Source organism: Cyprinus carpio, chromosome B13 (assembly GCF_018340385.1).
Source record: "Cyprinus carpio isolate SPL01 chromosome B13, ASM1834038v1, whole genome shotgun sequence".
Taxonomy (NCBI): Eukaryota; Metazoa; Chordata; class Actinopteri; order Cypriniformes; family Cyprinidae; genus Cyprinus; species Cyprinus carpio.
In genome coordinates, this window is record NC_056609.1 from 24057847 (window position 1) to 24281967 (window position 224121).

General features: G+C 35.1%; 2 protein-coding genes across 4 annotated transcripts; one reads left to right on the forward strand and one right to left on the reverse strand.

Moving 5' to 3' along the window:
• Window positions 1-10045: 10045 nt before the first annotated feature.
• On the reverse strand, window positions 10046-90800 carry lmbrd1 (LMBR1 domain containing 1). The gene is made up of 16 exons (XM_042737390.1): window positions 90668-90800; window positions 88962-89138; window positions 83902-83965; window positions 66763-66860; window positions 64198-64265; window positions 59222-59310; window positions 53338-53411; window positions 46752-46877; window positions 46201-46353; window positions 39145-39209; window positions 38681-38783; window positions 36647-36751; window positions 35531-35666; window positions 32881-32976; window positions 11004-11095; window positions 10046-10860 (listed from the first exon to the last, which is right to left on the reverse strand). Exons 1-16 carry the CDS (start codon window positions 90773-90775, stop codon window positions 10750-10752), a joined length of 1665 nt encoding a protein of 554 aa, XP_042593324.1. The 5' UTR covers window positions 90776-90800; the 3' UTR covers window positions 10046-10749.
• A 7327-nt stretch (window positions 90801-98127) lies between these two features.
• On the forward strand, window positions 98128-223260 carry LOC109082129 (collagen alpha-1(XIX) chain-like). 3 transcript variants are annotated; one of them, XM_042737391.1, is made up of 30 exons: window positions 183161-183205; window positions 183719-183772; window positions 185185-185237; window positions 186365-186454; window positions 188628-188669; window positions 189288-189365; window positions 189866-189901; window positions 190116-190160; window positions 190297-190350; window positions 190588-190629; window positions 193117-193221; window positions 193752-193805; window positions 194128-194181; window positions 194568-194621; window positions 194798-194851; window positions 196057-196101; window positions 196835-196885; window positions 196985-197029; window positions 199953-199979; window positions 201970-202023; window positions 202879-202923; window positions 205238-205282; window positions 205388-205450; window positions 209803-209838; window positions 213046-213090; window positions 213474-213626; window positions 216686-216752; window positions 217336-217479; window positions 220641-220718; window positions 222147-223260. In XM_042737391.1, exons 3-30 carry the CDS (start codon window positions 185223-185225, stop codon window positions 222248-222250), a joined length of 1725 nt encoding a protein of 574 aa, XP_042593325.1. In that variant the 5' UTR covers window positions 183161-183205; window positions 183719-183772; window positions 185185-185222; the 3' UTR covers window positions 222251-223260. The 3 variants fall into 3 exon arrangements, with proteins under 3 accessions (XP_042593327.1, XP_042593326.1, XP_042593325.1); XM_042737392.1 differs by lacking the exons at window positions 189288-189365; window positions 189866-189901; window positions 190116-190160; ... (20 more) ...; window positions 220641-220718; window positions 222147-223260 and adding exons at window positions 98129-98304; window positions 99893-100017; window positions 102376-102447; ... (17 more) ...; window positions 182278-182322; window positions 182675-182710 and having other exon boundaries at window positions 188628-188666; XM_042737393.1 differs by lacking the exons at window positions 189288-189365; window positions 189866-189901; window positions 190116-190160; ... (20 more) ...; window positions 220641-220718; window positions 222147-223260 and adding exons at window positions 98128-98304; window positions 99893-100017; window positions 102376-102447; ... (16 more) ...; window positions 182278-182322; window positions 182675-182710 and having other exon boundaries at window positions 188628-188666.
• Window positions 223261-224121: the final 861 nt, after the last annotated feature.

The following is a 224121-nucleotide window of genomic DNA, read 5'->3' on the forward strand; positions in this document are numbered from 1 at the left end:
ACAGTCTGGCGCTTCTGACTCACAGCCTGTAAGTACATTTTTTATATGTAAATAATTTGCCAGTAATGATTCAAGCGCGAGTTTTGAGCAGTAGAGTAGGCTTGTTGTTTGTTGTTTCTCAGATCACAAATATAGGCATGGTTTTATGTTAACGCAGCGCGATACGCAGTGCGTAAAAAGACAGTATATATATCATTATAATTAGGAATTATATCCCCACTGGATGCAACAAATGCCTCGTTTGTAATGGGTTGTATTGGTTTTGTCTCATCTAGTGATGTCCATATCGCGAACCAATCTTTCTATTTAACCGGATCTTCTTAATGAACCGGTCAAACCAGTTCACCAAATCAAACTGAATCGTTTGAAATGGTTCGCGTCTCCAGTACGCACTAATCCACAAATTACTTAAGTTATTCGGTTTATAAACATGCCTTACATTCCCTCTGATGCTAAATAAACCAATATCCCGAATTATTCAGTTACTTCTAACAGTACATTGACTGAACTGCTAAAAGAGAACCGATGATGGGATGTGCACGAGCAGAGCAGCTGCACTGAGACTCGTGCTGCTGGCCTGGGAGACTGCATAGTATGTAAAGGGGCGTAACATTTCCGTCACACGCTTGAGGCATTCGGCCAATCACAATGCACTTTATAGCTGGCCAATCAGAGCACAGCTCGCTTTTTCAGAACAATGAGCTTTGTAAAAATCGACGCGTTTCAGAAAGGCAGGGCATAGAGGAGAAACAATAATGTACATTATTTGAAAAATAATGTTTTTTGAACCTTAAACTGCATAAACACATTGCATTACACCAAATACAGCAAATAATTATATTTTAGCAGCACCATATGACCCCTTTAACACAGAACGCACGCAGATCTAAAAATACTGTACACGTGCATTTTCTTTCTCATCTGTTTACCTCACTTAAGACAAAACAGCTCTTTATGAAGATATGATGATATAGTTTTCTGAAATAAGTCAGTTCTGGCCTGGGAACAACCTTTTCTACAGTGGAAATGCACGGAGCGGTTCGAGAACGGATACAAACCGGGAAACCGCACAGTCCGCGACCGCTGAGCTCTGTGCTCGCGCTTGCGCTTCGTGTGCGCTGCACGCAAACAAGGCGCAAGTTCTTTCCGTTCCTGCAATTAAATTTTTTTAAATCACATTAAAATGCAAAAACCAGAAATCGTTAAGCAAAATCGAAATGCACGCAATTTGGAACAAGTTCTAAAATGGAACCGGTTTTTGATACTCAACCCTACTTGATACAAACAAATGTTTAACCGTAAAGTCTGAGTCTTCCTATGAGACTTCCAGCATCCATAAAAGAGAAAGAGCAGGGCAGGGCAGAGATGTTAGAGGGAAGTCCCTTTGTAACTATCAGTTTGTGCTGAAACAGATCATGTTAACAGCTCGACTAGACAGATCCAAATGTTTTTCAATGGGAGCGTTTGTAGCGACTCCCATTGGAAAAAGGGCAGAGAGGTTAACATGCCGAGAGCAGAGCACAAGAACAAACAAGCACTAACACACACAGGCATATTACTGCAGCGCTGACTGCCTACTTCCACAGACTCCTTGTGGACCGGCCTCCAACATGTCTAAACAAGCTGTGCTTATGATACACACTATTTCCTCAGTGCAGTGACATCTACTGTACACAAACTGTGTAAAACAACACATCTAGAATCAGTCATTTAAAGGGATACTCCACCCCAAAATGAAAATTGTCATTAATCACTTACCCCCATGTCGTTCCAAACCCGTAAAAGCTTTGTTCATCTTTGGAACACACTTTAAGATATTTTGGATGAAAACCGGGAGGGTTGTGACTTGTGACTGCCAAATAAAATACACTTTCAAGGTTCATAAAAATATGAAAAGCATCATCAGAATACTCCATCTGCCATCAGTGGTTCAACAGTAATGTTATGAAGCGACGAGAATGCTTTTTGTACGCGAATAAAACAAAAATAACTACTTTATTCAACAATTTGTCTCCTCTGTGTCACTCCACATCAGCGTAGCACCATTTTGGAGAATCAGAGCTGTACGCAGGCAGCATACGCTCTTCGGTATCAGCCGCGCCACAAGGATACGTTTTCTATGTATATGTAAGCTTTGATTCGAAAGAAAACAGCGCATCCTGTGTCGTATATATATATATATATATATATATATATATATATATATATATATTATTAACTATTTTAAGCATTATACTATAATTGGCTTTACTGTCAGTTAATAGAATCCTTAAACATTATATTCCTTGTAATAGAATCCTTATATTCTGTTATTTTTAATTAATAATTATAATTTGTTAATTTAAGTAGTATTATTTACTAATGATTAAAGTTATAGTACATTACATATACAGTCCTAATATAATTACCAGAATGCTTACTATTTACAAGAATACTAAAAATAAACTAAAAAGCCATACAAATAATATTTCAAAACCAAGAATCCATCAGGCTTGAAAACTAATGTTTAAAGAACTAAAAAAAACAAAATGTACATGGCAAACTGAACAACTGTCAACCTATAAAATATTAAGATAAAAATGAAAAGCAAGAAGAAAATGGTAAAAGTCTGTCTTTCAGTGTTATGTACATTTCAATCTATCTGGTGGCTTCGGAGTGATTTTATTGCATCAGCGATGTGCAGCAGAATGACTCTCCTCAGAGCCGCTGACAGTGATGTCTTCTGATGTCAGTCAAAGGAACCATCACCTAATGCTCTTTCAGTGGCAAAGTAAAGCCTCCTAACTGCCCCATCTGTTATTGACACAAAATAAAGGGTGTACTATTTTTGCAGACTGTTAAAAATGTATATAACTCAATAGGAAGATATAAAACACAGCATTCTCTTAAGTTATCTTGGTTTTATTTATATGCAAAGTGCAAGATCACAAAAAAAGTGTGATGTCTCCAGATGAACAAAATGAATGAATTTCATTTTTAATGATGTAATTCAATCTCATTAAAATCAATAATGCTTTATGCAGTCACTTTCTATGAGCGCAAGGCAAACAGGCACTCCAGTGAACTTTACCTTCAATCTAACAGCACACTCGCCGTGAGTCACTTTCAACAGTAAATCAGTCAGAGGCTGCAGAACTGCTTTTAAAGTATTGTTTGAAAAATCCCCTTGACCCAGAAGACTGCCTTATATCTTGGGTCTAAAACACCCTGGTGCATGAGAAACAGCTTTTTTTCTGCCTTTGGGAAGAAGAGTAAAGGTGAATGAAAAGAATGGATAAGAAAAGATGCCTGTCTTATCGCTTCCTGCATTTTTAAAGTTCACTGTGTGTTTCAAAGCGAATGTGGCTTTAACATCATTCTTTTATAACGGAAAAAGATCATATCAAGATTTAAAAAAAAAGAGAGATATTTCTCATGATCTTAAAACCTCCTCCTCTATCTCCCTCTAATATTATATTATAAATAAAGTTGACAACTTATTAATTAAATTAGTGCTGGCAACGGATACGTTTTGCTAATCAATAAAACCTGTAGAGAGTTGTTTAAAAGGCAATTAAGCAATGTCAGTTATCTTAAAATTATAATTAACAAACTGGCCATAAACTACTCATAAAAGTAAAAAAAAAAAAAAAAAAAAAAAAAAAAAAAAAAAAAAAAACACTAAAAAAAACCTTCCAATTTATTATGATCCATCTTATTTTGTATTATTATTATAATTTATAATTAACATCTTGCATATATATATGCTCTCGGCTGCCAATATGTAATTAAGTTTTGAATGCTCACTAGTGTTATAATACTGTCAAACAGTAATATTCTGAAATGTTATCCAATTTAAAAGAACTGTTTCCTATTTGAGTGCGTTAAAATTGTTCTAAAAGTTAATAAATTAACATTTAATATTTTGTAATATATATTTGTATATTGTAATATATGATGTATGTATATATTACATACATACATATATTATATATACATATAGTACAGACCAAAAGTTTGGAAACATTACTATTTTTAATGTTTTTGAAAGAAGTTTCTTCTGCTCATCAAGCCTGCATTTATTTGATCAAAAATACAGGAAAAAAATGTAATATTGTGATATATTATTACAATTTAAAATAATTGTTTTTAAATTTATTATACTTTAAAATTATCATTTACTTTCTGTGATGCAAAGCTGAATTTTTAGGATCATTATCACATGATCCTTTAGAAATCATTCTAATATGATGATTCATTATCAAAGTTGGAAAACAGTTCTGCTGCTTAATATTTTTTTTCAGAAAATGTGATGCTTTTTTAGGATACTTTGATGAATATGAAAAAAAAAAAAAAAAAAAAAAAGAAGCTATGTTTTTAAAATCTAAAATATTTTGTAATAACAATATACACTACTGGTCAGTAATTTGGGGTCAATAATTTTTTTTTTCCTTTCTTTTTTTTTAAATAAAATCAATACTTTTATTCAGCAAGGATGTGTTAAATTGATAAAAAGTGATAGTAAAGAAAATATATTATTAGAATATATATTATTAGAATTTTTTTTTTATTTTGAATAAATGCAGTTAAAAAGATTTTTAACCTTTTTATTCATCAAATATATTAGACAGCAGAATTGTTTCCAACACTCATAATAAATCAGAATATTAGAATGATTTCTAAATGATCATGTGATAGACTGGATGTTACATGTGACCTGAACACTGAAGGCTGGAGTAATGATGCTGAAAATTCAGCGTTGCTTTGCATCACAGGAATAAATTTTTTTTTTTTTTAAAAGTATATTCACATAGAAAACTTTTTAATAATAATAATAAATTTTTAAGTTGTAATAATATTTCACAATATTACTGTTTTTTTTGTATTTTTGATCAAATAAATGCAGGCTTGGTGAGCATACGAGACTTCTTTCAAAACATTAAAAAAATAGTAATGTTTCCAAACTTTTGGTCTGTACATATACTATATATATATATATATATAATATATATATATATATATATAATATATATATAATATATATATATATGCATCAAAGACGAGGATGTCACCATTTTGGTGTCTGCATCAAATTACATATTTACTAATATCATTTTAAATACATAAAAACATCTTAAATGCAATAAATTGTCTACTCTCACATTTCAAATAACTTTTGAGAGAATAAAATGTCAAAATGTGGGGGAAATATTGTTCCAAAATGTAAAATTGTCATTCTGTGTAATGGTCTGGACTTTGATTTTACCGTTACATCTTTAAATAAACATATAAAATGCCAAGTTTAAAAATATATATGTATTTGTTGTCTTGGCATTTTCAAGTAAGTGTTGGCTGTGTTATATTAAAAGGACTATATCTTATTGCTTCTTAAAAGTATTTAAATAACCAGGGGACTTTTGTCCTGAAAATGCAGTTTATCAGAAATCATTCAGTGTAACAGGAATAAGAAGTTTTTCTGAAATCAAATTAAAAAACTCATAGTCATTCAACAGTCTATGACATCATCAAATGGCTCTTGAAAGAATGTGTGGTGCTGCAGAAAAGTGACTTTATTGCTCTTAAATACTTGATAATTTCATCTTTTCATGGTGTTTGTCATACAGTGTAATGCAAATTCTCTGTTACACCACAGTGTCATCCATTACACTGCATAAGAGTATCACTGTAAAAATAACAATTTTAGCATCTTATTGATATTACAGATAAATGAGGAATGTTTAGCATTGACAAATATGTTAAACCTAATAAATATTAATATTTGAACGCATTTTGGTATTGTTTAATTTGTGTTATTGATTAGTAAAATTGATTAGCCTTCACACCAATGAACAATAGCCCTGTTCATTCTAAGCATGTGCTGCAGGTTTGTTGTCTACCACTTTAAATGCTGGCGCTCTTTAAAGTTGAATGGATTCTGATTGGCTGTCAATGCTTTTATCATTCATCAGCTGGAATAAAAAAATCCAACAATATAAAAGAGATTCCTACAATATTGTTTCTCTGTGCAGTTATTGGTAGTTGTGCTGTGGAATCTGCTATTCTTCTTTTTTTTTTATCTTTATCGTTATCGTACTTGGTATGAATGTGCATTTAACCAGGAAAAGAGAAAGATATTGAAGATTGCAATTGTTGGAATAATAGCTTGCCGATATTTGAGTCCCCCTTCACTACAGTATGTCACAAGTTCAAGAGAGATCACTGAGGAATATTATTGAAACTAATTTAATGACAGATTAATACTAAAAACATTTCAGTTATGGGAACAATATTCTCTCTCTTTTTGGCAAATCATCATTCAGAGTAACAAACCATGGTCTTTCAGCATAACAGATATATTTATGTAAAAATGAAACAACATACTTATTCTGACATGTACATATTAAAATACAAAAAGAATATGTGATCATACTAAATGTTACTATATTTTAAATGACTTTCACTTCCTTACAAAAAAATTCTGCTGGCAAATGGTAAAACCTAGTGTTTTGAAGGACATTAGCAAAGTATAAAGATTTAAGAACTAAAGTTAATTAATATTTGAGGGCTGCACTGTGATGCTTAAACAGAGTCTTTTAATGTCATCAAATGATTCATGTTTTAAATATGCCTAACAAGATTTTTTGGTATATAAATATTGTTACACTGAATTACATTTTAGTGTGACTTCTGTCAAACATGGTAAAAAATGCATGATTTTCATTATTTTTTGTTCAGAAAAATATAGTTAAACAGTACACATTATAATATATAGGGGAAAAAACTAAATGTAAAGTTTTATTATACTTTTATTTTTTTGATGCTGGAAACACCCTTTTCGTCTTTCACCCATATATACATATATATTATATATATATATATATAGGCTGGAAACACCCTTTTCGTCTTTCACCCATATATACATATATATATATGAAAAAAACAAAAATACATTTCTAATATTGCACTGCCAGTTAGCTGCAAACTGTGCTGTCACCAAGCCCTCTTTTTTGGTCGATTATATAAGCATGCTCAAGAAAATTAGTTGTTTTACTTCCAAAGACTACACCATCTGTTAAGAGCAGGGCCGGCGCTCCGCACACGCACATCACGCACTGCGCGTAGGGCACCAAGTGCTTGGGGGGGCACCAAAAAATCTGGGTCGTGAAAAAATCATCACAATAGGCTACTAGTATAAATAACAAATAAAATATTTCTAAAAGCATGTTAATATACAAAAGCAATACAAAAGTAATATAGGCCTAGACCAAATTAGTCGAGAAAAAGGTGAATCTCTGTGCCAGTCTCCCTCTGGTGCCCCCTCCTTCCCCACCTCCCAGTGGTCTGTTCGATTATGCCTCAATCAATGTCAAATTTGGCAGACACCGACCTCAGACATGGCCTCGAAAAGGCACCAAGAGTCATTGTGGGGGGGGGCGGAAAAAAAGAAGAGACAGCAGGATGATGCTCTCGCGCGTCGCTTGCAGGTAAGACAATGTTTTAAATAAAAATGTTAGTTTTGTAGTCCCTTGCGTGTAGTATGCATGTCCAGGGGCGTCGGCGCGTCCGCGTCGCTAGTAGTGCAAAAGATCCGGGGCTTTTAGCCTGCATGTTGAGTCTTTTATTTTAACGGGGTCCGGGGAAATTTTGAAAACTTGGGCTGTTTAAAGATGCAGTTTGTTTGAGAAGGAAAGGAAGGCCAATCGTTGGGGTCCTCATCGTCATATTTGAATGACAAATAAAGCTAATTTTTCCCCGTACGTTACAGATGTGTCACGTGTGCATATAGCTATTAGTGCAGAACGTTCCCTATTGTAATTTTTCTTCGCTTCAAATACAATGTCTATCTGCCTCAGTCTGACTTAAGAAAACCCTGCAACTGAACGTGATGTGATTTTTTGCCAAATTAGACCGCTTAGATAAAGATTTTTCGTTGTTGTACTATGGCATGCGGTCATTTTCAAGAGGTTCGGCCAAGGGCGACATCTGTTGGGGTAAACTGCAATTAGAAAAAAAAAAAAACCACAATCTCAGTGTTTGTATATTTTCATATTCACAGAGTTGTCAAATTATTAGGGCTGGGAAAAGATTAATCTCGATTAATCGCATCCAAAATAAAAGTTTGTGTCTACATGATATATGTGTGTGTACTGTGTATAATTGCATGGTTATTTGCAGTTTAAAATGTGCACTTTAAAATTCATACTTCATAAAATTCATACACTTATACTGTTATTTGCACTAAACTTTTTTTTTGCACTTTTAACTTTCTGTGTGTTTACATTGTTCAGTTTCCAATTATTCATTTTGCAGCAGTTATTTTTGGAAATAAAGAGAACCTAACTAAGAAATTCTGAATGGTAGTTATTTCTTTGGTTGGGGGGGGGGGGGGGGGGGGCACCGTCAAGCATTTGTGCTTAGGGCACCCAAATGGCTAGCGCCGGCCCTGGTTAAGAGAGTCTGGCTGGTGTCTTCTTGGGCCATGAATCATATGAACATCTGTTCCAGGTGAGAACATGATAAGCACACAAACACAGTCTCAATCACAAACTCAAGCAGTTCTCAGTATGAGCACTCAGTCTGCTTTGCTCTTCAGTTTGAACGATAAATTCTTATATCCCTAACTGTGAGAATGTCAGTGAGGGTAACACAGCTGATCTACAAACAATTTTACACAGTTGTTTGCATTTGCATCCATTTCAGCTTTAAATAAAAACAAACAATCTCATCACAGAACAGAGATAAATTAAATACAATTCAATGAGTAAACAAAGTAAGATTCAACACAAAAGATTCAGCTTTATATCTCTTCTCCATGTCAGCTCAACGATCATTATTATGTAGAAACTTTGAGCAAACAATGCTAAGCAGGCTGAATGCTAAATTTAGGCAGAATGAATACTGGAATAATTAAGTAATAAACAATTTTTGACCTGAAGTTTTAGAGGTCTTCAGTGGAGGTGAATGAAGTTGTTTACCGTAGGCTGAATTGTACGGGGCACAACTCTCTCTAAATGATTATTTTGGGGTTTGATTATTTTTGTTTCTTCGGTGATGTTTTTAGCGTTGTTGATCAAAGTTTAGCTAGCGAACTCAAAAAATTGATTTGTTTTAGTCATTCGGTTCATTTGAACCCGATCGAAAATAAACGATTCTGTGTGGTATTGTGAGAATTCGACTCTTGTGAATCCGATTCTTATTATTATCTGGAATCTTTGTGAGCTGCTTATGTGCCTTTTATATAGCAGACTATAAATGCAGATGTTTTTTACTTTTTGTCACTTAAGCTTCCTCAGTATTGTAAAGGTGCAAAGTTAGATTTAAAAAGCTCACTGCAGAATCGAATCATTCTTTTGAACCAGTTCTACACATCGAACTGAAATGCTAGACAGATCTGCTATTTGCGGACGGTCTCATTCTGGTGAGGGGGAAACACGTATTTTATTGTATGGTTTATTCTACATATATTTAAGCAATATCATACAACCTTTGGAATGACCACTAGGTCAATTTAGTTTGTCAAAACTGTTCTACAGAAATAATGCCATTATATATAAAAGGGCTTAACATATTACATGGAATTAAGATGTTTTTCCTGGCAAAAGAAATGATTCCAGATCTGTAAATCTACATATTTCTATTTAACATTAATTAACCATCTGAATTATCTTATATAGTTAATAGGGCTGTCAAATGATTAATCACGATTAATCACATCCAAAATAAAAGTTTTGTTTACATAATATATGTGTGTATACTGTGTATATTTTTTATGTATATATAAATACACACACATGCATGTATATATTTAAGAAGAATATGTTATGTTTATATATTAAATATATTTATATATAATATAAAATATAAGAATATAAATATATAAATGTATATACATGTAAATATTTTCTAAATATATAATTTATGTGTGTGTATTTATATATACATAATAAATATACCCTGTACACATACGTATATTATGTAAACAAAACTTTTATTTTGGATGTGATTAATCGTGATTAATCATTTGACAGCCCTAATAGTTCTTTTTTTTTGGATGTGATTGGTTGTGTTTTAAAACCAGAGATACTGTTGTACGCTTTATTAATGACTCAAAACTGCATTATAACAGAAACATCTTGCAAAAGAAATGTTAAATTCAGGAAACAGCATAACAGGCCAATACTGTATGATAAATAATTTTTTTACACAATCTTAATCATCATCTCTAGAAATTTGCAAGTTCAGTCCAATAATTTCAAAATAAAAATTATGTGAAATAAATCAACTGTTGTCAACAAGCAGTATGATAGCAATTCAGCCTCAGAGATTAAAGTAACACACATCAGAAACACTGGAGCATTATGCCTAGACAAAAATTACAGATATGCACAAAAAGAAATAAAAAAAAATTCCTTAAATAAATCAGCAGAAGGATCTCAAACCTTTTATTCACATTGACAAAAATATTCGAACCTTTTAAACTTATTTCAAATTAAATTTGGTCATGTTTAGAGAGAAAACTTTTTTTTGTTGATTTATTTTAGACTGCAGTGCAAAATCAGACTACTACTATCAGTTAAACATGATAATGCCTAATGACACAGAACCTATTTGGCATCAAAACATTCAATCAAATCTTATATAACAACAATATTTCTCTCTTTGAATGATGAACGAAATATGTGTTATTTTTAAACTATTTTACTTTTTTTTTTTAAATTCCAGCTCTGACTAGTAACCAAACCAAGTAAAAACAGGACTTTTAGTACAAAGTTAATGCACATATTCATCATCACTGAAATCTGAATCATCTGCATCAACTTCCCCTTCGATCACAGATTTCTTCCCTTTACAGCATGAAACAACCAAACCAATAAGAAAGACCTGCAACACAACAAAAGACTTATGAGGGCTATAGAATAAAACTAATTATCATTACATTTTCATGTGTTCATCCTTCACTACATATAACAAGGTATATCATCTAAAAAAAAAAAAAAAAGGAACATTTTAGGAAAATACATTACCACAAGGAAAGCCCAGTTGCCAAAATAGTAGATGGTGCTGAAGAACCAAAATTTGTGCAGGAACAGGTATGATCTTGTTACTGTGCACTGGTCTGGAAAACAAAATGTGAACAAAATTTGACCTTTAATTTTGTATTAATTTTTGGAAGTCAAATATTTTTGTGTAATTGAAGACAATGTGAGTTTTGCTTTCTCATGCATTGCTTATATGGTGGCTCTATGATATTCTGGTCCCTAGATATGGCCCCCGCTTTAATGTAAGTCTAATAGGAATAAGCAAATGTGTTTGTAGAGTCAGAAGGTCAGTAGGTTAGGCTTCACCTTGCCGCCACGCAGAAGTAATCACACACGCACAACAGTACATGTTCTCATCAAAGAGCATGACACAGTAATTGCCAGCACACAGCCTTGTGTAATTGCACCAGCCACGCTTTACAGTTTTGTGCTAACAACATGCCGCCTTTCACTTAAACACATGAGAGAACTTAGCTTCTTAGCTAGACTCCGCCTCAAGCTAACCTTGACAACAAACTGATGACCACGTCAGAGAAAATAAAGAGGGATCCAGGGAAAGCAATGACACATATGGATAAAAATGACAAATATTTAGATGCTTCAGGGCAAACCAAAATAACAAATATTTGGACAAATGCAGAGAAGAAAAATATTTATTAGTGAAAGTACAAATAAATAGGACTGCATGATTTGGGGGATTTTTTCAGATAAAAACTGTAATTAGGATTTAAATTGGATTTTAAAAAATCCAGGTTTGCTGTGCTTGTTTGTAAGTTTTTTTTTTTTTTTTTGGTGATTATACATCAATATGGCTATAAAACAATGACGATGATAATAATAATAATAATAACAATAACAATTATTATTATTATTACTACTATTATTAATAATAAATAAAAATATAAAAATTCCTAAATAAAAATCAAATAAGAGATATTATTATTGCAATATTATTATTGTATTAATATTAATAATCGCACTACAAATAAATATTTTTTGTTTTATTTTGTCTATTTTTTTCCAAGACATAATTATTGCTGTTAGAAGCTTCAGTATATTTGAAGTGAGGCTTATTTATAATACTCTGAACACACACAGGACCTCGTCTTAAAGCAGATTTAGCACGTGATGCCTGAATCCTTAATCGAACAAAACAAAGAAAACAGTGAATATTAGACATCTAATAGATTTAATCTGCTTTAAAAATAGTCTGACAGTCACATTGATGAACAGTCCAGGACTCATGTGGTTTAGTTTGAGGTTTAGAAGTGTGCTGGTCTGATAGTTGTACTATACAATCAAATGGGTAGCAAGCAAGCTAATGTATGAAGAAGTTCATCTGGGCTCATGGATCAAACGGGGTGAGTGTCACTACAGCAGGAGGGTTGGAATCAGCTCAATCTGTCGAGCTGCTTGTGAAGATGCGGCCCCTACAGAGTGCTGTCTACAGAGGGAAGGGAGGAGAAGCATAGAGAGAGATCTGATGATGTTTATTCAGATAATTAGCTGCTCCAGGCATGCAACAGGAGGACGGCTGAGGCATGAAGACCTGCTTAAAAGAGAGAAGTGAAGGAAAACCCAGACATTAAAAAACATGAGCGGCACCAGAGGTCACTGAACTCACCCTGTGTTACACATCCTATCATCTCATGCACAAGTAGTCAAAGGCCCCGTTTGCACTCAGCATTAACCTCTGGCCCAAGTGATCCCATCTCAAGTGGTCAGCCAAAACCAGGATTGCTGCTCAAATCTAGTATTAACAGGAGTCCTAAATGTCAACATCCATCTCTTAGTACATCAGCAGGTGGATATCAGGCAAAGGAGGCTTTGTGACACCTTGTGCATGTATTGACTTTCCTAAATGTTCCATCTGATGAAAGCATATCTGTAATAACAGGTTTTAGGACCACCAAATGAGGTCTGAGAAATCAGATGATTTATCTGTATTTTAAGACTGAGCACCTTTCGGAATTGCATTGCAATTTGAATATGAATGTAAGGAAGTAGAATTAAAATTAGTTGATTTCAAGAAAATTTTGGTTATTTTTAAGTAGAGAAGCAAAGTTAGTGAATACATACTTGTTTGTTTTGTACAAAGAATTTAAAAAGTATTAACGGAAATAAATAAATAAATAAATAAAGAAAGAAAGAAAGAAAGAAAGAAAGAAAGAGAAAAAGATGATGGAAAGACATTAGGATCAGATAGATAGATGGAAAAGCAGCTGTTGCTGCATCTTTTAATAAAGTAGTCCTGCTAATACTGACCAATTTAATTGGCCAAAATCAATTTTAAGTAACTTTAAAGTACAATCAAAAGCAAATGGTGAACATTTTTGCAGTTGATCCAATACTAAAGCAGATGGAGTTCCTAGTTTTGGCCAAATCATAAAGTTCTTCTACACAAGGTATTTTTCTTTCACTTGAAACTTTGTAAGTTTCCAAGACTTTTGCCAGAAACAGGCTAATAAAATGCTGTGCATGGCAAGCTTTGGCATCTCAGTGCACAAAGAATATCTTTAAAGGACAGTTCCAACAGGCTCTGCGCAGTAGCCCCGGTCCTCTGGTTCTGGCTCAGGAGAAACTGAACCTGTTTGAGAGCAGGCATCGTCCTCCCCTCCTGCACTTTTCCTGCCATCTGCAGCTCAGCAGATGCTCACCTGAATTACAGCGCAGATGGTTCTCAACAGTGCTCTGGCTAAACAAATCATCGTGTACATCCCTGACCCGGTTCACCTTCAGATCGCAGTCACTGCTGATGAAGAATGCCTGCCAGAGACCACAGCCATTCAGACCAGCAGTCTGTCCACTCGCTCTGCTTATGTGCCATTGTGTTGAAATGGGGGCTTTGGGCAGTGACTCTTAAAGGGATAGTTCACCCAAATGTGAAAATTTACATCTACTCACCCTTATGTTTTCCAAATCTATCTATATATGTTGTCTATGAAATGCCGAAGTCAACATATCTACAGAACCATTATACTACCCATATACTACTCATGCCCTTTATTCCAAACGTTTAAGCCATACGCACACATGTACACAGACAAACTAGTGTTATCCAACTTAAATGCTTTAATAATTGTTAATATTATAAAACTAACAATTTTACAAAAACGAGAGAATAAAGTTAAAACACTAATTAGAATATAAGATTAAAAAGTACATTTATTTTAAAAGGAATTCTACTAAATCTTATAATTCAATAACTGACTGTTATATCTATTAGGTTTAAGTATATAATGATTGATATATAGATATATATATATATATATATATATATATATATATATATATATATATATATATATATATATCCCCACAATGAGCCATTATCCGTGGCCCAGACATACTCAAAATCCACAATACACATGGGAAAGGACATTGGCAACATTCATCCACAATTAAACTGTTCCAAAATGTATATAGTGTATTCCTGTGTTGTATGCATGTTCCTAGGTTAAAGTTAAATATATCATGTCACCCTAACTTGCACCATGCTCTTTTTACCATAATTTATACCAAGTTTATAATGATAATAATAATAATTATATATATATTCAGGGGTGCACATAAGTGTTCCGCAGGTGCAACCAAAATAAAAAATGCGCTCTATAAATAAATTCTGACAGCGTATTTGCGTACTGACATGGTTGACAGCTGTTAATACACAATTAACGTTATCATTTTAGATCGACAAACTGTACTATATAAGATTTCATTTCAAACTGAAAGCATTAAATCTAGGCTATACCATGCCGTTTTCAAAGCACAATGCAAAACTGTGACATTCATTCACTGAGGATTTTTTATAGGCTGTTCCATGCCGTTTTCAAGCGCATAGAGTTACTTGCCGGCAACCCGCCAAAATAAAAGCTTGCTGATTTTAAGTTTGAAAATGATGAATACGCTTTTATTTATTTAGAAATAAGTAATAAAGTAGTAGTAAATATCAGCATTTTATTTTTAAGTTTACTAATTGTAATAATTGTATTTGTATTTAATACTAGGCCTACCTTTTATTTTTAATAATATTAACACACATTATTATTTAATTTATTATTTTATTAAAAAAACAAACAAACAAAAAACTAAATAAATAAAGTGCAATAATATTATAACTATTATTAATAATTTTTTTTTATAGTTATACTTAATGGGTCACGTTATATGCAGTGTGAGGACCAAACCAAATCTACAGGTTCTCTTATGAGAACCAGGCTGAAAAAATTATGTGGACCCTTGTGTATATATATATATATATATATATATATATATATATATATATATATATATATATATATATATATATATATATATATATACACACAACACAATTCCTGTTGTGTGTGTGTGAGTGTGTGTGTGTGTATATATATATATATATATACACACACACACACACACACACACACACACATATATATACACACACACAACAGGAATTATAATAAATCTTATAATGTCAAAGTCATATAATGTTATTATAATAGTGGCATAATACCATTATAATTATATAATTATAACTTATTATAATGCAATAGAAAACAAAGGATTTGCTTACAGTATAATGTATTTGTAAAAATACTACTAATATATGGCTCAAAGATTAAAAAGGGGTTTTCAAGCATAAAAAAAAGGTTTAACACAGCTTTAAGTTTTTTTATTCTATATCTTTACCAGTCTTTGTCAGCAAGAAGTTTTTAATCATTTAAAATATAATAAAATTTAGTATCACTTTAGTATTTATCACTTTTTCTTTTACATATTTTAATAAGCAGGTGAGAATAAGTATGCTGTTTCCTTTTTACAGACATGTACTAAATGACAACAGAATATTTTTTCGCCCATATTTTGACAATTTATTGTATATTTTAATAATTTGATGATTAATTGTGGTATGTTTAATATGATTTCTATGTAAAATCACTTTTGACAAATTAATTTGATGCAGATACCAAAACGGGGCGTCTCGTTTTTGACACACAACACAACAAAAATGAATTTTTGGGTTTTTATGAGTTTGATTGTTTTTGAATATTGATTTCTTTTATAGTGCTTCTCTTTTTTGTATCTTGTCAGCCCTCGGTCACTGTGAACTGTCATTATAAAGAAGATAATGGTAAGCGCTGATAAACTATTCTTCACAGTTTTCTCATTTCTGAGAAAAATATAACAGCATTTGGGTTTGGAACAAGATAAGGGTGAGTTCATTTCTGAGTGAACTATCCCTTGAACTGAGGGAAGTGACTGAGAGCAAGCGCGTGGCAGAGTGTGAGTTCAGTGTGTGGTCAGTGCAGCAGGGCAGCCCTCTCTGAAAACATGCATTATTAATCATGACTCATTTGTTTCTGTGTATACACCGAATAAGAACAGGATGGAAATAGAAGAAAAGTGCTCTAAAGTGCTTTCTCCCTATGAGAAGAACAATCTCTCAGCCCCTGTTTGTTTGGTTTGGGGTTTTTGCTTTTTTTCTACACTGTTTTTCTAAAAGCACTCTGCACATTTCACTATGTACCAGAGTTTTCCAGGCTCGCTGAACCTCGGACCAGTTCTCTCGATGGGAAGCTGCCTGGCTCTACTCAATCTGAGTGGACCCTAGAGATGGATGTTGAAAACCACCCTACTTACTTCACCCGCCTGCAAACTTTCTGACATGGACAAAGACCTCCACCTACAGACTTATGTTGGAGACCAACTGTAAAACTGTCTTGAGGTCTAGACATTATGCTTCTAAGATACCACCAACCAGAAACACAACTGATGACGATGAACCCACTGTGACTTATAAAAAGCTCCTCATTACGAATGCTGTACTCAATCAAAATCCGTCTGTTTCTCATCTCATCATATATATGCTGATTATTGTAACCTTTACTTAAAAATAATTATCATCATCAACATAAACGAAATAAAAACACAATCATTAACTGAAGTGCGCATGTGTGTGTGTGTTTAAGTTTGAGAGCAGAAAAAAAGAAAAAAAAACACTTTTATTCAGCAATGGCTTTTACATTGTTACTATGTATTTCAAATTATTTCTATATAATATTTTATAATATCAAATAAATGCCACCTTGGAAAGCAAAAGAGACTTTTTTAAAAAACGTGGTAGTATATTGTGAGTATATAAAATGATAATATCTATTTACAAAACATATAAATACTATATATATAATAAATATATAAAATGTCACAAACATTGCCTATTGTAAATTCTGAAACTAGAAGGTTAAAAATGACACTAACTAAAAAGTATATTTAAAATGAATACAATAAAATTACAATTAGTTAAAACTGTGAGCAAACTGATGGTTGCATTTGTCCCAGATAATGCCACAGGTCATAACCTTTATGAACATCAACACCATAAGCTGACAAACATGCTTCCTATTAGAATACTGATGGAAAATCACCTTATTGAACCCTACAGCTACACTACCAGATCTGAAAAATCCCAAATAGCCAATATCTATATGCAAATTTCTCTTATCTCATACTTGAATCTTCCAAAAAGCACTCAAAGTTAACTGTAACTAAAGCTTAATGAGTGACCCACTGTACTAATACACAGACACAAATTATTTATGGTTCAGTCATCTTCGAATATGATACTGCAGTACATACTACATACTACATACTATAAAAAAATAATAATAAAATCTTTTTCATTACTTGCTTTATTAATACATATTAAAAAAAATGCAATTATGTTATATCAATGAATATGTACAGTATGTGCAATGAATGCTATTGTAGTTGTTTGGAGTCTCAGTAACAGCATGTGTCTGTGAACTGTGTGCACTGGGTCTGAATCAGCTTAAATGAGACTGCATTAAGATGCATTAGATTCTCTCTACATACCATTGGTCCAAATCTACCACTAAAGTAACACCATGGGGTGCACATGGCAGCATGGACCCATGCCAGGCTGTGCCTGATGTAGCTATTAATTAAAGTGTTCCTTAATTATCTGCTCTGTTTTAGTGCTTAGCTGAGTAATTATAGCCAGCTCTCTATGCACCAGACCGGGGGTGAATTCAGATAGACTAAGAAACTCACAAAGGGAGGAAAACAAGCGATCAATGGTTTAAAGCGATAGTTCAACCAATAAAAGAAAATTCTGTCATCATTTACTTACTCTCATGTCATTCAAAACCTGAATTACTTTCTTTCTTCAGTGGAGTACAAAAGGAAGGTTTTGAATTGCACTGGTCACTCTTTTCATTGCATTTGAAATAAACTGAAACTGAGATGTGTAAGCTTTACAAAAGCATAATAAAAGCATCATAAAATTGGTTCATATGATGCATGCACTACATTCTTATGAAGTTGTATGATAGCTTCGTGCAAATCTTTCCAGTGATAACCTTCCTCCCCGCACCAAATAAGCTATTAACCTCATGTGACCAGATCAATGAGTCAAGCAAATCAGCCTGAGAATCTGATTCAGTCATCAGAAACATTCAAATGAGTTTTGTGAACTGGTTGAACTGATGCATTGAAAAGATCAGACTCAAAGTTATGAATCAAACATCACTATGCTGTCTGATTCAAGAATGACTTATTCTTTACATCAAAACCATTCGTGAACTAAATGAACTGACGGACTGAAAGAATTCACCTCAAAAGAATTAATTGTTCTATTTCTCATAGACACATCAAGGAGAGCTTATGCAGATGTCAAGATTTTCATTTTCACTTATATTTTGGTCTGTTCCTCCTCATATAAATCTAACATGTAATCTAGCAATCCATCTTTACCAGTGTTGTAACAAGTAACACAAATTACTTTCCCTAACACTGATCTCGACACACTTTTTCATTCTTTTTAAAAGTGTGTCCTCATTTGTAATAATTGCGTGGAGCTACAAGTCTTCTGCTGTGTTCTATGGCAGAAATAAAATCATATGGGTTTAGGTTTAACATGAAGGTGAGTAAATGATGACAAAATTTTAATTTTTGGATAAACTTTTCTTGTAATGAGGACTGTAATCACAAATCCTCTGCTATGCCTAAAACAGATAGAAATAGTTTAGATGTAAGTCACTAGATTGGAAGCAAATGCACATTTGACTTTTACATGTTTTCTTCCCTCTGTCTTTCAATCTGCCTTTTTTTAAGCCAACAGATGCCTAAATTTGGCACCGATTTCTCAAAAGGCTTTAACTGGAACATTTGCTAATCTTTATCACAAAGCAATAAAAGTGAGAGCCAAAAACAGGCAGCTAGAAGGCGAGGGCTTTTCAGAACGACCTCAAGGGGAAGAGAAGACGCAGCAAAAGAGGTGAGTGTAATGCTCACACTGAGGAAACTGCAGAATGGGAGCACGTCAGATCGAGTGCGAAATTGCATACAATCAAAGGGTGGCACTTTTCAATACAAATAATCCTGTGGGGTTAGAATGAAATCAGATTGAAAAAGGACTGGAGGAGTGCAGTAGGAGAGCATGAGTTATATCAGAGCTGCTGTCTCACCTGTTACCAATCCTCATATTTATAGCAGCAATATAACAGACAGACTCATGTGACTCGTGATTCACACTAGTCATCCATAGCACCTCTCTGGGTAAATGTGCATGGAGAAAGAAAATAGAACAAGTGCATACTTCACATCTTTAGAATACCTCAAGGAATGGCAATCTGAATACAGCTCTGGATTTAAACATATAAAAACACATATTTAAAGTAATAAATACTATTCATGTTTGCAGTCTGTAAGGTTTTTTTTTTCTTTAACAGAAATTGATAATTTTATTCAGCAAGGATGCATTAAACTGACCTAAAGTAAGTCAAAACTTTTACATGTTACAATTCTATTTGAAATTAATCGTTCCTTTGAACTTTCTATTTAAAGAATCTGAAAAATCAGGATTTCTATAAATAAATAAAAAACAGCAGCACAATTGTTAATAATGTTTCTTGAACATTAAATAAGCATATCAGAATAATTTCTGATGGATCATGTGAAACTAAAGATTAGAGTAATGGCTGCTAATGAAAATTCAGTTTTGCCATCACATGAATAAATTACATTTTAAACTGTATTAAAATAGGAAAAAGTTATTTTAAATTGTAATAATATTTAACAATATTACTGTTTTTACTGTATTTCTGATCAACTAAACACAGCCTTATTAAGCATAAGAGACTTCTTTCAAAAACATTTAAAAATCTTTCAAAACCCAAAAGTTTGAACAGTAGTGTGTATTATTTAATAAATTAATACATTTATTAGTGGAAAAGAATCGGACACATGGAATAAGGAGATTTCATAGGAGCAATTGGAAATAAAGTTCTAGCTAGCCAACTATCAACTAGCTTAATTAGTCTCATAATTTTAATAAGATATGAATTCCTCAATACTGAGGTTCGCAAGATATTTTAGGACTTTGTATATTAATTGTCAAAGTGCAAACTTTGAATGACAAAGCTCTCAAATCTCATGTGATTGATGTGAAAACCGAACAGAGTGAACATTTAAAATTCACTCTGTTCCTCACAACAACAACAAAAAAAAAATGTTTTTGATTTGAATACCGAATATATATACTTATGCATGAGTTATATATATATATATATATATATTATCAGAGGAATGACATATTTATTCAAGTATTAAAATGATAATAACAAGTAAACTTTTTTTTTTTTTTTTTTATCACTTTAAAAGATAAGAAAGGGTTTTGTTGGCCAATAAGTTTCTTCCATGTTAGATGACACTGTGCTGGACATTGTTAATATTACAAGGTAAATGTTCTTCAGAAGATACTGGACCATCATTCATAACATACTATGCTATAAATATATTTCAGTTAGACAACTGTAGCCTTCACCTATTCTGAAAAACACATTTCCTGTATTGCATTCAACAAGCACCCTTGATAGAACTCTATCATAAAATAACTTATTTCTATTCTGTCCTTCAAAATATTCACCAATCGCTGACATTTGTGTAATATCTTCCTGTCTCTTCATTACAGCAGCATCTGAAGCTATAGGACGACACAATATGGTGAAGAATCTCAGGTTTAGAAACAAACAGAAAGACTGGCATCTGCTGACCTCTGTGAGAACAAGGCCCAATTCATCCAGATACCAACTTAACAGTGATTTGTGTTTTGAAGAAATTGTATTGTAAAAAATGAGCATAAGTATCTGCCATCTTTGAGCACATCAAACATTGTTCTCTCCTGAACATCCCTGACGCTGTTGCTAGGGAACAGTCCTGACAATGAGGTGAGCACTTGATTTCTTCAGTATTAAAATATGTGTTCTGCCTTCCCATGTTAGACATTTGACCCTTATGGAATCACATTTTCTAATGCACCATTCAACTAAAACAAAGTTTACTAGTGTTTTATGCTCTATGATTACATCATAAGGCAATACTATGATATTTAGATGTCATATTTGTCAGTATGCGAGTAAATTATTCAAAAATGACATTGTACTTCAAAAAACGCCAAAAAGAGAGCAGTACCATGAAACTTCTTGATACTTTTTTAATGTTTTATGGACATTCCCTCAAAAAAAAAATGTGCTGAAATATGAAAATGTCATAGGCGTGCTTGAGATTTAAGTGCCAATTTTGTTCCCTTCAGTCAAACTGAGGCCTGAGCAGATTTTGAACGTACACCAGTGAGACGGTTAATGAGAATTTAATTAAAACAGTGGATTAAAGTTTCTTAGAGTTCCTTAAAGTTCTGAGAGGTTTATGAGAAACAAATCAATGCTGAGAAATGACATTAAAGTTAATCAGGTAAAGTTGATCACAACTATGTGAATAGAATTTCCTTTTAAAGTGCCCCTATTATGCCATTTTTATGGTTCCTTATATTGTTTTGGGAGTCTCCTACAATAGGATTACATGCATGCAAAGTCAAAAAACGCTTTCGTTTTCTAAAAATATGCATTTAATATGATCACCTAATTTTCCAGTGATTCTCAAATGATTTGTTCAAAGCAGTTCAAAGATTCAGTCTCTCATAACCCCTTCTTTCTGTGAGCCTGCTCTGCTCTGATTGGTCAGATTGGCCTAGTCTGTTGTGATTGGTCTACGGTGTACAGCAGTGTCGGAAACGGTACGCCAATTTCAATAGTTCTGTATTTTGAACGCTCTATAGAAAATATAAACATCTATTATTTATCATACTTACAGGTTGTGATTCAGTGGAGCAGCTGGTCCAAATAAACAGGATAATGATCCATCTTTCAACAGCAAGCGTTTTGTGAATTCTGTGTTGAACTCCCCGAGATTAGAGAAGCAGACGTCAGTAGTCAACATAGTGGGAAACAAATTACTTATGACTCGTCTAGGCTGTACAGAGTCGATTCTTTATTTTGGGAGACAATACCTTTATTTATCGTGCACTTCCAGCTTTACAACTTTCAGATCATTTACATTAACCTACAGCTACATTACACACTGCATGAAAGGCAATATTGGAAATGGCATAATAGGGGCACTTTAATGTTAGAAATTCACAAATATATTGGATGTGAGGGCAGAAAGGAATATTATCAGAGAATAGTGATATGCATTATTATATATATATATATATATATATATATATATATATATATATATATATATATAATATATATATTTTTATATATATATATATTTATTTCTATATATTATATAAAATATATAATATATTTAATTTTGTGGAGAAATATCTCTTTAACAATATCTCTTTTAAGCCAAAACATTTTAAAATTATTTATACTTCTAATTCTGTCATTATTTACTTACTCACTCACTCATGTCATTCCAAAACCCTAATAGTCATGTTTTCTTTTTCCAAGAAAAAACATTTAGATATTTGAAACTCTTATACTATATTCCAAGCCTCCTGAAACCTAAAGTCAACTCTTGTATGACTTTTTTAAGACTCTTCATATAATGCACACTTTATATGGATTAATATTATGGTGCATTTTCTGAGCTAGACAGACCTACTAGTCAACATTTTACACATTGTTTGAAAAAGGCCAATATTAACATTTAGTTAACATCTCCATTTCTATTCCATGGGGGTTTAACATTTTACACATTGTTTGAAAAAGGCCAATATTAATGTCATTTTAAAGAGAACTAATCCTTTTCACAGTAAGACTAAAGTATTTTAATCTGCTTTTGAGTGTCTGAAAATGCCTAATAATTTAACAGAGGAATAAATATTTAAATCTTTATTATATATTTTCTTACTTGTTTCAACAGCGCTTGGAGCTCTTATGATCAGTGTCATAAAAATCAACAGGATATATTTTTCCAAACAAACCACATTTGTGCATGTGCTGAGAGCCAGACGAGCACCATGCGTTCATTAGACCATGGTTAGAAATCAATCTGACAGGAAGAGGAAATTTATGCCTGGCCGACTGGAGGGGAGAGCAGAACATTGTAAGTTTCATTTTAATTTGTGGCTCCTGAATCTATTGGCACACCAAGTGACTTGGTGGATGGTAGCCATGGCAACAACACTTGATCCCCCAGATACACTGTATCACATATATCTGAACTAAAATGAACAGATATAATATCATTAAATGAATGCAGAAAGACAGGAAGAGAGACATGCAGGAGCTAAAATAAATCCCAAAAACGAAGGATTGTGAAAATAAGGGAGATCAGGAAAACGATAATGCAGTTGCCTGTTGAATGCATAAAAAAGTACATAAAGACACGAGTGGTGCCTTTTGTCAAATGACCTCCATAGCTGTGCTTTCAGCAGTTCAGATGACTTCAGCAGCGGTTTTAACTTAAATTCTGCATGCATAGCAAGATCCCATGAATCCCAGCTCCTGTTTAACTGACACTAAGGGTGGGCGGTATGATCGAAATCTTATATCACAACATGACTAATTTTATATAACGACATCAGTATGTATGTGTTTTCTGCTGGTATTATGTAACTTGAGTTAAAAACACAATAAAAAAGGCTACATTATTAAATAAATTAATAGATATTATTCTAAAATAATAACTTGTTTTATAAAAAGTGATTTATTATCAATATTGGAAACTGTTTTTGCTACTTAATTTTTTTTGGAACCTGTGATACTTTTATCAGGATTATTCGATGAATAAAAAGTAAAAAAGAACAGCATTTATAATAAAAAAAAGAAAATAAATATTTTGTATTAATATCCACTACCGGTCTTTATTTATTTTTATTTTTTTGAAAGATTTTTTTTTTCAGCAAAGATGTTAATAAAAAGTGATGGTAAAGTATCATGGATTCCCCAAAAAATATTAAGCAGCAAAAACTGTTTTCAACATTAATAATTAATCAGCATGCTGTTAATAAATGAAACTGATTTCTGAAGGATCATGTGACACTGAAGACTGGGGTAATGGATGATAAAAATTCAGCTTTGCATCACATGAATAAATTATATTTTACAGTATATTAAAATAGAAACCCACTATTTTCAGATGTAATCATATTTCACAATATTATAGATTTTTTTTTTTTTTTTTTTTATTTTTGATATTTGATGTGTTATGTTTTCATTTAAATTTTAATTATTACTGATTTTTGAATTTTGAAATATATTACATAAAATAATTTTTAAATAATATATTATTTTATAATTTATTTATTAAATTATAAATATAATTCATATATGACTGAAAATAAGAACAAACATATATATTTTATATATTTAATTATAAAGTGTGTGCCAGTTTTATATGGAAAGTGTTTTATTTTTTATTTTTTTGCCTTTATTGGTCCAAGGGCCAGGACTCAAACTCAGGATGCTCAAAGTGCAACAATGCTATGTATGTTATATAGTTTAAATGTAAAGTTATAAAAATATGCACATCTGCACATATAAAAAAAATACAGACACTAAACTCTCATTGGATGCCATATTCAAAGCCATAAAATAGTCAAAATGCATATATCTCTGATTGCACATGAACTGAAGTATATATGTAAATGTGTGAAGATACAATGTTGCCTAGCAACCATTCGCAACTAAACTCTCAACACAACACCCCATAATAACTAGTTCTGCCACGTTTTGACTTTGAGTGTAGAATATGTCATACTCAGTATTTTCACATTTATCCATATTTCCCTCTCAAATGAAAATAACGTAAAGCAGTCCTGCACACAACTAGCAACACAAATATATCTTCCTTAATACAGCACAACCTCTACCGGATGACACATTTCTGCCGTCGCACGGTATATCCCATCATGCCGCCCGGCACTAATTGACACTCTCCATCACTCAAACACAAAGCACTTCCTCCAGGAGCTTGAAGGACAACCCAACCCCGGCATTATTGCCAATCCAAGCTGTGCTCTGTGAAGCAGGACTCGCCTCTTGCTCTGTCGACTTGAGGCGTGAGAGTGGCGGGGTTCGAGAGCACGGGTCGGGCCCTGCAGGGAGAGATGCTCTCAGTTGGATACTGCGCCCTCCCTGTCGCATGTGTTCTCCCTGCTTGACACTTCCTCCCACTCACGCCTGGTTGTGCAACGGCTGTTACGCAAGACAGAGCAGCTTCCAGAGTGATGAGAAGGCTCGGGCTGCTGCACAAGAAGGAAAGATCTGGCAAAGCGAGAGGACTGCAGAAGAAAAACGGCAACAAAAGGAGAGTGAGATCAATATTATTCAATTCTTTCATCTACAAGCCAGCTGGCAGGGCGGGCTTTTGCTGGAGGTCAACAGGTACGACAGGACGAGCACACGTTGGGGCCAGGAAGCTCAGCGTCTCATCAAGTGTCTCAAAGTGACAGTCGATATGCTGAGAGAAGAGTCTGGAGAGAATTGGGGAAAGGGCTGAATTGATTACTCATTCAATTACAATAATTAAGCGGCTACTTGAGGCACTCTGTTTTAACATGCCTTTTGTCATTTATTACTCTTTAAAAGAGAAAAAAGCATCCAACCATCAGCATCCAAACCACTGGGGAAAAATGAGCTGAATTCTTTGGCCAGCACACAAAAAGAGCCTGAAGTTATTAAAAGATGAAAGGTGGTGCTCAGCCTTTAGGCAATTTTACACATTTCAGGAAACGCAATCTACCTTTTGATTACATTGATTTGATTAGGACAATCTTGTATCATATTGATATAAAAATACAAAGAAAAAGAAAATGTATTCCATTCTTTGTTATCAACAACATGCAAGTGCATTAAACTGTGGGTGGGGGGTGGGGGGTGGGGATTTAGGCTATAAAAATTGATAAAAAGCTAATAATTAAATCTTAAAAAGTTAAATTAAAAGAAATTAATGCTTTCAGAATAAAAACAATTTAAAATAACTTGCTGCAATTTTGAGAACATTATGTAATCACATAATCAATGAAAAAGTAACTATAGTCTGATTATGAATATTTTAAAACGTAATATCACCTAATTGAAAGTATTTAATTTTTGGAATCTGATTACGTAATCTGAACTACATATAATCAGTTGGATAAGCCACACTGAAAGCAAAAATAGTCAAAATATAATATAATATAATATAATATAATATAATATAATATAATATTATATAATATAATATAATATAATATAATATAATATAATATAATATAATATAATATAATATAATATAATATATGCACATTGATTGAAGTCAACTAAATTAATTCAAAATTAAGTATTTCATACATTTGTAAAATTAATGTAGAAGTATATTTCAATATTTTTTCTTTTGGTTTAAATATTTGTCCCTGTAAGTGCCAACCATCTTATGTATATGATTAACATGAACTTAATGAACACTGATTCATACAGTAGCCCAAATATCAAGCAGACTTCATTTGTTACAGATTGACTATCTTTCATCTGAGGGACTGCTGAATGATGGTTATATGAATGACCTCCGAAGAACATTATACAGCCATAAATCTTGTCAACAATAACAATCGTTTACACTGACTTCCTAAACCAAGCTGGCCAGCTCTCGGCATCATTAAGCAGATCAAAAATGGTCTCTTTTTGGAAAATAAACCGTTAGCTTGTTCCTATTATCCAGAACAAAGACAACAAATCTGACTTCACTGCAATGATCTGTGAAATCATTTGGGGTGAAAAACAGCCGCCTCTCAGCTAGAGCGACTCCAATCACAGAAATCAAACCCTGATAATGAGGCGAGAGTCTCAATATCAGTGGCAACCACAGGAACAGTCAAATATTGGTTGCGATACACCATCTGGAGAAAGATGAAGACAGATGATTCAGAAATGTAAAAAAAAACATAAATAATAAGCATTTTTGTCAATTAAGTCATACCACAAACAAACTGCTGAGAGCTTTTAATTCTGCTCAGCATGCCTAATGGATTCAAACCACAGTAGAGAAAACTTTGTTAAGATAAAATGAGCTAATATCGGGGAAATTTTCAAATGACTGATGTAGATTGTCAAAAATCTTTTACTGCACCATGCTTTTTTCTGCCCATTTTGCCACAAGCTGTATCATACTGATAGTGAACATTAATTGTAATAAAAGCAAATGGAAATCACATCTCCCACTGTGAAGCGATGGAGAGTCCCGTGCTAATGGACGGTGTACAGCTTGTCTTGCGCTGTTTTATCTGAAAACAGTAATGAGGCGTTTTGCTGATGACGGGTAGGTGGCAGAAACACAATGACTGGGCTCTGCTGACTGACCGCAGATGGGAAAAGGCCAAAACCCACACAAACAGATTGGGAGGCTGTGCTGGTTGGCAAGCAGACGGCTTAAAACTACGCTGGTTCTAAAGTGCGAGTCAACTGGAGATGGATCAATTTCGGGTGACCCGCAGAGCAACTTCTGTTGCACAGATTTATCCTCCATTGTGCGAGACAGCGCCTCATTTTGGCTTTGAGAGACTTAATTGGGTTATGATACAGAGCATTGTTTGAAGGAGGCATATGGGGAAGCTTTCACGCAGGCACAGACAAATGCAACACAACTGATTTCTACTGTTTTTTTGTTCGGCTTTTTCTGTCATCTTATCATTAAAGGTATTTGCTAAGGAAAACATCACGATTACTGTTGCTCATAGCAAAGGTGAGGGATTTGAACAGCGTGTACAACTCTTGGTGTTTGTGCTACGAACTTGAATGATACTTCAAATCATGCGGCTTGTTGAGGTGTGCTATTACTGTTCAGAGCAATCTGTCTTTTTCTTTTTGGGAAGTCGTGGCCTAGTGGTTAGAGAGTTTAACTCCTAACCCTAAGGTTGTGGGTTTGAGTCTCGGGCCGGCAATACCACGACTGAGGTGCCCTTGAGCAAGGCACCGAACCCCCAACTGCTCCCCGGGCGCTGCAGCATAAATGGCTGCCCACTGCTCCGGGTATGTGTTCACAGTGTGTGTGTGTTCACTGCTGTATGTGTGCACTTTGGATGGGTTTAAATGTAGAGCGCGAATTCTGAGTATGGGTCACCATACTTGGCTGTATGTCACATCACGTCACTTTCACTTTCACTTTCACTTTTTACCTGGCAAGCATTTACTCTTGGCTGTATGAGTGGCATTTAATTATAATGAAGGTTGAGTGAGCTGTAGCAGTTGTGTAGCATGCTAATAGAAATTGAGAACACTGCAGCAACTGTGTAGCAACCACCTTTGGCTGTATGAGTGGCATTTCCTAGAACACCCTAGCAACAGCAAAGAAACATGCTAAAAACAAATGACCTTAGCAGCCGCCTAGCATGCCAAAACATTTCCTTTAGCAACAGTCTAGAACACCCTAGCAACAGCATAAATACATCCCCAAAAAATTCACCTTAGCAACCACCTAGAACACCCTAGCAACAGCGTAGAAACATTTCACCTTAGAAACCACCCAGAACACCCTAGCAACAGCACAGAAACATGCTAAAAAACAACTGACCTTAGCAACTGCCTAGAACACTCTAGCAACAGAATAAACCCATGAAATCCATTCACCCTAGTAACTGCTTAGAACACCGTAGCAACAGTGTAGAAACATGCCAAAAACATTTCACATTAGAAACCACCTAGAACACCCTAGCAACAGCACAGAAACATCCCAAAAACAATTCACGGCTACGTCCGAAAGCCTAGGCAGCGGACTTGATGCCATATGAGGCAATGACTTTGCAAACAGCTATTTTGCATGAAGGAACCTCATGAAACTGATTCCGGACAGGCTTCTGAGGCAGCATAACGTTTTAGTGTTCTACAACAAAATAGAACGAGTTTTGGTGATAAATAAACAAATATTTAATTACTATAATACTAATTTCTCACTAGAAATAACATAAAAAGTGCAGAAATATACATTTACACACAAACTGACCACCAAACGCAACTTTCAGATGCCATCTTTATTTTTTAGCTCAACCGTCACTTGGATATTGGGAATGGAACGCACAGGATCGAAGGATACAACTATGCTGTCTTCAAAATTCGATCAGAAGAAAGTACCTCCGGAGACAGGAAGTTAAGCAGAATTTGGATTTGGACGTGCCTTGCTGCTTTCCCACCTTGGAATGCTGCCTTCGGACACAGCCCACCTAAGCAAGCACCTAGGACACCCTAGCAACATCATTAATTCATTCTAAAACAACAATAGAACTGAAACATGCCAAAAACATTCAAAACACCTTAGCAACTACCTAGAAAACCCTAGCAACAGCATAGAAACGTGACAAAAACAATTCACATTAGTAACCACTTATAACAGCCTAGCAACAGCATAGGAACATGCCAAAAACAATTCACCTTAGCAACCACTTATAACACCCTAGCAACAGCACAGAAACATAAAAACATTCAGAACACCTCAGCAACTGCGTAGCAACAAACCCTAGCAGTCACCTATAACACCCTAGCAGCAACCACATATAAATATAAAATATGAAAAAAATTCATTAAGAATTAGTTAGCAACTAGATAGAATTAGCAACAGAAAATACAGTACGCTGCAAGCACTGTGAGAGTGAGTTTTGAACATTTTCTTTCAGAAAATGAAAACTATCTGGCTAATACGATCACTTTGCAGCTGAAGTCAGCGCTAACATGACCTGAATTTTTAATAGCAGCCAATAAAAATGGACAGCAGAAGAATTTCTTAGCCTGTCAGTCTGATATTCTGGCACAATCTGGGGACCTGAAGTGAGTGAGAAGCAATTAGCAGGTGGAATTTAGCCCAGCATAGAGAGGGGTATTTTAAGAAAGGTTACAGCTGATGGGGGACACGTCTTAAGGACATTAAGGAAGATTGACCACTTCTTCTTGGTTCACTGATCCAATTGCATATTAATATCTTTGATTTCATTATTATTCCAATATCCTCCAATGGGATTGGAATGTAATATCGGAGTGCCCTCCTCTGGATGGAAAACAGTATCATGGCTGCACTCTCAGGCTGGATGGCAGTATATCAAACCATAACCAATCCGATCCGAATCCACCGTGACATTGCGGAATAACTTATAGCTCCATTTCCCAGGTTTTGAAGTTGATCTCGTAAAAATGTGTCAAAAACACACTAAGAGACAGACCTGGTATTAAATTAACTAGATGTTAAAGAGCTTAAAATCACTCATCACAATTCAGAGCACGATATCACGCTGTTAAAACACTAAATCGGTGCTTTTACAGTAAATCCCAACATTGTTCAGTATTTTTAGCTGCCTTTTTTCTCTTCTGCCATCGTGAGAATAAAATCTCTGAGTGCAGTGTCTATAATATGTTGAACTAGATTCCACATTGTGTGCTGCACACTCAAAACACACAGATCTATCTGCAATTAACCGCAAATGTATGGTGGCAATTAACCTTATAGATCGTAATTAACACATTAATGTAGATCTCCCTCTGACAGACTGTTATTTGCAGTCTCACACTTTCATAATGAACACAGAGAAAAGCTGCAAGGGTCATGTTCTGCAGGCATGACATCTAACTTCACATCTTTGTATTATCAAGACTATTTACAGTCTTTCCTCATTGGCTGAGCACACAAACCCAAACACTTGGATACATTCATATACAGCAGTACAAAAAAGCAATGGTCCGTCACACCTGAAACAATTTTGATCTCCTATTCAGATTGTGAGTCTGTCTCCTGCTGGTTTTTGATTTCATCTCACATCTAGCATCATTAATACTACTGCTTCTTCCTCATGCTGTCTTCTGCTAAATCTGTTTCGTTCTATTTACTGAGTACTCTGCTCGTCTCTTCATAACTGACGTACAAATAAATATTTAGGACTGTTTGGATCGGGGAGCGAATGATATATAGTCAAACTTGTATCTGCATGGCCAGCACTGTAATCGAGAAAATAAGCAAATATCCGTTTGTTGCATATATAGTAGGTGAGAACAGAGCACAACAGTAAGTTTCCAGAAGTAAAAACCCTGTTTATTTTCTCCATAGAGAAACTGATGCTGAACAATAACAAATAAACCTTTCGAAACAGACCTGCTATGAACACTGAGGTTGTTAATGGGTGATGTACGCGCATGTAATTGTGATTTCAGTCGAGTTTAATTGCAAAATTCCCAGTGAAGAACTAAACTACCCATAATTCTGAAGACACCAATTGCTGTTACCATGAAAATGTAAATTGTGGCTAGAGATTCACTCCCATGAAGCACCGAGAAGGATGTAACAGAGTCTCTCAAACCACTTGCATACAAATGACTATTTTGCAATAAACTAATAAAATATTTATTTTATATTTATACATTTATAATTTTATCTTGTACTATCAGTTTTGATTCAGTTGTGTAATTCACAATGTTTCATGGGATAAGTTGATGCACAATACAGACATATATAACTACTGTTCAGAAGTTTGGGGTCAGTAAGATTTCTTCAATGATTTTTAAAGTCTCTTAAGCTAATAAAATCGCATTTATTAGATAAAAAATACATTAAACATTAATATTGTGAAATGCTGCATTTTAAAACAGCTGTATATTTATTTTAATATATATTAAAGTTTATTTTGAACTTATATTTTGAGTTTTTTAATTCATTTATTTTTGTGATGGCAGTCCACTTCAGTCTTAATTGTCACATGATCCTTCAGAAATCCCTATAATGTGTTGATTTTGTGCACAAGAAACTGTTCTTATTACCATCAATCTTGAAAACAGTTGTGCTTCTTAATATTTTTTTGTGAAAACTGTGATACATTTTTTCATGATTCTTTGAACAGCATTTATCTGAAATAGAAATTATGAAATATAAAGATATACAAGTGTTTACTGTCACTTTTGACAAGGTTAATCTGTTCTTGTGAATAAACATATTAATTTCCTTCAAAAAAGACCAAAAACTTTTGAACCTTACTGACCCCAAACTTTTGAACAGTAGTATATCTTTTGTCCTTTCCAAGTTTGTACTGTGGTCATTCATCTCAGAGTGGTTTTAGTTGTGGCTTAGAAATCTTTTACTGAAATTTTTTTTTTTTTTTTTTTTTTTTTTAAATCACAATGAAGAAAATAAATGGGAACAATATGAACCAAGTGTGAAAAATGTGGCCAGTCATAGTTGCACTCCACAGCCACAGACTCTTTAAATGGCCAATACACTACCCTTTTTTTTTCTGCAGTCTACTTACAGTATAATGTTAGTCAAGATTTCTTGCTCAAAAAACTCATTATAGCATATATACTGTATATTAGCCCCTTAGAATTTATCTCGATGTTTTGGCTACTGTACATTTAACACCTCCATATGTAAATGAACTCTGTTATTACAGGCTCCTTTGCAGGAAAAAAAAAATTAAATCTTCAAACAGGCAAGAAAAAACAGTTTCCACGATACAACCTCTTTAAAACTCCTCACCTACCATTCCCTATGGTATGGTGAAGCATTATCCACTGAAGTCGTTCATTCAGTGGGTGATAAAGAATGACGGTCTTACCTTCAGGAGCGTCTGCGTCACATATCTTAGTGATGGCAGCGGTGTGATTGCCCTGTGATGGGTCTGCTGTGGGCAGCGGGGTCTGGGGATGAAAATAAACTCAATAAGCTCAATTTGATCTATGGAACAGGGCTCTAAATGCATGCAAGTTAAACATAAGGAATATGCTTTAGCTTTTTACGTAAGCACATTTAAGACATTACCACTGTAACATGGTCATTGTCATTAGTCATTTAAATTAGACTCATTATACTGCATATTAACAAAACTCTGCTATCTGCATAATGTGAGAAAAGTCACAGTAAATGCCATTTTATTTAAAAAATAAAAAAAATAAAAATGTTTACATTTTTCATGGCAGTAGTACTTCATCAAATGATGGAGAAGAGTATTGTGGCATGCCTTAAATGCAAACATGTGGTGTAGTTGAGCATAGTTTATTCATTTTAAGACTTGCTTCATAATTGAACCCAATTCACATAATTCCTTCAGTAAACAAGTGCTAAAACAACACAGACTAGAGTGAGTATAAACAACTCTTATATTTCTAGAACCCTCTCTGACAAGAATACTTATAACAAAAGAAAGCAATAAAAAATATATACTGTACATAACTGACTCATTCTGCATAATTTCATTTGACACATACTAATTATAAGAGGCAGACTGACTCATAAGCTTTTTGAGTTATTACATTATGGGAATGTGCTCAGAAATACAATTACAGTTTCAATTACACATTCCATGTGCTTAGAGATAATGCATTGCTGTTTATGCTGGATGATGAAATGAGTAAACCTCATTTGTTAAAAGTAAATATATAAACTATCTGGGTGTAATTATGAGTAAAAAAAAAATCATTTTTCTAAATAAAGTGTCCAATTTTCAGCCATTTATTATCACATATATTTAAAAGTGACCCAATTTACTTTCTTTTTACACAGTCCTTGTCTTACCTTGTGTTATTATGCAGGATTTATTATCTAGTAAATTAATATACTTGATATGCATTATGTTAATTCTGTATGTAATATGTATTATATATATATATATATATATATATATATATATATATGTTTTTATGCATTTATTATTACATTACTGCAGACTTTTCACCAGTGACTGATATTTTTTCGAGGACTCTTATGAGAGTGTAAAATGGACTTTCCATAGATGTCTTTTCTCACTGTTCCTCCCCAAAATAAAACTAAATATTATACAAAATATAATATTAAATAATTAAATATAATTATTAAATATAATATTAAATATAATTTATTAAATAATAAAATAATTATTTTTAAAGAATATATTTATTTAATAGATAAATATTTTTATCAAATTAAATAACACATTTAACATTAACTAAAATAATACTTAACAATATTTAATATTTTATACTTAATAATAAATTATATTTTTTAATTACAAACCCAAATTCAATGAAAACTACTTTCAGCTACTGAAAATGACAGTTACATGAATTTCTTGGAATTGTTTTTCAGTAAATTCTTCTTCTGGATCCTGTTCGCTACATCAATTCCAATTCAGTAATTTAATTGGCATTTAAAAAGCATCCTCAATTCAATTCTGCATGGCACACAACCCTGCAGGACACGTATTTCGTTTATGCTTATTTCAATATTTACATCTGACGCTGCAGAGGAGCAAAGGACAGTTGTTACTGGTTAGATTTCAACACATGCTGTGATGTTTACTGAGTAGAACAGGTTCGATCTTGCCGCGAGCTGTTCTTCCTTCTCTGTCCTCAGCAGACGATTTGCCCCATCAGCCTTCTGACAGCTTGTCAGCCTCACAGCAAATTACTCTTCATTTGAGCTTGTATTTACGCAAAAGCAGCATAACTTTTGGAAGTAATCAAACGGGATAACTTGCACCACTGGATGCAGAATGACTGCAAGCCTTCCAGGAAGTGAAGAGAAATAAGATTTGATTGATGAAGAGTTTGTCAGTTTCAGCCACTGTCTCCCATGGATCGTTCACAGTCTGTACAGCGAGCACCTGATGCATTGTGCTCATAAAATGGCAAGTGCTGACTAAAATTGCAATGTCAACCTTGATGGGCTGGGTTTATCTAACTTCCTGATGAGTTTTTTTTTTTTTTTTCACGATAATCTATTAACGTGGTATAATTTAGCACATAAAAACAAAGAAAGTGTATTCAAAGGCGTCACATCTAGGTCTGAAGGTCTCTTTTGGTCTAAGTGGGTGGTTCTTGGATGGCAAGAATAACCTGAGCAGATTTTGTGCCAAAAGTTGATCAGCAGTTGCTAGGCTACATATGGCACGATGTATAGATTCACAGTAAAGAACATGCGGGCAAGTTTTCACACTTAACATGATCAGGTCAAAGACTTTGGGTAGTTTTTAACCTCTTAATGAATGTACAGACCTTTGAAGAAGCAGAAAGAAATAAATAACAGATGCAGGAAGGCCTTTAATGGCTTTTGAAGAGAGTCAGGATAGAAGGTTTTGAAAGGCTTTCAAACACTTTCTTTGTAAAGGGATGATCATTACATACTTATGTCACTGGCGTGGGCCCTGTTTGCTCTGAATACGACAGCTGTAATCCTGTAATCCTGATGCTGTGCAGTTTTTGTGATTTGCGTTGGAGGTGTTTGATTTTTATTCTGGCTGCCGTACATGACGTATTGCGGGGCCAGACTGTAAATCATGTAGCTGGTGTGGAGGACGATGAGGAGCAGGATCATGCAGAGGAAGAGGAGGGCCTGCGGTCGGGTTCTCTGAGGCCTGATCTTATACAGCTGCACAAAAAGAAAAGAGTATTGCGAGTCTACGGCACTCTAAACTGCAGAAATACACTTTACAAATAATGATCCATTCAGAGCAACAAAAACAAGGATAGATGCAGCAGAGTTGCAATAATGGATACTTTAAAAACACAGAGGGTCAAAACTGAAATGAAAACATTTTTCCCAGTAAAAGGTGTAGTTATGGCACAAAGGAAAATTATTAAAATTAATAATAGACAATAGTTCATGATGGATTTGTATTTGTATTGAAAAACCAAGTATTATTTTTTTTTGTTATATATAAAATATTATGGTTTTTTTGTTATTAATAAATTAAATATTTATTGTTTTGCACAGTATATATCAATATTTCTTTCGGTTTTTATATACAGTGCAACAATCATCATATTTGAATGATTTCTGAAGGATCATGTAATCAAGGAAAATGTAATTTAATCACAGGAATAACTTACATTTATAAATATATTAAAATAGAAAAGAGATATTTTATATTGTAAAATTATTCCACAATATTACTATTTTCACTGTATTTTGAGCACATAAATACAGCCTTGATGAGCTTTCCATACTTTTAATAAGTACTGTATAAGGTTTAACATACTGCATTTTTATTGTTGGTATATTGTATGAAATTATAAATATAGAAATTATAAATGATAGAAAAAAGGGGAATAACTAATATTTTTTCTGTAATGAAAAACTAAGTTTTTTTTTTTTTATTCATGTTAAACATGTATTATATATAATACACATAAATCAGCATATAACTTCTAAAATAGTATTTAAAAAAGTAAGAAAGAAAGTTTTAAAAAGTTTTTGCAGCCCCAGTGTACTTAAATTTTGCCTATACAAACTAAATGGCAAAAATTTAATCATTAAAATTCAGTAAAACAACAAAACAACAGCCAAAATAAAAATGTTTAATGAAACAGGTGAATGAAAATAGGGAAAAAAACACCATAGTGTCTCACCCTTATCCAGAAGAACCAAATCCCCATGTTACGGATCCCAGCCATGGAGGTGAAGACAAAGTACATGGTGATGATCGTGATGAGAACATAGTCCAGCGGGAAAACCTGAAGAAAGACGAGAAATCCAAACAGTTTTGAACAACAACTCCAAAAACCTCAGAAGGCCTTGATCTATTTCAACCATTCACCAGGTCCACAATGCAGTCTCTATTCATCCACACACAACACACACTTTGCAGGCCTGAGTGTCAGCTAAGAACCATTACCCTGACAATGAAGCTGGCTGGAAGGCCATGACTGTGTTGTCCACACTTACTGCTTTTTTCTCTGTGTACCAGAGTGGTTTTCAGAGTAAGTGATGCATGTTTCACAAAGCACACAATGCTGGAGGCACAAAGGATATATATACACTCACACTCTCAGCGGTGGCCTAAAATACTGTCACTCCTGTGCTAGAGATGTATCGCTCCACAACTCTGAGGTGATCTTTCAGCAATCCTGACTATTTTCAATGCATTTCATTTCAAAGGTGCCACAGGAAGAACATGGCAGAACTGTTTGAATGTCAAGCTAAAAATGCTCCTCCTGTTCCTGGAAGAGCTGCTGGCTCGTGGAAACGGCAATGCCTCTTCCGTTGGCAGCTTGTCCTCCATAACTCCACTGGAGCAGAAATGCTGTTTTTGCAATGAGCTAAACACACACTGACCTTACCTGTTGCCCTCATATCGCAGACAGAATATGGTCAGTGACATCATTAAGTACAAATTAGAAATGTTTCTGGAAGCATGAGCAATAACTCTTCGGCCTGCATGCCTTATCCTTTTGCAAATTACTTTTCCCTTTTCACTTTTCACATGGCCTAATTGCAGAAATCAATGGTCTGGATTCCTGAACAATTTGGTTTAAATCAAGCCATCTCTCCAAGTAGCGAGTGAAGTGATCATATTTTATTCAAGCACATGGAAACTGATCACTGTGCTACTTGAAGAAGATTGAAGGATTTGAAATCTCTTCCAAAAGCACTAAATGATAAATTGTGCTGACATGCACTACCATTCAAAAGTGTTTTTTTTTTTTTTTTTTTGAATGAAACTAATACTTTTCTTCAGCAAGGATGTGTTAAATTAATGAATTTTGACAGTAAAGCCATTTGTAACAAATTAACAAATTACAAAAGATTTATATTTCAAATAAATGTTGTTCTTTGAACTTTGCATTCGTCAAAGAATGCATCACAGTTTCCACAAAAATATTGATCAAAAATAAATGTTTTTTTGAGCACCAAACCAGAGCATTAAAATGATTTCAGAAGGATCATGTGACACTGAAACCATGGAGTAATGGCTGCGGAAAATTCAGCTTTGCATCATAGGAATACATTTCAAAAATATTAAAATAGAAAACAATCATTTTAAAATTGTAATAATATTTCAAGTATTATAATAATAAGAGCCTATCAAATACATTCAAAATATTACTAACTCTAAACTTTTGAAAGATTTCTGAAAAGTAAACAACATTTAAAATCTTTTTTTTTTTTTTTTTTTTGTAAATTTTTGTTGGAAAACTTATTATTATTATTTTACATATTACAAAGTTAAAGAAGAACAGCAGCCAACAAGGGCACATGAAACTCTTCAATAGTGCTTTCAAAAGCATCACATGATGCCCTTCCTCAGTTTATTTAATATTTATTGGCCATTACATAATTATCATACTTAATATCAAGAAACATAAAAAAAAAACATTCAAATATGAAGGAAATAGCAATAATAAGGAATGAGTAGGTGTGGCCAAACTTTTGATTGACAGTGTGCACTTGCCAATAACACAATAATGCTGCTTGTGTTGCCAGAAATTGCCTACGATGAGCAGATCACATCCTTCACATCTCTTGCAACAGACACAAGCAAGTGCTGTTCTGCTGATAAGTTTCGTAGTAAAAACCAACAGCTCTGGTTGTCACTAGCACTCATGTTGAGGACACAAACGTAACATGATTCTGAGACAAAAGAAAAAGAGAAGGCTGCTCACCGGTTGCAGTGCCAGCAGTAGCTCATTAAGAGGGTTGGTTAGGTTGGTCCCAAAGATGATAAATCCAGTGCTGATACCAGCTGAATGTAAAGCTTTATCCAGACTGCAACAAGACAAACACATTTAACAGCATCATCACATAAGAGACTGAATTTAAAAACATCATTAACTACAGTTCTCCATGGTCTGCTATAGAATGATGGTACATTATTGTAAGTACAGTATGAGCTAATTTAGAGCGCTGCAGGTGTTGATGAATATGTGTGTACAATAACAACAGATTTATGGTAACTCCAGCACTGAATCAAAGTGTCCCTCAAATGCACTGTGCTCTGAGGGGACGTCATTCTTCCTGTGCCTTTTCAGTGGGGTGAGTCATTTGTTGGTAACGTGTGAATGTAAGAAAAACAGTGGGGTAGAGTCTGCCATCAGAGTGACATTTCATACAGGTTGAAGGAACTTACTTAGAAATAAACAAGGTCACGAAGAACAAAAGGGCCACCAGGATGAAGAAGACCCCGAGCAAGATCTGACAAGAACAAACAGAGACAAAGTTACAAACGTGTTGGGCAAACTACTTTAAAAGTTTAGTAACTTTATTTTAAAAACTATCCTTATTGAAATGTCACAAAATCACAAGACAACCACAGAAAATACACAAAAATAAATGACAGATTAAAAAACAGAATGTGCTTAGTTAATGAATAGAAACAACAAAAGAAAAACATTTATTTGAGATGGAAATATTTTGTAACAATGTTAAAGTCTCTAACGTTACTTCTGATTAATTTAATGTGTCCTTGCTGAACAAAAGTATACATTTCTTGCAATAAAGAAAATACCATAGGCATAGAGATATGGAAAGATTTAAAAAAATCCTATTACTTATTTAAAATAGCAGATCAGTTTGTATCAACTGTCATTAATCAAATAAATTAAATGAAAATAATGACAAACAGACATTCATAACTACACATTCTAAACATTCATTATGCTGTAAAATACATTACAATAAAATAAAAAATCCATTTTAAACCCATTTGACTTTTTCTTCCACTATGAATGATAAATAATTCACTGGTTGCTCGTTTCTATGCAATTATCCTGAAGAGGAAACGAGCAGAAAAATGGAAAAGCTTCACAAAAGGCATAAAAGTACCATAAAAACTAGTCCACATGACTTATGCACTATATTCCAAGTCGTCTGAAGTCATATGAAGATATGGGATAGTTCTTCACACAAAGTATCATATAGCTTTAGAAGACTTGGAATATAGTGCATGAGTCATATGGATGACTTTTATGATACTTTTATTGTGTTTTTTTGTCATTGTGGAGCTTGACAGCCCCAGTCCTTATTTACTCTCATAATACTGAAAAGAGTTGCCTGGATGTTCTTCAAAAATTCGGAATAAAAAGAAAATCATGTGGGTTTGGTGAGAAATGAGGGTGAGTAAATGATGACAACATAATAATAATTTAATTTAATTTTAGAAGGAACTATCCCTTTAAAGGAATTAGTGAATCGATTCTTTTGAAACAGTTCATTGAAATGCCCCGTCTGAACAAACTGATTCATTAAATTTCTACTACTTAGTTACTCCTCAACACTTATTTACAAACACACATATAGTAGTATAAAAAACTACACACTTCAAACTCCCTATTGGTCCATCATGTCTAACCCAGAGGTCGTGTCATTTTTTACACATGGCCATATGGTGCGACCCACCTCAGACTGACACAGTCACCAAGAGTAATATGGACAACATGTTCACAAGCTCTCTAAATAAGGAACAGACTGAACGGCAGAGGAAAGAGTAAGTGAACAAAGACGGAGACACAAACACTCACAACCCACAAAGCAAAACAAAACCAATATGCCAGACTGAACGGCTGCCTTTGACTGGCCTCCCGGAGCTCACGTCTGCTTGACTTGACTTGAGGGAGTAAACAAAACCCTGACGTGCGCAGTAATCACTCCAGATTTTCACAAAACAAAGGAAAAGAGGTGGCAAAAAGAAAAAAAGAAGAAAAAACTAATTTAGAACAAGCAGAAAATACTTCTATAGAGAGAGACTTAAAAGATGGACACATCTATCTACCCATCTGCCTTATTTTCTCTTATTTTTAGAGTGTCTCTTATTTTGATAGTAGATCCTCTATATTTCACATGTATGTTAACATTGTTTTATGTAATAATTACCTTAGACCAAACAATGCTAATACCAATTCTGAATCCTAATGAATATTCACAAAAGCAAGTGCCATTCGCATTGAACACACATTTCCCTCAAGAACAGATATGACAGATTGTGAACTGTAGCGAGAACATATATTTGTAAATGAGTGTGAATCCGCCTTCGAGACATAATCTATAACTAATTCAAATGAATGACTGCGAGTTATTAGTGATGCTAGAATTACGCTTTGTGGTTAAAAACACAGCTGGAGCTATTCTAAGCGTATATTAGGAATTTATGTCTCAAGCTGTTGCTGTTATACCAATAATAAACGCTTGCAGTTATAGCTGTAATAACCGTGACAGCCAGAGCTTTAACTTTACAGAAAGGAGTACATTAATAATAACAAAAGTTACAGCATCAGGCAATTCATTATTCATGACTTCATCCACACAACAAAACAGCAACCTTCAATATAGAGCATAAACACTGCTACCTAAACTCACGTGTGCCTGTTTTAAGTCCCTTTAGGAAGGTACCTACACGAGGTTACATGTCAACATGTTTGAAATATTATTGATCCCTTTAGAGAAGACATATCCACAAGTATCTACTCAAATATCATGCCCATAAAAATAGAAAAAAGAAATAAAGAGGCCATTTTTAGAGGCAAAATTATGCCAAATTTGTCAGTGTCGATAGCCTTGTAGGCAGCGTGACAGCATGTAGCGCCGTTGTGCTTCGGGTGTCCCGAGTTCCAGTCCCAGCTCGTGGACTTTTCCTGATCACATCCCCCACTCACTCTCCCACTTCACTTCCTGTCCTAAAGGCATAAAAACGGTAAAAAATATATCTTTTAAAAAAGCCAAATTTAAACTTGTTGCAGGTTGCAGAGAAGCACTTCTGAAGTGAAATTTAAGTGTCTTCACATGTTCACGTTCAATGCTGCTCAGAGGTAGATTAAAGGGACAGTTCACCCAAAAATTTTAATTACTCCATGATTTACTCACCAGCAAAGCATCCTATGAGTATATGACTTTCTTCTGTAAGACAAATCTAATCAGAGTTATACTAAAAATGTCCTGGCTCTTACAAGCATTATAATATCAGTGGATGGGTGTTTTCATTCAACAGTCCAAAATAAGTCCAATAAAGTGCCTCACATGGCTCTGGGGGGTGAATAAAGACCTCTTGTAGTGAACTGAATCGTTTTGGTTAAAAAAAATAAATAAATACATTTTAAACTTTATAAATGGTTATCTGTAATTTCCGCTAACTGTCACATGTGCAAGCTGTTCCGGGCGGATGATGTAGGATGTATGCGTAGCACATGCGCAGATGAGAATATGTTAGTCTCGCAAGAACCAGCCTTTGTTTACAGAAGCAAAAGAAGCATTGTTTCCATACTTTAGCAAATGAAAACTCCTCTTGGCTTAAATCATCCGATATTTTTCTGTACAAATCCTTGTTTTGTACTTCTAATTTGTAACCGGTGTTTTGTTTTGCTCTAAGCATGCGCTACGCATACATCCTACATCATCTGCCGTAAAGGCACTTTTTCATAAACGCGTGCACGCTAGTTAGCAGGAAGGACTTTTTTTTAATATATCTCATTGAATTCGTCTGAAAGAATAAAGTCATATACACCTAGGATGCCTTGACGGTGAGTAAATCATGTGCTTATTTAGATTTTTGGGTGAACTAACCCCTTAAATGAATTTAAACAGCAATAACAAATGTGTATGTTAATACTAGGGGCTGAGGTGGGGCTGAGCAAGCATAATTTAGTCTTTGATTCAGCATTGCATCTTCACACTGACTTTTAAGCAGGCACAGAGCAGCCTTAAATTGGCGGTGTAAAGGGGCCTTTAAGTGCAAAAAAAGAGTAAAATGGAACATAATGTACCACAAAATAGAACACAATCTCCAAAATACCAATGAACTATACAACATAGCATTAAGGATGTTTATTTGCCTTGAGGAAGGCACATAAACAGTTAACTTCTCTCATTGCTTTGTTTATTTCACATTGTGCACACATTCAAACTCTGTTTGTTATCTATATCAATTTTACATCTGCAGTGGCTTGTTTCCCCATGTTTGGCCATAACGGATCACTTGAGGCCCCTGGCAGTCAGATGTCCCTGGTCACATTGGCCCAGTCCATAATTGTCCTTGCTCTGAGCTCTGCCAAGGGCTGCATTATCAGTGCACTGTCTAAAAGTGTATTATGGGAGAGTTTTTTTTTTTTTTTTAAATATCCTTTGAATGATAATGAAAGCCTCTACAGGCATCACACTTGCACAGGCTTCATAAACAGGTTTATTTCATTTTATAATTGGACTCGTGACCACCTGCCACTGCTGTCATTCCCGGGGCCTGCTAGGTTCTAATGTGCAAACCTATTGACACACGTTCACATCTACTACAGCTCTACAGTTACAAGCGAACCACCATGACGACTATACGTATAGATCCAGCGTACTCATTATTTGTCGCAAAGGGAGGAAATATGTGCAATTTGCATGGTAAGTGTTCCATTTCATCTTCTGAGGGCTCATCAAAAAACCTAAGCACCTCCAATACACCACTTCCAATTTTCCGAACCAATTTCCGCCACAGATGAAACGGTAAACACAATAATTAAAATCAATCAAACTTAATCAATCAATTTGATACAGAATTTAGGTCAATTAACCTGCTCTCTTAATGGAATCAATCACATGCCGGGTCCACATTAATGGGTAATAGAGGTGTGCGCTCATGTATTCACGTACCTCACGATCTATTAGTCTGTGCTGACAGCTGAATTTATCTAAACTCACCAGCAGGGACTCACACGTATCAAATCACCCCATTGGACCACCCATGCAGCAGTTAACAAACCACCCACTGGGCCTCACTTTCTACAACCACGCAACTCTATTACCTAACACCATTGGCTCTCACAACGCGCATGGAAACTTGTTGAATATCAGTACACATGTTGTGTTAGCGACAACAAAGTACATGTCAGACTTCGCAGCAGGGAGCGGAGATCGAGCCTGAAAATGGCCCTTGGAGAATATGAAGAGGAAATGCTGACTTTTGCACTAAATCGTTAAATTTGCACTGTAAATCAAAGACATATGCTAAGCTTGCTATGCTAAAACAAGCGCAGCGCATCATGGCAACGTAAACAAAGTGCAGTGACCTATGGAGAGATCTGTTTGGCAGACAGATTTCTCTCAGTATGCATTTCCCCAGAAGCTCTTAAGGGAAAATTAGTAAATCTCAAGCCTAGTTTAGGTATAAATAGAGTCTGGAAACTATCATTAGAGTGCCATGTTCATGTCTGCTGCTAGTGGGCCACTAAAGACAGAAATGAGGAACCCCTCTGGTGCAGAGCATGCTGGGAGAAGAAACGATGCAGCAAGTGAATGAAAGGCAGCAAACATTTTAAAGATAGGCTAGAGGAGTGCAGAAGGTTTGTGACAATCACAGCAATTTTTGCATCACTAGATGTATATTTAATGAGAAAGTTATCTAAAAATGTAAATTCTGTCATCATTTACTCAACCACATTTTGCTATTTTCATGCTTAATAGCCTCAGTTCACGTGAACAGCCAGGATATTCTTTAAACATCACTTTTTGTGTCCCACAGGAGAAAGAAAGTCATACTAGAGCATGTTAGAATTTGGCTTTAACCTAGTTAAGGTCAATCCCAGCGAGCACACACATCGGAAAAGAGCTGCCAAATAAATAAATAGAAATATTACATATATATTAAATAAAAAAAAAAAAGGCTTCATTAGCTGGACGAAAGCACAGTCATGAGGTGAAATAATAATGCATCTAGCAAAGTGGTTACTCAGTTTGGCAAATCTGTGCCAAGGTGATAAAACCCGAAGGTTTTCTTGATATTCTTGGGAATACGTGGTGGCATTCAAATGAAGTCACAATGTACTGTACGTTTTACATCAAAGTCACCAGGAAAATAAATGTTCTTCACACCTCCCCCTTGATAGGCTTTGCAAGATAGAACAGTGACATAATGGAACAATTAATTAGGAACAAGATGATGAAAATGCTTCAAAAACATCAAACATCAAAAGGGAAAAGAATATAAAAGGTAAGCAAGTGTTGCAGTACAGTATAAGTCTAAACTTATATAAAGCACTTAAATAATATTTTATGCAAATGCCCTGGTGATTTTATTGCAAAACCGATGGAATTTTTTTAAGTAACTATGAAATGGCATCTACAGCCCTTTTTACTTCCGTAATGTAATGGATTTACAAGATTTACAACAGACCTGAATGAGAGTTAGCAGATGGCATCTAAATGTATTTACTATTATTGCAATAACTTTCATTAAATTAGTGGTAACAGCCATTAAATTACCAGATTATAAAACTGGCAAGATTTAAACTTCAAATAATCTCATAACAATGTCGAAATAGCTATTTGTCTATTAGTTAAACTAAAAAAAAAAAAAAAAAAAAAAAAAAAAAAAAACTGACAGAATAAAGAAAGAAAAGTTATTTCAGATGCAGAAAAACATTCTGATAAAGACCAGGAACACTTATTGTGGAAGAAAATAGGGGCAATTTTGACTTCATGTCTTTTGAGAAAACAGAACCCATTTGAATGACTTCTGATAAAATGTGGTGCAACAGGGTGAGGATTGCAGCTCACAAAGAGCTGAACTTGATCTGGCATCATTTGACTCGTTAAAACCTCTTACGAATGCTACTCTTATTCCATCAGAGAGAACTGTCACCTCTGGATATTCAGTTGTGTCGGTGTGTGGGAAGACAGCTGTTTATGATTTGAAGCATTTACTGTTTGATCCAAAGTATGAGTTAAAGAAATTGTATTCTTTCAAAACTGATACTGAACTACTGCGAAGTCTATTCAAGTTTATTAGCCAAAAATCCTCATTACAATCATCAGCTTTTTATTTTTTGAAGAGGTTTTGTCATAATTTAGTCTTTCTCTCACCCTAAGACTTAAAACTATATTGTGTCACTTTGTTAAAATAAATGTGGCTGCTCATATGTTTTCAGCTGTCAGAAAGTTGTACACATTCAGAACCAGTCATTTCTGAGTTCGTTTCAATAGATGGTCTCTTTGAGATGTTTTTTTTTTAATCTTGTTTAGAGAGTACACAAACAAAAAAGTAATTTCAAAAAGATCATAGAAAATTGGAATTCTTTTTGCATGACCTCTCTGATTCAAAGCCAAACACACAACACTGTCAAAAACAGAACCACATCAATGTGAGCAATCAGGAGTAGTTGAAAAGGCACATGTACAAGTCAATAAAGTTTATCTGAGGTAAAACTCAACACACCTTCATGGGACGGAGAGCTGAGCCCACTTTATTGCAGCAGTTCCTCTCTGCAATCTCAAGGTGACGGCCCTGCCGACGGAGCACCTGTAGCTTGGCTTCAAGATCCTGGAGGTTCCTCCGGTCTCTCATAGAGAGAGGACGCCCATCGGCACACTGAGGAGTAAGGTTCAAAACTTTTTATTGCATAAAAATACATCATACTGGTTTATATATACTGTATAGCAGCCATTACTCTAGTCTTCAGTCACATGATCCTTCAGAAATCATTCTATGTTTATTTGCTCAAAAACATTATGTTTATTGATGTGATTTTTATTTATCAGTTGAATGCATCTTTGCCGAATAAAAGTATTAAAACTATCCCAAACTTTTTGAACAGTAGTATACAAATTGTATTCTTTATTTGCATCTGTTGACAGCCCTCAGACCAATTTTGGGTCGAGACCCACCAATCAAAACCCACTGACCTCAAGGACAGCAACAGACAAGCAGTTGATCCTAAATAAATCGAGCAGAGCTCTGATCTGAATTCAATTCACACACACAGAGACCTTGGCTTTGAGCTTGTCTATCTGGTGCTCCACCTCCTCCGTGTCTTCAGTGTTCTCCAGCCGCTCATACAGGATGCTGCGCGTGCCTTTAATCAGGTTCAGCGGCAGAACGGACATCCCGTACGCCTGACATAGAGAAAGAATGAGCATTAAAGACCAATTATACACCATTCACACTCATCAGGCAGAGTGCCATCACAATTTCACCAAGAGTCCTGCCGATCGCCTCTAAGTACCACTGTGCAGGGGAACTAAATCCATACATTATGGCACTTGATAATAAAAGAGCACTTTCTAAATGGTGTCATTCAGAAGCCCACTGAATCCATGTATGTGTTTTCTGTGCAACGAGGGTGAAGAGGAGGAGATGAAAAGAGTGTGAGAGTGTGTGTTTGCATGCAGCGACCATTTTGAGATGTACGGCTTGATTTCCAGCAATGCACAGCCTAACAGTGCCCCCATGTGACGGCACAAAGTGCACTTTCACATGCACAGTGCATGACAGAAGATATATCTGAGCTCATGTAGGGAAATATGATAAAACCCTGCAGTTTCTGAAGGCCGTAATTCAGAGGTTATTCCAACACTGAGCTCATCTATGGTTTTTTTTTTTATCTTGTCATTAGGAAGCGCAGGTCTTATGCAGTGATGTTTGGGTCAGAAGCCTGCTAGCCTTCTCAATATGGGCTTTGTGAACTTTAATTAAAAATAAAGACCATCTTCAATACTCTCCTGGTAGCAAATCAATACAGGCAGAGAATAAAAGAGACAAGGTTGTGCGTACACACAGACCTCGAGAAAAACAAAAAAAAAAACTCATGCACCCACATTCGTGCAGTTCTGCCATTTTCAAAAGCTTTCATATCAACATGCTGACAAAAGTCAGCGGCACAATTAGATCTTCAGAAGGTGGCTAAAACACTGGTGACCTTTTTATCTTCTCTGCCGAAGATGCTTTTAGAGCAAGTGACGTGCTCTGTAAAACACGTCATCGCGAGAGTCAAGCCGAGTGCGTCCAGCCGTTGCCACGGGTCGCGACACCCTCTGCTATGAATCACGAGGGCTCTAAAGGCCGGACCATGTCCCGAATACCAAGCGCTCCTCATAAAAGAGGAATCTGTCCTGCAACCCCGGTGAGACGTCTCCTCCTCCTTCGCCTCCTCTTTCCCATTCTTTCCTGCCCTCCTTGCCCCTGCAGTCCGTCAAGCGTGAGAAAAATAAAAGAGACACTCCAAACAAAAACAGGTGTGTTCTGTGCTGATTGGAAAAGGAGACCCGAGGCAGGAGACAGAGAGACAGTATGATAGTTTGAGGAAGAGGGGCGAAAAGAGAGAGATAGAGGAAAGGTGGAGAGATGGAAGATGAAGAGGTTGCGGTTGTCAGCTGGAAGAACGGAGGAGAGATGGATGAAAGTGGGGATTGGAGAGAGAGAGAGAGAGAGAGAGAAGAGAAAAAGTGGAGGCGTACACCTCCTTACACAAGGATGCTTTTGTTCAACAGCCTGCATGGGAAAAGTGTGCGCTGCCACAAAACTATGAATTTCTTCAGACTTTCTTTACACTTTTCAATGTGGCAGATTATAATGTGCACAATTTTTCCAAGCAGACTGTATACCGTGGGACTCTTTCTCAGGGTTTTCTCACATTTTGATCAATACATTTAAGGATTTTTTTTGTACTTGTTTTAAAAACCATTGTCATTTTCTGATAAATGATTTTTGTTCCAGTTAGGAAATAAATATAATAGAATTCTGTTTTTTAAAAAAGGCTCAAAAGGGGCATCTAGATATTTAGACCAAAAATGTACATTCACAAAATTTCCATGATTAAAATTAGGAAATAAAGTTGTAGTGTTTTGAGAATAATCTCATAATAGTCATTTTTGTGAAAATAAATTCAACACTGTGAGATATTTTAAGAATAAAGTCAAAGCATTGTGATAATAAAATTGTGATTTCGTATGAAAAAAATGAATTTAGGTTTTCAAGACCATGAAGCCGTTTGATCATTTTGAGTAATCAGCTCTTTAAACTCTTTAACTTTGTGTTTGAGATCATTTAAATTAACATCCAAATCATGTTTTCAGTGTCAACGGAGCATACCGTAAATATGCAAATAAAGTCACAAAAGTATCTTTACTGATAAAGGAGAAAACGGATGTACGGTAATGCCAATCTGTTTTCAACAACAATAAAACACCAAAAATCAGTACATCCACTAAAATTACACGCAACATTAAACGTTCAAAAGGTCGATCTCGCATTGCTTTAAATACTCTCTTCCTTGTTCATGCCATAAGGTAGACAAAGAAAGTGAATAAAACTGTCAAAAAAAATACAAACAGATGTATAGAGAGTTCAGCATGCAACAAGCAATGGTCTTCTGCCAGATGGTGTTTCAGTGTTTCTTCTGTCCCTTTTGTGGTCTGTAAATTAAATACAAACGTGTTACACTGCTGGAAATGAGAGGCTAATTCTATTTGCTGTTGCTTTGTAAATATAACACTGTCAATTTACACCATCCATGCAGGTGTGGAGCACATTGAGAGAGAAACACATCTGTGTCACTCATCATGGAGAAAACTAAATTAATATAATATCTCAAACGTTTTATAAAACGCATAGTGCAGCTCTGGTTCTGGCTGCTGATTGGTCAATACAATGTTTCAGCTAAAACTGTAAAAACACAGTAGAGCTTCTGTGCAACTATTCTCTACCACGGTCAGCCTTCAATAAAGAACTTTTAAACAATTCAGTTATAAATGTGACCCTGGACCACAAAACCAGTCTTAAGTAGCATGGGTATATTTGTAGCAATAGCTAAAAATACATTGTATGGGTCAAAATTATACATCTTTCTTTTCTGCTAAATATCATTCAGATATTAAGTAAAGATCATGTTCCATGAAGATATTTTTTTTAATATCCTACCATAAATATATTAAAACTTAATTTTTGATTAGTAATATGCATTGCTAAGAACTTCATTTGGACAGATTTAAAGGCAAATTTCTCAATATTTAGGATTTGTTTTTTTTTTTTGTCACCCTCAGATTCCAGATTTTCAAATAGTTGTATCTCGACCAAATATTGTCCTATTATTGTCCTTTGTGGTGCAGGGTCACAAATAATAATGATGACAGTATACAGTATTAAGTACCATGAATTAACAATTGTTCTATAACATAATATAATATATTGTTTGGTCATGATACCTAATCTGTAATGTCAATACAGAAAAGAAAGAAAGAAAGAAAGAAAGAAAGAAAGAAAGAAAGAAAGAAAGAAAGATTGTTCTATAGAAAAGAGAATATAAGAAAACAGAAAGAAAAGAAAAGAAACCCCCCCCCGCCACAGAAAAGAAAGAAAGAAAGAAAGAAAGAAAGAAAGAAAGAAAGCCAACAAACCATCAAACAAGCAAAAAAAAAGAATTGAACTAATTAAAAAGACAGGTGGAAAAAGCATATTTTCTGTCTCAAGAATCCCATGAATAGGACTGAGATATGGAAAAAGGAGAGGAGACCTGAGAAAATGTTAATTTTGGCTTTTGTTGTTGAAGTGGCTCCTCAGATGCACCCGAGATGGTGAGGAGGAGGAAGAGGCTCTCTTGCCAGTCGCAGGTCATTTTTGCAGCACTATGATTAAATCAGTGGAAATTAATGCGGTCACCCTCTCATTGGGAATCAGCATCTTTGGGCCGCAGATTTAAGAGGGAGCGGAACCCTCCAGGGCTGAACGTCAGCACGCCAGCCAGTCTTTTAAATCACCACTCTGTGTCACGCAGCACAGGGACCGAGACGGCCCACGGTCAAGCGAACAGATCAAAGTGCCGTGATATACGCTCATATGCATATGCAAATATTACATGCACATTAAAAAGTCAGCAGGTCAATCATTTTCATTGTAACGTCACACCAGCAGCAAAATGAGCTTGATATAAGACCTCAGCATCTATATTACCCAATGAAGTATGTTAAATGAGTTCAATTGAGAATGCAAGCAGCGTTTTTGAAGCACAGCAACCGCTTTAGACTTTGAGAGGTCAGGGACCGCTTTGAGCAGAACGGGGCTCGATCAAGCATAAAACACACTTTTGCACCTCATAACATTGAGGGTGATAAAGGCTTCTTGAAACGGCATCTTGGACAAAGAAGGGTCTATGAGTACATAAAGGTGTCAAAAAAGGAGAGCCCTTTCAGACGATAAACACGAATGAGGTGACGATGAGTTCAAGGTGACTTGTGATCACTAATGGGAAAAGTTTAGAATGAAGTGGCAAGAACTGACACATACTGTACACAACAGTGACTGTCATTTAAAACCTGCCGGTGGAAGGTTTAAAAGATGTGTGCAAATGCTTGAATTCTCTCTTCTGAGGATTAAAGCAAAATACGAGCCATCGTGCAGGAAGTAAAAAAAAAATGCGTTTCAAGTGCAAAATCACTTTCTTCAGTTCAAAGAACAAAAAACATTTACCTAGAAGGAGCTCTTCTGCATTTTCCTGAATAAGCGATTCACCCCCAAACAGCCTGAAATAACCAAACTTTTGCAACTTCATGCTGTTTCACTTAAAAGCACGATTAAAACTCCCAGCATGATTGTTTTTAAGAGCTGGCCATCCAAGCATTGGATAGGTAAGTTAGCATCGCCCGCCCTGACCATATGGCACTTCAGAGGCTTATTAACAAGCCGAGGCTCCTGTTTGTATGTGCTTAGGTTGAATATTAATTCCCCAGTAGCTCAGCAAAGTGTGGTGCTGGCCAAAAACAGCAAGTGCTGAAGGTTTGAAATGCTTGCTTTAGTGTTTAGTTGAAACACAGCCGGCCATGGTGTTGTCATTACGGGTTTACTCTCGGCCAGTGGTTTGAATTAAGAGCAAGTGGCCACCTTGGCTCAAAGTGCAGTGATAAATTAACCTGCCCACCCTGGACAACACTGTGGCTGCATACGGCGCCCATCACTTAGATTCCATTAGGTTAATCATGCATAATAATAACACATAGGCCAGTATGATAAATCACCCAATGCTTCGGAAACTTGGATTAGGGAGGATGGGTGATTTGAGTTCTTTGGCGTAGAAAGGGAGGTGGGCTGAGAAAAGCAACAATAGGAAAGAGAAAGTGCAATAGGAACAGCCCGAGTGAGAGAACCCTGGTTTTTGACAAGAAATCTTTGATTGGTTTTGAGTTTGAGTTCAATAAAATGAGTGGGTAGATAAAAAAAGTGAGTTAGGTGTGTTTCTTTCTTTATAAGTAAGTTTCTTTGTTTTTGTTTTCAGGAGGTCAGAAAGGAGAACATTACCATCCTCAGAGCATTTTGAAAATTGTCAAACCTTTAATACAGGCCTGTATTCAATAGCTTGAAAGTCTCTGTTATGTACGATTACAATTACGTGAAAAGCACAATTAAAGCAGTGACTTATTAGTGACTTAGAATTAAAAGCAGCAGCAATTCAGTGTGATTCTTACTGAAATTTCATAATATCCAAAACTAAATTTGCAAATATGGTGTTGTATATACTAAAATTCTTAAATATTATATTATTCAATTTAGATCTTAATATATGTATTTTTTTTAAAAGATTGGGATTACAAAAAATTACACATATATTATTATACACACGGGCACCAATTCACAATTTGTGATACAAATTTCTTTATCATTGCAAGACTGATTATGCTATTGAATATGCTCCTTTATGTAAAATTACATATTTATATATTTATTTAAAGTAGTGTGCCACAGTGAACGTATACCACCTCATTCTCTTCAATCCCTGACAAAGCGGAGATTCTCATAGCCTGGTTACTCATGATGTTGCTGATGAAAAATGGATGACATTAACAAGTGTTACAGTACAATCAATTTATCTTATCCGAATAGAACAGCTACAGTATGCTGAAGGAATCAGAATACGGGCGTTTATTAATGGCCTTCAGGCTCAGATATATAAATAGGAGAGAGATAACAGGGCATATACATCATGCCAACGTCTCAGGCACACATCGGTGAGAAATGACAGAGTGTCATTTTGAGCGATTGCAGGCCAAAACGCAAGAATCACAAAACATTTCTAATGTTGAGGGGCCGCTTCATCATTCAGGATGACTACAATCAAAGACTGTTTCCATACAGGCGGCTTTTGTGGCATATGAGAAACCTACAACTCTACAATCAAAAGTCAACAACCACTTCAGGAAAATGATTCTCTTACACATCTATAATCACAATAATCACCTTAGTTGTTGTCATTACATAGTCAAATCATTGCTGTTTGTTTGAACTTCCAAACCAGCCTGACACTGGTTTAACCATTGGCATGAGTTTAGGGTGGGACAATTTCTTTTTTTTAACCAATGGCAAATGAGCCAGTGTTTTTGATACTAGTGGTACAGAAATGACACACTTCAGCCTTTATAATGACAGACAAGCACACTTAAATTGTGGACAGGAACATGCATATTATGTCTAAAACTGCTTCCCCGTGACAGTGCTGAGCAGTCTCTTCGCACAACCCTCTTAAACGCATGCAAATCGATGGGGCACAAGTAACCACCCACCATTACCAATTCTCTGTTGGCCACTCACCGTGTATGTGATCACTGCCAGCATGCCAATCAAGGTGAGCGAGCTGATGGAGAACGACAGGGCGGCCAGGCCATCTGCAAGACAGAGGGGAAATTTATTTATGACATGGGCCAAATGCATAGCTCTGTTAAGTTTTGGTCATACGCCAGATATTCAGAGCAGTTCCTGCCCCCCAGGGAAATTTCTCAATGCACCTCATCTTCTTTCCTCTCTCACTATCATTTCTCTCAACCTCCTCTTACTCTGACATAGTTACTGAAAGGTCAGCAAAGTTTTTGCCCTCTAAATTCTAATAGTCACAATGACATGTTGAAAATATAAAGGACGTTCAGGAAAGCTTTATTTAATAGTCAATATCAATACCAGTAAAATTACACAGTTCTTAATACCACAGGAAAAGCTAACATGCTAAACATTTTGCTTTATTTAAAAACTTTTAATATTTAATTAAAAGGTTTAATATTTTTACTTTTTTATTTATTGTATTTATTGTTGTTGATGATTACTAATAATAAATATTAATATATGAATATATTAAACACTATGGAGTATAAAAGTGCTTTAAAAGTATTTAAACTTAAAATTAAGTCAAGTAAAATTTAAGCAAGTAAATAATCTGTAACAAAATAAAACAATAAACAAATTATGAGAAAAACAATCAATTAAAAATGTAAACAGTATATACTGTTGTTGTTTATAAATAAAAAATATTAATACAATATAAAAATAACAAACGATATTTAAACCAAGAAATGTACATGTAAATGTACTTCAAAAGTACTTTTATAATTAGGTAGATTAAGCTAAATTTAATAAAGCATTAATTTTCACATTTATCAAGTAATTATTCAAGTAAATAATCAGTAATAAAAATAAAAAAATTACAAAAAAAAACTTAAAAAAAATACATTTATTTCAATGTTAAAATTTAGTTTCATCACTATATATATATATATAGATATATATATATATACACACACAACTACTTGAATTAATTTATTATGAATAACTGTTGTTACTCAAACTCTTTTTGTTTCATGAATATATACTGAATATATACAATGTTTGCAGTAAAAGAAAAATGCTGACTTTTGTTTACTGAGTAAAAACTTGCCTACTAGTCTCACTGGAAAATCAATGAAGGGGAAAAAAAACAGACAGCGCCATCTTTCTGCTCTTCCATAATTTAACAGGCACAAACCTGTTTGTTTTGTTTTTTTTGCTGTAAATAGCTTGACGTTTTTTTTTAGTATAGACTTCGTAATGTACATCTGAAGTTTTGTGAATCCCTAGTCCTCAAGATAGAAGATGGAACATGGAACTGAGAGAGAGGGGGAAAAAAGGGGGAAAATGAGTGAAAAGAGGAGAGGGCATGATGCCAGCTGTCAGATCTGAGGCCAGCTGAGGCAGATTTATGGGAAGTGACCGCCACCGCACTCCCTGTTAGGATCCCACCTGTCATAGGGAGCGAGAGAGTTGAACACACACAAACTCGCACGATTCCCCTTTCCTCTGGTTCTGAGCTATGGCCCAGTGGAGCAAAACACAGCATCCTGGCAGCCCTGAGCCCAGAAAGCCTCCTTCTGCCTGCAGCCTACCTCAATGGAATGCAACCTACTGTTCTCTGTTTATTTTTACTCAGGAACTGCTTTACATCACTCACAAAATGACTTCTTTCCATTCTGTTGAACCACATGAAGTCTGAGAAGTGTTTGCTGCACCACCCACCACGTTCCATACACAAAAAGCCGCGAGACACAGAAGCAGATGAGAAGAAATGAAGATGATTACACTCCTGCTTCCTAATGTAGCAAACGGAAGAATATAAAAAGAAGAGAAGCTTTGATGCCTGATGGCTGAAATGAGCATTTGCATCTGAATAGGTGTTTCCCTTTGTGATGTCCCCGCTTTTGTTAAGTGGCGAAGGCGCGATACCGGAGACAATGGCGTTCGTGTTTGCTACGGAAAGCCGCTCTGTTTATGAACTCCTCACAATGAAGGGGGACCTGCGTTTTCCGTCGCTTCCCCGGAAGACTTTCTGAGGGATTGGACAGAGAATATATTGTTTATTATCTGAGGCAGCTCCACAGCTGCTCTAGCGGCTGATTCCTCGGCACTCGGAGAGAGTGGAGGCCCTTATCTCGACATGCACGGAGCACCTCGGGCTTATGTACACTGAGGAGACCGCTGCCACTGAGAAGTGTTTATTAAAGAGCTCTTAGCCGTGGTATTCACAACATGAGCTTGCTATGATAACCTCATGGAGATGGAAAGCAGCTTGCTAAAGCCAACTCACTCACTGGATTCTGGATTACAGGAAAAGAGAAACGCACTGCTCCCAAACAATTATCGACAGAAATATTATCAAACAAAAGTGGTGCAAGCCTCTATGCACTATATGCACTACAGGAGAGGTTCGACTGAGAGCGATTTATCTTAATCTTATTTATGGTGCTCAAAAAAAAAAAAAAAAAAAAACTGAGCATAGACATATACTAGGCCTATATTTAATGCACAGACATAGTGAAAAGGCAAGGCACCAATTTTACAATTCTAACTAATATTAAAATTATTTATATTCATGTTTTATTAGACAATAAAGAATAAACAGACAACAATAAAAATCTAAATTAACAAGAAATAAAACAATTATATTTGAAACGCTACATGGCATCAAATTATATTATACAATATATTTAAAAAACTATTTTAATTTTGAGATTTGCTAAAGATATATTTAACTATTTAATTCAATTACTAGTGTTTTTAAAGATTAACTTAACACCAATTAAATGTAATATGACTGGTAATCCAAATGTAAAATAATTATATTCACGTCGTAGCCAATAAAGAATAAAATGAATCTAAAATCAATCATTTAAAGGCTGTAAGTGAATTTAGGCATCACAGCATTACATGTATAGAATGAAAATCGCTATTTATTTTGAGATTCACTAAAGATTATATGTTTAACAATATTATTAAAGTACTATTTTTTTTTTAAATAATAATGTAATGCAAAATAAACGTTAGATGAATACAAAGAAAATCTAAATGTAAAATAATTACATTCATGTTATAGCCAATAAGGAATAAAAGATAAATATTTTAATTATATACAATTTAGTATAAATAAGAAAAAAAAACATTATAAATTAAAATCATTAATATAAATGCTACAAATGAAATCAGGCATCACAACGTAATGATGTACATGTACAATATGAAAAATGGATATTCATTTTGAGATTGGCTAAAGATTATAGATTATAGAATTTAAAGATTACTTTATGGTCAAATAAGAGTTATATGACTCCAAAAGAAATCTAAAATCAAATTTCATGTTATATCAAAAAACGAATAAAAAGTCAATATTTAAATTTAGTGTTTGAAAAAACATTAAAACCTAAAAAATTTAAATCCTAAATAATTTAAATCCTACAAGTGAATTCAGGCATCACAATGCTAAATGTACAGTATTAAAAATGGATATTCATTTTTAGATTTCCTAAAAATATGTCATTTTCCACACACATAAAACAGATCTAACACCTTGCAACCACTTTATGATACTAAATTTGTTCTTCACTATTCTGGCTCATTACAGACTAGAGCTATGAATGCAAAATTATGTAATTAAGTCCAAATTAGATTCAAATTACGTCACTCTAACTCCAATTTTAAATGTGACTCTCAATGAAACACATTCAGCTCAGCGGGAAGGTAAATCAGAGAACAAGAGCTGTCTGAGGGGATTCTGGGTCTGGGCCTCCGCTGTATAATTAGGTGGAGACTTTTTTCGAGCCTATGTCTGTGATAAGATCAGATCTCCAGCTGTCTACCCTTCTGCACGCTCCCTCGCCCTCTCGCCTCAGTCTTACCCGCTAATGGGGAATTGGGTATTGCATTCAGTTTACGTTTTATGTCTGTTTCACATGGGGGAACCGGCAACTCAACCGATGCATATCTGTGGAATGGTAATGGATAACCATGGCTTCAGGATGACACTGGGTGGAAATTGTCAGCTTGTCTTGCCGCTTGGATCAAGGTGCTCCTTCAGCAGCCGAGGATTCTCAGAGACATGATAACCCTGCTCACATGGCACACAGGGTCTGGTCACTAATTTAACACGTGGAGTGGAGATAAGGTGCAGGGTACCACGACCGTCAACCTCAAGCTCTGCTGCAGATTTTGACAAACAAGCCTGTTTCAAAGGTGCAATTTTTCTGATGTTCCTTCCACCTAGACTTTTTGCTCGATTTCCATTCATTATGTCAGGGCTGCTGGGAAGGGGCAATGACAGCTCTAAGACCCCCTCACAGGAATCAGGCACTGTCTCAAATAGTCACAGACTTACTCCAGGCTATTATTGGATTAGGTTGGATTCTTTAGTGGCTCCATTCCTGCCAACTTGATGGTCTTCAAGGGAGAGTGACGCAAGTGTCATGACCCAACCTAACAAAGGGAAGTTCTCTGAAGGAACACCATGGTGTTGGCAAATCACACTTGCTTTCTCCGAGCATAACAAACCATGGCAAAAAAAAATGACTTGGATGTACTGGATGTAAAAAAGACATGTGACTTGTTATGTGACCTTCAAACGTGATAAGAAAGGCTCTGGAGAACACTGACACAAAAATACTCAAACAGCTTCCTTTCCACAGACTCCTTTTCTTTTGTTTAACCAGTCCCTTAAATATAGAGAAAAAAAAAAGATACAAAAAAATGAGAAAAGGGATGATCCTCTGTGTGAACACCTCAGGTGGTTTCATATTTTAGTGGACTTTTTTCTTGCAAACCTTAAAGTACAACAAAAATACAACACAAGAGAACAAAATCAATTAGGAGTATTTATTATTATTTTGATTTTATATATATTATATATATATATATATATATATATATTATATATATATTATATATATATATATATATATATATATATATAGTGTTTTAGTTTTTATTTTAATTAAAGTTTTAGTCATTCTTGTATTTTTTTATAAAAAAGTCAATTTATTGTTTTTCCTTTATTTTTAGTTTTAATTCAGTTTTAGTTATTTTCATATTTTAAGTTAATGAAAATAAGAAATGTTGCATTGGCAAGTAACTGAAATAACTGAAATTTAAGATTTTTTTTTTTTTTTTATATCACATCAAATTTTAGTTAAAGCTGCAGTCCAGAACTATTTTGTGTTCAAAATGTACAAAATTTATATAATAAGCGAGTACACCATGAGTACTCCATTTTCCAAACTGTGTTTTTGGCTTGTCCGTAATCACTACAGTACACCTATAATAAGTGTTTATATTCAGATTATTTTAGACTGGTTCAGGTAAGTACCACTGTGGAGTAGCCCAGTACCTGCGTGATTAGTCATAGACATAAACAGAGAGAAGTAGCACCGGCTACAATGTTCTTCCACTAGAACATTTATTTAAAAATAACAAAAAATGTAGGAAATGCTTTAGTATAGGGACCAATTCTCACTACTAACTAGTTGCTTATTATCATGTCTATTATTAACATATTGGCTGTTTATTAGTGTTATAAAGCACATATTCTGCATGACCATATTCTACATCCCTGATGGAAGACCTGATTGACATGTCAAAAGCAGCCAGGTCTTTTCTTTTTTTTCAAGACAGCAAATTTAGGTCGCACAATGAGGTCTGTTGACATTGACGAGGCTAAATGTCAGGGCTGCCAAACCCACACATCACCTCTGCTCGTGGCTCGGCAGCATCCGTCGTTTTCTAAAAAGCACCTGTCGTTTTGGTGTTGTGGCCCTGGAAGGCTTCAACAAAGCTCTTTTTACCGTTTTCTCTGCAAGTGTCAGTAAAACTGAGCTGCAATTTCACTTAAAGAGGCCTTTATGGTACTTACGGCTGCTTCCCAGCTCCTCGAATAGATACTGCACCTTCTCCCACTGAGTGGAGTTCCGGTTCGGCGGAGATTCCAACGGAACAAATGTCCTGCAACAGAAGTTCAAAATTTCTCAAACATCATGTCATGATTTATATAATACTGTTTAAAAGTTTGGGATTGGTAAGAGTTCAAATTGTGGGGGGATTTTTTTTTTATATGCTTCCCTAGGCTGTATTTATTTGATCAAAAATACAGTAACACAGTTTTATTGTAAAATATCATTACAATAATAATAAAAAAAATCTATTTAAATCTATTTTAAAATGTCATTTATTCCTGTGAAGGCCAAACTGAATTTCCAGTCTAGTCTTCAGTGTCACATGATCTTTCAGAAATCATTCTAATATCTTTCTAATAAATCTCTGACACTCAGTGGCTACACACACTCCAAAAAAAAAGGACAAATTTATGGTCACACAGCAAACAATCTCTTCAATCAAATATACAAACAAGTGATCGAATTACAATAGCATGATACGCAATTTTATAAAGCAAATATATGAACACATGAATATACAAATTCAAATATTTTGGTTCCTAAACAGTCTGTTTGTATTGGTCAGCTTAAGAGTTATGGTGACACATCCAATAAAAGTTACATTTGAAAATATCAATAAAATAAATCATTTATTATGAAAGCAAAGCATCAAGATAACTAATTCCAAAGTTCTGCTATGCAATGTATTATATACACTAAACAGAAATATATTTAGTGTCTAGAGTTAAAAAGAATATTTATTTGTTTGATCAAATTTAAAGGGATATCGTTTTATTAATTTTATTAATGTATCTGGAGTAACATTCAGATTAACACGGGGGAGTGTCTTTTTCTAGGCCACTGAAAAAGTAGGAATTTTGAGAACACATTATTTAAAAACATTTCTTCCAAATGGATTGTACAACTTTAAGTGGAGCACCTTTACCCAAAGGAAAATCTTTGTCTTGTTATATATGTATCTCTGTGGCTGACAGCACGAGCGTGTTTACTGTGAACTATCATGTAGAGATCCTTGTATACAGCTCATGCGATGTTTATGCGCAAGATTTATAGGCGAATGATTTTAAAGTATGATTGAGTTCTGAGTAAATTTCTGCAACACGAAGAAAGCCAGTCATCTCCAATGAGGAGAACATCACTCACAAGGTGAGGTTGCATAAGCAAATACCTCAGGCTACAGCTGGTCTAAAAAAAAAAATAAAATCCCATGTTTTAACCATAAGTTTCAGTTTTAGTCTGTATCAACTCTATAATGTGTATGTCCAACAATTATAACTGATATACAGTATTGGGGGTAACACATTACAAGTAATGAGAGTTACGTAATCGGATTACTTTTTACAAGTAACTAGTAAAGCAATGCATAACTTTTTAATTTACAAGAAAATATCTGAGTTACTTTTTTCAAATACGTAATGCTAGTTACCTCTCCTGTTCCCGTTTTGAGCGAAACTGAGAGTGAGAAGCAAAGGCATAGGCACTCCATTCAGCCTGAGGCTTATTTATTTCACTTTTAGTATGAAAGGGCCTTTATAGTTGCTAAAAAATTAATAAACAGGAAATTAATAAGCAAGCACAACCCAGATGACAAAAAGTAATACAAAAGTAATGTAATGCAGTAACTAAGTAACTTTATTTTTAATGTTGTGATGCAACATTGTAATGCATTACTTTTAAAAATAAAACACTTCTTATATATGACTCTTTCTGACCACTTCTCAAAAAAATAAATAATAAAATAAATAAATAAATGCAAAATAATAATAAAAAATAATGTTGCCAATAACAAACCTGGTTAATGACACAAATATGCGATTCAAAAAGGCAAAAATTAATAAGAACATAAATCATTAACACTGCACAGCTAATAAATAATGTTGATATATATATATATATATATATATATATATATATATATATATATATAATATATATATAGTATATATATATATATATATATATATATATATATATATATAAAATACTGTATATAATGTAATAAAGTGTGCAGATGCTGTTTATTATTATTATTATTGAGGTAATTATATAAGACATTTAAGCATTAATAATAATAAACTGCATGTTCACCCTTATATTTATATTATAAAATATTTACCATTGATTGGGTCTATTCATCCTGTTTCATTCATCCCGTTTGTATATCTGAACATCTAAGTAACAATATTGGATGTTAAATGTCACAATATATGACAACATAATCATGCAGCCCTGAAGGACACACATAATACATACTGTTAACATCCAATCAGCAACTTCAGAAGCCAAAAGGGCCACATTCAAATCACAACAGATGCAAATGGCCACAAAACAGGGTCACTTTGATTTTAAATGCAGCCACATCATTCAGCATCACTGGCATAATCTGAGCGAGTTCAATGGACGTGTCACTTCAGAAAAGCTGCGTCGTGCATGAAAATGTCATCTTTTAGGGGTGTCAGTAAATTACGTTGTAAACTGTACGCACAGCAGAACGCAGTTTAATAAATCCACCAAGGACTCCGTGAGGGTTTATGCAAAGGTACACAAGCTCAAAGACTTTACACATATCTGATCTTTGTATCCGCTTTCCCTGTCGTTTTCCATCATCAATTAAGGTCCAAAATCCTATGTCAGCCAAACTTACTGTATATAGTTAACTTTCACTCTGCCATTTAAATGATATCGCATTAGACACTAAATTAAAAGCACACAGCTAAATTTGTAAGCAACGATTGGTGGTTAATTGCAGGCTAACAGCCCAAATACGATTGTATTCGTTGACTAAGGATCTGTCTCGGATGTCCTCATGAGCACCCTTTTGAAACCTAAAATGACAAATGGGACACTTTGCGGACTCGTGGACTTCACAGACATGCAGTAGAAAAAGGCCACGTGAATGCAGGTCCACATGAAGACGTCCATTTGGGACAGGGCCCATGTGTCTGGAGCTTAGACCAAGTACGCCATTGATAGAGTGCACTTAGAGCTCTCCAGTCATTTCGACAGGTACGGGAGATTGAATGGGACTACAGAGGCTGGGAAGGGTCAGCTCTCCATTTATAAGTCCCATCCTTAGCACAGACCAATCAAAACAGGCAAACAAAAAGAAGTCACTCTCCAAATGAACAATCACAAACACAGGGACTCTGCGTCTCACCCTGAGAAAAAAAAGCCATTATGTCCTACCACATCAGGAACCCTGAGACACAATACTCTTGGTAAAACACTGCACTGGTTCAAAAGGTAAAATGAACACCAAATTGCTTCTGTCCGAAGTGCTATCCCCACTTTTAAATTTGGTCCACGGCATGTCCCTCTTCCCATTCTGCGATCAAAGTAACCCATCCCACTGGGTCTATATGACATGAAGGTGTGATGAAGGTATCCTGCCCCACAGGAACACTATTTAATGGTTGAGAGCACATTAAATTATATGACCTGGTGAGCAGACGTGTTATTCTTGCAGCGGCAAAGAAAATCCATTATGTTTTTTGCTGCACGAGCACTGCTGAGAACAAAAAGTATAAACTCGAGGTTAAACGCGACAAAGCCATGCCATGTATCTGTACACATTTAGACTGCATGTTGGTTTTTAGTTCGGTTAACAATTGTAACACGGCTTGATTAAAAAAAACAACCTTTCAAGGTCTTGAAAATTGCCAGGTTTAGAGATGCCAGATAATCTGACTCTGCCTTCGGAGCTTGTTATTTACAGCACCACCTTTGGTTCATGTGTTGTGCAAAAACGACACCAAAGACATGTTTTTTTTTTTAAAGTGATACCAACTATAGTCCTTATTCCAATGTTTCAGCAATAAAAAGTATTGCTTATTAACTACAAAAAATTACTTTTATCAGCATAAACCTTTGCTTCTATTTTACAACTGTAATTTGACAAATTACAGTATATACATTGAGAAAAAACATCAAGGCATCTATCAAGAATCGACTGAATCATAAAAATTGGGGTGGTTTTGGGTCGACACAATTTTTATTTATTTAAGTTTTTGAAGGTCTCTTATGCTCACTTAGTCTGCATTTATTTGATCAACAACACAATAAAAACAGTGATATTCTGAAGTATGATTTAAATTGAAAAAGAACTGTTTCCTGTGATGGCAAAGCAGAAATTTCCGCAGCCATTATTCCAGTCTTTGGTGTCACATTTTTTATGGATGGATGGAACTTGAATAGTAGTGTACCAGAATGGAGATAGTTGAGAAGTTGAGCAAGAAAAGACCACAAAGACTAATATTTATATTTGGAATAACCTGCACTCAGAAACAAGTATAAAAAGGCCCAATTTTGAGTTTATGTTAACATTAATTTGATGTCCTGCAGTAGATTTTGAGCTCTATGGCTCTACAGAAATAAACTGTGTATCTTATTTACTTTTGAATATATTGATTTTAGTCTTTTAGCAGAACCTACTGATTTAAAATTGTTCAAATTACTGATTCCGATCTAAGTTTATTGACAATCCTTCATAATTTGGCTAGAGACCTTTGTATTCCAAATTATGCAGAAATCCCCCAGAAATGTCATATTATCAGCATTTGATGTGCCCCCAGTAGAGATATCACTCCACTAAACTAATAATGGCTACTCAGATTTTAGCTACAGTTTGTTCTCCAATTCCACAAAGGTAACCTTAGTACAAAATCATCAAATACCAGTTATTATCAGTATTCTGTCCAACAATTTCCCAGTATTCTCACACCTGCTGTACCCCCGATGGAGGTTAAAGATGATAAGTGAATGATATAATAATGCTCACATCGACCACTCCACACACGGACACACACACACACACACAAACACACACACACACACACACACACACACACACACACACACACACACACACACACACACACACACACACGGACACACACACACACACACAGAATACTATAATCCCACAAATCGCACTTACCCAATCAAAAGCAGCGCTGAACACACAATCACAAATCCTATTGTATACTTCAGTGCATTTTTCACTTGCTGTAATGAAAGAATAAAAAACAGGTTTATCAAACTGTATTCATCAAGTCATCAATCCGTGATAAATTACGCTTCATGTAGAGAGGGGTTTTGGGCTGGAGTATAATTACATATTTGCAGCACTTAACAGTCAGGAACACAGTGTCCCTAGTTCATTCTCTGATGCAGACATTGTGGCTTTGTTCCAAAACCTGAGCTAATGCAGTGTCCTAACTGAAATGGAACTTTACAAGTGACTGATCTAGAACATTCTACATTAAATGAGCAACTGTTTTGTGCAGCTTACAAAAAGCAGTGATAACAAGAAGTGTGTGAGAGATTCAACTAGTAATTGAGTTAGCTTGGCATTAGCTTGTTGCAAAACTAAAAATGTGATACTCAAATAAATTTGATTAACATAGTAAAATAAGCAAAAATGCACAAAAAAGTGTAAAAATAGTTTAAATAAGTAATTGAAACATTGGGTGAAATAGTATGTTTAATTAGACTCACCTATTTTTAAAAATTCTTTATTTATTTATTTTACTTTTTTAAATCTTTTAAAAATACTTTTTTTTATTTACTTTTAAAATATAAAATTAATTGCATAATACATTAATATAATATAATATAATAATAAATACTTTTTTTTATTTATAATATAATATAATATTAATTAATATATAATACATTAATATAATATAATATAATAATATATAAAACGTTGTGTAAAAAGATAAACAGTGGGAATCAAATTACTAATAGCAACAATTAAATAGATTTTTAAATTTAAATCCTTATTTTTCCATTTAGCATGTCAAAGGCAACCAAATGGAATTACAAAATTAAAGTGGGATTCAAATATAGCCAGAATCAATTCAAGCAAATATTAGTTAGACTGTTTAATACCAGTTGTATAAATGTAAATAATAATTTAAAAAACTGTATAGTACTCACTGGTACAATTATACATGACATGTAAAAATGAAGTGAAAAATCCACAGTCTAAAAGGAATGAACACAAATCAAAAAAGTGAAACAATATATATATATAAAAAAAATAATAAAAAAATGGATTATAGGTTTTCATTATCCATGAAGGATATATGCAATTCTGGTCAAAACTAACACCGTGTCCTAACTACACGTGACGTGACAAGATTCCAGCGAAAGGTAATTTGAGTGTCCACACCAGACGCGACAGAATCAATCAAATATCACAGCCAATCAAAAGCGTTTGTAGGCGGCTCTCTCTAAAAGCGCTCTGCACTTGCATCGAAATGGATAAGTTTATAATCTAATTCATAAATATTAAAGGTGCTGTATGTATGATTGACACAGAGTGGTTGAACTATGTAAAAGCGTTTGTAGGCGGCTCCAAAGTCACCAAAACAAGTGGAGAGGAAATTTTTTTTTCCCGCCCTGGCCCTCCGAAATACAATTGCGGTAACCTGGCAGTGGGCGGGTTCTCAGACTTGACGCAGACATGCAGGTTGCCAGATTGACGACACCTATTATGGTAATTTTAACAGGAACATAAGCACACTGATTAATGATATGAGGTTGAAATACGTCTTTTTTTCATTGGTTCGCAATATGATAGTTCAACAACTTTTCATCTGAGGTAAACTTGTCTGTTGTTGCTTTAAGTATTCTAATATAATCTTCTAAAAAAGAACAAACTCACATTAGACACTTCTAACATTGAATAAAGAATATAATTTGTACCTGAGATTATCACTGTCATTAGTACGCTGTTGTTCCAGCTGCGACTTCGCGGAATTAGTTTTAGTTTTAGAAGTCGTGGCTAGGACAAAAACTCTGATTAACATGGAAAATACCTTTTATTGCATGTTGGTGTGTGTTTAATTAGGACACAGTGTAAGACAAAAAAGAAGGCAGCATAATCATCCTGCCCCCTTTCAGGACAGTACCTATGATGCTTTGAGAATGCTGCCTTCGTAGGAGGCTCAATAGTTCTGGAACGAAGCCACTTCTAAGTGTTTGAAAGAAGAAGGAGTAAAAAGTTTGGAAATAGATCTAAATAACTTCTACAAGATGGAGGAAGCTCCTCAGCATTCAATTCTGCACATCACTGTGGCGTCCTTTGAGAGAAATATTTGACATTTGAAGTGAGCAGTAATATAGTGAGTAGGATGTGTTTTCGTCACTTTATTACCTCGATGCAGTCAAATCTCTTGCAGATGGAGTCTAGGTGAACTCACTGGCTTATTATAAATGAACTGCCATAACTGTAATCAGGCAAATATCACTTAGCAATACCTCAAGGGCATTTTTGTTGATATGATTAATGCTAACTTTTCTAACCGCAGACTGCAAGCCTTGCTTTACATTCTAGTACAGTACACACTATTTATTGAGTACAAATAGCTTAACGTAGCTCTTTTCCCACCTAGTTTTTCACTGTGTGTGTAAATTATCCCTGTAAGGCTGAAAAGGCAATCTGTTTCAGAATGCATGGGTGTACTGGAAAAACAGGAAGGAGTGTGAGATTTACCAAGCACTTGTTGCTGTTGTCTTCATCTTTCTCCTCGTAGTAGAAATACACAAAGGGGATCCAGAGGAAGACGCACAACAGAATGATTGAATACAGAGCTGTGAAAGAGAAAAGATGGACAGTTACACACCTGGAGCACCAACCAGGATCCATATTAAATACAGCACATTACGCATGATGTATTTAGATACCAAAGGGTCAATGACATGGCACTCATTCTGTGTCCAGATGTATTAAAAAACATCAAAAATGCAGTTTGTACACATGATGACCTATGCCTCGCCTATTATGAACATTTTTTTTTTTTTTTATTATGAATAAATTTGGTGTGTCACAAAGTTAAAAATGTCAAGGTTGCATGTTTTTTTTTTTTTTTAAATCCAATTATAGGTTAAAATGTTTTAAAAATCTTGTATTATTAGAATTTATAAATGGAACGACAAGCAGAAAGCAGTTTGGAAAATACTAATATTTCCTATATATAAAAAGTACATATTAAAAATATATTATATACACATCACACACTCACAAACACACACACACACACACACACACACACACACACACACACACACACACACACACATATACACATACATACATACACTAATATTCTAATATAAAAAATATTTATAATTTAGAAAAATATTTTTAAAATGTATGATTACTCCCTGCTTACAAGACATTTGTTAAATCTAAATTTCTGTTGAAAACCGAATATAAGTGGAAGTTTGTTTTGTTTGTATATATATATATATATATATTTTTTAAAGAAATATATATACATAACAATAATACATAATATAGATAAGATAACAGTAAAGATCGGATTTCTAATTTTCCACTGAGCATGTCAAAGCAACCAAACAGCTTCAAAAAAAAATTAAAGCAGGATTCAATTATAGCATCATAAATTCAATCAAATATTAGTTGGATTGTTCATAGCAATTCTATAAATGGGCTTCATAAATGATCGCAAACAAATTTTTGTACAGTACACTTTATATGACATGTCAACATAAAGTGAAAAATATATGACCTAAAGGGTACGAATACAAATCAAGAGTGAAATCAATGTCTTTACATGTAAAGATTCCTAGAAACCAGTAAAACTCCCACATGATGAGTCCTAAGTGCAGACAAGCAGAAATAATCAAGTTAAAAGAGCAAAGATCACTGATAATTCAAGAGTTTATGTAACAGACTGTGACAGGCAGAGAAAGTGATTTTGTTGATTCCTCTCTTTCCCTGTCATGCAATGAATTAAAATCGTCAGCTTGGCCTATTTCAGTCCTGAAGCAGATCACACACACACACGGATTTTGTGACCCTGTAAATTGTCATCTTCACTTCTCATGTAGGTTACCCAGTTGATAGAGGCAATATGAATAATACATCCTTCTTTGGTTCAAAAAATGTGCCATCATACAACTCTGTAGATATGTTTGTATACATGAAGGGAATGGATTAAGAAACTGCAGCTGGATACATGAGAAAAAAATCTGGAGTACGCCATATCACACAACTCTCCAAACATCTTTCTCCAAATTGAAAAACAGGTCTGTAATCATATAGACTGTCTCAAATACTGGCAACACACCAGAAAGGCTTGCAATGACCTTCCATGAGCGCAAAAAAACGATCCATCATTCTGTCTGTGGTCAAGTAGGACAAAAAGCTCATTTCCGTGAACATGTAAACATGCTCTGCACACATCAGTCAAATGTGTACATGTGTGTTCATTTGATAAATGCTTCGATTTTGTAAGATGGATGTGTGAAGGTGGGGGAAGATTGATTTTATGTGGTGTATGTGTGAAAAGGACAGGCGAGTGCGTTTCTGTCGGGGAAAACATAAATGTTTTTTAACAGCAGGCGAGAAGGAAAACAGAGCAGCAACAGTTATTGTTTCATGAGCCCGGCGGCTGATTTTGCCAGCTGTTCGTACGCTTCTCAAAACTTAATTTTATGATTAAACCCTCTACAGACACCTTGGGAATTTAATTGAAATTGGCTAGTAAATTCTTTAGTTTACTCGCCAGACTGATTATATATGTATACATATACATACACCGCTTTTTAAATATCTGAAAGCGCACCCTTAACATCAGTCAATCAAGCATTATAACATGATATTATGATTATCAAGTATTATTTAATAGTAGAACTTTAGTAATTAGAATTTAAACTTGGTAATAATGGATATTAGTCATTTTAACTGAACTTAGGACTGGTGGTGGTGCTTTTTTGGTCATCCAGTGTTTCTGTAAAAAATGGAAAAAAAATGTACAATACTTATACGATAATAATACTACGAATTCTAAGAACAATAAAAAACGCACTAAGGATTAACGAGCTGCTGGATTCATGAATATTAATCAGGTTGTGTGTGTTCACTCGAACTGATTTGCTGAAATAAAAACAGGGACGATAATAGCTGAGCGCCAGCCAATGAGATTGTCATTTGCGTGTTAGTTCCGCCCACTAACGGAGAACCCGGCAGTTCTTAAAAGCTGAAGAATTTCAAAGGAACTCCATTATTTTGACAGGAAAATACATCAAAGAATGTCGTTTACATGTAGCAAGTCAATTCTGCATGTTACGTAAGACTCTCTCGATCTCTCTTTGTGTGAGATAAAGCAACGGCGAGTCGTGCGCCTTCACACTAGAGTTTACGGTATCTGAAGATTTAGTTGCATATGCGAGCGATTTACTCACAATATAGAGGGTTGTGATTGCTGCACTTTTTCTGGATTTCTGTGAGGGATTCAGTCATATGGCTCTTATCCGTGAGTTCAGTGGATCAAAGCTGCTCATACAGATAAACTCTGTACTCTCACACACTCTCGCTACAATTTACCTTCTCTGAGTTTTGTTATATTTCTGCACAGTTTTGCGTGATTAAAGAATTCCTCAGGGTTTCGAGTATTTGTGTAAAGCTTTCAAGAGGTTCAACCCATCCTGTATCCTCAGAAAAATTCCTCACAGTTTGTGTTCTCAAGGCAAACAACATGCATCAAACTCTGGACCAATCCAAGGCACCCGGAATCAATTTGCTGCAATTAGAAATACAATAACAGTTTCAATTGTATCTGTCAGGAATGTTTGTTTGGCTAATTAGAGGTGTTTGCTAAGGCAAGCATCCCTGTTTCTGTAGCATATACTTGGGTTTTGAGTCAGTTTATGTGATGGACACGAGTGATACCGCAAATCATGTGGCTTGCCAATGTGTATCACTGCTAGAGAAAATTAATACAATCAATATTTTTACTTGTATTCATTGTTTTCTATGAATGGTTTCAGCCATTTGGATTGCAACAAAATGCATAAATAAAATATATGTATATTGGTTCTTTAGCACTTTTATATTTTTTGACAAACTCAAAAAAAAACCTTAAAGATAAATAAACCATAAATAATAGTAATAATAAGTACAGTAATTACAGTATGGATGTACAGATTGGTGGAACAACAGAATGATGGATGGAACAAAAGAAAAACAGATGACAGAGAGAATGATAGACGGTCAGATAGAACAACAGAACAATCAATAGACCATTTACACTAGAATTAACAATAAAATAATAATTTTAATCCACTATTTTGTAGAGGGGGATCAAAATGGCAATTTTCACCCAAGATTCAGAGCCAAATTACAGGGGTGTAAAAATTACTTCAGCATCATAATGTTATTATTACACAGAGATTACTAGGTAAATAGTATTGGGTCTTAAACTTTCCTTTTGCCATCTTCATTTTTAAGGCCCTATATGATTCGGTTCCAGACATATTGGGATCTCAATATGGCTCCAGGAGTAAATTGTTAAAATGTACACATTTTCAGTGGTCAAAAACCAAATGTGGGTCACTTTGTAAAAATATGATACTATTTTTCTTTTAAAGTAGAAGGTCTGAAGAACAAATAATGGTGAGGTCCCACATTTGGTTTTAGACCACTGAAAATGTGTACATTTGAACAATTTACTCCTTGAGTCATATTTAGATCCCAATATCTCTGGAACCAAACCAGGAAAGTTTGTAAAGACCCAATATCTAAAAGGGCATTAAGATATCTTTAATACTTCTTGAGTTAAAGACATGCAAACTTTGGAGAAAAAAACTTGAAAAGTGCCGTTTCCCCATTTTTGAATAGTCTGTAGACAGACAGACGGACAGACAGACAGATAGACATACAGATAGCTAAATAGCTAGATAGATAGCTAGATAGATAGCTAGATAGATAGCTAGATAGCTAGATAGCTAGATAGATAGATAGATAGATAGATAGATAGATAGAAGTAGGTGAAGCACCTCTAATATGCGGTAGGATAACACCGCTAGGCATTATGAATTCATGAGAACGAGGTGAGAAGCAGACACTTACAGGGGCTACAAAGCTATTTTAGGCTGGAGGGGGATATCTACAGCTAATGGATGTCTCTGAAGACAGGACCAGTAAACACAAAACGGTACACGGCACTACAGCAGACACTTCGGTATTTAGGTTACTCGCAGCATAGAGCTGTCTTTTACACACTAAACTCCTCTCAATAATCCCAAAGAGTTTTAATTAATACAAATGAAGCAGACCAAAGAAAAGAAATCCAATTTGTCTCTCCTCACAAACCACATTGTGCTTTTTTGTTAGTTATTTGCGGGTGTATTTAGTTAAATTAAGTAGAGAGTACTGGTTAAATACACAACATGCTGTGGAAACGAGGGCCAGTAAATGTGAAAATGAAATGTCAACGTTTCAGTGACAGCAATTACAGCTCCTGGTGAGATTATGGCTGCTTTGGTTCGCTGTATTGTTTTAAAAACGCTGCATGAGACATTCATCTTGAATTACACTTCATATTTCATGTTGAAGTGTAACTGCTTTCGTCTAACCACAGGCAACTTCTCTGAGAAGTTTCACCATGTAAACTGTCTAACAGATAAAGAACAATACATTGTCAGCATGCTAATTAAAGCACATCTGAAAAAATATCAATAGTAAAATAAAAAATAAAAAACACATAAAAAAAAAAAAAAAACTATCTAGACCTAACTAATTATCTATTTGGTTGTTGGATGAAGAGTACTATCAAATGTTTGAGATTGGTACATTTTTTTTATATTTTTGAAAGAAGCCTCACTAAGTTTCCATTTATTTTATCAAAAATACAATAACAATTTCAATATTCTGCAATATTATTACAGTTTAAAATAACTCCTTTCTATTTTATTTTATAATAAATTGCTATTTATTTCTGTGATCATTACTCCAGTCTTCAGTGTCACATGATCCTTTAAAAATCATTCTAATATGCTGATTTTGCTACTCAAGAAACATTTCATATTATTATCATCGCTGAAAACAGTTTAATAATTGTGTAGTAATAATGTGTAGTACAATTATTTGATGAATAGAAATTTCAAAAGAATTGAATTTATTTAAAACAGAAACATTATGAATGTGTTTACAGTAACATTTTAGAATACTGAAATTGAAAAATATTTTTATTTCATTTATCTATCTAACATACATATTTATCTTACACATTCATCTCATGTCTTATCAACTAAAGAGACACTTACATTAACTTTGACATCAACAATTCTCAGTTTATCCATATTTCATAATGAAGTGTTATGTTGTAATGCCCAAATCAATTCACTTAAGCATCACAACATTAATTTGACATTGACATTATAAATGATTGATTTAAAGTGGTATATTTTTTAATGCATTTACAGTGCAGTTCATCTCCATTTGCTTTTAAATAAAGTCATTACAGCACATCAAATATGGATAACATGGACATAAGACAAAACAGGATTGCATTCATTTCAACAGGTCACTGGCTAAAAATAATGTACTGTTTGCCTACAGGCACTGACGCGGAACCATCCAATGCTAGTTAGTGGTACACATTGCAGCACTGCTCTCTGTCCCTAGTCTGTGAGCTCATGGCACCCAACCAGTGGGTAATATTAATCATAACAACATGAATATTAACACGGTGAGGGAATAAGCCGCACTGCATTACTGCAGATCATCCATTTCAATCTAACCAGATATAATGGGAAAGCACCTGACTGGGGAGAAAAGTTTAGCATATTAATCCCCCTGACAAAGAGAAGAGGGAGCTAAATAATTAAATGACCAACCTCCGTCCTCCGCTAAGTTCTGGCTCTCTTTATAGCACTGCAGCAATCCCCCCTCAGGTGTGGAGACGAGAGGGTCGACGAATCCACTGCGAGACATCCAGTTCAGACTCATAAAAAACCCACTTGAGACTTCAGACTCATCTCCTGGGTATGCTTATTTTGATGGTTATTAGTTTAAGAGGGTTCTGAGTTACGCATCCCTTCAAGCTAAACTAACATATGTGTTATTTGAAAACTATATCTGCAAGTGTGCCTTCAGGGGAGATTTTTTTTATTTCAATTGTTCTCTTCTTTACAACTATAATCAGATCTAAATAACTCAATAGGCACTGACAATGTACCTATGCTAAATTAAGCTTATTTGTTAGTGATTTTCTTGCCAATAGCAAAACTTTGAATATCACATGATCTTAAAGGGACAGGTCACACAAAATCTGTCATCGTTTAGTCATTCTCATGTCTTTCCAAACCCATTAGATTTTCTTTCTTCCGTTGAAAAAAAATATATATATATTATTTTACTATAATACGCACCCATCAGCGGGCTGGTTTTACATTCTCACTTTGTTGCGCTACTTGTGAATATTTCAACATGAAGACAGAGATATTTTAATAGGGCCTCTGGTTTAAATCTCATTAGACAAATGCCAATAGATCTGCGAGTCTGTCTATTTTAATTGGTTCTAGACATTGCATTCAGCAATTAGTTTGCCTTGCCACTCATAAGTCACTTAAAAACCATAATTCACCAAAACTTTAAATTGTCAAAAGGCTCATAAAAATATCAAAACATCACTTTGCAGCTATGCTGCCCATCCCTAGATTCTCTGTACATAAATTCTATAACATTGAAGAAAATAGTTCAACACTTTAATATTAATGGTTAAGGATACTACAGGCAAAAAACAAAAAAATAAAACATGCACTGGTCATTTTTGAGATTTTGGGCTATTTATAATGTGTTTGTTTTAGACTAGTGGAATGAAAACATCCACATATAATATTAATATATAGGCCTAATGTTATTTTATTCCATCTGCTTGGGTCTATAGATTTCAATTAAATTATGTTCTCTCCTCCACTGTGCCAAAAATCTCCACTTCACTTATATATATATATGAATGTACACAAATAAAGTCAAAACTTTTTACAATTCTGATTATCTTTATGACTAAAAGGAGAAGTTGCTTCCACTGTTAAAAGGAAAAAATTCAAGTGTTTGCCCTGGAACCGCATGCGCGCACACAGTTAAGCTTTGCTACCTTGACAATGCAGCCAGTTCATTATCATAATAAAATACAGTCAGTCAAACATATGGAGAAGAAAAAAAAAACACTGCTCAGTTTAAATATGTAGTAAAATCTGTGCCGTTAAGTGTTATCACTGTACCGTCGTGATGTTATGCAAAACATTTTGTTTTACGTGGATATTGGAACGCAAGTGAAGTAGGCTACATAATAAATAATAATTTGGCATTCAAATACATTGCGAATATGGAAACATTTGATTTTGTGTCGAATGGGAGACCCAACGTTGGTTTCAGTTTAGCCTAAATTAATTAATTTATTTTGTTGAGAAGTGAGGAGTTAAAATAGCCTAGCTATGTTTACAGTTTATTATAATGTTTGTAAACATTTCACATCCGCATTAGGCCTCTATCTGAATGAAATAATAAAATGTGACTTATTATACGCGACTTATGTTCATTTTCTCTAAAAAACAAAAGAATTTATACGCGACGCGTAGCATATTTTAACCATGCAGCAAACCTTTTTCTGGAAATGTAACTCAAAATAAGTTTGCAATGCTTAATGCTTAAAGTTTTACAGGCCTCACAGACAAATGTTGAGGAATCATCACTTCAGATGGCACACAAACCACAAGGAGTCACGTCAAATCGGACAGGACACTCAATGTAACGTCTGATAGACACTAATTTTTTTTTTTTTTGCTGTCCCACTAAAGGAAGAAACCTGTCACAAGGGCATCATCCTCCAAACTCTACTGCACAAACACATTACAATGATGTGAAAATGAGATGTCAGGAAAAGCCTACAGGGAAAAAACTGACAAAGGACTCGGAAGACACGAGGAAATTTCTGTATCTCTGTAACATGGTGCACATGTGATGGCATGTTTTACCTTTTCATTTCCTGTCAGCAGCACATGGACCCACACACCATAGGGCAGATGGCAACAGGACATTAATGTCATAGAAAAAAAAAAAAGTGCTCGATGCCTGGTTAAAGCCCACCTCTCTATACAGTGAGACAATATAACCTTTAAGTGTGAAGCTTGACAGGATTTTCTTTTCTTTTTCATTTTACCTCTAGTCCAATGTAATCCTTTTTTAAACTGGATATAATAGTCTTCAATTTCTCCATTCATATTTTTCAAATATAAAAGAATATTTTGGTAATGTGCAACACTAAGCTATAAGTAATAAAGAAATATATTTAGATTCAACCATCAGCTTAGAAAAACAATAGAAAACACATGTACAGTAATGGAAACCTGTGCCATAAATAGTAAATGTACACTACAAAAAATAAAGAAGCAGTTTTCAACACTGATAATATAATAAATGTTGTCACTTGTCCCATTGTAAGTGCATTACTCTATATTTTTTGTTTTTAGAACCTGCAAGACAAATCACAATAATCTGAGTTGTAGTTAACCCAGAATATTCTTTTAACAGTTGAAAGCAATGGATTCTCATCACAAGAAGTCTTTTATCTGGGCAGGTGGCCAAACACCGAACACTAAACAAGGTCAAGCAGGTTCATTCAAAAATTTCCTCTAGCCATTTGGAGATACACACTTAAACTCCAAACGTGCCCAGATGTCACAGGTGTTTTATGTGAAGGAGGCGGCTACTCATTCAGTGGAGATCCTGGAACTGATTGTCACCAGATTGAAAATTAGCATTCTGCGAAGCCTCTTGGCCTACGTGGGGCCTGTCGGATTACAAATCAGCACAGGCAATAATTTTCAATTGTATTGGGCTGTTAGAAGCACTGACCTCTCGGGGCCAAACATTCTCTGACAGGAGCACTGCAAGAATACTGATGGTAACACAGTGCTGCATCTGGAGAGACTGGTGTTCAGTGATCTTCACAGGAAGAGACTGTGACAGAGCATATATTACTATCAAACCAAGGCAAAGAGAATGCAAAAATAATGCTCTGATTCTTCAATCGAGCAGAGATGCAACCTTCAAGTAGGATAAAAGTAGCTTTAACAAACGACATGGACTCACAAAAAGACATGACACCAGATCTTGCAAGTAAGGGTATAAAACGTTGTACACTATTCAGGACTGAATTGTGAGCATCTTTCAACCTCCAACTGATTTTTCTGAATTTGAATTGATTTGATATTATGGTAACAGAAAGAAGGTAGAATTGAACAAATTTAAATGTAAGACACTAGAACTAATTTCAATTCAAAGTAAAGGACCTTGCACACTGAGTCCGAAATTTTTGTATGCATTATTTCGTATTCGTCATCTTTATATCAAAATGCTTGATACGGATGCGAAAACGCAGAAAATCAAAACTGATCCAAATTGTTTATGACTGACGAAAGTTTTGGAGGCAGTGTGTAAATGTCACTGACACAACGTGAGGTCGTATTTATTTTTTAACGTGCAAAAATTTTGGACGAGAATTTCAGACTCCGTGTGCAGTATTTTAAAAAAAAAAAGGAGGTTTAAATAAATAAATAGATTATATTTGCAATTTAAGTGCTTGAAAGCAAGGAAAGAAAAAAATTAAGAGAAAGAAATGTCAGCATTTGAATATCTGTACTTTGCAGCAGAGAATGTTTGACATCTGATTGAAAAGAAAGCACTGTACCCTTAGTAGGGTGCATAGACTCGATGGGATTCCTCTGCTGTCTTTACAGAAGAGAAAACGGCATCAATTTCTTGAAGTGGTGGCGTAATACAAGTCACAAATAGTGAATTAATGTGAAAATAGCACAAAAGGGAGGTAAGATCATCTTCAGGCAACAGGTTACAGAATAAGGCATAGACCCTGAAGACTGGAACTCCACACAGTTTCCTGAATTGATTTCAGTTTATTCCCTGCACAACCCATGCCTTTAAATATGCATTCAAAGGCCGTGTTAAAGAACATTTGCCGAATATTGCCTTTAAATAATGAATGCCAAAAAAAACAAAAAAACGTGTTGCAATTCAAGAGGATTTATACATCAGTACTGCATGAAAATTGAAAATATTCAGGATACAGCCACAAAGCCGAAGAATTTGACTGTCGGCCCTATTTTAGAGTGCTAAATACGGTTACATTCACCAGGGTTCTGCGCCATTCAGAACTGATCTGAAGAAGCCTTTACAATTACAATTAAATTCAAGGAATTTGAACCAAAGCAGCAGACAAGATGCTGAATTGCAATTCAAACTTGAATGTAGGCTGCAAAATGAATTCTGTGATGCCGTACGATTTGCTGTCCTCCTGATGTGAGGCACATCCACAGTTCAGGAAATTACCACTCTTTTATCTTTTATATTCATTTTAAGTCCAGGAGCTCTGCCCATGGTCACACCTGATTGACTCTGGCCTTTACTTATTCGAGAGGATGTGAAAAGAGGCAATGGAGAGCGAGCAAAGAAGTGAACGCCTAGTCTAATTTTCCAGAGATGTAGATTTAAATGGGCAGAGGTGGACACCTCAGTGACTCCTCACCAGTTGGATCTGATTATCTTTCAGACTCAAAAGCATTTCTGGTATCCTTGTATGAAAGTTCAAAAACCTTCCAGTTAAAATTCAGAGAAGCTTTCAGCTTTTAAACAATCTTGACATTTCAAACAAACTTGTGGATTGCTAACAGACTCCTGGCTGGATGATAGGAAGCCTTTAAGCTCAAGATACCGGATGTATCCAGGGACTTTTAGGGATGCTTTTCCATTTAACCTTGTATTTTGCAGCCAAACCTCAAGGTAGAGACTGTCCTACCTAAAGAACACAACATTAAATAGAAATGCTGCCCAAGGACTTGGCCCCAGGCCATCTGAACAAATATATATTTTCCCTTTAATTACTTAACCTAAGAGGTTAATCTCCAGGGATGTCTTGGATGGGGGCTTCAGCTGCTATCCATCTGGGTTTACCATCCCACTCCCGATCATCAAAATCCCTGCCACGAGGCACAGGCACCATGATGCGCCTCTCAGAAATTGGGCCGAGCATTAATGGCAGGCAGAGCAGGGCGACGTTTGAATCCTTCCTGTGTACGCTTTGGCCTGAGCTCTCATCTCAGCAGGTTCAAGGACCTTGCGCCATGCACAGCTGCCCACTTCAATAAATGCACAATCTGTCAGTGTTTGCTGCTGTTGGGCACCACCAGCGACTTGCACTTTCCATTAGTGATCATGCTGAAACATGCACGAAGAACAGAGAGCAAGCCAAAAAACACATTTATGCTCACACTGGGTCTCATTTACTAATAACTGTGCAGTGTTCTTTCTTAATCGTGCAAAAAAACGCATGTGTGAAATTTACTCCAGAGTAGGTGTGTATAAAATATAAATAAAAATTGTTGTTGTTATTGCTGTTGTTATTATTATTATTATCCATCCATCCATCCAGAGCAGATGCATACATAAAAATAAATATAAAAACAAATATTATTTTCATTATTATTATTATTATTATTATTATTATTATTATTACTATATTATTAACATATTTTCTATATAATTATAATATACGCATGTACATGAAAATAAATATAAAAATATATAAAAATATAAAAAACTAAATATGTACAATAAAATATAATTTATATATGTATTATTATTATCATTATAACTAATATATACACAGAGTGAGAGAGAGAGCAGATGTGTACGTAAATAACTATATAAAAATGTCAAAATAAACTAAATATAAACAATAATAAAAATATAATTAATATAAATATGTATTATTATTATTGTTATTTTTTAGTTATTATTATTGATATTATTATTATATAACAAAAATATTTACTAAATAATTATAAAAAAATGTATTTATTTTATTTTATTTTAGAGAGAGAGAGAGAGAGAGAGAGAGAGAGAGAGAGAGAGAGAGAGCGTTTGTACAAATAGTAAGATGTCAAAAGAGACTCTAAAAAGAAAGACATAAAAGAAAATGTATGACTGTCTGCAAACACTTAAGTGCAAATGTGGACCTTTTTTAGGATTTATGAAGTTCATTGTCAGATTTGCTGAACCAAGATGTGTCAGGGTTTGAAAGTTGTCACATGATTACAGTGTAAAGTGTTGTCTTACACCAAGCACAAACCCATTTTCAGCTTAACACGACACAGAACGGCAGAGTTTGATTAAAACTGAGTAGCTGTAACAAGCAAAAGCTCTTGAAGGGACTGTAAAGCATGTCAGTGGATGCTGAGAGGGCTTCATATTGGGATACGAATGACACCTCTAACAAACGCAGAATTTTTGTGCACCTGACATCAAGCATGTTCATGTTTGACAAAGGGAATGCATCGCAATAAAATAATTACAACTAAGTCCGTAGAGCCCAACTGCTTCAGAAGAAAGCAATCTCTTCCTCCTTCAGGACAAGTTTGTGGTGATCGCCATACACTGCGGCGAGATAAAGTTAGGGCTGTAATTATTCTGTTTGCACAGACATGGGCGGACAGGGATCTCAGATTCTGCTTTGTAAAGAAGCCTTTGAGGCTTTGACCTGCCAGTCTCCTCAAATGTATTGGATTCGGCTTTGCTGTGATAGATAGAGCTTGATCTCCACCTACAGGCTGCTGGGAAATCTCTTCTGCACATGATGCGGAGATGGGAGGGGGGCCACAATCAATGCGACTAATTCAAGAACTGCAGCAGAACGAAAATGCCACCAAGAGGAAGAAAAAAATAGCAGCAGGATGATTCCGTTTGAAGGCACTGAGGTTATATGTCCGTGATGAAAACAATATCTACATACCTTAAATCGCAGTATAACGACCTGTGAGCGAGAGACTGCGGGAGCAGCATGCAGAATGCAGCTACTGATTGAGGACAATCGATTAATTACTGTTAGATTTCACTGCAGCAGGTGATTTTAATGCAAATACCCAGTGCTCAGATGGATGAGTGTTAATGGTGGATGGTGAAAAAGCAGAGTGCGGCATCTTTTTCCGAGAACAAAGGCACTTTTCTTGGATGAGCTCTTGAGAGGTGTTGACACCACACTTTTGCAAAAGATTCAAATTTGTTCCAATTCCTCCTCCTGCTTGGCTTGCGTTTCTCTGGATGAGACAGTTGTTCTTCTCTGTGTCCATCCCAACGAGGACAACAGGATGAGCTCGAGAGTAAACGAAAAGAAAGACAAACATTTGTCATCAGGAATACAAAAGCAAACAGTAAATCTCTGCTGAAAAAACCCCAGTGCTCTCGATGATTGTAGCACATTGAAAATGAAAAGAAGGAAACTGAAAACCACACACGAGTCACTCCAGGCAAGAAACGCCATTTGTGTCCACATTTGACAAAGTGCACAAAATCTGCTATTATGTATTATGTATCAACTTATTCTACTAAAAATATATTATTTTACCAATAGCATTTTAAAAGGCGCATATGCTAAAAAAAAAGAAGGTTTAAGTTCCAGTAATGTTTATTTAATTTTTTTTCATATATATATATATATATATATTATATATATATATATATATATATATATATATATATATATATATATATATATATTATATATGTACACACACACATATACATATATATATATATATATATATATACACACACATATATATATATATATATATATATATATAAGAAATATAAATTAAATTATACATATTAATCAAATATTAAAGAGACATTACTAAAACTATTATTTTTAACACTTCTGTTTTGTTTTTTATCTGCCAATGAACGTTGGCTTCCTTCAGAAGAAAGCAATCATACCGCATATTTACCTAAAAACAATACTGAACTGTAATTTTAAATAGGACCATTAGCCGGAAATGACATCATGAGTTCAAATGAGCCATGTTCTAGAGCTGATAATCAGAAATTGCTACAAGCTGTTAGAATTCATCAAGAATTACATATTGATCTTTTTTTTTTTTTCAGCATATTAATGTCCATGTCTATTAATCAGGTCAAATTAATTTAGACAAATTAAAGATATTCTTTGAGAAGTTTTAGATACAAGTATAAAAGTATATTACAGAAAGTTACTTGAAAAGTCACCATCCCAACACCTGTTTCTTGAATGACTCAGACATATACAGTCAGCACCTATTCAATATCATAACTCTACAGCGTTCTCATCTCCTCAAACCCCTTCCACAAACAGGTCTACGTATTTGCACCCTATAACCATTTTTCTAGTGAACAGATCGTTCTGCAGCTGAGGCTGTGTTAGTCATAATCACACACGTCATCAGACGGCCGTCTCTCTCCATCCTCAATCTTCTTAAGAAACATAAAGTCACCCATATCTCGTTTTTCATCTCTCTATACAATCTCCACCCATGATGCCTGAACCGAGGACCACACAGCACACCAGGACGGCTTTTACACTGGGGTTTTCTTTTCTATCGGAAGTACAAATGCAGCATTCTGGTGTTTCTTTGAGCAGAGTCAGCATGGTTCAACCCCTGATCCTCCAGAAAACCCAGAAATGAAGCAATCAGACCCTTTGTGGATGCCACAGCAAAGAAAGAAGAGATGCAACACAAGAAACAAAGCATTAGGAGAACATCAAAAGAACAGTGTGTTAAACAACACAAGATGTGGAAGTCGTGGGTTTAAAGGTACAGTCTGAACTGGCGCTCTGTGGAATTTGTCTTAATAAAGCACAATTTATCTACTTCCATTTTAGAATTCATAATCTCGCTGTCTACCGGTTGAATCTGTTTTATTCATTATTTTTTTTAAAAAAAGTTCTTAACCCACAATGTACCACCAGCAGGCAATTGCTTTGTTTTATATAAATTATTTAATTACTCTTCATAAACTATACATTTTATAAGCAATACTCAGTAGTGAAAATAATACACCAAAAAGCAGAAAGAATTTTTTTTGCACAAGAGACATGGTTATGTTTCCAGCTTCTCCATGATTAGATCATTTTAAGCCACTAAAGTAAAAGGTTTTCAGTCCAAGGATCCAGTCTTAATGAATGTCCCTGCTCTCATCATGCACGATTCATCACTACCTTATTCTGAAGGGAACAAAACAGTTACCAGTTTTTATAGTGTCCTAATGACTTTCTTTGAAATGCAAACTTTCTCTGCATCCTGCTTGTTATGTTTTGCTGACACAACCAAGGCTGTGCAGATGAAATTACTTATGTTAAAGATACAGTGACTTTCTTTCTTCTCTGAAAAATCGACATACTCTGGAATTTTTTTTAATTGTTTTGTGTATAAAATGAAAATCAGTGGTATTAAAAATAACTTTACTGAGAAAAAAAAAAAAAAAACATTTTACAAAATATATTTTTTGTGTTCTCCACAAGAAAGTCAGTCGTACAGGTTTGGAACAACATGAAGGTGACTAAAAATTACAGAACCATAACGTTAAACAACTAGATTATAGAATTTTCTTAAAAAGGAAGCTACTCTGCAGTTACCATAGTGTTCTTGGCACATTAATATTGTGTTCAGAGTGGTTCTGATTGTGTATCGGTCCAAGTCAAAAGCATCAAACCTATAAGTCTCAAGATATTCTGGCACCTCAGGTTCTTCTTTCTATACAAGTTTAGAAGATTTTATCATCTGAAGAGCAAAAAATATATAAATAAATAAATAAATAAACACTCCTCAACAACCCACACGATTTGAAATGTTTTTAGCACAATATCAATGTTTAATACTTATGGTTAGGGCTTTGTTCAACTCATAAGCATGAGCCTTAAGCCTTGACAAAAACATTCATAATATGCTTTTTATACCATTAATAATTTGTACTTTTCATGATGCAATCAAATCCCAATGGATGTTTCACACTGAATATTCTGTTTCACTCTGAAATATTACAGTAAAAGCATTACAAATGCATCAGATTATCTACAAAACAGCATATTTTCCCTGCATTATGCACTCCAAAGTTCTCCCGAAAACAAAAGTTTTGTTGTCAAAGTATATCTTATAGACTTATCGAATCAATTTTGAGCATAAAATCTTATTTTGTTTTGTTCTTGGACAACACAGGCCGACAGCTGGACAGGGGACTTGCGGCGCGTCTACCTGCACTGTCATTGTTAATCTTCTGATGCTTTTCTGACTATGGAAGTGAGGTTTTTGATTGGCTGGTTTGTATTGGCTGACAGCTTGTCTCTAGCGCATTTGGCACTACTCAACAGACGCCGTGCCGCTCTACTACTGACGGCCTGTTCAGCGCAGCATCTGTTCGCAAACTCTAATGATAATCAAGCAACTGTGCCATAACTCAATTTTATGTTACCTTGTCCCAGCTCCCAGCATTCCTTAAATATATTATTTAAAGTGGAAGCAATGGAGCACTCAATTAAAGCATGCATGCATGTCACTGAGACATATTTAACGCTATGAAGTCATAAAGAGAGGATGCGGTTCCAAAAAGACGTGTTCAACCATGAGTCCTTCTGACCTTGTTCACGGAAAAGGTCACTGACTAATGTGGTTTCTTACCCTCGCAGACAAGAGATTTATTCAGCTGAAAACTGCACTCACTTTAGCTTAATTTGACCAAGACGGTTCCACACACATAAAACCATCCAGTGACTTAGCTGCCAGCTTTTGTAGGCCGATGTCAGACCATGCGCGCGCCGTAATTTATAACCCGAGTGAATGGACATTAACGATGAGCTGCGGACTGGACTGTGCCGGCTCCCACAATGGAACTCAAACAATAAGGGCAGATGATGAAGGCACATAAAGGTACATTTCCTAAAATGCAAGCGAAGAAAACTGAATTTACTGCACCAAAATAGTGTCATTTAGTACTTACTGTAGTAGCCGTACAAAACTGTGTTTTCGATCTGCTGCCGTGTCTCATTATTTGCCGCCCATTCCTGGATTTATAAAAAAACAACAATGTCAGAAAAGTATTAAACAAACTGGCATACATTCAATCAAATCATGAAATATTTTAATTCTTCAGAATACAGGACAGCCAGTTAAATAAATTTTTTTAATAAATGAATTACATTACTGCTGATTGATTTATCACTATAAAATATCTCAGCTTGTTTTAAAATGTTATAATTTTATAGAATTCAAAATATTTGATATAACTGTTTCAGACATAAAACTGGCTTTTGTTCTTTATTTTTCATATCATTAAACAGGTGTTTTATGATTATGAGGTGTATAGTACATCTTACGAGGTGTATTTTATTAATTTACTATATTGCATATAGTAAATGAATAATAGTATAATAATACTACATTATTATGTTCCATAAGACAATGAGATCCCCCCTCACATTGTAAAGCGTTTTGAGTGTCTAAAAAAGCACTATATAAATGCAACAAATTATTATTATTATTATTATTAATACAGTACAATATATGATGCAGGATATGTATCTTAAAGGATAAAAACATGACCAACAAATATACTGCTGTATACAGTGAGGTAAAACATGATTTTTATGACAGACTTCAAATGGTGCCATGGGACAGTGGTGATACAAAGAAGTGGCTCTCCAAGCGCAGTGTGTTTTTTATTCCCAATGTGTCAGAGATTCCATCAAAAACGTGACCTGACACTTTGATGACTCACAGGTTCTCGGAGTAGATCCAAATGCCAGAGAGAATTGCTGTCTGCCTTGCCGCAGTAAATCACTCTCTCTCTCTCTCTCTCTCTCTCTCTGTCTCGATGAACTCCATCCCGCATTCATAACTCAACGTTTCATCATACCAAAAGAGCAAACCCATAATTGCTACACAAGCACTAGAAAAACATAATTGTTGGATACTTGCTGTCAGCCTTTATGAATCTAAACAGGTCGAGACATGAGATATTTCACAAATATATGTTGACCTATGAATTTCAATGACGTTGCCAATTACTTGTGATTATTGAAGAATCATTTCATAAAGATCACACTCACAAAGAGAGATTTCTAGCTCTGATAGCTGACATTTTTAAATAGAAAATTCAATTACTTTTTAAGATTTGGTTAATTTTCCAGCTTTCCAAGCATGTGAATAACAATTTTAAACTTCCCTGATTTCACAACCATGGGAAAATGAACAACCTGAAAATGTAATTATTATATTTTCTCAACATGGTACTTCTGTTTATATCTAATATAAATAAATAAATAAACATATACACTAATCTAAGTTATTTGAATGCATGTACTATGCATTTTAATGTTTTTAAAAGACGTCTCTTACACATACCAATGCTGCATTTATTTTATCAAAAACACAGTAAAAACTGTAACTTTGTGAAATATTATTGTAATATGAAATATGATTTTTCTATTTCAATATATTTTAAAATATAATTTATTCCTATTATGCAAAGCTGAATTTTCAGCAATATTACTCCAGTCTCACATGATCTTTCAGAAGTTATTCTAATATGCTGATTTGGTGCTTATGTAACATTTTTTAAAATTCTTAACATTGAAGACAATAGTGCTGCTTAATATTTTTGTCATAATCATGGTACCTAGAAAGTTCGAAAGAACAGCATTTTATGAAATAAAACATAACATTTATAATTATAATTAACACCTTTGTAACATTATAAAAATCTTTATTGTCACTTTTGATCAATTTAATGCATGCTTGCTGAAGAAATAAATGAATTACTTAAAAAAAAAAAATCTTTCTGACCACAAACTTTTGAATGGTAGTGTGGCTAAAAATTGTCACTGCATCAGATAACAAATGACCAGATAATGTTACATACAGTAACACAAAGTTTAAAAATTATATTTATTTATTTATTTACAATAAAGCCCAAAGTCCAATATGCTTCCTTTATAGAAGCATACTGGCTATTCAAAAAAGAAAAAAGGGAAAAAGGGGACAGGATCTCACTAGAAAATGAGTCAACACACTAAACAAAACTGGGATCTTTTAAATGTCCAAATACTTCTTGAGGCCTCTATACGTGCCACAAATCTGTCTCCTGGTTTAAGCATAGCAGCATTGTGTGTTTCTAAAGAACACCCACAGAATAACAAAGATCTGTAGAATAAAACAAGCCTGATTTAACAACAATTTATCAAGAAAACTCTAGCACTGCGACAAGTTTAGCGTTTGAGACTGCATCCTCATTAGCCAAACCCAGGCCTGTCAATCATTGCTGTAATCTCTTTAGGGCAGAGAAACAGAAATAAACCTACAGAGTCCTACGTGCACAGGCTGCATTAAGAAGATGTTTAGTCGGGAAGGTTCCTCTGCCCATTAAGCCAGCTTACTCGACTGGAGGAAGAGATACATTTGATCGTCACATCAGAAAAACGGATTACCGGAAGGCCGGAGCCAAGGAGATCGCTGCCATAATCTTACGTGTTTATCCAAGACTTGATGGCTCCTTCCATCTCAACCTCCTACAACAAAAAGCACCTGTCTGCCTGATTTATTACGCAACGTGAATCACAGAGAGCTTCAGAACCATTATCAAACGACATTTTCCCACTCATTTGGGTGAGCGTATTTCATCAGAATCTCCTGTAATCTTCCTAGAACAGTTAGAATAAATACTGTTCTGCACTCTACAACTAGGACAAACGAGTTTTAAATAAGACGATAGCAAAACTTTGCATTTCTGGGATATTCTTGGCCTGTATAGCTCGGGTAAGGGTAAGAAATGTCTCAAAGTTTCCAGATGAATAGATTTTAAGCCACAAATAAATGTAAAGAGATTCACAAATATTAAACAAATTCACAAATAAATAGAAAAAGTGTATTCAGGCAAAGTTGTGTTAGCGACATATAAACATATTTGTGGATTTATTTGAATATCTCTTTTTATTATTATTATTATTTTATCATTTTAATATATGTAATATTTGTGATTCTCTTTATGTTTATTTGTGGCTCAAAATCGATTTAATTATCTGGAAATATGCAACAATTTTAACCCCACATTACGGCTTGCTTGCATAAATAAAAACACAACTGTACTCACAAGTTGCACAATTTGAGATATTATTTATATTCGATGCACAAATGTTTAGTACTTGTAAAAATCTACATGAGCAATAGTTTACCTTAGTAAACCCCCACTGATAAATCTAATAATTAATATATATATATATATATATATATATATATATATATATATATATATTTATATATTTTATATATATATATTTTTTTTTTTTTTTTTTTTTTATATTTTTTTTAACTGCTATATAGAGCTTTTAAAATTTGAAATAATTAACCCTAGGCATTTTTTAAGCCTGGATTATCTTGATTTATATTTTATACAACTCATAACAATTAACAACAATTAATTAATCCTGGGTATTCAGAAACTGACGTTTCTTACTGTGCATTCCTAACATTACTTGCATATTCGCACTGATATTGATTGTATGAATGAAACGTATTCGGTTTACAAAACGGCACATTTTGGTATTATCAAGTACTATCAAGTTTTAACAGACTGGACTTTTCAGATTATAAAGGTAAGAATAAAACAGTCTCTGCTTGACTCCAGTTCACATAACCTGTGTGTATAGTGCTGATCTATTCACTACATTACACTACAGTGCTCTATGACTCAAGATAATCTATGAATTTTAAAGTGTTTTAAGGAAGGGTGGTACAGAAAGATCAGCAGCTTCATCACAGATCTAATTAACCTGACAGAGTCACTGAGAATCTCTTTAGGTTAACCTCCTCCGCCTAGTCAGATGATCTCTGATATGATCTAGCATATCAGAACACTTCAAAACCCTCATCTTCTAATTAGCGAAATGAAACCAGCAACGAATCTTGTCTCATTCTGATAAAGTAATATCTAGTCTTGACCTCTACAAGCCCTTTTTAACAATCCTAGGGCTGATCATTATCTCAAATGAAAACCAGGCCAGCACTGTCTGTAGATCTCAATTTATTCTGGACAACAGACACTTGAGTAGCCTTGTGAATATACTGCTGGTGTGCTCTGTGATATTTCTAATGTATTTATTTATAGATCAACCGTTTCTGCGGACAACTGTTGAAAGTCAAATCATGTTTGACTATTAAACAATGAAAATAACCTCATATCTCACCCAAATCTATACAACAATCCATGTGTTTTGCGAAGACATCCGTAAGTTCATAGTGCCGCAATGTAATCTAATCGAATACAAATACCAGAATTAAAATCCTCAGGCCACAGTTAGTGCAAAAATTAAAATGCTGCAATCATTTCTGTTGTAAACTCCTATGATTTCCATTTTAGTGAAGATATTATGCAGAGGTGCTTTTCCTATTCAAATAGTGAATGAAAGGTGCAAATTAGATTTGAGAGCTACAGAAAAGTGCCAAATTAACAGTGAATAACAGCTTAAATTTCAGTCTACCATTCGACTTCAGAGGACTTGCAAAAGTTTTCTGAATTACTTTTGGTAAGGGTACTTTGTCCATTTTACAAATTGACAGGCTGGGGTCATAATGTGCTTTCACTGTATGCAGGAACCAAGTTACACGGAAGTTCTAAGTGAAGCACTCATTAAAGATCTCATGTCAGAGGAGGTAATTCTATGCTTAATTATTCATTATCCGTAAGGAAGAATGGTGGGCCTGTGGTTTAATTAATTATGCCATTCAGTTGCCATAGTAACCACTGTCTCATTAGACCATTCGAGTCTCAAAGTAAAAGCTGAACTCAAACCTGAAGTATTTTACTTATTGAAATATGTCTCATTAGAGAATTCGAGTTTAAATTTTTAAGATGAAGTGATATCTGTATTTTATGATAACTTTGCTTATGAACAATGAAAAAATGAACAATGGATCAAGAACATGGATAATGGAGCTTCAAGGTTGAATCAAGCACAGATCTGAGTTTGAACGACGAACAACCTTTCTGTACAGGAATATGGTTACCTTGTAAGTGCCATTGGGATACTTCATGAAGGACACTAGGAAGATATCAACAGGAAGAAGGGCCGATGTGATGAGCGCAATGGCCAGAGCGCATATCGCAGTGATGGTGGAGATAACTTCGCTCTCCTGCCGGCTCTGATATTTCCGAATGTAAACCCAGCAGAAGGCCAAGATGACCTGAAGATACAGGGGACACTGTGAGATTTGCATCAGAATAATCCATTTAAATCAGTCTCATGATTTCTGAACCCAAAGGCTTTAGAAAAAATGCTTAAAGTTTGTTTTGTATACAAGCATTAATTCTGTCCATGTACAAATCTCTTGTGCAAAAACTAATTTTATTTATTTATTTAATTACTTTTGGACCAGAGAGCAGGGAAGAATATTAGAGATATCAGCTAGTCATATTTTATTTATTTATTTATTTTCTTTTTTAAAAAAAAAAAAACTTTTTACCAAAAAAAAAACTTTTTACCATTACCATTTTTTATAATCATACAAAATTTCCATTTTAACAGGCCTAAATCTCTCTGGTGTCAAATCGATGTGTATTATACTTATATCATACAGCTGGCCTTTTCATACTTTAAAGGCCGTGCAAGTGCTATTAAGATAACTCAAAATGTGATTCTGTATTGCACTTCTGATCTAGCAGCCAATAGTTCCTCTGTTAGAAAGAAGAAGAAAGACCTGCCTACAGATTTAGAAGCCTCTGAGACAGTTAAAAAGCATTACTTTGTATCTCATTAGAAACAAAACAAAACAAAAAAAACTAATAGAGTCCAACTTTAAAGAGGAACTTGTTTCAGAGTGAAAGGTCGTATTCCAAACACATCCTCTAGAAGCTCTCAGGACGCAGCTAAAATGAGCTTGTGATTACAGAATGCTGTTTTCAGACAGGATCAATTAAGAGCCCTGTGCGTATTAGATTTTGCCTGAATTGTTGGTCAGATAATGACCCAATGCTCTGCATTTAAATCAGGATGCACCGAACCAACTATATAACAGGAAATACTGCTCTCTTTGCACTTGCTAAACTTGAGCAGCATGCACTTTAATTAGAAAGTTAAGAGTCTGGCGGCACTTCAATTAAACACCTCGACCAGGTAAAATAAAAACAAATTACAAATTTAAAGGTGAGGTATGTCTGTATCACTAAATGGAGTTGCAAAAATAATAACATTTCCTGAACACTCCCCTTATCAGCCATTGGTCACCAAACAGATAGTCCCGCCTCAAACAAAAAAACAAAACAAAGCTATTAATAACAGTACCAGAGTAGCTGTGTTTCTATTTTTGGAGGAATAAACCTACTATTACTTATCACTGTATATTAATAACTTCATATCTCAAATACTATGAACCATAAAAACAATCAGCTGTGGCTTAGATATTTGTGACCCATATAATTATGGCAATAAAATTAAATACTACATTTACTTACATGTGCTTGTACTTGAATCTGAACGGCACTAAACAGTTCAGTGTGACAATTCAGTAAAAGTCTATAAATATACCGTAACTGTAAACATAAACAGGTTTATGATATGACGTATATAACCAAAATAGTTAGATAGGTCTATTATGTGCTAACGTATGTGTTAATAGTACAAAGATACACTTCGACCAGGATAACACGGAAATACCGCGTCTAAAAACGTAATACTAGTAAACACAAGTTCTAATGGTTAATTCATGTATCTCACCAGTAAAACAATAGTGAAAATAGACCATCCTAGCACAGATTCAGAGAGTAACGCTCCTGGCGTCGCCATGACTGCTTCACTTCCTGCAACACAGCTGACGCTCGCCATGTGACCTGCGACGTCACACAACACATGGGTGCGATAGTCTGGCTCAAATACAAAAACTACATTTTTATATTTTTGCTATTTTATATACATTAATGATAACTAGTTTATATTTTTTCTTATTTATATTTTTTATATATTAGTGTAATAAATAAAAATGTCAATGTAATAAATAAATAAATTTAGTCACAGATTAATACATTTCTGAATTTCATGAGAATTGTTTTATTTGTGGGTGAGGGGTATTGTCTTTTTCTTTTCTTTTAGTTTATTTTCGTGTGGTCTGTTTTAATTTTTATTCCTTTACTGTTTTGATTATGTGAGCTAAATGCACATTTGTTGAATTGTAATTAAATGTGTATTTTTGCACTGGTTAAGGTTTTGCTATGAAAAGTAGTTTGAATAACTAATGATTTTGGAGGGCAAAATATGTCAAATTATGCATTATGAGGTTTAATACTCTTATGATATGTCAAATTATGCATTATGAGGTTTAATACTCTTATGATACTCTTATGAAATACATTATTTTGTGATATATTAGTAAGAAAATATTGGCTTTCAAATAGAAACAGCAGGTTTCATGTTTTTTTCCTATCAAGGTGACTCTGGTATTAATGAAAAGCATTATTTTATTGTATTTTATTTACCTTCTACAGTTGCCGGTGACTCTGGTATTAATGAAAAGCATTATTTTATTGTATTTTGTATATTTTCTACATTTTTCTTTTGTAAAAATTTTGTTCACATCATTCTGTTTAGTGAACTCTGGTCATTGTATTTTATTTATATTTTTATGTTTATATATATATATAAATAAGTCCAGAAATAAATATATATTGAGTTTGTAAATATTATTAATTATAAATATATTGATTTTTATTATTGTTATTATATTTTTAATAATAATAATTTTTACACAATGTTAATTCAATGTGCTTAACATAAAAATGATTTTAAAATAATCATAAAATAATTATACCAACAATAAGAAATAAAATCAATAATAAAATGTTTGAAAAAATAAAATATAATTAAAAACAAATAAAAAGTAAAAGGGAATAATAAATGGATGACAAAACCACCTATGCTGTGCATGATTCTTTGAGCTGGCAAACATTTAAGAAATAAGGACATGCAATAAAAAAGGAGAATGTGAATTTCCAAAAAACAAAATGACCATCTGTCTTGATTCTTGCCTCATGAGAAAGTAATCGCTTTCCAGATTTAAAGTTTAATCTCTTAAAATCCCTTAGCCCTTCTGCTGGGACAGTGTGTGAATGTTTTGACTAGAACTATTCCTCCACACTCTCCTTATATTTAATCTAGCCCAAGTGTCTCTGAAATAATTCATGATACTTGCTCAATTTTAATTTCCCTTTCTTTATTTGAGATCCACCATGTATGAATTCCAAATCCAGTTGTCCTTGGTGATAACTAGTGAGTAAAACTGTAAGTGGTGGATCTTCTTCAAGTGCACCTGCCTGCCAACTTTTGACTGAGTGACACATTGGGAGCCATTAAGCCCTTAATGTAATCAAGACTATTTCCATCCCTTACACCTCAGAACCAATTACCTAATATTGCCGACCTCCATTTAGTGCCAGCTTTTTGAACCTCTGAGTTTAATTACCACACAGATGATTGGCAGAGAGTCAGTGCTGTTCCAGAGATGGAGATCTCACTCTAGAGGTCATCCGCAGGTGAGCAGTGATTTGAAGCAGGACTCCACTGTACAACAAAGGAGTCAAGAAATACATAATCATTGTCATACATCTGGATTTTAAACAGACCACACAAAAACAATGCATGTCTAAACATACACACAGTGATCTATGACAGAATTTTTTTTCCTATAATCAGTTTAAGGACAAAACCATTTCAAATTTTCTGAAAAATGAATATGTCTTTATTATAGATTAAGTGCATTACCATAAATCATGTTAGAGTTTATTCCAAATAAAGCACAGACATCATCAATTATCCACACACGCACAAACAGCATTCTAACACTGGATGATAAGCCTAACCAGCAATCTAAAATTTCCCTTATGGCTGTGCTAACAGAAAATGTTTAGCTCAGCTTTTCTTTTTCATTGAGATTCATCAAACATAATCTGCTTTCTGTCGCTATTTCTAATTAATTTTTTATCTCCTCAAATGGCTTGGCTCTACATCAGGAGAATGAATCCGGTTCGATTTAATGAGGATAATTACCAGTGTAAAAGGTGCAAATGAATAACCTTCTTCTCAGTGATAATCCACACCAAGAGCTGTCATCCACAAAAAAAAAAAAAAAAAAAAAAAAAAAAAAAGGGCAAGATCGCAGAAAAGGTGTGATTTTAGGCCTACTGAAATTAAAGGGATACTCCACCCCAAAAGGAAAATTTTGTCATTAATAACTTACCCCCATGTCGTTCCAAACCCGTAAAAGCTCCGTTGGTCTTCGGAACACAATTTAAGATATTTTGGATGAAAACCTGGAGGCTGATACTGCATTCATGTCCCAAAGCCAATAATGATAAAAAAAAAATGATACTGCATTCATGTCACAAAGCCAATAATGTCGCTAGCTGCATTGCTTGTTCCTGTGTATGTTGTTTTTGCTGCTCAGGTATCTGGACTTTATATAAACATGGCATCACTTTACACACTTTATGCACATTCAAACAGTTGCTATAGTGATTAAAGACCAGTGCAAAGTGATCAGGCAGGAGAGCAAGGGGCCACAGGATAATCACCGATATATGATACTGACCATGAGACCTCATGCAAACTGTGCTGCAAGGAAATGACATTCAACATTGAAAGTTTATTGTAACCTCAAGATTCTAATTTATGCATTTGGCACGTACTGTAAATCCAAAGCAACTTACAGTGCATCAACTGTACAATTTTTCTCAGGCCATGTAAATCAAACCCTTGACCTTGACATTGGTAATGCTATATTCTAACAGCTGAGCTACATGAATGAAACTGATTGCTTATCTCATGATAACAATGAACAATTCTTTTAGAGGTTTAAAAATAGCAACAATAAGCAATAATAAGCAGTACTGTCACAAGACTGATGTTTATGTTCAGTAGCTACTGGTCGAGATAGCCATGCAGACATGAGTCCTTTAAAAAAAAAAATTTTTTTCTATCAATTTACTCTTGAAAAATAATATCTGAGGGGTTCATTTCTCCCAGGATGCACACTCAGCACTGATATACACTCTCATTCCCTTTATAAGTGCACTACAGACTGCATTGTCTAGTCTCAAGGAGACTGATAGGCACCAGGAAACTTCCATTAGCAGTGAGATACGGTGAGATACCAAATCTAATAACCTGATTTCATTTAGTCTCTGGGTCACATTTGCCATCGTTTTATCAATCTCATTTGTCCTTTCTACAATAACTTGACAGGAAAAGCCGGAAGTACAGAACAGAGAGCATGATGAAAATTTTAAATGGTTTAAACGCAGCATGAACTATAAGTGAGTCCTTAAATAAGTAGTCTACTGCAACATTCTTTAATTTTGCGAGTCAGACCTTGAAAGTGGCCAATTTATTATATGATATCCCTGCTTATATCTGCTTCCCAGAATGTCTCAAACCCAAAAGTATAATATACACAATTTAAAATGAACTATCTAATTTGACCTGCAAATAAAATTTTAAGTCTAAATCTACTGAAATTATTGAAACACAATGTATCTCTGGTCATACAAGTCTAAACATCTCAGGTTTACCAGAAAATCATTAGCCATGTGCTTCATAGGAGCTTTTTACATTAATATAGCTGTTGAATTCAGTTTCAATGAATAACTTTGGGTTTCCAAACATTGACAGGCTGCATTTAATCTTTCTTCTTTTGTATTAGACCTGCATAAATGGGCATGTGAGCTCACCGCTGCAGCAAAGTGAATGAGGTTTTTAGGACCTCTTGTTCTCAGTTGTTTGCAATATCCATTTATTTAGTTTTCACTGGCAAACTGGAGCAACATGAGATACAGGAATAGAGCTATTGTTTGAGAAGCATTTTGAGGAAACAAAGCCTGTGTACAAAATATACAAACCATATGGCAATAAGAAAGAGTAATATAACCCATACTCCGAGTGATGCATTAGGCTAACAGACATTTCAATAGAGAGAAATATGCAACAACTGAGGAGAATGTAAATAGTGTGTCTCTTTTAACAGCAGGTGCGTTGGAAAAACAGGTGTTCCGTCTGATATCAGTTGATATCATGTGCAGATTGGGATGTTTGTTTGCCAGGAAAACAGTCTTCGAGAAAGTTTCTAAATGTGAAGAAGTGAAAGAATACACAAAGCGTGCTATTTGGGAACCAAACGGCATCAGAAAGTGGAGCAGAAGAGGGGTTTGTGTATTCCTCTGCTATAAGAGAGGAGCTTAAAATCCATGTACTAAGAGTTTGTCTGAAAGTGAATTAATTACTGTAAGACACATCATCAGTCTAGAGATGAACATGATGTCAGCTGATAAAACTTGTGTATAAAGATTTAAAGGGGTTACTGGGGGATTATGATAAATCATGCATGATTGCGCTTTTTCATTTTTAACAGATTCCTTGTTCGTCTTCACATGCATAAACAAGTAAATGTTTTTTATGTGACTTTTTGGCCCAAATGCTCTGAAATAGGTGAACTTGCTTTGAGAAACCCAGAGACAACAGAAACAGCAAACCCTCTTTATTTTCAAAAATAAAAAGAACTGAAAGTGTGTGGGCATGTGTATGTGTATAATTTTTTATACATATTTATATATATAAATGAAGAGTTTATTTGCAAAACTAAATTTTTATTAATTTTCATAAATCACATTTTTTATTGTGTTATGTTTTTATTGTGTTTCATAGTGTTAGTTGTATTAGCTGTATTTTTTTAGTCCATATATATATATTATTATTTGGAATAACAACATCTTATGATCATTGACACAATCACATGAACACAAGAGATCACAGGAATAAATTATATATTATATTTTACACACACACACACACACACATATATATGTTTATACATACACACACACATATATATATATTTATATATATATATATATATCAAAATAACATTAAAAAAGAAAATGTAATATATATTGCAAATAAAACAGAGCACAAAATAGAAGCATTTTTATTTTGACTAAACTCTTTTCCTCAAATTGTCATCATCCTTACAAGGGGAACAGACACGACAGACACACTGATGCATCTGCACAGAGAAGTTTGATTCTGGGTCAACATGGGCAGCATGTTTTCTGCATGTTGTTCTAGTGCTAAACTTCCCATCTGCAGGCTTAAGGTGTTTGTTTCTCGGTGGGGGGACATTCTTCAACAGAACACAGGGGACATTATGATGCTATCGTAGCAGAAATGCAAGTCTGAAGTGAATCACAGCTGAGAAGTCTCACTGATTCCCTGTCTGAGAAACAGCTGTTCTGAAAGCAGCTGGGTTGGGGGGGCATGGTAATGTGGAGACACACTAATAAGGCCAATACAAACACAATCCCAAAAATGCGTCTCATTATTCATCAGTGTTGAGGGCCTTGTGTAAACACAAAAGTGGTGGTCAGTATGGTTGGTTTGTTATGTGTGTTATACTTTTGAAAGCACTATTCATTCTTCAAATGAATAGTGCTTTCAAAAGTAGTAGATTCATAGGAAAGCATCCAGAGGAATAAAGAGGTTGTGGACATACTGTATAGTAGATAACTCTATATAGCTGGAATTCATATCTTGAGTAACACATACCACAAATCTCCTCAACAAATCTCTCATATAGTGAAGATTTGTGGTACATGTATTAGAAATTTGTAGTGTTAGTTGCATTTCAAAATCAATGTTGACTTTTTTTTTCATTTTCTATTACAATTCATTTTGATTTTACTATTATTTAATAATAATTCTATAATATCTGAATTTAAAAAATTATTAAAATTCATTTTGTTTTTATTTTTATTTTATTTTATTTTTATTATATATTATTTGAATTTAAAAAATGTGGTATAAACCAATAGAAAACCATTCAAAAAAGTAAAAAAGAAAAAGAAAACCATAACAAATAGGGCACTACTGTATTAATTTAAATAATTTTCTGTATTTTTTTTTTTTTTACAGGTCTTTACCTATTTGAATTTTACAACCACACAATGGTGGTATTAAAATTCTATTCCCATTAATAAGCAGTTATTTTACTATTATTTAATAATAATTCTATAATATCTGAATTTAAAAAATGTGGTATTCAGATCTATTTCTTACAGTGCAATATATATATATAAAAAAAAAAAAAAAAAAAAAAAAAAAAAAACACACAAAACTTTTTGCCATCCAAAAAACTGCCTAATATATCCATGTTGGCTTATACATTTTTGTGTTTTGTGTATCAAAAATATTTTTAGCTTAAAGACTTTTGTAGTAGCTATGTGCTATAAACCCATCCTGAGAAATATTAAATGAAGTAGTTATAATAATTATAATATTTACACTATAATATAATATTTATATTATTAATTGTATAATATTTACTGAAATAGCCTATATAGTCAAGCAAAATCAGTTCACAATACAAAAATGTTGACAATGCAAATTAAAGTATTTTAATTGTATTTAATCATTATGCTTGCAGCATGCCATCATTTTAAATATCATTATGCTTGCAGCATGCCATCATTTTAAATATGTATACAACTGATAATTAATTGTATATATGTATATATCATTATGCTTGCATATATATATCGGCTAATATATATATGATATTTATATATATGTATAGGGCTGTCAAATGATTAATCACGATTAATCACATCCAAAAAAAATGTTTACATAAATGTGTTAACTGTGCATGTATAAAAATACACACACATGCATGTATATATTTAAGAAGAATATATGTATATATATTAATATATTTATATATAATATAAAAATATAGAATATAAATATATAAATGTATATATATGTAAATATTTTCTATATATAATATGTTTGTGTGTTATATATATATAATAAATATACCCCTGACAAACTGTAAACAAAACTTTTATTTTGGATAAAATCAAAAAATAATATATATATAATATATATATATATATATATATATATATATATATATATATATATATATATATACATTGTGTTGCTTAAGTTTTTCACTTTTTTATATATAGTATATAAGTTTCTTTTTTTTATAGAAAGTTTGTCTTTAAATGCTGACCTCTAATTTAAGAGAAAAGTTAGTACCCCTGCTATTGGTCAAGTAGCCTGTGTACTGTAGCGCGTTCCACAGGGAGCCCCTCAAGAGTGTCCTGTCCGTCCTGATGTGTGCTGCTCTAATGAGTGGGTGGGAGGGTCAGGCAGTGCGACAAATAAGGACACGGTTCCTGCACGAGCTTTCATTCTCACTTTTATTTGCAAGTGCGCTTTGGACCCACAGCTGCCTAAAATGCGCTAATTAACCAAACAGGATTTGCTTGTGCTCTGTGTTCACGCTGGAATAATAAACTTTCTCGGCAAATGTAAGTAGCCGGTGTTCATCTGTCTCGGTTGCTGTGACTTTATAGGTGTTTTTGCAGAGTATGTGTGCGGTGTCATTTTTTAATGATCATGTTTGATGTCATCTGAGTTTAACACGCCACTGTGAGTCCTGTGCTGTCGGCGTTCGCATGCTTGAAAGAGAGAGAGAGAGAGAGAGATTGCTGATTTATCATCATTCGGCACGCAGAGAAATTGCAGTAAACAGTAGTTTTTACCATGTACATATAAATTAAATATTCGCAAAACACACTAATGAGGCCATGTTGTGTTTTATCGTTGTTTTTTGCTAGTCAGATTGGATGAAGTTTTAAAAAGCGATTTTGATTATGTTATTAATGATATATTTAATATTAAACAATCTGGTTGAAGTGCACGTGGCGTTTCAGCACTGATATGTGTGGATTAATAAATATTGAACACTCAAGCTTTAGCTTTACCTCAAATATATGCATTAATATAATTATGCTGTTTCTTTAATTTAAATCACGTTGTTTTTATTTTATGGTTATTTGACGACGTAAGAGTAACTTTTCTCATAATCAGGTTTTTAAGGTTGTCAGTTTAACCACTTCAAGTACACTTAATCTTGAGAATAAATATGTTTAAAAATACAAATATTACACATAGTACAATTAGACGTGCGTAAGGAAATGCATTATTGATTCCATCAGTTTTTGCCACAAAATGTGTAATTTCTGCTTGATATCAGTTTTCAGATTTTCAGCTTAATTTTAATAATCAGTAAATCCTTTAAAAGTAGTTGAAAAGCGCAATGACTGCAGGATAAAACTTTAATTTTACATATATTAATTGTTTGTTTTGTTTTTTTGGTGGGTGGGTGGAAAGTTTTCATTGTGTAAATTACTCCACCCATGTAATACAATATTTTATTTACAAAACTTGTTTTTAGCCTTAATTTGAACTCTTAGGAAAAAAACAGCTTTTTATACCGCTTTGTCATTAATTTGAATGTCAGACGTTGAACTTGAGTTTGAAGTTTACACCAAACCAATTTACCGCATGTTTATATGCAGAGATGCGCTAATGATTGAAGCCTACAAAACTGCATGTGCTTCAAAACTCCATAGCACCAGTGTTTAATTATTTAGCGCAATTTGTTTGCCCTGTTACTTAAGAGCTCAATAACAACAGTCAGCGGTGGGTAAAGGATCGTATTGGTTTACAGGAATCTGCCACTGGGTCCCCAGAAGCACCTCATGCTTGAAACTTACTCTGGCCTGGAGTTTATTCTGAGGAGTGAAATGTCACACTCGACATTTTGCGTTAAGGACATTTCACCACATAATTGAAGTGCTAGACGGATTTTACAAACCGTGATCTATTCCTACATATTCTATAAGAGAGCTCATTTTCATTTGATATTGACTATATACTTGAATATAGGACACTCGAATAAACATTTTAAATCAGTTTATCAGTAAAACATATTGAAGAGTAACTAAAATGTGAAGTCAATGCAATCAGTCATCATACAGACAGTAACAAGTGGTGTTGTGTTACCCCGAAGAGCATCAAAGTTGTAAAAGTGACGTTGCTTTCTATTTCTAGGTTTTCAAGGGGCCCTCTCTCATGTGCCAAAGACGACATGATTCAGTGTCTCAGATGGACTGTTTTCCTGTGGGTCGTAAATTCCATTCCTTTTACTTCAGGAATGACAGTGAATGAGAGAATAGGTATGTATGCTGTCCCCTAAAGGTCCCCACCAAGATGTTTGCTTATTCTTGTCCGCTTACAAAAGGTTTGATTAGAAGCGATTACATCTGTTTGGTGTTTCGAGCCTTGTTCGTTTCCGTGCAAGAGGTCAATGTTGACTTCACCACTCTGGTGCAGAGCGCCGCTGTCATCACCTTTAATTAGCGCTCTGTTTAAGCTTTCTTGTTTGGAATCCTTGTATGCAAATGAATTGTTTGTGATGAAAGACGTCGCGCCTTCCTTTAAGAGCAGGGACTCTTGCACGGCTATTTGAAATGCCGTCAAGCCCTTGACCTGGGTGGCATTAGTCAGAAGCCACCAGGACACAGCCGCTCTGGTGTTATGTGTCCGCTAGAACTGCTTTATTGGCCCCATTCAGATTAACCTGAGGCGATTAAGGAATATTATTGCACAGTGTAAATGCCCACGAATGAGAGTCCTCTGAACAAGAGGACAGGCAAGCAATATTTTTTGCCAGCTGAGTGAATTGCTATCTCCTGTGATCCAGTGTGCGTGCGTGACATCCAGGGAGAGATTTAGAGAGGATTTACAGCATGTGTCCCTTCTCCTTAAGAGTCGGCAGTTTGCCAGCACATGTGATTTTTGGAATTTCCTGTTAATGCTGTGTTTTGTGGCTGTGGTTGTGGATATGTTTGTGTGTTTTTGCATTTGTGTCTGTGTGAGCGTCCTTTTTATTTGGGATAATTGTTGTTCGTCCTTTAGCAATATCAGCCTGCAAATGTCATGGGAGGGGAGACGGGGGCTTATTTCACTGGGATCTCAGTAGCTAGTACGCTTTTTATGAAATAAAACCATTATTTGTTTCCATCCAGTGTTGCAAAAATGTCATTTTTGCTTGATAAGAGTTTTCAGATTTATCGTCACCCTGGTTTTATTAATCAAGGTGGATTTTAACTGAAAATTTGAATTGTTCTCAGGACAAACAGTGTTTTAAAAAAATAAATCTTTATCCAGTATATCCAATATTTTTGGATGTTAAATTTAACTTTTTTGCTTTTTCATAATTGTTTTACAGGCTGTAATAGATTGCAACAGTTTGGTTTTGGATGTAAAAATTCATTTTATATGTAAAAGGAATTGATATTTAAGCATAATTTATAAACTGTTAAAGACATAACTATACTGTGATTACCAGGTTGATAATTAATGGTACACTATACGTTTCTGCTGTTAACATCAGCCTGTATTGAGGAAAACTACATTACCCATAATTCTGGAAAAAAAAAATCACTGCCAATCAGAGATTTGAAACAAGCAAATCATGCCAAATTAACTCTTTAGTGCTCCCTCACTCCTGGGAAGCAATGCGAATTATGTAATAGTCTTCCTATGCTCTGAAATTGCTTAAATATTTCCATATAAATATGCATGTTTTGCAAAAATGTAAAATATATTGTTTCTGTATACATAATCAACATCAATGCTTCAGGTAATTGCATTTTTCCCTCATTAAAGCCACAGTTTTACACCTGTTGTCTTTTTGCTTCAAATTAAGATTTTTAATGTTCTGATTCACATTGTAGCTGGATGGTTTGTTTCATGGCTTATAACTCTTTGAATGAAGACTTACTTAAAATGTTTCTGGATCAAGGTGCTGGAAAAATTGGATGGGCACAGTTGCATTCTATATGTGCTTGAAGTGTCACAGTTTCCAAGTCCAAACACTCCATCAGATCCCAAAAGCAAACAAATAAAAAACTGTACTAATATACAATCACAGTGTGCTGTAATATTACTGAAAAATCATGATTCTAACCTTTCTTACCAAAATTTCAGTTAGATATACAGTTATTCATACTTTATGTATATATAAAATATTGGTGTCCAGGACACTGTGAGCATGGAAACTGTAGCATACATCACATATTTTTTTTATTTTTTATTTTTGAAAAGCTTAGCTTAAAAATGTGCTAAAATGAATAGTGCTTCTAATATTATTCTAATTTGAAAGTGGAGTGGAAGCTTGGACCTAGAAACAGTATTTCATACATCACAAGTCACGACTAAACAAATGGATAGGCTGTTTAATGGTAGATTCCCACTGTGACAACTTACCCTTCTAATGTTAATTTTATATTTTTTTTTTTTTTGATATATTTTAACTGTTGAAATGGCTTTTTTTTTATAGGATCGACTTTAAGGTACATGACTATACAAAAATTGATTTTCAATACAAACCTACTCTTAGAAATATTCAGTGGAGTAAAAACTGTGACACTAGCTGTGGTCTCCTCTATACTGAATAACCTAAAACATTACCGGTTTTTAAAAATCAATTCAATTGCTTCAGTAACACATGAAATTCCTCTCTTCTGCAGATCATACATGTCCGCCCATGAAGCTGGAAGAGAAATGGCATACCAATGTGAACATTCACAGAGAATTCACAGGTACAAACAAAGAATACTGTATATACAAACAGAAATCATGCACAGCTCATCCACGCAGTGCTGTTAAACATCAAACTGGCCGTTTAAAACATGCCTAATGTTGCACATGGCTGAAGCTGACAGAGCAATTAATACAGCTAATTTTGCATTTCCTGGAGGAAATGCCAGTTCTTGCAAGCCAGCTAAAGAATACTGTCGAAGTTGCAAGTAAGCTGAGTTTTTAAAATGTGGTTCTGTAAAACACAGTGTTGCACACAAGAATCACAGTCACTGTGTAAAGTGTAAAAATTGATGTTTTGTATATTTTAAAATGTATTCCTGTGATAGCAAAGCTGAATTTTCAGCAGCCTTTATTTCAGTCTTAACTGTCACATTAGAAATTATTCTAATATGCTGATTTGCTCAAGAAACATTTCTTGTTATCAATGGTGTAAACAGTTAATTTTTGTGGGAACTGAGATTATTTGATGAATAGGATGTTGAAAAGAACAGCATTTATTTTAAATATCATTTTTTTGTAACATTATAAATGTCTTTACTGTCACTTTTGATCAATTTAATACATCCTTGCTGAATGAATAAGTATTTAAAAAAATATCAAACTTTTGGACTGTAATGGTTAAAAAGATCAAGAGCAAGAAAGTAAAGACCAGTCACTATTTGATATGCAAATATCACTGTGTCATCATAAATGTATGTTAGATTTAAATGCTAGTTACGTCAAATACTTGGAGATTGTCAAACTTTAGTTTGAAAGTAAGTATGCGAAGTGTATTGAAAAAAACGGTACATCTAAGGCTGAAATCTACAAAACAAAGTTTGAATAGAGTCTGCTCTTATCGCAGAAGTTTAGAATAAGCCCCAAACCAAAATGTTTAAGGAATAACAAAAGTGTTGTCTTGCTAATACTAATCATTTCAGATAAAATACTACAAATGTGTGTTATACAGTTTGTATGGGACAACGTGCTGAAAATCTCTTTAGCCTAAAGCTAATGTTGTTCCTTTAGCAGAACATGGTGGTAGCAGCGCTAAGATCATGTTTTCAATTCACAAAATGTTTACACAATGCACTGTAAGTTACTTTGGATAAAAGTGTCTGGTGAATGCATATATGTAATGTCTGTTTGCCTTTTTCATTTCTTGTTTACAGGGTTTGATTTAGCTCAGAAGTTTCTTCTCAGAAAAGGCACGGTGACGGACAACAGGCTGCTGTTGAGACTGGGGAGTAAACCCTTGTTTAAACCAACAGAGTAAGTTCTGCAAATGTTGATTTCTTTTGATATTGTGCCATTTATTTTCCGCTCGCACATCATTCAGAGGATTGTTTTGTCTGAAAACAATGTTAGCAGTGACGGCTAAGCCTGAAGTTATTGCAGCAAATGTGCATATCCATATGGATGTTTACGTAGTTTGGATGTGATCAACGATGTGCTGAATCTTCTAGCATCTGGAGAGCAGAAAGTAGGACAGCTCCTTGCAGAATCACTGCTGTGATGAGCATGTTATGATGGTAGTTTGAATTAATACCCACATCCACATGTTGCGTGTTTTGGTTAGCCTTTCTGACAGCTTCTCGTATAAATCTCTTGACGGGACAGAGCGCAGGTTGCCTCGTTGAACAACTGCGTTCTCTGAGCCATTCGCATGGGTTTGCACCACTTAAGATTTGAAAATATGCCAGGCTGATATTGGGTTTCTGCAATGCAAACCAATTTTTTTCTCATGGTGTAAGCTTGCTTTCACTTCAGCTGATATCCGGTCGAAAACTCAGGAGATGTCTTGTATGCTTTTAATGGTGTGTTGACATGGAATGACCCAGATATCACGAGCTTGCTGAGATAATTCCCCTCGCATTGGCTTATAAGGATAAACTGTGAGGTGAGCCGTGAGACATGTTGAATAATTTGGACAGAATTAATTTGCAGACCGTGGGCAGTAGGCTCGACCAAGGAGAAAGAGAGGTGACTGTAATGGAGTACCGCCTAGAAGAGAAATCAAGCAGTAATGGGGAATCATGTCCTGTATATTAATTGCCTTAAAATGACTTTAATAACTTAAAGCTCAAGGGTGACACCAAGTTCAAAGAAGGCTTCTGTGTGACTTTTCAGGTATGATTAATATACGTATAACAGCCCTGGACATGTAGAGTTATGTATGCCGTGTTTTGTCAAGGTCAGCTGTCCAAACCGTGTGAACCCACAGCGTATCCATGAGTCCAAAGAGCTCAAATTGATGCTCAAAAGAACTCTTTTGTATTTTGCTGAAAAGCTGGTGGGATTGTGGCAAGTTCCAGTCTAAGCTGGAGGTGGGATGACTAGAGTTGAAATTCCCCACTTCCGACCTCAAAGCGTTCCAGTCGGTCGTACGTCATAAAACGTAAACAAAATAGGGTGGCGGCATGATTTATGATAATTATGACAAACATAAAAACGTGGTGTTTGCACTACAAACATCTGACAAAAAGTAAAAAAAAAAAAAAAACCTAGCGACGCCTAGGTCTTGGGTTTGATTACCAGAAAATGCCTGAACTGAAAGTTTGAAATAGGACAGGCTTACACATGTTTTTGTTTTGATTGTGATGCTGTGAACATGACTGTGTCACATTATTTAACTATAAAAAAAGTAACTTTCTATATCTCAATGCTTTTGGAATGGAATGGAAATTACATCAAATTATGCTCATATGATCTAATTAAGTCAGGGTTGATTATTCTGCCCCATTTTTTTTAAGTCTGTTGTTGAGCTTCAGTCCCATGGTTATTTTCGAGTTGGAAGTAGGAGAATTCAGAGTTGTCTGGAACTCCACTTTATTTTCATGTTTGTTTCATGTGTGCACGTGTGTGTGTGTGTGTGTATATATATGTATATATATAGCAAAACCAAATGGACAGTGGTACCAAAAAGTACAGTATTTGGGGACAATGTATCAAACCTATTGACATTAATTTAAGAAATGCAGCACAGGCACATTTCACAAGCAAAATGTAAATTTTGTAAACATTTGTAAAAGGCAGATACATTTGCTAAATGATAAATTAAATTACAATCTATTAAACATTGAGGGTTTGGGGCAGTAAGATTTTTTGTTTTTGATGAAGCTTGTTCAACAATATGTGAATTACAGTCAAACCAATAAAATATTGTAAAATAGTTTTTAAATGTATTTAAAATATAATTATAATAATAATAATAATAATAAAGGAAATCATTTAAATATGCTGATTTGGTTCTCAAGCAACATTTCTTCTTATAATCAGTGTTGAAAAGAAAACCGTGGAAACCATGATGCATTTTTCAGGATTCTTTATATGGGAAGTTCCAAATAGCAGCGTTTATTTGGAATGGAAATCCTTTGTAAGATTAAACTGTACTTGTCTTTACTGTCACTTTGATTGATTAAATGTGCCCTTGTTGAATAAAAGAATTAATTGATTTAAACAGTATTTATTTTTACCCTTTCCTCTGATTAAAATCACTGTACCACACAGCATCTCATTACTTATTGCTTTAAGATGCAAAGCATTTGGACACTTTCAGTATGTTCCTAGTTAATGTGATGAGCTACATCTGTGTAAACTTGAGGAGAACCGACTACATAAATCCATTTAAAATGTCCCTGGGACCAGTTAGTTAAATGTAATCACCAGAAGAGGTTCTGAGAAAAGGTCTGGTGTAATTTATTTTTTTTTGCGAATGCCACTTGCTTTGATAATTTGTTATCTAAAGCAATAAGATGAATCCGTTTTTAAGTGTCAAAGATTTCAGGGCAGTACATTGTTTAACATTTGTAGGTCATTTGTTCCTTTGTGTTTCATCATAGTCTTTAGCTCAGTCTAACTGATTATTCTCTGTGGTTCAAGCACACCTGCTGGTTTGGCCATAGAGATTTAGCACCCAGTGGACTTCTCTTGTACCTCCACATGTTTCACCAGTGAAAAATAACACCCAGTCATTTGCACAGGGAAAGGGGGGATATTTTTAGGGTTTTTTATACAACTGTAAACACACTGTTTGCTCCCTGGGACCCTGATGGAGTCATAGGTCAGATGATTTGTGATCTGTTGCTCTATCCGACGCTTGGTGGTCAGCAGCCTGCTGTGGGGCCTTCTACTGCTCAGACCTGCCCTCAGGGACCAACTGTGAGTCTCCTTGGCTGGAGGTGGAGTGCAGTTCTGAGGGATGAGAATGCCAAGTTGTCTGCCCGGACCTACATACAGACACACACACACACACACACCGCCAGACCTCAATTAAGCTGAACTCTGACAAGTGATGGCGTTAGTCAGCTGGATGTGTCAGGGGGTGGAGAAGGGGGTCAAAGAGCCCCCAGCACAAACTCCAAACATCTCTCACTTTACATGCAGGAAATGCAGCCGGGCCCCGTCGTCCAGTTGATACGGTCACATGGAAAGAGAAGGCTCCACTCCTCCAGACTATTTTCCATTAGTTGTTTCACAGATGACTCTGCTAAGATGTGCTAATTGCATGTTTGGTATTCATTTTTATGAGAGGCAAGGGGGGTGGGAATGATCTGAAAAGAGTTGGGGGAAGCACAATATAAAGCTTATGAACTTTGCTCATGAATATTAATTGTGTGACGTAATGTTCGCCGGGTAGTTGTTAAAAGGAGGATGTTGATAAAGTAGGCATACCACACATTTGTTCAATTCACTGCTTAAATGTTGCCGTTTCTATGTGGTTTACATTTTTCTTTTCTTTTTTTGACTATGGCCAAAATGAAACCCTTTTTGCACCATTGTTGGCACAAAACCACCAAACACAATTGCAGTCAGTTTGTTTGCCCAGTATGAGACAAAATAATGCTGGTTCAACTAAATGTATAAGTTTGGGGTAGAATTTTCTGTTTGTATCCTTTGACAGTGCATGTGGAATGTTTATTTTTTTTTATTGTTTGCAATGTTGTGTAGTGCCAGTAGAAGTGCACAAATTTCGATTGTTTTATTTTATTTACGTAAATGTTTTATTATATTTTATTAAAACATTTAAATGAATAATATAACATATAATGTAATATATATTTTGGTAAAAATATAAATGATACATTTATTAAATTATCTTTGAATTATTATATTATGTTATATTATATTGTTATATATAATGGGGGGGGGCAAACCTTTGTTATTAAATTAGATAATTTTTTAATTACATTTTTAATTCAATTATTTACATTTAAATATATATATATATATACAAACATGAATATATATATATATATATATATATATATATACATATATATATAAACAAAATAATAATACAATACAAATACATATACACACACACACACAACCAAAAGTAGTTATAGTTTTTTTTTTTTTTTTTTTTTTTTTTTTTTTATAGCAGTTGTACCCTTTGTTTGCTTATTAATGTGCATGTTCAGAGATTAGTTTAATTTGGGCTGCATTAGAGTGTTACATCCCATCATATTTGGCATATGGCCTCTGATGTCCCTATTTAACAGCTCAGTGATGAAGTGAATTGATGTCACGGTGCCCAGGTTGGTGCGCTTCGAAACGCTGCACTCACTTATGAGGTCTCACTCGGCACAAGTCCATTCCACCGGCTGGCCATATCAAGTATAATTTAGGGTTGCATTCATAAAATCAGTTACTCAGCTATTACAAAAAAAGTCTTTATTCTCTCATTTTGAACCTGTTATTACCTCCTTCCTCATCTAGATAAATGCTAGATTGAATTTTTATGGAATTCTCAAGCCGTTCCAAGAAGACTTTCTTTCTTCTGTGGAATGCAGAGGAGATGCTTTTAGATTTTTCTTTCATTTGATGAAGATGCCATATTTTCTAAAGCCATGTGATATTTAGGTCAGTTTTAGTAATAATCCATTCATTGTCCTATAATACAGCTGTACTAGTTTCCCATAAGCCTCTCTCCTGTCTTTTCCTCTTATCCAAAAGCATTTGATCTTGCCATCATGTAAAGTCAGAGTATATATCATTTTAATAATGTCCATTTTCCCCACTGTGCCTGTGAAAGCAGGAGACACACTATGCAGACGTGAATGGAGAGAATAGAGAAGAAACTCATTTTCAGCCTGTCTTTTGCAAGTCTGTTCTCTGTCTTTCTCTCGTTCTCTTCTGTCCCTTTAAAGTATTGATACATGAGATTTTCTCTTTCTCATTGTCAGTTTTGCTGATGATTGTGTTTGATGAAATGCCAGTAAATTACCAAATAACGTGAAAGAAATCAAAAAGGAAAATGGGAGTAATTCTTTCTGTAACACTTTCAGTGTTATGAGATTTGCTCAAAAATTTAATATTACTCTTTCAACAATTTTAATAACCGGATGGAAGCTTTAAAGTTTTTTAGCATTCTTTGTTGTACCATGAGTTTGCTTCAAGTCACAGCTACAGTGTTTCGATCAGAAGAGTGGTATAAACAATAGCCCGACAGACAGAAGGATCTCAGTGAAAGGAATACATTCACAGTGTTTTCTGTTAAATTCATCTGATAAATCTTACAGGCAAGACTAAAGAGAAAAATGCAGAGAAGATTGATGCCAGTGCACTTGGCTTATTGAAGCTTTTAATAGAAGCATTTGTTAAGTGAAAATAACACTTTACTACTGAACTGAAGCATTAATTAAACACTTTCTAGAACATTCTTGTTCTCTCATATGTGGCATTAGGAAGTCTGATTTAGTTACTGAGTCATTTTGTTTGCACAGTTCATTTACCAGTTCAAAAGCAATTCACTTATTCATTTACCGTCATTCTACCATTTAAATAATTTTGGTCGGTTAAATTATTATTATTATTTTTTTAATACTTTTAAGCAATAAGCATTCTTGAAATTAATTAAGTTACTATTTATCAAGGAATCCTAAAAAAAGATGCATTACAGTATCCACAAAAATATTAAACAGCACAGCAGTTTTCAACTTTCAAAGCAAAACAGCATATTAGAATGATCTCTAAGGATTATGTGACCCTGAAGACTATAGTATAGATGCTGAAAATGTAGCTTTTATGTGCTTTTACTGTGACTTAAATGCAACCTTAATTTGTAAATGGTCATATGTTTATTTATTCTGATGAACTTTAATTGTAGATGTTGTTGTTGTTGTGTCTCTTTTCTAAAGATCTGTGTTCCCAGATGGACTTTCTCATGAGTACTCCATTATTGCCACGTTCCGGCTCAGAAAAACCACAAAGAAAAATCGCTGGTTTGTTCTGCAGATCTTTGATAAAGGTGGAGATACACAGGTATGTGAAAAATCCTAGACTTTATTAAGCTCTACAAAAAAGACATTGATCAATCAGAGTGTTCAAAACCAATAACTCCTGCAAGACTGGCAAAATGATCATTATATAAATGGCACTTTTTTGCACACTGCAGTCCCTTCAGACTTCTGTCAGCTTATCTCATTAACTGTCTTAATGAGCCGCTAATGTTCATCCCTTCTTCTCTCCTTCATTTAGGTGTCATTAATAGTGGATGGAGCTAAAAAAACAGTCGAGTTTTTGGCTCAGGGTTTTCTGAAAAACAGCCTCCTGTACGTGTTCAAGAACAGAGACCTGCATGCCCTCTTTGATCGACAGTTTCACAAGCTAGGTGTGTCTGTCGAGAGCAATGCTGTCTCTGTCTACTTGGACTGCGAATTGATTGAGCGTCAGGTGACCGCTGAAAGGTCTGGCATGAACGTGAGCGGACGCACATTCATCACCACTCGAGTGGAGGATGGACGTCCAGTGGACGTAAGTTTTGTGCGGGAAGTTCTCATCACTTGCTAAATCTGAATATGAATGCAAAGCTTACTACTTTTAGTGATTGTTAAAGCTCCATCAAACTATGGTGGACACCACTTATAGTCTGAGGGAACTTCACTAACTTCATGCCTGAACCTGATGCAGGTCAAAATTGAGTAGTTTGTAGCAAATTTGCTGGATCAGCCAGGTATGTGTGTTCATGCTCATAAATGTAAATTTACCTTCACAGATTGAACTTCAGGAGATTCTGATCTTCTGTGATGCTAGAATAGCCGACCTGGACAGATGCTGCGATTCTCCTGGAGTTACGGTAGGATGTTCAGGTTTATGGTGCAGACTCAAAGATCCTCCCTAAATGACTGTAAACCCAGCCCATAATTTTGCACTAAAATTAGGGACTTGACATATTCATCAAATTAAATCAGGCCAGTCACATTTCAGCACTGCTTACTGAATAACAGGAATCATTCAGATAATGTTTGAAAATGGAACTGTCTCTTTGCATTTTGTGTGGTCTAGTTAGTTTTCAAAGAGTTCCAAAATCAAGTGAGCTGCCTTGCTGTCTACTGCCTACATAGACAACTGCCTTATAAGGGCTCATGAGAGACCGATCTGGAATGCTCTACATAGGCAGCAACCGTGTGTGTCATACTCCTGACACAGCTGAACAATTACAAACTCAACTCACAATTGATTTTGATAGAATTTGTGAACATATTGCTAAGCTGATGATGTGATATACTAATAAGCGGAAAACTACACAGTGCACAGAAATTGGGTGAAATAGTCCATTTTTAATTAGTCAGGTTCACAAAAGAGAACAGAAAAAGTAGTCTTATTTGCATTATATTCCATATTTTCTGAAGCCACATGATAGTTATATTTGAGAAGCAGATTGAAGTTTTAGGCATCAGTATTAAGTAAATCTCTCAGTATTAAGTTAATTATTTATAATAATCATTTTCTTATAATCATTTTCTTGTTTGACCTACCATTTTCCATTGTTTTTCTCTAATCTCGTTGCCATGCATTTTGGGATTTCCTTCTCTGAGAAGGATACATGCAATTCTGCCTTAGAATTTGGCTTAATTTTTTTTTTTTACCTTTTGAAACAGTCTAAAAATGCCATCCACAAGGGCAAAGATGTAGGTTTTGGGACAGAGCCATAGTGATTTCCATGTATTGTTCTTGGACCGATTGTTTCCACTGTGGACGAAGCCCTTCAGGGTATCCTTTTAGCTCAAGTTGCTTCAGTCAATAATTTCTGATTAATTAAAGGCAACATGCCATCTTAAACGATTGGATTAGAAAAAAATCCACATCCCTGCTCAATGCTGTATTTAATACATGGTCATTACAGTTGTGTCCTAATCCCCCTCTCAGCGTTTGGGATAGTGTTTCCTTAGTGTTTTCCACATGGAAGAGGAATGGTCCAAGTGGCCAGTGGGGCCGGTTATGTAATTAGGCAACACAGATGATTGCCTAGGGCACCAGCTCTTGAGGGGCCATAGCTAATTTTACTGGGGTATGACTAGGGATGGGAAAAATTAAGATTACAGTTTTGATTCCACTTAACAATTCAGGTTCCTTCCATGATTCTTGATCAATAAATCAGCGTATTACAATGATTTGTAAAGAATCATGTGACACTAAAGTAATGGATTCTGAAAATTCATCTTTGCCATCAGAGGAATAAATGAAAGGGTTAGTTCACCGAAAAATGAAAATTATGTCATTAATGACTCACCCTCATGTCGTTCCAAACCGGTAAGACCTCCGTTCATCTTCGGAACACAGTTTAAGATATTTTAGATTTAGTCCGAGAGCTTTCTGACCCTCCATTGAAAATGTATGTACGGTGTACTGTTCATGTCTAGAAAGGTAATAAAAACATCATCAAAGTAGTCCATGTGACATCAGAGGGTCCGTTAGAATTTGTTGAAGCATCGAAAATACATTTTGGTCCAAAAATAATAACAAATGATATTTCACAGTGTTACTGTTTTTACTGTAATAAATTCAGCCTTGCTGAATTCAAACTTTTGAACAGTAGTGTATTTGTGCAACTATTGAGTCTTTTTAATTCTTTTTTTTTTCAGTTTTGATTCACAAGTAACTCAAATAATAATAATAATAATAATAGTGAAGAAAGTGTGCAAATGCTGCACCCAAAGTCATCAACACTGAGCTTGAATGCTGTTTTTTGCTCGCATCTTTGATCATATTAAAATGACTATATTTTATGTAGCTCAGTTTGAATATTCAGAATTATGCATTTCACAAGATGATGTATGTACTATGCATGCATAATGTAGAAAATCCCCACAAATCCCATCTTCATGCAATTCAAAGTGGATAATAGATTATCTTGGTCTGCATTTTAATATTTTAACACTAATTCAAGTATTTTTTTTTTTACTCTAACCAGTGTGAACCTGTAGTGACCCACAACCCCACAGCGGCCTCACTGGTCACAGGATACCTCCACAGAATGCTTTCCATGCCAGTCCAGCTGCCCAGCGACCGATGCCACTGCCCCGCTCTGAAGGTAAAGTTAAACCATGAAAGCATTCTTTAAATGAGCGAGTTAGCGCTCCACAATGGATCCTGAGGTAATATCGCATACAAAATGAATGGCCAATTAAAGCACATTTATGCCAGTCCGTATACCTGGATGACAGCCAGAGGCAGAAATAAAAGCTTATTAGAAGCAATTTAGCACAAATAAGGGGGTGTTTGGGCACAGACATGCACTTCATCAGCGGGTGATGTTCAGCTAATCTCTTCTGAAGTACAAAGAGCCAGAGTTCAGGCTAGGACTCCTCTTTGAATTTTGATCACAGCGTTTTAGACCTGATACAGCGAGCCGATTTAGCATATTAACATTGCATAATGTGACTTATGTGTATTTGAAAGGGGGATCAAGGGCTTCCGGGTTTGGCAGGACATTCTGGACAAAAGGGAGATAAAGGAGACATGGTAAGGAATGGGTTTCATCAAAATCTCACATTGATTTTTTTTTTCTCCCTTTAATAACATTAAATGTTCACCTATATATCATTTTTAGTAGGCTTTTGTGTTTTTGTTTTTCTCAGAAGTTATTTTATTATCCTAACATTTAAAGTGGTTTTTGGCTTCTCTGTGAAGTGTGAAGTATCTTAGCAGTAAATAGCCATGTTCGCTCCCTTGTGTTTCATTGAGATTCGAGCCACTGCAAGAATGATTGGAATCCATACAAATGAACAGCTGATGATATGTTTGTGGAGGACAAATGGTCTTTAAGGTCATCTGCCTAATTAGTTTGTTGTGTTTTGGAATAGAGATGTTTCTTGACAAGTACCACTTGCTTAGTTTGGGGTAGAAACTTAGAATACTTTGAGAACAAGCAGCCAATACATTGTACTCCTATAGGACCAAGTTCGGAGGAATTTTGCTTTACTTTCTACGTAATTAATACAGTTGCTGCCAGAATATTTTTTTTATATATAAATCCGGTAGGAAATGAGACTACGGTTGTTGTATTGATCTTTCAGAATATACTGCACAACAGAGTATTACTGTAGCCTGTGTTGCAACTTGAATTGTAGACTATTCATATAAACATTTATTTGTGCCATCTTCTGCTTCAGATGTCACCCTTTTCAGTGGTAGATTCCTCGGAAAAGGACTGTTCAGTGTCAAACTAGACTTAATGTGTCTTACATTAATTTGCTGACCTCAAATATGATGCAGTATTTTCTCAATCTAATAGAATATGGAACAGGTGATTACCTTTGGAATGTAATTTTGTTATTAGCACATACTGAATTTATGACGCATTTCCAAGACATTGTTTCAGTGCTACGAATGTAACATTTTAATAGAGGTCTGCTGAAGGTGAAAGTGGTATTATTGATTAGTAGGTGCCTCTGGGTTTGATAAAATCATTGTTTGGGCTACAGGAATCTCAAGTATTGTTATTGTACACTCTCAGAAAAAAAGGTACAAAAGCTATCACTGTGGCGGTACATTTTCAAAAGGTACACTTGTGTACATTTTAGGTATTAATATGTAATATCTTTGTTTATATCGAATACACTTTAGGTACTCTTCAGTACGCTCCTGTGATTAGTATTCCAGCAAGGTGCCAGATATGAACAAATCTTTAGTTGCTTCTCAAAACTAGTCCCAAAATATCGCGTTTTTCCCGATAAAAAATTGCATCCCGGGGTATACCAGGGTTGCCCTGTTTGCTAAATACAGTTATTGGTTTTGTACGACTTTTTTTTTACTGAGAGTATGTCCACCGACAAGCTACACAAAATCGCTTTCAAATATCGCCTGCGATTTTAAAATCGATTTTGTGTAGATTGTCAGTGAATTACGGCTGTGTAGTAAATTCAACCAGCAGTCTGCGGTTGTTTTTCATGAGACTAACATGATATTTAGCCCTATTGAATATTTGACAAAAAAAACTTCGGGATGCTTTGTGGCTCCTGGAAACGCGATTGGGCTAGTTTTGGATGTTCAACTGGGCAGGATTTGCTGGCAACCCCTGATCTTAACGGCTGGGAATTACTACTAATCACAGGCTCTTTACCGATGCGCATGAAAATCGTATTCGATTTTTTGCACAGCCCTAATTAGTGAAAATCGTATTCGATTTTTTGTAGTATACCAGGTTTAACACAGCTTTTTGTCTTTTTTTTTCTGAGAGTGTCAGACATCTCCATTTTGGCAGTAGCATTTCATGTTGAAAAGGTTCCGCTTTGTTGATTTGTTTTTGTAATTTTTTTTTTTTGTGTGTTTGGTGTTTCTTGATTTTTGGCTAATTCAGCATTTAGTGGTTTATAGTAGATATTTTTTTCTTCATTTGTTTTTGTCAATTTATGTCGTGCTATTTTAGTATCTATCTTCTGACTTTTGTCTTGTGTGTGAGGGGTGTTTGTTAATAATTGATTTGTGTCACATGTAAGTGATAGTATTAGGCAAAGGGACATTCTCATTCTAGAAAGCATTTTATTGGACAAAGAAACTATAAAGACTGTATTGAACAAGTCTTTTTGGTCCATCTGGTAAAAGCTTATTTGGTCAACTTTTAAGAGTATTTTGATTACATGAGGGTCTTCTTTTGATGGCATTTTCTCATCTAAAGTCAAATATTCTTGCATGTTTTTCTATGGACACAATGAGCCACTTAGTCTGGCCTCAGAGCCCACAGATATGGAGTAAAAGATGAAACTTAGATTTTTAATTGCATGGGGTTTATTTTGTTAGTGTTTGTCATCTAAAATCAATTATTCTTGCATTTTTCTCTTCTGGCGGTTGTCTTGCCGCTCATTAATCAATGTTCACTGTCAAAACAAGTCTGGACACTTAATTTGTTTTCCATATTATTAGTACTGGATCTAGTTTTAAGGCTTTTCTGAATGTTTACTGCGATTAAACAGCAATGAAAATGATGATTTCATGAGTGTTCGTTGATATAATTAGTTTATCATTTAGTGGTCGTATACTCGTAGGCCTTAAACTCATTTAACACAAGATTAAGTGGGTGTTAAGTTTTGTAAACGGATTATAATGAATTTCAGTCCAAGCTTATTTTAACAACTTATTTTTCAAGACCCCATACAATCGTTGACAAATGCCCTTTTCTTCCCTGCCACATATTTTCTGTTGATATACTATAGTCAGTAGCTTTTGTTTAGTAGCAAACCATTTACTATTTGCTAATGCTAGCCAGTTTCAGATGCAATGGGGAACGACAGTGTCATTCTTGAAAGCAGTTTATTGGATGAACATTTGTTTTGGTCCCTCTAAAGTCCATTTTATTTTACTTTTGGTTTTTGTTTTTGTGTATCCACGGTTTTGTCATTTCTCAGTAGTATGCTGGAATATAATTGGCCTCAGAGCTAATAAACATGAACGGAAAGCCACAAAACTTAGATTTTTATTGCATGGCTTCTTTATGAAGATGAAGGTTGTGGTTACCTAAGCCTATTGTGTGCATTTGCAACATTTACATTAAACTCGTAACAAAAGCTCATGAGAATCCAAGCCCCATGTTTCTGACGTTACGCTTGAGCCAGAAGGCTCATCTCCAGCATTGAGAGAAGAACCTGACCCACATTTCTGCTATGTGGGAATTCATGAATGTTGGAAACTGGAAACGCATTACAGATAAACGAAGGACATGCATTTTACGGCTGGTGATATTTTCGGAGTCTCCCGCTGGTTCTGTTCTGTTATTGCTCCCTCAAAGAGAAACATTTGAATATCGTAGACAAGCGTGCTGGGTATCATTTCAAACTTTATGTTTGCAATGTAATTTGTCAACGACAAACCATTCTTACTGGTGTTTTTTTTTTTTTTTGAAGAAAAGGAATGCAAAGTTATGGAGGCAGGGAGGAAGGTAGAGTCATGCATATGAATCTTTTGTTTTTGATATCTTTTATTTTATTTTATTTATTTTACTCTAAATGGATTGTCTGATGCACTCTCTGGCAGTTATATATTATTTTATAACTTATGTCATTAAATATGTTTTTTTTATAATAATAATAATAATAATTATAATTGTGTTGTACGTTATATTATTTTCTACTATTTTATCTACTATATATATATATATATATATATATATATATATATATATATATATATATATATATATATATATATATATATATATATATATATATATATATATTATATTTATTATATAAATCATTCATGATTCTCGTGCTTACCTTGAATTTGCATGCATAATGTATACTTCAACTTTAACTAGTTTTAAACACTTGTTTAAACTGTGTATTTTAACCTAATTCTATTAATTGAAATGTGATTAAATGAAACATGAGTTGTATAAATCAGCACAATAGCTTAATAATGTTGTAATTCAAGTGTAATTTCAAAACGTGGTCGCACTAGCCTGGTGTTTTAATGGACAAAATTAATGGTGTGAATTATATCTGTTTGAAACTGAAAGAGAGTCATAGTCTTTGACCGTGAACATGGTCACCTTTTAACCCCGAAAGAGAAAGTGGGTATAAAACGCTGTCAATTTGCAAGGTAGGGTGTGACCATTACAGTGTTCTGAGCTATTAAGCTCGCAGGGTGTCACTCAAAGGTTAATTGAAGTGGCCTGCACAAGAACCCTTTTTGTGGATCTCTTCCAACGTGTCTCTTGAAAGAGTTTGTACCCAGCGATGAAAATTGCCAATCTCAATCATGTTTCATGGATTGAGTGAAGTGGGATTAATCGCATGAGGCGTTCTGTTCAGAGTGAACCAGCGTTTGTAGATCCTCAATACTAGCCAATGCACAACACGTCCAAAATGCAATTACCTGGGCTGGTTTTGTTGTTATGGAGATGTACTTTGTAACCACACTGCCTTCCTAAGAGCTCGCTTTCTCTCCTTGTAATCCAATATTCAACTAGAAACCAAAATGACATGAGTGATTTTAGCCAGCAAACCTGAATTCAGAGATCACCTGCGTGCCTGAATTATTTATGAACTGAAGTAGTTGTATTAATGGCCTCGTAATTCATTAAATCATACTCTGTATTATTCTTTGTAAACTGATTAAAATCTAGGGCGTTTCAAGGTTGTTTTTAGGTGAAAGTGACAGCGTGAGTCTGGTTTGATTGATAGACCCAGTGGTTTGATAACAAAATAGGAAGTTATTTTTGATATTAAAATTTATATTTATATAATTATTTTGTTAATTCTCCTCTTCTCTCCCGGTTCAACTCTCAGTGAAATACTTGCATTGTTTAATATATGTATATATGTGTGTGTATATTTATTTATTTAATTAATTATTCAATTATACAATTTTATATTTAAGAAAATAATTCTTTTTCTGAGACACTATCTTTTCGGAATTTCTTTCTTTTTCTTTCTTTCTTTCTTTCCACTATAATATTATTTTTCTTTCTTTCTTTCTTTCTTTCTTTCTTTCTTTCTTTCTTTCTTTCTTTCTATATATTAGTTAAATAAAACAAACTAATAAATAAAATCATAGTTTATTTTAGTTTGCACATTAGTTTGTATGAATACTTTTTTAATTATTCAGGTATACAATTTTATATTTAAGAAATTAATTCTGTGAGCGCTTTTATAATGAAAATTCTTTCTTTTCTCTTTTTCTTTCTTTCTTTCTTTTTCTTTTTTTCTTTTTTTTTCCCTTTCTTTCTTTTTCTTTTTTCTTTCTATATATTAAATAAATAAAACAACAAACTAATAAATAAGTACTTGAACAATGGCTTAGTTATTAGTTTGATGTTATTTATTAAACTAAAATAATAAATAAATACAAAACTGGTATACACAAACCAAAATCAATAATAAAACTACAATATCATATAATATTTAGGATTTTTTAATAAAATTAAAATACAGCAAACTAAAAAGTCTAAATATACAAACTAAAATAAAAATAATTAATACAAACCAATATGCAAATTTAAATAATTACATATACATGAACTATGGCTTTATTTATTAGTTTTAGTTTGCATGTTAGTTTGTATGTTTATTTTTATTTTAGTTTATGTATATATATGTGTGTGTGTGTGTGTGTGTGTGTGTGTGTGTGTATATAGTTTATTACATTTATATTAGTTTAATAAATAAAATCCTAAACTACTAAATGATATCGTAGTATGTATCATTTATTTTAGTTTGTATATTAGTTTGCATTTGTTCATTAGTTTTTATTTATTATACTTTGTGTATTACTTTATGTATTATGTTTATGTATTTATTTATTTGTATTTATATTGTAATCAGTCTCTGCTCAAGACAACATCCCAAAACCAAGGCACCCTCAGAATATCCCTGCTAGTAGACTTGCAGTGGTTTTACTCTATTAACCTTGACTCTAATGTTCTCAGGCATGTCAAACAAGGTTGCTGCGGGTCTTGAGCTTGTAGCCTCCCAATTATCGAGTAATATTATCCAGCTCTGCAGCTGCTGACCACTGTGTTACAAAGAGCCCTGGACAGCTGTAATGGTGCTGCGCGAGTTCAGAGCACTAGACCTCAAAATCCACTACTTAATGTGTCAATACGGGATTGTCCACCAACATGCCCATCTGCCATGTCTTCTCCAGGGGGATTCAGAAAAAGACAGACTGGCCATTGCAAAAGGAGAGAAGGTATGGCATTTTGAGTGGCATCGCTGTGGTGTGAGTATGTTAACGGAGGCTTTGAGCTGTATCTTGCTGTAAGATTGATGCCACACGAACAGATTTGTTATCTCAATGTGCTTGAGAAATCATTAGTCTATCATTAGTTTCTTTCCAGTGTTTTCATGGCTAATAATAGGTCCACAGTCTGCAAACTGCACTGTTAGACTTTTAGCATAACATACGGGCTATCATAAACGCATTTTCGGAGGATAGCTGCAGAAATTGCGAAGGCATTCCTGTGAATTTCACTGTACTGTGTGACAGGTGGTAAATGCAGCCTGATGTTTCTCTGCAGATGTTATGAAGATCTTTCATGATATAACTTTGGTAGTGCAAAACAAGTGAGACAAAAGCTTTTGAAAATAATATCTCTAGAAGTGGAAGTAATCTGTGTGGTTTCACTACCAAAACTAGTGGACTACCTAACTAGACAGTATTTTAAGGCATCATATTCTTGTCAGTGCTGCAAAAATACCTTATTTTGACCAATATTGTTTGTTTATGGCAATCCCAGTTTGCACAGGAAAAACTTGGTGGAAAAAAATCTTAAGGTGGAAAATGGGAGAAAATGTTTTATTTTATACATGTGTGAATTGTGGTGTCTTCAAAAATGCCTTGTTAAAAATAAAAACTTAAACTGCCATTCAAAGGATAGCAATGGCTGCTAATATTGTAAAATATTATTACTATTTAAAATAGCTGTTTTCTAGTTGAATATGTTTTAGAATGTAATTTATTTCTGTGATGGCAAAAATGAATTTTCAGAAACCATTATTAATCTTATATGCTGATTTGGTGCTGAAGTATTATTAATATTATTATTATTAATAATTTTGAAACCAGTTGTGCTGTTTTTTTTCTTTTTTTTTTTTTTTACTGAATTGTTTTTTTTTTTTGATTGTTTTATTTGAATAGAAAAAAATATTTTTTGTAATTTTATATATCTTTTTTGTGTCTTTCAAACAATTAAATGCATTATTTATTTTTATAAATATTAATTTCTTTTAAAATATATATATTTCTGAAAACTTTTGAATAATAGTATAAAATAGTAGTTTTACCAATTTTTTTTTTTTATTTGTTAAGTTTTATGCATTTTAGAATACACTGAAAACAAATTGTGTATAAACAATTTTCACTCAAAAATTGATAATTTCACAAATAATTACTAAAGATGGAAAGTAATATGATGAACTGAATATGAAATTTTTAAGGAGAAAGACTAAAATATTATCTTAAATTTTCTCAAAATCTTTCACATCTCTGAAAAACCTTTTTACAGTGTAAAAGTAGCAAAAACAAAAGATTGTGGGGGTTTTGAAGTTATAAATAAATAAGATTATTAGAGCATGTTTTTTGAGCATGTTTATGTCTTTAATTCAATGTGTAACTTGCCATTTCTTTGTAATTATTTGTGAAATTGCATATGTGGCATCAAACTCTATACTGGAGTCAATAGTGTGGTGAGTGGTGTTAAGTAATTGCTAATGTACAGTCTACTAAATCAGTCATTTATGAGTTTATATTTGAGTAAAACATAGACGTGATACAGTGAGTAGGTTCACTAGGTTTTGAAACCAAGCTGAAGTGTCCATTGAGAGATTCACAAGTCACATAAAGTTAAGCAGGTTTTAAAACCTTCTAATAGCTTTGCAGCAGAAGGGACACATATTCCAGAATTTTATTGCTGTAGTAAATTTTAAGACAACTCTGTAGAGAAAATTAGCCCATGAACCTCGATTATGATAGACATCATTACCTAATTATGCTTATACAAATCTTCTCCGTTTCAGACTTGTAAATTTCAAGCAACAAGTTACACATTGTTATCAATCACTGATGAACAGTGAGAGCTGTATTTGTCAGATATGGCCACAGCATCAGGTGTTTTCTGCTGGAAATGAAGTCAGTGGTCTTTTCCTCAGGGTGTCAGGGCTTTAGCCGGCTCTCCTGATCTGGATGGACTTTCTGACAGCAAGGTGAGTCTGTGTGAATAAATGCTGTTTTATAAATTGTTGAGGAGAGTATAGGTTGTCTAAAAGACTTTGAATAGCATCTTACAACTAGTAAGTGGTTTCCAAATAGAGTTTCTGAAGTGGTTCTTCACATATAGCTCACTTTACAATGCTGCTCCGTTCTGTTTGAGGAAGCATTTTGTGAAAGCGTGTTTTTTTTTTTTTTTTTTTTTTTTTTTTTTTTTTTTTTTTGTCTGCCAGTGGATCTTCACCAGATGCATATAATCTGCTAGAAAGGTTTATTTTATCCTGGGGTGTCTTGAGAGGCCTGAAATCAGATTACTGCGATGGGATCTTTTCCATCAGTCGGTTGGGATTAGATGCTGACAGACCACAGAGGACAATGTCTGCAGGTTCATGGCTTCACATGCTTTGTATCGGACTGAGCTGTTCACTTCTGGAGTCTTAATCAGAGAGTTGCTTTGTGGAAGAAAAGGCTTTGATTGAAGGGAATTACTTACTGGAACTGCGGTAGCTGCTGGAGATAGGCTTTACAGTTTTTGTGAAGTTTAAGAAGACTCTGACTGAGTTTAGGCTGGCAAAATATTAAGGTCCTAAAATGTGGCATTTTGTTCAGCACAAATAATTTTTTGTTTACAGGGCAACACTGTATTGAAATTCCTTTTTTCTTCCACTGCTCTTATTAAGTTTGAATTGTTTAATGATTTCAGACTTTAAACACTGTGTATTTTGTACATTTTATATTAAAAAGTTTTTAATTAGACAATATGCATTAATCAGATTAATTACATGTACAATATTTGAGACCAGCATCCAAATTGTTAATTAAACTTTATGTACATTTTATTGTGGCGTAAATGGTAAATTTTGAATTTTGAGGAATTGATAAATTCCTGGCTGAAAATTACCTTTTCTGTTATGTTTATGGCCATCTTTCAACTCTAAAACACAACACAAACAATAAATGTACAGCTTAAAAAAAATACAGCTTAAACACCTGTGATAAACAAATGTCCTTCATATTAACAAGTTACATTGTGCTGTATTTTTACAGAATCCTTTAATGTTTGTTTCCATATTATTGATCATAGTTACAGGGTTACAGTTCATTGTAATCCATTAAGTAATAGTCATATAAATTTTCATGTTTTTTTCACTTTAAGACTTCATAAACTTGGCTAAAAACTTGACATCAGTTTAACTTCTCTAAAAAGCCCTGAATTCCCTTCCATTTTGCTGCAGACTTCCTCAATTTTACAAATGTATGCAGATCCAAAACTTAAAATACAAGCTTCCCTTAAACTTTGACACTGTTCTTTTATTGCCTTGCAAGCACTGGGCAATTTCTTTCCACAAAAGTGAAGTCTAGTTTAGTTTTCTTCTGGTGAAGGGGTAAACCTGGCCTGACGGGAGGGCAGAGCATTGCAGGTGGAAAGGTAAACAGCTTCAGTTTATCACCTTTAGCGCTATGAGAATTCACATTCTGATTTCCATTTCGTGCTATTAATATTTGATTTAGCTGCAAAGTCATGGCTATAGTGGAGTCTAGGTTCATGCTGTCAGTACTTCTAAAAAGCAAACGCTTCCTTTTCTCCTATGTTCTCTTTTCTCCTACGTTACAAGCAAATAAACAAACACATTTGCATAAAATTGCTGTGGCTTGGAAACCAATGCGGCTCTGTTAGGAGTTTGTAATGACCTGCATACATATTCATCATGTGTATATAAATCCCTTTATGCAGATGGGCAATTTAAAATGCTATAATTAAGAATGTCCAATTCGTAATCATCTCACCATGATCAGACCAAAGAGAACGCAACTGACTTGTAGACAGAAAGAGAGAGGCTGTGTTTATTTGGCCCCTGGAGAGCATGGGGTAGCACTTTGTGCATCACAGAGAGTGAACTGTAATTATGAGCTGATGCAGAACCACTAAAACAGTTTAATTGAATCTCATTAGAGAACAATAGGCTGTTTCAGTAAACATTTAAACAGGGTAAAGGCCTACAGTAAAGATCCAGAATTATCCACTGTGAACTAGATGTTGCTAGAACCATTACTAGTTGAGCTGTATCATACAACATATGGTGTATTTTTGGAAACAGTAATGATTTTGGTCCAAATTAATGATGCAAATTAGGATTTGGCAGTCAACTTGTGTTGAACTATGAAATACTTCTGTTGTGACTTACATTTTCTTTGAATTTCAATTTTAACATTCAAATTTGGCATCCTGTGCAGCTTTGCGAATTCACTTTAAATTCATACTCCTAGATTGAAAGGCAGCCAGTTCTCACATTCTTTTCGCCCATCCCTGTACTGAACAGTTAGATCCTTCCACTGGCAGTTTGTAAAGCTGCATTGTTACACAGCACTGAGGAACCAAATACCAAATAGTTTGGATTGGATCTCTAATGAATCAAACGTAACTGAGAGTTGCCGTGACATGTTGTAGAAACCAAATGCTCAGCAAGGTGCACATATTCTCAGCCATTCTCACTACTGTCACATATTAGCGTCTTCTGAGGTCCGACATGCAGCTGTCAGCCTCACCTGCTAGACCATTAAGCATATCTGATCCTTTCATGCACGCTGGAACATCTATTTCAATTGTAAGTTCACAGAAGACACTGCTGTACTATATTTTTTTAGAATGAAGCAAATGAAGCTATTGAGATACAGTAAGAATAAAAACTATAAAATGTGGGTATTTTATATTGAAGTTTATATTGCTTTGTTTTGACAGATCTGAGCACTGCATGTGAGTTTTGAAATCTTATAGGGGACATATCTTTTTTTCAGTCAGAGACAGAAGTTCTGTTACATCATCCAAGGACTCCAGGCTATGATGATTTTTTTATTCATTTTTTAATAATGAAAAAAAAAGAAAATAAAAACGTTCTGACTTTTATTACATCTAATAAAAGCGAGTTCTTGGAGGAATACTTACAAAATGTGTTTTCTGTTAATATTTTAAGACTTCAACACTTGAGAAATGGATTAGCAAACTTTGTATAAATGTATAAAGAGATGTATATTTTAAACATTTTCCCACCCTTATTTCTTGAGCTTTTCTTTTTAGGCCAATTTTAGGCCAATATTTTTTTGATGGAAAATGTGTGCAGAAGTGTCAGCATTTGATGAAAAGATGAACTCAATGTATCATTAATCGGCTCATAAAACAATAACATTTAATGCATTTTCATTTTCCACAGACATTTACTACAGGAAATACAGTAAATACAAATATCGTACCTAGTGCTTTTTGAAAAGGGGTTATGGTTTCTTCTCCATGGTTGTAGTAATTGCATATGCCTGTTTTTCTGGACAACTTGTGTGTATAATGGATCAGATGAGAAACTTGAAGTGGTTGTCATCTTTTATTTTGGAGACTGTCAGTTTTTATTTTCCAGCCAGGGACATTGGCAAGGGTACAGTGGCCCCATCCTTGATTATACTGCTGTGGTGACAGGCAGTTTTACAGCCCGTCTGATAGATTTAGCCATACATTTGGGGGTGTGTTTATACTGAACAGCCTCCCATGTCATTCAGCTGGCCGTCAAAGTGCCTCAGAAACACCCATTGTGGCCAATTCTGATTGAGCTTTGATATGAAAATAAACACTTTTTTTCGCCAGTCTGTTGTGTTCGTTAAATAATGTAATGGTGGGAAGAGGTTTTAGTTCATTGTAAGCAAGAACTTTCTGATTTCTGCTTCAGTGCAAAAACATGGTTGAATGTATAGATTGTCAGATCTGGTTTACATTTTCTCATGATGAAAGTATATTGTATACTTTAGGAGGCCCTTCTCGTTTGGTTGTTGTTTATCTTAAATGCAATTTAGAAATGAGGCGGCAATTGGTAGAGGTCTCTGTTGTTGGTCAACCATTGTGTTCCATTATTCTTTCTTCCGCTGTTTGTTTACTAATGTTTACTTTTTGTATTGAATTATTATACCTATTCAAGTATTGAACATCTACTCGCTAGTTTTAATTTCTGATGCGTAAGCAGTGTTTTTCTGTTGTTTTTAGCTTTTGTTGTTTTGAGTTTAGCATTTTTAAATGACTGTGAAATGTAAAATTTACATTTAAAAATCTAAAAAAGCATCTTTGCACCCTGCAGTCTGTTCTACTCTGCTTGAAAACAAGAAGGCATCCTATATGACAAATAGCTGTTCCAAGAAAGAGGTTGGGCAAAAAACCTTTATATGGAGATTGTTTGGGTTGTAATATGCTAATTTCTAGCTGCAGGCATGTGTTCATTTATCCAGAATAATCCACATTCATCAATATTAGAATGAGGGTATTTATGTGCATGCATAAAACACATATAAATAAACATAAATAAACACATTCATATACAGTATGTGCACAGTTGTTTTGAATCTGCTGTATATAATTATTAGTCTTATTAATGAAGTCAGCTTGCATTTGTGAGTTAACAGTCCTTTATCTTTGTAAATACATTCATATTTTTCCCCCAGAAAATGTTTTATGGCAGATGTAACCTACTGTACTCGGCTTTGCTTACTAGACATTGAACATAGACATGTATCATCGCTGCTTAGTTCACAGCTGTGAGATGAGCATTTTGTGCCAGTGTTTTACACGGTTTGTTGAGAAATCTGGGCAGAGGCGTGTATTCGGTGTAGTGGTATTTACATGACGTCAGTGTGAGAGTTGCAATTGTTTAAGAATGTGAGTGTGCAATATCAGATATGAGACACAAAGAATACTTTGACATTTCCTTGGGAAAATCCTTACTGCAATGAATGGCTATTTCATAAACATGACTGGCAGATGAATTGTAGATAGCATCGGCTGAGTCTTTCCAGTTACTTTCTCTGAAAAAGGCTTGCATTAGTGCATACGCAAAAACAGTAAATCTTCAACGAAGCCACCGTCAACTGCTATTTGAAAATCTGCGGCATTTTCTTAACATAATAGAGGCATTTCCCAAACTTCCCTCATTAAATATGATTGCCCTTGATGTTGAAAAGTCAGAACTTTCCAGTTTCCATACTTACCTTAACTATAAAGTGCTTTCAAATCACACACTAATTGAGCTGTAGCCTTGTTTTGTACAGTATGTTGATTGCAGACAGCCAGACCACTAATGTGCATGTGCACTGATTTTGTTGCATCTGCATGTAGATAGTTGTTCAGCTTTCCCAGTGTTAATACAAACACAAGCAAAGCGGGTGAAAACAGATATACAGTAGGATACAGAATGCACTATGTTCAGGATACATATTACATATACTGTATATAACATGAAGCTATATGCATGCTATGGTTCAGATACCTTTAACTACACACTGTGTAATTGGGGTTCAAAGATAACCTTTTCAATAATTTACATGCAATGCAATTTGAAGCATCTTTTATGGTTTTATGTTAATTGCTGTCTTGGAGTGTCCTGTATAATAATAACTGCTATATTTCATTTATTATTAAATTATTTTGTAGATAACATCTGATATATAGTTGAGATGTACACAGTGCCTTGCGAAAGTATTCATGTCCCTTAATTTTTTTATGTTGCTGCCTTATGTTAAACGGCTTTATATTACTTTTTTTTCCCACATCAATCTACACTCCATACACCATAATGGTACAGCAAAAAACAGGATTTTAACATCTTTGCAAATTTATTAAAAAAATAAAAATTTATTTATTGATTTGATTGAATAAATATACATTTATTTGTGTGGGTTGGTATTTAACTCCACCGCCATGTCGTGGAGACGCTGTGTGTTTCGTTGTTAAAGCGAAACTACTTTGTTTGGCCTTCCAAAAGAGGACACAACTAGAAATCAGTGGTTAAGTTGTATTTATAACACTGTTCCAGAACAGTTCAACCCAAATATTCAGATGTGTGCTGCGCATTTTACGGAGGATGAGGACTGTTTCCTGTGAGAGTAGCCTACAATGCCAGTGTCTGTTTCTATAAAGTGGGGCAGTTCCAACTTTGCAAGGACAGTCTGGCGCTTCTGACACACAGTCTGTAAGTACATTTACATATTTAAAAATTTGCCACTGGTGATTCAAATGCAAGTTTTGAGCAGTGTAGAGCAGTGCTTGTTTGTCATTTCTCCGATCACAGATTCGGACATGGTTTTATGATTACACAGCGCGATATGCAACACAATGCGTAAAAAGACAGTATAAGTCATTATAATCTGTAATTATGTCCCCACTGGATGCAGCAAATGCCTCGTTTGTAATGGGTTTTATTGGTTTTGTCTGGTTGTGCGGGACACAGCATCACAGTATGGCAAGGGGCATAACATTTCCGCCACACACTTGAGGCATTCGGCCAATCACAAAGCACTGGATAGCTGTCCAATCAGCGTACATATCACTTTTCAGAACAACGAACTTTGTGAAAAACAGAGCAGGGCATAGGGCATAAAGGAGCAACAATAATGTAAATTTTGGAAAATAATGTGTTTTTGAACCTTAAACGGCATAAACACATTGCATTGCATTACACCAAATACACAAAATAATGTTCTTTTTAGCAACGTCATATGACCCCTATTACAGCTGATAATGCATATCAGAGCAAAAAAAGGTTTGGAAAGGTATTTTTTTTCCTTAATAAACGATATCATTATTTAAAAACTACATTTTGTATTTACTCTGGTTATCTATGTGTAATAAAAAAAATTGTTTGATCTGACTCATTCAAGTGTGACTAATGCAAAATGTATATATTTATGCCATGGTCTGTCTGAATACTCGATTCTGTCGCAATTCTTCGCGGAGGGTGTGTTCATCGCCTCCACGACATGCATTAATTTAATGCAACAGCTAGCCATAATATATAATATGTGTATATGTATATTATTAGCATATTGCCTATTTATTAGTGCTTGTGCCATGGTCTTTCTGAATACTCGATTCTGATTGGCTGGCAGGTGTTGATTAAATTCGTTTAACTGCACAGGTAGTTCCAGATCAGTTTAATCACGTTCTATATTAATGTGCTTACTTTAAACATTGGTAACCATAGTAACATCTAACAAGTTGTAACTGATGAAAATAACCGTAATTTTTATCGTTCCGGTCAAATATTGCAGCGCAAATATTATTAACATCTTTAATATGTGAATGCTGGCAAATGACCATGGCAAAAGCGGGATAATCAACGGCTAGCTGTGCATTAAACGATTTGAATCGCTGTGTGTCGGGTGGTTCTTCACCTCCACGTCGTGCATTCAAATCGTTTAATGCACAGCTAGCCGTTGATTATCCCTTACTTATAAAGCACATATTAATGCCTATTTCTGCTCGACCATATTTTAGCAGCAAATAGTGATCTTAAAATCAAGTGTGACCGTGTATATATGGTCAAACTTTATTTTAAGATCTCTGTTCTCACTAATTCTTACTATTAACAGCAACTTTTGCCTCTTAAACTCCTAATTTGCTGCTTAAATATGGTCAAGCAGAACGTTTTTAAAGATTCAAGTCAAGAATTGTTCAAATGAGTCACCGAGTGAGTCATTTAAATGATTCATACTGCTAAATTATGTATTTAAAACTGATTTTTTGAGTCTTTTTGATTAAAAAGAACTAGCTCATATGAATCATCCGTTTGTGAACCAAACTAGTTTTGTAGCATGATTGTTGTTGTCTACATGTGGCGAGGACACTGCACATGAAATATTGATCTGATTCTTCTAATAATCTCATAAATTGTCTGTTTATTGTCTTGGTAGTATTTTGTTGCACCCAGTCTTTCTGTCTCATCACACTCAGACTGCAAAGCCACAACTCTGCTAGAATGTCACCTTCTTTTGCCACGGCGCTGTAGATTCAGTGTGCGTTTTGATGCTGTGTATCATTACTCTGATTGCAAGGGTGAAAAGGCAGCAGCTGGAGAGCCGTTCCTGTGGGATCACCTGGGGAAGATGTAAGAAATTTGATTAATCTACTGTACCTCTAGACATATGGCATTATTTACAGAGAGTCACCACCCTGAGTCAATTCGTTCTAATGGCTGACTAATTTAAGTCTTTTAAAGTCAATACCTGATATCTGAGACCCACAGGGTTACATGAGAACGCTTCGAATGGAATGTGCGTGACGCCATGTATGACTTGTCTGTTGAGCATAACATGGCATGTTAGTTACACTATCCTTCAGAATATGACAGGTTATGTGTAGCATTAATTTAGATGTCCTGAGCTATGAAAAGATGCAAATTTGTTTTTCAATACATGATTAGCAGAAGAAAGAATTTTTCATATGACATACTTAAATTTTTATTTGAAATCTTGAGTTCAGTGATTATTTATGATTTTATTAAGAAATTTCAATGGTAATGGTGAAGCAGCTCAGCATGTTTTCCTAAGTGAACGTTTGATTCAGATAGTATCATCCTGAGCTCTACTACTTCAAACGTTTGTAGCAATGAATCGCTGAGCAAATGGAAACTCACAAAAAGCATTTCCTGGCGTAACCCCCTTGGCATTTGTGGCCAGCGCTTGAGATATCTCTGTTACTCCACTGGATCTTGTTCCAAAGGTCTTTGAAGGCCTGCCATTCAGCATATCAACAGTTCTCTCTGCTGAAAACTTGCATGCCTCTGAGATGGGCTGTGTTCAATTTAAATTTTATCTCAACCAACAGATGAAAAGAAGCTCTGGAAAATAGTTGCTGCACATTAAATGTGTATTTGAGAGGTGTTGTAGGATGTTTATTATGTCTGTAAACATGCCTGCAAGTATCTGTTGCACAGTTTTGGATACTTAAGTCACGCTTAATAAAATACTGGATCAACTTGCATCTCCAAACAAATGTATACTACATGTTGTGTCATGCTTTTCTCAGAACTCACTTATTATTTTAAACAAATGGTGTCAAGGTGAATGTGAATTTTTGTTTGGTTTGTTTTTGTTTGGTTTCATTCAGTTTCGTTCGTCTGGGTTTGTTTAGATTTACTTGCTTTCATCTGGTTTGTTTTGGTTTTGTTTGGCTTTATTTAGTTTTTTTCGGCTTCATTTGGTTCCTTCTGGTTTTGTTTGTTTTCATTTTGTTTGGTTTTGTCTGTTTGGGATATTTAGTTTTTTCTTTTGAGTTAGTGTATGAAGTCTTACAAGTGTCCTATCAGAATAACAATATTTCCACTAAATTTTAAATCTGTTGTTTTATAATGTGAAACCCGTGGAAGCCTTTGTTTTAACTAATTGGTGTTGATGCGGTGTGCTAGCAGTATAAACCCAAGGTTTTCAGCTTATTGTTTTGGAATTTGAAACCTATGGAAGCCTGTTTCAAGCTTAAATTAAATTAAAATTAATTACAATTAAAATAAATGAAAAATTAATGAATAAATGAATGAATGAATTTTACTATTACTTTTACTGCTTTCATAGAAAAATCTTTTTGTGAAATGTTTTAATTGTGCTATATTTCTTTAAAACAAAATCAAAGCCTCTTGATTTAATATTTAATCTGATGTGATGATATTCATATAGTAAGTGCTGCTACGGTGTCCAAACACTTCTTGGGACTGCTGTGTGTGTGTGTGTGTGTGTGTGTGTGCCTCTGTATTGGGAAGAAGCCAGATTGTATTGTAACCTGGCCTGTTCTGCAGCCAGGACGCGCTGTGCAGTACATAATTATCAGGCAAGTGAGCAGAGATCCCTGCGGCATTTTGACCTCACACTGGCGTGACGAGACAGAGAGAGGGACACAGCCCTGATTTTAACCCATCCTTCACCTCCCCGCTGAAATGCCCAGGGCTAGCAGAGGCTAACTGTGTAGTCAGTCTCTCCATCCTCACTCCCGAGGTCGGAGCAGCCTGTAGACCTGGAGCTCAAATCAGGTCCCTCTGAAAAGGGCGAATGCAGCTGTTTTTAACTGGGGCTGCTCTTGGGGAGGTGGGACAACAAAGGAAAGGTGCACTTGTCCCTCAAGGAGTCATTAGATTGTGCTGAAAGCAGGACAGGGGTGCTCTCTCCAAAGACCCCTCTGAACATACATCATTTATATCAAGAGCAGTCGAGGTCTTGCCTGCATCATACTGTACCAATACGAGCTTCCCTTAACCTGTGTTTTCACAGTACTGCAATCCTGATCAAGTGCAGATTCTTACACGCATCTATCTTTGATAGTCTCAGCCAAAGATTGTGTAGAACGATAGGTGTGGAAAGTAACAGAATGCTAACTTGCTGAACACTGCAAGTATACAGTGCATACTGCCCATTTTCTCTAAATAGTATGTGAAATAATAGGCATTATGCAACAATAAATGCTTTAAATTTTAGGATACAACTATGTCACATGAAGAGTGTTGCATGTGAGTTGGGGACAAGTAATTTGACATTTTAAATTTTATTTACATTTTATAATATATTTTATGTACTCTATGTATTTTGTTCTTTTTAAATTATATATTTTTTAATATTAATTTCTTATTGGAAGCAGTGTGAAGTAGTTATGTTCCTTTTTATTTAAATTTTATTAAAGTTAAGTTTATTTCTTTTTATATTTTATTATTTTTATTTTATTTATTTTAATTAACTTTTTTGTTTTAATGCATTTTATTTTTTGTTTGGATTTTATTGCTTTTATTAAATTTTTATATGTATTTATTCTATTCTATTCTATTCTATTCTATTCTATTCTATTCTATTCTATTCTATTCTATTCTATCTGTCCTGTCCTGTCCTGTCCTGTCCTGTCCTGTCCTGTCCTGTCCTGTCGTGTCCTGTCCTAAGCATGGTCCAAATTAGTAATCAAGCAACAGTGCTCTCTTGCAGTTCCATTAATTGTTGTTCAGAAGAGTGCAAGTGAAAAGGAACTGCTAAAATTACATATCTAAAATATAATTCAAATACAATAATCATATTTGTTTATGAAGCCATCACAATCATCATTTTCACAAAAAAAAGAGTCTCTATGCATCTTATTTGTATTGACCTTGTTTTATGGAGAAGGGCTCCAGATTAGTGTTCTCGAGTCCAAGCTTTCACTCAACCGTCTTGACAAGCTCCGCCATCATAAGAGTAAATTAGTCGCATCTCTATCCGTGAACTCGGAGACATTATTAAAAAAGGGCGATCCACTCATCTGGCCCTAATATTATTCAGTATTAATAGTCTCTCTCGTAAGCTTAACTAAGACAAATTGCTGTATTTTGAGGGTCAGCGTTCCAGTCTCTCTAAGTACCTTCTGACTTATTTCAGAGATCTCTCTCTGTGTAGCTGCCGGTCTTGATGTGTCACACCTAACAAGAGCCGCTGTAAATTTAGCCCGTCGATATGTGTCAGGCCTCATTTATCAGCCACCTCTACTCGGCTGGTTTCCCCTCCCTCACCTTCTTGTACCCCCCCCCCCCCCCCCCCCCCCACCTGTTCTTTCTCTTTTGCTTTCCAGCACTAGCAGTTTTGACTTTGCCTGTGGTTTTGCCTTATCTCCAATCAGATTCCCTCTCACAAAACCCTGGCAGGCAGGTGATGGGAATTCTAATCCTGGCTCCATCCGGAAGGCTTGAGAAAACGAGTGTGTGGTTTTGTGTGTGTATTTAAGGTGTGCAGTTTGTGCAAATCATTCACTAAAAAGCACAGAAGTGAGAAAACAGATTTGTCATTTAAATGAGGCCATCTCAACACCTCGAGACACTCATTCTCGCCATCATTGAGATAAGCCACTGTGCTTCACTGACATGATTTTCACTATATGATGGCTGGAGCGGCTCCCTGCTGAATTCCTAACTTGGGGGAAGTCAAACTGATACATTGTCTGCTGACTGGAAAGTTGTCCTGCTAGGATGTTGTGATTAAACTGGCTCTTGTTCATTGTGTCTCCTCAGGGTTTGAAAGGAGATCCTGGACCTCAAGGCCTACCTGGTCTCAAAGGTGATAAAGTAAGTCGCCCTGCAAGTTTGATTTCTTGTACCAACCTTTACAAACTGTAGCACAGAGAGAGATCGAGGCATAGTCTCTATGATCTTAGGGAAGTTTTTCAGTCAGTGAGCTTTCTAGAATTTTTCTATGAGGTATATAGAAAGCCACAGAGGTCTTTATATATGCAAATTATACTTGCCTGAACATTTTCAAGGTTCTTTTATTTTTTTAATAATTTTAACACTTTAAAGTTTGAAAATGTCACTGCTAAACTTTCTAGAACTCATATTTTCCCCATCTCAGGCCCAGGACATTACTACCAGAGACTCCTCCAGACCAATATTCAGATTAGCGGTCAATGGATATTGGTTTCTCAGTGGCAGATTCTGCAACCCATCCAATCATAAATATGTGGTGACAGCCTTGCAAAATGTCAGTAGTTATTTGTTAGAATATGGCATCACAAAAATCAAACTACAGAATTGAGGAAATGTCTGCATAGTACAGAAAAAGAGTGACGAAGATGAGTTTTGCAGTTTATAAGAAGCTGTATAAAACTCTTTTAGGTAAAAAGTACATATTGAAATTATATTTTAATTTTAGAAGATAAATATTTGTCAACTCTTATTTTATATAATCAATTTAAACGTAATGGAAAATGGGATATTCATTGGATGATATTCAGAGTAAAAAAAGTTACACCAAGGTTCAAAAATCTGGGGCCTTTACGCTTTTTTTTTTTTAAATTAAATTTCTCAGTATTTCAAGATAAAAATATCAAATGTGTCTCTAATAATAATGTGTAGTTTAATTTCTTGTCGATTTATATCAGTAGTAATCAATGTGGACATAAATGGGGCACAGATGACATGAGAATGACTCGAGACCAAATCCAAAGATGCGAGTTTCAAAATGCCTTTCTCCAAACACTTTCGTTTTAAGTGCATCAGTGTACTGTAAACATCATTTTTGTTTGTTTTCACAAACATATTATTTTCCGTGGTAATAGACAACATGTCACAGATGCTGTTAGTAGAACACAAGTCACCTTTAATCTGGAACTTTCCTTTAAAATGCCTTCCAGAGTTTCCAGCTTATATGTGACTTCAGTGAAACAGAATGTAGAATAGAGCTTCCTGCTCTGATATCTGCTTCCCCAACCCCCCGTGCACACAGACCACTGCGGGACTGCTTTCCAAACAATAGAGCAAATGTTATTCGCTAATTAGCTTCCATATTACCCATTGTCTTTTACAGTTTGTGGTTTCTTTGTGTGCCTGCGTGCACACGTAATTGTCAATGCAGTGTTTTCAGGCCTTGAAGTTCTAATGAGCTCCTCTGCGTTAGAGCAGAGAATAACCAGCTTCTTTTCATCTCATCTCCCAGTCAGACGGAGGGAGGGAGGAAAAACCTTAGTTCGGATTGAAACTGACAAGTTGGGAAAGACACGTCACGCTCTTCAAACATAGAATGACTCGGAATATCTTCAAACGGGGCAGCTTTAGGTGTTCACAACTTTATATTTCTGCAAACTTTGATGTGGAGTTTCTGTGGATTTAAATTGAATTTGAGGAAGGCTCTGCCTGTTTTTGTCAAGGGGTTTTGACTTAAACTGATGTTTCCGCTTGTATTTCATAACCTTGAATATATGAAAGTCCTTAATTTAAGAGCAGATAAGCACAGATATAGGAACAGCTCAGTCGTTTTATTAAATTACACAACACACACACACACACACACACACACACACACACACACACACACACACACACAAACACATATATATATATACACATATACATATATATATATATATATATATATATATATATATATATATATATATATTATTATATTTTTTTTTTTTTTTTATTCTTTTTTTTTTTTCTTTTTTTTCAGGTATGTCTCACAGAACTATTCTTAAAGGAATCGTTTTCCTGACAATTAAAATTTTGTTGTTCCAAACCTGTATGACTTACTTTCTTCTGAGGAATACTGAGTTGAAATGTGGAACAATATCTTCCCTTTTGAGTGAACTGTTCCCAAAATAGCTTTCTGTACCATAGTACAGATCAGTTTAAGCGAATTATTGACATTTGGATTTGCATAATTAAGTATCTCTCTGAAATATTTGATTCTGTTTGGTAAATTACAGAATTGTGTGGTCAGATATTTTAATTTAATTGCCACTAACTGTGTAATAAGTGGGATATTATACAGTTAAGCTGATCATTATACTAAACACACTATATAAATAGACCTGATTTATAATGTGCCAATGATGTGTTAACTGTACATAATCCTTTACTCATCTCTGGATATTTAAGGAAAAAAAATGCTGTTGTTTGGATGATTTGCTTTTATTTGTAACCACTCCTCTGAATTTTGTCTTTCTGTTGCAGGGGGAACCAGGTCTGCCAGGAGCGGAAACACTCTCGGTATGTATCTTACATCATCCTCCAGCAACCCTGCATGTTATTTCATAGCTCAATGTAAAACTGACTCTTTATAAACGAAACCAACCATGAAGCATGATCTGCATTATTAATGATATGATTGAGCACTGAAATGTGATTTATGGAGATTTATGCTAAGGTTTAAGGAAATGGTTAACGTTTCTATTTATTCAATAGTTTCCACACAAATATTAAGCAGCATAACTCTTTTCAACATTGATAATCAGAAATGTTTCTTGATCACCAATCCATCATATTAGAATGATTTCTGAAGGATCATGTGACACCGAAGATGATAGAGTAATGGCTGCTGAAAATTCAGCTTTGAATCACATGAATAAATTGCTTTTTTTTTTTTTTAATCTAATAAAATAGAAACCAGTTATTTGAAACTGTAATAATATTTCACAATATTTTTACTGTATTTTGTTCGAGTAAATGCAATTTTAAGACATCTTTCAAAAACAAGTTTGTGAGCAGGATTGTAAAATGTGTTGTAAGCAATGTTTCTGAAAATACTGCATTCACTCTCTTTATATTCAACTGAAACAAATAAATAAATAAGCACAGAAGAGCCAACACGTGCTCAGTCAGGGGCGACCAACAGCAGTGTGGACAGACTGGAGGTTAGACGTGTCCTGCAAGTAGAGAGCTAATATTTCCACACATTATATGAGGGACACGTCCACTACATCTCATAAGACACCAGAATGGGATGTATGTTCTTTTGTGTGTATGGATATAGTACTGCAGCTCTGGCCCTTTATGTGACATAAACATTAATCTAACCCCAGCGGAACTATATCAGGGCATAACAGTTATTTACTCATGCTAATTTTACATTTTATGAGGACAAGCAGGAATACCAGGGATGCAAACGTGAGACCCGACGACACGCTTGCCATATCACCATTCGCTCTTGTAGTCAAGTTGTAAATCGTGCAAGACAAAAACATCTCCCAAGCTTTAGCGGCTGAAATTCTTGATGTTTAAACAAATAGCAAATTTAACATTTCAGGTTTTTAGATTGTGTTATGGGTGTTGTAGACATCTGTCGCTCTCTTTTTTTTTTAACGACCTCTAAAATCACAGGCTGTCTCTCCCCTGTTACATTCTGACAGTTTTAGGAGCCTTTAAAACTCTTGTTCTCTGACTTTCACCGAACACAAGGAGCGAATGGCTATTTTTGCAGCTGTTTCTAAGATGTGTCAGTAATTTCGAGGATGCCAGCTGAAAGATGACTCCACACTGTTTTACTCTGCATCTGAAAGGCTGTGTGTGTGTGTCTTGTGTGTATGTGACTGGTCTTGCAGTTTGTCCTTTCAGTGGTTCATGTACTGTAATGATATGTGTTCCTGACCTTTGTTCACAGAGTTTACAGCTGAACTTAATTGCTTTGTTTGTTTAATGAAACAAGTGATAATCTGTCTTCTGCTTTCTTCTAGGTTGAGCAGCAAGCTCAGAAAGGGGACCAGGTAAAATATATTTGGGTTTTGTGCCTTTCAGCACATACTGTAGTAGTGCAGATTTGACTGATTTTTATGCAGAATTGTATTATAGTTCTTGTAAGGCAGCACTCAATACTTATATCCACCTTTTCCTGGATTTTCCTGCAATTTTTCATATTTCATAGGGTAACCCTGTTGCCATTTATGCAGTGTGTTTTGAATTAAAAAGTTAGAAAAAGTCTGCTGGTGCTTCTTCAGAACGTTCTGCATCTTATCCAGCCAGAACTGCTAAACATAAAGTTTTAAATCTCAAAATGTAATATATAAAAAAAAAAAAAAAAGACGACATCACAGTAACTTTTGTATTGAAAATTGTGATCAGTCTGTCCTATCTAGTTCTAAATCTATTTTCTGAGCGATAGTATGGTTCATGTTCAGGGACAACATAAAACAAGATGTGCTGAGCATATGGTGGCAGCATGTCATCTGCAGCACTTCAATAAAACCTAAATTTACCTAAAACATTTTCTGTTACTTTATTGCAAACAATGGCATTTCCAAATTTAACTAGTGACTTTACACAAGATATTTTTGTATTTAATTCAATTCAAAAGTTTGAGAGATTTCTGTTCATTATGAAATTATTTTATTCAGCAAGGATGCTTTTTTTTTTCTCCAAGTATCATGGTTTCCACAAAAATATTAAGCAACTGTTTTAACATTGATGAAAAAGAAATATTTCTCGAGCATCACATCGGCATGTTAGAATGATTTGTGAAGGATCATGAGACACTGAAGACTGGAATGATGACTGCTGGAAATCACAAGAATAAATTACAATTTAAATTATATTAAAATAGAAAATAATTCAATTGTAATAATATCAGAATTCTGCTGTTTTTACTGTATTTTGTTTCAAATAAATACAGCTTTTGTGAGCATAAAGACTTTTTTCAGAAACATCTTACATACCCCAAACTTTTTAATGACAGTGCAAAGATAGATTAGGATAATAAAGCTTAGCCTAAAAATGTTGCTTAAATAGAGACCAATTTGGATGATTTAAAATATTCAGAGAATCTATATTTTTTCTTTTTCTTTTTTTGTGCAGGGTCCCCCAGGTATTCCTGGAGAAAAGGTAAGTGCTTCAGCAGCATTTTCATGAATTTATTTAATTTTTTTTTCTTCCTTTTTTTGCCTTCCTTAATGAAGTTCACCCATGAGCTGTGAACATACCTCTGTCTCTTAGCACTTTAGTAAGTGCCGACATGTAAACCCATCCAGGCAGGTCCAGCTGTTTTGTCCTCATATTTAACATTAATCTTGCTTCTGGATGTAATCATGTTTTTGAGAGCATTAATGACCATGGACAGGTGGAAACCTCCGGAGCCGCCTGCTTTATGTACTGCAATGCTTTCTGAGAACTGAAACCCTGATCCTTTACCCATCATCCCCAGGGAGACGGAGGCCTGCCCGGTCAACCAGGAGCACCAGGGAAAGAGGGCAAAAGGGTGAGTAAACTGAAGCAGGTCGCCGCCTGTGTGGTCTGGATCCATGTTGCGTATAAGTGTTTGTGTGACTGAGCCATCAGCGATACGGGCCTTTTCGGAGTGACCCAGCAGCAGCTGGAACGAATGAAAGATTGGGGAGCTCTGTGTGGGCCTTGTCTCATGGGAATGACTGTGAATATTCAACTGTAAGGTCAGTTGTAGACTGACAGCACGTGTGGCCGACCCCAGCAGGAAACAATCTCAAGGGTGATTTACTGTTCAGTCGTGACATGCTCGAACGTATTGAGAAAACGATAGTGTTTCATTATTGATTTTATCCTTTGTTTCTCATCGCCACCGGCCAAGGGTTAAATTGTTAGTCTGTCCGCGGCACGAAAGCTTTATGTGAAATTTGACTGCCTGCAACAAATTGCAGTTGCGCGTTCTGCTTATTTGAATTACCTAAGCCGCTCAGCCATTTCACTAGAGGCACGCTAACACCTGTTAACGCAAATGTTATCTCGGCTCCTCGAGTGGTTAATGGTCCTGAATAGCGTACAGTTGTTTCTTGACTCCCTTGAATGTGATAAAAAGTATTAAAAATGCATGCCACTTAGATGGAGGAGAATACTTGTGTCTGCCGCAGGGACTGTAAGAGCAGCATTAAGCCCATTCAACAGAATGAATGAATGAATATTTATTATCCTCCGCAGTGGTGCTCACTGGAGTGTTATCATGACACTGTTGGGTATTTTCAGTTCAATGATGGATTGAGTGATGCACCGTACCATGGACATCTGGATTTTGTCTACATTGGTTGGGAGGGTTTCCACTCAGAATAGCAGTGTAATTCCTTGCTCAAGTTCACAATTGCTGTGTGTCTTCAGTGTGCAACAATGAGGAGTATTGAGGATTTCATTTAAAAAATGTGTGTATACTGTGTGTGTGTGTGTGTGTGTTATATATGTGTATGTATATATATATATATTATATATATATATATATATATATATATATATATATATATATATATATATGCATGTGTGTTTTTTTTGTTTTCATATCTTTTAGAGTTATTATTATATATTGTAACTTATTTTATTTTATTATTTTATGAAAATTGGCTAGAAATTAGAAAGCTAGAAATTATACAGCTATTTTATCTAACTCCAAATATATTCATTAAAACAATTTTGTTGAGAGCTGTAATAAAATATTGCAAATTATTTAATTATTTATTTCTGAAAGTTTGACAGAAATCAGAAATTAGATATTAACACAATTTTGTTGGAAGCTACAATGAAATAATTATGAATTTGTTTGCAACTTTTTTACATTTTATTTTGGTATTTCGGAAAGTTTGATAGAAATTAGAAATTATACAGTTGTCTAAATCTACATAAATTCATTAAAACAATTTTGTTGGGAACTCACAATTTTTTTTTTTTTTTTTGCAACTTATGTTTTATTTTGATATTATTTATGAAAGTTTGATATAAATTATACAGCTAACACATAAATTCATTAAAACAGCTTTGTTGGAAACTATAATTAAATAATTATGAATTTGCAACTTATTTCTATTTTATTTTGATATTATTTCTAAAAATTTGATTGAAATTATACAGCCAACTACACATAAATTAATTAATGCAATTTTGCTGGAAAACTATAACAAAATCATAACTGTTTTTTTTTTTTTTTTTTTGCAAAAAAAAATTTAATTTTTCATTTATGAAAATTTGGTAGAAACTAGAAAGCTACAAATTGCACATTTTTAATTACACATAAATTTAACTAAATTTTTATAGGAAAACTGTAACAAAATCATTATGAATTTGTTTGCAAGGCATGAAAATGGTTGTACAAAATCAGTGAATGTAAAATTTTGTAACAGTTGTGTCATGTGGCCTGAAACACTCTTCAACCAGCCCCAAGCCAGCAGATCCATCCTTATTGTTGAGCTCTGGTATTATTAGTCTTGCATATCCAGATGTTTGGCATACGATCTGGTGTACAGTGCAACTTGTTCTGGCAGAGAACCAGCCAGACCAGGTAGAGCCGTTCCGCTGACCATCCTCAATTCACATTTGTTTTATGTTGTTTAATTCTGAGATCATCTGAAATTCCAGGAATGGGGATTTTCATCAGAATTTCAAAATTCCAAAATTCAGTAGCGTTTCATATAGTATAAGGAAAATTCACCCACAATGTGAAAATTATTTCCTCACCTTTGTTATTCCAAACCTGTATAACTTCCCTCTGTAAGACATATTTGGTCAGTTGGATCATATATTTTCTGTTGTACTTTGTAGAAGAAAGTTTGTCATACATGTTTGGAATGACATGAGGGTGAGTAAATAATGACAGAATTTTCGATGTTGAATGATCTATTTCTTCAAAGCTCAGGCCCCGTTTACACTAGTGCGTTTTCATTTTAAAAAGTTTTAATTTTGTTTTTTTTTAGCTTGTATTTTTTTCACTTTTTCAGTTGTTTTTTTTCTTTTTAAAAGGAGACTTTTGAAAATGCTGCAGACCCCGTTTTAGTTTGAAAACTCCAGGGTTGCATTTCAGTGTAAATGGACCAAAACGGAGACTTTTGAAAATGATGGCGTGGCTGCCCACATTCGCTCTGCTTATCCTTGATGACCGTGTAAACAATAACATCATGCGCATTGTTGTACCCATAGATGTATAGGTAGTAGAATCCCCATTCGATCGCTCCAAGCACGTAAATGCATCCGTGATCTAAATAATAGGGAATCTACCTATTCAAATCTATGGCTGTACCTGCATGAATGGTCACGTGACATGCGTTTTAGGTTGTGTAGTGTAGATGGAGATCGTTTCTGAAACGCAGTGGAAGCGCCAGTGTAGACCAGGATTGTTTTCATTCTAAAACACTTTAAAACGAAAATGCACTAGTGTAAACGGGCCTCAATGTACTGTTCTGTACATAATGTCTCTTTTAGGCCGCTCTTGGATAGTGCTGTCGAGGTACTTTCGAGGCACAACAACCCATCTGCATTTTCTATAGTCAGTTAAACATTTTATTAAACTCTTCTCTGAAACGAGCACAGTGTTGTTGTATTCCTACCTTCTGTGAGATTAAAAGGCCACTACAAGCCCATGACCTTTTGTGGAAAATTCTGAACATAATGTCAGCTTCTACCAACATGATTCCTCTTTAATTGGTTGGTGTTATAGAAAAAAAGCTGTTTAGAATCCAGACGCTGTGTTCTAATGATCTTGTGGTCTGCACCCCACGAATTCATTAAATTCTCTGCACTCGCAAGGGATCGCACTAACGTTTACCACCCACGCGAGTTAGTTTGCCCAAAGACTTACTTAGACGGAATTATTTTCCAGCTGCCATTTAAATCAGTGTCAAGTATATTGTTTTGTTGCAAAAGTCAGTGTTTGGCCCTATAAATAACTTTTGCTTTGATGACTGCAGAGCTTCCCGGTGAGCAGGGATGTGGTAAGGTTTCGGGTTATATTTGGCAAGTCACATGCAACCAGGTAACTTGTTGAGCAGGACTGCGGCGCTCTGCAGTCTTGGAAGCTATTTGGGGAAAGGGGGGACATGGGTCATTATTACTGGCCTTCTAGACGAAGACAAGCCTCTGCTTGTGAGAGACTCTCTTCCAATTAGCAGCTCTCATTTTCCACACCACTGTCGGTCATACGCGGCTGCCATCTTTGCGGCAGTGAGTTTTTCACTGCTAGCAAGGATTAATCTTTGTCCTTTGTCACATGTCAAGTGTAAGCATTTATTTGCGTGTATTTATTTTGTTAGCCAACCAAGAGTTTACAGTATTGACAATGTAGATGTAAGCAGTGCAGTGTTGTGTAACAGGAACACAGTTGCATGTACAGGTTTGGTGCCTTTTTTTTCTTAGCTCAGAAATCAAAAGAAAACATGATAAAAATATGCCATATCAATCTATTTTCTTTACGCCATTTTTTGCGATATATTCTTTTTTATTTAAAATGTAAAAATAAACATAAGAAATTTATCCTAAATTATTCTAATATACTGTATATAAGAATACATTTTATATATATATATATATATATATATATATATATATATATATATATATATATATATATATATATATATATATATATATATATATAAAATATCTATCTCTTTAAGCAAGATAAATGTGCATAAATTATATTATTATTATTCATTGTTTTTTTTTGTTTGTTTGTTTTTAAGCAGAAACCTTGCTTAATTCTGTTGTATTTATGGGGTAAGAAAACTGGCTTTTTTCAAGATTATTATCTGAAAATATATATATTCACAATATATTATTTGTCTTAACATCTTTTTCAGTTGTTCTAAATGTCTAATTTTTTTGTTTTCTGTTTAAATGTTTGTTTTTTAAAATGGAAAACTTTCTCTCCCTCTCGCTCTCTCTCTATATATATACTATATAAATATATTTTTTTTTCTGCTTTTCGCTAATGTGCTGATTATGCATGCAGGGTGAAACAGGCCAGTTCAGAGTTATTGGAAGAGATCACATTACGGTTACCTGCCTTCCTCACTGATTAAGCAAATACAATATCTCTTATAATATATTCTGGAAATTTGAGACGTGCGGGCTAAATCAATGTTCATGAAAGCAAGCCGGAAAGCTTTTCTCATAGATTTCTTGATGAAGGGGTCAAAAGAGTCAGCGCTCCTGCCATCTGACCGATGAAGTTTAGTTAATAATGTCTGAATGTCAATATCTGTAATAACTCAAGCATATAGCATTAAAAGACACCAAAATAAGAATGGAAATGGATCTGAGCACCCATGGGATAAGAGCTCATGTTAATTATGAGATGGAAGGTGGCAAGAGGGCAAGAGTGTTCTTGCACTGCAAAAAATCATTTCATTAATTGCTGTTAGAAAATATCCAAACACAGTTTAAATAAGATTAACTTAGTTGCATTAGACTAGTTTTCATACAATGTATTTTGAGTATTTTTCTTTTTTCTTTGTTCTTTTAAGTATAAACCTTACACAGTTGTGTTTTTTAAAACTATCAACATTTCTTTTTATATAGTGTTGGGTAGCCCTTCCCACAACACAGTTTGATTGGTCCAAAATCCCACTCCTCTTGACTGTATGTATCTGATTGGCTGTTATTGTGCCTTATTGAGGAACCAAATTGTGCCAGACAACTTCTTTCCACTCTAGTTTGAAATATTTACTTTGCAGGCAGCTTTTGCATTGCGGCATGGCGCTAATTGGCTAAGCTGCCGATGTTATTTAAGTTTACCAACGCCTCTGCTAATGAGACCACTTTGGTATGTGTTTACATGTGCTTGCATGTGTGCGTGAATGAGCCTGAGTGGGTTTATTTATGTGTCGCTTTGTGTTGAACGGGTGGCATCAGGTTGATTTAAATAATAATGCGTTGCGACTGAATTGCACTAGGAGAAAAGGCATGAATAGTAATGCAAAGTGCTTGCTTTTATCCATTATGGATGGCACTAACACTGTGTGATGAGCAAAACTGGAGGACTTTGGGACCATGTGACACGCTACAAGAGATCAAACAGGAAGCAGAGAAGCGCCAGCAGAAAAAAAAGGATCTCTCTCCTTCCCGATGGCGGCACACTGAAATATTCATCAGTGGTTGGAATGGGGTGCAAAGCTCTGTGCTGCTGGCTTCCTGCGCTACAGGACGCAGAAAAGCATTTGCCATGGCAACGAGACTGCCAGTTTATGTTACACATAGTCAACTGGCAACTTCAGCTGACATACATGTGTGTAATTAGTCAGAATTGAGCTGGAGAACGACTACTTGTGCTGCAGGTGTGTGTAGGAGTGTGTGTGTGCACGCTTGGGTAAACAGAAAGGGCACAAACCTCTGTAATACACCCACAGTAAATAGATGGTTTTATTATGGTTTTATTAGGAGACAGAAAAGCAGCAGCCCACACTTGCGTATCACTGTGCGCTCGCCCCAAAGCCAGAACAAACACAGAGCATGTTCCCGTTTAATGTTCTGCCAAGTTCTCCAGCGCTCAGTGCTGCCCTGGCTGGTGTACAGTCATGTGTGGGTTCAATGTGTGCACTCACCTCACACTCACACATAATAGTGTTCATCGGCCGTTTAGCTGGTGGGATGCAGAGTATTATCAAATAGGAGCTTCAAACTCTTCACTAAGCGGCTAAGGACGTGGAGAGCTCACTCTTGTCTGTAATGTACAAATCTGCTTTTTCGCAGAGAGTGCAGCACTGCAGTACTGAACACCTGAGCAAAAATCATAATTAAATCATCGGTTTGGATCCATTTTGTAAAAGCAACAGAAAGCATTGTTAAAACGAAGAAGGCATTTAGGATGTGCTGGTAGTTTTTGGCATGATCTACTAATTAAGATTGTTCCCAATGATAGAGATGCAGTAGGTACTGTGGATGTTTGAGTGTTGTTGTTTTTTTGTTTTTGTTTTTTACAGTTTTTTTTTCTGCACCCCTTTACCTAAATTCATTACTTCAGACTTATGTGCCCTCTAGAAGCTTGCGTTCTGGAAGTGAACATCGCTTGATTGTGGCATCCCAAAGAAGCACAAAGTCACTTTTACGGACTTTTAAATTAAATGTTCCCTCCTGGTGGAATGACCTGCCCAACTCAATCTGAGCAGTCCTTAGCCATCTTTAAGAATCAGCTTAAAACACATCTCCATCTTTATTTGACCCTCTAACTTTTTCACTCACTATTCTAATTCTATTTAAAAAAAAAAATTAACTACCTTTTTAATCTTTTTGTATTCTATCTATTTTCTTTTCATTTACTATACAATTATAAAAAAAGACCTCTAACACTAGCTTGCTCTATTCTTTTTCTATTCTATCTGTTTTCATTTTATTTATTATATTATTTAAAAGCCCTTGCTACGTATACTGTGTTTAGGCTAACTGAGACTTGTTATAGCACTTATATATCATTGCTCTTTTGTTTTTTTTGATTGCTTCCATTGTCCTCATTTGTAAGTCGCTTTGGATAAAAGCGTCTGCTAAATGACTAAATGTAAATGTACAGAGAAACTTCTATTGCAGTTGTATCATTGCTGCCATGTTTGCATCATTATTTTTAGTGTGTTTTAAATAGACCTACAAATCTTTGAATTTTGAAATCAAGAACTTAAATGTTAGTGAGTATAATGCTACAACACTTGTGTGTATGTGTGTGTGTGTGTATATATATATATACAGTGCTGCTTGAAAGTTTGTGAACCCTTTAGAATTTTCTATATTTCTTCATAAGTATGACCCCAAAAAAGATTAATGTAAACATGTGTCGCGACACTCGGTAGTATCCCCTAAACAAAACAACTAGGCAATGAGAAGTGTAGGCATTCTAGGTGTGAGACGTGCACCAATGGTCAGAATATTATAGACAAAAGAATAATGATTAGCAGCAGTTCAGAATTAAGTATCCTTTTTGCAATACAAAAGAACCATTCTATTTCCATAATCAGTCCTTTATGGGAAGTGTGAATGTCTCATAGTCTGAAAACTTCAGCATGATGTGGGAAAAAAATATTGGAGTCAGTTTGTTGCTTTATTTTATTTTATATGTTCATTTGTTTTTTTAAACTGGATAAATTGTTGCACCTTTTATATTTTATGTGATGTCATGATTTACTTTTGATAAATACAAAGGTTTATTATTGTATGTTCATTTGGCATTTCATTTATTTTATACCCTTTAAATTTGCTTATTGAAAGAACAATAGCAGCAGCAGCAGCAGTATCAAGTATCACTGTTGCCTTTCCCAGGAGTGGTTGACCAACAAAGATCACTCCAATAGCAAGATGTGTAATAGTCAGTGAGTTTGCAAAAGAATCCAGGGTAACTACTAAGCAACTAAAGGCAATTCTCATGTTGGCTAATGTTATTGTTCATGAGTCCACCATTGGGAGAACACTGAACGACTATGGATTGCATGATAGAGTTGCAAGGACAAAGCCACTGCTCTCCTAAAACAACATTGCTGCCTGTCTGCAGTTTGCTAAAGATCATGTGGATGAAACCAGGGGGCTACTGGAGAAATTTTGTGGACGGATGAGACCAAAATAGAACTTTTTGTTTTAAATGAGAAGTGTTATGTTTGGAGAAAAGAGCACACTGCATCCCAGCTTAAGAACCTTTCTACATCCCATCTGTAAAACATGGTGGTGATAGTATCATGGTTTGGGCCTGTTCTGCTGCATCTGGGCAAGCATGGCTTGCCATCATTGATGGAGCAATAAATTTCGAATTATACCAGCAAATTCTAAAGAAAAATGTCAGGACATCTGTCTGTGAGTCTCAAGAGTAAATGGGTCATGCAGCAAGACAACGACCCCAAGCACACAAGTCATTCAACCAAAGGATGGTTGAAGAAGAATAAATGTAATGTTTTGAAATGGCCGAGTCAAACTCTGGACCTTAATGGACCTGAAGCAAGCAGTTCATAGGACGAAACCCACCAACATCACAGAGTTGAAGTGGTTCTGTACTGAGGAATGGGCTACAAAATTCCTACAAGCCGCCTTGCAGGACTGATAGATCTAGATCTATATACTGATAGATCTAAATATCTAGATTTTGTTTGTTTTAAGTTTTATATCAGATCAGTTTGTGTGGGTATCTAACCCATGACTTTGGTCTTGGTAGCACCAAGCTCTTCCAGTTGAGTTACTGGAAGGTTTTAAGGTTTATTCCCCTCTCCATTAATACAGCAGAGGGACTGTGCTACTTCCGCTGTGTGCAAAGAAAACACTGAGATACTGACATGTTGTATTTTCCGCTGTGAGTTTAGAGCAGTGGGTACAGGCATCATAATTGCTCCTTTTATCTTAGCAAAAGTGTTACTCAGAGAAAAAGGAGTATAATGAATCCGCTAATTGTGGTGATGTATGTAATTAGTGACTCTTGGGCTAATTGTAGTCGAGTCAGAATGTTAATGAAGATTGAAGACTGCAGCTGTAGAAAATGAGCCGTTACTGTATCTTGCAACATTGCCAATGCCGTAATACCTCATCCATACTGTTCAATGGCAGTGATCCGTTTGGGCTTTCATCTATAGTTGTCTGTAAAATGTCCTGACATACTCAGCCAAAAGAGCAAAGCACTACAGGAAGTTACCATATACCATTTTATAGCCATTTTAGCTTGTTCTCTCTGGACATGTGGATCAGATATCAGTTTGAAGTATACTTGATTACTCAGATGCTTCATTGAACACTTAATTCCTCAGATACTGATTTAGATTCTTGTTCACTCATGCATAAGTGTAAAGAACATGTTCACCTGTCCGGTCATCCATTTATTTATTAATTAATTGGATTAATATACAGTACAACCTTTCAAACTTCAACATTTTTGCTTATTCATGTTTTTGTCAAGCTAATATTTAAAGGTTATCTTGACAGTCTTTTACCTTTGCCATTGTAAAATTGTGTTTATTGCAGTTGGATGAATTTTAATTTAAGTTCTAAATTTTAAGTTAAGTTCTATATTTAGGTTTCCCTGGTCATGTGCCAAGTCTGAGCGGCAAAGTCTTCCACTTGTCATTGCAGTGGAAGGACAGGAGTTGGATCTGTTTCATGGTCTTGAACACAAAGCACTGGTGGACGATGAACTTATGAGAACCGAGAAGGTTCTTTGGTCTGGAAAACGCAAACTGGAGCCTTGAAGGTGAAGGTTCTGAAGTCTGTACAGAAGATCTGGACTACCTGGAACACACAGGAGGGAGGATCATTGACGAAGACTTTCTGTAGTTGTTGTAGAAGATCCTGGTATTTTGGAACTCACAAATGGAGGGTCGCTGGAGAGACGATTCTGAAGTTGTTGGAAAAGATCCTGGCAGTTTGGAACAGTTTTAGTTATGTTAATAACAATAATCTATGTGACCTCTCCATGACTCCCAAAATCATGCTATTAGCTCCAACAGATGGCATGTGTCCGGTTCTCCACGTACCTCATCCGACATCAGCAGGCATCTAGAAACGATTAGCCACGTGATACGTGCTATAAAACATGAGGGATTGAAATGGGAGTGAGTACTAGTGCATAAACCAGTGAGTGTGTTACTATGTCACTCTGTGTCATGTCATGGAAGATTTTCCAAGCTGTTAGAGGTGGGGGAATATTACCTCGTAACCAGAGGATCCAGCAGCAGTGATTTCAATTTGTAATTCCCTTTAAATAATTGATGGGAACCTCATTCTGCGATGTTCAGAGCGGATGGCCACGGTCAGATAGGCGCAGTTTCATATAAGTCATTTGACCTGCGGATTTGACAGTTTAGCGTGCTGGGAAAATGGATTGCAATCATCCAGACTTTTCCGTAAAGCATCACAGATTTGGTATTGTCATTGTATAACATATTGCATGTGTTTTCTAAACAATAGCAAGTAATTGCATTTTATTCTCAGTCAGTGATTACAATATAAACAGACAGTAGATGGTGAAGCTCGGTGGCAAAACAATTTTCTCTTATTTAATGTACAATGCTATCTCGAGTGGTACTGAAAAGCAATTTGCATACAGTAAGGAAACTGTAGGTTAATTTAAAGTGGATGCCCTGCTGCTTGTAGAAGAGAGGGAATGAATGGTAATTGTACATATTTACACTGACACAAACGTTTTCCAGTGGACCGTTTCTCTAGTGACAGCTCCTGCTGGAGACTGCAGCTACAGAGAAAAGTTTCCACACAAGGCTACATTTACGTTAAATTGTCATTTTTGTTTTCAGTTTTCCACTTTTTCAAATGACTCTCACTGTTAGCATTACTTAAGTAAATGCTGATCATCCTGAAGTTTCTACAACCACACACTTTGTTCTTTTAGCCCCTATGAAATCCAGTTTGGAGTTTTGTGGCTTTTACTTTGTGTCTGTTATCTTTAAAGCATTTTATCTCTGCACCCTAACATGCTTGCTTAGTAGGTGCTTAGAGTAGTATGACTGAATTCAATATATTTATAAAACAGTAGGCAAAAAGTTCTCGCATGAGATTCTAAAGTGTGCATCTGGTAGTCACTTTACTATCCCACAAGTGAATTTGTGAATGGTAGTAAAGCATTGCAACTGACACAACTGACTGAAAACATGGCAGATACTGTATATTGTCAAAATGTCATTCATACTATACACATTCATACTATATAGAGCAGAAGTTTCCACAAAACAAGTTGTTACTTTGTCAATCCATTTTTTAGATTAAATCATTACAAAATATGCCTGCATAAAGATTGTAAACAAAGAAAATACGTTTCTGAACAAGTAATTAGTTCATTCATTTTTAAATGAAACGTTTTCTTTTTCTGTGTTGGCCCATTTCCTATTTTATGTGTTGGATCATTTCCTATTAAAAACAGATTTGACAGCTTAAGGTATAGATGAAAGCAACTTTAAAAGTGAATAAGTTCCATCCACTTTAATGCAGTAAAATATGACCATTGCAGTACAACCAAAGAAACTGATGAACTATGAGTTCCTACTTGCATTTGCAAGATGCATAGTAATACTTGCAATTTAGGGGAGTGCATTTAATAGGACACACCCCTCAATATAAGAGTCATAGTTAATATTTTTGTTCCATTATGCTAGATGAGAAAATTTAAACTTTTATTAGTATGCTAGCATATAAACAAGCTTAACTGATTGGATAATGCATTCAGTGTTGGATTATTTCCAATATTTTCATTCTCGACATGTGGACATTTATGCATGTCTGCTGTCTTTCAGACATGTTTCTCAAGCGCGCTTCTCTAAATCAAATTTCATTTCCCTTAATGAGCCTCACATTGCAGAATAACAAGCGTTATGGATGTTTTTCCTTTTCTTTTCCCTCTCAATATCTTCTGAACTCTGTGTGTGGACAAGGTGACACAAGGTCACCGTCCTCCTCCTCTGTAAGTCTCCTCACGCCTTTGCAAAGTCTGCGACTACGCAGGCAGAACAGCGATTAGCTTTTCCGAAACCTCTTGTCATGATGATCTCTTAACATTGGGTTATGTGGTCAGGAGCCAGATCTCGGTTTTACATAAAACCTCAGGTTAAAATCTATATACTGCTAACAATCCTTTTTTTTTTACACAAGCTTTGACGGTAAGTAAAGCAGTAGCATTTGTCTTAGCACTGATGTTGCTAATAATGGACACCCTGTGGGCCGTTCCGTATGTGCATTGCTGTGTGTGTCCTGTCAAAGACAGACAGCAGGAGAATGAGACATACCAGCGGGATGTGGACCAGTTGGCAATGCTTTTTATTGGCTCGCTGTGTTAGATTAGGCTGCAGACATGCCGGTGACCTCTCGATGGGCACCTGTAGGGTGAGGTTATTGGCCGGCAGACTCCTGATGCGTCTGCACCCCTTTCTGTTTGGACATGCAGTGGAGGATGGCCAGGAGATATTTAAGCCTGTGTAAATGCTGGTTAATTTTATCTTGGTATGAGTGGTATGAATTTTGAAGTGTAGTATTTTGAAGGAATATTTTGGGTCCTGTGCAAGTTAAACTCTGTCAACAGTATATGTGGCATTGGTGTAGTTATATAAATTCTTCCATGCAAAAATTTGTAATTTGAGCTGTAAAATTGTTCTCAGGCAACCTTTTTTTTTTAACACTGGTGGTTACAGATTACAGAAAATGGGACTACTAATTTAAGTAGTGTTTTCAATTACCATCAAAATTTCTTTGGATGGAATTTGCTCCATATAAATAGTACTTTGCTAATAGTTGTGTCACAACTTTCTTGTGCATATTTGAAAGTTGAAAGCCTGAATCTAGCTTATATATATATATATATATATATATATATAGCTATTAGCTTTATTTTAACTTAAAGTTATTGATGTTTTGCAGTATATTTTTAACATTTTTAGACTTCTCTTTTAAGTGCATATTATTTAAATGCACTCATAATATCTAAATATATATGTATATATGTATGTATGAGTATATATATGTTGTTTTTTTCTGTGAATTTTTTATATGTGTGTATGTGTATATATGTTGTATAGTGTGTATATATATATATATATATATATATATATATATATATATATATATATATATATATATATAAATTTTTACTTAATTGGATAAAAACGTTTCAGCAGTCTAATTTTGACATTTTTAGACTTGCTTGCACTTTCAGCAAATATTACGTTGAATATTAAGTTCATATCTACATTTGTTTCATTTTAAGATGAATTCAGTGTTTAATGTAATTCTCGCCATCTATTCATCTGTCTGTGTACAGTGTGTAGATAATGTAAGTGTGTGTGTGTATATGTGTGTATGTGTATATATGTGTATATATATATATATATATATATATATATATATATATATATATATATATATATATATATATATATATATATATGCTACAAACTATTTTATTTGATTAAATTTATTTTTGCTGCATTGGATAAAAACATCTCAGCGGTCCTATCAGTGAAGTATCTTATAATGGAACTAATGCAATAAGCAGGAAATGGCATGTGTGTTTGCCTGCTTTATCTTCATTGTTTCAGCACCTAATTTGGTGGATATGACATTGTCTGAGACCTTCTCTATTTATATCTGCGTTGGAATACCCTAAGCACGTTCAGTTTTCCGGGAGTCTATTTTTTACGTTGTAAGAGGCTCATACATGTCTGGTGTTTGTCTCTCTCTTTCAGATTAGCATCTCAAACTCTCCTTTATTCCAGTTTCTATATGTGTGTGAGAATTTGTATTATATGGATGCCAGCAACTGGAGAAAAACCTGAACTTTCTGTTTTACACAATAGGAATGAATGATTACCATATCTGCATACCATAGTAACTTTGGCACTGCAGGGTACTTATAAACAAAACAGGACTCCTATCATGGTACATGTCCAGAAAATTAAAAAACCTAATAATGTCTTATAAAACACATAGGTGTTTTTTTTTGTGCTGGTGGTGGTGGTGAAACTAAGTAAAACAGCCGTTTTTATCAATCATCTCCCTTTCCTGTGATATTTGCACCATAGTACATTATCCAAAAACAATCCTTCACCATTAGTATATACCTTGACCTTAATTTTGCCCTTTAAATGCATAACGGTGGGTTATATTTATATGCAGTTACTGGCATATCTCTTCTCTGTGTTAGCATAATTTTCATTTTCAGGTAAATAAAACACAAATTCAACCAGCCTGTATGGAGATTTCAAGAGTTGATGCTCTCACAGCGGGAGTTTACTCCTAGATTTATGCCCTTCACAGGTAGGCTGGCTTCAGTTAACTATTTGTGGTCTAACATTGCGGAACCCAGTGCAGTGACCTTGTCGTACAGCGCTATTATCTGAGCAATAGATCTGAGTGTGTAATATTAACCTATGGCAGCAGCCTGTGGAAGAGGAAGACAGAGACAAACGTCCTCACCCAAAGGAAAAGAATTGCTTGAGTCTCCGATGAGGAGAAACGGAGGGAAAAAGAGCGAAAAGCGGAGAGAGAGGGAGGATGGATGGCCGCGACTGGGGACAGATGTGTCGAGTGATGATTTATCTGACTGTCTCAGCCTGTTCCCAGGGTGCCTCGGTGTAGCAGGAGCCACACTTGCATGGGATAAACACATTAAGCGGCCAGTTAATTAAAAGGGCCGCACGGGTGACCTGAGACCTTGAGGGTTTGATTCTGCTGGTTACGGACTAGATACAGTATGCAATCAGGATATGTGTGTGTATGTTTGAAGGATGTGTGGTGAAATGAACTCTCTCTGTGATACTGTAGATGGGTAATGTAGGTCAAAGCATCTTGCTTGAATGAGAAGGAGGCTTGCTCAATGGCCATGATGCAATCTGGGTTGGACCCGAAAATTTAAATTCATTCACTGACTCATGGTGTTTCTCAATTAGTTCCCAGTCTTTTAGACTCAAAGACCCCCATTGTCAAGCACAGTGTTCAAAGCCCCCCATATACAAAAATTTGCTAATTTTCAGACTTTTTATTATTATTATTATTATTATTATTATTATTATTATTATTAATCAGAGCTGGGAGTATTAAATTAACCAGTTCATTTTGTGATTCCCGTGTGTTTTATAGAACTGCATGTTCTTTAATAAAACTCATTGACAGGGCAATCATTAAAAAGTTGTCATTACTTTATTTTTAATATCAGTAATAATTTCTTATTTTAATGCCTTTAAGTCATTCTGTGGTCCCCTTGTTTGCTGTGGCCCCTATTTGAGAACCACTTGTATATGATATTTAATTTTGCACGCTCATTTCAAACTTAACACTCATTTACTAATTTAAAAATACTTAAATGTAAGTTAGTTTAATTTCTTTTATTATTATTAAAAATAGTTTAGTTTAGTAGACTTTTATTATTGGCCATAACCAGTGATTTTTGGCTTATTGTTGTTGCCCAAAATATTGATATTGGTACATCCCTACTTTTTTAGAGCTCTGATCTTCCATTTTCATTATACTGAAAAAGATGCATTCTGAAGTCTAAAAAAAACAAATCTATTTGTGATCCATGGAAGAAAAAGGTTGTATGGGTTTGGGACGACCCAATGGTTAGCTATCTCTTTAAAACACTAACCCAGAAAGAAATGAGGCGCTGCTAAATAGAACAACAATTTAAAGAGCAGCAATTTTTACGCTTCTCCTGTCACGCACATTTGCTGACTGATGTTTGTATAGTATACAGTGAAGTTAATTGGATAGATGACTGCAAATTGCCTGATTAGCATTAAGTCTTCTTTCATGGAGCATTTGGACTTTCTTTGATTACAAACTACAATAACAGATGACTCCACTGGCTGACCTTGTTTGTTCAAATTGCCTGAGGCAGGAATCCTGGACCGAGTGCTTCAGTGGCACCAATCTTTGGTCTGCGGGTCAGTCCAGTTGGTGTCCGGTAAGGTCAAGGGGTAGAACGATGTGACCTCATTATGGCTTCCAGTGCCGACATGGGGTTTGAAGAGTTTTGAACCCCATGCTTTCTGATGTCTGTGGACATGTGTGGCGTCTTGGCATGCAGTGTTGGGCTGATGACGGCCAGTCAGGAGCAGGACCCTTTCGCGAAGGGCAGGATTGGTGTAGACAGTGTTAGCTCTTTCCTTGAACTGTCTGTGAGGTCAGTGAATATAGAAGTCAACACTTCAATGTGTTGACATTTTTATCAAGTTGTAAAGTAGCTGGTGTAGTCATTCATTCATGCGACTGTATTAGTTAAAGTGATATACTGTAGAAGAAATGTTGGATTGGATTTAGACCTACTAGTTTGCTGGATTCTTTCGTCCTCATACTTCACTGGTCCAATGCCAGTTTACGTTTGTGCATTTGTGCTTGAAGCAGCATGCCACTGACTGGCGTGAGACGTTTCCCAGATGGTGTGTGTGCTCTGCTTTAATCTTCTCTGCCCATCCGCTCGCTTAAGACCTGGAATACAATACATCCGGAGCTTTGAGAAAATCTCTAGTAATTTGAACTGAATCTGGATTCATAAAGTGTGGTCTTTCAGACTCACAGTGGGCTTTGCAGTATGTCACTCATCTACATTTTTAGTACAAAGTGCTATGCGAAGAGCACTAAAGGGTTACGCTTCAGGTCCCCAGTCAGTTTAGAAGAGAACCAATCTCACAAAAAGGGCACAACAGATCCGCCTGTGAAATCTCTAGGAGTCATGAGTGATTATGACCTGCTTTAAGCATTTTCAAAACTCTCACGTTCGTGCATGCACATGTGCACACATGGATTTCTTAGCTGTGTTATGCCATCATTGCACAGAGGCGGTATGAATTTACACAGGAATTATTAATGCATCAATTAGGATGTACAGTAAATGTAAATTTAAAATTGTAATTTTTAATCATTTTAATATTGTTAATTTAAATGTTGTTGTTGTTATTATTAAAATATATTAATGTTTTTCATTTATAATGGTAAGATTAATTTATAATAAAGATTTTGTACATTTTTTTTATATTAAAAATGCTTTTTTTTTTTTTTTACTTTCTACTTAAAAAATCCAGAAAGGTTTCAGTTTTCACAAAAATATTAAGCGGCTTAACTGTTTTTAACATTGAAAATAACAACAAATGTTTCTTAAGCACAGAATCTGCATCTTATAATAATTTTTTGATCATGTGACACTGAAGACTGGTGTAATGGCTGATATATAAAAAAAAAAAAAAAATATATATATATATATATATAATGTATATATATATATATATATATGTATATATATGTGTATATATATATATATATGTATATATATATGTATGTTGTGTGTGTGTGTGTGTATGTATGTATGTATGGTGTGTATATATATATATATATATATATATATATATATATATATATATATATATATAAAAAATATTATTATTTTATTATTATTATATATTTTGTATACGAAGATGTCTCCGGATGTTTTGTAATGTTTTGCTTACTTCTGAGGAACATTTTGTCCCCGAAGTATAGCTAAGCAGGGAAGAGGAGAGGAGAAGGGAAATTGGACTCAACACTAAATATAACATTCATTGTTTCGTACCACATAAAAAATCTGAAGTTTGCATAATGACATTAGAACAAGTTGTTAACTTTGAGCCCTTAATTGAGATATTGTAATATCTCTTAAAAGTGGCATTAGAACCCATTCTGGGTATGAACAAACAGTACATATTGCTGTATTTTGAATGCATTTTGGTGCTGTAATAAGAAATGTGGCTCATTCATATCTTTTTTTTGATATCATTCCTCCTGTCTCATGGCCAGCACAGAAAAGGCTCACTCTTGCTGGTCCATCTCTCCACACCTATTTACCATTTGTATATTTTGGTTGTGTTTTCAACCTTTCAGAGCTCTTAATCATCAGCACATTACAATCAAGGAAAGCTTGTACACAAGCTCCTTCTCACGTACCTCTAATTCTACACACGTGTCCTTTTCTTTGGCTTGCCATAGTGTGCTTCATTCACTCTTCCCAGAACCTATTCATGGAACCAGATCGCCATCCAGTGGCCATCAGTGGAACGGTTTTCCAGTTCGTCCTGAAGTGATCTGTGAAGAATGGATCAGAGGGTGACAAACCCATCCATATTGAGCCTGAGGACGTCAAACAAAACAGAGAGTGAAATGTTGGAGCTCCATTTTGGCCAGAGTGAGCTGAAGCTCTGCTCTTGACTGTCAGGCGTCTCTTTATGCGTGTGGGGATAGTTAGATGTTTGGAGGGTTGAATAGTTGCATTGTGTGCCACTCAGTACAGGGTGAACGGTAAGCTGCGTTTGAGAGGCTGCCAGGCAGCTGTCAGCTTTAGAGCTAACTCTCTCTCTCTCTGTCCTTCTCTCCCTATATCCCCAGTAAACAACTGGAACAAATCCTGTTTTATTAAAGTTTTGCATTGTGCCAGTACTGTGGGTGAGCTGTGTTGATTTTGCTGGTTTTTAAACCATAAGTACTTTAAATTTTTCTTAAGGTTTTTTTTGCACCTAAATATAGTAATTTAGTTGCATACAGTTTTACATCATCTGACCTTTAGAATTAAACAGCCTTTTTTGTTGCTGTGTCTTTAAACGACCAATGTTCTGATTGTGAACTACGCCGGTACTTGAAGGTTAGCCGATTGTTCATCAGAATGGTCTAAGTTGCTGAATACTGAGTAGGAATTGATATGTAAATGTTAATGCAATCGTGATCTTGATGTCCCAACCATAATGATACCACTTTTTTTTATTTATTTTTTTTTTGCATTGTGGCTCTGTTCCAATCCTTGTGAGCTGCCTTGTTTTCTACTGCATGCATAATCAGCATCCCAACCAATTTGGAACCACATAAGTGAAAGATCTGGAAGCTCTACACATACAGCATCGTGTTTACAACTTTACAGTTAAATATTCTATTTTAAATGTACTGTTTGATTACTTTTAACAGTATTTTTTTGTATTTAGTCAATTTTATTTTTGTAATTTACCATTATTTTATCTCTTTTTGAGAAGAAAGCAAAGCGAAAAACATTGATACACATACAGTAGTGGAGTTCAAAAAATGCTGGTTATGAATGTTATGTAGGTTTCATCCAACACAGAAAAGTATAGTTAAATAATCACTGTGATTTTATGCATCTTAAAGAATCTCACAGTTAGCTTAGTAACATTCTAATGTCATACTACGGAGACAATAACATCCTGTCTGGGATTTCTACATTTTATAAAATGGTTTTGGCTTTTTCCTGTTCTTTTCATACTTGTTGAAGGTAATGACTAAAACATAGTTTGACCTATAGCATATAATATATGCAATAGCATATATTACAACATGCAGGCATGGCAAATAATCGACCAATCATGGCATGCAAATAGTATGGCATCAACAGAGAACAGTCAAAGCAATACAAATACATGTACATATAATATATAAGAACTGTAGAGGGCATGTCAGTAGAAAAACAAAGCCAAAACCCAGACATTTTAGGCAGTTTATAAATTCTAGCCAGGACATTTCCAGGAAAAAGAGGACATATGGTGACCCTAAAGTAATACCGTATTGGTTCCAGTCACTACAGATCTTTTTCTCTGTATACATGTACTGTCTTTTCTTGTATACACACATCCAAGTGAAGCAGATGATTTAAAAAGAGAATAATGAAGGGCAGGACTCAGTTCTATCGATCAGCTGTTGAAGGCAGATGTGAATGTGATCTTGCAGGTGTTTGTAAGAAAGACCGACTGAATGTCTGACATACATGACCAGAGAGAAATCTGTCATTTCACTGGAAGATGATGTTGTGACATTTAATTAAAATTACAAGGTCAAATTTCTTTTTAATGAAACATGCAAGGACGAATAAGATCGATAACATTAATTTACAACATCGATAGTTGGAACAAACAAATAACCCCTAACCTAAACTCTAACCTTAATATAGCATTGGTAGCACATTGTTTATTGCGATTGATCCCGTCCACTGATCGATGGAGCCATCCATGATTTTTCTGAAGTCTGAATGTTTCCTGACAGGCGATTGCGTGATTGAGTTGACCAATGAATTCAGTTGTGCTGCGAGGTTTGCACTTAACTTGAGGAAAAAAATCACACGTCCTATTGAGTCTTTCTTTATCTACACATAAGGAGACTTATTTGTGGTTTGTGGAGATCAATCTCCCATGGTATTCCATTTCAGTTAGAATCCTGCATTAAAGGCATAGTTCACCAAAAAATGAAAATACTGTCAACATGTTCCAGACCTTCGTTCACTTTTGGAACACAAAATATTTTTGATGACATCCAAGAGCTTTCTGACCCTGCATAGACAGCAACGCAACTGACACATTTAAGGTCCAGAAAAGTAGTAAGGACATCATTAAAATAGTCCATGTGACATCAGTGTTTCAACCATAATGTTACGAAGCTACGTAAACACTTTTTGTGCGCAAAGAAAACAAAAATAACTTCATTCAACAAATTAATTTCTTCGGTTTTAGTTTTTGACGCACGTTTTTGAGGATTTCCAAGACGCATGCATGTGATGCTGCTGACACAGGAGCTGGCATTCAGATGAAGTCGGCAAGAGCATGCTGCCTAGTGATCCATAATCTGTTCAGATTTTAAAAGTCATGTAGTGCATTCCAGCCTTGCTAACTATGAAGTTTCAAATGCTTCATCATACAGTGAATTTGGAGCCTCACAGATAATTTTCTATATTAGTGTTGGTAGTTTAGCGCTTTAAGATGTGTCTTGTAATCTGAAGGCTGTCAGTTCAGTTTGAATGCTAAACATGTTGGGTGCTGTGTGTTTATGTGTGTGTGGTTCATGAACTAGAGTGCAGTGCTGTTATCCTCATTGTGCCTGGAGCAAGTCACTTCTCCTCAGGTTGCTCCAGGATGACTGAACCCTCCAGTCACTTTAGATAAGAAGGTGTCTGCTAAAACACTTAACTGTGTTGGACATTACAAGATCTTATTTGACTGTAATTCAGCATTTCAGAGAAGAGCACATTCAGAGCACATATCAGAACTAAATCATCTGCTCTCCTTGTCAAAAATCACACTACCCCAAAGGTGTGCTCACAGCGCAGCTCAAATGTTCTCTGGGAAGAAAACATCTGCAGAAGGGTGGAAAGACTACATTTCAGAATTAATCTTAATTACAGAATTAATAAGCTATGTTTGCCTGCTGCTGGTAGACAGTTGAGGTAATTGCAAGTGTCTGGCAATTATGAATGTTGAGATGGGAAAGGTTAGCGTCTTGTATCCTGGTTTGGCCGAGAGGCAGATCAAAGGCGTGTGTTGGGAACGTCTCACTCTTGCCGGCTTTTCGTCAGTCAAAGGCCAGACATCAGTCGCATCAGTTTCAGATAGGGAGGTTGCCATGGCAACCACTGGGATGTTGTGAGATGATGCTTTATTCTTTGCTCATATATGTGTATGTCCATATATGTGTATGTCCATATCAGCTGCATTATTTCCAGTTATATAAGGGGCTTTGTATATGTGTGTGGGTGTGTGCCAATGTGTGATCTTGTATACCTCAAAATGTGCTGTAGAATCCTATTGAAAATTCTATCCTAATAGGAATTTTCTTATATTAAAAAGCTTATTTCCTAACAGTACTGTTAGGATTCCCAATAGGATAAAAGCCCTTGTTGGATATCAAAAAGAATATAAAGGAAAATCTTTCAGCGGTTTTAAATCTGCAGCAGCTCCCAGAGCAATTTCCTTTGACTGTCCCATGGTGGGACCTTGTTGCAGTGTCTTGTGTTCCATTACCAATAGGGTTCTGATAAAGATTGTGCAATATCCGATAAGACTATAAGAATCAAACAATAAGGATCATAAAATCTTGTAGGAATTGCCATTTTATCAAGTAGGATTTTGTTTAATTCTTACAGGATTCTTACTTGAGTCCTTTGAAATTGGTTCCAAATAATGATATCAGTTCCAGTTGGAATGCTGTGTGCATTCCTTCGCAATTGTGAGAGACATCCTCATTTTTTCTGTGTATGATATAGTCTATGTAAGCTATATTGTCTGTGTCGAGTTTTTATTTTCATTTCATTTCTTACCATGATAATGAACTATAGATTCCACAAAAATTCAACACAATTACTTAATATTACAAATTACAACTGGATTTATATTGCAAATTATACAATTTAGCTACATGATATAAAACAGTAATATTGTGAAATATTATTACATTTTAAAATAACTTTGTTTTATTAACTTAAAAATGAACTATAACTGTTTATTTTATTTTTAAAAACACCCACCACAATTACCTAATTCATATTGTATTATATGTATAATATAAACTAGATTGCATATTTGTTTACTTTTATTTACTTAAAATTGAAGTTGTATATAAAACTGAGTCATATACAGTAAAAACAGTAATATAATTATTGAAATATTATTATTACGATTAAAAAAAAAATTAACTGTTAATTTATTCCAAAGGGTAAAAGCTAAATGTATTTTTTATGTGTGTATGTGTGTAAGTTTATTATTATTGCTTAACAATAAAAATATATTATTAAGATCATATCAATACACTCTAAACAAAAATGGTGCTAAATAGCACTAAAAGTGGTTCATTGGCTCGTAATCAAAGGGAAACCACTTTAAGTGCTATATAGCACATGTTATACAACACCTTTGTCAAATGGTGCTGTGTAACTGGTATTTATTATGGCTCTCGTAGTATTTTTTACTCAGTGGTTCTTCTCTAGGTTGTTGTGTGTCTTTCTATATACATTTGTTTTGAAGAAACATTTGTTTCGGATACAGTGTGTACCATATATGTGTACATCTCAAAGGTATAATCTGTTGTGGGGCTCTGACTATCTGTCAGTGGCTATGACAGTTGAGTGTGAATGGGCAGCACACACAAGCGCTTGTGCTGCTCCAGAATGACACACAGTGACACCAGTGGTGGAGCACAGGATCAGTTGGCACAAAAGAGACTTCATTTCGTCAGACTTTGCTAGAAGAGCAACCTGTAGCCATGGAGACAAGACACTGGCTGGTGGCTGTCATGTCCTGTAGTGTTGGTTTCACGGATGTATGGCATTGCATTTAAGCACTGCAGAAACATAATTTTCCTCGACCAAGCATGTACAGGCAGGTCTCTTCAATGGTGTCCTTATACAAACACACTCACAAAATATTGTTAGTAGGTTAACTGTAATGACTGATGAGTGCTAAACTGCATGAGGTTTTATTGTTAGCTGCTTGTTGTGCAGATTTTTAATTACACCAATTACAGGGAAGCCACTTTATTTCCAGGACGTTCTGTGCTTGACTATAAGTGGAAAAAGAGAGTGCAGAAAAACAGCTACATGGAAATATAATAAAGAAAACAGGCCATTACTCTTTCCTGGTAGATCTTTGGATCTGCTCCTAAACCTAGCGAGCTGCCTACATAGACCGTATATGTGTGGTCATATGTGTGGTCAAGAAGTCTTCAGGTAGAGAAGACAACAATATGTTGCCATCTGTCATACTTTGTTGTGCCCACTTTTGAAAGGTGCATTCACTTGGACAGCCATTCAGTTGTTGTAGCTGTGTGTTTTCAGTTGCTTGTATGCATTTCTACTTTTATCCAATTGTTAACAGTTGCTGTTGTTATCAGAAATTGCAGACTCATTGAAAATAAATTATTTCTGGATGCTTTGTCATGGCAAATGCTTGTCACTCTAAACATCCCTTTATGATGCAAATGAAACATTTTGCAGAGAAGGTGATCTCAAAATGCACTGCAATGACAAGTGCACTCTCAGAAAATGTACAAAAGCTGTTACTGGGGCATTACCTTTTTAAAGGAACTAATAGGTACCATTAAGGTACAAATATGCACGCTTTACTTACTCTTAATATATACCTTATGTATTTTTATGCTGCTTAGGTTTTGTAGACTCCAATGTTTTGGAACAGGGTTATCAAATATATCGTACCAAATGGAAAAAGTTAGATTGTTGATTCATTCTTTGCCTAAATACATTTTTACAGTATAATAGTGTTTTTATTGCAAAAGAAAATCCTGAATTACAGTTGTTCCATAGGTTTTAATAAAATGTTGGTCTTTGATCTCAGCGGAAAAATGTTTTGAGGGATATGCAGTGCGGGAGTAAAAGAGACTTCCTTCCCAAGCTTGCTATAACAGCTCATGGGAAATATACATATATATAGTGTGTATAGAGGATTAGACGCTTTAATGACAGACATTACAGGCTCTCTCTGGCTTATCATCTGACCTCTTCTTGGTAGGAGTGTGTGTGTTCACTGCAGATTACTGGAGCTTTTGAAATGCTAGATCTGCCTTTTTGTCCGTCATTCCCTCCTCCTCGCCCTCCATACGTCCCTTTAACATGTTTTCTGTAATCCATGGCACCTGACCCACGCGGAGTCTCAGTGAGACTGTTGACATTTCAGATCAGGATTAGAGCGCTGCTTTAAAGATTACCCAGGTTGATGTTTGTTTGCTTTGCTCCTGGCGAGACAGAAGTGGGTTAGATGTAAGCAACCCATTTCATCTAAGTGTACTCCGTCCAGTGGGTACGCTGGCATTCTCCAGGCCCGGCTGTGTGGGGCACAGTTCAAATGAAAGATTAAAGCATGCGGTAAAACCGTCAGATAAGGCTTTGCAAGCTTCTGTCCTGAATGTGGAGATCTCTCGTGTTTGGTTCCATTAGCATTTCTGTAACGTCTGAATTCTTCCACTGAATGCTGAACCCTCTGCTGATAAATAGAGACTTGAATCTTCTGTACCACAGCAACAGAAATGATATTTTAGCTGAGTTGTGAGCTTGAAATCTGAATTAAATGTAGTGAGAAACTTTACAATAATACAAACACAATAAATAGATGTCTTTCTCATACAGTAAGATCAGTGTAGTCTAAATCTTGAACTTAAGGTCTACGCAGAACCAAACGATAAACTTAATTTGATTAACTTTATTTTTAATGGAGTGCCAGACTGTGTCATTAAGTACGTGGTCATTTGTCAACTACATTCTTTTACAAACAAGGCACAATTCGAAGATTGAAGCTAAAAGACAATGCTGTGTCGGATGTTTTGGTTACGTATATTGTGTCAGAAAATGCTGTTGTTAGTATATGTTTTCATTACGTTATCACTATTGCTTTGTCTGTTATTACCGATTGTTTGATATGTACTGAGTATTTATGCATTTTTAACCTAAATCACAGCTACGTCCATTTATGAAGGATGTAGGCTGTCAAACATACACAACTATTATCCAATCATAGCAGTGGGCATTTACTTCTACAATAGCCACACCTATTCAGACAGAGCATTCCATTTAGGGGGGTCAAAACAGGACAGAAAATAGCCTATTACTTATAATTTATGTTTTTTGATGTAAAAATCTTGAAAGTGGACCTCAGAAAACAGTACAAAACAAAGGCAGTTCATGACCCCTTTAATGAGTCTGCCTTGAACTCGGTAGTTATCGTTTGAACAAGCCTACAGTAACTAAACAATTTAAAAAGCAATTTATTTCTGTGATGGCAAAGCTCAATTTTCAGCATCATTACTCCAGTCTTCATTGTCACTTGATCCTTCAAAAATCATTCTAATATGCCGATTTGTTGCTCAAGAAACGTCTTATCAATGTTGAAAACATCTTCATATTTTTTTTTCAGGATTCTTGGAATAGAAGGTTCAAAAGAACAATATAAATTAGAAATCTTTTGTAACATTATAAATGTCTTTGCTGTCACTTTTTGATCAGTGTAATGTGTCCTTTCTTAATAAAAGTACATTTCTTAAAGAAATAAATAAAAATAAAAATCTTACTGACCCCAAACTTTTGAATGGTATAGCATAATATAGTAGAATTGCAACCAGAATTGTTCATCTTTGTATACATAAAGATCTTGAGAATATGTGTGATGCACATGTAAACTGATATTTTCATAGGATTAGAGTTTACAGTTGTCATTAAAGTACTTTCAGACTCTGCAGTTAGATGAATTTATTTGAATTGGAAATATATGTAAACGAGCATTAATCACAATGTATCTTTCTGACTATCTCTCTCTCACACACACACACACACACACACCTTCCACATCCCCCACATCTGGCTGCTCTCTAATGTATATCTGTAACCTAAACTTGGCCCTCGCAAGAACTTAAATAATAATCAAGGCCTCGGATAATGTAAATTTACAGGCCACTCTGTGTTGCATAGCAACAGGCAGTGCAGCGCTGAGTGAGAGAGAGGTGATGCTGTGTGTGAGTGATCTGAGCTCTGTGTGAAAGGCTGAAGTGTCACACAATTGATCTCTTTCTTTCTGTCATGCAGAGATGCCCTTGTCTGACCAGGTCAGCCAACAACCACAGGCTTTTATTTATTTATATTTATGAGACCTGGTCTGACGAAAAAAATAAAATAAAAAAATATATGTATATCATTTTTCAATTAAGATGTAGTAGTTGCTATATAGTAGTTGTCAGCATAAGACAATAAGCTGCAGTTTTATCTTTCAGCTTTCTATGGCAATTCCCATAGCTGTTGTTGTAGGCATGTTTCAGAACCTTATAATCAAATTTATCCATCAGCAGTTCAAACTTAAATTTGTCCGTCCATAGTAATGTTCTGCCATTGAATCTGTTTTTTTTTTTCTTTTTTCCCCAGAGTCAGATTTGGTTTATCTTTGAAACTTTGTCTAAAGACCAGTGGCATCTTAGAGTCTTTTCTGTTTGAGATGAAGCTAATGTTTGGTTTGCACTTTTCAGTGAAGCTTCTAGCTGAGCACCAGTGAGGCATCTGCTTCTCATACTAGATGCTCTGATGTACTCGTGTTGTTGTGCATCTTGGCCTTCCACAACTGTCTTGGTTAGATCCAGTTTTTCTTTTGTCAAAACAGTAGTGTGTGGAATGGCCTTCATCTCTCAGAAGAACAACAGGGCAATGCGTTTCCAGAAAAAAATGTGTTTGTGTTTGTGTTTGGCCAGAGTTTAACAAAGTATAAAGTGACTTGCAAAAATGCTTGCAAGTGTACCCAATACTTCAGCAACTGAAGGTTTCACACTTGAAATAGCACAGAAGTTTACAACTGTACCAGATAAGCTCATTATAAGGATTTTTTTTTTCTAGAAGTATGATTAGTGAGGTTTGTACAGGTAAGCCCCAATTTCAGATCATTATTTTAGTCATATCATTATTTCAATACGCCATGGTTTTACAGCTTTTGCGCATTATAAAAAGTGTTTAACATTCAGAATCATGGTATTGTTGTAATCTACATCTTTTGACTCCCATTTAACACTTTATTCCCTTTTTTTTTTTTTTTTTTTTTTTTTTACAATTAATGAGGTCTGTTATGGCATATCTTACAGCCACCAATATATTAATATTCACAGAAGAGCTTGATATATTCTAGGGCCAAAAGGAAGATGATTAGAAAATACATTATTCATCATCAGTTTAGTTTAATAGGATTATGAAATATGTATTTTTGTTTTTTCATATAGCTTTTGTTGTCTTATGTTTTTCAGACAGCACAGACTGAAACTGGAACCAACCGTTAATTGACATGTTTCGCTGACTCTACGCAATGTTAACGTATCATTACTGCTGATAACAACCTGCTTGATTGTCACTGAGCAGCATAATCAGATGATGGATTTAAACTTTCAGAGCTATGAGAATTACATATTACAACTTTCCCTTTAATATTTCCCCATGTTCTCCATGTATAATAATGCCTCACTTAACGAAAAAAACATAATTGCAATGGCATTACTGAACTACTTTAGCTAGTAATTGATATTTTACAAAAAATATGTGCAGTAGCTGTAAATGAGTGAGAGGAGTCGAGGTTGTTCTTGTTACTTTCAGTTGGATTGTAATGAATTAGTCTTAAGTAACTCATTTTTACTTTTTACTGTTGATTCGACAGACATGAATGGTTTGTTGAATCAAAGGCTTGTTGATAATGTGGTGAGAAGACTGAATGGAAAATCCCATCTGAGCGGGGAATTTCAGACAAAGTCCTACACAAGTATCTGCTAAGATTTCTTCTTTTCATTAAGGTTAATGTTCCCTTATTGCTCTGAAATAACCAGAAAACACATACATGCATCCATTCAAACAGAGCCTGATGATGACAGCTGTTTATTCATCGGGAGTTCTTTATGTTGCAGGTAATGAAAATGACAAACACTGACAAACTTGACATCATTGTATCAGAGTATGTAAATGAACAGTTCTGAGGAGCCACTGGCTTTTGTGTGCACGTTCCACTTCCTCTTTCATCCAACCATGAACGGCGATCTCACAAACACTCCCCACACAGACAAAAAAAGACAAAAAACAGTCTGGTCCTCCGCCTCCTCCTGCCGAATTCTTAATAATGGTGTACATATTGCTGAAATTGCACCGTGTGCTTGTATATAAAATGTCTCCATAAAATTAATTTAGCAAAGACGATGCAGCCATCAAAGAAACGTCCGGCTTATTCATCGAGGGACAATGTGGAAACTAATTTCCCTGAGGTTGCCACACCGGCTGTCTTTATGTCAGTTTTTCCGATACGCTCGTGTCATCACTCCGTGCTGAAAATTAAACCGGTGACTGGCAGTTTTGACGGCTTTCATTGAGTCCACCTCATGCACTTTGCCTTTTCTTGTGTTTCGAGCATACGAATTGAAGGCGCTTATTATATTTGTGAATAGTCCATTATGTCCAGGCGAGCATTCGGGGCCGTGCTCCAGGGCCCGTTCTGTTTGTCACACAGGGCTTGTTTTGATTGATGGTCGTGGTTTGTCACAGCTGGAAAGGAGGTGGTAGACTTGGGTGGTATAGAGAAAGCGATGCACCACACAGAGCTCTGCAATTAAGCTGTTTTCTTTCTGTTAATTAAAAGCAAATTAGTCACTGCAACAAGAGGAGCTGTCTTCTCCTAATTGCCAGCCAGCATTGCCAACCATGAACCTGTTGTTGAAATGTTCTGTCTTTTCTTACACGTTCATTTTCTGTCTTGCAGGGTCGACGGGGGAAGACAGGAGAACCAGGGACTCCAGGACCACTGGTAAGAATTACAGTTTATAGTATATGTAACATTGACAAGAAAATTACCAAATAAAAGGCCAAAAGTGAAAGTTGGTCTCTTTGAAAAGCTTTGAATGGCCTTTCCCAACCAATCATGAGCTTGGCAGTGCAACAGGAGAAGAAAATTAAACTTATTTTAAAATATATTCTCTGTAATCCAACATTATAAATTTTTTTCTAACAGTTTTTCTTAAGTGAATTTGCAAGGACCCCACAAAGTATTTCTATATAATCCTATTTCTGTTCTAAAAGTGTGCATTTGCTTTATTCCTGCCTGCCTGATTTGATATTTTATTATATATTCCTGCCTGCCTGATTTGATATTTTTTTATGTATTATTTTGTATTTTATTATTTGTTTCAATGGAATTGATACTTTTTTCATAAGCAAATAATAAATGGAGTGGATTGGTTCAGATGATTTAGTTGTATTAAATTAGTGCAGAAAATCCCTATTAATAAATGAATCAAAAAATAATTAAAATAAATTAATATCAAGCCCACACAGAATCTCTGCCTGCAAAGCTCTGCAGAAATCTACACATATTTCTATGCCTTGCTATGTCATTCAAAAAGATTTAAACCCTCAGTGTTTTCACTTAAATATTTATATTTTAGTGAGATATTTCAGCTACTAACAAGTGTAGTAGCTCCATTTTACCATATTAAAAATCCATACTCCAGAGTTCTGCAAAATTTCTTCTAGAACTTGAAATGTAAAAAGAATTTCAAGTTTAGAAAAGTTTTTGTTCCCAAATACTGTTTAAAACAGTTCAGTTTAATTAAATGGAATTAGAACATAAATATTAATTTGATATAAATACATGTATGTTATTGAATATAGGTTTTGAAATGCAGCTTATTTGTACCATTTCATTTATATCACTTCTCTGCCTAATCCTCCCCCTGCTATTAGTTTCAGATTCAGAAAGCATAATTGTTGTCATAAATCTGCTTCAAAAGCAAACAAAATTTGTCATTGTGCATAATGGACAGATACCTGCTGCTATATTCATCCCCCTCCAGATGATTTTTCTTGGTTTATGCATTGGTTCAAGTGAAATCTCCATCACATGCGCTGTTTGGCTCAACGTTTCAAATTACGATTTCAAGCAGCCCAGAGGGCCATATTAAGAGCAGTCCCATGCATAAGTGCTATAGAAGATCCTGATGAGACTCTCAGAGGGGCCCTAGTTTACTGCTTGATTAATAGTCATCTCTTCAAAGCTGTGGCATCAGTATGGAAATGTGTGTGACATAGCACACACACACACTTCAGGCTTTGAAACATATGTTGCATCATAAATTTCTGGCATTTTTACATTGCCTTTGGCTTTGTGGTTGTACCCACATATGTAGAACTGAATAAGTTAAGTGGGAAATGAGTGATTAATACATTGCTATATTGAATGAAGACGTAAAGGAATACTTCACCCGAAAATGGAAATTCTGGCATTATTTGGCCTCTTGTGTTCTAAAACCATGTGACATTTTTTGTTCAGACTGTGCTGGTTGCTCATATAAATAGGAACTGTTTAAGCAAAAACATCAAAAAGTGGTTCATTCCTATATATATAGGAGAGCAACTGGGGGTTCAGTGCCTTGCTCAAGGGCACTTCAGCCATGGGTATTGAGGGTGGAAGAGAGCGCTGTTCATTCACTCCCTCCCACCTACAACTCCTTGCCAACACCGAGACTCGAACCTGCGACCTTCGGGTTACAAGTCCAACTCTCTAACCATTAGGCTACAGCTGCCCTGAAATGCTTTATACAATAAAAAATGTTTCAAAGAAGTTTTACAATAATAAACAGTAAAGTAACATAATCAACTTCAAATATGTGCTGAATTAAAATTCTAAAATTCAGCTCAAAAAAAGACAATAGTGTCATTATTAATTTCATGCCAGTTGAGTGTTTGTTCAGATTCAATTCAATAACTTTGTAATGTTCCAAATTATGAAAACTTTAAAACATATCTACAGATGAGAATACTGTCATCATTCAGTGCCAGATGTTGAGACTTTTGGATCTGTTTTTCACACAAAGCTATCATATTGCTTCAGAAGACTTGAAGTACGGATCATATGGAACACATTTATATATCATTTGTATGATGTTTTGGGACCTTTTCAACAGCCAATTCATTGTAATTGCATTTTCTAGAAAGTAAAGAAAGTAAAAGTTTTAATTTGGGGTTCAGCTGTTTCTTTAAAGATTCACTAAGCTGCAAAACAAATCATATATACTCCCTTATCTGCTCTGCATACTAACAGTGACAAATTCCATTAAAGGAAAGTTATAAAGTGGTGTACACAAAGTAATAAGTGTCGGGAGGGAAGTGGTTGTGACATTTTTAAATGGCAGTGTCCCGATAATTTCCATGGCATGTGCCAACCTTGCTTCTGTCCTCGGGAGCTGGCATTTATGAGTGGCCTGTCGTCAGTGATGGTAGGGAGGAGGCGGGCCTCGGGCGGCACAGACATCCTCCCCCAGCCTCGAGGTGTCGAGGAACGCCATGTGCGGTCCAGGAGGCCCTTATCTATCTGGATGTTTAGTTGAGCTGATGTGTCTAGTGACCTTTGTCAAGGACATTCACAGGTGTTGTTGCTCCAGTCATGGATGACAGAGGCTAATACGCAGCGAATTCTGTCCTGGTTGCAGGGTCAGGCAGTTAAAGCTGAATTTACATTTTGTTTTGCATGCTACAAATATGGGTTTTGATCAAATAAGCTTCCTTGCCCAAGACATTTTGAAATAAGCTTCCAAATGTAAGTGTAAGTGATTTGATTTACTCATACTGAGATTTATTTCTTCAACACAGGGTCCACCTGGAACTTGTGATGCTGAAGCTGTTAAGGTAAGATTTGAGTGTTTGTGTTTTGTTTTTTTTGGGTCATTTTTTAATAGCAAAAACACTACGTAAGCCATTCGTAGGTTGGAAAATGTAAATATTGTGCCACTTTCAAAACATACATAGCTAATTTTAAGCAGCCTGAGCAGCATTGGGGGCAACCCTTTATTTATTTTTTATCAATAGTAAAAGAAAGTGTTCAGGACAGACTGAAAAAAATTTTCATTGTTTTTGTGGTTCTGTTTGGTGACTCCAATGGTTTTAAGACAACTATGTATTAAAAACATTTACTTCCACGCTTTTACTTTTATTATAAGTTGAATATTTTTATTATCAAAGGCCCTGTCATTTAAAGGGTTAGTTCACCCAAAAACGAAAATACTGTCATTAATAATCCAAACCCGTAAGACTTTCGTTCATCTATGAAACCCAAATTAAGATATTTTTGATGCATCCCGTGAGCTCTCGGACCCTCCCATAGACCGCAAGTGTCCTTACATGATTCAGGTCCAGAAACGTAGTAAGGACATCGGTAAAAAAGTCCATGCGACATCAGGGGTTCAACCGTAATTTTACGAAGCTATGAGAATACTTTTAGTAGCAAATGAAAGAAAAAAAATGACTTTATTCAACAGTTCATCTCCTCCGCATTACCCTGGCGCCATTTTGGAGATAATCCTTTTTTCTTTTGTTTTTTCTAGACTTTTGGGAGTCAGGTCATGTTAAAAATCAAAAATACAATTACTTTATTTCTTTAATTATTTAGTAAAGAAGTGTAGATGTGTCAGTGAGGAAGTACCATAAAATGCATTTTTTGAGTACTAATACAGTATGTACATTTAAGGTGCTATTGTACCATTTATCAGTAAATAACATACAAAGAAGTACAATTTAGCATTTTATACCTTAGTGTACTGCCATAGTGACAACTTTGTGTGCCTTTGTAAATTACATTGTGACATATTAAGTGTATTAGGAGCAGTGCACTCTGTATGCATACTACATACTGATGCACGAGTAAAAGTAGCATGTTTGTAAACTAATTTGAACATTCCAAAATCTAGTCTAGAATAAATATATTTAAAAACAATATAAGTATTTACAAAATGATTGAAAATTGATCAGGTCATATGGCAACAATGTAACATTCTTTATTAATCATGGAATAATGTAATTGCTTAATTTACTATTTTTGAAGTATAGTACATAGGAAACAGTGTATACTGCACAGTGTTTAGTGAGTAGTAAGCTAGTATCATAGACTTCAATAGACATCCGAGTTGTTGTGAGGTCAGTGCAAACACATGCACCACTGTCAGTGACCTAGAAGACTGTTTAGACACATTGTGCTGTCTGTCTGTCTGTAAGGTGAGATCAAGCATTTATTCAGTGCTGTCCTCTTGAGAACAGAGAGGGAAGGACACGCTCGCATCCTACTGATTGACTTCCCTCAGTCAAACGCTGGCTGTCTGCTCAGCATGTTAAACAGCCACACACACACATCCTGCGTCACTCCTCAGTCTCATGCCTGACAGATGGTAATTATGAACAGTGGATTTGCAAAAGGTCTGCAATAATTTTCATGAAGCCCAGGGGTGTCATAACCCACCAGGGGCAATGGCAGTGTATGAATATAAATATATATATATATAGGTCTGCAATGGTTTTTGTGAGTGTATGAATATAAATATATATATATGTAAGTGTGTGTGTTTATATGTATATAATTGTTATTTTTTTTATGAATCACATTAATATGTCAGTTCACACTCACAGCTGACACGCACAGCCAGGTCTCAGGGCAGTCAGTTCACACTCACAGCTGATACCATTAGGGCTGGGCGATATATCGCATGTGATTGTCACGCATTTCGCCAGTAAAGTTCCCTGATTACCGCTACATCGCCATCACCTGCTTTCAAATGGAGCGGCATTTAATAGAGAAAGCTGTAGTTCTGACTGACCTTAAATCGCCATTATCGAAGGCGATTCATCTGCGATAATGAACGCAATATTGCGTACCAGTGATCTACGGCTCTGTCTTTAAATGCCGCTCCATTTGAAAGCAGGTGATGGCAGTTTAGCGGTAATCACGGAACCAGATTTACTGACGAAATGCGCGTGACAAACGCATACAATATATCGCCCAGCCCGAAAGTTTGTCTGTCTGACCTTAAACCTTCTTCTCATAAAGTAACCATATAAGTTACACTGTTTGCTTGCAATTTGATTTCTGTTCACCTGTCTTTTTTGGTCAGTTAATGCCAAAGACATGCTGCCAAAAAAAATAATTTAATTAAGTTTACTTTTTGACCCGTTGTCTATTTCTTTCCTTATCATTATTGTTATTTTTTTTTAATAATAAACCTTACATTTATTTTTTTATTTATGCATGAATAAAATAAATTTATTTGGTAGTGGGATCAGAAAAAAATAGTTAAATTCTTTATCTTATGCAGTTTTAAGTAAATTGATCTTTTGTAGATATTTATTTTAATGAATTATTTAGTTTTATTTTTTACTATGCAACTACTGATTTAGCTAATGATCTTTTGCTATGCTGTTCCTTACCCAGTGTAATGGATCTCTTTTTTTCTCATGCTCATGAGTTTATATCACATTAGAATTGTGCCTGGATACCTTCATTAATTAAAAGATGTTTTATAACCTTCATCTTTCTTTTCTAGTCAATGTGATACAACCTGTTTCAAGTCCCTCAGTTTGACAAGTACAGTAATTAAAGCAAGTTAATTTTATCTTTCAGATGGTGGGATGTCTAAACACTAGATTATTTTTTTTTTTACTTGTTCTGCTGTTAGTGGACATTTTAAATCAAAATAATCTTAATTGGAGTAATTACTGTTTCAGTGTAGTCAAATGGACAGTGTAACCAGGAGCATTGTTTACCTGATCCCAGACAAACCCACCTGACATCTAATTCAGGGCAAATAATTCAGGCTTGGATGTAATTAAATGAACATTCTGGGTTAAAAGCAGGTTAAGGACTATCAGTATCAACAGCATTTGTGTCATACTGTTGATTTCCACAAAAACTAATTTCATCTCGTCCCCTAGTTTTGTAAAAAACAAAGAAACTTCACTTTTACAGCCATACAGTTACAATGGTAGTCTATGGAGTGAGTCATTTCGGAGAGTTTAAAAGCAGAAATAAAAAGGCAGTTTATACCTCTATTTAAAAAAATAATAATAATATAAATGCATTAACTAAAATATAAGCAGCAAATTTCTGGTTTTAATTCCCCAGTAGTCTTCCAAGGTAACTGAAAACTGACAGAAGTCAGATCTGTTTTCTTGTTTTAAACCTGGAGCATTAAAAATGGAAGACACTAATAGTTTATCAAGAAATGTGTGCATTTTAGAAGGCCTTGAAGCTATGTATGTGTTCAAGCACCGGACATGATTCAACAGCGCTAAGGCCTGGAGGGATAAAAGGACAAACAATATTTACAAACAAGACTGATTTATTGTTGATAAATATAGAATTCTGAGAATTTTTCTGTTTATGACGTCAAATGAGTCAGTGTTGAGTCAACTATTTTTGTGTATTGTTCAGTTGAAGAGTAGTGTCTTAGCAACAAATGACAAACTATGACGTGTGTCTTTAGCCGTCACTCATTTTGGGTGGGCGGGGTTTTATAGAGGTGCGTAGTCAATACAGTAATGTTTCTATGCAGTAAGGCATGATGTGATTCTGAGACTCTCAATTAAATTGAGTTTGCTGTAGGGATGATGCACACACACCAAAACATTATGTGGAGAAAAGTTTATTTATTTTAACCATGAGCTGAATTCAGAGATGATAGGTTCCTCGTCATCTGAGTGGGGCTTGGACCCTTTGGCTTTGCATTTAAAGTCAGTCTGTATCATACAGTATCAGGGCCGTCTGTCAATGTTTGACCTTTCAGTGGTCCTTTCATAGAACAAACTGCCTCAGGGTCTTTGGTATTTTTGCACTGTCCATTAGGACTACAAGCATGTTAAGAGATCCAATCAGAAAGGCTGCTCACTTGTTTTCAAAACTACTGCTGAAACACTTGTTCATTGGTTAAATTCTTTGCTCACCACAGAAACATTTGCATCACACTAGACTTTATGCATTTGAAATATGCATTAAAACTAACATTATTTGTAAATGTTTTTACATATTTGTTTTTAAAATTCCTCAAAAATATTTTTTTCTTCATTTTTATTTATTTTTATATTTTATAAAGAATCAAAAATTTTGATTTTATTTCGTTTTATTATTTTTTATTACTCATGTTGCAGAACCACTTTCAATCTAACAAAATATTCAAGTTTTAAAAACCATTTTAAACTTTGAAAATGTAAATTTGGTGAAATCAGTTTAACACTAATTCAAATTATAACTGTATAAACTTTGATATTAATTTATAAATTGTAAAATATTGGCATCATTTCCACCATGGAAAAATGGTTAAATGTTAGTTATTTTATTTAAGCTTAAAAATTGATTTCCACCTTGTTTGTCAAACAAAAGTTGTGCTAGAACAAAATATTTGTTGGATTAAAGAATTTTTTTTTTTTTTTTTTTTTTTTTTTTTACAAAAACATAATTCTTCTGTCACACATGTAGACTGTTGAATGGAAATAACAATGGCCCTCCTGGGAAAAAGTGCACAAACAAGAGGTTTTTGGTACTCTTCGGCTGGTTTTACAGTGGTCAGGTTTCAGGACCACTAAACCATCTAAAATAGCTGTTTTGACAGACTGCAAGTCCAACAAACCTCCTTAGGATGGTTCAAGTTGCTTTTCTCAGCAGGAGAGGCCAAAGTACGAAGAGCAATCGTGCGGTCGAGCTCTTAGTAAAGCTATTCAGACTCCGTCCATTCTGTGTGGCTTTTATTACTGATCACGAGTGACCGTCTATCATCAGCTGGCCATAAAAGACACTCTCTTCCCTCAGCGAGAACATTTCCTATAAATCTTCACGCAGGGATTCAGGATTACACAGGGGTTTGTCGAGGGAGCTGATGCTTGACAAAGAGGACCAGAGGGACAGGCTTTTTGCTTCACTGCACCTTTGAGCTCAGACAGAAGGAGAGTGTGTATGCAGTGCTCCAATTTGTGAGAGCTCTGTGTGTGTGCGTGTGCGTGTGTGTGTCATCTCCACCAGTTCACGCAGGCATTGGACTGTGACTGGACACTGAGAACAGTGAGAGGGCTGTGTAGCATCTGCATACATTTGTCCTGACAGTGCAAAGAGAGAGCTTTGACAGACTCACGCTACAAGAGTTCGGAGCTGAGTAATTGCTGCTCTTTGTTAGAGAATTGTTCATGGTCAATACACTTGGTGTGGTTAACATACTTTTGACCTTAGCGTCCTACTGCGGGTAACAAGTCAAAAATCAGGGTTACCTACATCATAACCACTTACTTGTATAATAGGTCACTTGTTTGGCTGATGACACGTGTTTAAGTGTGTGTTGCCCCAAATGACATTAAAAACATACATTTTTATAAAAAAATAAGACTCTGCAATTATTTATAAAGTATTTAACAAGAAATAAACAGAGAAAATAAGATAGTAACTAAGAAAGAAGCCTGGGAAGTACAGGACAAATGGTCCTGTGGAGTGGCAAATTAATTAATTTTTTAAAAGTACAAGTTTATTAAAGTATTAATATTAGGTTATGAAAATTGCATGTGCAGTAATTATAATAACATTTGAAAAGTGCTGTTTTGAATTCATGTCACACCACAGGACCATTTAAATTAGCCTTTGTAGCTAACAATTAGCATTCACATTTATTCATTTTGAATTTGATTTAAATGCATTTGAAATGCTAAAATTATTTATTTAAATGTTTTTATCCTAAATATTAGTTAGTTAGTTAGAATTGTTCTGGATGTCGGAAATCCCAAGTCAAATTAGCTCTGCCAGAAAAAAAAAAAAGTATTAAAATATTCTAAAAAAAATCTCAGGTAGTGTGAATAATTTACTTTTTTTTCCTTCTGTGAATCATATTTAAGACAATAAAATCCAAATATATAACACTTTTTTTTATTATTTATTTGAATTGAGCAACAAAATTATTATTTAAATGAAGTTCTTATGAGTTATTCATCACTGTCATTTCAATATTTCTCTCAAAATTGCATCATGAAATTAAAAAATATTCAGAAAGAGAAAGAAACTCACATTGTTTATGAAAAGCCTAAATATTTTTGTCTTTTTCATGAAGCACTGTGAAAACGTCTGAAATATATGGTTTAAAACTTTTGATGTTTTTTTTTTTTTTTCTGACTGATTGGATTGCTATAGTGCAGAGTCTCCCAGATGCAATCCAAACAGATAGCAATCTGATCACTCAGGAGGGGGTTTGGGAGGTGGCAATTACAGAGGAACAGAGACTGTGAGCTTTGGTATTATACCAAACACACTCCATCTTTTGTGTGCACTCTGTTGTGCTTGTAAGCAATATTATGAAAAGGAAAAAAAAACTGTACATCTTGGGGGAATTGCCTTTTCCAGGTTGAGTAGACAAATTGTATTACCTCTCCACAGAGCTCCCCTCAGGAATTTTAATGTACATACAGTGTTCAGTCAAGTCTGACACCACTAAAATCACCACAGGGGTGTTTTGTGACGGTCCCTTCTCTCCTCAACAATTCCTCTCAATCATGTTTGTTTTGAAAGAGAAAACAACATTCAATTCTAAATCCTTCATATCTTTACATCATTTAGCTATGAATCCATGTGTATTGGAGTATCTGAAAGCACAAATGGATTCCAGACTCAAATGCTCAGCCTCTTGCCTGCCAGTATAAAAGATGCTCAGTTTGCATTGTTTTGAGAGAGGACAGCGTCTCAAAATGGACGCAGAGTGAGTGAGACAGGACTTTATCCTCAGTGCGAAAGTGCCATCTATTGGCCGATAAATTCCTGTCCTATCTGTGTGACATGATGTGCTATGGCGACTTACAGAACATTGATTTGATGTTTAGTGGCTGTAATTAAGTGGCACACCAGCATGTGTGATGTATGCAAACATGCGCACATTTGTGTATTGGAAGTTAGATTAAATAAGGGTTCACAGACTGGTTTGACATTTAACATTTAAATATTCTAGTTCGCTGTGCCACGTCACATCAACACCACCAAAGCAAAATAAGTGTGATATGTGCGCCGCTGGATGCTAGACTCCCAGCATGCATCACAGCATGAATGAATCATGCTTATTACAGCTTCGTTGTTTTTTTCAGTGTTTGATCCGGTGTTGTTGAGTGTGTTGACTTGTATAATAACATGATGTGATCTTGAGTTTCACCATCATTGCAGTTTAATCGTTGCTGTAAATTGTGATTTCCTGGAATTAAAAAGGTCAAGGAAGTGTCTGTGTTGAATGTTAATGTTTTGGCGATAATGAACAAGCATTTGGAAAAAATTAAGGATTAGTAAAAAAATAATAATAATAAATCTGTATGTAGTAGTTATAAATGATTGGAAAGGTCAAGTCAAGAACTTAAAAACTTTGCAAAAAATAAAGAGAGTGTGTGTGTGTGTGTGTGTGTATATATATATATATATATATATATATATATATATATATATATATATATATATATATATATATATATATATATATATATATTAGTTATTTTAATAGCACATTTGATTAAAAAAAAGTGACAGTAATCACATTGATATTAATAAGAAATCTTTTAAGCACAAAACCAGCATTAGACCTAAAATTTAGCTTTGCCATCAAGCATATATTATAATAGAAAAATTATTTTGAATTATTAATTTTTCACTTTTTTTTTTTGAGTCATATAAATGCAACCTTGGTGAGCAAAGAGAGAGAAGGTTCTTTAAAAAAAAAAACAGCTGATAATAATAATAAACAATAATAAAATAAAAATAACTAACATAAAATAACAGTGAAATAAAGACATTTTAAAATGAATCTCTTATGCCAGTGGTTGCCCCATTGCAGGTTATTCACCCCTAGACAATATTATCTGTGTGTTCATAAATTGTATGCATATGTGTGATTATTTGTTGTTTTTCAGGGTATGAAGGGTGACCCGGGTGACGCAGGAATGGATGGACAGAAGGGCGATAAAGGGGATACTGTATGTAACATCTCAGAGCTCTGATTAAAAAAATCCCATCACAGATTTTGTTTGCTTATTTACCTCATTCGTCTCTTCTAACACCTCACTCCACAGGGTTTGCCTGGGCAGGAGGGAGCCAGTGGAATGAAGGGGCAAAAGGTTCGTAATGCATGTTTTATTTGTTAGTTTGTGTGCTGGGAGGAGGTGAGTCTGTTCACTTGTTTATCAGTTCTGTCTAATAAATCTTGTCTTGTGTAGAAAACCTTCTGACTATAACTGAGGTTCAGACTCAGTCAACTCTGTGGTTCACTTGATTCACTTTTCTTTGTGTTTGTTTTTCTTTATCATTATTCCTTTAGGGTGAGGAAGGACCCAGAGGACTGCCGGGCCCCGTGAGTACTAGAGGTTCTCAGTCAGAGGTTCTGACGCATACAGATATACTGTGTCACATACAGTAGTAACACACATGAGACTCTAGATATTATAGAGCATCCATTTAAACTTGCATGTCTTTGATAAACACATTGATATTCATACCATGAATGGCTCCACTGAGATGATTCAAGTCCAATAAATGATTCAGAGCTACTGCTGTAGGATTCATTTGAACTATTGCAGGTAGCAAACATTATATATACTACTGTTTAAAAGTTTGGAGTCAGTAATTTTTTTTTTTTTAAGAAGTGTTTTATGCTCATCAAGGCTGCATTTATTTGCTCAAAACAATAAAAACTGTAATATTTTGAAATAATATTGCAGTTTAAAATAACATTTTTTTTATTGTAACATATCCTAAAATGTAATTTATTCATGATGACAATCATGAATTTTGATTCATTTGATTTTTCAGTTTTTTCCAGTCTTCAGTGTCACAGAAATTTGCTAAAATCTTTCTAATGTGCTGATTTGGTGCTTAAGAATATTTTCTTATTATTATCAAAGCAATTTGAGCTGCTTCATAATTTTTAGGAAACTATGATTTTCTTTTTTTTTTCTTTTTTTTTTTTTTTTAGGATTCTTTGATGAATAGAAAGTTCAAAATAACAGCATTTTTTTAAAATAAAAATAGCAACATTTATAAATGTTAAATTTGTAACATTATAAATGACTTGTGATCAATTTAATAAATCCTTGCTATAGTAGCATATCGAAAAAGCTAATTATTGAGCTAATGTATATTATGCTTATTAATTATAATTCTGCTTATTGATACACATTGTACTCACCCACATTTCATTTTACGGTCACCATCACCAGCTATTTTTTTTTTATTATTATTAATTCAAAATTTAATTGAACTTCAGTGTAGGTTTCAAAAGTGAAGTTACAGTAACTACCACCACAAACATCATCTGCCGTATTGACAGTGTAGAGTGTACTGCATCATCAGTGCTTCATCTCTGCTGACTGCTCACTAATAAAAAAACCTTCGAGAGCTGAGAAGCCAAAAGCTTTTTGGTCGCACTTAGCACAAAATTTGCAGGTTTGGAACTGCATTGCCCTTGTCAATTAAATCAAAAGAGCGAGACGAAAGGTGCGATTTGACAGCAGGGCACAAAATCAATTGATGCTGCCTGCTGTGTGAATCTCTGACTAAATGGGAGAAACGAGATGGCTTTAGCCCTTTTAAACCAATTTACAAAGATTCATGAAGCCTGGAACACCAAAGAATCTGATGGCTTCTTTTTTCTCCTGTTCTGAAATGGCTAATTACGATGATGGGTGACTCAAATATAAACTGGCTTTTAAGACTTTGATTATTCTCTCATGGTTTCCTCTTTAGTTTGGAATTTGATTGTAGCCAGCTCTGAATGGAGCATGTTGTTTAGAGCTACTTCTGTTTTAATTAAGGATTTGTAATTAATGTTTTCTTTTTTTCTGTCCAGAGACCAAAAAAAAAGCTTTGAACAACTGTAACCTAAATCCCACTTCAAGATTTTAATTATATTTCTTGCTCATTGTTAAATGGTAATTAGCTGTTTTTCTGAGCTCAGATATGAGTCCATATATAGTTGGGCCTGCCTGACTTCAATACAATAATTAATTAAAAACATATATATATATATTTTTGTTTTATGATTAATGTATAGCACCTAATTTTAAAGTAAAATTAATATTCAGCTGGAGTATAATAAGCACAACTGTTTTCAACATTTATAATAAGAAATGTTCAACGAGCACAAAATCCACATATTAGAATGATTTCTGAAGGATCATGTGACACTTGGAGACTGGAGGAATGATGCTGAAAATTCATCTTTGCCATCACAGCAATAAATTACATTTTAAAGTATATTCAAATAAAAATTATTTTAAAGTGCTTTTTTTTTCTTTTTGATTAAGTAAATACAGTCTTGGTGAACATAAGAGGCTTCTTACAAAAACAATTAAAAAATCTTACCAAAACCAAACTTTTGAATGATAGTACACACTTATAAACATTACTTTTCTGCATTTAACAAAACATTATTTAATGTTTTGTATATTTAACATAAAAAAATTGCATTTAACCTATATTTTTGTGTAATATATTTTTGAGTTTATTATGTTGTGTCATAAGAAACAGTTTAACACTAAACTAAATGTCCAGTATTTCAAATCAGCCACTTGTGAGGTTCATTTCACTTAACATGATGTATCAGTAAGCAATTCCCTATGAAAAGATTAAGATAGGCAGCTCACTAGGTTCGGAGCAGAGCTCATATAATTTCCATGCATTTATTCACCACAATGAATAAATGTACAAAACAGGAAAAATTCTACTATTCATTCTCTAGACCAACTTTGTCTTGAAGTTACATCAGGCCTCCTGTTGTTTTATCTTTATTCATAGACTTCTGTTACACAGCTCATGAAACGCAGTAGATGAATCCACGGATATATCTAACAAAACAATCTGTCTTTCACCGCTGACTGAAAGCCGTCACAATGATCGACAGGCTATTAAACCAGCTGGTAGTTAACGGGAAAACGGAAAGCCATAAAGTAGATTCAGAATCCACCTCTATGTGGCAGACTGTAATGTCTTGAAGAGGCACTCTTTTTGGTCTATATTTGCAGGCCTCTTGTTGCAGTAAAAGGCTCTTGCCATTTCAAATGCCATAAACCCTGGATTAATGGTAATCTCTCACATAGAGGCCATCCAGACAGTTGAGAACGAGAGAGGAAGCTTCTGTTTTATGCTTGTGTGGAGATGTTGAGGTTATCACTGAACTGAGATCTAAGAGCGGAGCATGAGAAAGGATTAAAGCATAACTGATAAGGTCTTTCTAATGAGCATGTTCACCTGATCTTCCCTTTAACAAACTAAAAAAACTTAACACCAATTTCTTTTTTTGATGGTCCTGGGTTCATTTTAACACATGTAACCTGCAATTGCAGTCTCATGGTAGTTTTCTATAAAAGCATAAGCTAATATCAATATTAAATATTGTCTTTTTTCTTTATTAGTGATGACAGCACATGGACTGAGACTTTCTGGATCTGTAAGTTTAGATACCGTTTCAGAATACTTTGAAATACATGTTCAAAACCACTAGTGAAAATGCTTCTGTTTTATATATTATAGATATATTTTAGATATTTTATGTAACCATGCATTTCCTCCAATAATCTCTATCCATTGTTTTGTTTGTTTTCTCCCAATAATCCATGAGGGGGAAGGAGGTGAGAAAGGCCAGAAAGGAGAGAAAGGAGACCAGGTTAGTAGCCACTCATTAGTGTTGTTTGTCATGGATCCGCAACAGACTGTAAGATCATTAAAAGGTTTTTAAAAATCTGTTTTGGCAGCCTTGTCTTGAAATGAAAAGGAAAATATGAAAGCTGTGCTGAATCAACACAGTGGACAGTCAATCAAAATGCTCAGTCCGGCTCTCTCTTTAATCTGTCAGATGTTAGTAGAGACATGAAGGTTTTAAAAGGAGGGACCTTTAAAAGGAAACATTTTGAAAGCATGGACACATAAAAAGATATTTTTCGACCTTGTTCTACTGTACGTCCTCTTGAAAATGTGATTTAATGCATTGCAGTCAGCCTTTTCTCCTCTTTCACCAGGGTGAAAAGGGTTCTGAAGGCTCAAAAGGTCTCCAGGTACATAAAGTGCACAAGATTTTGACATAATGCACATCAGAGGAACAGCATCCACGTCATTCAATGTTGAACATCTATGAGCTTAAAAAAGTGACCTATCTTTATTTTGATCATTTCAAGGGAATAGTGTTATATGTGCAGGTTTCTGAACATTGTCACATCATTTGATAGATTTAACAGTATTTATCATAACAGTGTGTAATGCAAAAAAAAAAAAAAAGTCTGTGTGTTTGTGTATATATATTCTATTTTTACTTAATATTATAATATAATAATATTACAATGGAATAATTAAAGATATAAAATATATTTAATTTTATGGCCTTGTTACTTTGGACATGAAAAGGTATTAAAAATGAAATGATACAAATTTATTCTGAAATTTTCTCTTCCTTCTCTTTTTATCAATGTATTATTATTTTTTCTTATTTCCTTTTTTAACTCTTATGAGGCAATACTGGAATGCCTGGACTGACAGGGGCACCAGGACTTGAGGTATGAACTTCCTGTTTCCGTAAACCCTTCATGCTGACATCTTATGATTTAACCAAGATAGAAACAACATTAAAGTCTCTCTACTTTGGTGTGATAGAATTTTTGCAGACCTTGTCAGCGTGGTTGACCAGTAGTTTAGAAGCTCTGCTGTAATCATTCTGATTTACTGACCAGTGCCAAAAGCTTTTATTACGGGTGGCTTATTGCATTTGGTTCTTGTTGGGTTAAATGGGTTGTGGCATGTTACCAAGATTGCAAAAAGCATCTGATTGAGGCCTTCATTTTAGTTAATAGTTAGGGACCTCTCAAAATAGCAAGCAGTAAAAATGCTACACAGTTGGTACAAAATCAGTGTCCCTTTAGCAAGAGCCTTTAAAGCTTGTTTTATTCAATTGCTCTTTTAGAGTGAGGCACAAACTGATTTCACATTGTCCAAACAATTTTTTTTCAAACCTGAAATAATGTCATGCTCCTCATATGAAGAGATCTCAACATGTGTTTGTGTTCTTACAGGGAAAGCAGGGTCCGTCTGGTCCCACTGGCCTCCGTGGTTTTCCAGGAGATCCAGTAAGCAGGAAACATCTCCTCCACACTGCTTGGGTCAAATTTGTAACTGATCAAAAGTACACTTTTGGCAGGCAAACAATTAAATGCATGATAAAATACTGTAGAGGCAACTTGAGACAAGAAAATGATACACTCTTAAAGAAAGTGTTCACCCAAAAATTTTAATTTACTCACCCTCAGGCCATCCAAGATATAGATGAGTTTGTTCCTTTATCAGAACAGATGTAGAGTTTATTTCTTTCATGGTTTTTCACTGAAACGGTTTCTGAGAAATTTAGCATTACATCACTTACTCTCCAATGGATCCTTTCCTGTAAATGGGTGCCGTCAGAATGAGAGTTCAAACAGCTTCTTGTCAAACTGTGAGTCTGTAATCCATAATAATGCTTCCTCCGGTGAAAAAGTCCCTTCTCTGTTGTCCATCCACATATTTGTTTTAAAAAGTTTTGGACTGTTAAACAGTGCTTGATCTGTGCATATTTCTCTACTGATGTTTTTTTTTTTTTTCACTGGAGAGTGCAATAGTATGGATAGAGGACTCACATTTTAGCTGGAAGCAATGGTTTTAGTGGCTTTGTTCATTACAAACACAGATTTTTACTTCAAGATATTAATTGATCTACTAACAGTCATTTGGATTGTGACGTTTTTAGCTGTTATTTAAACTCTCATTCTGGCGGCACCCATTCACTGCAGAGTATCTACTGGTGAGAAAGTGATATATAATGCTAAATTTCTCCAGATTGGTTCTGATGAAGATACAAGAAAGAAACAAATTCATCTACATCTTGCAAGGCCTGAAGGTGAGTAGATTTTCAGCAAATTTTCAAACTATTCCTTTATCAGTAAAGCTTCCAAAAAGGAGTTTTTGCGGTAATGCCATGTAAGAACAGTTCTGGGTTCCTCAGTATGAAGGATGTTTCGATATCCTAAAGAACACCATGAAGAGCCTGTTGTGCAATTGAAAGATTCTTCAGAGTACCCTAGACTTTTGCGTGGGAAACACAACATAAAAATGTAAAAATCTATATTTATTCTAATCACGAACTCCACATTCTTTTAGTTTTTCCAACTCGCGCACTCACAAACAGAAAAAGACCAATGCACGTATAAATAACAGAGGTGAGAAAAACAATATGCAGAGCTGTAAATTGTTGCACAGACAATCAGTAATCAGTCGGTAATCTGAAAATTAATTTGCAGGGACGGGTACATCTGAGTTCTCTACATGTGGGGAGGAATCAGCATCACAATCTGTTCTCGGCACCTGCTTCTGCTAATTAGCATCTGCCTTTATTCCAAAAAAGATGGGAACATAGGGATGGGGGGATGTTAGGGATCAAATTAAAACGAATAAAGCAGGAACAGATGAAGCTGATAGGCATGTGTCTTGTCTTTCCTGATTCTTCCAGGGCTCTCCCGGCAACCAGGACTGCCTGGAAAAGATGGAATGAAAGGAGAAAAGGTACACAAGAACGCTCTTTGGCTGGGGCTGCATGTTTCTAGTGTGATGTTTTCCTTGTTTCTGCATATGTTAAAGCACTAGGTCTTGTTCAGGACAATTTGTTCCCATCAGACTTCACTGAGCTGTTTTGCTTGTACATCTTGACAGTTTGCACCAGCTGTAAGCAGATAAAAAGCTGTATGCTGAAATAGTTTCAGAGTTAAGATCTAAGAAGTACTGCTTTGTGTTTGTTATTTATTGGGCTCTTTTAGAAGACCGAATATGATGTCTGTAGAGATACTCGAAAGTATAATGAAACTGGAAATATAGTCTAAAGCACAAAAACTACCTTTGTTTTGAAGACTTGGTAAAATTAAATTAAGTAAAATAGCCTTTTTAATAGAAAAATCCAATAAAATTTATTTTATAATTATTTATATACTATTGTAGTACTTTTTAATATTTTAAATTGACTTTATTTAATATTTTATTTTAATATTTTTATTTTAGGTTGTTTTAGTATTTTTGTGCATTTGTATATATTTTTTGTATTTATTTCAGTAATAGTTTAAATAACTTTTTTTTTTTAAATCAGATCAAATTTTTCGTCGAATGTTTACATTGTTTTGATTGCTAAAAACATTTTTTAATTATATTATTTATTTTATTCTTATTTTATTACTGTGTACTATATATATTCCAGTGTTACTTGTCTTATTTTTTAGTAGATATTGCATCATGGTAGTATGGGGCCTGAAGTACATTTAATTTTCCTCCAATAATAATTCAAATTTGCAAATATTTTGTTCAGATGACTAAATTAAAATTATTGTGAGAAAGTTGACTGGCATTAAAAATAGTCACAGATCACTCAGTAACAGCATCTTTAATAGAGGGAGCATGTTCAGCATAGCAGATGTTTAGACTGCTTTTTTAGTCTCTGGTCCCACCTCTGAAGCTGCGTGAGGCGTTTTCTAGGTTGGTGGCATTTGCCCCAGATGTCTGTGATATTTACGTCCAGCTCTTGTTTTGTATGTGCGTGTGAAGGCAGGCATGTGTGTGCATTTGTGTGGTGCTCCTCAACCTGTCAAATGACAAACCTGAGGTGACAGCGACTCTAAATGCCAGCTGTCGGCATGTGTTTGCAGGGTGATGCAGCCAGCGCGCCGGGTCCGATAGGCCCCCCGGGCCTCAAGGGTGAACCTGGTGAGCCCTGCTCTGTCAGACCTTGCAATGGGGTAGGTACACAACACCATTCCTGTCTTTCACTTCACCTTCATGTTCCCCACTCAGTATCTTCTCTTTCAGCACCCCATTAAGACACAAACAGAATATCACTCAACACTTATCCAACATCCCACCACTTTGATGACAGCTCCGATTTAAGAGGCACACTAAGAATGATGTTATGCACCTGTAAATCTACGACACATTGCCGCACACGCGCTCTTCTTCCACCAGCAGCCGGGTTATTGATGACAGCTCCTTGTTTTCAGCTTTGACAATGAAATACTGTTCATGCTAATTCACCACTTTGGTCTTTAAAAATACCTTTGCTCTGCTGTCCTTATGGTACACCTGTCAGCTGTCCAAGCCATGAGAAGGAAAAATCAGCTATGAGATCTGCAAAATAGCTCAGTTGTTTCTCTTCGAAACCAGTGAGAAGCAAATCGAGACTTTAGCTTTAGTCTCCTACTTCTTTGTTTTCTCAACTCCAGGTAAAAAGTACTTATCTCAAGGTTTCATCTACAGTTTAAAAAAAAATCTCAACAATGTCTCACACTTTGGCCAAGATACTAGTATCTGTCAGAAATCTCACAATTCTCATCCTGTTCTTTCAGAAGCATCGTCTGGTCCTGTACCTATATCTATCTACATATTTTAAACAGCGGTCTCATTTTTTTTTTCTTATGTTATAAAAAAACATCTTGGTAGAAAAGAACTTTAGATATAGTCAGGGATGTTGTAGATGTGGTCACTTCTCTAGTTTGGGATGAAGTGTATCAACACTATTTAAAGTTGGCATGAAACAGTAGTCTTTTGGTCCCCATTGTGACATATATCAATGCAAAATGGCTTCTTGAATGAGAAAAAAACTGTAGTAGCAGCTGGTTTTATTGATGATAGCTCATTGATTTCAGCTTTGACAATGAAATACTGCTTATGCTAATATACTGCTTTGGTAACGCTGCCTTTAAAAACACACTTTCTCTTTCATCCTAAAGGTACACCTGTCAGCTGTCCTGGGATGTTATAGATAGGGTCACATTTGTAGTTTCTATACACTAAAATCGGCCTGAAACAAAAGTTTCCAATGTTATTTCCTATTGTAACATATCTGAGTGAAGCATCTTCTTGAGCAAGAAGCTGATCTCCCCCCCCCCCACCTCCCCCACTGGAAATTGATTGGATCGTTGTCGTTTGCTGTTGCGTTTTATTTCATGTTAGTTAGGTGCCAGCTGAACTCTGACTTAAGAAGTGATGTTTGTTTGCGAGGGAAGGAGATAAACTGCATATTAACTGCAAAGGTGGCGAGTCAACCAGCATGAAGCATGTAGACAGATGGGTGGTGGGCAGACAGAGCACTTGTTGACCAGCTGAATGATGGTTTGCTGGACTGAAATCAATATAGCATGAAGCCATCAGCCACCTTTGTCTGTTCTGATTTAGTGGAAGAGAGAAAGACAGGGAAATTTACACGAGTGAAGTGAACGAATGAAATCAAATCTGACACCATTTATATACACTCCTGGTCTCATTCTGCTTTATTCTTATTCTTATTCTTCTTATGATATTATTAATTTTGTTGTTCCCGTTTTTATCACTTTTAATTCCCACTTTTGATTCAGTCCAACTTCTCACAAGGGCCTTGCTGTGTTCATTTAATGGGTTCATTATACTTAAGTATCCTGTATTTTGACTTAATAGGATGCAAAAAGTCTGTTTACCTACCTGCTGTGACAGCTTCTGCACTGCGAAAACTACTTGCTAATCTAATTCTTGCTGACCACAAAAATCAATTTTCCATCAGTGGTGTATAGCAAATAATGCTTACTGTAACTCTTTCACACTGTTGGCTCCTACGGTATCACTTGCAAATCACACCGAGAAAAACGATTAAAAAATTGCTGTGGATTGCACCAAACTCAAGAGCGTGCAATATTTAGCGACGTTGAGGGCGCTGCTTGAAATTGTATTTTGTCAAGTTACAAGCTACTAATTTAAAGTGGTGAAGAAAAAGTAAATTATTTATATGTAAAATCTAACACTGTTCTTTTAACACAGCATCACCACTTTAGTATTCACAAACACTGATTTTTAGACTGTTCCTATAAAAGTTTCTGGCTGAAATGAAGTCTTATGTAAGTTTTAAGAACATGGTCTTCATTTAAGTTTGTGTTTCATCTCTAGGAGGAGGTCGCGTCTGGTCTTCGGGGGTTGCGGGGCCCTAAGGTAGGTCGCTGTGAGAGATTCTTTTTAAAGTATTAAATTTTTCGCTTGTGAAGTTTATCTGTAAAGGAACATCCCCTGAGTTCATATCAGCCATATTTCCCTGAGCTGTGCTTTGTCTTTTAGTCCACTTTTTTTATGGTGTGATAAGAAATGTCAGCATTGTGAATAATTAAGTTAAACGCAATATCCAATTGCATCTGTGACATTAATGTCGATTACCACTGAAAACCATTTTGACTCATTCCTAAAGTTTAAAACAAAGGTAAATTACAGTTTTCAAACTGAGTTACAAGTCGAAATTATCTGTGGTAGTAGTGCTAAACTTGTATTAAACCCTGAAAATTTATCCTGTCATAAAATGATTTGCTCATGCAAAACGCTTCATTAAAGCTCTTATTTTACTGCTGTGTAAGCATCTGTTTGTAAGGGTTTGATTTTAAATACATTACTGCAAACTGACTGAAGATGTTCATGATGTTGCTATGGCAACAAATTCATTTTAAAACGCAATAATTATCCAGCCAAGCTTTATTACATAAACTGGCACAACTTGACTGTGCTTTGTGAGTTTCGGAGTTAATTTAGTTTCCATGAATGAACTTTTTTGCTCTCTACCAGGGTGAGCGAGGTGTACCTGGAGTCCCTGGAGATGCTGGAGAGAAAGGAGATCCTGGTATTGGAATCACTGGACCCCCTGTATGTACCTGTTTTAGAGGAACTTCACAAACTCTGTCTTCGTTTAAAGGGATTGTTCACACAAAACAGAAAATAGTCATTTAATCACTCACATGTTGTTCCAAACTTTCTTTTGTGGAACACAAAAGCTGAAATTACAGTCTGTTCCACATACAAAAATATCATACAGCATTGAACGTGTACAAGTCAAATGAACAACTGTTATGATACTTTTTGTCAGAATTGGAGCTTGACAATGGCTTTATTCTGTTCCACTGAGTCATACAGGTTTGCAACGACAATGACTTTTCACACAGAAATACACAGTCTGCATTATCGTTTCTTCATCCCACATACTTCCCACAGACAACCATAAAGTTCACACTATATATACGCTTTCCAAGTAGCTTTAGATTATAGCATTAAGGTGTTTTGCATACTGTATCAGACGGAAAACAATATTTATAAGACGCCTGCATTTATTAATAGTACATTTTTGTTCATTTCATTTTTTTCTATAGGGTCTGATGGGATCTAAAGGAGAACCAGGAATTCAGGTAAAGGATCATTTAAGATCCAAAAAACAGCAATTGCATTTAGACCAAGCATGTAAATTATATACCAATGTGCATAATATACTTACACATTGATATTACATATTTTTTAAGATCTTATACAAGTTAAGACAGAGATTGAAACTTTGTTTTAAAAATGTTGAAGCAAGTGAATTTACATGATGGTGTTTTTTTATTTTATTTTTTATTTTTACAGGGTCCTCGTGGACCTCCGGGACCACTTGGAGCGCCAGGAATTATGGTGAGAAGTGCTTTCATTTCTTTGAGTCCAAATTTGTCAAAAGATGAAAATATCAAGATATTTATTTATTCATATATCTGTGAATTATTTTATATAAAGAATTCTTAAATATCTTCAATGTGTCTTAATCTGAAAGGGACCTCCAGGCCCACAAGGCAGACCAGGACCCCCTGGGCCCCCTGGAGAACCGGTTCGTAACATTATTTTTTTATTTTTTTGCCTTTTTCTCGACATTCCTAGAAATGTAAACTTAATATTCAGTTACACACAATATGTACAGTTGTTTTATTTATTTTTGCGCTGCTACTTAAAATAGTTGGAATATGATATTGACATAGCACTCCATGGGGAATAAAATAAATGCTTGTGTTTGTATTGTCATTTTCTGATGTTGTATCTAATACTGCTTTAAATGCTTCTTTTTCAGACAGCACTACCTATTGTTGGGGACATGGGGATGTTACTAAAGGTACCGTTTCATCCAGCTATCTGTTCTCACTGCTGCAGATTCTAAATATTAATAGTATGAATTATGATGAACAGAACTAAAAAAAAAAAAAAAAAAAATACAAGATGCTGAATTTACAGTTAGGTCTGTACCCAAAAAGTTTCCTGTGAGATGTATATCAGCAAAACCTCTGCAGACTTTGAAGCCTGACATCTCAAACCAAAGGTGTTTAAAAAATTGATTTAAAACTCTGTTCCCTTCAGTCAGATTGTGTGTGGATCTTAACACAGATTTTACCCCATGTAACCTAGAGGAAGCATTTTTAAATTGATTTAAAACTCTGTTCCCTTCAGTCAGATTGTCACAAATGACAGAATCTAGCCAGAGGTAATATAAAGCCCAATTTTATTATTGTCTGCTCTATTGCTCTCCTTCAAACTCTTTACATTCATGTATATTCAGCACTTAGAAAATGAAACATTCTTTTAACTTTCACTCTTTGCTCTCTCTTTAATTCCTCCTCATACGTACTTTCTGTTCTGTCTTCCTCCTCCACTGCTTTTTATGTTTCTGTTTGGGCATCATGCATTCATCTCTATGCGACTGAAGAAACTTCTGACAAGATAAATGCCTATTTGCTCAAAAAATGACGCAGTGAGATTCTTAGGGCTGAACTGTCAACCACAACAAAACGCAGAGCTACTTACAGTAGCTTATGTACTGTAATTTATCTCCGGTTTGGATTTGATGTGTCTTCATACACAAAGGAAAGGGAATGCATCAAAAAATATTTAAATGTCAAAAGAACAGGCAAGTTTATGACTGATTTCTGCAGAGTTTGAATTGGAGCTTGAGTCATGTCAGTAAATAAATTATATATATTTTACTTTTAAAAATTTTTTTTTGTATAAAAAGCTTTGCTAATTTTGCACTATGAGTTATCATTCACTGTTTATGGTATAGAGCAGCTCTGACATTCTGTCAGCAAAAAAAAAATATTCCTTTAAATAAATGAATGGTATTTATTTAATAAAGCTCACAGTTTTATGTCGAAATCTAAAAATGTCAAAGCACTTATGTCATGTGTTCTGACTCTTTTTGAATTTGTGTACAAATTTTACTCTTTTCTTCTCTAATGTTAAACCTTTACTGCTATATCGGTCACATGCAATTTGCTAATTGTCAGTCAAAGAACACAAATATAAATGTGGTTCCTCAATCACCCTGCACTTATTGAGCAAGTCGGACTAATGCACTAGTAAATTGCTACCTTCAGAGACATGCTGGTGCTGGGTACGAAAAGTGCATCCGATGTGAAATGTCAACGCAATCTCTCGACCCATTGTGGTAAACCATTGATTACGCTTTACAGGTATACAGTTTCACTCTTAAAGAGCGGAAGAGAAAAAGGTTGCTTAGCCCCCGAGTTTCAAAACCGCTTTTGAAAGCACCTTCGCTTCTGATTTTCCTGTTTCTCTCTGTATCAGTGGGCAAATGTATTGAGGTCAATGCATCAGGCTGGCAAGGTTAAAATCTGTGAAAAAAGACTTTGGAAAAAATTGTACTTCCCTAATGCATGCTTTTTATCAAGTTTTCTGCCTGTGAGTTGTTTGTATATCTGGGTTTGACCTTTAGCGTTTTTAGCAGCTGGCAAAGTTTGATTGCCACGCCACATGTACCTCTGCAAGCTGGTAAAAGCATATATCCAGATGGACAAATATGAATCTTACACAGATGCAATACAGAAGCAGATAAACCTGTGTAGTGCTCATGAACACAAATAAGGATGTTGGAGTCTGTTTACTGTTTTTCCACAGTAAGAGTGAGGTAACCGGTGCCACATTTTACTTCAGTTGTCTTTTAGAATAAATTAGATGGAGGTAAAATTAATCCTCATAATATTTTAGAATATCTACTATAAATTTATAAGGAAGCATTTATGACACAATCTCAGATATATCACTTTTCAAAACAACAAAACCTCATCCATGTCAAGGTGCAAGTTGAATCATGTGAGAATTTTTAAACCATTTTAAATTAAAATATAAAGATACATGAGGAATATCATTTACATATGCACAATACATTCTGAGTCAAATCTATAATTTTATTGTTACTGCAACTGACACAGTTTATTCCAGAAATATTTTAGTTTTAATTATTTTTAGATCAATAATTTACTAGGTTTCATACATTGCAAATCACTAAGATGTATTTTAAAACTACATAGGTTTGCATTTAAAATAAAACTAATTTTACCTGCCAAATTTTAGTTTGATATGCTTTGATTGTTTCAGCATATGAGAAAATCCTTTAATTTTTCTCATCTGCATCATTTAATCTCAGGCAGCTATATATGATGGATCCTTTCTGAATATGTGAACCAAAAAAAGGTTCATTTTGAGATGTGTTGCATCCTGGGCTTATCTGAACAGAAGGAGAAAGAGATTAAAAGAGAGAAAGTCGGATTTCTGCACCTTACATTGTGTGTTTTTGGGTTTTTGGCAGAATGCCTGCAGTGTGTGTCAGACCAGAGTACCAGGATTGCCAGGGCAGAAAGGAGAAAAAGGTTCCCTTGGAGCTCCAGGTATCCCAGGAATGGATGGAGAAAAGGTAAAAATGGCTGCAAACACATTTAATCTCCTCACTAATTAAAATTCTGTTCCTCCACCTGAGATTTTCTAGCACTGATTGCTGTCCTCCTTTCTGGCTGATTCAATGAATGATTCGTTTAGAATACACCAGACATTTCTGCAGTCCAGTTATTTAAAATGCATGTGGACATAACAAAGTTTTTAAGATTTGCTATACAAGGGCTTTAAAATGTATTTGCATATCATTGTATTAGATAACCACAAAATCTGCAAATGAATCAGCACTTGCAAACAATGATGCTTGACAATTTCTCAAAGCTAATTTTACTTTTCTGGGCCACAATTACGAGAACTTCAAATGTTTTACTTGCAATACTGTATGACCTTGTCTTCTCGTTCTTTAAAATTAATTCCCTTTTGTTGATATTTTAAACACATGATGACATACATACCTTAACTGTGGCCTAAGTGTTCAGATATTTTCCTGAGCTGCTGTATGTTCTTATGTCTGTGGACCTGGCTTCTTACGTTCTGTGTTGGCTTTGACAGGGGGATCAGGGACTTCGAGGCCCAGCTGGTAATCCCGGAAAAGAGGGTCCGAAGGTAAGCCACCCTAAATCAGAGATTAGAGAAGAGAATCATGTGATTGGCAGACACATGAGCCCCAGATATATCCACAGTCTTCCCTTTAGCTGTAATTCTGGAAGTACATTTTCTCTGTTACAAGGCATAGCAGGGCAAATGTATTACAAATGGTGCAACAATTATAGCAAAAAAAAAAAAATGGTTTTCATACTCTACATTAGAGTGCATGAATGCGAGAATTGAGGCCAGAGATGAGCATTAATAATATGTAAGAGCATCATAAGAGAGAAACTCAATCTTTCTGTCTCTACGATTGTCCATCTGTCTCATTGCCCTATAGGGAGTGAAGGGTGAGAGAGGCTTTCCTGGTCCAATGGGGGACAAGGGTGATGAGGTGAGTTGTCAAAATTATATGACAAAGCTAAACTAATCCTGTTACAGTTAGTGGGCTTGTCTGATGTGTCATAGTTGACTACTATACTGCTGCTCCAGACACTTTATTTTCCAGACTGTGCATCTGAAATGAAGTGGTTTTATTTGTTTGAGTAGATTGCTGTTTCAATAGGTATTTAAATAAACATCTTTTGTTTTGGACCCATTCACATTTGAAATAATGCTGATATTGTATAGAATAGTAAATTGTCCAATGGACCAATGGAGTTTCATTTAAATTTTCATTTTATTGTTGTTGAAATCTAGGCTAAAGCTCACAGTTGATTGGTCCAGGGATAGAGAATAAATTATTGATCATAGCTACAATTTTTTTTAAATTGTTCCCAGGGATCCCCGGGTGTGCCTGGATTGCCTGGATCCACAGGCCGTATGGGTCCACAGGTTAGAAACTTCCTGCGAAAATAAATATTATCATGATTTTATGGTTTTTATATGGTGGCTAGTTTAATTTCTTGGTAATCTTTTTTTTTCTTTCTTCTTCTTCTTCTTTTGTTTTGTTTTCCCCCCAGCGATGTATCTAATTAAAATGTTCCTTATGCATATTCCTCTGCATTTAGGGACTGATTGGCAGACCAGGACCTGTTGGGCCCCCAGGATCAAAGGGAGAACGGGTAAGCATAATCAAATGATAATTTCTGCTTTAAGATTTAAAAAAAATATTAAGGCCCTTAAAAAAGGTAATGCTATTTCAAACCCAGGCATAGTATAAGTAAGGGATAATCAACGGTTTGCCGTGCATTAAAGGATTTTAAATCCTTTTTCAAGTTTGTGAGATCTCCGACTCTCCCTCTCTCGCTCTCTCTGTGTGTGTGTGTGTGTGTGTGTGTGTGTGTGTGTGTGTGTGTGTGTGTGTGTGTGTTTGTACGTGAGTGATGTGTGTGGGTTTGTGTGCATCAGCCACTAATATAGAACTGTGATTAAACTGACTTGGAACTACCTGTGCATTAAATGGTTTTACTGCATACCTGCCAGCCAATCAGAATCCAGTATTCAGACAGACCATGTAATAATTGTTTGCTAGATGTTTGCAAACTGTTTATGCTACATTTCCGTAGAATACAAGTTTATGGACATGGACAATGTCAAGTAAATAAGTGAACACTAGATTTCAAAAGCCTGCTGTTGAGAAAAAAATAATAATAATGAATTAAAATTAGGACCATTTCTTTCACAAAATGAACAGATGTTCTCTGAAATATTGTGTATCTTTTTGTAGTCTTTAAAATGGCTTATTTTCTATTTCACTTAAAGTTATACAGGTTTAGCACAACATGATAGTGAGTAAATTGTGTATCATCCTAAATGTTATATTTAAAAACTCTACAGTTAAACTGAATTTTAGAGTGGAATAAAAACAAAATGTAAGGCACATCTTTTTCTCTCTTTCGCTTTTCCCAACAATATAGTTCTTTGACCCATCTGTATCTGTATGAGTCACACACACTGCCTGATAAGTGGTTGTAATAATACTCTCACAAACAGTTAGCAGGAGATAGTGAATATGGCGCTCTGTGTGTTCGACGAGCTGGTGGTGTGCCCTGCAGTGAGCAGATATACACTAGAAATTGAATAGAGGCATTTTTCATCGGTTTTCATCAGCTGATCGGCTCCACTGAGAGCCAACCCAATAGAACCAAGGGGCATTGAATCTATCCTCAAAACTTCCAAATGCTCTTTCTGAATCCTGTTATTATTCACAACATTTGCTAACACTGCAGTGTGGCGTTGGCCCTGACTCTCAATGCAATCATATACTTTGTTTTGAGAGGCAGTTTGTGTTATGCATGTAAAGAAAAGAAATGTCTTTTTGTTCCAGGGCAGCGATGGGGCACAAGGCAGACCCGGACCTCCTGGACCTCCTGTAAGTTCTGAATTAAAGTGTGCATTTTCTACACCACTAGGAATTGCAAGCGTAATTGAAAGAATAATGAATGCTTTCCTACAGGCTTCCATAACTCTTCCCACTGTCTTTCAGTAGTCACTAAACATAGCTCTGCTCCAGTCTAGCATCACATGGTTGGAGTTTTGCATCACACATAAGCAATTTTTGTGCAGTATTTATCCATTTTGGGAAATCAGTCTACATGTGGTTTATTCATAGTTATCTCTGCATATAAAGGTGGAATGGGAAAAAATCTTTTACATAGAAAAAAAAATTGGACACTTCGGCTATAAATTATATTTAAATCACAAGTGAGATGCTTATTTGATTAAAAAAATTATAATAATAATTCATATTTATAAATATATATACTATATCAAATAGACTTTTTTGAATACTTGTATTTGTCACAATCTTCTTCATGCCTTCTGGTGTCTGATTGATAGTTCATATTCTTTAGTATGTAAAAGACTTTATGTAAAAGACATAATTTCATAACCACATCAGTGGCCCAAAAATACAAACAAAACAGCAAATTTTAGACTCAAATTTGTTTCTCTTATGATTTTATAGCCTGGTGAATGATAAATAAGGAGAAAAATCTCATAGACTTGTATTTAAATGCGGAACCTGTGACATGTTGTTTTGGGCAGGTTATTTTGACTTGAGCCAATCAGCAACCACCTAGCAACATGCTAAAATCTTTTTTTAGGGTGTCCCATATGCAGAAGGCAATGGAATGAGCAGTCTCTATAAGCTTCAGGTAAAACTTTCACCTTATACTAAAACACAATATTTTAGATTGTAACTGTATTGGTCATAGTGTTTATACCTTTTAAACTGTCCTTATTATTACTTACAGAATGGAGCGGCTAATACAGTTCAACCCGGACCACCAGGGCCCCAGGTATGTGTCATATTTTTTTAAATTATATCCCACATAAAATAAAGTTCTTTGAACATAACCCACCACAGGGAATGAGTTGTTGCACTTTTAATGAAGTTTAAATGTTAATACTCAAAGAAGCTACATTGATTTGGGAATCTGTATTCGGTTTAGCTGCTGTCCGCCCCTGATTTCAAGAGTTTTACACAGCATGAATTGAAGGACGGATCACGGCCACACAGACACAAATCTGAAACTCAGACAATGACAGTAGCCCAAAGGGAGAAGGGCAAAACAAACCCGTCACACATGGTCAACAAAGTCGCTGCTTGTAAAGAAGGGGTAATTGAAATGCAGTGCTTTAACAGGAAAAAAAGAGAAATACATATAAAAGAGCTTTTCTGCCCTAGCGGAATCATCCGATTAGCTTATCAACGCAGTGACACGCACACTTATCTAGTCTGTATGTAATGTGTCCTTCCTTTCCATGAAGAACAAGAGTGTATTCCCTCCTGGGGCATCTTTACCAGACCACCCAGAACTCTGGAAATGCTAAACCCTTATCAGCAGGTCTGAAAGAGGACACTCTCCAATCTCCCTCCTCACTGCGATAGACTCAAGAAGCTGCTTACAAGTCCCTCAGGGTGCTTTGTTTCGGTTTATCCTCAGCTGAACCTGTTCTAAGTGGGACGTGACACTTCCTGTTGACGTGCCGCAGCTGGAGGAGACCACACTTAGACGAAGCACACTTTAACTTTTATTAAACTTCATTCTGAACATTCAAGAAGCTTGTGATTGGGAGAACGTTTGATGTGACTGGATTGTGTTGGCCTGCAGAGTCATGATATATTAGCTCACTTCTGTGCTAAAGGGCAAAACAGGCAGCGATGTAGAAGCAGGCATTGATCATCTTCTGCGTAGGTGGTGTTTAGCCACAATATTATGTCAGAAAGTGGCACATTTCACACCCTGTCGTTTTGGCCGATAAGATTCAATAAAAGCTGTTTTTAGACTAATTAGAAACTTTTGAGTTCTGAAACTTATAGAATGTTTTTGTTTATATATCAAAAGATCAAGGGAATTTTGATTTCTCAGTTCATGACCCCTTTAAAGGGGTCCCCCTTTAAATTTATAAATCATATGATGCGACTTCAATTTTTCCTTTCTCTTCGGAGTGTTACAAGCTCTTGGTGCATAAAGAAGATCTGTGAAGTTGCAAAAAATAAAGTCTCAAATTCAAAGAGATATTCTTTATAAAAGTTAAGAGTCAACCACGCCCTCCTAAAATGGCTCATTCTAACACGCCCCCCACATGTCTACGTCACTGTGTGGGAAGAATTGCATAACGCTGCCCAAATGTTCACGCAAAGAAAGAAGGCATGACTTTGATTCTCGCTGTAGTATTGTTGCTGCTGCCATGTTGTGGAGACGCTGTGTGTTTCATTTTGAAAGCGAAACTACTACTAGAAGAATCAGTGGTTAAGATGTATTTACAACACTGTTCAGGAACAGTTCAACTCAAATATTCAAATGTGTGCAGCGCATTTTATGGAGGATGAGTGTTTTTTGATGGGGTAGTATACTAATGTGGTGTGTGTTTTTATATAGTGTGGGAATTAAAACTTTGTGTAAAATGCCTAAAAAGACAATATAAATCATTATAATCAGTATTTATGTCCCCACTGGATGCAGCATATGCCTTGTTTATAATGGGTTTTACTGGTTTTGTCTCTTCGCGCTGGGACACACTGCATCACAGTATGGTAAGGGTCGTAACATTTCTGTCACAGGCTTGAGGTATTCGGCCAATCACAAAGCACTGGATAGCTGGCCAATCAGAGCACACCTCGCTTTTCAGAATGATGAGCTTTGTAAAAATCTATGCGTTTCAGAAAGGTGGGGCATAGCGGACCAACAATAATGTACAGTATGTGGAAAATGTGTTTTTTTGAACCTTAAACCACATAAACACATTGCATTACACCAAATACACAAACTAATATTCTTTTTAGCAACGTCATATGACACCTGTAAAATGCTACATAGGCATAAACAGACTCATGCACAGCCCACATGATGCCTTAAATTATTAGATAGATAGAGCTGTGCACCATTCAGAATTCATTTAAGGATGCTTAAAAATCTTATTTAATTACTGTATTTGAATAATTAAGGAAATGGGAATTCTGAATTGTAATTCAAGTTATAATTTGAATTTAAGCCTTTGTCTTACATGCATAATTGTAGATTCATTTGAAAGGAAGGTATTTGACAGTGGAATTGCAGTGGAAGCGGAGTTAAAAATAAATAGAAGCAAAATGCAGTGTTTACGTGCAGCTTTTATACAATTATTTAATAGATTTAGTAGATTTGAATGATGTCAAAGATTTATCTAATAACATTGTAGTGGTCATTTTGTGGAGCTCTGTGGCAAAATTAAAATCTCTGAGTTTTGATAGTACTGAACTGAATTAATATTTGAGTAAAATGTATTCTACATTTGAATTATGAATGTATTCTACATATGTAGTCAATCATAATGTAGTTATTTGTCACAAACTTTCTAACATTCATTTCTTGTGTTACTTTAATTTCTTTGAATTACATGTCAATAAATACTACTTCCGATCATACCAATTAAACTTCCTGGGGTATGTTGCCAAATCAATTTAAAATTAACACTCATGAAATTCAAAAGATCAGATTCTTAAATTCTGAATTGTGCTCTACCCGGTTAGATCGACAGCTCACTAGGCTTTGGAACAGAATTCTCTCAGCATAATTCTCTCGTGGCTCATTTGTTTGACAGTCACCTGATTGTGTTACAGTTTGACAGCAAATCCAGGCAGACGTCATCTAGCTAATTACACAGATTGGATTAATTGATAGCACACAGAGCCATAAGGTCAGTTTCACAGGATAATTCTGTGCTTTTCTTTTCCAGGGGCCCAAAGGAGATGAAGGAAGGATGGTGAGTGTTGCATCTCTGTGATTTGTATTGAAGGGTCCTCTGCCCTTCTATGCCTCTGAATTGAGAGAAACAGGTCTAGCCAGCACTCGTTTTCTGGCTAGTCTCCATTAATCACAGCTCCTGGCTCAGAAGTAGCCCGAGAGCAGCCGAGCACGACAGTTTAGTCACACAGCATTCTCAACAACAAAAGGAGTTATCAGGAACGGCGCCTAAATCAAATTGTCGCTGCATATTTCTCTGCCTGTGGGAGATGTTGTGAGCGCGGTACATGCGCAGCGCCCAAAAAAACCACATGCACGACAGCGACAGATCCCTACAATAGCAACAATGCAGCTCCAGCAGCCAAAAAGCTGGCACTTCCTGTTCTCACGGGTGCAATTTTGATATTTTTTATTGTTTCTTTTTTTGCAAAACCATTTTTCAGTGGCATGCTAATTTGACATTTGAATAAATGGTCCCAGCAGTCTCCGGCACCGTGCTAGAATTGCCCCCATCTGTCTCCAGTCGATCCTCTTTCTGGTTCCATGTAGGTCTGTGCTCTGTTATACATGGCAATCTACACGTGCGACAATTACTGTTGCAATCCGTCTCGGTGGTGAGGCCCGTTAACGTGGCGCCCACTGCAGTCCGTCAAGAGCGACTGAGCCGTGAGACGAACGTAATATACGATGCTTGTACGCAGATTTTTCAGCGCTCAGTGGACTGGTTTGGTGTGGGGAAGCGGCCAATCACTTGGGGTGAATTACGAGCTGCTCTGTTTGTGGCGAAGTACGTGTGATTTATTAACACGGCAGGCTAAATGAAAATGGAAGGAGGAAAGTAAATGCTTTGTCAGGATGGTAATGCGACAGAATTAGAGTTAACTCGATGCACTTGTCAGGGCGAAGATAAATATGTGGGTTTTAATTGAAATAATCAGTGACATGCCTTGAAAAATGGTGTTTGGTGTTTGTTGAGTCGCTAAAATACATTACACAACCAGTTTGGTAGCTACACTGTTGTGATCTGCTTCATCAGTTGCTTTGACCTGGAAATACATTTTGAGTTTCCACTAAAGGAAACAGGAAAGTCACAGCTTTCTAAAGAAATTATTTTTTCTATTCCAAACCATTGCTGTGATATAATCTTTTAAACTTCTGCCACTTTTATGGCTCAGGGGTTGATTTTTATTATATATATGTATATAATATGTGTATATGTGTATATATACAGTATATGTGTGTGTGTGTGTATATGCAAATGTGTCATATATAGATATATATATGTTTATATATGTGTGTGGTGTGTGTGTGTGTGTGTGTGTGTATATATATATATATACAGATTAATTAAAAAAAAAAAACTATTTGTTCAATAAAAATGCATACCGAACCAAAAGACCCATTCTGTATATATTATAAAACGTGTACCATATATAATATATATATATACAAAATATATATCAAAGATATTATATATATATATCCTATATATATATACACGTGTGTGTATATATATATATTATTTGTGTATATTTAGAATACAAAAAAAATTTGATTAAATTAGTTTTAGTAAAACAATCAATTTTATTCTAAATTGTAATGCTATTAAACACAAATGCAACATTTGTGATATTGAAAATGACACTGTGGTGAACCATTATCATTACTTTTCCAAAAGTCCTGAGGGCTAAAATAGTGTTTTTATTTGTTTTTATTAGTTTTTTTTTTTTTTGTGCCAAAATTTACAGTTTGAAAGTCTTTTACTCACAATCACCATTTGTGCATTTCTCTTTAAACAACTTAACACCCAATAGTGACTTCTAATCCAAAATTCTTTGATTTTCATTAGAGAAAAAAAGGTTATTAGTTTTCTGAAAAAATTTAGTGAAGTTAGTTGCGTTGTCACTTTTACTTTGTCACTCCCCAACTCTGACACACACACACACACACACAGACTTTCACGCATGAAGGTGTCCGTGCTGAGCTGGAATATGTTTCCTTTATTCCAGGGTGAGCCGGGGCTGATGGGATTACCAGGTCTAGAGGGGCTGCCAGGTGCTAAGGTAAGCGCATTTGAATGAATCGTGTCACTGGACGTTCTCTCACCCTGTCTGAGTGTCCCAGATTACACACAGCTTTCAACAGCTCAACCAGCCGTTCCACTCGGTGCCTTCACCATTTGACATTACATTGCAGTTTTGGTGTGTATGAGTGTGTGTGTGTGTGTGTGTGTCTGTGTGTGTGTGTGTGTGTGTCTATGAGTGTGTGTGTGTGTGTGTGTGTGTGTGTGTGTGTTTGACAGACAGAGAGATGGAGGATGGTGCACAGACATTCATAATTGATTCAAGCATTGTTAGCATTCTAATTTCACCGCAGTACTTAGTCAAAGCACTCGAGAATTCAAGAGAAAGACCATGAATACTAGAATACTAGAGAGGTTAGAAATAATAGGCTTCATTAAATCGAGCCCACAGAATGGTCCAGACCCCCCCACCGACTGCACGTATCAGAGCGATGGTGCATGGAGACTCTCTTTCGTCTGTCTGCCAGAGCAGCTTCCTCCTTTGAGCGGCATCAAACTCGCCCACTCTTCCCAAAAAGGACTTGTCAAGATGTAGTCTTAGCATTTTGCACACTCGCCGAATCCGCAACAGCCACGAGGCTGCCTGATCTCAAGCTGTTTATTTGCATGCTGTGCCCCAAAACTTAAAAGCAGCTCATTAATTCCTAAAGCCAGCAGAGCGCATATGGAGGAAAGAGAGCAGCTCACACATGCGCCCAGAGATACTGAAAGAATGATTTTGGAGGACTTGTCAAGCACAGTTGGTTTTGAGAACAGAAAGAAATGCAATCATTGTGTTTTCAGGCAGTTTTGCAGTAGCTTCGTCATCTTACATGTGTGTGTTTGTGTGTTGCAAGGTGATCCTGGCCTATCTGGTCCACCTGGTGTTCCTGGTCCTACTGTAAGTTATTATGTTGTTATTTTCCTGCTTTCAAATCACTGTACTACACAAAAAACTATATATTATTTAGGAAATAAGCTACAAACAATAAGAACCTATTGTTCCTGGCTGTAATGTATGTATTATTTAGTAAATAGGCTATGAAAAATAAGATAGTTCAGAATTCATGAAGTGCCATCCTTCTCATAGAATAAGGATTTTCAGTGTCAATTATGATTTGATTTATTTCAAACAAGGTTTTGTGAATGTGAAAATGATTAAAAATAAGCAGAATACATTAAGATAACTTACATAACTAAAGGTGGTAAATGTTTTATTGCAGAATTAAAGTCTAACCCATCAACCGATGTTGAATATTGTTCATGCTTGTTTCCCATATTTTTATATTGAGTTTTATATTAAAGGGGTCATATGATGCGATTTCAATTTTTCCTTTCTCTTTGGAGTGTTACAAGCTCTTGGTGCATAAAGAAGATCTGTAAAGTTGCACAGACTAAAGTCTCATCCAAAGAGATATTCTTTATAAAAGTTAAGAGTCAACCACACCTACTTAAAACGGCTCATTCTAACACGCCCCCACATGTCTACTTCATGATGTAGGAAGATTTGCATAACACTGCCCAAATGTTTACGCAAAGAAAGGAGGCGTAACTTCGATTCTCACTGTAGTATTGTTGCTGCCGCCACCACCGTTGTGGAGAAACCACTGTGTTTGGCCTTCCAAAAGAGGACGATATCCTCTTCGTCATGCCTAGAGCTGATCTGTGCTGGTCGATGAGGAAATACATCAACTTTGCGCTTTGAATCGCCAGATCAACTTTCACCGTGGATGAAGCGGAGTCCAGCCCGGGGCCGTCACATGTGGTTGCCCGCTGGCAGCTCATTCGTTTATTAATCCGGCGGCAGCGTTGTTCTCGAGTACTCTGGTTGCATTTAATTAGGCCGGCGTTTTTGTGGCTGTTTTTTTTTTTTGTGAGAGAAAATATTTTTTTTTTGGTTTTAAAAGAGGGGACAAACTAGAAATCAGTGGTTAAGTTGTATTTACAGCATTGTTCCAGAACAGTTGAACCCAAATATTCAGATGTGTGCAACGCATTTCGCGGAGGACGAGGACTGTTTCCTGTGAGAGTAGCGTACAATGCCGGTGTCTGTTTCTATAAAGTGGGGCAGTTCCAACTTTGCAATGACAGTCTGGCGCTTCTGACACACAGTCTGTAAGTTTTTAATATTTAAAGAATTTGCTGTCGATGATTCAAATGCGAGTTTTGAGCAGTGTAGGGTAGCGCTTGTTTGTTGTTTCTCCAGACATGGTTCTGTGTTTACGCAGCGCGATATGCAACGCAACGTGTAAAAAGACAGTATAAGTCATTATAATCAGTAATTATGTCCCCACTGGATGCAACAAATGCCTCGTTTACAAGGTGTTTTATTGTTTTTGTCTTGTCTCACCGGGCATCAGACAGTATGTTAAAGGGCATAACATTTCCGTCATACGCTTGAGGTATTCAGCCAATCACAAAGCACTGGATAGCTGGCCAATCAGAGCACACCTCGCTTTTCAGAATGATGAGCTTTGTAAAAATCTATGCGTTTCAGAAAGTCGGGGCATAGAGGAGCAACAATTATGTACATTATGTGGAAAATAATGTGTTTTATGAACCTTATAACCACATAAACACATTGCATTACACCAAATACACAAAATAAATTTATTTTTAGCAACGTCATATGACCCTTTTAATTATTCAATAAATATAATAAAATACAAATATTTTAATAATACTACTAATAATATAAATCTCTAAATAAATGACCAATTTCCATTCTATACTTTATAATTTTGTGATGCCAAAATTCACATTTTTTTTTATTAATTTTATTCTTTATTTTACTATTTTATAGTAATTTATTTTCTAGTGTTTTATGTATTTTCCAGTGTTTATTTTCTAGTGTTTAATTTTATTTAGAATAAATTAATTAATTCAAGTTTACTTGTATTGGTGCAACCCTTTATTATAAGCTAGAAGATATACTTCGGTCTCTGACTTGTACAATACTGGACTGTAAAATAACTGATGTCTTCTTTTTAGTTGTGTTGGATAAGCATATTTAATGCCACAGTTCCTATGGGGTTTTCTTACATTGAAGCTGTGACGGTTTAGTGGTCTGTCACAAGATAAAGGTGTCACGTCATGTATGAATTTTTAGATAAAAGTAGTGGATGTTTTAGCCATGTTCTCAGTCTACAGGTGGGTTAGGTGGACACCAGGTTTGAGGTCTAACTCCTTCTTCTTGTCGTTCCTGTAACTGACAGGGAAAGCCTGGTCCGCGTGGTGAGCCAGGGATCCCTGGAGAGCCGGTGAGATTTGCTTTGTAGCTTGTTAGCAGCTGTCAATCATACAGCAGGTTTTGGCAACAGAATGATGTGAGACTGATGATGTCCCATCTTCCCTTCCACACACAGGGAGAACGAGGGCCTGTGGGAGAGACTGGCTTCCCTGGACCTGAAGGGCCTCCTGGATCCCCTGTGAGCAATCGTAGAATTCATTACACCTGTAATCTGCAGTGTGCACTAATGAACACCTGCCTGTAAACTGCAGCAGGGGTTTTCAGATGTCTTTATGATAAGACCCACAAATATCAGAATCTTCTTGTGAGAGACATCTTAAAAATATATAAAAGCCTCTCTAAATTAGCATGAGGTTCTGTATATTTTCATAGGTCAATATATAATATGTGAGGGGAAAATGTAATAATAATTAATATAATAATATTCTATTTATTGAGTGCATATTTTTTGTTTTATGTCGTTTACTGACGTTTAATATTTGACACATTTTGTGTTTATTATCGCGAAAATATAGTTACGTATAAAGTCAGCACGTGGGCACGTATTTAATCCCGATTAATGCATCATGCCTCGTTTAAATTTTTGTGTACATAATGTGTGTGTACTGTGTATGTTTATTAAGTGTATATAAAGACACCACAGTACCGTCATATATTTGGGGTATTCAGTCACATGTAGTTTTACGTGTAGCTGGCCAATAGCGTGTATCTACTTTTCATAACGATATATATATAAAGACAGGTCGTTTCTCAAAAAATTAGCATATTGTGAAAAAGTTCAATTATAATGTCCTATGTTAAATAATGTGTACCAAATTAAACTTTATAACCGCATTTTTAGATTTCATTGCACACCAAATAACATGTTTCAGGTCTTTTATTGTCATTTTTACCCCTTTATGGATTTTGGTATACATATAAAAACCAAAATTCCTATATTTTAAAAACTAGCATATCATGAAAAGGTTCTCTAAACGAGCTATGTAACATTTCCATTCATCTGAATAATTAATAAACTCCAAAAACACCTGTAAAAGATTTGAGGCTTTTAAAAAATAATTTTATTCTTTATCAAAAACCGCAAATCATTAAGAGGTTAACCCAAAAGGCCATCATTGACAATCCCAATCAAGCGACGAGGGTTAAGTGTTTACATATTTTGAAACGAATAGGCTGTTCCCAGAGTGTGTATCAATTTTATTCAGAATAAATGATTAATTGTGGGAAGTTTAAAAGTGTGGCAAAAAACGCTGCATAACAAGAAGAGGTGATATTCGGGTACCTGACTTGGAAATACTGGGGACTGTAAATTCCACTGACCTTGGGGGACCTGCGGTTGTGGACTATATTTAGTAGAAACATCCATGAGTTTTTCTTGCACAGCTGTGACAGTTTTTGGTCCTGTCCACAAGAAACAGCGTCAGAAGCGCCTGTACTGGGCTTACAGATAAAGCAGCACTGGACATTCATGTCATCGGAAATCAGGTGCCAGAGTTGGAGGAAGACTGGGGAGAAGGAAATGCCAAAAATGCCTGAAGGTCTAACCCACAGTCAGTGATTGGTCTGGGGTTCCATGTCAGGGATGGTGTTGGTCCGCTGTGGTGTTTTATCAAGGGCATCCCTACACCTAGCTATGAGGAGATTTGGAGCACTTCATGCTTCATCTGCTGAAAAAACTCATAGATGAAGATTTCGTTTTTCAGCACGACCTGCCGGCACTGATTCATAGTGCCATCTTCCCTCGGTAAATGTCTTTACTGACCATGGTATTACTGTGCTCAATTGGCCTGCCAACTCCCTGGACCTGAAGGCCCATAGAGAATCTGTGGGAGCAATAGTAGAAGTTGAGAGACGCAAGACCCAACACTCTGGATGAGCTTAGGCCGCTATCGAAGCACCTGGGCCCCATAACTGCTCAGGCAGTGCCCACAGGATGATTGTCTCCATGCCACGCCGCATATCAGTCCTTTCTGCAAAAGGACATCTTACCAAGTATTGAGTGAATAAATGAACATAAATTATGTGAAGGTTGACATTTTTTTGTATTAAAAAACTTTCCTTTCATTGGTCGGATGAAACATGCTAATTTTTTTGATAATAGGAATTTTGGGTTTTATGAGCTGTATGCCAAAATCATTTATATTAAAACAATAAATAGACCTGCAATATTTCAGTGTGTTGTTTATTATGAAAAATAGTTATTATATAGTATTAATGGGCAACGATTACATTATTCATCCCAAAATAAAAGCTTTGTGTCAAATATGTCCTATGTTTTTTTGTATATAAAGACACACACATACAGTATATATTATAAAAATAATATTACATGTTTTAGATATAATCTTATATTTATCTATTTATATATATATATTTAATATAGAAACATAAAATTTCTTAAATATATAACTGCTTGTGTGTGCGTTTATGCTGTATATACATAAATATACACCGTACACACATATATTACACACAAACTCGCGAAATTGAATTTTGGATGCGATTAATCACAATTAATCGTTGCCCAGCACTATTTATAATTATTATAATGAATATTATTAGTAGTAGTATTGTTTGTTATTAATATTAATAAATGATACTTATACTTACAAATGATTCCAAATAATTTAAATAATTTATGCTATTATGATATATATATAAACCTAAAGAGAATATAACTATATGGATTTGTTTTTTTTGGTCAAAAACTGAGGCTGTCAATATAATAGTATAACTGCAATTTATTTTTTAATAATAAAGATCTTCTGTGGTCCCCTTTGTGGCCCCGGGGGTCCCTGGATCTACCTGTAATCTACATTTATGCTGCACCTGTCTATGATCTTTACCCTGTATAATAACATTTAGTTCTCATTAGTTTCTGTCTTCTTTTCTCAACTCTGTGATCTTATAACAGATTGATCCAACGTTTGATCCATCCTTGAATTGCAGACCAGATTTAATTAACTGATTAGTCTGCTGATTGATTCGCAGTTTGACTCACTGTGAATTCAGAGTTCTGGCACAAACATTCTGTTGGAGTTTATTTTTCCTCAGTTCTTGATTTCTGCTCACTGGCCTGTAGTTTGATTCAGAGTCTGGGCTGTTTCTAATTAGAGATCCCAGAATGCTAAAAATCACTGTAAACAGGCATCAGATATACTACACAACTGGAATTATAGAGGTTTAGATTGGCTGAATTACTATGATTGACACAAATATAGTGTGATATAGCAGCATAAAGCAGAGCTCTGTGTCAGATTGTTCTCTACAAACCACAGCCAATGTTTTCGGCTGTAATATCTCACTTCATTGCACAGAGTAATCTCCTCGTATTCTTCTCTGTACTGTGGCGTTAAACCCGGCTGGTTTGTGCTGTGGTAATGAGTGCAGTCACTGGGGTAAACGTTTGATTGGCTGTCTCAGTGAAGGAGTACAGTGGCTGTACGGGTCTCGTATAATTGCTTCGTTATTCTCACAGCCGTAATGCCTTCAGAACCTCTGCTGAATACACAGAATTCCTCTGGGGAATTCCTGTTTCTTCCAGGTGATATTTTGCGATTTATTCCTAGTTTATGTAGCTTGAGTTCTAATTGTTCACACTTAACCTTAGTGGAACAATGTGTGCTAAACTAACTACAAGTACGAACTAAACTACATCAAAGTTGACAGTATTTGCAACACATTTTACTTGTGTAATGTGACGAAGAGTAGAACCCAGAAGAGTGTGGATACTTTTGACATGCTTTAAAACAGACGGATGGACAGATGAATGGATAGACGGATGGGCAGATGGACGGATAGATCGATAGTAAATGGATGGATGGATGATGGATGGATGGATGGATGGATGATAAATGGATAGATGATTGTTGGCTGATGGATAAATAGATAGAAAGATGGATTGATAGATGATTGATGGGTGGATATAATAACATTGGATAGATAGATGATGGATGATAGATAATAAATGGATAGATGATGGTTGGATGATAGATAGGTAGGTAGATAGATAGATAGATAGATAGATAGATAGATAGATAGATAGATAGATAGATAGATAGATAGAATGGATGATAGACGAATGGATGGATGATGGATGGATGGGTGATAGGATAGATGGATGGAATAATGATAGGATGGATGGATGGATGGATGGATGATAGGATAGATGGATGGATGATAGATGATGGATAAATAGATAGGAAGATGGATTGATAGATGATTGATAGATGGATGATAGATGATGGATAAATAGATAGATAGATAGATAGATAGATAGATAGATAGATAGATAGATAGATAGATAGATAGATGGATAGATGGATGGATGGATGATCGGATAGATGAATGGATGATAGATGATGGATAAATAGATAGGAAGATGAATTGATAGATGATGGATAGATGATATATGATGGATATTATGATAGATTGTTCACATTGGACCATCTAGTTATGTATGGATATTATAAGCAATGCAAAGTTGTTTTGATTGCAAAGACTGATGGGAATGTTCTGTCTCCTCCACAGGGAAGGCCGGGAAAAGATGGAATTCCAGGCTATACGGTATGTGTGTACAGTATATTCATGACAGAGCTTTGGCTTCAGCTGTACTGTATGTCTAATATGATAATGTTAGCAGAAAATGAATGCTTTTACTTTAATACCTGCAGCATCTAATAACTTGTGCCAGTGAGTAGTGGATAGCGGTTAGACTCGGATCCGTGCTGGTCTACATTTATCTCTGTCTCACTCGATTTCTTTCTTTCCCGAGCAAATAAAAACCCAACACCAGTCATTAGTCTTGTAAAGTTTTCAATAATAGGACCGCTTACTCACTGCTAATGCTCTCCAGTGTGGATAAAATCCTGCCCATGAGCCATTAAATCATGAATAATGCATGCGATCACTAATTAAATGTCTCCTACAAACAGGGTTTGTAGTTTCGCAAGCCTTGTCACGTTAAACGAAAATTTTTCCATTCTCTGATGCCTTGTCACAACAGAACGCATATCTACGGCAGAACTGTGACACATCGCACTTTTGCACTTTACAGCAGCGAGCAGACACATCAGAGAGCCGCCAACACACAACTCGCATATATACGCCTCTGCCACAGACAGACAAACTGTAAATGCAGCATGCATCTGCAGATCTTAATGAGGTGAGCGAGAAAGAGCAGAGGATGAGTCAGAAGTCAGTTCGCTCGTCGACCATCTTGCTAATGCCCAGGTCAGCTATTTTGTATAGGAGAATGAAAAGGTTTTGAGGTTTAGCTGATTAGCTTGGTCCGGTTTGCCTCTGCTGGTCGATGTCATAACTGCAACATCTGGCAGTAATAATGAAGCATTATGACCAGTGTTATTTTTTTTTTTATATACTGTTATAGAATTTAATAATATTTTTGAAATAGACTTTTGGGATATTCACATTTCATTTAAATATTACTTTTTTTAAGGTTAATATATATTTTTTTAGTTTTAGTCATTTTATTTATGTAACATTACATTACGTACCATTTCTAATTTTAACATTCTAATTTTCTTTTTTTTTAGTAATTTAATCTAATTTAATAATTCAATTTCTTATGTTGTTTTGTTATTATTTTAGATTTATTTTAGAGTTATTATAGTTAACTAAAGTTAACTATAGTTTTAGTAATTTTAATATTAATTTTATTTTCTGTCTGACATGGTGACATTTCTAATTTTAACATTCTAATTTCAATTTTTTTTTTTTTTATTTTTTTTTTTTTTTTTTTTTTAGTAATTCAATCTAATTTAGTGATTCTGTTTCTTGTTGTTTTATGTTATTTCAGATTTATTTTAATTTAGAGTTATTATAGTTAACTAAAGTTAACTATAGTTTTAGTAATTTTTAGTATTAATTTTATTTGCTTAAATTTAATTTCTAATTTTCATTTTTATATTTTTAAATTATTTGAATCTAATTTAGTAATTCAATTTCATAAGTTGTTTTATATTATATTATATTATATTATATTATATTATATTATATTATATTGCATTATATTATATTATATTGTATTATATTATATTATATTATATTATATTATATTATTTATATTTATTTATATTATATTATTTCAGGTCTATTTCAATTTAGAGTTGAAATAAATCTCTAAAGCTAACTTACAGTTTTATTTATTTTATTTTAGTTTTTACTAACTTAATCTAATTTAGTACTTCAATTCCTTATGTTGCTTCATATATTATATTGTTTCCGATTTGTTTCACTTCAGAGTTATTATGGTTAAACTAAAACTAAACACCATTTAAACAATTGCTTTACTTAAAATAAATGTTAAATGAAATAAAAAAAATAAAATATAACTTATTTTAGAAATGTCAATGGATTTTATTTCAGCTAGTGGCCAAGGCATCTTTTTTTTAGTTTATTTTGAAGTACTGAAATAACTCAAACTAAATAAACCTTTATAGACATAATAAAAATGACATAAAATACACAAAAATTACTACTTTAAAACTAAAATGAAAACTGAAAATATACAAATAAAATCTAATTCAAAATATCAACACAAACTATAATAGTATAACAGTGATACTAAAATAGCATTGTTTTTGTTAGTTTTATTTTTAGTTAACTTGCATTTTATTTGTTTAACTTGATTGGCTCAAGGAGAACGGATGCTGGATTTTAAACCATAATTTTTCAACGAACGGTTCACCTTTTCCCCCTTTTATACTGTCTCTGGATAAGTCAAGGTTCAAATGGGTGTGGATCATCTGGAGGAAGTTCACTGGCCTTATTTTCACTTTCATTCACGTCACTGTCTTCTCAAATGGCACGACTACGTGTTTGCGGTGTTGGACCACTCTGAGATTTTCTCTATTTTCTTTTCTTTTTCCCCTCCCTGTTTCGTTCATGGATGGCCGTCTGTCTCTTTCAGTGGTGCAACAGTGCCATCTAGCAGGAAGGAAGTTTCTCGGTCCTCTCCGTTTCATACTTTTCCATCTCTTTTATGGCAGGGGCTGAGGGAAACACAATTCAGTGGGCACAGTGATGGCTTTAAGCTCTCCTCATCAGGAGCCTGGGAATAGAGAGGAGGAGAGAGAGTGTTCGACATTGATGGGGGTGTGGATGAAAGCAGATGGTTGAGGATGCTTTCACAAAGTGCCGGCCGCTTTAGAAATGCAGGCTAGATTGCATTTCTTTTTTGCTCGGCTGCTGTAATCCAGCAGGAGAATTTGATACCGAGATGTTCCCCGAGGAGCTAGTGGGAGCCATGATGCGAGAGAGGAGCAGAGATAGATGGGAAAGCGAGGGGAGGGAGGAATGCAAGAGTGGTTTTGGAGTACAATGAGAGGTGTTTCTCTACAGAGCCCTCTCAGAGGAGATGGAGAGGGAGGTAGAAGAGAAAGAGAGATCCAGAGGTTCACGGCTTTGATGAGTTTGGGGAGAAAATGGTCATTTGTAAATCCTCCGAGCTTTTTCGCTCTGCTCTCTGCTGAATAACTGGAAAAGTTGGCCCATTAAAGCAGCCAAATAATTTCATTCCTCTAATGCGGCTTGGGAGCGGTCTATGAAAAATAGTGCAGCTTAGCCGTCTATATTGAATTAGTTGTTTAGTTGTTCCAAAAATTATTCCTTAAAAATAATAATAAAATATAAAATATATAAATAAGAAAATATGGTTACTTGTGTGTGTGTGTGTGTGTGTATATGTTCGTATATACTTTTATGCTTTTTTTCCCTTCATTTCTCAGATTTGTCTTTTATGTATTTTCACAGGGAGCCACAGGCAGACCTGGAGACAGAGGTACTAAAGGAGAACGGGTGAGATTTCATATTTCGTTTTGATTGATTACATACACTATAAAAGGGTCAGTGTGATAATCAATGTCACTGTTGTGTAAACAGCATGAAAGAAACCATTTTGTTATTGTGACAAGAAAGCTATAAAAGGAGAAAATAGAAAGAAGAAAGCATATCATTAAACATATAAATAATTAAAAATAATAATAATAATAATAATAAAATGTGTTGCTCTATTAATGACTACAAATCTCTAATCTCCATGTAATTGGTTTTGATTATTTATATGGTGCATTGAATATAATATAGCCATATGCTATTATCAATTGAAGTTGCAGGAGGTCACAATAGTCAGCTTGTGTTGTTTAGATTCTGTTATTTATATTCTGGTGTTGCCTTTGCAGGGAGATACAGGGATTCCAGGAGAGAGAGGAGTACAGGGAGAAAGAGGCAAACCTGGAGAAAAAGGGGGCATTGGTCCTCAGGGGCAGCCTGGACAGAAAGGAGAACCAGGCACACCTGGATCTTTAACAACACCAGGAACTGTCAGTCTGTTGGTATGTAAATAATCCTACAGATACAAGCCATAGAGAGATAATGTAGTATCTGTTAAACTGTTCTAAAAGGCTTTCCATTTTGACTTCACACATTAATACTGGTAATATTAATAATTTCATACATTATTAAAATCTTGATATTGTGTGTATTAAATGTTTATGTATTAAATATTTATTTAAATATTTGTTTAAATAAAATTTGTATATAATTTGTTGAAAGAACGGTTTGGTTTAAAAAAATAATTACAATTTATCTGACTACTATTTCATAAATTCATATGTCAGGCTTTACAGGGTTAAAGAACATTCACACCAACAGAGATTTACAGCAATAAAGCAACTGGCAATCATTGGTTTGCAATGCCAGCTGACGGTTAAAGCAATTTGAAACAACATCAGCAGTACATGAGCATACAGTACAGTACAGCCCATTTGAGATCAGATTTTCAGGAGCACAGCCAGTGGCACAGCCAATCAAATAAACCATATAGGGCCTTCAGCAGCATGAACACCCACTACAATCAACTGTACAGCCACTCGATAACCTCCAGCAATAAAATCACTGTCAGCGTGAACCCTTTCCAGATTACAGTGACTGCATACTCCTCTGGAGGTGGAGCACATCTTTGACCTCCGTAAAAGATCCAGTTGCTGGCTTTCTCCCAATCTGTACCAGCCTCCTGGCCCCCGTCCCGAATCCATAACCGCAGGTCACCCCACACTATTCAGAGGCCAACCGTCATTGATTGCTTTGTTGTGCATAATACACGCGTGAACACTTTAGAATAAATAATTAGGAGCTCTGCATAACAATAATTACCCACACGTGTTCGCAAACCCATCAGCCTCTGAAAAGCACAGTCTGCAGCAATGAGCTGCTCGCTGCGAGGCCTATATCCAACGCTCTCGCTCCCAATCAAACAAACTCACAGCCATGTCACTCAGGAGGGGACCATTACGAGTGTATTGTGTGTGTCACAGGGGTGGAAGGATATAGTAGCGGCAGGAGCGCTACGCAACTCCACCTCTAAACCACATATACAGACAGGACTACAAACATAAAAGGGATAGTTCACTCAAAAACGTTCTGTCATCATTTACCAACCCTCAAGTTGTTCCAAACCTAAAACTATAACTTTCTTTTTTCTTTTGAACACAAACTTTTATAGTATGGAAGTCAATGGCTATCATCAACTGTTTGGGTGAACTAGCCCTTAATGCTCTTTGAAGGAGTTGATAGAGTTTAAAAGGGATATTTTACCCCCAAAATGAAATCATGTTGTTCCAGTATGACAGACTTTCTTCTGTTGGACACAGTAGCTGAACTGTTTGGGTGAACTAGCCCTTAATGCTCTTTGAAGGATGACAGTTTTTTATGGAGTTGATAGATCTTTTAATAAAAATTGCATAAAAATAATCTTTATATGCTTCTATTCATGATTTTAGGGTCAGTAAAAAATGAATTAAACATTTTATTCACCAAGGATACATTAAATTGGTCAACAGTGACAGTAAAGACATTTATAATGTTGCAAAAGACATGTTTTTTTTTTTTGTTTGTTTTTTGTTTTTTTTTTAATACTGTTTTTTTTTTTTGTTTGTTTTTTTAAATAATTCTGTTCATTTAAACTTTATATTCATCAATGAATTCTGGAAATATAAAGCAGCGTGATTGTTTTCAACACTGAAAATAAAAAAAAATATCTTTCTTTAGCACCAAATCAGCCAATTAAGAATGATTTCTGAAGGATGATGTGACACTGAAGATTGATTTTTGAACAAATAAAGTGCAGCCTTGGTGAGTTATAAGAGTATTCTTTTTTTATGTTAACAAATCTTGCCAACTCAAACTTTTTAAAGGTAGTGTACGACAACTTTCTGTGAGGAACCGACTAAATTTTGAGTTATGGTCATTAATTATTTTGTGAAGTGGATAAACTGAATCATTGAAAAGATCTGACTCAAAAGTACCTTTTATTTCATGAATCAAACATCACAGCTTCCTCAAAGATTTATGAAAGTGCCAAGATGAGCGGTGCAGGGTTTTTTTTTTTCTCAGTGAATAACAACTTTAATAGTTTACACACAGAAAATGATGCTAGACTCACCAAGACCATCTCAAAGCAACTATTAGGACTTTTTGTTCCAAGTTTAATGACGTGCTTCTAAGTGATCACGGAAACCAAGGCGGCAGAAAGCGCACTTTTTGTTTTCTTTATTTTACAAAAGCACAAAGTTTTGTTGTTATTATGTGTGTATACAAATAAAAGTAGACCCTTTACAGATTTGAATGATGTATTGCTGTTTTCTGTACGATCAAACCTTACAAAGTAATCCAAGTTCCTTTAGGGGATTTAAAAAAAATGCAACAAAACGTGCTGGCTCGTTTGTCGACCCCAGAGGGTTTAATGCATGCGATCATTCGCTTTCACTTTTTCTGTACATTTTTCACTGTGTTGCTACCTAGCAACCTTGTAAAGTTGCCCTTCCGTGACACTGTCTGCAGAGCTTTTCATGGGGATGTCAAATTGGCAAATAACGCTCGTGTTATTAGGTATGTTAAGGCTTTGACACAAGTAATATTAAAGGGCTTTTAGACTGATCGCTGAATCTCCACACTCTGAATATGCATTAGCCCATTTCCTTTTAACCCTCCACAAGTGTTCAGGTGAGGGATGTGAGGATGCTGCGCTTGCAGCCCGAGGCACAGAGCGTCGCAGGTGCCTCTGAGCGTTTGACAGAATGGCCTTGAACTGTGAAAGGTGTGTTTTTGAATAGAAGGAAGCGTTTGTTTTCCTACGAGATGTTCTTCAAAATTCCGGCCTCCTCCTGTGCAGAGCAGTGATCATGAACGGCAAGATGCTTTGAGGAGAGATGGTGATTACGCCATTATGTGTCATCCATCCCTTTATCTCGGAGAACGCCAACATTTCACAGCATGAATAAAACATGAATTGCTGCAATTTTGTAGCTGCACTTTTTAATCTGCAAATCATGTTGTGCTGATGTTTGTTTTCCCTCTCTGCCTTCTTTTTTTCCCCTTTCATTTCTTCTTGCAGGGTGATACAGCTGCCTTGGAGGAAATTAAAACATTCATCCGGAATGAAGTATTGCGTGTATTTAAAGGTACATCATCTGCCACTGCTGAGATGTTTTGTTGTGGTCTCCACCGGTAGATGAGGATTTTTTTTTTTAGCTTTCAGTTTTTTTCTTTATGTGTGACAGGAACTTTGTAAGACATTTAAAAGACAACCATCAGCACTAAGTGTATTGCAAATAAGCTCTTTACCAGGGGACTCCAAAAATAAGAACAGTTTAATATTAAGTGTAGTGACTTCTAATGTGTTTCCAGCTTGTGTTTTATTGTCCACTACCACAAAAAAATGACCTTAAACTTTTTTTTATGTGTATTGTGTTTTATTGTTTTTTTTTTTTGTTTTTTTTTGTCCTTAACAGTATTGCAAATTAGCTCTTTACCAAAGGGCCTCAAAAATCAGAACATTTTTATTTTATTAAACTTAGGGACAAATTAAAATCTTGTTAACTGACAGCTCTGTTCTGACATTATTTTTAATTATTTTATTATTCCATTTGTTTTTTTTTTTGTTTTGTTTTTTTTGCAAACTGCGGGATAAATTAGAATTTTGTTAACTAACAGTTATATATACAATAGTAGTGTAATTCACATTCTTAATTCTGCTTTTTTCAGAGAGGTTTACAGACAGTCATGCTTTGCTACAGAAGACACCAGCAGCTATATTAGCCGCACAGGATCGACAAGGCCCCCCAGGACCACCTGGTAATGATGGCTCCCCAGGACCACCCGGAGAGCCAGGACCTCCAGGTCCCCAAGGTAGGAGCCAAAACCCAAAAGACTAAACATGTTACGGACCTCTTTACGCTGCTCCTATGATGGTCTCGGCTCACACAAAAACCCAGATGCATAAGACTGTGATTATTTATATGACTCATGTTTCCCCAGTATTACGTTTTTTTGCTTGCTTCTCAAGGATTCCAATTTTTTTTCTCTCTCTCTCTCTCTCTCTCTCTCTCTCTCTCGGTGGAAAATAGTGTTTATGTGTATGTATTTTTAATTAGCTATACTGCATCAGTTGCTTCTCAGATTGTTAATTGAATTACACTGAACTGAGTGGGTTAAGTCATTTTGCTCTTTAGGCCAAGTCAAGCTCTAACCTCAAGTTCAAAGTAACCTAGCTCAGAAAACTAGAAAATGAGCAAGACGGTCCTCACTAAAGGAAAGCAAAAATGTCCGTTGACTGCGATATCTGGTGTAAGGCGTTCACAGGAATCTTGCTAGCTACGTCAGACAAGAAATAAAGCAGATAGCTGCATGACAAAGTAGCATATGGTGCCGAGAGCCTGGCGGGACATATGAAGACAGATGAAGAACCGACCCAGAATAGGAGAATGTAATATCGCCCTGGACAGACTTGTGAGAGCAAGAAAGATAAAGAGAAGAAGTGAGCAGATGGAAAAAGCCATGCAATATCTCACTTTGTTGGATTAAGCCCAGCCAAAAAAAAAAAAAAAAGGAAGGGGAGTGAGAAAATAAGCAATTCTGAACATTCATCAAAGACTGGCAACTAATGTACTGCTCCTCTAGCGTTTCTCATCAGTAATGACTTGCAGTTTGGTTCTGCTGCTTCTGAGTTCTTATGATGTTTTTCAAGATATAAGACTGTTGTGTACATTTGAACTCTAATAAGTGACGTTCATGCAAAGAAAACATACTTTGAGTGTGTATACATATGTTATGTTGTGAACATTGTATTATTGATGTCCAGATTGTGTTGATGCATTTTTAACAGCAGGCGAAGCTCTGAAAAGCCACTTTGTATCACTTTACTGTGTTTTTTTTTTTGTTGTTGTTGTGTTGCTTTGGAGATTGCTGGAGAGGAACATTTCTCCATAATGCGAGGTATCAGGAGGAAATTAAAAACAGGACTTTTAAACTCCTGCTTAGTCAGAAATCCAGCAGTTTTTGTTTTTTTTAATTTGTCATATGTTGATGACGGAGTTTGCGGGTAACATTTCCTAATTATTTTTCGTCATCCTCCGCTAGAGTCTGTCCTCCTTTGGAATCCTCAATTAAACCACTTTTTTTTCACGTGATATGCTAAAATGAAGAAAAATATCTCTGCAGTCTCGGTCGCTTTACACATCTGAGTCACATTAATTCCACTCGGGGTCAGTTTTCTTGCAAGTTAAACTAAATGAGAATGGTCAACGTTAATACGTCTTTGTATCCTCTCTTGTGACCCGAAAGAGGTGGTTTTGCTTGAAAACGCTTCCAAATGCTGGTCTTGAATTTAAATGCTTTTGCTTTGTGATTTTTGTGCCGTTTAGCTTTGCTTATTAATTTTTATTTAAAGTGTTCTTAAAATTAAATGATTTACTGTATCAAGTTTGATGTTTCTCGTGCAATTTGAGAGTCATATAACATCATAACATCTAAAACTACTTATGCAACTATTTAACGCAGTGTAATCAGCCATGCTTTTGTGTAACAATTTTTTGGGGATAACATTTTTTAATCCCTTTGTAACTTTTTTTGTATTTAAATCTTCTAGGGTGATGAAATCCTCTAACTTGGTTTCATTAAAATGTATGCAATTCATATTTTAAACTATATTTTACTGCATGTCAAGAACATACCCAGTTATACTTCTTATGCTGTGTGTGCAATATTATATGAATGTCAAATAATGTCATTTTATGCAGAGAAATGTACCAGGAATTTAATAATCTCAATACAACATTTTTAAAGATTTTTTTTACATTTGCTACTGGTTTCTATGAGCAAATCTGCTAATTTTATGGAAGTGCAAAGCCGTTTTAAGAGTTATTAAATGTAAATATATTTCTATGTAATATTTCATGCTTTCATTCTCATTTTTCTTCCTCCACAAGGTTTAGTCTTTTTTTCTGAGTATGAAAAATTATTTAAATGTAAGATCTTAGAAAGATGACAGTTTGTAGATGTTGCTGCATTTGGCTAGTATTGTATTGCAGCTCCCCCTGCCGCTTTTTTTGTATCCTGTTATAACTGTGCAGTATGAACTCCCCCTCAAGCAGGGGTGGTAATGCAGCGATTGTGAGTGGCCACAGGAAGCCATGATGTGATGTGATGCCGCAGGTAGAGTGCCATCTGTCTGTGGAATGCCATTGCATTGGATGAATGCATCTGAAGGTGTCCGGACACACTTTATTTAGTTTGTCGGTTAGTGTGTTTGTTTGTGTAAGTTGCACATGCAAAAACTGGTACTGGTGACACTGTCAATTACTGCATTATTTGGCATCTCTTGGGTATTTTCTTGTTTATTAACTGATACAGTGTTTCTCTTAAAGGCTAGACTCGGTCTGCCTCAGAGGAAACACATCACTAATGCATGTGTATTTTGACTGGAGGCAGTTTTCTGCATGCCATTATAAAGATTGGTTTCTTACTGAGTGTGTGAAAACAAGACTAAAAGATCCGCATCAGCTAATGTGTTTTTGTTTGTTCGTTTGCCTGCCCGCTGCGTGTGACAAGCTGTCCAGCACTGTCAGCATTTGTGGTACTCCTTAAATACTTTAAAAGCGTGTTTCTGATAGATGGATTTGTCATTACTCCTGAAGGGCTTAGAGAACTGTTCTGAAGGATCTGAGACTAGTGTAAAACGGCAGATTTGGACAGGGCCTTACAGTATGTACCATTTCCACCTGGTACTTTTTTGAAGGCCACACTTTTATGGAAATGCAAAGTCTGAGATCTGAATCTGGAAACCGATAAGATAAAGTACAAGTACTAATTAAATAGTGTAGTGATGCAAAATTCTGCCTGTTCGTAAAAGGTGGTAATAATGGAATACAGTACAAAGAATTATAATAAAGTCATTATACGACCATCACTCTCTCCCTTCTCATAATCACTCCTGCCTGCATAGATTTTTATAAAGGATGATATATGTTCTGTATATCTGACATGTGTTTTTGTGTGTTTTACCCCTGCAGGGTATCGAGGGCAGAAAGGGGAACGAGGTCAAATGGGATTAGGACTTCCAGGAGCTCCAGGCCCCACTGGCCCACCAGGTGACGTGCATTTTATATACCGCAGAAAATAATTTTGATTATGTATGTTTTTTGTTGTTGGTGGTGGTGTTTGTTTTTTGAAAACAAATACAAATTAATTAAATTGATAAAAATTTTTTTTTGTTGGTGGTTTTTTTGTTTTTTGTGGTGGTGTTTGTTTTTTGAAAACAAATACAATTCAACTTTTTTCACAACTGAAACACAACTGTTTTCGACATTGATAATAATAAGACATGTTTCTTAAGTTCCAAATCATTACATTAAAATGATTTCTGAAGGTTCATGTGACACTAAAGACTAGAGTAATGGAAATGAAAATTCAGCTTTGCCATCACTAGAATAAATTACATTTTATAATATATTCAATGTATGTTTTTTGTTGTTGGTGGTGGTGTTTGTTTTTTGAAAACAAATACAAATTAATTAAATTGATAAAAACAGCTATTTTGTGTTGTTATGTTAATTTCAAAAACATTTAAAAAATCTCATCATCCCCAAACTTTTGAACTTAACTTTACTTTACGTCCTTTGTAAACTTTTCATGGTGTCTTTGCTTATAGGTTTCCATAGAATAGCTTTGTTTTTACAAAATGAGGAGTAAATTGAATTATTTTTGGACAGCATGCCTCAGATACTACCACTGGACCTTAAGATGTATTTAACCCAGAACATTCCTTTAATACATGAGCCGTGACACCACGTAATGAGTAGAGATCATTAAAAAAACTAAGGGTCTTGTTGTTGGTTATTGCTTTTAAGAGTGAGAGGTACATTATCTGTTATATAATAGCATGTGTTTTTTGAATGGAGAAGATTGACAGGCTAGATCAAACTCATGTAGAACTATAGAAAGAAAAAAAAATCCTTGCTTTGTGTTTTTGCTGGGGTCTAGAAAGGCTTGTAAATACATTTCTGTGATGGCCGTTCTTTGCACTTTTCACATTCTTGAAATCTGCAACACACAGATAAAAGCAATTATTTAAATTGGTGCTTTAATGTTTTACTTTTTAAAAGCACAGGCAGATAATGGCACCAAACTAAACTAATGACTACGGCACTCTTTAATGAACGGCTCTTTTATAGAGGTACAAAGTGCTCGCTGATTGTTCTTCAAATGAAAAAAATACAAAAGAGACTTTAACTGGGGGTTCTTTATAATTGCACGGCACACTGCATTGATCTCCCTATTTCTCTCATCCTCTGCAGTTAAAGGGTAACAAGCCCATAAAAAGAAGTTTTATTGTGTTTATATACTGCACTATTTTGTCGTGATCACTCTACAGTAAAAGTGTCTTTAAATAACAGTATTTACAAATTATCACTATTATTACTGCTCATATAAATCACCAGAAATCCAGCAACTGCATAGCAACACCTCAGTAACATGTTTTGAAAAATTGAGTTTATTCTGTTCTTGATTGTCTACAGGCTCACCCGGAATAGGAATCCAGGGTCCCAAAGGTGCTCCGGGGCCAGAGGGAAGATGTAACCCCAGTGACTGCTTCCATCCTTACGCCAGACGGGACGGGTAGAATCTGACGCATCCTCATCAAAACCCCATTCGATCCTGGAAACCTGTGAAGCAGCTCATCTACACAAGCATTAAATCCTGTTGAAACAAACACAGGATCCCTGCTGGAGGAGAAGAAACACACAAACGTCATCCACACAGAGCAGCCATTTCTGGTGATGTCATTTCATCATTTATCTCCGTTTCATTTCCCATATTTGTGACCAATGCATTTACTCATTTCAAATCTCATCATTACACTAATCACACCGGACAGGCGTCATGGCAGATGCAGGTGGAATGAGAATTTATATTTGCTTATTTTCTTCAAGCTGTTGTGAAGTTGAGTTTTGATTCAATTGTGATGGCTCTATGCAATCTAAAATAGAGTATGTTAACAAATATTAAGCTAATGTAAATAACAGACATGTAATTTTGAAAAATATTTAAATAAGTGTACTTTCCAGCCCTTGCTTGAGAAGGGAGTTATTGTCATGATTATCACCTCAGACGCATGTGAGACCACTAGTAAAATTATGAACAATTAAATATTTCAATTTAATATTTTATAGTAAATAAATTATAAAATAATATTACATTTTCATTTATTGTTTCGTACTGTAGTATTTATTCTATTATTTAATAATTATAAATAAATATATTCAAAAATATTTTTAATTAAAAATTGTAATCAGCATAACTCAAGTCGAAAAAATTCTAAAGACAAATTAAATTGCAAAATATTTCTTAATCGTTTCTTGTTCATTTAATCTTCCATGTTCTATAGATTTTGAATCCCAGATCTACAAAGTAGTATCAGAATTTTGTTAAGTTTTGATCAAACACAGCAACGAATGATGAAAGAAATAATTGTATTGGTTTTGCTGTGTTGGCCAGTGCTGGTGAGGTGAAAACTGTTCATGATATTAATAAGCTTTAATTGTTTACAGGAAAATAAGACCGTTTAAACACCTTCATACTGGTGTTGTATGTACTGTATATTTTGTTGTGTACCTGGTTTGTTTTTCCAAAGAAAAGATGTGGAGTGCTTTTTATTTGCATTTGAATATATTTATCTCTGATTTCTTTTGCTTTGTATGGAAAGCGTCCATCCATGTTACTTGAATATTTTTTGTAAGACGACGTCTTTGTCAATTTCATATTCACAGTTTAACAAATGGCAAACCAGTAAACATCAAACTTTGTATGTTTTACTTTTCATGGGCAGCAATGTGTCTTAAGACCATGTTTCTGTGTAATTTAGTTCTTTATTTATTTGTGTACAATTTGAGGATTGCAGTCTGGATTGAGTTTTTATTTATTTTATAGATATCTGTAATATCTTGATCCAGCATCAGTAAGATGAGATTTACTGAAGGGCGCATACGAGTCATTGAATCTTTTGACTTCATCCATCTGGCTCTGTTGTGAAGATGAAGGTTGCTGGAGTCATGTGGGCGGATGACAGTTTGTGACGTGGTGCGTTTCTGCTGCTTTCTCTTTTTCATCTCAGTCTTCCCAGTCTCCTCCATTACAGCTTTCTCTCTTTCCTTCCTTTCCCCCAGGGTTTTTAGACCAAGTAAAGAAGTAAAACAAGTAAATAAATTGAATGAGACACAGTATGTCAATATCGTTTTGTATTAGCAATGTTTCAAAGTTCGCCAATACAACTTTTAACAGATCTGCATGATTTTTTTTAATTCATTTTACAAAAACAAGCAAACAAACAAAAGCTTTTGGCTTGAATACCTCTGCTACTGAATATTTGACTTTATCTTCTGATCACACTGCAGAAAGTGCTGTTCTTTCTAAGTATTTTTGTTGGGATTTCCAGTGCAAATGTCTAAAGATCATTTACAGTACTTGACAAGCGAAATTACATCAAATAAGAAG

Excerpts from the sequence above, each read along its gene's own strand:
- lmbrd1 (XM_042737390.1), bottom strand. The coding sequence starts at position 90,775 with ATGGCGAGCGTCAGCTGTGTTGCAGGAAGTGAAGCAGTCATGGCGACG. Across the intron at positions 89,139-90,667 it reads TTTTCACTATTGTTTTACTG|GTCATCTTGGCCTTCTGCTG; the intron begins GTGAGATACATG and ends CTGTATCTTCAG. Across the intron at positions 46,878-53,337 it reads TGGCAGTGATCACATACACG|GCGTACGGGATGTCCGTTCT; the intron begins GTGAGTGGCCAA and ends TCTCTATGTCAG.
- LOC109082129 (XM_042737391.1), top strand. Across the intron at positions 190,161-190,296 it reads TTGGAGCGCCAGGAATTATG|GGACCTCCAGGCCCACAAGG; the intron begins GTGAGAAGTGCT and ends TTAATCTGAAAG. Across the intron at positions 202,024-202,878 it reads AGGGGCTGCCAGGTGCTAAG|GGTGATCCTGGCCTATCTGG; the intron begins GTAAGCGCATTT and ends TGTGTGTTGCAA.